Raw genomic sequence first — 288,358 nt, 5'->3', positions numbered from 1 at the left:
GCCCACTTGAAATTTTTAGTCTAAAAAAAATTGTTTATCTGTCACACAGGTATCCCCGACTAAATATCCCCAAGACAAAAAATCCCCGACAAGTTATCCTTCAAATTCATTATAGTTCTCGAAAATTTAAATAATAGAAAAAAATTATTAAAGGGCACAATGGCTGCGTTCAGGTTTACTAAGTTCTGAGAAGGGCTGACTTTATCTACCAAAAAAATTAATTTTAAACACACTTAAATAAATATACCTTGCATTGTTTTATTATAGATTTAAAAAAAAATAATATAGTTAATTTAAGTTGTTGCTACAAGATATGCTCAGATCTGCTAAGAACTTAGTAAACTTGAACGCAGCCAATGATAAAAAGGCACAACACGGTAACAAGCGTATGTGTTGGTCTAATGTAGAATAAACACACACAAAAACCATGTTAAAAGAGCGCAACACTATTGCCCGCGTTTGTGCTGGCCTATTACTGAGTAAACACACACAAAAACCATGTTAAAATAGCACAACACTATTGCCCGCGTTTGTGTTAGTCTAATGTCGAATAAACACACACAAAAACCATGTTAAAAGGGCGCAACACTATTGCCCGCGTTTGTGTTAGTCTAATGTCGAATAAACACACACAAAAACCATGTTAAGGAAGTCCTTTCGCTCCAGTTGAGTCACAACAATTGTAGTTGTCAATATTCGATAAATTAAAATAAAAAACCCATAAAAATTCCTAAAATTAAAAAATAAATAGTATATGAGGCATTAATCGTTGAAATTTTGAAAATTAAAAGAAAAAATAGTTAAATACAAAAATTAATTTGATTCTTGTAAATCAGCTGTTAGCAACCTGTCCGTGATTTGGCAACGTTTTATTTCGGTTGTTTACATTTTTATTTACACAATATAACCTTAACCATGTTTAACTTTTTGCAGTCAGTGTAAATAAATAAATTAATTAAAAATGTTTAGTCACAAAACCATAACATTCTAATGTCTGATGGCAGGAATGCTAGTATTTTTTAATTATTGTTTTATTTTTCAATTATGAAATATAAAAATTTTTTACAATAAATTAACTAATAAGTATGTATGAAAAACATGAGCGCGTTAAAGTTTAGTTTGAATTTATTGAATGGTCTGAAGCTCGCGCGCTACACAACGTTGCCAAATGTTCTGACGCCATTTAAATGTAGGTTACTTAAAAATTTTCTGTGATTTTATAATTACAATTTCTCCATAAATTCCACGGTAACCTATGTTAGTCCGGTCAATTTAGACATTCGAAGTTACATAAAGTCCCAACAAGCTGAATTTCTGTGAAGTTGTTCAAAACATAATTATAAACAATGTCTAGAAGTTCCCCATCATTCCCCTGTAAGGAAAAAATTTAATTCAATGTCAAAGATAAAAAAAATGAGTTTTTCGCGATTTTCAGCAAAACGGTAAGTTTTATCATAAAAGTATCTCAGACAAAAATTGTAGATCATAAAATTATCTATAAAAAATGTATCAATACTTTTTTTTTTACGAGCCACCGTTTCTGAGATATAACGATTCAAAAAGTTATAAAAGTTGTTATCGTCATAATATGCACACGTTTCCACGCCACCTATGAGGTAGTGTACTTAGCGCGTTTTTTTTAACGTGGTTTCCTCAGTAGGCCTACTCCACGGGTCAGTTGTGATCCTGTTTAATGTAAAACTATTGCAAAATAACGGAAATTTTCAAAGATTGGGAAAGATAAAAGCGATGTAAATGAAAAAAAAGTGTTGAAGTTTATTCGTCTTATTCGTAAGTTTCAAATTCTTGATCTTCTTCTTGTTCTTCCTCTTCATCTTCATTTTGGATGCAAGTAAATTGCGTCAATAGCGATGTATCGCATGATACTTCGTCGGAGTCAAACGAATCCTCCATTGTTTGTGATTCAATATTAGAGCACGACCGGCCTTGACAATTTGTGCATGCCAAAGAACAAGACAGTCCGACTTTTTTGCAACCACATTTAGCACTGCATCCCTTTTTGCAGTTGCAAAAAATAGTGTTCAGCAGTTTTTCCGGCGCAGGTGGAAGTAAAGTTTGAACTGGCTCTAATATATTGTTGACCAACTTCCAACCCCAGTCTGTAGGGTCTAGCTGATAACCAAGCCACACTTGAACTTGGTAATATACTCGAAAAAGATGTTGGTGAGCAGCAACTGAGGTTGGAGGAAGACAAGCTAATTGAACTTGTTTTTTATTTTTAGTATTTTTAACGAAACATGCATATCGATGCCTTATCTAAACAGGTAGTTTTTTTAGGAGCTCCGTACATAGAAAGAAGAAAGCGGATGCCGTTGGTAATAACTTCTTGTTGAGTTGAATTACTCTTTTTAAAAACTTCAGCACATTGAATTAAATCTTGTTTTTCAAACATTTTGAAAACTGCTGTTTTACCCCTCCTGTAAAATGCAGATGTCGTATCACAGCCAGTTATTGCGTGTAAAAATAGTACATGATCTTTACACTTTACTATAGTAAATAAACTTTTTGATGAATATATATCTGATTGATGCTGAGCTTTTCTTGGTTTTAAGAAAAAAATAGTTTTTTCAGTTGGCGTTCGAGCAGTGAGTAATACAAGTAAGTCAACATCTTCACCAACAACAATAGTTGTATTTGTCAAATTGAATTGCTCTATTGCTGTTTCAATAATCAATACATCAGCATCATTATTAGCTTGTTTTACCGATATATTTTCAGCCGTAAACTTTTCTTTCAACATTGAAATGAACCGAGACTTGTTGTGGGTATTTGTAAGAAATTTCTGTTGACTGGTTGAGACTGTCATAAGTTCATCAAATAAAATATCAGAAGATGTTGCTAAAGTTCGACGACGTTGTTCTGCAGCTTTGATATTTCTCGTGCAATCATCATAGCCATCAAATACGACAGTAACTCTGGAACCAAAATGTCTACGTACATACATATTGAACAGGTATTGAGCAGGTATAAGACTCTAGCTACGCACACAATAGAACAAGAGACAGATGTCTCGAAGTTACACTGGCTTAAAGATTAAGGGACTGGGTTTCATTTTACCTGATATTCTTGTAGTTAAAACTTATGTATATTTTATATTGTAAGTATAAGTTACAATGACCGATAGAAAAATATTTAAACATTTAATATATAATATATATATATATATATATATATATATATATATAATATATATATATATATATATTATATAAAATATTACAACTCTAGATGTATATACGTGGCGTACTCATGCATATTATGACGATAACAACTTTTATAACTTTTTGAATCGTTATATCTCAGAAACGGTGGCTCGTAAGAAAAAAAGTATTGATACATTTTTTATAGATAATTTTATGATCTACAGTTTTTGTCTGAGGTACTTTTATGATAAAACTTACCGTTTTGCTGAAAATCGCGAAAAACTCATTTTTTTGACCTTTGACCTTGAATTAAATTTTTTCCTTACAGAGGAATGATGGGGAACTTCTAGACATTGTTTATAATTATATTTTGAACAATTTCACTGAAATTCAGCTTGTTGGGACTTTATGTAACTTCACTCTCATTTTTTGGTCTAAATTGACCGGACTATGTATTTTATTACAAAAAATGAAACCTGAATATTTCGAAAACCTTATTTTGAGTTTTTTTTTATCCCATCTAATCGGTGGTTAATGCCATAATTCGAGAAAGTTGTTAAGATCTGACTTTCTCGTAAGACTCGGAAAAAATACTAACATTTTTAGAAATTTTTTTTTCAAAAATTCGCACGGTGAAGAATAAATTAAACTTCAATAATAGATACATAAGGACTTTAACTATTAGATAAAAATTAATTTTATGCATAATCTAATATTTTTTATTTAACATTGATGGTGAAAGGACCTCCTTAAAAGGACGCAACACGATTATCCGCGTTTGTGTTTGTCTAAAGTCGAATAAACCAACATAAAAACCATAATTATACCTTGATTAAAAATTTTAATGAAATTTTTCGAAAAATTTTTTTTTGTCATAATTTGTAAAAAAAAAAAATAAAAAAGTCCTTGCATAACATTGTATATTAATTCAAAAATCTTTAAAATCTAATCTTGCTGCCTAGAATTACTATCTGTGTGACATCTGCTAGTAGAATATTGAATATGGATTTAATTATCTGGCTTTGGTATTCTTAATTTTATATAATGATACAAAAGATAAAATTGTTTAAATAAATTAACTATTTCATTTTTTATTTTTTGTTGTTTATCGTTTAATTTAAAAATTCCGGCTATTTAGGATTTTTCGTCTTGGGGATATTTTGTCCGAGGATATTTTGTCGGGGATATTTTGTCAAAAATCATGGAACCGTCACACATGATCAAAATTGTCTTCCTCATGAATCCAGTCATTGAAAATTTCTTCTCCAATATTGTCAACGATTCAATTTTTTGAATTCCGAAAAAATTCGTTCCATTGATCAATTACTTTTCCCCACCTCAAGAGGATCCAATAAAAATAATGCCGACGGATCATCATCTGTCTGCACACTTACACTTTTCTTCTCCGCGTACGAAATTTTATTCCAACATCTGTATATTGTATTTCGAGTAATCTGTTGCCATGATTCATCTATCCGAAAAATTGCATCTTTAATATTAATATTTTTGACAAATTGAACCAATGGAATATTTTTTTTTAGGCTTCAACAATTTTTTTTAATTAATTCAATTTGTATTGACTCATAACGCGATTTTAAAAATAATCATGTATACACTCAAAACTTAAAAAAAAGGGGAAGTTTAACTTATCATACTCAAATGTTGAGGAGAAGTGGGAGTACGGGAATTCTGAGGATTACATTCTCCTACACCCTTGTATGCGGGTTCGTAACGAGATTCGACTGTAACTATTTTAATAAATATGATAATTCGTCGGATCCTATATAACTAACAACAACAAAAGTAATAATAATAAAACAAAAATGATGATGATCGTTTTTATTAGCTGCTGTTGACACTTGATGCTATAAACTTTTGCTGAAGAATAAATGTAATTAAAATTAAATTTTGATTAAAAAATTTTGAAAATAATTTTAGAATACTTTTAGTTCCGTAGTTCAAGCGCTATGAGTAATCGATCTGGTGGCTATAACAACCATGTTTCTTCAAGCTATGGTCAGCCAGAAATTCAAATCATTCAGTTACAGAAGTCCACAAATGGAATGGGTCTCAGTATTGTTGCCGCAAAGGTGAGAAATTTATTTTTCTTAAATATCTATCCTACCACAAAAAATAAATTGTTATTCGGATCTAAAAACTAGTGTTAAGTGTGTATAAGGTTTTTATAGTTCGGCCACGTGAACTTTAACGGCTTGAATTTAAGAATTGGAAAGATAATATGGAAATTTTGGTTATAACCAGACTTATTTAGTAAAAAAATCTAGATTCATAATAATATTAAATAATTAGTTAATGCAACAACATATGAAATAATTCAAAATTATCAATAAGAAACAAAGAGTTAGTAACAGTAAAAAATAAATATATTTAAATAAAATAATCAATAACAAAATAACTTTTTGATTCTCCGTTATTTTCAACTCGATGAAATCAATAATATTTTGCACTTTTTTATATTTTTAGGGAGCTGGTCAAGAGCGATTAGGAATATATATCAAAAGCGTAGTTTCAGGCGGAGCCGCTGATATTGTAAGTAATCAAAAATAATTTTCTTTCTTTGTAGGTTCAGTAAAATTGAATTATTTATTTACTCTTTCAATATTTATTTTAAGGATGGTCGTTTAACAGCTGGGGATCAATTACTTAAAGTTGATGGACAAAGTTTAGTTGGAATAACTCAAGAAAAGTAAGTATTACAGTTGTGTTAATCGAGGACAGTAAATTAACGCTTCTGACATGCCTCTAATTCGTAGCGACTATCACACTTATCTTCACGTGAATACCCCATAAATTTGAGGCTCATTTCGCGATTACTCATTTATTAAATAATCATATATTTAATAACATTTATTCCCTAGTCGAATTACGTGCACACCCATAACTACTTAACAGCGGGAGAAAAAATATTTTCGTGCAGGCCGATACATGAGATTAGTGCTACTGCCGTCAAACAATAGTCGTTATCTGTGTCATCCTTACTATGACGTATAACTTGAAGATTGCTTACTTAAAAATTATATCGATGCTTATACGTGTCAATTGTTATAAATTAAAATAAAATATCAGCTAAATTTTTGTTAGTGAAACACACAAATAAGTAAATATTCTCATCTTAGTTATGTGTATTCAAGCGAGATAAAATAACGAAATTCATAGACAATGCATAATTTAATTATATTGTGTATAAATGTAATAAAAAAAAAGACGATTTTTAAATTAGAAATAATTACTGTGTTATTTATAATTATTATATTCATGTATTTATCATGATAAACTATAGGAAAAAATTAGCAATCAGAATAATTTGTAATAATTAATATGGCAATTTTATACTACAATTGTCGGTAGTTAATAATATAATTGTCTTTCATTAACAACACAAAAATAAATTCGAGTTTGATGAATCTAATCTTCTTCTAATGAAAAAGTAGTGATTTAGCTTTTCAGATATAATTGATGCCTGCCCCCCTACCCACTAGCAGAACTCACTTCGCCCAACTAAAGTTGAAATTTATCGCGCAAATATGAGATGCTTGCTAAAATATTATCTTATTGTTTATAAAAATGTAATTAGGGGAACCTGGGGCACGAATGCCCCCTTAAGCCGGTTTTTCCTTTTTGTGGCTTTTAACCATCAAATTCGTTTATTCGAGCTCAAAAGTCTAATAGAAGTTTAGTAAAACACCATAGTGAATATATATTCTTAAAATTTTCAAACTGCAATTACTTTTGAATAAATAAACCGATTATAGACGCAGCATTTGACGCAGTTTTTCGAATCCTCTGAGTTACTTTTAAACACAAATTGATCAGACCGAAAATTTTGGAGAAATTTGAAAAATTTACTTTTTCCGAATTTATTCGACAACGATAACTCACGAACCAATCGACTAATTTTGACGTTCTAGGATAATATCGACGTATTTTTTTGAACTCGTATAGTTAGATCGTTACATCAAAAACGATCCGAAAAAAAATGTCGGAGTTATGTTAAAAAAAAACACTTGTTCCCAAATTTTTCGTCAATGATATCTCTCGAACCAATCAACCGATTTTCACGTTCTTGGCGGCAATCGATGTGGTTTTTTGAGCTCTAATAATTATTTTATTTGATCAAACACGATCCGACAAGAAATGTCGAAGTTATGTAAAAAAAAAACACTTTTTTTGAAATTTTTCGTTCACGATATCTCTTGAACGAATCAACCGATTTAGACCGGATTAGCGGCGATCGACGTAGTTTTTCAAGTTCAAAAGCTGATTAGTTTTTAAAGTTGATCGATAAAGCCGTTTAAAAGTTATTCCGAAAAAACAAAATTTAAGAAAATTTTTTTTCTCCGTTTGTTTTAGATTTCTCGAAATCTATCAGTCCGAATCGGTTCAAATTTACAGGAAATCTAAGTTTAGGGGAACTCTCGAACGCCGTTTAATAGGTTCCGATCTGTTTAGTCGTACAAAAGTTATAAGCGGTTCACATACTTTCACACACACCCTGGTTAAGAATACTGATAGAAAAGAATTGAGAAACAGTCACTCTATGCAAACTGTATATCTGTATATACAAACAAAAGAATTGAAATTATTAAAAAAAATTAGGATAACGGTTGACCGTAAAGGCCATCCCTGCAACTTCCCGCTAATTCCATAGTTAAAGAAAATTTATGTTTCACGTTTTATTCAAAGTTCAATTTTTGTTAACATTGCATGTTGAGTCTTCAGATTGAGCTTTTAAAATACATAATATCTTGAACCAGACCTTTTTTATTTTTTTTTTTTTTTTTATATATTCTCATCAAGTTAAAATTAGAAATATGAATTGCGTAGAGTAAGACATCCTGGGAGGAACTTAAATGGACCATTGAAGTTGGGTTTCTGCGTCGCACAGAGAATACCATGATTAATAATTAATAATATAATTACTATTTTAATTTCAAAAAACTGTGTGTTTCAATTTTTTGTTAGCTGTATAATTCAATTTTTTGTTAAATTTTTCAGTTTAATTAAATTTTTCCCTAACTCATTTTACCCAAAATAAGTACCATTGACCTGAAAAGACCTAAAAGAATAATATCTTTAAATTTATCACAATTCGAAAAAAAAAAAAAAAATTAGAAAAACGGTTCACCCTAAAGGCCATCCCTGCAACTTCCCGCTAATTTCATACCTGTGCGCTTAAAATTGTACTTATGACATTTTTGAGATTTTCTAGCTCAAAATATAACTTATGTGATAATTTGAGCTCACTGAGTTCATAGAGATAATATTTCTATGCATTTGAGCTCTCCCAGCTCAAAAGTCTGATAGAAGTTTCATCGAACACTATTTTTGGAATTTTGAAAGCGCAATAACTTTTGAATGGATCAACCGATTTTCACGCGGTTGGCGGCATTCAATGCAGTTTTATTATCCCCATAAGTTATTTTGAGGTTTTAATTGATCGAATCAAAAATTTCGGGGTAATCCCGAAAAAACACTTTTTTCAGTTTTCTTTCGTTCACGATATCTCTCGAACGAATCAACCGATTTTGACCAGTTTGGTGGCGATCGACGTGGTTTTTTATTGTCAAGAGCTTATTAGTTTTTGGAATCGATCGGTGGAGCCGTTAGGAAGTTATCCAAAAAAAACCACATTTAAAAAAATTTTTTTTCTTAGTTTTTTTAAGATTTCTCAAAATCCACTGATCCGAATCGGTCCAAATTATACTCAAATTCTAAGTTTGGCCAAATCCTTTCAAATGGCACCAACCGCGATAAAATCGAATCAGCCGTTCAAAAGTTATAAGCGGTTCACATACTTTCACACACACACACACACACACACACACACACACACACACACACACACACACGCACGGTGACATAACCACGGGAATAGTAAGGGAAGCTTCTTAGAACCTCAAAACGTCGAGATCTGATGAAAACTCGATTTTCGAAAAACGGGGTAAAACCAATAACTTCCCGATTTTTGAAAATCTTCGATTTTCTTAGCGGGAAGTTAAAAATAATTTCTTCGTTACAATTTTTTTTTTTAGTGGTCCATTATGCCCTACATACCACATATTGGCCCAAAATATCATAAAAACATTATAGAGGTCATAACTTGACGGAAAATGAAAAAAAAAAAATTCACCTAATTTTTGAGGGGGGCCGCTATGCGTTATACTTTTGATTGACTATGAAGAAAAATAGCACACACTATACGGACAAAATTTTTAAAGCCCATGGCAGGAATTGGTAAGAAATAGCAGGAATTTCCACTTTTGACCCTTGTAGTGTAACATACTATTATTGAAAAATTAAAGATGGTTGACCCTGAAACCCCGATAAAAAAATGGTATTGAGACAAAGAAAAAAGTATTGAAGAGTACTGGTTTTCTAGTCAATTCAATACTTTTTCTCTCACCACAATCGAACTCGAAACGCTTTAAAATATGAGTAAGATTGAGCAATCAAGCTCTTTTGAGCTCAAAATATCGATTTTAATACCTCTTCGAGCTTAAAAATTTAAAGAAAACGCTGTTTTGAAATTTTTTAGACTTTAGAGCTTAATGGATCTGTTTGAATTCTATGTCGTACATCTCAACCAAAGGTTCACTATTGAGATATCGAGCAACAAAGTTTTATTTATACACACACAGAATGGCTTTCCATATTTCATAGCTAAATTTGTCATTAAAGAAAAATTTGGGAACTGGGGAAAGAGAGGATAAAGGGAAAAGGGGGAACTTTACTTAGTAGGAATTTTTTGGTAACCAAAAAAATAATTCGAACCGCCCAGACCGGGACTCGAACCCGGACTATTTGGTTATGCGCCAAAGGCTCTACCGGTTAAGTTATCCGAAGCACTGTCCGTAACTACTATTTATTCACCTAATTTGGTAGAGCCTCAAAACGTGAAAATCTGATGAACAATTGATAATAGCGAAAAGTTTATAAAAATCTAGACTTAGATTATGATGTAATTTTCGTTAATTTTTTTTTCCGTACAGTTTTCAGTTAGCCAATTTCTGCAAATCTTCTAAATTTTGTTAATTAATCAAGCATGGCTCAACCAGTTAAATGTATTCTATATCTTTACATTTTTATGCCCTCCACTCTGTATATCATTTTAATTTGTTCGATTTTATACTTTTTTTATTATTTCAGAGCAGCAGAATATCTGGTACGAACAGGACCTACAGTAACACTAGAAGTTGCTAAACAAGGTGCTATTTATCATGGTTTAGCTACTCTCTTATCACAACCATCACCGTCAATGAGCAGAGGTTAGTTAAGATGAAATAATTAAAAATTTATATCCAGGAAAAAATCATTATACATGATCATGCAAGACCACGTGTTAATCTCATGCATGACCATGCCTGAATATTCGCCAGACCTAAGAAAGCATGACCATGCCTTTTTAGATTCGGCGAATATTCAGGCATGACCATACATGTGCAAGCATCATCGTGCATAACCAGGTATGATCATGCATGAAGAACAATATAACGATAAAAAAAAATTTTAATGAAATGAAAAATTTTTTTTGTCCATGACGGTTTTAGTCTTTCACTATTTAGTCGTTATCAATTGTTTTTTTTTTTTTACTGAAAAATACCATTTGACATCTGGTATTTGATGAGGCTTGAACCCAGAACCCTTGAGACATGAAGTACGAACGTTAACCACTACGCTGATCCGCTTTATTACTCAGAAAGATTTTTACTACATATTATATTTTTCGTTCATTGTTACAGTGATTGAGTCTTGAGTACAATGTTATTATAGATTTAATTTTGAAGAAATTCCATTTTAATGTACATGTTTTACAAAAAAATATGTTTTTTACCAAAAAAAGTGGAATCGAAAGTATTCATTTATAAATGAATATTATACATTTTTATTTGCATCAATTTTTTTATGTAATATTTCTAATAGACCTCCAAAGATCCTAAAATTTTTAAGATTTGTTTTTTTTTTCATTTTCAAAGTTATGAGTTTTTGAATTAACAAAAAAAAATTTTTTTTGCAACACGCAAGTAAAGTAAAGATGATCAATGTTACGTTCTGGCAAATTTTAAATTAAATTTAATTTTTATAAATTAATATTTTAATAAATTAATCATTTCTCGAGGTATTTCGTAACGGAAATTTTGAAGAAGTAAAGAAAGGCTAATTTTATTTACGAGTAATTATTAACAAACGTTTTTATTTATTTTTGTGTTTTTTAAAAACTGTTTCAAAATTATATTGTATATGCTTTTTGTTTTGTAAAGTATTCTTTTACTCATTCAAATATCCGTGTCTCTATGAATTTCAGTTAATTTTAAAAACCCAGTTAGCACAAGTTGACAATCAACTAGTTGATGTTCAATGGTTTACGTCAACTTTACGTTAACTTATTAACTTTTTGCATTTGCAACAGTTTCCCAGAACTTGACTTTAACTTACGCATCAAGTTAGCGTCAATTTACTGCCGGAATTTTCTAAAAGGTTCGCTCAAAGTTAACGCGAAGTTGCAGAAAGTTAACGTTAACTTCACGTCAACAGTTATACGTACGTCAAATTCCGACAGCAGGTTTACGTGAACTTCGTTTCATTTGTGCTAACTGGGAAAGGTTGCACATGTTGATGATTTCCTCACCTGGTGTCACTACTGATGTTTTCTTTACACACACACACACACACACACACACACACACACACACACACACACACACACACACACACACACACACACACACCAGTGTTATTCCTCAACGTCTACAACATCTGCTTGAAGGAAGGGATTTTTCCTCGGAAGTGGAAACAACAACGGCTGGTACTACTTCCTAAAGGGAAAAAGCCACCGGAAGAACCGTCATCTTATCGTCCACTCTGCATGCTGGATACAGCCGGTAAGATACTAGAACGTATAATCCACCAAAGGATAGAAGCAGTTGTCGATCCACTCTTAGCAGACAATCAGTACGGATTTCGGAAAGGACGATCAACCCTGGACGCGATCAACCTGGTTGTCGGTATAGCCAAAGACGCAATCGCCGGTACCAGATGGAAGGGGGGAACGAAGAAATATTGCCTGGTTGCAACTTTAGACATAAAAAATGCCTTCAACTCCGCCAACTGGGATTGCATCATGCAAGCCCTTCAAGAGATGAACGTACCAGGATACCTACGAAGGATAGTCGCTAGCTACTTCACAGATAGAGTCCTGAGATATGACACGAAGAATGGTCCAAAGGAGTATGATGTTACTGGAGGTGTACCGCAGGGTTCTGTTCTCGGTCCACTTCTCTGGAATGTCATGTACAACGGATTGCTGAGACTGAAACTACCAAGAAATGTCAAACTGGTAGCGTACGCGGACGACGTAGCCGTAGTAATCGTCGCCAAGCATCTTGATAAGATAAAGCATATGTTCGCTATCACCTTTGAGCGAATTAACCAGTGGATGGACACAGTAAATCTACAACTGGCTAAACAGAAGACCGAGGCTGTACTTATCACTAGCAGAAAAGTGGTGGAAACGATCAATCTAAACGTCGGAGACCAAGAAATCACATCCCAACCATTCATTCGATATCTGGGAGTGATGTTCGATGCCCGACTTAACTTCAAACAACAAGTTGAACACGTGACCGCCAAAGCATCAGCAGTAGTAGCCAACCTAGTACGATTGATGCCCAACATCGGTGGCCCGAAGCCGACAAGGAGGTCATTGCTATCATCAGTAGTTACATCGGTCCTCACATATGGTATATCCATTTGGGCCGACGCACTTAAGATCCAAGAATCATGGAGGAAAGCATGTCCAGTTTACCGACTGAGCGCGCTAAGAGTAGCCAGCGCCTTTCGAACAATATCAGAGGAAGCAGTGTGTGTCATTTCCGGAACTTTGCCGCTCAGAGTCCTAGCTGAGGAAAGACGTAACCTTTACCAACGAAAGAGGACAACCGCACAAAGTGCCGAGGAACTCAGAGCTAAAGAACGGCAGAACAGCATCGCACGATGGCAATCGCAGTGGAACGCCGCGACAACAGGGAGATGGACACACCGTCTCATACCGAAGATCGACGTTTGGCTAAACCGAAGTCATGGCGAGGTCAATTACTATCTGACGCAGTTGTTGTCAGGACATGGATGTTTTCGGACGTATCTTCACCGCTTCAAGCATGATGATTCACCGGAGTGCCCGTCCTGCCCAGGAATCAATGAAGACGCGGAGCACGTTTTCTTTGAGTGCCCACGATTTTACCCACAGCGAGATGAGCTGGAGATGATCCTAAAGAAGAAAATCCAACCAGAGACAATAGTAGAAGCAATGTTGTCATCAAGAGCCTCCTGGAACGCCATCAGCACATTTGCAACAGAAGTCCTTATAGATTTGCGTTCCATCGAAAGAAGAAGAGCAAATGACAACAACTAGAAGAAAGGTAAAATAACACCTTAGCTACCAGAAGAAAGAGCAGTAGCTAGATCCTCCCCTCACGACGTAATGCCTAACGGCGGTTTCCATGAGGGATTAGGGGAAAGAGGAAAAGGGGTTTAGGGTTTAGTGGGTAGGGGCGCTAGCGTCGAGTTTTGGTATGACACTGCGTCGAGTCGCCACATATCCAGGCCAAACAACTATGCCTAGAATCCGTAAAAAGGATTCCCCCCCCCCCTTAAAACAAAAAAAAAAAAAAAAAAAAAACACACACACACACACACGGTGACATAACCACGGGAATAGTCAGGGAAGCTTTCTAGGACCTCAAAACGTCGAGATCTGATGAAAACTCGATTTTCGTAAAACGAGGTAAAAACAATAACTTCTCAATTTTTGAAAATTTTCAATTTTTTTAGCGGGAAGTTAAAAATTTAATTAAAAAATTCCACGTGTGAAAATTAATAAAAATTACAAATGAAAATTTTTAGAAGCATTTTTTTATTGTAATTGATATTTTGCAAAAATTTTTAAAATTGACAGCTGACGGCTAAGTTCAGTATTATAAAAATACGTATTTAACGCTTCAGACCTGATCATACTTGAACAGACCTGATTATGCCTGAATATATTTAAATATTCAGGTATGGTCGGTCATTGTCAGGCCTGAAGAGATCGGTCATTGTCAGACATGAACATATATAAACAGGCCTGATCAGACATGATCATGGCTAATTTCAGGTCTGATCATACATGAAAAAAGAAAAGTTAGGTAAAACCAAATGTGCATGCCTTAAGTGATCATGTCATACGTATGTTATTTAAATTTTTTTAATTTGCCACGTATTATTTATGACGTGAACAAAACGTCCTCTCGTGTTCGGTTATACCAACTACTTACAAGTCGATACGCATGCATACGTTGGCTCGGTCGCAGAGTCACTGTGAGAACTCTGTTTAGTAAAAAATAAAACATATGGCCGACCAAAATGGGAAAATTCGATGTGAGTGCCAATCAAAATGTTTTAATTACAACTAAACGAAGAAATATCAAGCTTTGATATTGCATAGGGTTCTTCATTAGAGCTTAATGACATGGCTGAAAAAAAATGAGTCCTAAAATTGTATATATTTTTAGATTTCTTGACCACACCATCATATTCTGATAGTTATTTCCACTAAAGTTTTAAAAAAAATTTTAAAAACGGGTTTTATCACTAAAATTGATAATTAATTTACTAAGCAGTGTTTTTAATTAGTTCAGTAATTACTCTTCTTGCCATCAAAGTATTTTTTCAACATTTGTACGAGGATTATGGATTAAAAATACAATTTCTCTTGACGAGATAGGAAACTTGATCTTTAGGCCCCAGTAGAGCTATGCCTTATAGCGCATTCGCGCTTAACTTAAGACATGCAATATTCAGTATTATCTATAATATATTCATCAATTTTAAAGTTTTTTTTTTGTCTTATAAATTTCAGGTATAAAACTTTCATTAAAAATTCAAGCTTTTGCATACATTTTTATATTTTTCATGTCGAAATTATGATCTTTCATCAATTTGTTTTTTGTAGTTGTAAGTTTCATATGATCTCTTCTTTTCCAATTATGTGATGATTTATTATATCAACTGATGACTCAGAACTTTTTTTATTGATTCATCTTTTGAGTGCACGAGAAAAATTATTTACATATTTGTATACATATATTATTGTACATAGAATTATACATAAATATATATTGGAGCTATGAATAATTACGTATGATTATACTGTCGTCGTCATTGATTTGTAACGGTTGGCAATGATTAGAGTAAAATAAAAAATTCTCAATTGGGACATCTCTCACTAAAAATTTCAATTAATAATATGTTTGGAAAATAAAAAAAATAAACGAAACTATGAAGAAAATTTACATAAAATAAATAATTGTGAGCTCAGACAAACATAATTATAGAACTTTAACCAAAGAAAAAGTACTATACATAGAGATAATTAAAAATAAAAAATTCCTTTATTGTAAATCACCAGAGAAATAATTTGGATATTTAAAAATATACAAATAAAATATTTCAAATAAATTTGATATTTCAATTAAAAGAAAATCAATGAAATATCAGTCTCCTGATAATTACAGTCTTAAAAATAAACAATATCAAATAACTATAGCTAAATATAAAGAGATTTACTAAAATATTAGATCATATCATTATACAAAATTAAAATTGAAAAGGCCTAAAATTATAAAATAGTCCATCAAAGCAATTTAAATTTTTAAAAAATGGAAATATAAACAGAAGAAACAAAGGAAATTAAAAGTAAAGTTCTCCGAAGAAGATGTCTCGGTGCAGAGTTTATTACCCTTGAATAATTGTTTTTATCTGATCCCCACACTTATTTACATAAAAATGATTTTTTTTTTTTATTAATCCCGTAAACTTAATTTTGAATTATCCAAAAAAAATTAAGTTCCTACTTTTTAGTTTGGTTTTATGTTAAAGCGTGTTTTTTTGAACGATTACTTATTTTTTAATTTTTTAATTTATAAATATTGCATTTTTTTTTTTGTTTTCTTTAATGAGAGATGTCCATATTGAGAGATTTCCGAATTTTCTTGTCCATAATTAGAGATGTTCATTTGTAAAGCTTTTCTATATTCAGAGTTGTTCATTTGTGTAAGTATATGTCAAATAACCTTGATGTCTTTTACTCGAATTGTCTGAATTTAGGTTTGTCATTATTTTTTAATTTCCTTTGTTTCTTCTGTTTATATTTCCATTTTTTAAAAATTTAAATTGCTTTGATGGACTATTTTATAATTTTAGGCCTTTTCAATTTTAATTTTGTATAATGATATGATCTAATATTTTAGTAAATCTCTTTATATTTAGCTATAGTTATTTGATATTGTTTATTTTTAAGACTGTAATTATCAGGAGACTGATATTTCATTGATTTTCTTTTAATTGAAATATCAAATTTATTTGAAATATTTTATTTGTATATTTTTAAATATCCAAATTATTTCTCTGGTGATGTACAATAAAGGAATTTTTTATTTTTAATTATCTCTATGTATAGTACTTTTTCTTTGGTTAAAGTTCTATAATTATGTTTGTCTGAGCTCACAATTATTTATTTTATGTAAATTTTCTTCATAGTTTCGTTTATTTTTTTTATTTTCCAAACATATTATTAATTGAAATTTTTAGTGAGAGATGTCCCAATTGAGAATTTTTTATTTTACTCTAATCATTGCCAACCGTTACAAATCAATGACAACGAGTGTATATGGATAAATATGTATGGATAAAATATTATTTTAATGGAGGGAAAAAAAACAAATAGTCGTTCAAAACAAATCACCTTAGCATGTAATTTATAATTAATATACTTAATTTATTAGCTATGGAACTTTTTTGACTATATGGATATATCATGTATAAGATTTAAAACTATTTGAAAAAGTTTGAAAGATAACCTACCATCAAAGTAATTCATTAGGTCAACAGGTAGAGGGTCAATCTAGAGAGCGCGAAGTCTACAGTTCGAATCCTGCTCGACCCGGAATATTTGTTTTATTACAGACCTGGCCTGGTCAGATATGATCAGACCTGTTCATGCCCGGTCATCTTTCATGCCTGATCAGATCTGAAGACTCATGCCTGTTCATGTCTGACCGGGCTTAAATTTTTCTTCCCGGGGAGTATGAAAACTGAAATTCTTACCATTTTTTAATTTTTAATTTCGATTTTCAGAGATTGTGAGACGAACTTTTTGTCCCTATTTGAATATCAGCGAAACGATTTTTGTTTCTATTTAAGTCTATCGTTTTCAATTTAGAATTTTTTTTCATCATACTATACCTCGTACTATAAATGATTAAGTTTCTTCTTTAAAAGTTTATTGAATCAAATCTATAAACAGAAATTTTTATAAAACTCATGTCAAATCACATTTAATAAATACCGTTGTTCAATAGTTTTACAGTAGGTTGCAATTTTTATCGATTACAACGAAACCAATTCAAATAGCGATTTTCAAAAAGTTTTTTGTGTAAAAAAATCAAAATTTATTAGAAAGTGAGTTATCCAAATTAGTAATAAAAAATATCGAGAACTGCATAATATACCTTTTGATCACGTCGACAGTCAAAGTGTGAAATTAATCGTTGATAACTTATCCTAATAGTGAAATGTGTGTGTAATTGTGCATGATTCATGCTTGGTCGTGCTTAAATCATGCATGATTTTTGCTAGAAAAATTACTCATATAAGCGAAAGCGTATACTATGTCAATTATTATAATACAATCTACACACATACTTACACATAAACTGGACTTATTCTCACTTGTGCTCAGCTTGTATAAACACACTTTAACTTCTTACGTCCTTTCATAAGTTATTTGTATCAGATTTTTACGAAAAAAAAAAAAAAAAAAAAAAAAAACAGTTGTATTCAAAACTGACTTCGGTAATTAAGCTTGTTTATAATAGGTTTAATTTGTAACGTAGAATTTTCCTCATGGTAGATGTTCACGGCAGTCCATACTTCACTACGTTACATTTCGTCCATCTCGGCCATCTCTCGATCCTCCAGGAACCCCGACGGGCGCCAGCCGACTTTTCTTTCACCGGTATCGGCAACCGGGATACGAGAAATTTAAATTTTTAAGTCCCTAGAAGACCAAGAGCGACCTCGACGGTAACGGAATACCTCGGTGTCGCTCAGTTATGCTGGTTATGGAGAGAGGGTCGCGATTCAGTCTTTCAGAGGAAGTATTTTCCTTACAAGTGGGACTAAACGGTATCTGGCTCACAAATCGGTGCTTTGAAAACTAAAATCCATTTTTGCACAAGATGTCTTGAGTTATTTATATATAAATCTTGAACCAGTTCTTTTTACATAAACTTGAGCAAGACCCATATGTAGAAAAAGACACTAGCGACTTAGGGATTTTGGTCAAGACGCTGGCACCAAAATCTTGCTCAAGTACATGTTACTTGGGTATATCTATATGTTTCGAACTTTTTAATCTAATAACAGAGACTACATCCTATTAATTTCTTCTGACCATTTTTCCCTCTTCATTTTACCATATATGACTGCAGTCGTCTTACTTTTGACTGTATCTGCATTTATTTATGCTTCAGTTGAGCACAATAACTAAGAAAGAGCGCAGAAAATTCATTCAGTATAGCCGGCTTATTAAATAGACCTCGGAACTATTAAAGTTTTATTAGTATTAGTAAATCATCACAATATTAGAGTTGTATTGTGATATAACTTCAACAGGGGTCACACTGATAGAAAAGTTAGCTTCACTCAAAGAGAAAAAATTTTATAATAATGAAAACAATAAATTTCTTGAGTCGAGAAAAAAAATTCTTGAGCTAAGATAAAATTCTTGGTTTAAAAAAAAACTTTTTGACTCAAGAATTTTTTCTCTTGTCCCAAGAAATTTATTGTTTTTCTTGTAGTAGTCTTGGTTAAAGAATTGTTGTTTTTAGTCAAGCTACCTTTTTTACCAGTGCGTATATTTTTTTTTGCTCGACGGGCAGAAAGCGTCAACTTTCGGCCCGCTGCGCTAAACGAAATTGCCGCTTCCTGCCTTCGTCGAGCAAAAAAATAGTATACACTCCACGGGAAGTAAATAAGAAAGCCTCAGATCACATGTTTGTTGACCTCGGCTTCGCCTCGGCCAACAATTACATGTGATCTGAGACATTTCTTACTTTACTTCCCTAGGTGTGTAATATACTATTATTTTAAGTGAAAAAAATAAAGTGATACAATTAAAAGATTTGATTTAACGAATTTTATCATGTCGAAATGATAATAAAAAATTTCTAAAAGTAGAATCATCCATTTATTCAACTTCATTCAAATAACCTTCCTTTATTGAAATAAAAATTTTCTGATTAACACTATATAACTAATTCTCATTCTCATTTTAATGCAGCATCTACATTGTGCTCTATATCATTATAATGCTTTACTAACGCTTTACTAAATTTTCTAATATAGCGCTTAAGGTACGACCAAAATCAGAATATGCAGACGCACCTCAAGTATTTGATGAAGTACAACCATCAACTTCACGTTCAATGGGAAATTTGATATCAGCAAGAAAAGAAATAACCACTCAGGAGGATTCAGTTGATTGGCATCGTGAGTCGGAAAATTATCTAACTGGTACGACAATGTTGTTTTGTCCTTAGTTAACCATAGTTAACCGTGCAAAAATTATTAAGGTAAAGTACCCAGTACTTGAACACTTATAAAAATGGGACCAGTACTTGAACAGACTTTTCGAATTGTTGTAATACAAAATCCGTATATTTATTATGAGTAATGTGCTCATGTTATAATTATTCAATGACACAGTAATTGATTTCTGTAAGTTTTTTCAATTATAAATCAAAACAAATATATTTTTGTTAACTTAAAAGTTGACATGTCGAGAATAGCCAATAGATGCTATTTTTTTCATTAAAAAGGTACTAAACCGTGAACCGAACAATCAGTAAAAAAAGCGGTATATCATCATTTTAAGTAAAAAAAATAATTGTACCACCCAATGAAATAGTCTTTTCTAAATAATACATATTTTTGCAAAGACATAAACTATAATTTTTATATTAAGTTTTAGCGCCTAACTATACCTCCAAATTTTCAAATAATTTTAACCTTTTACTCTACCGGGCCGTATAATTTTAACAGCAGTCTAACTTCTAATATATTTATAGATTAGAGATCAGCATTGTGATTTGTATTAATTACTACAAATTAAATAAGTTTTATAGCTAAAATGAGTGTACCTAGTTAAAAATTATTGAACGTTTTGAATTGAGTTTTTTCGATTCATAAAAAATGTAATTAAAAAATTAAATACAAATATTTCTCATTTTTAAATGAACATATTAAATATTCATAGTATTATTTTCAATATTAATCAATAATATATTACAATTTTTCTGATATTCCAATAAAACGTTGAAAATTTTTGCTGTGCCTGTTGCCATATATTTTATTAGTTCAACTACTGCTCCCGGAGTGTTCAACGGTTCCGTAACATTTAAACCGCAGACAATTCAACCGCGACAGTTCAACTGCGACATTTCAACCGGTGACAGTTCAACCCAAAGACAGTTAAACCGGCGACAGTTCAACCGTAGGACTGTTCAACCGACGACAATTTTGAATTGTTAAATCGTATCCGCAAACTTATTATTATTTTAAGTAAAATAAATAATGTACAATATAATTCACAAAAAATATCAATATTTATTAATTTAATTACAATGTTATTATAGCTGCAATACTGTGGAGATATTGTAATATTCCATTAGAATCATAATTTGTAACAATGTTTTTCAGCCTATAATCAATATCTATGTAAACCTTTTTTTTTTTTTTTTTGAAGCAATCGGTATACCTGTATTCGATTGGACTAAAAAACCTTGTGTTTATTCGATATTAGACCAACACAGACGCAGGTAATCGTGTTGCGCCTTTTTAACATGGTTTTTGTGTGTGATTATTCGATATTAGACCAACACAGACGCAGGTAATCGCGTTGCGCTTTTTTTACATGGTTTTTGTGTGTGTTTATTCGATATTAGACCTACACAGACGCGGGAAATCGTGTTGCGCCCCTTTAACATGGTTTTTGTGTGTGTTTATTCGATATTAAACAAACACAAACGCTGGTAATTTTGTTGGGGATATTTTTTCGGGGGATGAAAACGCATTACCGACGCATCTTGTTAGTATAATGAGCTTTTTTTTCATGAGTTTTAACGGGTTGAACTGTCGCCGGTTGAAATGTCACGGTTGAACTGTCGCGGTTGAATTGTCTGCGGTTTAATAGTCGCGGCACCGTGTTCAACTACTGCGGCTGGTCAAAATTGATTGTTCAACTACTACTCCTTTCAGAGTCTATCTTGAAAACGTTGTCAAAATATCCTATATATTAAAATTGATGGTTGATTGAAGTTAGCTTAGTATCGAAATAATTCGAAAACATGGACCCTGATTCCTTATTGGTTCAGGATTAGAGCACGCGCGTATGCACGCAATTTGAATTCCTAGTCAATATTCAATTATTTGCGTTACTTTGCGCTTCAATCAATTCAAAATTATTGATATTTCCATGAAAATCACTTATTTGAACTAATAATTACATCTTTATATATTAAAAAGAGTCAAATACGTTTTACTTTGAAACCTGTTCAACTACTGGGTACTTCACCTGAGTAAGTGAAAAGTTGAAAAACTAATTGTTTTCTCACTTTTGATTGATTATTACGTAACTCATTTTTGTGGAATAGCTTTACTCTTTATCCTTAACTGTTATTCGAATATCACTTATTAAAAAATATCTGAAAAATAGTCGACCTTGCATTGTTTTTAAAACTATTTCTAATTTTCGAACTCAAAGATATACGGAAATGTACTTAATCGCATGTTAGAATTAGGATGTAAATAATAATTCCTCCCTTAGATATAAGATTATAGATATTCAACGGAAAACATCGATCACATCCTTGATAGGTGTGTCTATAGTATCAAAGAATCCCTTTTTTTTTTTAAATCAATATTATTTGAGCTAATATAATATTTACCAACGATAAAGTATGAAAATATTACAAGAGTACAATAATTTATTTTTTTTGCGTATGAGAAATAGAAATAACGTTTATATTTAAAACAAGAAAATAAATAATTGTAAAAAAGAAGTTCGTATTCACAAAAACGTTGAAAAAGGTTTCTTAGATAGTTCAGATGTTAATCTCTTGATGCGATTAAATTATCCTCAAGACATGAAAAAATCAAATCTAGGTTTCTAAAGGTTTCATTGAGTCTCTAACGGATTTGGAATAAATTCTTGTATCCAAATGTCATGAAAACAAACTTAAATATACCAAAAAGAGTTACAATATCTTTTTTCTCGATATTTTTTAACGTGACGAAAAATTGAAAATGCTTTGGCAAAATCAATTATTAAAAATATTAATTTCCCGTGTAGATATGTAGCGAGATCATAGCTTTATCACAGTGCATATCTGTAATAGGGTTTAACTGTTCGTTAATGTTACTAAAATTTTATTCGAAAAATAACTGAATTGAATAATGCTTCTAAATTTGATATAATAGTTAAAAACTATGATAAACAAATTAATTTGAACCTAAAATCGATGGTATAATTAAAACAATTAAGTAATGAATTAAAATACTAAAATTTTAATTGTTCAAAATTAAATAATTAATAATGATTAAATAGCATTTGAAAATATATTTTCAATTTTTATTCAGGAGTAGTACTCTAATTTCATATATTTAGTATAGAAAACTCAATATATAATTTCTCATTTAATAATTTTTGTATCTTGTATTTGTCTAGGACCACGACGTATGAGTGAACGGGATATTCCATCACAATTTCGCCATGAATCTGCTACTTCTCAAATTCATAGCAGCAAATCAGTTCCTGCTCTGCATAGTGAGTATATTTTTGTATACTTTTACCTATATATTTTCGTTTTCAGAAAGTAAAAATTATCAATCGTTGCAATTTCTTTTTTTTTTTTTTTTTTTATGGCATGCTATAAGTTACCGATTCCGTGAAACTCCATTTTACCGTTTTGTTTTGCACCTTCCATAACGCGAAGCGGTTGCGGTAGTAATTTATTTTCAACATGTCAAGGTTAAGCAATTTTGTGATTTTTAAATGCTTTTATCACAACCATATTGCATTTATACAGTAATATAAGCAGACATATATCATGAAAACACTCGAAATAATCTACCTTATATTTTCTGAAAAAAAAAAAAAAAAAAAAAAAAAAAAAAAAAAAAAAAAAAATATTTTAGATTGCTACTTTAAAAGAAAATTTTTTTGAAAAATTCACATGGACGTCCGGATATCTGTATGTAATTTTTCGTATGTAGTCATGATAACTTCCGAAAAAATGGACATATCGAGACCATTTCTTTATTGGCATAAAAATAACATCAACTGGTATCGTATTGTAGAAGGCTGTATAATTCGGAATCATTTAATTATAATTAGGGCCAGGATTTTCGCAGCTATTCAAATGACTGCTCATATGCTTAACCTTAAAATTGAACAACTGAAAAAACGCGAACTTTATAATTAATAAAAAACTAAAATCGATTGGTCTTTGGTATAACTATATGTATGTAAATATTTGCGGTAAATATGCCGGAAAATATTTGAATCTAAAATTAAAACAATTTGCTGAATTGTCCATATAATACAAATACTTAATACATACGCTTATTTTATTTTGAAAGTTAGTAGTACGACTTATTTTCTTTATAAAAATTGAATGAGCGTTATGAGGCGTGCACTTACGAAATTCTCAAACTTTTTTCTTCTTTTGGTGGCTAAATACTCATTGATAGTACTTTTTTATACGACCAGACACACGTAAAATGGAAATCTAATTTTCAAAAGTAGCCATAACATTATCTTCTTAATAGCTCATTTTTGTCTGAGCCCTAAATTGAATATATTAATTATTTAAGTAGACATTATGTTCGGTAATTATATAGAAGTGAAACCGCACATATTTTCATTCATAAAAAATCGAAAAATAAAGATATTCACAAATTTTTTTTCTTCATACCTCGGTCGAAAGTACGTACTTTCGTCCCTAATGGCAGAGATGAAAGTTTAACATTTACTCCCTGCGAGAAGTACACGCGCGCCTTCTGTAACGGCGGGAGGAAAGAATTTCTCATGCGTAACTACACTCGTAACTAGGGACTATTTATTCTGTCGCTATAACAAATTGTTAACCGCTGTCATTTCTGTTGCTACCTCTAACCTTAAAAATAATTATCAATATTGTTTTGTTGTCTATTAATTTAATATTAAAGTATTATTAAAGTCAATTCAATACCTTTACCAGTAAACTATCGTCAGAATACTTATCTACAAATTTAAATTTGAATAATCAAATTATGAATTATCCAAACTGTATACCCGGGAAAAAATGATCAGATCTGATCAGATATGAAAAGGCATGAGTCTTCAGGTCTGATCAGATATGAAAAATGACCGGGTCTGATCAGACCTGGCCAGGCATGTTCATGACTGATCAGACCTGTTCATGTCTGACTCGATCAGGTCCATAAAAAAAAAAAAAAAAAAATTGGTGCCGACGGGGATTCGAACCATGTACGTTGCGCTCTTCAGACTGATACTTCACCTGTTGACCCAATGACTCATCTTATCTCTAATGTACCTTTCAAAATACTTTAAGTAATTTAAATTTTATACATGACTTATCCTTATAGTTAACGGAGTTCTATACTTAATTTATTAATTATTAATAATTAATTATACACAGTAAAAAATTTCGCGTCATTGCGTCAAAAAATTTCGTGATAAAAATTTTTATGTTAAATATTTAACACTTTTTTGTGTTAATTTAACAAAATAAATGTTAAATTTACACATAAAAGTGTTAAATATTTAACACAAAAATTTTTAACACAAAATTTTTTGACGCAATGACGCAAAATTTTTTACTGTTTATATTAGAGTGATTTATTTGGGACGGGTATGTATTTTTTTCGATCCATTAACATATGGTTCTCTGTAAAGTAAAAAAAAAATTTCTTCAAGGTTTATTCCGCAATTATAATTTTATTGTTTTCTTTTAAAATTGAAGTTTTTTTTAATTAAAACGTATAGGAAATGAAAAATTATTTGTGTGTTCTACAATTTAGCAGCTTTTGACACTACTGCAATGGACCAAGGCGGTAGCTTAAAATAATAACAGACACCTTGAAAAGACTTATCGCCTATCGATATCAACTGATATATTTTGGTATTTTCATGCTATCAAACTCAAACTTTTAATAAATAATCTTATTTTTCGCGTATTCAATAGAACACAGTAAAAAATTTTATGTCACTGCGTCAAAATTCATCGTTAAAAATCATCGTTTTGGCATGGAAAATTAAAAAGTTCATGCTTATATAAGCCGAAATTTTAGATGAAAGTTATACATTTAAAATTTATAAGGGGATAGAAACTGATACGTCATACGGAACAAATTAATTTTAAAAATAGAACTGCAGTCTATAGTTCGATAAAATTTTTCTTCCAGACTTAAAATATCATTTAAGAGGGCAAATCATGCATGAACAGTTCTTGTCAGCTGATATATGGAGTTTTAATCCTTATCTATTTTAGGCTAGATCAGACATGATTAAACATGGACAGGTCTGATCAGGTCTGAGCGTATTTAACGCTTTAAACATGAACAGGCATGGACAGGTCTGATCAGGTCTGAGCGTATTTAATGCTTCAGACATGAACAGGCATGAACAGACATGAGCAGGCATGAACAGGCTTGATCAGGTCTGATCAAGTCTGAGCGTATTTAACACTCCAGACATGAACAGGCATGGACAGGTCTGATCAGATCTGATCAGGTCTGAGCGTATTAAATGCTTCAGACATGAACAGGCATGAACAGACATAAGCAGGCATGATCAGGTCTGATCAGGTCTGAGCGTATTTAACACTTCAGACATGAACAGGCATGGACAGGTCTGAGCATATTTAACGGTTCGGACATGAACAGGCACGGACAGGTCTGATCAGACCTAATTTCAGGCCTGATCAGGTCGGATTTCAGGCCTGATCAGATATGAACAGGTCTGATCAGTCCTGATCATTTTTTCCCGGGTATTTAGTGGAGATACAATTTTTAACTGCTCTAATATCAACTTTGAAAACTGTGTTTTTTATGGAAGTATTATTAATAATTGTGATCATTCAAGTGAAAATGAAAACGATAAAAAAAACGCAATAAGAGTTTTTAGCTTATAAGGTAAAAAATTGTAAAAAATCCAGTTATTGACACTGGCCTAGTTATTGATACTTGCAATTTTATTTTGATTTTTAAAAATTTTAAATTTTTATTTTAATTAAAAAAACAAATCAAATCTAATAAATTAATGAATTTAATTTTTGAATTATAAATTTTATAGTAATTGGTTTTTTGAGAACATTTTATTTTTTTAATTAGAATAAAATTGCAAGTGACAAACAACTAGGCCAGTGTCAATAACTGGGTCTTTTACCTTAATATGTTTTGTTTTATAAATTTTATAATAACTAATATAATTTTTTAAACTAATGAAAATAAAAACATCTTTGATAAATGAAATTAATTTATTTTTAAAAAATACACGGAAAAAAGAAAACTCGAAAAATTACAGTATATAATGCAACGTGGTGCTTCGTGATGAAAACTGGAAAAATTACAGTTTCAGATTGTAATTATTACAGATTTTATAAAAATTACATTGTAGAATGTAATATTTACATTGAAAGCTCTGAAAATTACACTCAAAAATTGAATTTAGAAAAATGTTATTTCAAACTGTAATTTTTCTAGTTTTGATTACGACGGGACCGATTTTAAATTTTATACTGTAATTATTTCTGTTATCTTTTTTCCGTGTATGACCAGACTTGACTCTTCGAATGTATTTGATGCCTGCCCCCACGACCAGCAGCACTCGCTTCGCTCGTGCCGCAAATGTCGGGGCAGGCATCAAAAACATACTTATCAACATTTAAAGTTAAAAAAAGTATAATTAATAACGTACTTTCGACCGGCTACGAAGAAAAATCGTATACACTACACGGGCCATAAGTTGAAATCTCGGTCCTGCGCGTCATGATGCTCTCGGCTTCGCCTCGGGCATCATGGGCAAATTCAACTTTCGGCCCTTGTAGTGTAATATACTATTTTAACATGTTATACTCTGCGAAATTTCGACTTTTGATCGAAAATTTAAAGTTCATGTATTTGTTATTCAACATTAAAATATTTCTTTTAAAAAAGAAAATTTGTCCATATGTTAATTTAAAGATTTTTACCATTTTGGGGAAATACATTTCATAATATATTGAATAACATGGGATAGTCATGAATGTCACTCATTCGAAAAAATTTCGAAAAATTGAAAAATTTTTTTTCTTCTTTTGTTAGAGTACTAACGTAAAAAGTTAACACTCATTTGACTGTAGCGTAGCGCATAAACGTATACGGAAAAAAGTAAACTGTAATATTCACTCGGATTCCGGTTAATTTTTATAGTTTCAAACAGTAAAGCGGACATCGGGGTGGCAAAAATATAAATATTACAGAACTTAATGTAGAAAGTATAAAAGCCACAATTTATAATTTAATATCCAAAATAAGTGATTAGTAGCTGTCACTATAGTAAATAACGACTCTTTCATCTTAAAAAATTACAGTTTCAAACAGTAAAAATTGCCATTTCAATATATAGTCGATACTATGAGGAGAAGGGGAACTCAGATGAAAGAGAAGGGGGTCTCACTCTGGGAGAATTTAACATTTGAAACAGTAAAAATTATACTTTTAAAATATACATTTTACCAGTCCAAGCAAGTCAATAATTACAGTTTGATTTTTAGCGTTGCGTTTAAAATTTACCATTTTACTTTGTAAATATTGACGTTGCTTGTATTAGAAATTTACTAACTTTATTTTATACTTTTTACATATCATAAGATCATTTTTTAGGTACGAAATAATAAATATCAAAGTCTGAATTATTAATTATTATACTTTAACATTTTAGGCATTTACATAGCGAATATTACTGTACAAATGGTATTTTCTTCCATGTAAAGAGTAAATTATAACGTTTAAATGGTAAATATTATAAAGTGAATAGTAAAATCATGATTTTACTGTTTGAAATGGTAATTTTTAGCAGTTGATCATTACTTATTATAAATCGACTGTTATTTATTACAGTTTACTTTTTTCCGTGTATCCTTGAAAGATAAATAAAATATACTTTTGTTTTTTATCATGAAATTCTACAGATGTCAAATATAGCCACAGCCTATTTTCATTTTAGCGCCGTACTTGAGCACACTTACATTTTTTGAATTAATAAAAAAATTAAAAAAATTATTTTTTTTTTATTTTGGGTTATTAACAATACTTTTTTTCTACGTGAACTTTTTCTATAAAGGTGTTGACGCAGAAAATAAGCAACTGCAAGCCCAACCATGTCAACACGAAATGTTCAATCCAGGATACAGCAGAACGTCATCTAGTAATAGTACAACACCACCAGTTCAACCGCCGCCTATGCCATCTATGAATGGCGCTTCGTCTCTGAGATCACGTTCAAGTAACAACCTTCACGAACCAACAAAAATGACTCATTTGCCTCTTTCCGGTTTGATGAATCGCCAGCGATCTTCACCGAATTTGAATCCAAGTCAATCATTTGGAAACACTTTGAACAATATTCAGAATAATGAAGCTGAAAGATTTTATCAAAACTTAAGCGTCTATAGACATCAAGATCCAACAGTAAAACAATTAGGTCCTTACCATACATCAGTTGATCGGTAATTAATTTATATACATTTATTTTTATAGATTTCAACTTAAAATTTTGTTAGGATTAGGAGTAATTTTCAGCTACTAATTAAAATAATCTTATGTTTAGAAATTCAATGTACACGCCAAAGCAGTTGAAAGGCTCTCAAAATTCATTAAATAATCCAATTTTGGATGTAAACCAAGGAAAAGATCGGCCGCTTTCAGCATATGTTTCTCCAGACCAAATAAATTACAATGCTTATCAAATTCCTCAAGCAGGATCTCTTTTGAAAACACAATCGTCGAGAGATATAATTCGTCAAGAGGCTAAATTACAAGAAATGAAAGAAGAAGTGCGACGCCGTGAGTTAAGGGCAGGTGCAATATTAAGTAGTCAACATCAAACCAATTCTCTCAATATGCGACCTACTACTTCTCAAACCAATATTGGTATTTATAAGCAAACAAGTTTAGTACCAAATCTCGATTTGAATTCTCCAACTTACAATACAAAACAAATAAGTTCAAATTATGGGTCATCTGATCCTCAACACAACCAATATATTTTATACAACAAACAACTGATTTCGAACCAATATACTTCCATTTCGAAAAAGAATGACGCATCTTGTTCTAACCAACAAATTACTGAATTAGACAAAGAATATGATGCAGATCTCAGTCGACCAATTACAGAATATAATCAACAATTAGGACTTTTTAATAAGCCTCAGTTTTTAAATAATTCATCTAATGTGAATCATCAACGTAATATTAATGAAAATCCATCTAATCAAATGCATTACGAAAATAATATCAATAAAGAATCCTTACCTCTACATTCAATTCTTGAAAAAGAATATAAAGAAAGACATCCTCCTCCTCCACTTAATACTTCAACTCATCCATTTAATATGAAACAAATCGATTCCAGGTAAATAAGTTATAATACAAATTTGGAGGTATAAGAACTAATAGTGTATAGGTGACAATAAAACAAATTTTTGAACAGAAACTAATTTTGAACTAAAGAAATATTTTGGATTTATAAAAATCATATAGAACGAAAAATTACTATTTATTTGTCACTTATATCTTTTATATTTCTTACTCCTTCATTTATTATTATGTTGAATTCTTCATAAATTAACGTACTTTATATTTTTTATAGGTATACTTCTGGTGGACAAGAAGTCCCAAAAGGAAGTTACTATTCAACAACCAATTCAAGTCAACAAAATCGACAGCATCAATACAATGCCACTAATCCATGGCAACGGGAAGAACGAGAAAAAGAACAAGCACGACGACGAGAAGCTGCAAAATTATGGCGAGATCAACAAATTGCTGAATTGAATTCACTTTCGCACAGAACACAACAACAAGAAGAACAACTTCGAGCTCTCCAATTAGAAAGAGACTTTCAAAAAAGAGCTGAAGAAGCTGCAGCTCAACAAGATGAAGATGAAGAAAGTAATGATCTTGATAATCAAAATATACCATGTGTCCAAGGATTGTTAAAAATGGCAGCAACTCCAGAGAAAAATTACCCGTCAATTCAGCCAAATACTTTATCACGAACAAATCTAGCTAATCAATCAATTAGGGGAACGAATTCATCTCAGTCAGCGAGTCATCAATTGAAACTACCTTTTAATTCCTTACCTATCGTAACATCTCAACAAGATCTAATGAAATATGGAAATGTAAGTTTACATGATAGTTCGAATATAAATTTACAACATATTTCAAACATAAACGATTTTAAACAAGTTTCTACATCTTCAACATATAATTCACCACCAGTTTTTGGACAGCTGTCAAATAATATGAAAATGAATACTCAACTTCAGATGCATGAAGAACAAGAAAGAAATCAACGAATGGATGAATACAAAGACGAAGAAATTGATTATGACGGTAATCATCGAAAGAATGAAGAAGATACAAAACACAGTCAACAACAATATCAAAAAAATCAAACAAATCCAAAAAATCAACAACAGTTGTATACAGAAATGTTAAAATTGGATAATTTATATATTAATGATGGAAACGAAGCACCAGTACCACCAGAACGGGGTTCCAGTTATACTGTTATGTCTCAACAAAATGTTTTAAGATCATCTAATGCTGCTACAATTTCATCGTCAATCGGATCTCACCAAGCTTCCATTAAAAGAGTCTCTTTCCATGACTCTAATGCTAATATTGAAAACTTTTCAAAAAATAGCATCATCTCAAATTTATCGTCGCCTTACAGCATGGGCACTATAAAAGAGGATTCTAATGTAAGTTTTAATTTATCATTTCTTAAATATTGTCTTATCAAAAAATTAATAACCATATATTCATATATATACAAAAAATTTTGATAAGATTCGAACAATAAATCTAGAACTTATACAAATACAGACTCTTATCCTACGTACGACAGAAATCAGTAAACAAAATTTTCATTTTCTTATTTACGTAATTTCGATCAAAAATTTTTAATTTTTTTGAACTTTCAAAATTCAATTTTTTAACTTTCCGCTCTGAAAATTTTCAAAAGTAGGAAGTTATAGTTTTCGATCCAATTTTGAGAATACAAGTTTACATCAGATCTCCAAATTTTGAGGTCCTAGGAAGCCGTTGCGACTATTTCCGGCTAGACGTCCGGCCGTGTGTGTGTGAGTGTGTAAAAAAAAATTTTGCTGCACGATATCATTAGAACGAATCAACCGATCGAGATGAACGACACGGCGTTCGAAAGTATTCATTGAGATTTCAAGCTGATTAGATTTTCATGTCAATCGGTCGAGTCGTTTCAAAGATATTCAAAAAATAAAAACCAACAAAAAAATTAGCAAAACAGTTGACCCTAAAGGTCATCCCTGCAACTTCCCGCAAATTTCATATCTAAGTGCTTAAAATTGCACTTATGACGTTTTTGAGCTCTCCGAGCTCAAAAGTCTTGTAGAAGTTGAATAAAACACTATTATTTAAATTTTCAAACTGCAATTACTTTTGAATAAATGAATCGATTTTCACTGCGATGGTGTCTGTATGTATGTATATATGTGTGTATGTGTGTGTATGGATGTATGTAAACCTTTCATAACTTTTGAACGGCTTGATCGATTTGATCGCGGTTGGCGCCATTCGAAAGAACTTGACCAAACTTAGATTTTGAATCCAATTTGGACTGATTCGGACCGGTAGATTTTGAGAAATCTCAAAAAACTACGAAAAAAAATTAGGAAAACGGTTGACCCTGAAGGCCATCCCTGCAACTTCTCGCTACTTACGTAATTAACCGCTCAAAATCGCATATTACGTTTTTGAGCTCTTCGAGCTCAAAAATATAATTTTCGTGTAGTTTTGAGCTCTCCGAGCTCAAAAGTCTGATAGAAGTTTAATAAAACACTATTTTTTGAATTTTCAAACAGCAATAATTTTTGAATGAATGTACCGATTTTTTCGCGGTTGGCGGCATTCCACGCAGTTTTTCAAATTCTATAATATATTTTCAAACACAAATTGATCAGACTGGAAATTTCGGTGTAATTCGAAAAAAACACTTTTTTCGATTTCTTTCGTCAACGATAACTCACGAAGAGATCAACCGATTTTGACCGACTTGGTGGCGATCGACGTGGTTTTTCGATGTTAAAAGCTGATTAGTTTTTGGAATTTATCGGTCAAGCCGTTTGAAAGTTACTAAAAAAAAACTATATTTGAAAAATTTTTTTTTCGCAGTTTTTTAAGATTTCTCAAAATCTTTGGTCCGAATCGGTCCAACTTGTATTCAAAATCTAGGTTTAGTCGAATCCTTTCGAATGGCACCAACCGCGATCAAATCGGTCAAGCCGTTCAAGAGTTATGAAAGGTTTACACACACACACACACACACACACACACACACACACACACACACACACACACACAGACATACAGACACCATCGCGGGAATAGTCAGGGAAGCTTCCTAGGACCTCAAAACATCGAGACCTGATGAAAACTCGATTTTCGAAAAACGGGGTAAAAACAATAACTTCCCAATTTTTGAAAATTGTCAATTTTCTTAGCGGGAAGTTAAAAATAGTATCAAATGTGGTTTTTTTGGAATAACTTTTCAACGGCTCTACCGATCAATTCCAAAAACTAATCAGCTCAAAAAACCACGTCGATCGCCGTCGGTCCGGTCAAAATCCGTTAATTCGTTCGTGAGTTCTCGTTGACGAAAGAAAACCAAAAAGAGTATTTTTTCGGAATTACTCTGAAATTCCTACTTCGATCAAATTAAACTTAAAAATTCTTCATGAGGCTTAAGAAACTGCGTCGAATGCCGTCAACCGCGTAAAAATCGGTTCATTCAAAATTTATTATATTACGGTTTGAAAATTTAAAAAATGCTGTTGTATCAAACTTTTATTAGACTCGAAGAGCTCAAAAGCATACAAAAGCTATTTCTTTGAGCTCGTAGAGCTCAAGATAACACATAAATTATGATTTTGAGCTCGAAGAGCTCAAAAACGTCACAAATGCAATTTCAAGCGTTTAGGTATGGAATTGGCGGGAAGTTGCAGGGATGGCCTTCAGGGTCAACCGTTTTCCTAATTTTTTTTTTCGTTAACGATAACTTACAAACGAATCAACCGATTTTGACCGGCTTGGCAGCGATCGACGTGGTTTTTTGATGTTAAGAGATGAGTAGTTTTTAGAATCGATCGATGAAGCCGTTTAAAAGTTATTCCAAAAAAACCACATTTGATACAATTTTTTTTCGTAGTTTTTTTGAGATTTCTCAAAATCTACCGGTCCAAATTGGATTTAAAATCTAAGTTTGGTCAAGCTCTTTCGAATGGCGCCAACTGCGGTGATTTTATAAAACATGTGTACTTAGGCTAAAAGTGAGTTCTTCTATCTCATTTGTCGATAGAAATTTTTTTTAACTTCCCGCTAAAAATCTCAGATTTTCAAAAATCGGGAAGTTATTGTTTTTACCCCGTTTGGCAAAAATCGAGTTTTCATCAGATCTCGACGTTTGAAGGTCACAGGAAGCTTCCCTGACTACCCCCGCGATGTTGTCACTATGTCTGTATGTATGTATGTGTGTGTGTGTGTGTGTGTGTGTGTGTGTGTGTGTGTGTGTGTGTGTGTGTGTGTGTGTGACTATGTGACTCGCTTATAACTTTTGAACGGTTGAACCGATTTCATCGCGGTTGGTGCCATTCGAAAGGGCTACGCTGAACTTAGATTTCCTGAGAATTTGAACCGATTCGGACCGATAGATTTTAAGAAATCTTGAAAAATCTTAAAAAAAATAAGAAAAAAATCATTTTTGAAAGTAGTTTTTTTGGAATATCTTTTAAACGGCTCTATCGATCAACTTCAAAAACTAATCCGCCCTTAAGCTTGAAAAACCACGCCGATCGGCGTCAACCCGATCAAAATCGGTTGATTCGTTCGAGAGATAGCGTGAACGAAAGAAAACCGAAAAAAGTGTTTTTTTCACATAACTTCGTCATTTCTTCTCGGATCACTTTTGATGACATAGCATAATTTATAGAGCTTAAAAAACCGCGTCGATTGCCGCCAAAAACGTAGAAATCGGTTAATTAGTTCAAAAGATATCGTCAATAAAAGATTTGAAAACAAGTGTTTTTTTAAAATCACTGCGACATTTTTAACTTCCCACTAACAAAATCGAAGATTTTCAAAAATCAGAACCAATTGAAACTTAGAAATTATTTATAAGGCTTAAAAAACTACGTAGAATGCCGCCAACCGCGTAAAAATCGGTTCATTCATTCAAAAGTTATTGCGGTATGAACATTCAAAAAATAGTGTTCCATGAAACTTCTATCAGACTTTTGAGCTCAAAGAGCTCAAAAGCATAGAAAAGGTATCTTTTTGAGCTCGGAGAGCTTAAAACAACACACAGATTGTACTTTTGAGCTCGAAGAGCTCAAAAAAGCGGCCAGGTATTAACGGAATTAGCGGGAAGTTGCAGGGATGCCCTTTAGGGTCAACCGTTTTCCTAATTTTTTTTTTTAAGTTTATTCTAATTTCGCGAAACAAATTTTTTTCTTTTTCGGGGCAGGAAGATAAACTTAAAGCTTTTAAAATATTGAAAAACATGTTTCAACGTTATCTTTCACTATTTGAGAGAGGATAAAATTGCAATTTCTAACGAATCAATATTTTTAAGCTCAATAAAATTAATTTTAATAATAATGGAAAATTGAAATTAAAAAAATTTAATTATTAGTGATAATTATAATAATAATTAAAAATTTTACAAATTAAAAATGTTTGAAAAATATTCATTTTAAAGTAATGAAAAATAAAAAAGATTAAATTTTCAAATTTCAAAAAAAATTGAAAATTTTTCGATGTAAATTACATAAATTAAAAAAATTAAAAATTAAAAATCAGAAATTTTTTGCTGATTTTTGCTTATTCACTCTAAGACTAATATATAAAGTAACGAGAGAAATGAAAAAAACAAAGAATGAGCACAGTGAATTTGTTCAAATAAATCAATTAATTATAAAATTATTATTCTGCATTAAGGTTAACCTTATTAAAAATGCGTTGAAAAAGATTTTTAGAATTCATAACTACGTTAATTGTCGTGAACTTCGTTGAAGTCAATTAGCTCATTCAAAAGATTGTGATGTAAGATTTTTAAATATTCATCTTGTTTTCTTACAACTTTAAAATTTAAAACGAAAAAAACGAGAATAGACCCAAAAATGCATTTGAATATTCATAAGTTATACTTATTTTTCGATAACAATATAAAAATATTTCAATTTTGGAAAATTTTCAATCTTATTTGCGGGAAGTTAAAAATACTTAAGGATTTTTTTTTATTTAGCGCCAGTTCATTAAACGTCTTCAATTAATTATGTGACACTAAAGATTGATTTTTCTAAGGTATGCTACTAAACTAATTTTAAGAAATTGTTAATGTTTCCAATTTTGAATAAATTGCGGGTTTTGAAAATGTTTTATATAAAAAAGAATAGAGATAATAAGCTTAAAATGAGTTGAATTCCAAATGATTATGTATACTTGAGATTAATATTAGCACGTCACTAGCTCTAGATTACTAATTTAGGCGTTGTCAACTCTAGATCAACAGAGTAGAAAGCTAGGGCATCGACGGTTCCGAATAAGTGGCTTAAAAGCCTGGCATCGATGATTTCACGTTGAAGATATTGGAAAAAATTGAATGATTAAAACTATAGATATACAGCTTTGTAAAGATTGATTAACTAACCAGCTTGGCTGACTGGTCAATTGGTCTTTGGATAGACGGTATCGATAAAATTGGATGATCAAGACTGACACAGCACTTTCTCATTGTTTCAATGTAGCATTGTTATTGTCGTCAACTACGTAACCTCTTAAGAATATTTACAAGGTAGTATTGACAAATTAAATTACGCATGGGCACAGTTTAATTTTTGCTGTGGCGTGAACCTTATTGCATAGCTTCTTTGAAAGTATTTCGTAGCCATGGTTATTAACTTAGAAAATACCTTTGACATCTAATTCTTTTACATATTTCAAACATATTTGCTTTTGTTTATTATCCTCATTGATATCTTTTAATATAGGAATAATCTTTGATCAATATAAAAAATGATAAATTCTGTTTTTAATTTAATTTCAAAATAATATATGCAAAATGAAAAATTCAATTGCATCCAATATAAGTATTTATGTTTTAAAGTATACGATATGCGAGAAATTTACTACTTGTATTTCTTGTGTTGTATCTTGTAAATACTGCATCATTAAGAGTTTTCATTTTTAGAAAAACAAATCTATTCCTACGTAAAAAAAAAATCTTAATATTTCTCACTGCTACAGACAGATCTACAAACCTCATATCCACGAGAATCTAACTTTTTTTTCATTTTTTTTAATTTTGTCTCTTTAAAACCACTTAAAATAATTACATATTTACTGAATATCGATAATTAAGGTAAATTTATTTTAAAAAGATAGTATTTAATAATTTATTACCTAACAAACATTTATTCCTCCTCAAGGATACCACAACATAAAAAATATATATATACAAACTTACGTGTGGGTGTGCGTAAAATTGATTTTTAGCTTTTTATTAGTAAGAAGATATGAATAATTATCTCTAAACCTCCTCCCTCGCCAAAACGAAACAAGCTTGTATAACTATTTTTGAGTTTTTTAGTATTAAAGTATCCAATTAGTTTGTTGAAAATAAGATATCTGAGAGATGGTACTTTATAAGATGTGAATATTTTCCAGAATTATACTTAATATAAAATTATGTGACAAGGGGTGAAACAAAACATTTTCATACAAAGATGAGTGTTGATCTTTCGGGATAACCCGATAGAAGAAAGTTTTAGAATAACTAACAGTCTAATTCTGCTTTTATCTTGGGTTACGTATTATAGTTTTTAATTACTTGTTTGAAAACTTTTTTTTCAAAGTCAATCAAAATGAAATGAACAGACAATTAAATTAAAAACTAATAACGCTCTTTAAATTGTCAATTACAATATAGCTTAAAATAAAAAATGCAATTCAAACGTGAACTAAAATCAGAAGCTAATACAGTGGATAAAAATATACAAATTTCTGCTTGCAAACATTTATATCAATCTGAAATCGCCTTGTTTTGGTTGGCTATACATGTATAGATATTAAAAATTTAAATTCTAATGCAAGCAAAATGAAAAAATATATTGCAATAAAGATCGAAAAATTCGACGGTACTTTGGTAAAACCTCGTATCTCTCATTTAAAATACATAGAAGATACGAGGTTTTACCAAAGTACCGTCGAATTGGATTATTTAGTGTCTCAATGATACCTGTATATTTTGAAAATATGCATGAAGTATTTTTGAAAAGCAGATTCACTATGCTAATTTAAATAATTATTTGAATAACTGTACTAAATATAGTTTATTCGAGGTCTTTAGATTTGATGATTTAACTAATAAAAAAATTTTTCGAAATGCATACCTTCAACAGATAGTGAAGTAAGGTACTCATACATATAAATTGATTGTGCATGATGAAAAAATTTTTTGTGTAAATTGTCATTGTCATTACAAACGTATTTATTAATATATTTTCATGTTTTATCCATTGATGTTTTATATTGTTAGACATTTTATGTTTCCTATTATCAATAATTGAATTAATATTAATGATGAGTCATTTTATGTTAATAGAATTTCATATATGATACGAAGGGTCTATTGGCATCTCCACAAACACCAGATGGTTCTGTCAATCAATTTGGTGGAGGTACGCCTGGTGTTATCGGGGCTCAAGAGATTTATAGGTAAACTTTTAACAATTTATAGATAACATACACCAAATATACAAAATTTTATAATCTTATTTAGAAAATAAGTAATATTGTCTTAAACAAAATTTTTGAAAAATTTTTTCGACAGTTTACTTTTATAAAACAAACATGTTTAAAATCGAATATGCTCTTGACAAAGTTTCAAAAAAAAATTTGGTTAAGACGTTATTACTTATTACCATTAAACTGATATAGATAGATTTATTTAGACATCGTACCGCAGTAAGAATTACTTTTTACAATTTTTTCATCACATTAATTTAAGTTAAGGTATTACCCTCGCCAGAGTCGTTTTCTTAGGATTTTTTTTAAACTTTGGCAGATTAATATTTATATAATTCTGCATCGATTGGCGCAATTCGAGAATTTTAGACCATCTAGTTTCCGAGATATTTAATTTCAAAGTTTGAGTTTTAAACGCTCTTATACATTACGGTATACGGGATATCGAAAAGTTTACCTAAAAAAATTTTTATATCTCAGAAACTTTTCTTAATATCTTTTTAAAAAACTAGAGTAACGTTAACTAACAACTAAACAATTAAAAAAAAAAAAATTCATTGATAATTACCACACAGTTTCAGAGATATTTATTAATAAGTAATGAAAAATTTACCAGACTTTAGCCGAAGAGGGGATACGTTAATAAAGCTGTGGCAACAGCGCAAGTTTTGTGAGCCGCGAAAGAAGTATGAGACGTGCATGCGCTGACAAATTTAAATAGTTTAATTTACGTTAGGTGTAATATTATAGTTATTAATTTTATTTATTTAAAAAAAATAACAATGATTATTTTATGAAAATAAAGATTTTTCTATATTTATAAAAATTCAAAAAGTTAATAATTTTAATATAATAATATTTATTAATCTTTCATAAATTATAAAAATAAGTCAGATGAAAAAATAAAAAAAATACTAAAATTTAAAATCAGTTAATACATCAACATAAAAAAATTAGTTACTGATTTTTCTGAAAAAACAAAACAATATTGTCAATTATTTTTTTTCTATTTGTTATTTGTATAGTTATTTTCATATTTGCTAGAGATTTCTGTCGTTTTCCAAGGACTTTTTTTATGAATCGTCCTTTATAAGTCAATTTTTCAGACATTGTAATTATATTTCTGAATAAATGTATGTAAATAAATAAATAAACGCATGTGTCAAAACAGAGGTTAATCTACAGTTAGTCCAAAACACTACAGTATAACCACTATAAAATATCTCAACGCTCACGCAGTGTTGCCAGACTTTTCAAACGATCAGTTTCTCGTTCGTGATTGGCTGAAATAAGTACATAAACAGCAAAAAGTTTTAGGCTTGTCAATAATGACTATCCAGTATGTGTACCGTACACTCTAACATAAACTTTTGACGACGGAAGTCACGAGGGTAATACCTTAAACTGCATCTTATTAAATAAAGCTTTGGTTCTAGCACCAACTGATACTTAAATACTTCATGTTAATACTATTTTATTCTAGATTTTAAATTTGATTAAAAATTTATGAGATTTAACGTTTGTAGCACGAAGTAACAAATATAGAGAATTGAAAATAGCCTCTTTGAGGCATTTAAGAATAAAATTTACTGCACTAGATGTCTTTATCTTTTGCTGCCAACTATTCAACTTCATCCAAGTCTGGGGGTTTGGGTCAAGGCTGCTGCATCTTGATCTTCATGCTAAGGATCACTCTCTTCTTTCACGAGTGTTAGGAATTTCCCAATGAGTTTGCAAATTTTTTTTATTGAATCACCTCTGAGTGTCTGCAATAACAATCAATCGAAATCGGCTCCTGTTTTCCTACGGATCCATTCCAAGACAAAGTACCTCACCTCTGTCTTGACACTGTTCAGTAACGTTCTGCATCTGAAAATGTGCTCTAGGGTTTCATCTTCACCTTGACATATACGACATTACCGGTCCCTGTAGCCCTTCTTTCCTGCCTTTCCTATGTTGCCACATCTGACTCTGCACCAAGCTAGCTTTATCTAACTTGGGGTTTTTCTGTCTAACCAATACAGTATTCAGCGCCCATACTGGTTTTGAGGAATTTGAACTTGGGGTTGTATTATGATTCCATGATTTTATTGTTCTCGTCCTCTCTCAGTGTAGCTTGAATATAACATAGGCCCTCCTGCATTCTCTGCTCTATGATACTCACTTCCTCTCTTTTCCATACCATCCTTATTATGACCTTACAGCCCATCTCTTCCACAGCTCTGGCCATCCTACTACCCCATTTGAATGACTTGCCATTCAGAATTCCGCTGCATTCTTCTCTAAGCATGACTTTCGGCCATCTATTTTCTCCATTCTCAGAACGTCTAGTAGGTATCTGCCTGCTCTCTATCTTTGAAGATGTATTTTAAATTTTTTAGCCCACCCTCGTACCTCCAGATGTACTTAGGAGTGTTTTTCGCTAGTCCCATCGCTGTCTTACAGTATCTGTTGTAACACTGCTTCTATTTACCTTGCTGCCTTCCCATCCCCATATTTCTACCCCGTAAAGTGCACCGGATCTTACAAGGGAGTTGTCGAGGTACATTCTGTCTTTGAGTGCGTTTCTGCATGTTCTCTCAATGAGCCCTCACGTGGCGTTTAGAGCTTTCTTGGCCTTAGCTGCCATCTCGTTTGTGTGCTTCTTCCAGCTGTTACTGCTGGATAGCCATCAGTCTAGATATTTAAAGTCTTTCACCTCTTCTAATAGTTCATCTCCGTATTTACAATTTGTAGTGGTACTCCTGCCTTTCCCGCCGATCACTAGCACTTTTTTTTTTTTTTTTTTTTTTTTTGTGTTTACCTTGAGGGAGTTTTTGGCTGCATATTTTTCTAAAAACTTTCAGTTGATGTCAATCAACTAAAGACTTGCTTCGTCGGGAGCGATTGCTGCGATGTCGTCTACATATTTACTCAGATACACTTTGATTATGCCCATGGCTATTCCTCCTTTGTTTCTCTTACTAAACTTCTTGTTGATGTCGTCCAGAAAGATGTTGAAAAGTAGTAGGCTTAGTGAACAACCCTGCCTTACCTCCTGGGACGCTTCAAACCTCCCTTTCGTCTCTTCATTGGCCACGATTTTGTTCTCGGTCTTTTTGTATCCTGCCTTGATGAATTTCGACATTCTGCCTTTAATTCCTGCTTCCTCTGCCTTCGCGAATAGTAACTTTCTGTTGATACTATCAAATGCAGTCTCAAAGTCCACGAAACAAATGAAGGCTTTTTGTCCCTTTTCCTTTACCCAATGGTTTATGACTGCGTTTATCACAAAGACCTGGTCCCTGGTAACTTTAGCATTTTATTCTCCTCATACCATTTCTCAAGCCTCGTCGTAATTATATTGGTTAGTATTTCATAATCTGCATTGAGGAGTGAAATCAGTCTATAATTTCCTTGAAATAGTTAATTTTTTGATTTGAAAATAGGTGCGATATGCGCCGATTCCCAGCCTTTCGGTAAATTTCCTTTTCCAAATCTCGTTTAGTGCCTCCAACAGTTTCAGCTTGCCCTCCTCGGACATCTCTTTATAAAATCCTGCAACTAGACGGTCTTCTCCTGGTGGCTTTTTATTTCTCATTCTTTTCAGCGCTGCCTTTAATTCCTCCATCTCTGTGTCTGCCTCCACGACATCTGTGTCCGTCTCTCTACCTCCGCTGTCGTTCCTCTCTTCATCGTGTTGTGCTTCCTGACCGTCTTCCAACTTTTCCTGGTTCTCTTCCGTGTCCTGGATTGATTCTTGGCTGGGTCCAGTGCTAATGACAGGACCTTCCATGATACCCATGAAGTGACTTGTCCATTGAGGGCCTGAAATCTCTTTACTGAGTTCCTTTCTTAGTTTCCCTCTGAACTGCTTCCCACCACTGCGACATGTTGCGACGTTTATTGGTCCTTGCCTCGTACAGCGCCTTCTTGTTGACGGGGTTATTTTCTTTCAGATATCTTTTAAGTGCTTTGAAAAGTCCTTCTTTTTCTGTCTGCATTCTTTATTGAACCAGGGTCTCGTTATTTTGTTTGGCTTCATCACTCTTTTTTCCATTTCACAACGTCTAGCTGCCGTTCTCGTTGTTTCTAGCAGGTGGCTCCATTTGTCGTTATTCTCTTCTCTAGCCTGGCTTTCCCACTCCTTCGTCCATTGCGCTCTGTATTCTTCTACCTTTTCTTTTTTCCATCTGAATTTGAATCCTTGCTCTGGATCCTCTTGTGTGTCGTCTTTTGCTTGCTTATGTTCTTCCTCCTGTTCAAAACAGCCCTCTGTTCTCAGGGTGAGAACCACTGGAAGGTGGTCAGATTCTGTTCTTGGCAGAATCTCTAAGTTTTTGATCTCTATACCCCTGGTTGTTCCTATTCTTATGACTATAATCGCATTGCTGTCCAGTTCATTTCTTCCTATGAAGGTTATGGCTCCCAACTGGTCATCTCTCACTCTTGCGTTCAGTATGCTGATACCTAGCTCGTTACAAATCTTCAGGAGATTCCTGCCTTCACCATTCACAACCTTATCTTGGGACTTTCTCAGGGACTAGACATCATGTACTTCCAAGTCATCGTCACATCCTCCAGCTTCTTCTCCAGTTCTTGCGCTCATGTCCCCCACGAGGTAGATGTTCTCTTGCCTTGGCTCGCATGTATCAATGATGTCTCGGAAGCTTCTCTCTAGTTTTATTACACCTGCATTGTTGCACACCGTGATGATTGTAATACTTTTGTTACCTGTTTGTTTTCTTGCTTTCAGACCATACTGCCATTCTGATATTTCCCAATTCTTTGCAAGCTACTTCTTAATGCCAAGCATTTGGCCTCCACTTGCCCTCCCTCGCGGTTTTGGAAATGCCGCAAAGATTCGGTATTTACATGATATAAATGCTGTATGTTTACCGTAATACTTCAGTTATTTTAGCCAGTTTTTTGCCGAATTATTACAAAAAAATTACGAAATAAATTTAGAATATTTATGGCAATACAATAGGAAAATTACGGTTTATTAACAGCATTCAAACCGTAAATGTACCGCATATTTACTGTATACTTGCGGCTAGAGATGTGCATTTACCGATATTTGGATTTTATGTGACGAGACCGTCATAAATACCGTTTTGTGACGGTCAGTGACGTCACAAATTTTTTTTCAACACGTTTGTTGTGAAAATGACGGTCACAAGCCCGGCCACAATTGTTACCGTCAAATACAACTACGTAGACGTCCCGTGATGGTTTTTTTGACGTGATAATGTCTTATAAATTGATGAACATCGACAGCGCTCACGAAAAAGTGTCGCGTTCCGCCTGAGCCTGTGCGTGCAAGCGAGAGCGCGCAACAAGCGATAGAGAGACACGATCAAACAAACGATAGAGAGGCCCAAGCGTTGGCTTGTGACACATATATCTCTCTTCTCGCGTGACGTCAGAGCTAGCAGTCAGGATATTGTTCTATAACTAATTGTTCGTGATTATATTTAAACAAATTATTTAAATTAAATTTTCAAAAACTGTAAATAATATTTGAAAATTCAAAATTAATGTTTTAACTAGTTTTAAAAATATTTATGTCAAATTATATCAATTATATCAGATTATTATTGTTGATAATATTAATAATTGTTAATAAATAATATCAATTATAAATAAATAAATTGCGGCATGATGGCCGAATGGACTAAGTCATTATCCTCATAGTTCGTTCGTACATCATGTCGTGAGGCGAGGGTTCGAGCACCGACGGTTGTTCGAATAGTTTCAACACCAACCGTCGGGGGTCGCTCCGGTAGCCAAACTGTACTGGCATGGGTTTTTTCTGTGGTTTCCCCATCGCCACTATTCCAACAACCGATAGAAAGGGGTGAGGAATAGGGTAAATGCAGTCCAGAAAGCACAAGTCGGTCCACAGCCGCATTGAAATGAAATTATATGTGCGAAAATTGTATGTTGATTATAAAAAAGTGGAGAACATGTTGATAATAAAAAATGGAGAACATGTTGATTATAAAAAGAGGGGAGAATATGTTGATAATAAAAAAGGGTTGAAAAATTGTGTTGATAATATAGAGCGGAAAGTAACCTTGTAAAAACCAGAAAACGGTATACAAGTAAAACTCATAATAAAAAATAAATAAATATAAATAAATAAATTAATAATAGCTATAAAGATAAATTAATAAAATAATTAATAATAAAATAATAATAAAAAATAATAAATTAATAAAATAATTAATATTAATTATAAATAATAATAATCATATCAATGATTAAATTATTGTATCAATTTTCGATTAACAATGTATCAATAAGTCCTTTTTTTTGTTAAAATATTTTTTAAATATTCAAAATTTTTAAATTTTTAATTATAAAATAATGATAATTCAGTGATAATAATTCAATTCAATTCATGAAAGTATGCTATTTTTCATCAATGTTTCTTTATAACGTTATCACGTAAAACTATCGTCCGTAAACCGACTTTACAGACAACCAATTTTTTTTTTTACAAGAATTACTTAATTATTACTAAATTACTGAATTATTTGGGAAGTATTTCACTGAAAGATAAGAGGTTTGATAAAAAATAAAATTTTAAGTTAAAATGAGTATAATTTGTTAAAGGATGAATAACGAAATTTAAATAATTTTATTAATACTTATTTTATTATTCAAAACTTTGCTTGAAATTAACAAATAATAATACTTTTTTCTTCGGATATTTTTATTATCATAACATCTTAGTTGTTAGGTTTAATAAAAAATAATTTTAATTATTTGTTCACTTATAATATTTAAATAAATATTCATTTAATTTTATAAAACTCTTATCTCTTGGAATCACTTAATGACTATAAACTATAACAGTTGTTAGGTTTAATAAAAAAATAATTTTAATTATTTGTTTACTTATAATATTTAAATGAATATTCATTTAATTTCACAAAACTCTAATCTTTATTGAATAATTACTGAAAGAGCGGAAAAGCGGGGATCAGGTTTAGGTCTGATATCTCAATTAAAACGCGTAAATATTATTAAAAATTAACACTATGAATTTATTTACACTAAATACAAGTTATATTTAATATGTTAAATAGCGGATTGTTTAAATAAAAGCGGATTTATAATACACAGCGTGGGTAGCACAAGCGATGCCGGGTGACACGTGGGTGAACACTCTGCCGGCACTGTAAAAGCGGTGAAATAAATGCACAAATAACACAATCTATCTATAACAAACTAAAGCGAATTATTAGCGGTTAATTTAAGCAATTTAAATTATAAAAATAGCGAAATGCGGTTAATTAACAATAAGCGAAAGTAAAGCGGAATTAATGGCGACTTGTTGCAACGAAAGCGTGGAAGCGAAAGATAATAACAATAGTCCGTCTTCTTCCTCGTTGAGTTGGGGAAGAAGGCTATTGCGCATGTCTAGCGGGAGCGATCAGCCAATAAAGCGGTCGATTCATGGCGTGATCGAGAGGCTGATTTTCTATTGGCGGTTCGATTTTTGCGGGAACTAGCGGTGGACAGGTGCGTCTCTTGAATTTAGGAGTCCCCCAGGAGCGAGTTAATCGCTACTGGGCCTTGTTCACCGAACATTTATAGTTGATTCACATAGCCGCGTGCATAAATTTTGAGTTGACAAGGACAAAATAAACTCTACATAACCGATAAAATACATTGTTATTTATAATTAAAGTTATTCCACTAGATGGCGATAGTTTGTGATCGTCTCGTCATAACACTATCGGTCACAAAGCCGTTCTGTGACGGTAAAAAGTCTGTAAAATTACTCGTCACGTGACCAGCGTACATCTCTATTTACTAGTATTATTCAATAGCTTAAAATTTTTTTTATAATACTATAAATTTTCATGAATAATTTTTACGAGGTCAATAAATTAATTTCTTTATTATTATTACTATTATTATTTTTTTTAGCCCAGACTGGGACTCGAATCCGGATCATTTGGTTACACGCCAAAGGTTCTACCAGTTAAGCTATCTGACACACTATCTGTAACTACTTATTTAGTCACCTAATAAGACCCACCGAGTAATAAACACCATCGTCCATCTTGCGGTAAAGAACATTATATCTTTAATTATATCAGTATAAACGCGGCAAAATTGCAGTATATCTACGGTATTTTTACCGTAGAAATACGACTTTATCATTGTAAAATTATAGTAATATCATAGTTAATACATAAATATTTTACGGTAAAAGTTCTAGAGTTTTACGATAATTTTATCGTATTATTCCTGAAATTTGCAGCAAAAGTACGGTAGAAATGCTGTATAACTATAGTAAAAAAAACTGGCCAATATAACCACAGAAATACCGTATTATTTCAGAATTATAACGGTAAATTTATGGTAAATGCATTAATACCGAAAATTTACGGTATTTCAAAAACCGCAAGGGCTGCCTCTTTTAGCCTTTTCATCCTTCTGTGCACTCTTGAAGTACTACAGAAATTTATCACTCAGTCTTTTAAGGAAAAGAGGTAAGGACCTCTTCTTCCTTTTCCTTCAAGATCCATGTTTCTTGTAATACTATTACCTGACTGTCTTTTAGGAATTCCATAAACTCATTTTCCTTACCAAGTCCTGCCATGTTCCATAGCGTTAATCTTAATGAGCCGCTGCTTTCAATCTTTTCTGTTTCCACCATTTTGGTTGCTGCCGAAATGGACCATCTGCATTTCTTCTTGCCTCTACGCTTCTTTTGTTGTTATAGATCTCTATCCAGGGTCTCATATTTGCTAGTTCCTAATCCCAATTCCCCTATTTCCCGTCGAGGTTAACTTTTATATCATTTCTTCTGGCTTGCCTTTCTGCTGCTCTGAAGCGATCAATTTCTGTGTCGATCCAGTGTAATGTGTCTGTCTATCTTGCTGTTAGGTCGTCGCCCATCCATAGGCCTTTCCCTTTTAGGCTCGCCTTCTTTGCCATCAGGCTCAGCTTGGCTTCTCTTGAGTCAGTTTGGATAATTGTGAATTCCTTCACCTACATTACCTTATGGATTTTCACGTTGACTTCTAGGGTGTTCTTAATTACTTCTTCGAGTTCCCTGCTGGTCTCTCATTAAACTGATGTATTAAACTTTTACAATTGTACTCAGTAAAGTCATGAAGTTCGCCATAAATATTTACGACGCGAAATTTATAGCTCTAGCAATGAGTTCGTAATATGAGATCATTGCTCCCTAATTTAAATTTTCACTTCATTCTCTTAATTTTAGGAACTATTACTCTGATCTCTTCTGTGCGGCTTTTTATTTTTCCGTTGCCCATTTTGTTGCTCTCGAATTTCAAACTCCATAAAGTTGATTTATCTTTCGTGACAGAGTTATTCCTAAATGTCCATGATTGATCAAGAAATCCTTTTAAATTTGAAGAAACTTTTGTGCTCTGATATATAAGGTTAGTTATTTATTGTCAATTTTTTATTTGTTATAGAGATCCTAGACAAAAACGCTTGGCTGAAAAGCAAAAACAGCAAGAAAATGCTCAACTAGGTGAAGTGCCCGAAAAACTCAGTTTTAAAGAGAAAATGAAAATGTTTGCAATGGAAACTGGCGAAGATGGTACACCAAGAGATAAAGTAAAAATATCAAGAGCTCAGAGGGAAATTGATAATATCACGAGTCCTTTAAATCCAACTGACAACGACAAAAATTAATTTTTATTCGACGTTGGTTTTGAAATTTAAAGATCGTTAATACAAAAAACCAATTTTTAATAATTAATAGTATCTATTCACTTATACTTCTAAGATAAATTACAATAATATACAGTATTTACAAAAAATGAAAGATATTTTGAATAGACGACCAATATCATTCGTACGTAGAACTATTCAGGACCAATCAATTTTAATATTTTTATTGTGAAAATACATTTCTTATATGCAGATTCAAAAATTTTATTAGATGATGTATAATATAAAAATTCACTTATATTTAATAAATAAATTCAATCAATTTTGTACATACGACCAATAAATCTTTTACTCACTCCTTCATATATTTATATTTTTAATTAAAACTATCTACATTGATTAATTTTTAAATCATATTCAATTAGAAGAAAAATGAATGACTTAATTATTAGATACATTTATGAGCAATAATATTTTTAAACTATTTTAAGAAATTTATTTGATATAAAATATTTACCAATACCTTAAGGTATTAAAAAACTTCTTGTGCAAAAATGAATCAGCAATTAGTAATCTATCAAATTGATAATGAATTGTTAAAAATAAAATATCAATTGGATTAGGCTAGCTATAAGTCTTAACCAAAAATATGAATATAACAATACTCCCGAAATAAAAAAAAAAAATCAAAAGAATTGAAAATCGTTGAGTGAATACAAACTGTACGCTCATACATACATGTTGGTATGCAGTTTTCATTTGAGCCCATTTTTTTCTATTCCCTAACTCTTTCGAATTATTTTTTAAATTATGGCTTTGTAATAATAATGAATCTGTCACTCAAATTTATTTTTTAAAATCTAATAAAGAGAAATTGCAATATATGTTATCTCTAATTATTCATTGTGTATTTCCCATGAGAAATAAATCATACGTGGCTATATATGATTATTAGGGTGTGCCAAAATGTAACTCCCGTGGAGAACCTTTTAAAATTGGAATTTTTAGTTCTGCTTTTAACAGGGGCTGCGTTTAGGCATTTCCTGATATATTTTGGTTTGAGACAATGTATTTGATTTTCATAGAATTTTTTAACAGAAGCTTAGTTTGGGTATTTCCGGTGAAAATTCAAAATTTGGCCGGAAGTGCCCTATTAAATCTCCTGTTAAAAATCCTATAAATAATCAAATGAATTCTCTTAACCCGAAATATCTCAGGAAATGCCCAAACACAGCTGCTGTTAAAAGTGGAACTTAAAATTCCAATTTTAAAAGGTTCTCTACGGAAGTTACATTTTGGCACACCCTAATGATTATACATAACTTTTTGTCATCAAGACAATTAATTGCATGTATGCAATATTCCTCAAAACCGCACTTCTTAATTTTTCACTCAATATAAACAGAGTTAAGATTTAAAAATCAATGTTTTTGTTTAAATCAAATTAATAATTGATTTCTCAAAATTTTAAATAATCCCTGAATAAAAAATAGTATTGAGACAAAGAAAAAGTATTGAAAAATATGGGATTGACTAGAAAACCAATACTTTTCAATACTTTTTTCTTTGTCTCAATACTTTTTTTTAATCAGGGATACTATAGATATTTTTTATATTTAATATCAAACAGGGAACTAACATTCATAATATTAATTTTTTAAAGACTGAAAGTCATGGATTAATACAGTACAACTTGATTATAGGTCACTTACCCTCAATTTTCTTTCGGCTATTTTAAAACGGTACTGCCCACTCTAGATCTACTGACGCAGTATTTCGGTTTGCTGGAGATCGCACTGACATTCTTTTTAAAGGTTTCGCTAGAACTCTTGCTGACAGTCTCGCTGGAGATCACGCTGACGGTTATTCTAGAGGTCTCGCTGACGGTCTCATTGGAGGTCGTTTTGCTGGAAGTTGTCCTAATGGTATTGCTGCCGGTCTCGCTTGGTGATTTTGCTGGCGATCGCGCTGACGGTCACGCTGACGGTCTTTCTAAAGATCACACTGACGGTCTTTCTGGAGATCACGCTGACGGTCTCGCTGATGGTCTCGCTGGAGATCACGCTGACGATCTCGCTGGAGATCGCGCTGACGATCTCGCTGGAAATCACGCTGACGATCTTTATGGAGGTCTCGCTGGTGATTTCCAGCGAGACTTCCAGAAAGACCGTCAGCGTGATCACCAGCGAGACCTCCAGAAAGATCGTCAGCGTGATTCCAGCAAGATCGTCAGCGTTATCTCCAACGAGACTTCCAGAAAGACAGTCAGCGTGATCACCAGCGAGACCTCTAGAAAGATCGTCAGCGTGATCTCCAGCGAGATCGTGAGCGTGATCTCCAGCGAGACTCCCAAAAAAACCGTCAGCGTGGTCACCAGCGAGACCTTCAGAAAAACCGTCAGCGTGATCTCCAGCGAGACCTCCAGAAAGATTTTCAGCGTGATCTCCAGCGATACCATCGCCGTGATCGCTAACAAAATTATCAGCGTGACCGGCAGCGTGATCTTCAGAAAGATCGTCAGCGTAATCACCAGCGTGACCTCCAGAAAGATCGTCAGCGTGATCTCCAGCGAGATCATCAGCGAGACCGTCAGCAAGAGTTTTAGCGAGACCTTTAGAAAGACCGTTGGCGTGATCTCCAGCGAGACCTCCAGAAAGACCGTCAGTGTGATCTCCAGAAAGACCGTCAGCGTGATCTCCAGCGAGACCGTCAGCGTGATCTCCAGCGATACCATCACCGTGATCGCCATCAAAATTACCAGCGAAACTCCTAGCAATACCATCAGCTCGATCTCCAGCAAGATCTATAGCGAGACCGTCAGCGAGACCTCTAAAAAGACCGTCAGCGTGATTTCCAGCAAGACCATCGGCAAGAGTTCTAGCGAGACCTCCAGCGAGACCTTCAAAAAGACCGTCAGTGCGATCCCCAGAAAAATTACCAGTGAGACCGGGACCAATTCTTTTACGCGATCTTGAGCGAAATCGCCAGCTTGTTTATTGTTTTCTTTAAATTAATTTCATTAAACATTTTAGTCACAACACTGTGCTTCAAATTCTCTTCTTTATTTATCTGAGCAGTACAGACTTGTATTTGTTTACAAGCACCTTTACATCTGAAAACCAACCTTTTTTTTTTGACATATTTTTCATATTTTCATGTTGGATTAGCAATCTAATTTTTATTTTTTCTTCAAGCTGCTGTCTTCACTTGATTGCGAAAAACAAAAAACAATTAATTTATTATGACCAATCAGAACGCTTGGCTACACCTATCTTCTGTCTCTCTCTTTTAAAAAAACTAAATTCTCGGCCCTAGTAATAATACTAGTGAATAAACGATAAATTAACCTCAAATTGGTTAATAACTGATTGTGCGGCGAAGTAAACAATTTAATTCATTTTAAAATGAAATAAAAGTACTAATACTTAATGATTAAACAATTAATTACCCTTGAGTTGGTTAATAATTATTAATGCGACTGAATGAATAATTAGTTACCCTCAAAATAAAATAAATTTAAACAATTAACCAAAATAATCTTTTGACATGGAAAATTTTTCCCATGTCACAAAGTTAATCAAGTAAAATTATATATCCCGGGAAAAAATGATCAGACCTGATCAGACATGGACAGGCATGAGTCTTCAGACCTGATCAGACATGAAAAATGACCATGCCAGATCAGGCATGAATTGACCTGATCAGGCATGGTCATTTTTCATCCCATGTCATGCATGATCAGGTCTGAAAGCCCATTATTACTTCTAATTAAGTATTTACTTAATTTTATGGATATAGTACTTGATAGAGTCATACGCAATTCTCTATAATGAGTTGAAATACAAAAAAAAATGTTTTCATATAATTATACGGCTGTAATACCAGCGGTCACCCATTCCCCATCCACCTACTAACCATGCTCAATGCCACTTAACTTTAGTGATCTTCGTGCGTCTTGAAGTTCCTGTCTGCTGTGCTGCTGTCTTAGATAATAATGATTCTATGATCTACATAATTCATCATATCAGTTTATCATAAATATAATATAAAAATTGATTTTATAATATATTTTGATAGTCATAATTTATTTATTTAATCGAATCTCATTATAACATCACATTTATTGAAATAATAAAATGAATAATTATTTTAATATTAGGCAGGAGCAGAGCAGACCAAAACATCTCATAGGAAATGTAACAAATTTTTCATTTCAGAATTATTTAAACGTAATGATAAACATCATTTTGCACTTTTTGTGATTACCAAAAAAAAATTTTTTCTTCAGAGAAAAAATTTTGATCACATCTGACTATGCAAGTCTGATCAGATCTAATTATATATAGACTGTTTATAATTGGTCAGACATGAACAGGCATGGTCATGTATGATCAGGCTTGGACGTTGTTAATGCTTTAGGCATCAACAGACATGAATATGCATGAACAGGCATGATCAGGCCTGAGCGTATTTAACGCTTCAGACATACCCGTGAAAAAATTTTCTGATCAGACTATATCAGGCCTGATACAAACCGTCCATATCAGGCCTGATATGGAAATTGGCCATATCAGACTATATATGCCTTGATATAAGTATATCAGACTATGTACCCGCCCCGGTAAAAAAAATTATATATCATTATATTACATAATTATAAATGAAAAATGGCCCTATATAATTATATATAATTATTTCCATAGGAAAAAAAAAATCGGCGCGAGTGGAAATCGAACCGGGGATCTACCGCTTGAAAGACTAATTCACTACCCGTTTACCTAAGAGACTTACTTGGAGAACAAAGTTTATTATAACTATAAGTAATGCGAATCGTATACATGATCGATTCGTAGTGAACGAAATTTTTTATCTAATTTATTAATAATTAACTGTCAATATTTATATAATAATGGTATCTATATGTAGATTTATAAAATTATCTATGTATACATGAAATCGCAAAAATGATTCTACGATATATTGTTCAGGTACTAATTCAGCAACTTCGTTGCTTTAAAATTTATAATTTCTTTGAAATTAAAAAAATAATCGAGATAAAATGAGAATTGAAAGCTTAAATTTTAATGGAATTATTTGTTTAGTATATGGAACTATATATTGCTGGAGGGCCTGGCTAACAATTTTTGAACTTGACAAAACTAATAATTTTTGTGAAATTAAATTTTTTTTTAATTCCTATTATTTCATCCGAAAAATACTATATATTAAAAGATTGTTAATCATTGGAGTAACAGACTCTTAGATAGAAAAAGAGAATGTTTTATGGTAATCACAAAATACTCACTGGAGTAAAAAAAATTATATAGAATTCTATATGATTCATATATAATTTTATATGAATTATATATACATCTATATAATTATAAATGAATTACATATGCTTCTATATAATTAGATATGAATCATATATAATGATAAATAGTTTTTTTTATTCGGGTATGCCTTTATATGAGTACATAAGACTACTTATGTGCTGGTAAGGGTATGAGTATATCAGACCATATGAATCCATATCAAGTTATATCAACCCTGATCAGGGATTTTTTTTTTCAAGTTTATCAAAGTATATATAACTTTATAAGGTTATATCAGGGCATATCAGGACCTATTAAAAAATAATGTAAAATTAGATATGAGCATATCAAGCTATATCAAGTCTGATGTAGACATATCAAATTGATAAGGCTTGATCAGGCCTGATATGGCCAATTTTCATATCAGGCCATATCAGGACATATCAAAAATTAAATATGGACATATCAGATTATATCAGGCCAGATATGAACATATCAAAAATTTTTATATGGCCTTATCAGCTCATATCAAGCCTGATCAGAATATTTTTTCACGGGTAAACAGGCACGGACAGACATTATCATGTCTAATTTCAGGCCTGATCATACATGAACAGGCATGATCAGGTCTAATTTCAGGCCTGATCATACATGAACAGACATGGTCAGGTCTGATCATTTTTTCCCGAGTATATTCACTCTGACATATCTTGGAATTTTTTATAATTAAATTATTTATTGATTAGTAATTAATTAAATGATAAATTCAGATTAAAACTAAATATATTTTAAAGTTTTAAAAACACAAAATATGATAAATGATAAATAAGAAACAAAAATTCAAAAGAGGTTGATTGATGAGAAAGTTAAAAAAAAAACAAAAAAGATGCAAAATTTAGAAATCAATTCCGACTAAATATTAATCTGCTGTATATATTTTAATATTTTAATTTAACAATTAGAAAAAATCGGTCAATAAATAAAAATTAAATTTAACTAAAATTTTTATCATCACTTAAATTGGCTTAAGAATCATTTATAATTTATAAAAAGACTGTGGGCATGAATACAAACACAACGCTCAAATATGGAAAAATCCAAGTGATTAGCGAGTAAAAGACAGTAGATAGGAAAAGCCATTTCCGAGAAATTTTTCTTCTAAAACCCCTAACATTACCTTATAATCAGGTTATACTGTAACACTTAACTCTTAAAAGACACACTATCGTGATATCTTTAATCAGTTATGGGTCATTCCATGTCAAATCGACCAATAGTTGGAATCGACCCCTTTCGATTTGGATGAATTTTGGTCAGAAGTTTTCTTTTATCATAAAACGAAGTTCTGCCAAAGAAAAAAAAATGAAAAAAATTTTTTTCAAAAGATATGCAAATTCAAAATTTCGCGATTTTTCCAGTTTTTCAATTTGTTTTTGCAATATCTCGAATGCTATTATAGATACAGGAATGGCCTTTTGTTTGTTTGAAAGGGGACACTTAAGGCTATTGAAAAAAAAAAATATTTTGGAAAAAAATTTTGAAAAATGTCAAATTTGTCAAATTTTGAATTTTTGAAAATCGTCAAAAATGAAGAGCGCCATTGAAATTTTAACTAAATTTTTTTTTTATGATACCTTGTACTGATCTTAAAAGATCCTGAAATTTTTGGAAAGGTGTTTTTTTTTTTTTTTTTCTTCAAAAATGTGAATTTTTAAATCAAAAAAAAATTTTTTTTGTTTTTTGCAACTTCTATATAAGATAAAGTTATGCAGATACATAATATTGTAATTTTGAGTATTTAAAAATCAAATGCACGACGTAAAAATATTAAATAATAAATTAATTTTAACTTTTTTTTATTTTTTAGACATAATCTTAGTCAGGCTTAACGCATGATATAATTTTTTATTTTTTTAACGCATGATATATTTTGACCGTTTCTTCACTTCAATTACAGTTTTTAACCTCAAATAACTCAAACAGATATTAATTTTCTATAAAAATTAGAAATAATTTCATGAGAATATCAATTTTTTTTCGTTCTTTCGAATACTTATTTACTTACGAATTTCTGCACATTAATAGTTCTCAATCTCAAATTACAAATTATTCCCATATTAATAAGACGACAAGTGGCGTCAACAACTTCAAATGAAGTAAAAAAAGGACAATTAACAAATTCTATCATGCGTTAAGGATGACTTATTTCAAGGATGCAAGATTATGTCTAAAAAATAAAAAAAAAAGTTAAAATTAATTTATTATTTAATACTTTCACGTCATGCATTTGATTTTTAAATACTCAAAATCACAATTTTATGTATCTGCATAACTTTATCTTATGTAGAAGTTGCAAAAAACAAAAAAAAATTCTTTTTGAAATTCAAAAATTTATATTTTCGAAAAAAAAAAAAACACCTTTCCAAAAATTTCAGGATCTTTTAAGATCAGTACAAGGTATAATACAAAAAAAATCAAGCCAAAATTTTAATGGAGCTCTTCATTTTTGACGATTTTCAAAAATTCAAAATTTGGCATTTTTTAGAATTTTTTTCCAAAATATTTTCTTTTCAATAGCCCTAAGTGTCCCCTTTCAAACAAACGAACGAACATTCCTGTATCTATAATTGCATTCGAGATATTGCAAAAACAAAATTGAAAAACTGGAAAAATTGCAAAATTTTGAATTTGCATATCTTTTGAAAAAAAATTTTTTATTTTTTTTCCTTTGGCAGAACTTCGTTTTATGATAAAAGAAAACTTCTGACCAAAATTCATCCAAATCGAAAGGGGTCGATTCCAACTATTGGTCGATTTGACATGGAGTGACCCTTATATTTTATGGATAAATGTTATAAATATTAATCGATTTCAACGTTTTGTTTTTCCTATCGATACCTTTAATGATATAAAATAAGATAATGTTCATAAAATAATTCTAAAACAAAAATTGTTATAGGTATTATAGAAAAATGAAAAAAATAAAAAAAAATCGTCAAAATAAGGTGTTTTGCTAGAAAAAGATTCCCTCTGATCACTCCACCTTAGAAACTACGACGACAATTAACAGACTTTAAGTTATTTGATATAAATTGAATAAGCTGAATTTACAAAAAAAGATCAAAACCAACAAATTCAACAAACGAAGAATGGAAGTCGTTCTCGCTCAGAAGGCTCTCTAATAGAAAGTCTCTATGGAAAACTCAACCCCAAGTATGCTGGACTGACTTTCGCTGACGATAGACTTATGCACTGCTGACTTAAAATCTGTTTTGCTGTTTTCCGCTTGCTCGCAGACCGACGACTGACTAACTGAACTAACTGCTAACTAACTGAGCCGATCTCGTCTTCACTAATACAACTGGCTCCACTTTGTGAGGAATTTGCCCCCTGGCTTCTTTGGAGACCCACCTGATTGTACGCTCGAAGATTGATTACCTGCTCACCACCTACTCTCTTAATCTTAATCAAAACTCCCCACCAAACGACTGTCAGAGCCACTGTGCCTGAAAATTAAACTGACGAAGGCTGATACACATGGTTTCTCCACGAGCACGAGTATATCCAAAATGCACTGTTAAAATATTTAAAAAAATAGTATTTTGATTTGATATCAAATAGTAAGTATATTACACACCTAGGGCAGTAAAGTAAGAAATGTCTCAGATCACATGCAAATGTTAGCCGAGGCGAAGCTATTTAATTTCAAAAGTTGATTTTTTTAACTTCCTGCTATGAAAGTTAGTAAAAGTTAGTTAGTACTGAGTAAACTTAAATTTTGAATACAATTTGGACCGATTCGGACCCCTAGATTTTGAGAAATTTCAAAAAAACCTCAAAAAAAAATTTTTTCAAATGTGGTTTTTTTTGGAATAATTTTTAAACGACTTTATCGATCAATTCCAAAAACTAATCAGCTTTCAACATAAAAAACCACGTCGATTACCACCAAGCTTGTCGAAATCGGTTGATTCGTTTGAGAGATATCGTTGACGAAATATTTGGAAACAAGTGTTTTTTTTAACATAACTCCGACATTTTTTGGAATAACTTTTAAACGGCTTTACTGATCAATTTCAAAAACTAATCAGCTATTAACATAAAAAAACTACGTCGATCGCCGCTAAGCCGGGCAAAATCGGTCAATTCGTTCGAAAGATATCGTGAACGAAAGAAAACCGAACAAAGTGTTTTTTCGGAATTACTCCGAATTTCCTAGTTTTATCAATTCAAACTTGAAGATTCTTTACGAGGCTGAAAAAACTGCGCCGAATGCCGCCAACCGCGTGAAAATCAGTTGATTCATTCAAAAGTTATTGCGGTTTGAAAATTCAAAAAATACTGTGCTATGAAACTTCTATCAGACTTTTGAGCTCGAAAAGCTCAAAAGTATAGAAAAGCTATCTTTTTGAGCTCGGAGTGCTCAAAATAACACATAAATTGTATTTTTGAGCTTGAAGAGCTCAAAAACATCATTAGTGCAATTTTAAGCGCCTAGGTATGAAATTATAGGGGGAAGTTGCAGGGGTGGGCTTCAGGGTCAACCGTTTTCCTAATTTTTTTTAAATGTGGTTTTTTTTGGAACAACTTTTAAACTGTTTTACAGATTGATTCCAAAAACTAATCAGCTCTTAACATCAAAAAACCACGCTGATCCCCGTTAAACCGGTTAAAATCGGTTTATTCATTCAAAAGTAATTGCAATTTAAAAATTTAAATAATAGTGTTTTATTAAACCTCTATCAGACTTTTGAGCTCGAAGAGCTCAAAAGTTTAGAACAGCTAACTCTTTGAGCTCGGATCCCACACCAGATTTTATGCTTAGCTAATCAAAATAAAACTAAACATTATTTTTATAATCAAAAATTATTATGAGGTAGCTTACAATAACCAATTTGGGTTGATTAAGTTATACATGAACATATAAGTTTAAAAATTGAAATTTATTTCACTCAAGTATTGATCGTCCGATATACATGATAAAGTCTTTGATAATTGAATGATTTATATCTATAACCATTTGGTAGATTTCGTCAGCTGGAAAAAAAATCTAATATCAATCTAACCTTTAGTTTTTTAGCTTATAACTCTACATATATTGCACGGCTCATAATTTTACCCTACTCTATAGCTACATCGAAAAGTAATAATATGTATAGTTTTTGATGAAAAAAATAATAAAATGACGAGAAAAATTAACATTTTTTATACAAACTAATATATTTTCATCGAAAGCTAAAAAAAATAGTTGTTTTTTTTTTCTATGAACAGATCAATTACTTTTCGTTGAATGTGTGCAAAGCTGGCTGCAATTTTGATTCCGATTTCTTTGAAAGTTAAATTTAAAAAAAAAGTGATCCTGAAAATTTCAGCTCAGTAGATTAAATCTATAGCAGATATAGAATTCTTTAAAATCAAAACAATTGATTTTCTAGTAATTTTAAAAGAATTGTATCTTAGCCAGTATATTCAGTCGGAGAAAAATTCTCTGCTGTAACTCAATGCCGTTATATTTTGAATTTATTTTACTCTAAACTTTGAAAATTATTATAATAAATAAAGCTCATCTTACCGCATAGAGTAGTTATAGGTATCACAGATATAATATCTTGGTCATTATTTTTAGCTATATTTAGTGCTTCCAGTATATCTTCTAAATTTTTTATTATGGAATTCTGTGTACAGTAATTTTCAAGTGTAATGATGCATCCTAAATCATCAAGTACGTGCATAGTGACATTTTTAAATGTACGGCTAAGAAAATAAAGTATGCCAACATTAAATTGTGTTAATAGAGAATATCCTATAAGCACAAGAGTTTGATGATCTTCAAGTCTCACAATCATATCATAGATTTTTTTTACTGTATCATAATTATCAAAAACCAAGTTATACTGAAAAAGTAAATAATTAGGAATTCTATTGTTTGTTATAAACATCGTTGTTGAATTTTTATCAGGATAAAACCAGTCAAGTTTCAATGAATTAGCAATTTCAATTGCTGAGTCATAACAGTTGAAAATTTTCGACTCACAAAACTTGGAATTTTTAATTTTCAAGTATGATCTTCCCACCGATAGTTGAAGTTTTACGTATTTATTGGTAAACTGCAAAAATAATGTAAGAAAATTAATTTACAAATAAAACAGAAAGTTTTTTATTAGAATATGCTTTTCAAAACTTTTGAATTTTCAGCTTTATATTTCCGTGAAATATCCCTTGAATTTAACTCAAGTATTAGCTCTCTGTCACATGAACATAAGATCCTTCTTATGGGACTCATATATCAATATAACAAGCATTGATTGCGACTTTTTAGATACAGATAGTTAGTAACTTTTTTTTTTTCAATTACATTATGCTTTGCAGAGAGGCAAGTAATGCTTATAATTAAGTAATAATTCTAATGGCGATTTAAATAAAAACCCTCTGATTAAAAAAAGAGATTTGGAAATATTGCCTCAATGCAAAGTGTAGTATTCAAATCGAATACTTTTTAATTTTTTTAACTCATTTTGAATCCCTTTTCTTAATCAAAGTCCATAAGACACAATAGTTTCTATAAAGTTAGATGCATTACTTTTCACCGCGAAGTTGGGGGATAGTTCGCCGATTTTTAACTTCCCGCTAAGAAAATTGAAAATTTTTAAAAATCGGGAAGTTATTGGTTTTACCCCGTTTTTCGAAAATCGAGTTCTCATCAGATCTTGACGTTTTGAGGCCGTAGGAAGCTTCCCTGAATGTTTTCGCAATGATGTCAGTGTGTGTGTGTGTGTGTGTGTGTGTGTGTGTGTGTATGTGTGTGTATGTATGTATGTATGTATGTATGTATGTATGTATGTATGTATGTATGTATGTAAGTGACCCTCTTATAACTTTTGAACGGCTTGACCGATTTGATCGCGGTTGACGCCATTCAAAAGAGATTGACTAAACTTAGATTTTGAGTACCATTTAGACCGATTCGAACCAGTAGATTCTGAGAAATCTCAAAAAAACTACAAAAAAAAATTTTTTGAAATGTGGTTCTTTTGGAATTACTTTTAAATGGCTTTACCGATCAATTTCAAAATGTAATCAGCTCTTAAGATCAAAAAACCACGTCGATCACCGCAAGCCCGGTCAAAATCGGTTGATTCATTCGTGAGTTATCGTTGTCGAAAGAAAACCGAAAAAAGCGTTTTTTCGGAATTACTTCGAAATTCCTGGCTCGATCGATTTAAACTTGAAAATTCTTCATGGGACTTCAAAAACTGCGTCGATTGCCGCCAACCGCGTAAAAATCAGTTCATTCATTCAAAAGTTATTGCCGTTTGAAAATTCAAAAAATTGTTTTATTAAACTGCCAGTAGAGTTTTGAGCTCGAAGAGCTCAAAATGACACAAAAATCATATTTTTGAGCTCGAAGAGAGTAGCTAAACAGGGAGGGTTTGGCCCCCCGATAAAACAGATTCCTGCAGTACCGACAGTGTGGGTTTCTGCCTTACCGGCGGTTGTTGGCGGAGTTTCTGCGATATCGATGGTTGGTTTTTGTGCTCTACTTACCGACTGTTGGGGGGATTATCATCGATTTATTGATCGATTTTTTACCGATTGTTGGGGGGATTATCATCGATTTGTTGGTTGATTTTTTACCGACTGTTGGAGGGATTATCATTGATTTGTTGATTGATTTCGTTGAGGTCAAAAATGCTACCACCCCAACAGCAGAGTTGATACCTTTGCCGTGTATCAGCTTTGGTGTTGATGTGATATGCACTTATTTGACGTGATGATGAATTTTGTATATATTCAAATGACTTGTAGGATAAGTATATGCGAGAAAGTTCGATACTAACGCCGCTCTGGTGGAATGAAATGTAGGTATTGAAGTCTGTTTATCGATTTGAGGTAAGTTTTATCGACAGTCTGATGTCAACTAGTGATCTATGTTATCGACTGTAGGGTATTGTTGACAGTCAGTTTGATATCGAATAGATGTTCTGTTTTATCGACATTGGGTAGGAGTTTTTAAATTTTAACGTTTTTTAGACCCTACTCTCTCGATTACATCATGTTTTTTACGTCATCCGACAAGTTTAAACCTGTTTTTTCGCGTAGTCATCGTGAATTTTAACGGTTTTTAACCCCCACCTCTCTCGATTACGTCATGTTTTTACGTCATCCGACAAGTTTAAACTTGTTTTTGGCGTTGTCGTCGTCGTTGGGAGGGGATCGTTGGTGGGGAGTTATACTTACTTGCCTCCAAATTTCAGTCCTCTGCCTGCAGTTACTTCAATCAGTCGTTCAGTTTAAAAAAAATTTGTGTCTTTTGTTAAAAATATTTAAAATTGTGTACTCTACAGAAAATCAAGTAAGTCATTTATTTCATTATTCTATTTTATAACTAATTTCTACTATTATTATTAACTATTTTCTATCTATTTCTTAGTTAAATAATTCAAAAATGGATTTGAGTGCTATCAATAAAATCAACAACTTACCGAACTTTTTACCAACTAAAAAGTTTGAAGAACTGCAACTGAACAAGATTTATCAAATCACGGAAATTAAGAAAGTCAACACAAAATATGGACCAAAAATTTTGGGAATTGTGGAAAACGAGTTTTCAATCTTCTTCCCGAATCGAACCAACCGGATGCTCATTGATGATGAAGAGCAGTTAACATCACTGATCGATTTGGCCTCAGCAGCCCGTGAAAAAATATTCTGATCAGGCTTGATATGAGCTGATAAGGCCATATAAAAATTTTTGATATGTTCATATCTGGCCTGATATGAAAATTGGCCATATCAGGCCTGATCAAGCCTTATCAATTTGATATGTCTATATCAGACTTGATATAGCTTGATATGCTCATATCTAATTTTACATTATTTTTTAATAGGTCCTGATATGCTCTGATATAACCTTATAAAGTTATATATACTTTGATAAACTTGAAAAAAAAATCCCTTATCAGGGTTGATATAACTTGATATGGATTCATATGGTCTGATATACTCATACCCTTATCAGCACATAAGTAGTCTTATGTACTCATATAAAGGCATACCCGAATAAAAAAAACTATTTATCATTATATATGATTCATATCTAATTATATAGAAGCATATGTAATTCATTTATGATTATATAGATGTATATATAATTCATATAAAATTATATATGAATCATATAGAATTCTATATAATTTTTTTTACTCCAGTGAGTATTTTGTGATTACCATAAAACATTCTCTTTTTCTATCTAAGAGTCTGTTACTCCAATGATTCACAATCTTTTAATATATAGTATTTTTCGGATGAAATAATAGGAATTAAAAAAAATTTAATTTCACAAAAATTATTAGTTTTGTCAAGTTCAAGAATTGTTAGCCAAGCCCTCCAGCAATATATAGTTCCATATACTAAACAAATAATTCCAAATTAAAATTTAAGCTTTCAAATTCTCATTTTATCCTCGAATTATATTTTTAATTTCAAAGAAATTATAAATTTTAGAAACAACTTGAAGTACCCCTGAACTATATATCGTAGAGATCATTTTTGCGATTTCATGTATACCTGAATAATTTTATAAATCTACATATAGATACCATTATTATATATAAACTAGCTGATACCTACCGCTTCGCTGGGCATACAATAAAATTTTATGTTGTAACCTAGATGAAAAATATAAACAAAATGATTAATTTCAAAAGATAATTAATATAAGAATTTTTGAATTAGAGAGAAAAGTGATTGTTTAGCGGGGAAGTAACCGATTGTTAGCGAGTATTAAATATATGAGAAAAAGTATTTTTATTGTGTAATCAATCCCAATCAATCAATGGGTCCAGTTAGTCAGTAAATCTGCTCATTGAACAGATTTCCGCATCACCCATGACGTACTGTGTAGTGAGATGCGTTCCCATTATGGCAATGTTATCCTAAACATTTAGTCTGGACCGGATAAGTCAAAATGGTAGAGTAGCCGACATGTCACCGGAAGGTTCTGGGTTCAATCCCCTGTCCGAGCTATCTGAATTTTTTCTCTCACTGTTCACATGTAAACTCTTATTAAGAAAGGTCCTTCCTATTGCTTTCTCAATCTCTCCCTCCTCCCATTATTCTGTTACGTGAATGTTGGAACGATTCACGTAACTAATTATCCGGCAACTCCCTATTCTTTTTCCGCTTCATAATTTATTATTTAATTTTTAAAAATGTCAATAATTTTTTTTTTAATTTTTAAATGTTAATAATAAAATACTTTTCTCATATATTTAATACTTCTAACACCGGTCATCACAAACAATCACTTTTCTCTAATTTAAAATTTATATTCATTATCTTTTTTTTGAGGTTAACCATTTGTTATATTTATTTTTTTCATCTAGGTTACACCATAAAAAATTTATTGTATTCCTATCAGAAAGCGGGCGGGTATCCAGCTAGTTGATAATAAATTCATAACAAATTAAGTGGTGATAAAAATATATTTATTATTACTCATTTTATTAGAAATTATCTTAAATCGACCGTTTTTTTTATAATAATTTAACGATATCGTTGTAAAATTTTAGAGAAGACGCATCAGACACAATTTACCATTTTAATTTTAATCATTAAAAATCGGTATAATCATTTAACAATATCAACTTGATAATATTTATGTTTAATTTATCTGTCATTTGCATGATATAATCGAGTTCATCGCTTCATGATTGTTCCAGCCATATATATAAGTTATTTCAAGTTATTTATTAATGATTTAGCTATTCTTTTCTTAAAGAAACGTATGATTATGAGTCCCTACTGTCCCAACAGTCAATCGATAAAATTTAAAATCAATCATTTTGACAGTTATTATAGCAACGGTAACCATGATAACGGTAACTATGGTAACTTCAAACCATGGTAACGGTAACCATGGCAACGGTAACCACTGGGCAACGGTAACCACTAGCAACGGTACAACCATGGCAACGATAACCATGACAATGGTAACCATGGCAAAAGGTTGATTAGCGTGGGTGGTTGTAGGGGAGGTTGAGGTTGCGATAATTTACGGGTGCCACTGATGAGCCTTCTCTTAGATTAGAGGGTCAAAATGATATTTCGCTCCCAAAAAAAAGAGAGAGATATAGGAAGGGGAAAGATTATAGGGCACGGGAGGGGAGGAGAAGAATGAGAGGGAGGAGAGGGAGGGCATATGTGATGGTAGACTGAAAAAATTCATTTTGGCTAGAATTGCGTAAAATCCGTTCTTCAGTGAGCGTCTACATCACGAGATGGAGTGACTATGCTTCAAATTTCAAGTCAATCGGGCGAATAGTTTTATGATCTCGTGATGAGTGAGTGGTATTTCGCTTATATATATATAGATTATCTTAAATCTACCTTTTTATAATAATTTAACGATATTGTTGTGAGAATTTTAGAGAAGATACATCAAACACAATTCCTACCATTTTAATTTTAATCATTAAAATCAGTATAATCATTTAACAAATAATCAACATTAATATTTATGTTATATTTATGTCTGTTTATATGATATAATGGAGTTCATCCTTCATGATCCATTCCAATACATATTAGCTATTTCAGTTATTAATGATTTAGCTATTCTTTCTTAAAAAGTATGATTATGAATTCCTACTGTCTCCAACAATCAATCGATAAAATCGATGTATTTGCTCTAACATTGTATAGAATAATACTGTTGAATAATAATTGTATAGAAGATATTAATATTTAGTAACTTTCTACTTTTTTTTTTATTCTAATCATTCCTCTGAATTTAATTTACAACCAGAATTTAAGGTTATTACAATTTATTTATTTTAACAGTTAAAGTTACTTAGCAAGCGGTAACCATGGCAACGGTAACCATAGCAACGGTAACCATGGTAACGGTAACCATGGCAACGGTAACCATGGCAACGGTAACCACGGCAGCGACGAAAGCCATAGCAACGGTAACCATGGCAATCATTTGACGGTAACCATTACAATTTTAACCATGGCAACGGTTGATTAGCGTGTGGGTGGTTGTAGGGGGGTTGAGTTCGATAATTTACGGGTGCCACTGATTGTTTCTTAGATTAGAGGGGTCAAAATGATGTTTCGCTCCCAAAAAAGAGAGAGATATAGGGAAGGGGAAAGATTATAAGGGCACGGGAGGGGAGGAGAAGAATGAGAGGGAGGAGGAGGGGAGGGCATATGTGATGGTAGACAGAAAATTCATTTTGGCTAGGAATTGCGTAAGAGCTCCGTTCTTAGTGAGCGATCTACATCACAGATGAAGTGTATGCTTTAAATTTCAAGTCCAATCGGGCGAATAGTTTCGGAGATCTCGTGATGAGTGAGTGGTATTTCGCTTATATTATATATAAATATTGACAGTTAATAATTAATAAATTAGATAAAAATTTTTTTCACAACGAATCGCTCATGTATACGATTCGCATTACTTGTAGTTATAATAAACTTTGCTCTCCAAGTAAGTCCCTTAGGTAAACGGGTAGTGAATTAGTCTTTCAAGCGGTAGGTCCCCGGTTCGATTCCCACTCGCGCCGATTTTTTTTTCCTTTGGAAATAATTATATATAATTATACCTAATTATACATAATTATATAGGGCCATTTTTCATTTATAATTATGTAATATAATGATATATAATTTTTTTTACCGGGGCGGGTACATAGTCTGATATACTTATATCAAGGCATATATAGTCTGATATGGCCAATTTCCATATCAGGCCTGATATGGACGGTTTATATCAGGCCTGATATAGTCTGATCAGAAAATTTTTTCACGGGAGGAGAACTTCACTTGAATTATTTCGGAACAGCTTATCACAAGTTTGAATTTCTTATCAAACCTTCATAATCAAGAATAAATTATAAATTACTTCAATTAAATTTATGTTAAAAATGTACTTATATATGTTCTTAAAAATTATACTTTAAAATAAAAAAATATATATATATATATATACATGAAAAATTAACAGAAAAAAAATTTTTTTTTATTATTATTACAAAAAACATAACATTAATTTTTTAATTACTTAAAATTTAATTACTTAAAAATTGAATTTACAATAATCTTGGTCTTTTAATAGTTTTTTTCAATATTGACAACTTTTGTGAACTTGGTATTTCATAACCCCATGGTAAAGTGTCTGTACTATTTTTGAGAAGTTGACGTTTGTCATCTTCCCAACTTAAAGCTAATTTCGTTTGAAGAAGTGTATTAACTTCATGATTTCTACTTTTTATAACATATTCATCTTTCGTTACTTTTATATTATCGAATAGACATTGTTTATAATCATCAAACGTTATAGTTCGCAAAGTCGATTTTTTGACACCTTTTGCTCGCATTTTAACCGTATCATCGTTTATTTCTTCATCAGACTCATATGCTTGAGTTTGATCTTCGCCAGATTTATATATTTGAAAAGCGTAAAGTTTTGCTCTTAATCCAACAAATTCCGACATAATTTTACCATTATTTTCGTCTTTCATTAATCCTAAGACTTTTTTATTTACTAACGGAATATTGTAAATATTATTTGGTGGATAGTCAGAGGTATCAAACTTTGCAATATCACGTTTGATGATTTCATATATATTAGGTACAGTAAAGTGATAAATTAGACTATCTGTATCTGTATACATTAATTTAGAATCGTCATTTTTAAAATTTTTCTTTACATAATTATAATGAAAGTCGTATATATAAGTTTTTGACATATCTAAAATACAAAAACCAGCATAGATTGGTTTATTAAAATTAACTTCAGCACATTTCATTTCAATAATAATCATCTTTTCATCAAAAACTGTAAGACTATGGAAATTTGGTTTACAAATCATATCAGAAGCACCATATCTACCAGACCATCTTGTTACTATTCTAACATCTTTATATTTTCTAACATTTTCCATAGTCTTACCAAAAACTGCATTATTCATTAATTTATAAAAATCTTTTTCAAATTCATTTTCTGCAGCGTTTCTACAATCAGTATTTTTATCTATATACGGTTTTAACCATGGTGACTCTCTAAACTTTAAAATTCGGTGTACTTTTGTTAATTTTAATCCCAAGTCTAAACATTGTTTCAAATTTCTATAGTGTATTACATATTCTTTTTTATCATACAAAGTAGTTGCTAATTTTGTATGTTTGCTGTCTGGAGGTGAAAAGTGTTCAGGACATAAAGGTAAATCTTTATGTAGGTCATATAATTCCTCCGGATATTTTAGATCAACTTCAAGGATATAGCCAAAACCTTCGGTATTATTTAAAAATTTATTAATTTCCTGATTTATATCGAAATTTAATTCAACCCATTCAAATGAGCCTGTTGGTAAAGGCATACTCATAGATGCACCATACAAATTATTAACATCAAAATACATTAAATAGGATTCTGGTTTATTTGAATCAAAATTATCACCCATATATCTACTTTTGCATCAAAAGCTAGCCCTGGTACTGTATAGTAGTGTAAAGGATCTAAACGATAAGTTTTTAAACAATTACTTCTAAAGTTTTCAAATATATCAACCAATAAAAGAACATCAGTTTTAAGATATAAATCAGAATACTCTCCTAATGTTTTTATATTAAATTCTTTCCAGATTAATTGAGCGAATGCGTAATTTTTTTTGGTTACATTACTGTTGGATAATTTCGAATAAAAATTATTATTTTTAACAAAGACTATAGAGTCTTTTGGTTCAAAATCTATAAATTGGTCACATTTAATTACACTTTTGAGCTCATTAATATTCGCTTTTAATTTTAAACTGAGTTTTGGCAATGATTTACGTATATATATTTCAATATCTTCAATTTTATAGCTTCCAGTTGGTAAAATTAACGCTATAGTCTTTGGTTTTGATGCTATTTCAATAGTTTGTGGTATATTATAATCATCATCAATCCTTGTAATAATTGATACATTTTTTTTGGCTCTTTTTCCATTATTTTTAACAAATTTTTTTTCCCCACCATCAACATTATAGTATGCATTAATATCATTGCTATCATCATCATCATCATAAGGTCTTTGATTAATAACACCATCTGATGGATAAGTCACGTAGAATTTATTAGCACCAATATCAATATTGGGTATTGAATTAAATGTAAGCAACTCTACAAGTCCTAATACATAATTTTTGTCTGGTGATAATTCAATAGGAGCGAAATAATTAGCCTCCAACACTGATGATGATCCTGTAAGTGTTAATGTAAATGACTCAGCCATGACTGATAACTCAAGCGAAATTTCCATGAATTTATAGTTCTCCAGTGAGAAATTTAAGACATAAATGTCCACATATAATTGTATTGAAATTTTGATATTGTTTGTGATTATATTTTATGCTACCAACACCGAGATAATCCACAATTTCTTGTGGTAGTTGTAAATTTCCAAAACTATCAAAATAAGTTACATTATTACCAATCTTTTTGTAACATACCCAGTGGGTACCAGGTCCAAATTTGTCATCTAAGTTGACTATCGCTGATTCATTTCTTTTAGGACCAGTTTTTGGTAAATCGTTTCTCATGAAAACTCCTCTAAAATTTGGAATTTTCAATTCTCTGACATACTTTAATATATCCTTATTTGTAAGTGCTCGGTGTGGTAGTTCTACTTGTTTTTTGATACTCCTTTACCTTTAGGATAAGGTCTCAAATATAAACCCATTCCACGTCTGTAAGGTCTCAAGTATAATCCATTACCAATAGCAATTTCTTCCATTTTTGCATTATGTCTCTTACTCTCTGCTAGTTGATTTTTAGCTGCACTTGCACTATTTACAGCTTTTGCAATAGCTGCAGCTCCACCTGCAAGAGCACCAGTTGCTGAAAGACCTGCAAATAATGGAATCATAAACGGAATAATGCCACCAGTTTTAACTGGTACTGGCAAAATACGTGGGAGTCTAATATTTTTTCTTCCACCTGATTTTTTAACTGCCTTACGTGCACCAATCATTGCCGTTTTAATTGGATCACCGCTAGTTGTCATAGATTTTTTAGCCTCTCCTACAATTTTCCTCAGTGCTACCTTCTTATTCATTTTTTTCTTTTTACCAATACGTTTCACGTTTGATTTTCTTTTTTCACAACCACCAGTCTTCTTCTTCTTCTTGCTCTTCAAACCCATTCCAAATCGTCTCTTTAGCTTCATAATTTTATTTACACTCCAAGCGGCTGCTTTTTCTCCAATACCAGCGTCTTTTGATTGAACTCTTTGCCACGCTTTTTCGGTAAGTACTTTATCAGCCTCGTGACGTGCTTCTAAGTTTTCACGATTATTCGAGTAAGCTATATCGTGTTCTTTGCACGCTGTATCCAATTGATTAATACCAGGATCACCACGAGCTAACCTTTTAGCTAATTTTGTGCCAGGTCCACAGTATTGATAGCCAGGTATATGTAATTTAAACGGTAGTTTATTAATAATTCTATTAACTAAACCTTTACCTTTGACACGTCTATGCTCCATCACAGTAGCATAATGACTAATAAAAAAATCGTATAAAAGCCTATACTTATAGTAAAAATCAAAGAGTTGACGATACTGCTGTGAGTTGTAAACATGAAGTTCCAACATCAACCAGCTAAATTACCAGTGACCAATTTTGATCAAATAGTTCAAGGTACTGGATTGAAAAAAGTTCAAAGACACGGTTCTCTGTTACCCAACAGTGTACGTGCTGTGTTTTGTGGTCCATCAAACTGTGGAAAGACTAATGTTTTGTTATCCATCATTATACATCCGAATGGATTGAGATTTGACAATATTTACCTCTACTCAAAATCCCTTGAACAGCCAAAATATAAGTTTTTAGAGTCACTTTTAAAACCTATAGAAGGCATTGGATTTTTCCCTTTCAATGAGCACGGAGATGTAATAAAACCTGAAGATGCTAAACCCAACTCATTAATGATATTTGATGACGTAGCATGTGAAAAACAAGATCATATAAGAGCCTATTTCTGTATGGGTAGACATAAAAATGTCGATAGTTTTTATCTCTGTCAAACATATACGCGCATTCCCAAACATCTGATTCGTGACAATATTAATTTTTTAGTTATATTTCGACAAGATGAAATGAATTTAAAACACATTTACGATGATCATGTAAATACTGACATGCAGTACAATACTTTCAAGGACTTATGCTCAGCGTGCTGGAATGACAATAAGTATGGCTTTGTAGTAATTGACAAAGACAGTGAATTAAATGATGGGAGATATCGTAAGGGTTTTGACTGTTTCATTAGTATAAATTAACCTGTATCGGATAAATAATAATCATACATGTTAAGTAGTTTGTTAAATCAACATGAAGTCGGAGGATATTTTAAAACAAAAGGATGTTTTACATCAAATCTCTCAGGCAAGTGATGCAATCCGACGCAAACATAAACTCTTGAAGTTAGGAAAAGATACAGCTGAAAAAGCCATGGATGAAATGTTCAAGCCGATAGTCACACCATTGAAAACTCTTATTGAATCATCAGGGCGAAAAATTAAACAAGAAAATATAAAAAAAGAGATAAAAGAAGAAACAAAAAATGAAAACTCCGACCAACAACCAGATAACTTTGATAGTCTGATCTCAGATGATGAAAGTTTCATTAATAGCAACAGACAGCATCGATCCACAGAACCACTAGCTTCAAGTACTCCTGCCAAAACGGATTGTTTATTAAAAACTTACATACAAAAATTAAATCGAAATCACAAAGAGAATGATTTCAGGTATGGTGTTCGCAAAAAAAATAAAGCAATGTACATTGGAAATTCAAATATTTATTTCAACAAAGATGAAATTAATGTTCAAGAAAAAGTTTATCCCATGACTCATGGTTTATTGGAATTATTATTCAAAAAAGATCCTCAAGATTCTGTAGTAACACAGAATGATAAGAAATACTACTTAGATATTGTTGAAAGAACGAATATGTATTGGAAAAATTACAAGCCAGATACAAGTATTTTCAATGATCCGTCACCCAAGTTCCAAAATTATGTTGTTGAATTCCTAGCAAAAAGATATCCAAACTTTTCGAAAAGTGGGGGTTTACCTAGTTACATGATAGCAAAAACGAAAAATAGAAATATGGATTATGTATACTGGGATGATCCTAATGAACTGGTTGAAAGATTACGCTTATTAATGGCCTCTCAATCAGCTGGTAATACCAGTCCTATAATAATACCAATACTAATGAAATTATTTCGATTATTGAAGAATTAAGAGAGGCTGAAATTATATATTAAAAGTAATATTTCAGAAATTTTAGCATTAGTTTGTGAACTGTTGAAGTGAACTGAACAATAAAAAAAATGAGTATTGATATATTTGGACGTTCTTTGAAAACTGTAACAGTTGTTAGTGGACCTCCAGGAGCTCCAGGAAGAGGATTTAAAATAAATTCCGACGGACAATATGATTTAGAAAACAAAAGATTATGTGAAGTTGGACAACCAGTGAACGATAATGACGCGATAACATTGAAATTTATGCGTGATTTTATAAATAAAGAATTATCTTTATTAGAGAGGACTATAAGAGAAGATCAATCAGAAATTATTTCCCATTTACATTCAGAAGTTGTATCATTGAGGACTTCTCTTGATTTGTTGAAAAAAGAAAATCAAGAATTAAAAAGAAAGAAACCGAAACAAGAAGAATTAGGAAAAAAAAATGGAAGATAAAAAATCGGTAATAGCATATGAACTTCACAGACCAGCTCGTAAAAATTATCAACGCCGTCATGTTGATATTCGAGGACTTGATGAGACTTGGCAAGCTGATTTAGTTGAAATGATTCCTTATTCAAAAGTAAATAATAATTATAAATATTTACTAACAGTGATTGATATATTTTCCAAGTACGCTTGGGCTGTACCTATAAATAATAAAAGTGCTAATGATGTAACCAAAGCAATGGATTCTATATTAAAACACGGAAGAATTCCACAAAATCTGCATGTTGATCAAGGCAAAGAATTTTATAATCAAGAATTCTGTAATCTTATGAAAAAGTATAAAATCAATATGTACTCAACATTTAGTAATTTGAAAGCATCTATATGTGAAACATTTAATAGAACACTTAAAACTAATATGTGGCGAAAATTCACTGCTCGTGGTACTTATAAGTGGATCGACATGATTGATGATTTAGTGAATACTTACAACAACACTAAACATAAAACAATAAAAATGAAACCAGCAGATGTAACTGTTGATAATGAACAAGACTTGAAGAAGAGTATTTACTAACCTCTTACTACGCTACAGACAAATAGTACAGACACTTTACCATGGGGTTATGAAATACCAAGTTCACAAAAGTTGTCAATATTGAAAAAAACTATTAAAAGACCAAGATTATTGTAAATTCAATTTTTAAGTAATTAAATTTTAAGTAATTAAAAAATTAATGTTATGTTTTTTGTAATAATAATAAAAAAAAATTTTTTTTCTGTTAATTTTTCATGTATATATATATATATATATTTTTTTATTTTAAAGTATAATTTTTAAGAACATATATAAGTACATTTTTAACATAAATTTAATTGAAGTAATTTATAATTTATTCTTGATTATGAAGGTTTGATAAGAAATTCAAACTTGTGATAAGCTGTTCCGAAATAATTCAAGTGAAGTTCTCCTCCCGTGAAAAAATTTTCTGATCAGACTATATCAGGCCTGATATAAACCGTCCATATCAGGCCTGATATGGAAATTGGCCATATCAGACTATATATGCCTTGATATAAGTATATCAGACTATGTACCCGCCCCGGTAAAAAAAATTATATATCATTATATTACATAATTATAAATGAAAAATGGCCCTATATAATTATGTATAATTAGGTATAATTATATATAATTATTTCCAAAGGAAAAAAAAATCGGCGCGAGTGGGAATCGAACCGGGGACCTACCGCTTGAAAGACTAATTCACTACCCGTTTACCTAAGAGACTTACTTGGAGAACAAAGTTTATTATAACTACAAGTAATGCGAATCGTATACATGATCGATTCGTAGTGAAAAAAATTTTTTATCTAATTTATTAATTATTAACTGTCAATATTTATATATAATAATGGTATCTATATGTAGATTTATAAAATTATCTAGGTATACATGAAATCGCAAAAATGATTCTACGATATATAGTTCAGGTACTTCGTTGCTTTAAAATTTATAATTTCTTTGAAATTAAAAAAATAATCGAGATAAAATGAGAATTGAAAGCTTAAATTTTAATGGAATTATTTGTTTAGTATATGGAACTATATATTGCTGGAGGGCTTGGCTAACAATTTTTGAACTTGACAAAACTAATAATTTTTGTGAAATTAAATGTCATTTTTAATTCCTATTATTTCATCCGAAAAATACTATATATTAAAAGATTGTGAATCATTGGAGTAACAGACTCTTAGATAGAAAAAGAGAATGTTTTATGGTAATCACAAAATACTCACTGGAGTAAAAAAAATTATATAGAATTCTATATGATTCATATATAATTTTATATGAATTATATATACATCTATATAATCATAAATGAATTACATATGCTTCTATATAATTAGATATGAATCATATATAATGATAAATAGTTTTTATTCGGGTATGCCTTTATATGAGTACATAAGACTACTTATGTGCTGATAAGGGTATGAGTATATCAGACCATATGAATCCATATCAAGTTATATCAACCCTGATAAGGGATTTTTTTTTCAAGTTTATCAAAGTATATATAACTTTATAAGGTTATATCAGAGCATATCAGGACCTATTAAAAAATAATGTAAAATTAGATATGAGCATATCAAGCTATATCAAGTCTGATATAGACATATCAAATTGATAAGGCTTGATCAGGCCTGATCTGGCCAATCTTCATATAAGGCCAGATATGAACATATCAAAAATTTTTATATGGCCTTATCAGCTCATATCAAGCCTGATCAGAATATTTTTTCACGGGCTGCTGAGGCCAAATCGATCAGTGATGTTAACTGCTCTTCATCATCAATGAGCATCCGGTTGGTTCGATTCGGGAAGAAGATTGAAAACTCGTTTTCCACAATTCCCAAAATTTTTGGTCCATATTTTGTGTTGACTTTCTTAATTTCCGTGATTTGATAAATCTTGTTCAGTTGCAGTTCTTCAAACTTTTTAGTTGGTAAAAGTTCGGTAAGTTGTTGATTTTATTGATAAAGCACTTTTCAAATCCATTTTTGAATTATTTAACTAAGAAATAGATAGAAAATAGTTAATAATAATAGTAGAAATTAGTTATAAAATAGAATAATGAAATAAATGACTTACTTGATTTTCTGTAGAGTACACAATTTTAAATATTTTTAACAAAAGACACAAATTTTTTTTAAACTGAACGACTGATTGAAGTAACTGCAGGCAGAGGACTGAAATTTGGAGGCAAGTAAGTATAACTCCCCACCAACGATCCCCTCCCAACGACGACGACAACGCCAAAAACAAGTTTAAACTTGTCGGATGACGTAAAAACATGACGTAATCGAGAGAGAGGTGGGGGTTAAAAACCGTTAAAATTCACGATGACTACGCGAAAAAACAGGTTTAAACTTGTCGGATGACGTAAAAAACATGATGTAATCGAGAGAGTAGGGTCTAAAAAACGTTAAAATTTAAAAACTCCTACCCAATGTCGATAAAACAGAACATCTATTCGATATCAAACCGACTGTCAACAATACCCTACAGTCGATAACATAGATCACTAGTTGACATCAGACTGTCGATAAAACTTACCTCAAATCGATAAACAGACTTCAATACCTACATTTCATTCCACCAGAGCGGCGTTAGTATCGAACTTTCTCGCATATACTTATCCTACAAGTCATTTGAATATATACAAAATTCATCATCACGTCAAATAAGTGCATATCACATCAACACCAAAGCTGATACACGGCAAAGGTATCAACTCTGCTGTTGGGGTGGTAGCATTTTTGACCTCAACAAAATCAATCAACAAATCAATGATAATCCCTCCAACAGTCGGTAAAAAATCAACCAACAAATCGATGATAATCCCCCCAACAATCGGTAAAAAATCGATCAACAAATCGATGATAATCCCCCCAACAGTCGGTAAGTAGAGCACAAAAACCAACCATCGATATCGCAGAAACTCCGCCAACAACCGTCGGTAAGGCAGAAACCCACACTGTCGGTACTGCAGGAATCTGTTTTATCGGGGGGGCCAAACCCTCCCTGTTTAGCTACTGAAGAGCTCAAAAACGTAATGTGTGATTTTGAGCGCTTAAGTACAAAATGAGCGGGAAGTTGCAGGGGTGGCCTTTAGGGTCAACCATCGTCCTAATTTTTTTTCTCAAATATAGGTCAGAAACGAAGGTGATCCTGAAAATTTGAGCTCGATATGCGCAAATCAGGCCGCTGGAGAATTTTTCGAAATTTAATAAAAGTCGATTTTTTAGTTACTTTTATAAATGTCTATATCTCAACTTCTATACGACTCAGAGTATCTACTCAAACAGTATTGTTTTCTGTTGATCTTATATTTCAAAGAAAAAAAACAGCTAGTTAGTTCAAACTCATATCCGATTCAGATAGGAGCTTCCAACTGGAGAGCAGTAAAAATTTAATGTACTGTAATAGATAATCAATACGAGCCCATCTATCAATAAAAAATGATTATGTTTTGATTCAAGCGATATGGACGAAAATAATATCAATTCCAAAAATCGAGACTAATTGTGTACTTTTTAACATGTTACCCCTGATAGCCACCGTTTCAGACCAACCAAGTTGGTGTCAGATAGTTGCCACCAACTTAGCGACAACTTGCGGTCAACTTCCGAATTTGTAACTGTTGGCGCCAAGTTGGCTACAAGTTTCTGAGAAAAAAGAGACCAATCTACTGCCGCAATATGTCGCCAAATTTCTTGAGAAACTTATCGTCAACTTGGTGTGAAAAAGTTTCAGAGCAACTTTTGCCGACAACTTGGTGAACAAGTTGACACCAACCGAGTTACTTTCCAAGAGTTGCCGCCAAGTTGGTGACAAGTTGCGGCAGTAGATTGACAGAAAGTTGCGGCCAACTTGGCTATCAGGGACCATACTCTTGAAAACTAGTTGAAAGCTATGTCAGTAGCTGTTCAAGTTAATTTATTTTCTACAGTTTCGACCTAGTTTACAAATTTTCTCATTAGTGCTTTTTTTTTTACACATAACTACAAACAGTTGACTTATTACATCGAAACGATACTCCAATATTCCTGTAGGATATTATACAATTATATTTATTTTTAGTTTTAAATTATTTTGACTTGAAAAGCTAGAAAATTTATTGAAGCCCTATTTTTCAGTTTGAAGGAGCGGCAAGCTTAAGAGTGACATATAGTGCCAATCGTCAAACAAATGGGCACGGATTTTTGGGCAACTTTTTTCAGCAGTCTCTGAAAATTATGATTGAGGTGTCAGTCGATTTAAAATGGCATCTGGAAGATTTTCGAAAATAAAATGAAGTTCCGCATGCAAAAATTGCAAATGTTAATAACAATTAACTAAAAAAAAAAAAAATTAGGAAAACGGTTGACCCTGAAGGCCACCCCTGCAACTTCCCGCTAATTCCATACTTAGACGCTTAAAATTGCACCAAAGACGTTTTCGAGCTCAAAAATACGATATGTAACGGGTACTTTTTGACGTATTTTTACCCCCGGCTCGATTTAAGCTCGCCGGTGTCCAGGATTCTAACGAGGGTAAATCTAAATTAATTAAACTCGAAAATTTAATTATATTTATCAAAAACAGAACCTCTTTATTCTAATAAACAAAAAATTAAATTTATACATTTTACAATAACGGCGATTAATTAAACAAAACCCATACATACACGGCGTTTACTAATATCATTACCGACTTCGGTAATATCATACTCCCGTTGTTTACAAAAACGCGTCGCTAATTCCCTTCCGTCGGCCCTCTGGTGCCCGCTTCCTGACGGGTGACTAGTGCCGCCCCGCAGGTCCTACTTCGCGATTCCCAAGGGGAGAGTGAATAAAATCCACCTCGCCCCACCTAATCGGCTGTGGTTGCCACCTTTTGGCTGAAGGCCTCCAGGTAGAGAGTCGCCTTTTCTCGTAGGAGATCAAGTTCACTTACCTGTGGTAGTCCGCACCAGGTAGAGTGGACCCTCTTCTAATTCCTCGGCCAGAAGTCTCTAGACGAGAAATTAACCCCAGAGAAAGGTTGCTCAATGGCGGATAATTTTCGGGCTTTATCAACCCGAAAATTATTACTAACAGCGAAAATTATTGGCGAAATATCGCCACCTATCGCTCGCCGTCGAACTTCGGGAAATCCCCAAAAGTTTCTAAGTTTTTTATTTAAATTTCCGAAATTAAATATTAGATTCGTTCAATCAATTTAACAGATTTCATTAATTTCATTCAAATTACATTTTCATACTAATTCATCCACGACACTTAGAAAATAATTTTTATAAGAAATAAATAATTTTCGTAAAATTATTTTCCCATACTAAATAGTCGCTGGGAGCTAGAAATTAATTATTAATTGGATATTTCGAATTTATTCGAAATATTTCAATCAATTATTAATTTCAGATAAAGTCAATTTTTGTTCTTTGAAAGAACAAAAATTATCACGACGCGGTTTCGCTTATATTAGCTCGGCGATTTTTACTGCGAGCGAACAAGCGACGCCATTTATCGCGACGATGGCGAACTAACAAAATCCTTTTTTTTACTTTTCAACGTCGTTTCCAATGATTATTAATTAATTAATAACTTTGAAATAAATTATCAAAAGACCAAAGTAATGATTCTGGGTAGTAAACATAAATTAAAACTCCTAGAAGATTGTCTATTGCCGGAGATTATCGTTGATGGAAATATTATACCATATGTAAGCTCCACTAAACATCTAGGGATCCATATTTCGAGAACTCTTTCCTGGGACATGCATATTTCGCAGCTGTCACGTAAAGTGTATGGTGCACTAAATAGTTTAAAATACAGAAAGAATATCTTATCATTAACATCTCGTAAATTACTAGCATCCGCCACTATTCTTCCTATAATTGATTATTGTTCGGTAGTGTTGCTTGGCCTAACTACTAAACTTGATTGTAAACTTCAGCGTCTTGTAAATAGTATTATTCGATTTATTTTTAATTTAAAACGGGATGAACATATTACACCATATCGACGTCAACTAAATTGGTTAACTGTTAAATCGCGCAGGTTATATTATTTGGGCTGCTTATTCTACAAACTATTATCTACAGGTGAACCTAAATTTCTGAGAAGCCTATTTGTTGATGAAGACCCTGAAATTAGACGATCAGACAGATTAGCAGCAAAAAATAACGTCATGTTCAAAATTCCCAAATTTTCGAGTACCATTTATGAATATTCTTTTGTTGTTTCTGCTATCAGGTTCTGGCAAGATTTGCCACCTGAAATCCCAAACTCTCTTAGCTTAGAATCATTTAAATCGAAGCTATTTGATTTTCTTTTAAGTTTAGATTAGCTAGATTTCTATTTACAATTATTGTACTATACTAGTAAAGTAAAAATTGTGTATATTAAGATACTAAAAACTGTAATCATGCTTTTCTTTCTGAATGCACTTAAATATTACGTTTAGTTACGATATACTTCTAATTTAAATTATATTGTTTATAAATATTACAAAATTTTATATCTAACCAATACTTCGAATCTCATTTTATTACTTATGTGAAACTAAATTATATGTATTTTACTTTTTGTTATTTGGCTCTATGCCTTGGCATTTAAATTTCAATAAATAAATAAATAAATAAAATTTTTCAATTGACTCGGTGACTAAAAAAATGCATGAACACTATATAGTGTATAAATTCATCGACAGTATGGAAAATATCAAACCGAACCCCAAAACTACCCCTAATTAATAATTCACCCCTTAATAAATAACTCACCCCTTAATAAATAAAAAAAATGACCGAGTATCACTTTCAAAATCACTAAAAATTCTTCAAGACGCCTTCACACAACTAGAAAAAAATTATAAGAGCCCCACGACCTCCGGAACAACCCCTAAGCTACCCTTATCGCCCCTAAATAAAAAAAGTTTTTAAAAAATCGAAAATGACCGAGTATCACTTACAAAATCACTGAAAGTTCTTCAAAATGCCTTCACACAACTAGAAAAAAATTATAAGAGCCCCACGACCTCCGGAACAACCCCTATGCTACCCTTATCGCCCCTAAATAAAAAAACATTTTTAAAAATCAAAAATGTCCGAGTATCACTTTTAAAATCACTGAAAATTCTGCAAGACGCTTTTTCACAAATAGAAAAAAATGATCAGAACCCTACGACCTCCGGAACGACCTCTACGCTACCCTTATCGGCCACTTGTAAAAAAAAAAGTTTTTAAAAAATCGAAAATGACCCACTATCACTTTCAAAAACGATAAAAATTCTTCAAGACGCCTTAACACAACTAGAAAAAAATTATAAAAGCCCCACGACCTCCAGAACAACCCCAAAGCTACCCTTATCGATCACTTGTAAAAAAAAAAATTCAAGAAAAATCGAAAATGACCGAGTATCACTTTCAAAATCACTGAAAATTTTTCAAAACGCCTTCATACAACTAGAAAAAAATTATAAGAGCCCCACGACCTTCGGAAAAACCCCTAAGCTACCATTATCGCCCCTAAATAAAAAAACATTTTTAAAAAATCGAAAATGACCGAGTATCACTTTCAAAATCGATAAAAATTCTTCAAGACGCCTTAACACAACTAGAAAAAAATTATAAGAGCCCCACGACCTCCAGAACAACCCCTAAGCTACCGTTATCGGTCACTTGTAAAAAAAAAATTCAAGAAAAAACGAAAATGACCGAGTATCACTTTCAAAATCACTGAAAATTTTTCAAAACGCCTTCATACAACTAGAAAAAAATTATAAGAACCCCACGACCTTCGGAAAAACCCCTAAGCTACCATTATCGCCCCTAAATAAAAAAACATTTTTAAAAAATCGAAAATGACCGAGTATCACTTTCAAAATCGATAAAAATTCTTCAAGACGACTTAACACAACTAGAAAAAAATTATAAAAGCCCCACGACCTCCAGAACAACCCCTAAGCTACCCTTATCGCCCCTAAATAAAGAAACATTTTTAAAAAATCGAAAATGACCGAGTATCACTTTCAAAATCACTGAAAATTTTTTAAGACGCCTTGACACAACTAGAAAAAAATTTTAAAAGACCCACGACCTCCGGAACAACCCCTAAGCTACCCCTATCGGTAACTTGAAAGAAAAAAATTTTTAAAAAATCGAAGACGACCGAGTATTACCTTCAAAATCACTGAAAATACTTCAAGACGCCTTCACACAACTAGAAAAAAATTATAAAAGCCCCACGACCTCCGGAACAACCCCTAAGCTACCCTTATCGGCCCTAAGCGAAAAAAAATTCAAGAAAAATCGGAAATGACCGAGTATCACTTTCAAAATCACTGAAAATTCTACAAGACACCTTCACACAACTAGAAAAAAATTTTGAAGGACCCGCGACTTCCGGAACAACCCCTAAGCTACCATTATCGGCCCCAATTAAAAAAAAAATTTTAAGAATCGAAAATGACCGAGTATCACTTTCAAAATCACTGAAAATTCTTCAAGACGCTTTTTCACAACTAGAAAAAAACAATTAGAACCCTACGACCTCCGGAACGACCTCTAAGCTACCCTTATCGGCCACTTGTAAAAAAAAAGTTTTTAAAAAATCGAAAATGACCCAGTATCACTTTCAAAATCGATAAAAATTCTTCAAGATGCCTTAACACAACTAGAAAAAAATTATAAAAGCCCCACGACCTCCACAACAACCCCTAAGCTACCCTTATCGGTCACTTGTAAAAAAAAAAAATTCAAGAAAAATCGAAAATGACCGAGTATCACTTTCAAAATCACTGAAAATTCTTCAAGACGCTTTTTTACAACTAGAAAAAAATAATCAGAAACCTCCGACCTCCGGAACAACCCCTAAGCTACCCTTATCGGTAACTTGAAAGAAAAAAATTTTTAAAAAATCGATAATGACCGAGTATCACTTTTAAAATCACTGAAAATTCTTTAAGATGCCTTAACACAACTAGAAAAAAATTATTAAATCCCCACGACCTCCGGAACAACCCCTAAGCTACCATTATCGCCTCTAAATAAAAAAAAAAATTTTTTAAATCGAAAATGACCGAGTATCACTTTCAAAATCTCTGAAAATTCTTCAAGACGCTTTTTTACAACTATAAAAAAACAATCAGAACCCTACGACCTCCGGAACAACCCCTAAGCTACCCACATCGGTGACTTGAAAGAAAAAAATCGAAGACGGCCGAGTATCACTTTCAAAATCACTGAAAATGCTTCAAGACGCCTGAACACAACTAGAAAAAAATTATAAAAGCCCCACGACCTCCGGAACAACCCCTAAGCTACCCTTATCGGCCCTAAGCAAAAAAAAATTCAAAAAAAATCGAAAATGACCGAGTATCACTTTCAAAATCACTGAAACTTCTTTAAGACGCCTGAACACAACTAGAAAAAAATTTGAAAAGACCCACGACTTCCGGAACAACCCCTTAGCTACCATTATCGCCCCTAAATAAAAAAAAAAAAGATTATTTACTCCGAGTTATGTGAAGGCGTCCTGAAAACCTTCTATGATTTCCAGACTGATACTCAGCCGTCTTCAATTTTTGTATGAATTTTGATTATTACTAAGAGGGCAATAAAGGTAGCGGAAGAGTTGTTCTTCTGTAGAGTCTCGACTCTATGAATTTTATAAGTTTTTCTTATTAATCTCCAGAAAGCGACAAGAGATAAACTTTCAAAGGCCAAAATTCTGACAAATAAGCTGAAAAGAAGCCGATCCTATGATAGGGCTGTTTCTCGGTATCTATAGGATGGATCGTTAAATTTTCCGATTTTTCTTAATTTCCAGTAAACACCGAAAAATGGGTTTTCACAAGACAAATTTCAGTGAAATTAGCCAGAAATCATCGCTTATGGGGCTCTTTCTCTGTGTCCATGGAGTGGATCGATAGAATGTGGAGCTGAAAATCTCTAATAGAGTGTAGTCTATAAGTTCTATGAGTTTTTTTCCTTAATTTTCGGTGAACGCTAAGAAATGAATTTTTAAAAGTCAGATTTTAGTAAAATAAGCGAGAAATCACCAGTTATGAGGCTCTTTCTCTGTGCCGATGGGGTAGAACAATCGAATATAAGTTTATAAATCTCCCTCAAAGTGTATGCTATAATTTCTATAAATTCTTTTTCTTAATTTCCAGTGGACACCGAAGACTGGATTCTTAAAAGTCATATTTCAGTCAAATTATCCAGAAATCAACACTTATAGGGCTGTTTCTCGGTGTCTATGGGGTGAATCGATCAATTGAGGGTCTGAAAATCTTCAATATGGCAAAGTCTATAATTATCATAAGATTTTTTTCCTCAATTTCCATTTAACATGGAGTAAAACACTCGGTGTCTATGGAGTAGATAATACTAATATTAAATTTTTGACACTTTAGAATTTGTCTATGTACGGTTCACATCACGTTCATCTTCAATTATTTGCTGAACACCGAGCTGTTATTTTCTTATCGTCAAACAATTAAATTATTATTAATTATCAAACTTACCATCGGCAAGCAAAAGAACCTAGTTTTTCTGAATCTTCAGCAAAAATTACGTAAATATATTATCAGAACCTGGGGACCTAAAAGTGTATACGGGCTTCACTCTTCAGCAAAGGGACTTAAGTGTAAAATAAGGGTAGCTTGAGGGTTGTTCTAGGGTTCGTAGGGTTTTGATTTTTTTTTCTGGTTGTATGAAAGCGTTTCAATGAATTTTCAGTGATTTTGAAAGTGATACTCGGTCGTTTTCGATTTTTCTTGAATTTTTTTTTTACAAGTGGCCGATAAGGGTAGCTTAGAGGTTGTTCCGGAGGTCGTAGGGTTCTGATTATTTTTTCCTAGTTGTGAAAAAGCGTCTTGAAGAATTTTCAGTGATTTTGAAAGTGATACTCGGTCATTTTTGATTTTTAAAAATTTTTTTTTATTTAGGAGCGATAATGGTAGCTTAAGGGTTATTCCGGAGGTCGTGGGTCTTTTCAAATTTTTTTCTAGTTGTGTTGAGGCGTCTTAAAGAAGTTTCAGTGATTTTGAAAGTGATACTCGGTCATTATCGATTTTTTTTGAATTTTTTTTTTGCTTAGGGCCGATAAGGGTAGCTTAGGGGTTGTTCCGGAGGTCGTGGGGCTTTTATAATTTTTTTCTAGTTGTGTGAAGGCGTCTTGAAGAATTTTCAGTGATTTTGAAAGTGATACTCGGTCATTTTCAATTTTTCTTGAATTTTTTTTTTTTCTAAGTGGCCGATAAGGGTAGCTTAGAGGTTGTTCCGGAGGTCGTGGGGCTTTTCAAATTTTTTTCTAGTTGTGCAGGCGTCTTAAAGAAGTTTCAGTAATTTTAAAAGTGATACTCGGTCATTTTCGATTTTTTTTGAATTTTTTTTTGCTTAGGGCCGATAAGGGTAGCTTAGGGGTTGTTCCGGAGGTCGTGGGGCTTTTATAATTTTTTTCTAGTTGTGTGAAGGCGTCTTGAAGAATTTTCAGTGATTTTGAAAGTGATACTCGGTCATTTTCGATTTTTCTTGATTTTTTTTTTTTTACAACTGGCCGATAAGGGTAGCTTAGGGGTTGTTCCGGAGGTCGTTGGTCTTTTAAAATTTTTTTCTAGTTGTGTAAAGGTGTCTTGAAGAATTTTCAGTGATTTTGAAAGTGATTCTCGGCCGTCTTCGATTTTTCTTGAATTTTTTTTTTACAAGTGGCCGATAAGGGTAGCTTAGGGGTTGTTCCGGAGGTCGTGGGGCTTTTATAATTTTTTCTAGTTGTGTTAAGGCGTCTTGAAGAATTTTTATCGATTTTGAAAGTGATACTCGGTCATTTTCGATTTTTAACAAATGTTTTTTTATTTAGGGGCGATAAGGGTAGCTTAGGGGTTTTTCCGGAGGTCGTGGGGCTCTTATAATTTTTTTCTAGTTGTGCAGGCGTCTTAAAGAAGTTTCAGTGATTTTAAAAGTGATACTCGGTCATTTTCGATTTTTTTTGAATTTTTTTTTTGCTTAGGGCCGATAAAGGTAGCTTAGGGGTTGTTCCGGAGGTCGTGGGGCTTTTATAATTTTTTTCTAGTTGTGTGAAGGCGTCTTGAAGAATTTTCAGTGATTTTGAAGGTGATACTCGGTCGTCTTCGATTTTTTTTAAATTTTTTTCTTTCAAGTTACCGATAAGGGTAGCTTAGGGGTTGTTCAGGAGGTCGTGGGTCTTTTAAAATTTTTTTCTAGTTGTGTCAAGGCGTCTTGAAAAATTTTCAGTGATTTTAAAAGTAATACTCGGTCATTTTCGATTTTTCTTGAATTTTTTTTTGCTTAGGGCCGATAAGGGTCGCTTAGGGGTTGTTCCGGAGGTCGTGGGGCTTTTATAATTTTTTTCTAGTTGTGTAAAGGCGTCTTGAAGAATTTTTATCGATTTTGAAAGTGATACTCGGTCATTTTCGATTTTTTACAAATGTTTTTTTATTTAGTGGCGATAAGGGTAGCTTAGGGGTTGTTCCGGAGGTCGGAGGTTTCTGATTATTTTTTTCTAGTTGTAAAAAAGCGTCTTGAAGAATTTTCAGTGATTTTGAAAGTGATACTCGGTCATTTTCGATTTTTCTTGAATTTTTTTTTTTTACAAGTGGCCGATAAGGGTAGCTTAGAGGTTGTTCCGGAGGTCGTGGGGCTTTTATAATTTTTTCTAGTTGTGTTAAGGCGTCTTGAAGAATTTTTATCGATTTTGAAAGTGATACTCGATCATTTTCGATTTTTTACAAATGTTTTTTTATTTAGTGGCGATAAGGGTAGCTTAGGGGTTTTTCCGGAGGTCGTGGGGCTCTTATAATTTTTTTCTAGTTGTGTGAAGGCGTTCTGAAGAATTTTCAGTGATTTTGAAAGTGATACTCGGTCATTTTCGATTTTTCTTGAATTTTTTTTTTTACAAGTGACCGATAAGGGTAGCTTAGGGGTTGTTCCGGAGGTCGTGGATCTTTTATAATTTTTTTCTAGTTTTGTTAAGGCGTCTTGAAGAATTTTTATCGATTTTGAAAGTGATACTCGGTTATTTTCGATTTTAAAAAAATTTTTTTTTATTTAGGGGCGATAAGGGTAGCTTAGGGGTTGTTCCGGAGGTCGTGGGGCTCTTATAATTTTTTTCTAGTTGTGTGAAGGCATCTTGAAGAATTTTCAGTGATTTTGAAAGTGATACTCAGTCATTTTCTTTGAATTTTGTTTGAATTTTTTTATTTATTAAGGGGTGATAGGGGTAGTTTTGGGGTTTGGTTTGACATTTTCCATACTGTCGATGAATTTTTACACTATATATTGTTCATGCATTTTTTTAGTCACTGAGTCAATTGAAAAAAAAAAAATTTTTTTTTGAATTTTCGTTTCAAAAAAACCGTTTCAAACTTCAGGTACATAATAATACGTGGTTAAAAAATTTTATCGCGATTTTTCAATACGTTATCCATTAATTAATTAATAATTTTTTGTAGCACGAACATTATCATTGCAAGTGCGATAATTTTTAAACTATTAATCTAAGAATTTTTTCGTTTCATGGAGCTATTGTTCAAAGGTCTTAGAATAGATTCCCCTTGGAAAAATTGTTAATTTTCGTTTTGTTATTAACAATTTACTAAGGTGAAAAATTATAAAGCTTTATTAAACATTGAAAAAAAATTTTTTTTTATAATATTATTGATTCATTTTATTATGATCAGAAGCTACTTAAAAATGATTTTTAATAATTTTTATCTCCTATTGTTTTAAAAATTGTTATAAACAAATGCGTTGTTTATGAGATAATTTAAAAATCGAATGACATCTTAATCATAATTTTCGGAGACTGCTGAAAAAAGTTGACCAAAAAGGCACTCGTTGACTACACTAAAAAGCCGCTCTCAAATTGTTTATCAATTATAAGCGATCAAAAAAAAAGCTAATTAAAAATTTTGGTTTTTTTAGAAACTATTTGTTGACGTTTTCAGTGTTAATAAGTAAAAAGTAAAGCGTAAAATAACTACAATTTTTTTTTTCAACCCCATCTGACTAATAGATCATAAGTTATGAACAATACCGTTTTGCGCCAATTTCGGCTAAATTTGATAAACAAATGATTGGGTTTGCTTAAAAATGATCTGAAGTTTTGAAATTTTTACTGTCTATTCCGGAGACAAAAATGAACATTTTGATATTGGATAAGAATTTATAACGAAAAAAATTGATTTTTCAGGGTGAAAAATGTATTTTGATTTTGAAGCTCCATCTCTCACGACCTAACTATTTTATCTGATTTTATTAGGACTTAAAAATCCAGAAAAATATTGCCAAACATTTACATATTTTGGAAATATTAATCCTTTAACTATAAAGTTATAGAGAGTTTTGTGAGATAGTAATTTTCGATAAGTTCAGTACAGTAGAGTACGTATCGATACCTGCACAAATTAGATTTTTAAAATTAAAAAATTACAGGCAAGATGAGTTCACGTATTATGGAATATGAATAATAAATCAACAAGGAGATAATACTTAAGACTTACTTGAAATGAATAATTATCGTAGACAATACTAACTTCAACCTTCTGTTGAAGAATTGAAAAACGTTCTAGAGCTGTCATATTGATTTTTTTTTGTCTTTCATTGTAAGAATCATGAGATAATTTATTATAGAGCGTTGAATAAGATTGATTTAGTATTTTTGCACCAACGATTTCCATATCGTGAGGTAGTTTTCTCAATTTAAAATTTTCTATATAATAATTAGCGACTGCGCTTTTTAGTCGTTTCAAATAGAAATCATTGTTGTTAGTAGTTTCGAAAAGTTTCATATTATTCAGAATTTCTTCACATTGAAAAGATTTGAAATAATTGGCACATTCTATAATTTGCTCTATGAACGAATGAGGAATATCATTTTTTCGAATCATTGCTGAAGTGATACCAGTTTCATGATATTTTTTTAAAATATTCAAGTAAGATTTAATTTCCTCCCGTCCTCTAAAAGATAAACAAATTAAGTAAATTTCAGAATTCCCAGGTTTACTAGTAGCTGGTTTTTTTATAATAATTTTTTTAAAACAGCATGTTAAAAAATACATTAAAGATATTGTTTGGCATTCAAAAAATGTGAATATCTTTAAAAGGAGGGTTCCATTTGTACTCAATAAATGAAGTGCCGTAACAACTTCACAGAAATGTAAATGTGATACAATAGCTTCTTGTTCACCAGGCATATCCATGCAGTCCACACTACCGTCGGCCGTTATGAGCATTATTTTATCACTATTATCTTTTTCAAGGTCAATGAGCATATCTAAATTCTTAATATTCATTATATCTCCGGTGTAATCAGTTCCAAAATACCAACAATCCAAGGTATGAAGAATAAATCGATCATCATTAATCATCGAACACAAAGAATTTCCCTCATAATATGGATTCAGAGTAGTTGCTCTCCAATTCCATTTAATGTATGGTACATTGGTTTTCAACCAATGATTAAGAGATGTCACAAAAGCGCCTGGTGCTTCACATAAATGAATAGTTTTCAGTTGTTTTGTATGATTTACTTCCTCAGGTATTAAAGGAAAGGTTGAAGCTATTTCATAAAATTTACACCAAGCTTGAGTAAATAATTCAGGATTAATATCTTCTTTTAATCTCCACCTAATATGTTCAGCGATATTCATTTTCCTTGTATGATTTCTCCACTTAGCTGGATTATAATCGCTCAAGGTATTTTTTATTTCATTTAATTTAATTTTTGTTTTCTGTAAGTCATCTATGCTCCAAGTGTTCTCGGAAAACATATCATTTGGATTCGGTAATTCATAATTATTATTACTTATTTCAATTTGTTTGTTAAACAATTTTTTTACAGTAATATCGATTTTTTCAATGAATCTATCAGGTTTTTTGCGAGTTCGAAATTGGCGCGAAGATTTAAAAGAAGTTGGTAGCTGGTAATCACAGTGATTATCTGAGTTCTCCATACCAAGCGGCACAAAAATTTTTTTGGTAATATTTTGTTGAATTTAAGTTGACAATTATTAATTATTGACTTCTTGTTAAATAAAATTTACCAAAAAGTCAACAGTTTTTTATGTGACGCTTGGGATGGTGTATTTATTTCGGTCGATTTCCAATTTTATCTGAAATGATTAGAAATGTTAGAAGAACAAGAGAAATATAAATTAAATAATAACTTACTTGTAAAAATTTTGGCTTCTAATAAAAAACTAGAAATAATTTCTTTTCTTAAGCTAACACTTTTTAATAAGATGAGTCAGAGTTTGATATATTTTGTTGTATGGTGTAGATGTTATATTTAGTGATATTTATTTAACGATTAACTTTTAATAAACGTTATTTATATTTGAAACATATATACCAATGACAGCTAAAATTTCAAGGTTATGTATATGGTACATATACATTTCAAAAGTTGAATGGGCAGACAGTAGGAATAAACAGAAATCACATGATCCATGTCCACTTGTCCACTTCATCCTAACTCCTTGTTATGTCGTAATAACTATAATGCTTTGGGTTGCATCTGGCAGGTGACACTACTTGTCAGATAAACCATGATTTAAATGTGTTAATTAGTTACATTTATAATTTAAATTTATATTTATATTTTAAATAGATTCAGAATTCCTAGTTGATTTAATATTTTATTTAATTGCTGAGTTTGGTCGTTGAGTGCACACGTGTCTTCGAAAGAGAAACTTTAATGTCGAGAAAATAATACAAAGGAATATTGTATTAGGTTCTGAAAAACCATAAAATCTTTGAGTAAACACAGAACGTGTCCTTGCCACATGACAACTTCAAGTCCTTAAAAGAAAAGCCATAAAAGACACGTGTGGAAACTCAACGGTCTCTTGTTCTCTAAAAAACAAGGCACTACAACTAGATTTAACAACAAAATAAATCAATAATAATTTATTTATCCACTTTATTTTAAGTAACTAAATAACATAAATAAATGAGTATTTAGACGCTACAACATGTGTATGTATGTATGGATTTAATGTCACAATGGTTTTAGACAAATTTAATTACATATTGGAATAATTGAATAGTAAATGGTATTAAATTGAATTTAGAAATGATTAGCAAATATTAAAGTAAATTCCGCATCTGATATAATTTATTGAGCAGATAATACCTTAAAAGCCTTTTAAAATTATAACACGTTAATTGATTCTAATGAATATATGTTAATTAAATAATAATAAATAATAGATAAGGATAATCATTGTTAACAACGATCTGATATTATATTATTATTACTGTCTGTACCTCGACCAGGTTTTCTGCGGTTTCCCTAGGTCGTTGTGCTGAATTTAAAGCCAGGTAAATACAAGTACATGAATATGTAAGCCGGCCGCAGCCGCAAATAATAAGTGTTATATATAAATAAGTTTATATAAGTACATGTAAGATAGTATATTACGCACTATGTATAAGGGTAGTTCTAGCAATAGTATAGGTGTATACGTGTAACCATAGTGGGGGAACGTGAAGCTGAGCAGTCAGAGTTGAGACTTTGTGACTTCACTTCTCCCCGAGAGCTGTAACTATTCACTCCATCTCTCCGATTTCTAAATAAACATCAACATTAAGTTCAATTGAACTCTTATCATTTAAAATCATACCTTGCCACACAATCTCAATCAGTCATTTTTAAGTATATTTCAAATTAAATTATAAAATAAAATCCCGCGTGACAATAAACAACCCACTTGTCCATGAGGTGTCATCATCGGCGAATATAGTAACCTCGCAGGACATAACATCCTGCCCGTTGCTCTTTTTATTTTTTCGTTGGATTTCCCGTAGAATCTCTCCAAAGTTTCGCAGTCTGTCCTTTATGCTTTTGTTAGTCTCGTTTGAAAAATTTTCTGATGTCGCTGGTGACGAATTAAGCGGTAATTTGAATTAAGGAATCAGTTAATGGTTACGATATATTCAAACAAACTCAATTGTTGAGTATCCAAAACTAATACTTTTGTAAAAAACTTGATGTAAGAAGTCATATTGAGTATTGCGATGTTGCCAAGCTTTCTATTTATTCATTTTTATGTCTAACTTCGCGCAAAAAAAATCAATGATTATCATAAATCAAGAAGTTATATATTGGTTTCACCCCGATTTTAGAATAGAGCTCCAATCAAATCTCCAAGTTCTGATCTGATGTATTTATCTGATTATATTTTTATACCTGATATATATTTATATATCTGATTGTATTATTAATTCAAAGAATACATCTAAAATCAAAAATTTTTTTTAAAATGTCCCAATAAGTTGGATTTTCTGATTTTTCAAGCATTTTCAGCAATAAAAGTGTCAAAAAAAATTAGGAAAACGGTTGACCCTAAAAGCCATCCCTGCAACTTCCCGCTACTTTCGTAATTAAGCGCTCAAAATTTCACTTATTACATTTCTTCGAGCTCAAAAATATAATTTTCGTGTAGTTTTGAGCTCTCCGAGCTCAAAAGTCTCATAGAGGTTTAATAAAACACTATTTTTTGAATTTTCAAACCCCAATAACTTTTGAATGAATGAACCGATTTTCACGCGGTTGAAGGTTGTCAACGCAATTTTTCGAATTCTATTATATATTTTCAAACACAAATTGATCAGACCAGAAATTTCGATGTAATTCGAAAAAAACACTGTTTTTCGATTTCTATCGTCAACGATAACTCACGAACGAATCGACCGATTTTGACCGGCTTGGTGGCGATCGACGTGGTTTCTCGATGTTAAGAGCTGATTAGTTTTGAGAATTGATCGGTTAAGCCGTTTGAAAATTATTAAAAAAAAACTACATTTGAAAAAATTTTTTTCATTGTTATTTTGAGATTTCTCAAAATCTACCGGTCCAAATCAGTCCAAACTGTATTCAAAATCTAAGTTTAGTCAAGCCCTTTCGAATTGCACTAACCACGATGAAATCGGTCAAGCCGTTCAAAAGTTATGAGAGGTTTACATACATCCACACACACACACACACACACACACACACACACACACACACACACACACACACACACACACACACACACACACACACACACACACACACCTACGGCAGAGGAGAAACTACTACCATTTGCGTCTCCCCGTAGCGGATAGGAGAACGCTCGCTGTCCTTGGATGACACTAGGTCTCTTAGTTGATGAGGTACAGAGGGTAGGAGCCAAATAAAATACGATTCGATGGACAAAACTCCCCCTTTAATGGGTTGGTCACACTAACTGACCTAGCAAGACGATCGTTCCCTGCTGTAGCTCACTGGGAGTGTCCGGAACCTGTGTCGATTATTTCCGACGATGCGGGCTACGGCTGATGTGAGCTTGCTCTGCCGAGGTGTAAGTTGCAGTTGCGGATCAGGAGCCAGCCACTTCGGGCCTTGATCAGGAAGTACGCAGTGAGTGTTAGAGATCGGAATCTTCACCGCCCCGAGCGAGTCTAGTCCGTCCGTGTATTCCGGGACTGGCTAAGTGTCGGCTAGACCTCAGGGAACTGGGGTAGGAGTACTATCTCCAAGAGTACACCCGTTTCTAGTTATGACAACCCGCTCCACTCCGTACGATGCGCTGGTAAATCAAAAAGTATGAGTAATTTACAGGAAACAAACAAGAGTGAAAACAGACTTCATGCCCAACAAGCAGCGATTGAAGCAAGCGCTGAAATGAAGAGAACGCTAGCGCTGGAGCACCTTGAAAAGCTGACCATTGAACTGCAAGAGTTTGTCCAAACTAAGGTCAGTATCCACAAGGAGATAAAGACCAAGACAATCGGTGTAGTCAATGCTCTTGGAAGATTCAAGAAACTGGACGAGGAATGGCAGTCATCACGACGACGCATTCAAACTGAAGTTGAGACGGAAGAAGCAATGGACACTGGAGCCGACGGTGACGGCGAATCTGCTATTGAGGACAAGGGTGAAACTGACACAAGGACTGGAAAGAGAAAAGACCGAAATTCGCCAGAGCCAACCGACAAAGTCACAAAGAAGGACTTGAAAAAAAGCCCTCCCCAACGACTGGCAGGGCAGGGCGACGAACCTAAGAGGGCGACTGATTGGGAAGAAGTACAATATAAGAAGAAGAGGAAGCTAGCTAGAGAGCAACTCTCAAAACAGCCGCCGAAGGACCCGATGCACTGATCATCCGCCCGGCCGAGAAAACAAAGTATGCCGAGATTCTGCGTCGTATAAAGCAGGACGTCCCAGATGAGCAGGTTCGTTCAACGGTAGATAAGATCAACAAGACCAGAAGTGGCGATTTGTTGATTACGATTTCGAGGAAAAGCACTGACAAAGGCCAAGCCCTTCAAAAGACGATCGCAGACATCCTTAAGGAGGAGGCCAAAGTGATCTGCAAAGGGCCACAGGAGACCATCGAGATCCGAGATGTCAATGACGACACGACGAAAGAGCATATTCAGACCGCTCTAAAGAGGGAAGCTGGAGAAAGTTGTAGAATCCCACTAGAGGCAATCAAGATCCGTAAAGCCTTTAGGGGTACGCAGACAGCCACAGTGTCACTACCAGCAGCTGCAGCACAAAAGTTACTGGAGGGAAACTGCAAAATAAGGATCGGCTGGGTCAATTGCCGAATGAGAGCAACGAAGAGACCCATACAATGCTTCAAATGCTGGCACTTTGGGCACTTCGGATCTCAGTGCAAAAGCGAAGTTGACCGGTCTAAGCACTGCATAAGGTGCGGAAAAGAAGGACACAAAATTGCTGATTGTAAAAATCCAGCTAAATGTGCACTGTGTGTTGAACAGCACGGCGTAGAAAAGGCGGCTCACCATGCAGGCACGAACAGATGCCCCGTCTTCCAAGAAGCGCTCCAGAAGATAACGAAGCCGAGAACATGAAAATATTGCAGCTCAACCTCAATCAGTGTGAGGCTGCGCATGACCTGCTCATGCAAACTGTGCGCGAATTAGAGGCAGACGTAGCACTTATAAGTAAGCCTTATAGACACCTGAGTAACCAACCCTGGGAATCCGACAGCACTAACAAAGCCGTCATCTGGTCCTGCGGTAAATGTCCTTTTCAGAGAACAAGAAGTCCTCAAAGACTTGCGTTCCACCGAAAGAAAAAGAGCAAATATCAGAAGATAGAAGGAAGGTAGTTAACACCTTAGCCACTAGAAGGAAGAGCAGTAGCTAGTTCCTCCCCTCACGACGTAATGCCTGACGGCGGTTTCCATGAGGGATTAGAGGAAAGAAGAAAAGGGGTTTAGGTTTTAGTGAGTAGGCGCGTTAGCGTCGAGTTTTAGTATGACGCTGCGTCGAGTCTTCACATATCCAGGCAAAACAGCTATGCCTGGAATCCGCAAAAAGGATTCCCCCCTCTGAAAAAAAAAAAAAAAAAACACACACACACATACACCATCGCGGGAATAGGCAGGGAAGCTTTCTAGGACCTCAAAACGTCGAAATCTGATGAAAACTCGATTTTCGAAAAACGGGGTAAAAACAATAACTTCCCGATTTTTGAAAATTTTCAATTTTCTTAGCGAGAAGTTAAATACCGCATTTAAAAAAAAATTTTTTTCGCAGTTTTTTTAAGATTTCTCAAAATCTACCGGTCTGAATCGACCCAAATTAATACTGTATAACTGCGACATTTTTTCGGCATTTACAAAACCGCTAGGGATAATAGAATTTACGTATGATCAATTTGTGTTTGAAAGTATATTATAGAATTTGAGAGACTGCGTTGAATTTGAAAATTTAAATAATAGTGTGTTATTAAACTTTTTTTAGATTTTTGTGCTCGAAGAGCTCAAAAGCCTAAAACAGCTAACTCTTGGAGCTCGGAGAGCTTAAGATACCACATAAATTATGATTTTGAGCTCGAAGAGCTCAAAAACGTCATAAGTGCAATTTTAAGCGCTTAGATATAGAATTAGCGGGAAGTTGCAGGGAAGGCCTTTACCCAAGCGGCACAAAAATTTTTTTGATAATATATTGTTGAATTTAAGTTGACAATTATTAATTTTTTACTTCTTGTTAAATAAAATTTACCAAAAAGTCAAGAATTTTTTATGTGACGCTTGGGTAGGGTCAACCGTTTTCCTACTTTTTTTTTTTATTTATTGGCTCATTTTATTTCGTTTATCAGAAAAATACAGGATAGATAGCTTTCTAAAGTAATAGAAAAATTATCTACACATTCGACTGGTCAAATAAATATTTAATGTTACATTTAAATACACCTGTGTAATCAAAATTTCCCTGGCGGTTTCGGCGACACGGTGAAAGCACGGTCGAATGACGGTTGTTTCACGGTCGTTTCACGGTCGTTTCACCGTATAAAGTTCGTTCTTACCGAGCGATCTGTCAGTCAACATTGGATACCGTTGTGAACGATATCTACAATAAATTTATTGAATATTTACGGTGCATACGCAAGTGAATCTACGACGTTATGACCGACACTGTACGCTCAATATACTGTCCAAATACGGTAATTCACGCAACTATCACGGACAATAAAATAAAAAAAAATATTGCGGACAGTCTAGACCGAGACTCGAACCCGATTCATCTGGTCGCGCGCCCAAGACTCTACCAGCTAGGCTATCTAAGACACCGCACGAAATATTTGATTCAGTCACATCATAAGGTGTCAAAACCAAGTCATTTTTTTTTTCATTGCACAGATAAAAATAGCTTAAATAAAGTTATTTTTTCCATGACTTTAAAATAATAATCGTAATAAATGATTCAAATTTTTGATGATTACGAAATTCTTCATTTCGAAATTATGGTGAAATTATTAACTGTATAAAAAAAGATCTGGAAAAGAAATTGTTAAAAATTGAATTGTTAAAAAAAAATATCTCATAATAATTTTTCTTGATAACAAACAATTTTTCCGTAATTTTGAAATTAAAGTTTTCGTCTATAAAAAAAAAAAAAAAAAACAATATTGATTATTATATTTTTCATAATCAAAAGGTATTATAGTTTCTCATTTAAGACTATAAAAAAAATTCAACACTTGTAAGCCATAAACTCTTCTGAAACGTATTGAAATGATTGATCTCTGTTGATTGCCTGTAATCTGATTAATTTTTTATAATTTTACTTTGAAATAAACAAAATTACAATAAATTAATATTTTTTTTTAATTTTTCATCCCGATTAGTTACTGAAAATTTCTCATTTACCTATCTTTTTATACACTTTGAGTATTTTTAATGAAATAAAAAAAAATATAATCAGCACTTTTTCATTGTTGACTAGTAAAAAATTCCTGACTTACCGACATTATACGCTCGTTTCACAGTCGTTTCACTCACAGACTACTGTGCATCTACCACTGAGTTACGGTTTTTTGACAATTTATATGTTTTCGAATGACTGTCAAATGACAGACGATCGATCGATGATCTACGATTTTTACTCAGGTAAAAAATCGGAGAAGTCAAGTAAAAATTTGGTTTTTCGAATAGTGAAGTATGATAACTATACAGAATAAAAATCATAAAGTAACAGTGAAAAACTTTCACAATGATACTCTTCATTCACTGTCAAATGACGGCCGTTCGATAGTCAAGTGACGGTCATTCGACGATCATTTGTCGACACTGTGAATTTATGGTACATTCACCGTCATTTCACGATCATTTTACCGTGACCACGAATCCACCAGGGTTTCTACAATATAATTTTTTTTAACTCATCAGTAATAAACTGTTATGTTGCAGTAAGCTTAAATTATTTTAAAACAATCCATTACAGAAAAAAATTATTGGTCATTTTAAAACTATTAAATATGAGAATGACTCATTTAATACGGGAGGCTTGTCATAAATGCAGTTAAATATATCTTCCACAATACCAATGCTTTTTTCATGCTTAATTGGTATTAAATGAAATGGTCAAGCGATCAAATTCGGTCTGTATATGTAAATGTATTTTTGTGATTCAGGTGTTATTATTAGTTTGAAATATTATTTTATTTAATTTTAATAATACTTTAGTTATTATTATTACTATACTTCATGGGTTATTTGTTTGAAACTGATAGCTTCTTTCCGACATTTTTCTTAAGCCACACCTTCAAGTTAATTTCTAATACTGTATAGGTATATAAATATTAACTGACAACAATATTTCAACCTCCGATAAAATTATATCCCGAATTAAGAAACTGGCCTTAACGCGGTATTCATTAAAATCATTTATTATTTTTAATTAGAATCTTATTTTTAAATATAGTTCATAATTTTATCAAAATTTGATAAGTTAGTTCGACCAATACATAACAACTATTCTTACAGTACTATAGTATTGTGCATAAGAATCTGCCATATTGAATAACTTGAAATTGTGTATTTAGTATGACTGTCACTTCAGTTTTCAATTAATAACATTAGAAGTGTAATTTTTACGTACATCAAGTGATAGATGCTTAAAAGTTATATTGTGATATTTAAACGAAGTACGAAGTGTCAAGCTTTATTTGAATTTATTTCATTCCATAGGTGAATAATGAATCATTTGCTATTACATGTAGTTGATAAATAGAATTCTTAAAAAATTAAATTTTCTATAATTACTCAGTATAATATAATATTTGAAACTCGTAATTAAACAATAGAAATTTCTAAAGTTTTACTCCGTAACATTTCATAATTTAATCAATTTATTCTCAAAAAAATTTGTTTGGTTTCATTATAGCTGTTGACAACCTGTTAAGACATATAAATAAAATATTTTGATCATAATTGACTGAAAAATATTTATTAAATGATTTTTATGTCTTGAATAGTTTGGTTAAACTAATTTATGATTACTGTTTTATTTAGATATATATTTCGTAACCATGTCGTTTTTATTGTAAAAATGATCAGAAAGGAGAAATTTGTATATATTTGTTTGTTTAGTGTTCTATAAGAGTTCTTAGACCATTTATTGTTAAGACTAAAAATAAAAATTAGAAAGGGATGATAAATCCAAGTAAACGTTTTTGTTTGGTTATGTTTCGTTACTATTCACATAATACTGCATTGTTGATATCGTACAAGGAAATAATTTAAGTGAATAAAATAATTGACAGATAATCCAAAATTATTTTATTATTTTTAGATAAACTATGTCGACAGGGCCATACAACTATTCGTATATATTTAAATACATTATTATAGGAGACATGGGAGTTGGAAAGTCATGTCTTTTACATCAATTTACAGAGAAAAAATGTAAATTATATCATTTAAAGTACTTGAATTTTAACTCTGATTAAATATTAATAATCCTTTATTTTATTCATTCAAGTTATGGCAGATTGTCCGCATACTATTGGAGTAGAATTTGGTACAAGAATTATTGAAGTAAATGGTCAAAAAATTAAATTACAAATATGGGATACAGCAGGACAAGAGCGTTTTAGAGCAGTTACAAGGTATTATATTTTAATATATAAATTTATTTGTGGATACTGTTTATTGCATAAGTTATTTAATTTGAAAATATTTTGTATTTACTAGATCTTATTATCGTGGGGCAGCCGGAGCACTTATGGTGTATGATATAACTCGACGTTCCACTTACAACCACTTGAGTAGTTGGCTAACAGATACACGCAATCTCACCAATCCTAGCACTGTAAGGATCAATAATATATTAAAAGAATGTATTAATAGATTTATTTATACTTTATAACATATTACTCTTGGTTTCAGGTTATATTTTTGATAGGGAACAAAAGTGATTTAGAAGGTCAGCGGGATGTGACGTATGAAGAAGCAAAACAATTTGCTGACGAAAATGGTCTTATGTTTGTTGAGGCTAGTGCAAAAACGTAAGTCTAATTATTTTAATGTATTCTAATTATAAAAAAGTATAGTTGCGAGGAGTTAAAATGAAAAGCTTTTTAAAGTTTGAACTATTACGAGTAATATTAATTAGTCCTTCATCAAGAATTTATCAGATCAGTGCTCTAGAATGATCAATACATATTTTTGTAGAAATTGGATTACTTGTTCTTTGGGTATGCAAGTACTATTGAAGTATTAAAATCTTGAAAATTTCAGATTTTAATCTAAACCAGTTTTTGGAAAAAGCGTAATTGAGTGTGTTAATTCGTCGTGTCTATGAAAAGTTTTTATCTCCTGCATGACCTATCAAATTTTCAATCAAATTGGTCTCTTTGACCCACAAATAGAATTCATTTTTACTCATTTTTACTTCTCTCAAAAACTGACTTAGATTAAAGTCTGAAATTTTCAGGATTTTAATATTTCAGTAGTACCTACATATCCATAGAATATCGCTTGGATATTTAAATGATTCATTTTTACCTTGCATATTCCGCTATGGTCTTTCCTATAATTAATAGAAAAAAGATCATTTCATTATTTAGATTCTACAAAGTAATGAGTAGAGGTCATTTTTTAAGTCTAGTTCAAAAAAAATTTTTTGTTTTGTTCATCTGCTAATTTTGCTCACAGCATGTAATATTTTTAAAAAATTTACAAACAATAATAATTCCGTATGGATTAAAATTTCAGAGGTCATAATGTTGAAGAAGCTTTTTTGGATACAGCAAAAAAAATATTCCAAAGTATAAGAGATGGCCGGTAAGTATCGAGTCAGAATAAAGCTACTTATAGACAAGAGTATCAACATGTATGAAATTAATTTTTACAGATTGGATTTGAATGCTGCTGAATCAGGAGTACAACATAATCCCAGTCAACCAGAACGTACTAATTTACATGGAGCTACCAACGAACAGCATAATGGCAAAGATTCCTGTTCTTGTTAATAATTTATTTTTACATAATTTTATCAAATAATGACTAATAATAGATAATGCAATTATTGTTCACATATTAATGTTCTAATTTAATTCAATACTGTATAATTTTTTATTTATTTATAAAGTTACTATTGAATAATTTTATTTGTATGCAATGACACTTTTATACTCAGATTGATTTTATGAGTTTAAAAATTATCGTCTTAATTAAATTCTGAATTCGTATATTTTAATTATTGACATAATGGCTATTTAATGACACATATATTTATCTAGATAATTATATTTACCATTATTGTAAAAGTTCGTCGAATATACATTTAACTTTAGATGTATTATATGATAAAATTCTATTAAAACATAAAAGAGTAATAAAAGAATGCATAGATTATTTTGAATTTGTATTCTCCAATATTTGAGTTTACACAAATAACTTATTTAAGTTAGTTTTTACCTTACAAACGTGTAAAATCAAGTTAAGATAAAGATAAAATGTATTTGGTATTGACTATCCGCTAGTTATAGTATAGTATATTGTGTGACTAGGGATGAAATAAAACGATTTAAGACCAGAGTGAAGTTGCCTGCCCGAGCGAAGCGAGGGCTGGCATCACTCGGTCTGAAATCGTGTTTCATCCCGCGTCACACATTATATTTTTTTGCCCTCCGGGCGGAAAGTGGCAACTTTCGTCCCGCTGCGCTAAATAAAGTTGCCGCTTTCCGCCTTCGTCGATCAAAAAAATAGTATACAGCCCTTAGGAAGTAAAAAAGAAAACCTCAGATCACATGTATGTTGACCTCGGCTTCGCCTCGGCCAACAATTACATGTGATCTGAGGCTTTTCTTATTTTCCTTCCCAAAGGGTGTAATATACTATTTCATATAAGTTGCATTAAAAATGCTAGTTTCAATGTCTGGAGCCAACTAGAACTAGATAGTTTCAGACGAATAGCGAAAATACCATTTTATTATAAAACTTATAATAATAAAATAGAAAGTAATAGTTTATTTTTTATCAAACATTATTCGTAAATTGAATAGTTTTCTTTTGTCATTCTTATTTATGCTTAATAACAGAATTATAATATGTCAGTACAGTTAACGGTTAGAATGACAATTATAAAGATATAAAATAAACAAACAATTGATAGGATTGAAAATAAAGCTGCAACTTCATCTCGCGGGCAGAAAATCGTCATTTTCTGTCCGCCGGGAAGAAATGATTGATTCCTGCCCGGCACAGTCGAATTGGTCTGAAATAGTCTAGTTTCGGTTGGCTCAACAGGCATTGAAACTCGCATTTTCAATGCAGGTTATATGAAGAATAAATTTTACTTAAAAAAAAAATTAGGAAAACGATTGACCCTAAAGGTCAACCCTGCAACTTCCCGCTAATTCCATATCTAAGCGCTTTAAATTGCACTTATGACGTTTTTGAGCTCTTCGAGCTCAAAAATATAATTTGTGTTATTTTGAGCTTTCCGAGCTCAAAGAGTTAGTTGTTCTAAGCTTTGAGCTCAACAGTCTGATAAAAGTTTAATAAAACACTATTATTTAAATTTTCAAACTGCAATTACTTTTAAATGAATAAACCAATTTTCATGCGGTTAGCAGCATTTAACGCAGTTTTTCGAATTCGATGAGATAATTTTAAACACAAATCGATCCGACCGGAAATTCCGGTGTAATTCGAAAAAATCACTTTTTTTTTATTTTTTCGTAAACGGTAACTCACGAACGAATCAACCGATTTTAACCGGCTTTGCGGCGATTGACGTGGCTTTTTGATGTTAAGATGAGCTGATTAGTTTTTTTAATCGATCGGTAAAGCCGTTTAAAAGTTATTCCAAAAAAACTACATTTAAAAAAAAATTTTTTTTGCAGTTTTTTTTAGATTTCTCGAAAGCTACCGGTCCAAATTGTATTCAAAATCTAAGTTTGGTGAAGCCCTTTCGGAAGGCGCCAACCGTGATGAAGTCGGTTAAGCCGTGTTTAAAATTTATAAGAGCCCGGAAAAAAATTATCAGACCTGAACAGGCATGAGTCTTCTGGCCTGATCAGACACGAAAAATGACCATGCCTGATCAGGCATGAATTGACCTGATCAGGCCTGATCAGACATGGTCAGGTCTGAAAGCCCATTATTACTTCTAATTAATTATGTTGCTTAATTTTATGGATATAGTACTTGATAGAGTCATACGCAATTCTCTATAATGATTTAAAATACAAAAAAAAATATTTTCATATAATTATACGGCTGTAACACCAACGGTCACCCATTCCCCATCCACCTACTAACCATGCTCAATGGCACTTTACTTTAGTGATCTCCGTGCGTCTTGAAGTTCCTATCTGCTGTGCTGCTGTCTTAGATAATAATGATTCTATGATCTACATAATTCATCATATCAGTTTATCATAAATATAATATAAAAATTGATTTTATAATATATTTTGATAGTCATAATTTATTTATTTAACCGAATTTCATTATAACATCACATTTATTGAAATAATAAAATGAATAATGATTTTAATATTAGGCAGGAGCAGAGCAGACCAAAACATCTCATAGGAAATGTAACAAATATTTCATTTCAGAATTATTTAAACGAAATGATAAACATCATTTTGCACTTTTTGTGATTACCAAAAAAAATTTTTTCTTCAGAGAAAAAATTTTGATCACATCTGACTATGCAAGTCTGATCAGATCTAATTATATCTAGACTGTTTGTAATTGTCTAGACAAGATCAGGCATGGTCATGTATGATCAGGCCTGGACGTTTTTAACGCTTCGGATATGAACAGGTATGATCATGTCTAATTTCAGGCGATCGACGTGGTTTCTTCAGCTTAAGAGCTGATTAGTTTTTGGAATCGATCGATAGAGCCGTTAAAAAGTTATTTCAAAAAAACAGTTTTTCAAATTTTTTATTTTTGAGATTTCTCAAAATCTACTGACCTGAATTACCTCAAATAGTATGAAATATCTAAGTGCAAAGAAACTCTTTCGATTGCCGCCAATTTCGTTCAAATCGGTCAAGCCGTTCAAAAGTTATGAGAGGTTTACAAACATCCACACACACACACACACACACACACACACACACACACACACACACACACACACACACACACACACACACACACACACACACACACACACACACACACACACACACACACACACACACACACACACACACACACACCCGTGTCGGGCTTGCTGGGTCCCGCATCGGGCGCCTCCTCAGGTGGCGGATAGGGGAATGCCCGGCATATCTGCACGTCAGATGCGTCGGGTACCGAGGAAACAGAATACTCGGGGTGGACCAAAACCTAGCAAAAGATGATATGGAAATGTCAGAAGATTTTCAAACATCGTTTACAGTACAGAGGATGGATACCTCAGTGCCGGCGAGAGAAGGCGTGCAAACGGGCCTAAACTTGTCGTTATCAAGCGACCGTTTGAACAGTGGAGTAGACCCCATGGCTCTGCTGTCTAGCAATGCTAGCAAGGTTACAGGGAGTACGAAATCAGCCCAGATGGCAGAGAACGGACAGCTGAGCAACATTCCTTCAAAAAGTGGAGGACCTTTTGCTCCTGCCACTAATCAAACCCACCGAGGAAGAATGAACTCTCTACCGACCGTCACCGGCCAACAGTCACCAATGGAGAGGCTCGGCAACAAGATTGATGAGTTAGCCGACTTCATAAAGACAAAAAGAATCTCCACCATGAGATCAGAAAATTGGTTTCGTCTATTAGTACGGCATATAGGCTGGCCAACAAATCACCAACGAAGTCGGCGTCAACGACTCAAACATCTCCGAGTCTGAACAAAAATCACAGCCACCTCTGACCACTCCTAAGAAATTACCACAGCAAGGAGATGGCAACAAGAAGAGGCCGCTGTCCACGCCCAGCCCTTCCTCAGATATTGACAAGCCAGCACAGAAAAAGACAGCCCGGGATGATACCTGGACCAAAGTGACTCGGCAAAACAAGAAAAAGAAAGAACAGGAGCCAGTGACTCAAACTGCTACAGCCCAAGACCAGCCAAACAGCGGTGGCTCCAAGAAACCAAGGAGGAAGAAGACAAGAACTAAAGCTGTCCTAGTCCAACCAGCTGAAGGGCGAACATACGCCGATCTCCTGAAGGAAATCAAGGCCAAGGTAAGCCCTGTCGAGACGGGCGTAGACATAAGGTCTATTAAAAAGACGAAACACGGAGGCGTTCTCCTTGAAATGGCTCGAAAGTCCGAAGACAGCAAGGCATTCACCGATGCAGTAAGGGCAGCTACTGCAAACATCGGCACAGTCAAGACGCTAACACCAACAACAACGATCGAGATCCTCGACTTAGATGAAATCTCTACCGAGAGCGAAGTCCGTGAAGCACTCAAACGTGAATTCACTGACAACCTGGAGGTCAAACGGGTAAATTTGACAAAACCCACACCACGAGGTAATCGGGCAGCCTTCTGCGAACTAGACGAGCCCAATGCGATTAAGGCCCTTGACAAGGCCCGTATACGGATCGGTTTGGTGAACTGTCGTATACGCCCAGTAGTAAAAGTAACACGTTGTTTTAAATGTCTTGGTTATGGACACCAAACACGTCAGTGTGCGGGACCAGACAGAAGCAGGTGCTGCTACAAATGTGGCGGAGAGAACCACAAGGCCGTAAACTGCACGGAGAAGTTAAAATGCTTCCTTTGTGCTTCGGACAAAAGATGCCCAGGATAGTCTATGCCATATTTCTGGCACTGGAGCGTGTAAGGCATTCCGCAAAGCACTTGCAGAAGCCATGAAAGGTCAGAAATGACACGCATACTACAAGGCAACCTGAATAGGTGCGCCTTGGCGCAAAACCTGCTGCGCCAGCGTGTTTTCGAAGATAAAATTGATGTCTGCTTTATCTGCGAGCAATATCTAAACATCGAAGGTAAAACATGGTTCGCAGACGAAACGGGCACGGCAGCAATTTGGATTGTGAACACAAAGAACGTTACCGTCAACAACAGCGGAGGTGGAGCAGGTTTTGTCTGGATTCAAACCCCGACAACCTACTTCATGAGCGTCTATCTCTCACCTAACGAAGGGATTAGTGTGTTCCGACAGAAACTCGCAAATATAGAAGATGCGGTCACTAAGTTCGACGGCGAAGTTATCGTAGCTGGTGACTTCAATGCTAAATCGGCTGAATGGGGCGCTGATTTCTCCGACACCAGAGGCAACGAGGTCGCTGACGTCGTGGCTAGACTCGACCTCATAGTGCTAAATACTGGGAGCACCACGACTTTCAGAAGACCGGGGTACCAAGAGTCCATCCTCGACATTTCGTTGGCGACTCCAAAAATTGCCAACATGATTGAAAACTGGACAGTATCCGAAAAATACAGTGGCAGTGATCACCAGTTCGTGACATTTAACGTTGGATTGGCATCTGCTCCGGTACCACAACACGACCTTTCTAAGCGAAAGTGGAATGTCAGGAAGCTTGATCCAGAGGCACTGCGAGCTTCACTTGCACGGAGCTGGTCTACCCTTCAGAACAACCCGACTCCGGATACTTGCAGCGAGACAGAAAGGACAGTACTAAATACGATGAAGGAGATTTCCGCCGCATGTGACGCCTCTATGCCGCGGTTGAAAAACCGGAGTTTTCGCAGGCCGGCGTACTGGTGGTCAACAGACATAGCGGAACTTCGCAAAATGTGCCATCAACTACGTCGCCGCGCAACGAGAGCCGCCAAACGCTCCCCAAGCCAGGACTTGTATTCAAAAGAGTACAAGCAGGCCAAAAAGATGCTAAATCGAGCCATCAAAGCAAGTAAAGCAAAGTTGTGGAAAGAGATCTGCAACGATCTCGACAATGACATCTGGGGTAAAAGCCTACCAAATTGTCGCCAAACGACTTGGAAAGGCTTCACCAGAGGCGCCGAAGTCTCCAGCCTTAATGGATAGCATCGTAGCGGAGCTTTTCCCCAAACACCCGCCGCGGGAGAAGAAACACTACACTAAAAACAACGAAGTAACGCCCTTCACAACTAAGGAACTACAAGACGCGGCCAAGTCACTCAAAACAGGAAAGGCACCTGGACCTGATGGCATCCCGGCATCGGTGATCAAGATTATAGCCCTGGAATACCCAGACTTACTCCTGAACACCTACAACGCATGCTTGGCAACTGGCACCTTTTCCGCGGTCTGGAAACGGCAGAGATTGGTTCTCTTAGACAAAGGTAAGGGAACCCCCGTAACACCTTCGTCGTTTAGACCACTCTGTATGCTAGACATTGCTGGAAAACTGCTCGAGAAGCTCATACAAGGGAGACTTCGCGACGACATCGACCGTGCTGGAGGTTTTGCCACCAACCAGCATGGCTTCCGGAAAGGTCATTCGACAGTCGGAGCGATCAAGAAAGTCATAAAGACAGCAACACAAGCATGGTCTGGTAGCCTCAAAGCTCGTAAAGTATGTCTTCTCCTCACGCTAGATGTCAAAAACGCATTTAACAGCGCAAATTGGGGAGACATTTTAGACGCTCTGGAGCACAAGTTTGACGCGGAGCCAGAAAATCTGGCACTAGTCGACAACTACCTTGACGATAGAAAGCTAATAGTGGAAACTACTGAAGGCCCACAAGAATACGCCATAACGGCTGGCGTGCCGCAAGGCTCAATAATGGGGCCTGATCTATGGAACGCAGACTACGACGAGCTTCTTGAAATCCCGTTGCCAGAGCAAGTAGAGCTAACAGGCTTTGCAGACGACGTTGCAGCCACTATAGTGGCGGACAGCGTGGAAGAGGCCGAACTGCTAGTTCGGGAAACCATCGACACCGTCAAGACTTGGCTCGATAAGCATCACCTGAAACTCGCCAAACAGAAAACCGAGATGGTCGTTTTGACCCGTCAAAAATGGTTTCCAAAACCATTCGCTGTGGACATGGGAGGAACAACGCTGACGTCAACAAGGGCCCTGCGGTATCTAGGGGTAATGATAGACGAGAAACTATCTTTCCGTGAACACCTCGACAGTGCATGCAAGAAAGCCAGCAAGACTGTGTCTAGCCTAGCACGAATTATGACCAACACCATGGGACCAAGAACAAAAAAGAGAAGAGTTCTTCTAGAAGCAGTCCACTCGGTACTGCTTTATGGAGCGGAGATATGGGCAGACATATTAAAGCAGAAGACCTACCGGCGAAAGATCGCAGCAGTACAGCGGCGAGGCGCTCTCAGGGTTGCCTGCGCCTACCGCACAGTTTCCGAAGCGGCTGTATTGGTCATTGCAGGAGCCGCGCCCATCGACCTATTAGCGTTCGAAAGAGCAAAACTCTATGACGCTAAAGACAGTGATGATAACATGAAGGACGCAAGAACGAGGATAAAGGCGGAAACGCAGCAAGAGTGGCAGGACCGATGGACATCGGGAGAGACGGGCAGATGGACGGCGCGCCTGATCCCAAACATCAACGTCTGGCTCTCTCGGAAGCACGGGGATACCGGATTTTTCCTGACCCAGCTATTGACGGGACATGGGCAGTTCAATGCCTATCTTTTCAAGATGGGTTTGCACAGCACACCAACGTGCAAATACTGCCCGGATAAAATCGACGACTCCGAACACACATTCTTCGAGTGTGCTCGATGGAAGGACTACAGAAGAAACACTGAAGAGATCATAGGCACCAGGCTCTCCCCCTCAAGCCTGGTGACCTATATGATCAAACAAGAGGAAAACTGGTCAGCTGTTGCAGTTTATGCACAGCACCTCCTGAAAGACAAAATCGCAGAAAGGGACCAGTAGCCAGGAGTAGGCGTCGTGAGACGCAGCACGACTGGATTGAAGTAATGCTAACGCGGTTCCAATCCAGTCCTCCCCGTACCATCTAGGGGAGAGGGGAAGAGGAATGTTTTTTTAGTGGGTAAAAATCTCCACACTACCGACTATCGATATCTGCCGGAAGATGGGCGGCAGAGTTAACGATACCGGTGTCTTTTGAAGATCTTTTTTCGTACCTCTTTATAAAAAAAAAAAAAAAAAAAAAAAAAAAAACACACACACACACACACACCCACACCTACGGCAGAGGAGAAACTACTACCATTTGCGTCTTCCCGTAGCGGATGGGAGAACGCTCGCTGTCCTTGGATGATACTAGGTCTCTTAGTTGATGAGGTACAGAGGGTAGGAGCCAAATAAAATACGATTCGATGGACAAAACTCCCCCTTTAATGGGTTGGTCACACTAACTGACCTAGCAAAACGATCGTTCCCTGCTGTAGCTCACTGGGAGTGTCCGGAACCCGTATCGATTATTTCCGACGGTGCGGGCTACGGCTGATGTGAGCTTGCTCTGCCGAGGTGTAAGTTGCAGTTGCGGATCAGGAGCCAGCCACTTCGGGCCTTGATCAGGAAGTACGCAGTGAGTGTTAGAGATCGGAATCTTCACCGCCCCGAGCGAGTCTAGTCCGTCCGTGTATTCCGGGACTGGCTAAGTGTCGGCTAGGCCTCAGGGAACTGGGGTAGGAGTACTATCTCCGAGGGTACACCCGTTCCTAGTTATGACAACCCGCTCCACTCCGTACGATGCGCTGGTAAATCAAAAAGTATGAGTAATTTACAGGAAACAAACAAGAGTGAAAACAGACTTCATGCCCAACAAGCAGCGATTGAAGCATGCGCTGAAATGAAGAGAACGCAAGCGCTGGAGCACCTTGAAAAGCTGACCATTGAACTGCAAGAGTTTGTCCATACTAAGGTCAGTATCTACAAGGAGATAAAGACCAAGACAACCGGTGTAGTCAATGCTCTTGGAAGATTCAAGAAATTGGACGAGGAATGGCAGTCATCACGACGACGCATTCAAACTGAAGTTGAGACGGAAGAAGCAATGGACACTGGAGCTGACGGTGACGGCGAATCTGCTATTGAGGACAAGGGTGAAACTTACACAAGGCCTGGAAAGAGAAAGGACCGAAATTCGCCAGAGCCAACCGACAAAGTCACAAAGAAGGACTTGAAAAAAAGCCCTCCCCAACGACTGGCAGGGCAGGGCGACGAACCTAAGAGGGCGACTGATTGGGAAGAAGTACAATATAAGAAGAAGAGGAAGCTAGCTAGAGAGCAACTCTCAAAACAGCCGCCGAAGGACCCGACGCACTGATCATCCGCCCGGCCGAGAAAACAAAGTATGCCGAGATTCTGCGTCGCATAAAGCAGGACGTCCAAGATGAGCAGGTTCGTTCAATGGTAGATAAGATCAACAAGACCAGAAGTGGCGATTTGTTGATTACGATTTCGAGGAAAAGCACTGACAAAGGCCAAGCCCTTCAAAAGACGATCGCAGACATCCTTAAGGAGGAGGCCAAAGTGATCTGCAAAGGACCACAGGAGACCATCGAGATCCGAGATGTTGATGACGACACGACGAAAGAGCATATTTAGACCGCTCTAAAGAGGGAAGCTGGAGAAAGTTGTAAAATCCCACTAGAGGCAATCAAGATCCGTAAAGCCTTTAGGGGTACGCAGACAGCCACAGTGTCACTACCAGCAGCTGCAGCACAAAAGTTACTGGAGGGAAACATCAAAATAAGGATCGGCTGGGTCAATTGCCGAATGAGAGCAACGAAGAGACCCATACAATGCTTCAAATGCTGGCACTTTGGGCACTTCGGATCTCAGCGCAAAAGCGAAGTTGACCAGTCTAAGAACTGCATAAGGTGCGGAAAAGAAGGACACAAAATTGCTGATTGTAAAAATCCAGCTAAATGTGCACTGTGTGTTGAACAGCACGGCGTAGAAAAGGCGGCTCACCATGCAGGCACGAACAGATGCCCCGTCTTCTAAGAAGCGCTCCAGAAGATAACGAAGCCGAGAACATGAAAATATTGCAGCTCAACCTCAATCAGTGTGAGGCTGCGCATAACCTGCTCATGCAAACTGTGCGCGAATTAGAGGCAGACGTAGCACTTATAAGTAAGCCTTATAGACACCTGAGTAACCAACCCTGGGAATCCGACAGCACTAACAAAGCCGTCATCTGGTCCTGCGGTAAATGTCTTTTTCAGAGAACAGTCAACAATAAAGAAGCCAGCTTCGTAGCAGCATGGGTAGATGGCCTCCGCTTCTACAGTTGCTATGCACCACCTAGTCTCTCTAATGAACAGTTTGAAGACTTCCTTGATCGGCTAACTGAGGACGCAAGAAAACACTTTCCCGTGGCAATAGCTGGTGACTTCAATTCCTGGGCAGCAGACTGGGGCAGCAAGTTCACTAATACACGTGGAAAATCACTTCTCGAGGCAATGGCCACACTGGACGTGATCCTTCTTAACACCGGTGACACGCCAACGTATACTAAGGGAGAGGCAAACTCAATTGTCGACCTTACATTTGTCAGCAGTTGCTTAGCTCGAAGAGGTTTTACCTTGGAAAGTATTGAACATCTACACAGCCAGTGACCATAGTGCGACACTATGGGAAATATCAATTGGCCAGAATCTAACAAGAGTCAACAGGAACGCCACCACGGTTGGGTGGACAGTTAAATCTCTCGACCTCACTGCTTTAGTAGTAGCCCTAGAGTGCGATCCGATCATCGTAGAAACTGCTGAAGAGAAGACCAAGGACCTAATGAGAAGAGTCATCCAGGCTTGCGACGCCAGTATGTCTCGGAAACGTGGCATGAATTCAAGACCTTCGGTGTACTGGTGGAACGATCACATTAGCATTCTACGTTCAGAGTGTCTTAAAAAAAAAAGAAAGTATCAGCGTGGCTACAGACGACCTAACTCTGCAGAGCTGTTGGCAGAGAATAAAAAGGCCCGTCGAGAACTAAACAGAGCCATTAAAGAAAGCAAAAGACGCTGCTGGAAGGAACTGGTCGCAGAAGTAGAGAAAGATCCATGGGGCAGACCGTATAAGGTGGTTATGACCCACCTGAAATGCCAGCCAATGCCATCACCTACGTGTCCACAGCTCCTAGAGAAGACTGTTACTGCGCTGTTTCCCCAACAGCCGGTATTCACCTACAAGTTGGAGCAGCTCAACCCTGAAGACATCCCAACTATCACGTTGGACGAGTTGATAGAGGCAGGCAATCGAGTAGGGAATAATAAGGCGCCGGGATTGGACGGAATCCCTAATATTGCCCTGAAATCAAGCACCGGCATTATTCCTGGACGTTTACGATACATGCCTGAAGGAAGGGACTTTTCCTCAGAAGCGGAAACAGCAACGGCTAGTTCTACTTCCGAAGGGGAAAAAGCCGCCGGAAGAACCGTCATCCTATCGACCACTCTGCATGTTAGACACGGCCGGCAAGATATTCGAGCGCATAATTCATCAGAGAATAGAGGCTGTAGTCGATCCACTCCTGGCAGAGAACCAGTTTGGTTTCCGAAAAGGACGGTCAACTCTGGATGCGATCAAATTGGTTGTTGATACAGCCAAGGATGCAATCGCCGGAACGAGATGGAAGGGTGGAAAGAAGAAATACTGCTTGGTGGCTGCTTTGGACATCAAGAATGACTCCAACTCCGCTAACTAGGACTGCGTTATGCGGACTCTAGAAGAAAAAAACGTACCAGGATACCTTCGCAGAATGGTAGCGAGCTACTTCACGAATAGGGTTCTGAAATATGACACGAAGAACGGTACGGAAGTGTACGAAATATCCGGAGGAGTGCCACAGGGATCAGTTTTAGGTCCTCTGCTATGGAACATCATGTATGATGGCCTCCTGAGAATAGCATTGCCTACGGGAGTCAAACTTGTAGCATATGCGGATGACGTAGCTGTCGTGATCGTCGCAAAGCACCTCGAAGAGATAGAAATGGCATTTAATGTTACATTCAGACGAGTCAATTTGTGGATGGACATGGTGAACTTGCAACTAGCCAAGCATAAAACCGAGGCAGTGCTCATCACCGGTAGAAAAACGGTAGAAACCATCAAGTTGAGAGTCGGAGAATAAGAAATCACATCACAACCATTTATCCGTTATCTGGGAGTGATGCTGGATGCCCGACTCAACTTCAAACAGCAGGTGGAACACGTCAGTGCCAAAGCGTCAGTAGTGAGGGCTAGTCTCGCACGGTTGATGCCTAACATCGGAGGCCCAATGCAGAGCAGGCGGCTACTACTGTCATCAGTAGTCACATCAGTGTTCACTTACGGAATATCCATTTGGGCTGATGCACTGGAAACCCAGAAATCATGGAGAAAAGCTGGACTTCCGCACTATATCAGAAGAAGCAGTGTACGTCATTGCCGGAACCCTACCTCTTAGAGTTCTAGCAGAGAAAAGACGAGCCCTTTACCAACGAAAAAGGTCAACTACACTGAGGCCTGAAGAACTTAGAATTGAAGAACGGCAGAACAGCATAGGCCGATGGCAACTACAATGGGATGCTGCAGAGAGGGGTAGGTGGACGCACCGCCTCATACCTCGGATCGACATTTGGCTTAACCGGAATCACGGCGAGGTCAATTACTATCTTACGCAGATGTTGTCGGGACACGGGTGTTTTCGAGAGTATCTACACCGCTTTCAGCAAGATGACTCTTCGGAGTGCCCGTCCTGCCTAGGAGTTGCTAAAAATGCGAAGCACGTCTTCTTTGTATGTCCTCGTTTCGATCCATAGCGTGAAGAGTTGGAGAGAATCCTGAACCAGAGAATGCAACCAGATTCACTAGTGGAAGCAATGTTGTCATCAGAAGCTGCTTGGAACGCTACCAACACGTTTGCAACAGAAGTCCTCAAAGACTTGCGTTCCACCGAAAGAAAAAGAGCAAATATCAGAAGATAGAAGGAAGGTAGTTAACACCTTAGCCACTAGAAGGAAGAGCAGTAGCTAGTTCCTCCCCTCACGAAGTAATGCCTGACGGCGGTTCCCATGAGGGATTAGAGGAAAGAAGAAAAGGGCTTCACATATCCAGGCGAAACAGCTATACCTGGAATCCGCAAAAAGGATTCCCCCCTTTGAAAAAAAAAAAAAAAAAAAAAAAAACACACACACACCATCCTAAAAATAGTCAGGGATGACTGATAATGAGAACTCGATTTTCGAAAACTGGGGTGAAATCGATAACTTCCCAATTTTTATAAAAATCGGGCATCTATAAATCTGCCGAATTGTAAAAATTCCGATAGAAGTTATATTATTTGTCGGTAATGATAAAACAGTTTCGAAAAATTCTCAGAAATGGCGTGACGAGTATTACAAATGAGAAAAATCAGATTTTAAGCTACGAGATTCAGACTGAGTCTCGGACTAAGGTAGATGTCCCGATTCCAACCAGGTTCAATGCACCAGGTATATAACATTAAATTCCACAGGAATAAAATATGAAATTATATCCCTATGGTTGAGATCAGACTAACCTGATAGTTGGGGTCAAGGTCAGCAGGTACGGGTCACCCTGGCAGGATGTCTAGGTCAAATATCATCTATTCTACAGGAATAGAAAAGATTAAAATAATCCACAGTGTACAAGAATCATACCTTAGGCGGTGCCAAATCGATTCTAACCTAAACCACCGTACCTCAATAGATCCAGGTGCTATGGACGAAATCCTACAGGTACAAATGTATGTTTTTAATACATTTACATTTTCGGGACCCAATTGAAATTGACTCGAAGATCTTAGTGACTATTGACCAGCTAAGGGAGACACCCAGGTACTTGAAAGACAGGATTGGTAGAAAGATAATTCTTCTCCGGTGTAATAAATTTTTTTCTCAAAGTAAGATAGACAATTATTATGTGTCCGTTCACTCGGAAAAACGAGACATATCTAAATTGAAAAGCCAGGTGGGTAGGAGAATATTTCTCCACCGAAGAAGTCAAATTTTCGTCTCGGGGTAGGATGGGCATCTATTATAAGTGCCCGTTTTTCCAAAAAACGGGCCATGTCTAAATTGAATAACGTGGTTGGGTGAGAGGATATTTCTCCACCATAGGAACCGGATATTTTTCTCGGGGTAGGTTGGGCATCTATGATGATTGTCCATTCACACGGGAGAACGGACCGTGTTTAAATTAAAAAACCAGGTTGGTAAGAGAATATGTCTCCTTCGGCGTAGCCAATTTTTTTTCTCTGGGTAGAATGAGCACTAATTATGACTGCCCATTTTTCCCAAAAAACGGGCTATTCCGGGATTGAACAACTGGGGTTACGAGCGGATATTTCTTCTCCGAAGTAGTTGAACGTTTTCCTAGGGGCGGGTTAGGCACTAATTACAAGTGCCCATTTTTCCGAAAAAAACGGGCCATATCTAATTTAACAACTGGGTTCGTAGGAGGGTCTTACACCTCCAGAGTAGTCAAATGTTTCCCTAGGGGTATCTTGGGCATCTATTATAAGTGCCCGTTTTTCCAATAAAAAACGAGCCATGTCTAATTTAACAACTGGGTTCGTAGGAGAGTCTTACACCTCAAGAGAAGTCAAATGTTTCCCTAGGGGTATCTTGGGCATCTATTATAAGTGCCCGTTTTTCCAATAAAAAACGGGCCATGTCTAATTTAACAACTGGGTTCGTAGGAGGGTCTTACACTCCAGAGTAGTCAAATGTTTCCCTAGGGGTATCTTGGGCACCTATCATAAGTGCCCTTTTTTCCAATAAAAAACGGGTCATGTCTAATTTAACAACTGGGTTCGTAGGAGGGTCTTACACTCCAGAGTAGTCAAATATTTCCCTAGGGGTATCTTGGGCACGTTTCATAAGTGCCCGTTTTTCCAAAAAAAAAAAACGGGCCATGTCTAATTTAACAACTGGGTTCGTAGGAGGGTCTTACACCTCTAGAGTAATCAAATGTTCCCCTAGGAGTATATTACCCGAGAAAAAATATTTATATATTACTATATATATTTATATATAAATTGGTTATATATGATTATATATGAAAAATGGCTAAATATAATCATATCTAATTATATATAATTATATATAACAATATTTAATTATATATTTATTACATCTAATTAATTATTGGGTTAATTTTATGGATAGAATATTTAATATGGTCCTACACAATTCTGTGTAACCAATTAAAATGCAAAAAAAAATATCTAGATATAATTTTATAGCTATAACACCAGCGGTCACCCATCCAACTATTAACCCTGCTCAATGCTGCTTAACTTTGGTAATCTCCGTGCGTCTTGAAGTGTCTGTCTGCTGTGCTGCTGTCTTAGATGATAATGATTCTATGATCTACATAATGTATCATATGAGTTTATCATAAATGGAATATAAAAATTGATTTTAATATATATTTGGATAGTCATTATTCATAATTTATTTATTTTACCGAATTTCATTATAATATAAGACTTATTTAAATATAATAAAATAAATAATGATTTTACTATTAGATAGTAGCAGAGCAGACCAAAACATGTCATAGGAAATGTGACAAATTTTGTATTTCAGAATTATTTAAACGTAATTATAAACATCATTTTACACTTTTTGTGATAACCAAAAAAAATTTTTTTTCAAAGAAAAAATTTTTATGTCTGTTAATTATATATAAGCATATATAGTTATATATAATTATATATGGGCCTATATACAATCTTGCATGGCTGTATATTGCTCCATATATAGTCATATATAATTATATATAACTTCATATACAATTCCATATATAATCATGTATGATTATATACAATTATATATAATTATATAGAAACATTTTTTCTCGGCTATTGCTCCATATATAGTCATATATAATTATATATGATTATATATAACCTTATATACAATTCCATATATAATCATGTATGATTATATATAATTCTATATACTTATATATAATTGTATATGGTTATAATTTTATATGATTATAATTGTATAATCCTGCATGGTTGTATATTGCTCCATATATAGTCATATATAATTTTATATGATAATATATAACCTCATATACAATTCCATATATAATCATGTATGATCATATATAATTGTATATAATTATATATGTGATTCCATATATAATCATATATGATTATATACAATTATATATAATTATATAGAAACATTTTTTCTCGGGTATGCACCTCCTAGTGAACACATGACTTTAATATGACGTCATTTATAAGCCATGGGAATGTCACAATATTTTACGTAAATATGACGTACAATTGACCTGTCTTATGATCCAATTATGATGTAAAAATATATGATATAATTTTGACATCGTACTGATGTAAGTTTTTTACTTCTCTGTGATATCACGGAAATGACTTAGATATTACGTACAACTGACATAATATATAAACTACAATATTACGTTACATTAATGCCATCATTGTATGTCATAATGACGTAAGTTTAATATCATGCATTTACATCAGTGACAAGTCACGGTTGTACGTACACTTGACGTAAGTTTAACATCATTCGTTTGCATCAGTGACGTCACGGTTGTACGTATTCTTGACGTAAGTTTAACATCTTTCGTTTACATCAGTGACAAGTCACGGTTGTACGTAATACCTAAACCATTTGTGAGTCATTATTTAACGTCAATAATATGTCACAATTTTACATAATACTGACGTAATTTGAAAGTCATTTTCTAAATCAGTGACAAACCATTATTTTATATAATATTGATAAAATTTGGGGGATATATTTTTTCAATATTATCGATTTATCAAAATTTATCAAGTATAAAACTTCTTTAACAAGATGTCTAATTTACAGTAAATATTAGTAAAAATTGGTTTGAAATGTTGTAAGAATCAGAAAGAGGCGAACAGTTAATTTAGGCCGGTACCTTGCAAATTTAAGTCCGTTCTTAATAACAAAAATTTATAATTTCTTAATATTAATGAATATATCTAACATATTAGAAAATAACATACAAAACATTTTTCATTTACGTTTTTAAGAAAAATACATATAAATTAAATACATGTGGGATATAAATTTTTTATATTTATGCTTGTATGTTTTCATACACTGCAGAAAAAACATCTCGACTCAAAGGTAAATTTCTTTGGACCAAGAATATATTAAAGATGACTGAAAATTCCGTGAATAAAGTCAAAATTTCTTGAGACTAAAACACTTCTTCTTGCTCCAATATAACTTTGGCCTCCGTAAAAATTTTCTTGGTGCAAGAAATACTTTTTTTTCAGTGCTCATGTTACTCATTTATATTTTTTTCATGAATTTAGGTACTTTTATCCATTGTAAAAATATTTTCAGCTTCATTCAGTATAAATGTCTTAGTGTGAAAATGATAACAAAATACCGAGTTCAATTTATGTGGCATGAACTCTAAATTTTTAAACCGTCAAGCGAGTAAACGTATAATTTCTTATGATTTTGCGTCAAGAAATTAAATGTCAGTCATTTAAATATTGCACTATTACTTGAAAAATAATTTTCTGAAATTAGTGCTGCTACTTATGAAACATTGTATTAGAAATAATTCAATCAGTTCATGATTGTCATTGACGAGACTAATAGTATTTTACATCAAGTTTCATAATGTTGTTAGTATGTTAAATAAAAGAAATTCAAATTTCGAAAAAAATTGAAATTAAAAAGAAATATAGATTAAAAAAATGTTATTCTTAGAAGAGTTGAAATTAAAAAAAAATCTAAATTTCGTAAATTGAAATTTTGAAGAAGAAAAATCCAAATAAAAAATACTAAATTTATGGAAAAAATTGAATAAAAAAAAAAAATTCGAGTCTTGAGAAATCAAATAAGTATTAAAAAATATTCGTGACACGGATATATCGTTTACTCTGAAAAAATTTCGCTCAACCATGTAAAGTTCTCTGTGTCCGCTTTTACACGAAAATTTTTGAAACTGTAAGAGTAAATCAATTTTTATAAAAATTTATAAATTGCCTATTCATTATCGCAAGTTTCACTAGCGAGCCTTTAATAAGAGTTTTACAATGTTTTATAGAACTTTATAAAATTTCATGAGTTTTAATGAAATTGTATAAATTATTAGACTTGAATTGTATACAATTCCAACTCTTAAAATCCATTTAATATCAGAAAAAATTATGAAATAAGCATTTATCGTTATGTAAGAGTTAACACATAAGTTAGGTATTACGAGACATGAACCGTTACTTGGACAAGTGAGCAGCGTTCCAGACTTCAACACGTGAGGACCCGAGTTCAAGCCCAACATACCTCAAGATTTTTTCATCAAGTATTTACATATATCTTGTGTTTCCAAGTTCGCAATAAGTCCACAATACTATAATTGATTTCGAAATTTTTATTTTTTTATATTTGAGAAATTTTTTTTTTAATATTTTTTCTGAGGTACAATTTTTACATCACTTACATGACTTTTACGTCATAATGACATCATTATCATGATATAGACATCACAGTTACGTCATATTGACGTCATAAACGTCATTAAGACATCACAGGTACGTCATATTTACGTCATAAATGTCATTAAGACATAATACTGACGTCATGACTACGTCACATTTTTACGTCAGAATCTTACGTCAGGAAGTGTGAAATAATGAGTCACATATGACTCATTCGTGACTTATATCTTACGTAAATCCTGACATAGCCCAATGTCATTTTGACTTCACATTAACGTAAACGTGTTTACTGGGCTATCATAAGTGCCCGTTTTTCTGAAAAAAAAAAAACGGGCCATGTCTAAGTTATACAACTGGGTTCGTAGGAGGGTCTTACACCTCCAGAGTAGTCAAATGTTTCCCTAAGGGTATCTTGGGCATTTTTTATAAGTGCCCGTTTTTCCAAAAAAAAACGGGCCTTGTCTAAGTTATACAACTGGGTTTGTAGGAGGGTCTTACACCTCCAGAGAAGTCAAATGTTTCCCTAGGAGTGACTTGGGCATTTTTTATAAGTGCCCATTTTTCCAAAAAAAAAAACGGGCCATGTCTAATTGAACAACTGGGTTTGTAGGAGAGTCTGACATCTCCAGAGAAGTCAAATGTTTTCCTAGGAGTGTGTTTTGCCGCCAAGGCAAAAGAGAGTTGGTCACCCTGACTCTCATTACTATACTAAAATCTTAACTATACTCGAGACTCAACAAGAGTTGTTTCTATGACTGTTCTCCATGAACATGTCCAATAACACGTTTTGTAATGGCTGCTGCATCTGCGCACCATGAGCTAGGGGGAAGAAGCCCGGCCGGCACGAGGCACGAGGCGCGAGACGCCATGTGCTAAATTCAGTTGTGTTTGGGACCTGATTCGAGCCTAACCACTCAAAGCGAGCACATCTCAGCACATGGCTGACTACTTTTCTATAATTAATCTCATCAATTAATTAATAAAACAACACAGATTGACCTCATTAGGTCAACAGTAAAATATTCCTATTACAAACCAGGCCGAATCAGTATACTTAAATAAAAATTTGTGTTTTTTAAATACTTTTTAAGGCTGAGGCTTCGGCCCCATGCCCGGAAATAAAACTAACCTCTCTTCATCTATCTCACAGCTGCGCACAAATATTCAAACCATAAATTCTAACTCTAATCCTAATATCAACATGAACAACAATTTGTCAACTGAAAATTATGTACAAGAAAAAGCAATCGAAAGTGAACAAGCGGTCCAAAACTTTTTAGACACGATGAATACAAACGGAAACGACCAAAATACGTATTACAACTTCACTTATGATGAGACTATGGATATAGGCAATACAATTGAGATCCAATCACAACCATCCCTTCACACAAATACTAACAACGAAATTAACCACAAAAGACAAAGAGAAAATGCTAAAGACGACCATAACCCAAAAAAGAAAAGCCTCTCACCACCTCTAGCTCAAGCTACTTTTCCAACAGACAACATCTATCCGGAAGATAACAAAGGACCGTATGAATTAATCATTGAACAAGATCCAGACAGCACAATACAAGCTCCTACTCACTACCTATCTCTATGCAAAACTATCACAGAAATACTCAAAAAAAATAATGAAATTAAAAATCTTAAAAACACTCGACAAGCTGGTAAAAAAGTCGCCATCACTCTTCACACAAAAAACGCTGCAAACAATTTAAAAAATCATCCAGACTTCAAAACCAGAGGTCTCATTGCCTATATTCCAACTCACAGAATGGTATGCCACGGAATAATTAAAGATATTCCCCTCGATTTTCCAATGGAAGACCTAAAAGAAGGACTAAACTCAATAGTCGAAATCATCTCTCTAACTAGATGTCAAAGAGCTGTACTAGAGAATCAGGAAAAGAAATATGTTCCTTCTAAATCCGTCAAAATAACCTTTGCAGGACAAATTCGTCCAAACAAAGTAAGTATTTTCAATGCTATACATAAAGTCTATATATACACCTCTCCAGTCAAAAGATGTACAAACTGCCTACGTTTCAACCATTCAGCCAAAGAATGTAAAGATTCACCCAACTGTAATCATTGTGGTAACTCACGTGAAAATCATCCTGATCCAACCACCTGTCCACTTATCGAATCACCTCCAAAATGCATAAATTGTAAAGGAGATCATGTATCTCTAAGCTCAATCTGTCCAATTCTTGCTCATCTCAAGGACATTCACAACTATGCAGCAATTAATAATATTAGCTACTCAGAAGCCAAGGGCGCAATCAAGAGCCTTAACCAAACACCAATCGCTCCCAGCACTTATAATCTTGCAGATTTTCCTCACATCCAGAGACCAACTTTACCCATTCAAAACCCGTCTACACATCTAGGAGACCAAACTAGACATTTTCAAACAACCAATAGATCATTTACGGCTGCACTTCGCCATCAAAAACCACAGAAGCTTACAGCTCAAACAAACAGTGACCAGTATAGGAATAACCAACAATTCCAACAAGAAAGAAACAGTAAATTTCACACAAAAATATATACTAACTCTACTCTCACTAATCATTCTCAAGAAAATTTGTCCTCGCACATCAATTCTCCCAAATCAATCTCAAATTTTAGTTCCACATCAACACCTACAACTTCAACCCAACTAATTGCATCACTACCTAATCTGACTCCCGTTGAAAAAAACCCAGGCCAACAACCAGAGTTAATCAGCCATAATTTAATTGTAAATCTACTAAATCAAATCACCAACGTACTAACAATAATTAGTGACAAACTCGCACCACAATTGGAAGAAATTGGAGTAAAAGAACAAATTACCACCATTCAACAATCCTGTAATCTACTAAACACAGCTCTATCCCCTGGAGATAATCGACCAACTGAAGAATTTAACGCAATCACAAGTTCACAATCGAGCTTAAATCTTTCGCAAGAATAATGGCTCATAACTTAATATCAAGCTTAAAAATCTTTCAATGGAACTGCCACAGTGTATTAAATAAAAAAGGGGATCTTGAAAATATCATGCATAATTACGACTTATTAATCCTTTCAGAAACATGGCTAAAACCACAAAACCAATTTACTTTAAAAAACTTCAACATCATAAGAAAAGACAGATTAACTCTAGAAAAAGGCGGAGGTATTGCTATATGCATCAGCAAACATATAAAATTTTCAACAATTGATAATTTATATTGCATTGACAACAAACTTGACACTCTAGCTATCAAAATTAATACCACTCACGGCCAACTTTGTATAGTAAATATTTACAAACACCCAACTTTTACTCTTCTAAAAACTCATCTAAGTAATATCATAGATTCCACTAACGCAAACAACAACCCAATCTTACTGGGTGGGGACTTCAACTCACACCATACAGCATGGGGCTGCAACAATGACTGCCTAAGCGGATCAAATGTCGTAGATTTCTCCTTCGAGAATGACCTAATCATCCTAAATGATGGCTCTCCAACGAGGAACGTTAACTTTGATGAAAACAAATCTGCAATAGATCTTACTTTAGTATCTGATAGTATAGCCACGCTCTGCTCTTGGAAAGTAGCTGAAGATGCCAAGGGTAGTGATCACTATCCAATACTTTTATCTATAAACGTAAACCCTGAACCCCACAACACTTTCAAACACAGATTTAACCTCAAAAATATAAATTGGGATGACTTTCAAAACCACTTAGAAAACAAATCAGAAGAGATCTCCTCGAACCTCCCTGACGCCATAGAAACGTATGATAAACTAATTAGCACAATCACGCAGGCTATTGAATCCCAAAACTTACCAAAAGGACAATCAAACAACCAACAGCAAAATAACAACAAACCAACAAAAACTAAACCTAGAAAGCACACTCCAGCTCCGTGGTGGACACAAAAAATGTGCTGATACTATTTCCCAAAGAAAAGAAGCATATAAAACATTCAAATTAACAGGATCATATCAAGACTTTTTAAAAATGAAGCAACAAGAGGCTCACACAAAAGAGTACTAAAAGGGAAAAAAGCAGGATGGAAGTCCTTCTGCGAATCATTCAATAGGCAAACACCACCGCAGGTAATTTGGAACAGAATCAAATCTTTCAAAAATAAAAGTCTGAATACACCTACACTACTTCCTACCCAAAACACCCAGGACGAAATATACAGGAAAGAATACATAAATTCGTTTTGTCAAAATAGCTCTATATCCTCGTTATCTCAAGAAACTATTGATTATATATCATCATTAAATTACTTAGATTCAGACCAAGAAAATGACACAACTGACAACATAAACCATAGCCTACAATTCATGAATGAACCATTTGAGCTAGAAGAGCTCACAAGAATAATTAAAAACTCTAAAAACAACTCGAGCCCGGGTCTCGACCAAATTTCTTACGAAATATTAAAAAAAATACCAAAATCGATTATTGAAACTCTAGTTAAATGCTTTAATATTTTCTTCACATCAGGGAACTATCCACCATCATGGAGGTAAATTCTGGTTTTCCTACTTCCGAAAAACAACCTAGGTAAATACCGTCCAATATCTCTTGCTTCTTGTATTCTAAAATCTACGAAAAATGATAATGAACAGAGTAAATTGGTGGGCGGAAAACTTGAACATCATTCCAAACGAACAATACGGCTTTCGGAAAACAAGAAGCTGTTGGGATAACTTAGCCATTCTAACAACCAAAATCTACCAGACAAGAATTAAAACAAATACCTAGTTACAGCCCTCTAGACATAGAAGGTGCCTTCGACCACGTGGTACCAGAAATCCTCATCAAAAAGTAAGAGAAACTAACCTACAACCTGAGTATATAAAATTCTTCAACTTTTATACTTACAACCAGGAAGCTACACTTCGTAACAAATGGATCCCTCTCAGAACCAGTAGACGTGGACCTTGGGACTGGCCAAGGACTGGTAAGCAGCACATTCCTCTTTAACTTTTATATATCCGATCTTATCCACGAAATTCTTCCCTCTTGCACTTTAAGAAAAATTTGCAGATGATCTAACAATTGAATGTGAAGACGAAAATCTACATACAGCTTTTAACTCATTACAAGCATCAGTCGATAGAATACACAGATATCTCAAAATAAGAAACTTAAATCTATCACCTACCAAAAGATTCAAGTAATTATATTCACCAACAAAAATATAAATACAAACTCTAACAACAATCTGTACATTAAAATAAATAACGTGAAAATACACCCTTCAACTACAGTTACTCTATTAGGTATCCAACTGGATAATAAACTCAGTTTTAAACCACACTTTAAACACATCATCACTCGTGCTAAGAAACTTTTGGACATCATCAAAGCGCTTAGAGGTACCTGGTGGGGTGCCGACCCGATGTTACTGCTAAACATTTACAAGTCCTTAATCAGGAGTCAATTAGAATATGGATGTCATATCTTCAATACATCAAACCACACACAAATAGATAAACTCAACAAAATCCAAAATGCAGGTATGCGCTTCGCCATTGGAGCTAGAATCTCTACTCCAATTAATTCTTTAACTGCTGAAACTGGTCTTACTCCAATCAAACTACGTTTCGACGAACTTACCAATAGATATATACTAAAAGCTTTCTCATTAGAAAATTCAATCATTACTCAAGAACTGGACAAACTCTCTGACATATTAAGCAAGAAAAAAAGAAGCCCGAATATACAATGCCAATTTCCCCTCTTGAAAGCCTTTAAAAAACTAAAAAACTTTGAATCAATAATTCACACTCACCGTCTTCCAACAGCATACCAATACCCTTATACAATCAGACTGTACACACCAATAACCGACATCACATCAGGTACAAACTTTAAAACAATAGCTAATAAAACAGTCTCAAATAAATTCAACGAATTTGTCAACAAGCATCACAGAGCGGATACCTTGTTCTTCACCGATGGCTCAAAAACCACAAAAGATCAACATGTGGGCATAGGCATCCACTGTCCTCAGCTAAACTTAAATCTATCATACGCCATCAATAAATTCTCTTCAATCTTCACCGCCGAATGCCTTGCCATAAGTAAAACGATAGACATAATCACAAATCATCAAATTCAATCTTCAGTTATCTTCACAGACTCCCTTAGTGCTCTACAAACCCTAATCGGTTCGGACCCAGCTAACTCAAAAACTACTTAATTCCCTCGATTTTAAATAAACTAAACCAAGCCCAACAGCAAAACCTAGTCATCAAATTAACCTGGATACCAAGCCACATAGGAATCCAAGGCAACGAAGAAGCTGACCTTCTGGCCAGAGAAGCTACATTGCTAAATAACGTTTCGTTAAAAACAAAAATTCCGTACACCGACCTTTACATGCACTCTTCTGATATAATTAAATCATCTGTGGATAAACTCCTAAGACTAAACAGCAGATTTAAAAGGTAAACAATACTTTCAGCATTACTACGAAAACTTTAGTAAGCCATGGTTCAGAAAAGTAGACATCATCAGGCCAGCAATCACAACCTTTTGCCGAATGCGATTAAACCACTATAATCTCAAGGCCAGTGCCTACAGGAAAAACCTAGCTGAAACTCCTGTTTGTGATTGTGGACATACATCTCAAGATCTAGACCATTTCTTCTGGAACTGTCCCTTATACAGTGTACACCGCCCAGCCCTACTCAAAGCGCTAGAAAAACTGAATTGCAAACCACCCATTGACTTACATCTTATTCTCAAAAATCCCGCTCCTAGCCATGTCTACCTACTATACAACTTTATCCGCAAGGCCAAAGTGAACATATAGCTCCATCTCTAATTAACTAAACTCACAATATTCAAACGAACCTAGCGGTTCCACCAAGAAGTAAAAATCCAGTGAAATCCATCTGCCACAAGCTCCATTCTTAAAAGATACTATACACAACGGCTAAATGAACCTAGCGGTCCGAGCCACAAATTAAAAGAGAGAGAGTGTTTGGGACCTGTGACCGACACAATATACCCGCTAGCCTCGCTAACACTTAATTTCATTATTCTGTGTTTTTCATTGTGAACAATTACATAGTAATACATCCATTCTGATATTAAAGTAACTCATCTAGTTAATTAACTTCGTGTTCTTTATCGTGAAAATAATATAATTTTATCGTAATTAAACTTAAACACTTTTGATAATTGTGACGTAGTACTTTGGTGTGGCGTCGCGGCCATTGTTTTAACTTACACGCCGTGTAATAAGACTCGTAATTTCATCACTTTTAAATATTAGTTTAACTTAAAAATCTTCAGTAATGAGTAATAATTAATTAGATTTCGAATAAATTTAGCTTCATAATATGCAATTTAACTTATATTAAAAATATTGAACTCAGTGCTTCTCACGTTATAATCATCAAATATTGCGATTTATTTAAATTCTCGCGAATAATGCATAATTAATCAAAATAAATTAAAAACAGTTATAATCACGAAATAATTCAAATTGACTAATTAAAGTCTAATTCATCTCAAATTAACTAACTACTTTACATTCTCAGATCATAAATACTTTTGATCCTCTTGGATCAACTCACTCGATCTTTCAGATCAAACACACATTTGATCCTCTCGGATCAAATTTCTCAGATCTTCTCGGATCATCATTAACAGGTTGACGGTTAACCTAAATAACCTATCGGTGGCTGAGATCATCTCTCACCCCTATTGTATCTTCAATACAATTATTTCACTTATATACACACACATATTCATATCATACACGGCTGTATCTATCTTCGAGGAGTTTTTCTCTAGTCATTACTAGAGTTTTCTCTCATTGTGGAATAAATTATTTATAATTATTCGCCCCAACACCGAGTGTTTTATTTTAGATTTAGAATTCCTGATCCTGATTCCTGAATACTTAAGAAGAAAAAATAATTACGGAAATTCTCCTTCTTGGAAAGTTTACAACAAAACAGAGTGACTTGAAATTTTTTAAAAGTGCCCGTATTTCAAAAAAAAAAAACGGGCCATGTCTAATTTAACAACTGGGTTCGTAGGAGGGTCTTACACCTCCAGAGTTGTCAAATGCTTCCCTAGGGGTATCTTGGGCATTTTATAAGTGCCCGTTTTTCCAAAAGAACGGGCCTTGTTTAAATTATACAACTGGGTTCGTAGGAAGGTCTTACACCTCCAGAGAAGTCAAATGTTTCCCCTAGGAGTGACTTGGGCATTTTTATAAGTGCCCGTTTTCCAAAAAAAACAGGCCATGTCTAATTTAACTACTGGGTTTGTAGGAGGGTCTTACACTTCCAGAGTAGTCAAATCTTTTTCTCGGAGTAGGATGGGTATTCACACTACACAGTAATAAATTTTGCGTCATTGCGTCAAAAACTTAGTGTTAAAAATTTTTAACACAAAATTTCTTGACGCAATGACGCATAAATCTGATAATAGTCTAAAATGAGGGATATAAAAAAATTTTTAATTTTAGGGTAATTTTCAACGAACCGTAATTCCAAGAAAAATGATCGTACACCAAAAAAAAGCAAATTGTAGCTCCAAGTGTCTAGTTGTAAGATGTGACCATGAAAATTTTTCATCATGTTTGGGTCTGGAGTAATCCTACGAAAACTACAAAAATTTCAAAATTTTTCTCACCTATTAAAAGGTCTAAGAGCTTGAAAAAATTTTTTATTGTTTCCTTCAAAATCTCTTCTAGAAAATTTAATGCCCTTTAATTCGACCTAATGAAATCGCCTGTACGATGATTTGCCTCGAAGTTATCATCAATCGAAGCAAAAAGTTATTTTGACTTTGATAATCAATAACTCTGGAAATAATTCTCGTATAGAAAATCGAAGGAGGGTTTTGAAAATCACACAATATCCTCTATAAGATACAGTAAATGGCTTCTTACGAAAAAATTTTTTTGAATTCAAAACTGTATCTGAACAAAAGACAAAAATTCGCATAATTAAGATATTTGGACAACTTGGTATAACTTTGGATAAAATGGATGAACGAAGGATGTCGTCGGTCATTCTTAATTACTCGCCTAAAATTCCTGAAAAATTCAAAGCACTGCGATTTTTTTTCATAGCGCCCCGAAGCTTCAAATTCTTTGTTTTCGCAAAAATCACTATTATGAAAAAAAATTTCAATCTTCTTTTATAATTTTCTCGATTTTTTTCGACAGCTGTCTTACCGAAGGCAGTAGCGTTTCCCAAAGCGTATTACGCAGAGGTTGTTTCGTCCAATTTACGCTTCTTACACACACACACACACACGCTGACAAGCACACGCTCGAAAACACACATCGCGCGCACACACAATTGTGTGTATCAGAAATGTAAATGGGACCGAGCAACCTCTACATGATACGCTTTAGGTGACGCTAATTCCTTCGGTAAGACAGCCGTCTAAAAATCGAGAAAATTTTTTAAAAATCGAAAAATTATTAAAGATAATTGAAATTTTAACTTCCCGCTAAGAAAATAGAAGATTTTCAAAAATCGGGAGAGTTATTGTTCTCACCCTTTTGCCAGATTTGAGTTTTCATGTGATCTCGACGTGTTGAGGTCATAGGAAGCTTCCCTGACTACCCCTGCGATGTTGTAACTATGTGTGTGTGTGTGTGTGTGTGTGTGTGTGTGTGTGTGTGTGTGTGTGTGTGCCACGTCCGGTCAAAATCGGTTGATTCGTTCGAGAGATATCGTGAACGAAAGAAAACCGAAAAAAGTATTTTCACATAACTTCGGCATTTCTTCTCTCGGATCGTTTTGATGAAATAGAATAATTTTTAGAGCTCAAAAAATTGCGTCAGAGAGCTCAAAAACATCATTAATGCAATTTTAAGCACCTAGGTATGAAATTAGCGGACAGTTGCACGGGTGGCCTTCAGGGTCTACGGTTTTCTGATTTTTTTTTAATTTCTTAAAAATTTATCTCTTTCACTGAAAAAATGAAGATTTTTGAGAAAAAAATTTTTGCTAAAAATGAAGAAAAATCGAAAAATTGTTCATAATGGTGATTTTTGCGAAAAGAAAGAATTTGAAGTTTCGGGCGCTATTAAAATTCGCAGTGCTTTGAATTTTTAGGGATTTTAGGGACACTATAAGGTTTGAAAATTACTGACTACATCCTTTGCTCATCCAGTTTACCGAAAGTTCTACCAATTTATCCAAATATCGTTAATTATACGAATTTTCTTCTTTTTTTCAGTCAAAGTTTTCAATTCAAAGAACATTTTTTCGTTAAAAGCCATTCACGTTATCTCATAGAGAATATCCACAGATTCGGTAGAATCTAGCGCCAAGTTCCGTTCAAATCCGTATTGTAAACGGAGCGCCAGACTACCGACTGTGTTTACTGTAAGCAGAACGGTATTTTGAGGTTGCAAAATTTTATATAATTCTACGGTACTTCTTGTTCCTAAATTTTATATTATAACAGTAATTCATGCTTTATTCTACTGATATTAATTAATTATAATAATTAATCTACTTGAAATTATTAAATTTTATCAGCACAAACTATAGCAAGCTCAAAAATTTCGATCCTGACTTTTTTCTATGTAAAAGCATATATGTAATACTTCTATATGGACAGTTTCTATAAGTGGAAGCTGTTCCGACTAAGAAAAGACAGAAGAATAACACTTTCTCTGTCCTCTGAGGTTCCAGCTCGGTTCTGCGCATTCTTTTGTGCGCAAAGGGAAAGCAGCGGGTTATTCAAAACAGGAATGTTATTATAAAATTTTTTAATTCAATGCAAATTTATTTTAAAATACAAAATAATACTGAACAATTATTTTTTACTGTTTAAGAGAATTTAGAAGAATAATTTTATTAAAAAGAAGAAGTATTTTGAAATTAAAAAAATAAACCTCACTCAAACTATTTTTGTTTCTTGGAAATGCTTGTAAAAATTTTTAAATTATATCTTAAGTACTTGGACGTCAAAATATTAGTGAAATATAATAAAATAAAAAAATGTAACTAATCGTTTAACTGATACAAGTTTATTTTACACAAAAATTAGCATGCAGTTTGTTAATTTCTTATTGGTTATAAAATAAAATGAGTATTATATTTTTGCCGAACTTTATAATTATATCTTTAACTGATAATTTTTGGCTTCATAAAAAAAATCTTGTGTTTAAATATGCTTCAATAATCCATTTACATAACTGATAACGATGATTATCAGAAAAATTTTAAAGTAAAACATGATCGTTCATTTCTTTATTATCAAACATTAGTCCTATTTTTCGACATATTTCATTTGTAACAGTAGTTTTTATATTTTTGTTCAGTAATTCATGAGAACGTTGTCTAATTATTTTTTTGAAGTCTTACAAATACTAATAACATCTTTCGATGGTATTTTAAATGGTCCTCTATTTTTGATAAGAAATAAAAAGAGGCATAGATTTACTTGATTCATCCGAAATTAATTGATTTTTGCAAACAGGACAGAATATTATTTTATAGACTCTGTGTGAGACATAACCCGCTATATATAGAACAATATTTTCAACAAATGGAGATAAATCCCAGCAATAACGAATATAATCGTGATCCGAAATATCAGGGATTTTCAGTGTTTTGAAGCAAATCTGCATGTCCAATTTGGTCGTAACAATTTCTTGTGTTTGATGATACGTGTAAAAATGTCTACATTGTCAAAGGCGCAATTACCATTTTCGAATTGTTTCAATTCATGCCTTACTAACAAACGCTTATACGCATTTTTTAAATTGTAAAACATTAGGATTATTATTGAAACCTCCACGACTTCTGATAGCGCTAAAAAAATGTTTCAATGTAATCTTGAGACAGCTTATATGTCAATAAATAAGTCATTCCTTCTTTTTTAATTGATCATAAAGAGGAAATATATTCCTTAGAGCTATAATCATCCCAATAAATCCAGTTTTCGTTTAGTATAAATTAAAGGTGTTCCCTTGTCATTACATAAATTAATAATATAATTTTCAAATTTTAAAGCATGGTCTTTCATTTTCAGATAAGTTTCATCATTCAAAGGGGTATTGAATTTACCCTTAAAAATTTATTTTACAATTTAACATATCACCAATATTGTTAAAATTTAAGCAAAAATAAAGCTGTTTCAGAACTACCTTCGAAGTCCTTTTTGGATTTCTGGATCATCAATTATTTGTAAAAACTTTAAAGCTTTTGACACACTTTCGCTAAGTGTTTGTATGGCTAATTTTACGTTCATTTTATTATTTTGATAATTAACGTGTTTTTGGTTAACTTATTAGCTACTCTCAAGCCTTCTTTGCATTGTAGGTCATACAATTTCTCAATGTATAACCACAAAATAGATTTATTATCAACGAATTTGATTATTTTGTGATCTCCAAAAGTATTTCGTATTAGTTTAATCATCTGACACAAATCATAAAATATATAACATTTTTGAGACGTCGCCGGATTAGTAAAGTAAGGCTTAAAATTGGGTCCGAAGTTCAAATTAGCACCTAAAGAATTGCACATGCTTATATTTGAAGCTGCTCCGTTAAATATTAATGAATAAACTTTGCAATTAGATTTGTGTAGTATCTCAAATGCCAATCTCAAGATACTTGCCCGCTCTTCACTATTCAATGATCTAACCAAAAAATAACCAATTGGGATTTTCCAATTTTCGTTCATCGAAACTGCCATTAAAACTAATGCATTTTTTGCTGTAATAGGGTTGTCATTATCAGAGTAAGCAGAATCTGAATTTTGTACTGTCCCGAAGCTTATGCCTCCATGAAATTCTTTTTTATCATAAATTATTTCTTCTTTTATTGACATTTCATCCAGAACCAAATTAACTATACCGCTCTTCTCTGCACATCGCAATTCAATAGCTTTAAAAGATTCATCTGTAAACCCAGGAGATCCATCCACTACTCTGTACCAAGATTTTATAGTTGATACAGATGGTAAATTGTTATTGAACTTTTCTCGAACGTATCTGTAAGCCTTAGGCGAATAAAAATGTAAAGATAATGCAAAAGAACGGACTTGCGGTGTGTATCCTCTTCCATCTTTAACCTTCATATTTGCAATATTTGTTAAATCTTCTGGCATCATACTCTACATAGAAAAAAATATTATGAAGAAAATTATCGATCTAAAAATTTGACATTTTTTTTTTTTCATTTCGCCATCTTTCCATTTAAAATAAAACAAACTTAATTTGTAAATATTGATAAGCGAAATATTTAATATTAGTTAAAATTTTTATACCGAAATCCGCTGAGAAAAGAAAAATAAAGTAAATATGTACAATTGCTACAAATATTTGATGATAAATACCTTATCATAAACATCAATAAACTAAATTATTAGTTAAATTCATTGATCCATAACATTTTGTTATTAAAATATTTACAATTTTATAAATTATACAATTTATATTAGTTAGAATATACTATACCATTAGAGCATCACCACTCTCCATCAGTTAACATACGGTTTTCCTTTCTTGCAAAGATGAAATTTTTTCTCGAGGTTCCTCGTTTGCCTCTGTAGCTGCTTTTATTTTATCCGATTTTTTTTTTATCCAGTCTCTTTTATTAAAGAAAGGGGTTCTTTACTCCTTTTAGGCGTCGCAAAATCTGATATTGAAATTTCACTAACATGACGAGGCTCGTAAAATTTACGCTTTTCGAAATTGATTTGGGAATCAATTTCATGTGGAACTTTAAATAAGAATAAAACAGTATTAATTAGAAAAATATTAACAATAAAATATATTATTTATTCTCACCAGTATTTTCGTCTTCGCTGATAGGATTTGATTTTGCATTTTCTATAAATTCATTTAAATCAGATTGGTTACAAGAGGCTCCTGGAATTAAAATATTTAACAATATTAAAAAATTAAATTTTTCCATTAAACTTACCAAAATTAATGCTACTATTATTTGAGGTTTGACATTCAGTATTGTCTACTTCAAAACATTTTTTTGGACCTACAAATAGTAGAAATAATATATAAATATTTTTTTTGTTACTATCCTTCTATGTTTATACATAAATCTTATTATTTTACTTTTTTGCAAAGTATTGAGTACATTATATTGGTTGACAATATTATTCTCAGAAAAACATGATGACGATTGATTGCTGACTCCATTCTCATCAAATACTTCCGATAGCGGCGTGTTTGGTGGTAATTTACTAGTTTTATCAATACTGTGTGGATTTGTTAAATAAAGTGTAGGAACTGCATTACGTTTTATAGAAGATTTAACAACTCCAAAAATTTTTGATTGACAAATACCATCAGCTTTGAAATGTCTGGAACATATGCAAGTTCTTTTTACATCATCATTTTCAGTTAATCCACAAGCATTTAGCTACTTCAAACGTATCTCCAAATTTTTCGGAAATCTAAAATTGATCAAATTTAAATATTCTTAATAACATAATAAAGGATTTCATCTAAAAAATTAAAAATAATTTGCACTTACTGATGCAAAGAAATATTGTCAGCTCTCGACGCTTTTCTATCACATAAATAACACAACTTCACCATTTTTCAATAACTGATTGTTGGAAAAAGAATATTATTTAAATAAAAACAAAAGTTTTTTAAAATTTATAATTGTTTTTCTGAATTACAATAATAAATATATTTGTAAACAGAATCATAACCACAAAATTATTCCCCTCATTCTTCCCCTCTATTAATATCATGGGGAATTCTCAAGCATGCGCAACGTGAACCAGGTATCTGGGACGAGAGAGAAAATAGTATATGTCGGCACCTTAATAGTGGGACATTCCTTCCCATTTAATTATTACTGTACTAGAAATGATATTCGCGCGCAAGCGCGCATACAAAGTAATGCTTTAGTAATAACTCCGAGACTCGTAATAAAATCTTTTGTGCATTCACCTGTTTGATATTTACTAAAATAATGGATACTCCGAAAAGTTATTCCCAAAAATAATCCTCTCAAAAAAAATATATGAAAGTATTGAAATTAGTTATAAGTCGAAATTCGCAAAAACCGGGCCACGATTTATTATTGGTTAAAATTAAGGCGCGCGCATAGCGCACTGTTTAAATTTCTAGTAAGTATTTAAATAGGATTATCATTTTCGTAAACGTCTAGTAACACGAATCCTAGGTACACTCATTATACTACTATCAGGAATGTTACGTGCAGATGAAATAATAGAAAACATGTCTATACATATTTCATATATTAGAGAATCACTTATTATAAGTTCAGTAATACTGGGGATAATGTAACTTCTCAAAAGCTCGATCAAGGTGTGAAAAGATATCCCATTAAATATGCACGTAAAACTCGAGCTGTTTCCTTAAATTTTCACAGCTCAGCAGAATTTCATAACATTATTTCGATCAAAGATGGGTTATTTCACTTAGAATTGAATGCTTCACAAAACTGCCCATCGTGGCGTAATCGTAACTCTCACTGGCGAGGGGTATGGACCACCAAATCAATTTTTCATAAAATTTACGTTTTCTGTCCTTTTTTCGTCACTGAGAAGAGCTACGAAAAACATTTGAATAACTAACTTGTAGTAAATTTGATTTTCTACAAAAAAGATTCCGAGCACTAAATTGCTAACATCAATATTTCAGGAGATAGTGACATCTTAAATTTTTGTAGTTTTAGAATTTTTATCTACGACCACTTCCAAAAAAAACTGTTGTTCTTTCATTATCTATTATGACGTCTTTAACAAATTACTTCTTTTAAAAAATTAGGAGAATTACAGAAAATGCGGGGTATTTTATTTGTCAAATTGTCACTTTCGAACTTTTGAACTCGATCCTTTTTGATTCGGCTGAAAAATTTTTGTCCTTTCCTACACTACCAAAAACTATTTTTAGGATTTTAAAATTTTTACCAAATTTTTACCAAATTTTTTTTTCAAATGTATTTTGAAAAAAAAAAAATACCAAAAATTTTCAAAGGTCAACTTTCACCGAAGCTATAGACTTAAAAAATTTAATAAAAAACGTTCCATCAATAATCTGCTATTTTTTAATATGAAAAAGCGTGCAAATGAACCTAGACTTATTTCTTTTCTTTGAGTCTTTGTTTCTCATTACCCTTAACGAAAAAGCAATATGGCAAAATTTGACGAACCGTTCTTTTTATTTCTTTTTCTTACTTTTTTATAATCAATGACAATTTTTTGACAAAAACCACTTTTTAATCATTATTAAAAGGATAAATGATTTATTATTCATCTTTTTACAATTTTAGGGGCCCACTTGCCCCTAAAATTTTGAGTCCCTAAATTTCAGGGGGCCTACTTTGCCCCCCCCCTTTCCCCTACTTGATAATATATCTGTCCCTGAATCTTGAAACAATATGACTAACGTCTATGAGAAGAAAGATTTGCTAAGTTAGCATGTAAAGAAGCAAAAGAGAATAAACTATTAAAATTTCTAATGCGATCAAAAAAATTTTGTGATTTTTCATGAATTCCCGAAAATCAAGATTTTATTAAAGCTGGAGGATCTGTTTGATTCAAATCTACTTCGCCATGACGGCAACAATCATTAAAATAATTATATTTATTAGCGACTTTTTTAGCAACAAAATGTTTTGCATTACAATGTCAACATTTAACAATCATATCACCAATGATGTAATGCTCTTGAATTTCATCGTTATTGTTTGCTACTGTTAAGTTATTTTCATTCGGTTGTCTTAAAGGCTGATTTTGATTTGGATTGTTATTAGGAAACTCTGTTTGATGAAGTTAGTCGTTTGGTTTACTATTATTATGATTAGATTGACAATATTGAGATGTCGTTGATTCATACGAAGATGGAGAATGATATGATTATCTTCAGAATATTGATATTCTGATTTTGTCGAAAACGATGTAGGGATTGACGTAGAAAAACCGTCATGTACAGTAGAGCAATAATCATGATTGGATCTCACATTGTGTTGTTTGTTAGATGTTATTGTAGAGACTGCTTCAGGTATAAATGACTTTAATGGGGAAGTATTGTGATGCATAGGGTTGGAAATCAGATTGTTATTTTCTGGGTATCTAAACAATGATATATCACCCGGCGTAGACGGAAGATTTACAAAATTGTTCATAATATCATATAAAGCAGAATCTGAGAGACAGTTAGCATTGCCAGAAGGTGTTATAGTAACATTTTCCGAATTACTATTTATAATATGATATCTGTCGAAATTATTTGAAGATGATCTAATATGAGAGGATTGATTGGGTGGTTTTTTTCTTTAACAATTTGTGGATTACGTTATCTTTTCATTTTTTTCGCATCGTATTCGTTTAATGTCTTCTTCTTTCCTCTATTGTTCGTATAATTTTACGCCGTTCCATATTTACACAACAGTTGGTTGCTAACGATAATAAGAAATTTATTTTCAACTTTCAATTAATAAAATAAAATAGTATTTTTATATCATTTATGTTACTTTAATAAATGAAAAAATATGTGATAATAATAAATATTTAAGATGATAAAAAAATTCCATCAATCAACAATAAACTAATATGGGTCATTCTATGTCAAATCGACCAATAGTTGGAATCGACCCCTTTCGTTTTGGATAAATTTTGATCAGAAATTTTCTTTTTATCATATAACGAAGTTCTGCCAAAGGAAAAAAAATATAGAAATTTTTTGCAAAAGATATCAAATTCAAAATTTAGCGATTTTTCCAGTTTTTCAATTTTGTTTTGTAATATCTCGAACGCCATTATAGATACAGGAATGAGCTTTCGTTGGTTTGAAAGGAAATACTTGGGGCTATTGAAAAAAAAAATATTTTAGGGAAAAATTTCGAAAAATGCCAAATTTGTCAAATTTTGAATTTTTGAAAATCGTCAAAAATGACAACCACCATTAAAATTTTTAACTCAATTTTTTTTGTATAATACCTTGCACTGATCTTAAAAGATCCTGAAATTTTTGGAGAGGTGTTTTTTTCAAAAATATGAATTTTAGAATTTAAAAAAAATTTTTTTTTGTTTTTTGCAACTTTTAAATAAAGGTAAAATTATGCAGATACATAATATTGTAATTTTGAGCATTTAAGAATTGAATGCATGACGTTGGAAATATTAAATAATAAATTAATTTCAACTTTTTTTATTTTTGGATATAATCTTGAATTCATCTTTGACGCATGATATAATTTTTATTTTTTACCGCATGATATACCTTGTCCGTTTGTAAACTTCAATGACCGTTTTCAACCTCGAATAACTCAAACAGATATTAACTTTCAATAAAAATCGGAATCAATTTCATGATAATTTAAATTTCTTTTCGTTCTTTCGAATACTTATTTACTTACAAATTTCTGCACATTAATGGTTCTAATCTCTAATTACAAATTATTCTCATGTTAATAAGACGATAAGTGGCGTCAACAACTACAAATGAAGTAAGAAAGGACAAGTAACAAATTATATCATGCTAAATTATAAATGATAAAAGAAAACTTCTGACCAAAATTTATCCAAATCGAAGGGGGTCGATTCCAACTATTGGTCGATTTGACATGGAATGACCCATATATTCTTCAAATTCACCACGTCACAACGTATTCGACTCCTAGAATCCAACCTTTAATTTAATTTTTTGTCAACTCATTTTTAATTTTTAATTTTCAATTGTTTTATTTCAAAATCATTGATAATGTAATGATAATACTGAAATCAGCAGTCGCTTAAAAATTTTCGTTTTTTTCATCAATTAAATTAGAACTAAAAAATATTTCCAAAAATTGCACTTATAGTTTTTCAAAAAATCTTCTGCATGTAAAATTTTTCTTTTAATTTCCAAAAAGTGCATTTATCGTTTTTCGAAAAGATCTAATTTTATTTTAATTTTTTAGTTATAATTCTTTCAATGATTAAAATTGTCAGATGTCTGCTAATTTCATTTTCATACATGATGAACTATTTTTTTTTTATAAATAATATATGTATAAAAATTAATAAATGTTATGCTAAATAATAAAATTCTAATATTTCAAGAGGAAAAAAACTTCATGATGGCTTCACCGATTAGAAAAAATTATAAATACTTTTCGTAAGTGGTAATATATGTAATATAGTACTTAAAATAATATAGGGACCCTACAACCCCTCTACTTACTTCACCCGCACACGTGCTAAAAATTAACAATAAGAATAAAATTATTTTTATTTCTTGCTAAATTTAATCCGTTTTGGATTGTTCTAGTAAAATTTTAATGAAATAAAAAATAATTGTATTGGTATTTTTATTTTTTTTTTTATTTTCCTGGTAATTTTAATATATATATATATATATATTGGCAATTAATTTATAAAAAGATAAAGTTGTTATTTGGAAAAAATTTATCAGAACACATACTTTAAAAATGAATTTTATTTTGATGAATAAAATAAGTATATACTCTGGTTGTATTCAAATTAACCGCGCTCTTTCAATAAATACTCAAGTTTCACTGTAGCGCCTCTTATTACCGTGTGCAATGTGAGTGCTGCTTTAAGTTAACTTTAGATGTAGTCCGAATGAGTGAATGGCTGCGTTCAAGTTTACTAAGTTCTTAGCAGATCTGAGCATATCTTGTAGCAACAACTTAAAATAACTATATTATTTTTTTTTTTAATCTATAATAAAACAATGCAAAGTATATTTATTTAAGTGTGTTTAAAATTAATTTTTTTGGTAGATAAAGTCAGCCCTGCTCAGAACTTAGTAAACCTGAACGCAGCCAATGAAACTAACTAAAATATACATACAATACATTATATGCTCATGATATATTATTGTGTCGTTTATGTATATTATAATTACTTTCAGCCAATCACGTTACGAATAGTTACGCAAAATAGTTTGCAACACATATATTTTCATATATTTCATCTTAATTTATTATAGGATTTTATTATAGGATATAAGTATTTTACTAAATTTACGTAAAATAAAGTACATGTCAGTTGCGCGCAACTACCCACGCCTGCACATCCCTGCCCCAAAGCTACTACTTTGATACACCAGACTAGATGAGATATATACTCTGTTATATTTATGCCCCATTTTCTATTTTTATTCCGTCTGTTTATTTTGTTTTGTGCTGGATTCTATGTTTCATAATGAATAATAAATAAATAAATATATTCTTATTATTTTTGCATTTTAGGAACGTATTTAACCTTTTTCACAACTTATCAATTTCTTTGAGTTCAACGGTTATTGAAATAAAACATGTGGAATGAGTTCGTTAGTACAATTTAGTTGTCACATTTCAAATTCCACTGAAGGTTAATAATTCAGTGAATTATCATCAACTTAAATCATTACTAATCAAGTGATATTAAGTAATTATTTAAAAATGGATTTATCAGAAGTTCCGACGTCTATGAAAAGTATTCAGCATTACTTGAACATTGCATCACAGCATGATTCACGAGATCTAGTAATTAGCTACTGGGGTATGTTTTTTATAATTTTTAATGTATCTGATATTGAAAGTCCAATGTTCTACTTTATTTTTATGTTTAAACTTAAAAAAAAAATACTTTTTAAGAAAGTTTTAAATAAAAAAAAAATACTACATGATAAAATTTTTAGAATTGAAAAAAATTTTGTTGAAAATCGAAAAATTAAAAACAAATTTTCAAACGTACTCGATGTTCATGATTTAACCCCTAATTATATTACGTTATAATTATTTTGATTTATACGAATTTATGGATAGATATCAAAAAATTATAGAAAAATATTTAACACTTGAACACTGCTAGTAATAGGAATAATACTTGATCATGTTTCTATATGTTTGACTATTAAGAAATTCTGGTAACAAATAGAAAATAAATTCATATGTTATTCTTCACGTGGGAATCGTGAAATTTTTTTTTGATGACTGTTTTCGTTGCACAGCACATATCCTTTCTAAATTTTAAGATTGTAGAACTTATAATCAAAAAATAGAGCATTTTAAATTATTGGTATGTCTTTTTGACAATCTTTCTTTCTTTAAAAAGTGGCCTCAGTTAATGGTTACGAAGAATACGGAATCCCCATTAAAATTTGAAGTCTTACACAGTTATAGGCAATGAAAGTACGTACATGTATTTTTTGTACTATCATAATTATGTGGAGAAATTGATTATTATGAACTCGAATTTATAAGTTCGTGGCAAAAGTCTAAATATCAAAGGAAACATAACAGGTGAATATCAAAATTTGATTTAACAAAATAGTGATTTAATCACTATCTTGGAGCGTAAAAAAAAATTTACTCAACAATACCAACAGAACGAAAAAAATTAGAAAAAATGTTTTTTTTTTATAATTTCTATGAAATTTTTGGTCTGACCAGTTCGCGCTCTAAAATTTCTTAAAAAGCTCAAAAAACTGCGTTGAATGCCGTAAACGGCGAGAAAATCGGTTGATTCATTCAAAAGTTATTACGGTTTAAAAATTTTTAAAATAGTGTGATATGAAACTTCTATCAGACTTTTGAGCTCGAAGAGCTCAAAAGCATAGAACAGTTATCTCTTTGAGCTCGGAGAGCTCAAAAAAAACCAAAAATAATATTTTTGAGCTTGAAGAGCTCAAAAAAAAAAAATAAGTAAAATTTTGAGCGCTTAGGTATAAAGTTAGCGGAAAGATGCAGGGATGGCCTTTAGGGTCAACGGTTTTCCTAATTTTTTTATCAGTGAAGATAAAATTATTATTGCCAGTATATTGCAAGACTCATGATGCGAAGCATCAGAGAGTGCTTTACGATCGAAAAATTTTTTTCGCTACATTTTGGCAACTATTTTTATTATTCAACTCTTGTTAGTTCACGGAATCAAGATATTTTGCATACTATTTTCAAGATAATTTAATGGAGATTAATTCAATACTTTTCAAAAATTTATTAAGTGCAATAGAAACGGAAAAAAACATCAAAATAGTTTAAAAAGTGTTCCTGTCCGTCATGTATGAAACACTGAAAACACTGTAAGTTGCGAAAAAATCCATTGATTGAGTAAAATTTTTTTTTTTTTTTAAATTCTTTGAAAGAATTGTAGGTCACCGAATGCGAATGGCTAGGTAACTTAGAGTCGTTTATTGAGTACATTTATCCCACTAGAGGCACATGCCTCTATGTACATATTGATAAATGTACATATTGAGTACATTTATCCCACTAGAGGCACATGCGCATTATCATCCTATTTCAGCTATTTGATATTTTTTTTACATTCGCTTTATTTTATTATCATTTCATAATTAAATGAACATTATGAGTCGTGCACTTTTGGATTTTCCAAATTTTTTATATATATGAAATAAATAGATATATTTTATCATTGGATAAAATTTTATCCTGGATTGAAAAACTGGCCCTTAAAGTCTGAGCCCTTAATATTGGAATCTAGAGATTATGATTACAAATCGTCTATTTTTTACTTCAAACAACAAAAGAAAAATCTTCAGATTTTTCGATAAATTGACTTCTGCACAAATTATACGATATTAAACTTTGAAAATTAGTCGTTTGTTCTGAAAAATATTCAATTTTTATGAAAAGTAGAGCAGCTAAGTGATTATATCAATGTGATTTAAACTTAAAAAATTCATACTTTAAGAGCTTCAAGTTTTAAGATTTGAAACTAGATGGACAGTTTCTGCGATGTTTTACGTTCGTGATATGATCTCTTTACAAAACGCCCTTTTTATTTTCATAGCTGATAAAATTTTTCTACTGAAAATTTCAAAACTAAAACTAAAACTTTGAAGTTTTAATATTTTTTTTTAATCTCAAAACGTGCATTCTCAATTAAAAGTTTATTTTTTTTTTTAAGAATGACTAAAAAGTGGAAAAATTTCTGTTATCTTATACTTTTAAAGCTATGCTATTAACAGAATGTGTTTTAAAATATTTACAGCTCGATTTTACGCGGCGCAAACTGCTTTGAGTTTATCCAAAAAAAAATCATCAGAGGAAACAAATTTTTTAATTAAGCTCATGACTTGGTTGGAGAATACGAAAAAACAATTACATGACAATGAATGTATCACTAATGATATAGCAGCACAAGCATATATAGAAAATTATGCTTTGAAGATTTTTCATTATGCCGATCAAAATGATAGGGCTTCAAATTTTTCCAAAAATTTGATTCAGAGTTTCTATACAGCTGGATTTCTTTATGACATATTAACTACTTTTGGAGAATTAAGCGAAGAAGCTAATCAAAATAGAAAGTACGCTAAGTGGAAGGCTGCTTATATTCATAATTGTTTGAAAAATGGACAAACACCAATCCCTGGTCCCATTGATCAAGAAGAATCAAATGATTCTAATAATCATGAATCAGGTAATGAAGTTCATGTTAAGTAAATAAACTTCTATTTTTATAAGTATTTTTACGATAATATTGTTTTTTGTATAATTAATAATTCAGTTAGACATTTTTTTTCTTTTCCCAATTGAATACGTGCAAATTCAGCCTAAATTTAGATCAGATGAATTTACTTTAGAGATTGAAATACACTCTTCACTTTATTAAAAATATAGAAGTTTGAACTTTTTATGATATATTTATTGAGATTATTTCAACAGTAAATTGAAACATTTTCCAATTTAGATCTTCATCACTCTGAGTGTTACACTACGCCAAAAGTACTGATGTCGAAAAAATACGATCTCCATAATTTCGGCTGATTTGTTTATTTTAATCAACAATTTGAACTAAAATCATGAAATTCGAAAATTAATTTTTAAAATTATGTGGATCATTTAATTTTTGATATTTTCAAATTATTCTTGTTTAGGTGATAGATATCCAAAGCTTCACAGATTAAAATGCCATTTAATTTTTTGATTTAAATAAACAAATCAACCAGAATCATGAGAATCATGGAGATCGTTTTTTTCGACACCAGTACCTTTGTCTGAAAATGTTTTTAATTACTGTTGAAATCTCAATAAATGTATAACAAGTTTAAACTGCTAAATTTTTATGGTTCGTCATAAAAATTATTAAAAAATCTAAAATAAACCTGTCTTTTCACGAGGTGATCCTCTTAAAAATTTCGCTTGAGTCATTGCTTACAATTTACAGTCGTTCAATATATACTTATAATAATTTTCAGCGTCAGATGGTGAAACAATGTTAAACAGTAATTCAGAATCGGATTCAAACAATGTAAATGATGAAAAAGAGATTACGGATCCGTGTGATATACTTTCTTCTCATGATTCAGCATTGTCGGATGATACTTCTACAGCTTCAACTAGTACCATAAATTTGCCAGGTAATAATATTTTGTAAAAAAAAAAAAAAAAAAAAAAAAGAATGTTTTATATTTGATTGTGTTTATCGTCAATTGTTGATATTTATTTTATTAATGCAATAAACTTATATTTAGGTGCAAAACAACGAGCTAGTCTGAGTGCTGATCAATTGCTTAAAGCGCAAAAATACATTAAATGGGCTGGAAGCGCAATAAATTATGATGACATACCAACAGCTGTCGAAAATTTACAGAAAGCATTGTGCCTCATAACCACAGGACAAGATAGCTAAAGCATACGAAATATAATGGAAGAAGTTCAGATATTTTTTCAAAAGAATGTAATAAAATTTATAAAATTAATATAAATGTTATATTAAGTTATTTTAAAAAATATAGCAATATAGCATGAGTTATCGTTAAAAAATAGTATAAGGAATACTCTTAATACTCGGCAAAACAATTTTTTTAAACTAATTAATACTCAGCGCTGACAATTTTTTTCTTAACTAAGAAATAGTTGAACATTTGCCTAACCGATTTGCACAATTATATCATGGTATAAAAATTATACCACATTATCTTTGGTATAAAAATCTGTCAAATTACCTAATTTTTTTTATCTTTGTGTATGCTGCACTTTCAAGTTGTTGTAAAATATAAAAAAAAATTTCTAAAATAAAAATCACATACCCTTCGAGTTCATGTGATATTAAATAAAAATGCACATATTATAAATTTTAATAACAATGACAATGTGTTGTATCATAGCATTTATTTTTCATTTATCTGATAGCAATCCTTAAGGGAGTATTCTACTGTAGAATTTTGAAAAAATCGAAAATTTTTTTTTCATATTTTCAAAGTTTAGATATTCAAAAATATGTCATTAAAAGGATTTTTCAAAATTCCTATTATTTCATGAGTTATAGCCGTTTTAGTGACGTGGCATCGGTTCCGGTCCGACCACTGTTGAAATGTTTGGGAGGTCGGAAACCAAGCATAATGCCAAATATATCCGATGTATCGGAGATGGTGACTTAAAAACTTTCAAGGGCATTCTTGATATTAACCCCTACAATGATAACCCGGTAGTAGAAAAAAAGGAGTGTGTTGGGCATGTTAAAAAACGCATGGGTTCACGGTTACGTAAAGCAAAAAAAGATAATAAAGGTATTGGTAGCAAAGGCGCTGGTAAACTCACTGATAAGCTTATCAATGAATTGTCTTTATATTATGGTTTGGCAATTCGTCGAAATCCAGATTCTGTTAAAGACATGAAGAGAGATGTGTGGGCAACCTACTTTCATAAAATTTCAACTAACGAAAATCCTCAGCACATGAATTGTTCATCTAGTTGGTGCAAGTATCAGAAGGCAATAGAAGACGGCACTATTGACGAATTTGACCACAAAAATCCTCCTCTAAATGACAAAGTTTTAGAAGTAATAAAACCAATTTATGAAAGTTTATCCGCTGATTCTTTATTGGAACGATGTTTGGGTTCTGAAACCCAAAATAATAACGAATCTTTGAATTCGTTAATTTGGACTTTTGCTCCGAAGCACATTCACGCTGGACCGAAGACAATTGAAATTGCCACTTTCTTCGCAGTTAGTATTTTTAATGAAGGTTTTATACCTATATTAAAAATCTTAGATGTTATGGGAATCACGATTGGCCCAGAAGCTAATGCTTTTGCAGCGAGAGGGGACGAAGCGCGTATCGAGCGCTCGGAACTCCGGACTTCAGAGGCGTCAAAGGAGGGTAGAACTGCACGTCTTCACAAGAGAACATCGGAGAATGAGCATTTTGAAGTAGAGGAAGGATTCTTATATGGAGCAGGAATCGCCGATTAAAAATATGTAAGTATTCTGTACCATTCTACAAGTAAAATTGTCGAAAACTTGTCTCAAAACTTGGAACGCGTTTTTCTCGGAACTACTTTTTTCGAGCTGGCGGTAAAGATATCTCGAGTTCTAATGAACTGATTTACTTAAAATTTGAAGAGGATGTTCTCTATACGTCGCTTCATCTCGTGAACCCTGCCCAAAACTATAACTTCTCATTTAGTATTTTTAAAAAATTCGGAATTGTTAAAAAAATATGAAAAAAAAAATTTTTTTTCAAACTGCCGCCATTTCAAAAAAAAATTTTTTTTTAACTTATCCAAGGGTTATATAATAGCGGCATCTATAATAATTAAGAATCCGTCTGTTTTTTATGTTTCAGATCACCAGGAGGGTTGGAATAATGCACGCCAGGACACCCTCTTTTTTTTTGACCCCCCACTTTGACTGCTCATAACTTTGTCAATTTTAATTTTTTTTTTTAAATAATTTTTTTATGTAATAATAAAACATCAATAAACAAATGATACAAAAATTGATTGTAAAAATATTTTTTGTTTCCTTCGTACAGCGCTTCTAAAACCGGGCGAAATTCATGCCTCTACAGTAGAATACTCCCTTAATTAAAACCCCCAATAACTAATGACTATTTTGTTTCATATTTTACTTCGCACAAAATTATTTGTTTGCTCCAACTCAGCTTCTTAATTAGGCACCAGCTACAAAACGAAATATCTAAGTGATAATCCTGACAAAACTTTGTAAATATTTTGATCAGTGACAATTTTGCAACTGATTCGACTATTGAAGAAACACAACGAAATTTTTAATTACTTTCGTTACAAGGACAATTGAACGAGATAAATAGAATTTCATTGGAGGCGTTTTATTTTCTTACAATAATATATCAAAAGAAAATTTGGTATACTATTCAGTGAATTACAACAATATTAGCACTAATTAAAAATCGGTGATATAACTCACTGATCTTTAAAAAAAATATATTTTTATTACATGAGTAAAGCACAATCTTTTTGTGAGATATGCCGAATAAAGTTTAATAACTTCAATTAAAGATAAATGAGCACAATCAATGAAAAAATTAAAAAAAAAACTGTACTCTATTACGTGGTTATCACATAAGTTGCAATTTATTTTCGATAAATTTCGCGAGCTTAATATCACGTTGAGATAGACCGCTGACATCGTGAGATGTAAGAGTTATATTTACTTTATTGTAAACATTGAACCATTCGGGATGATGATCCATTTTTTCTGCTTCAAGAGCAATGCTAGTCATGAAACTAAATGCCTGTAACATCAGGAAATGCATTATTTTCACTGTTCAAAGAAAAAGAAAAGTTTAGTAACAGTTTTCAAACCTCATTAAAATTTTTAAAAGAAAATTCCTTGTACATGGCATCTCTTTCAGTTTTAATGGTCCAACCTTTTTGTAAGAATGGCTTCAATACATCATCTCGTTCTGATAATTGAAGTTTTGTCTAAAATATATATAATATAATTTACATATCAAAATAAAATAATTGAATTACATTTGTAAAATAGATAAAACAAATAAACATATGGCAAAATATTATATTTAAAAGATAAATTTCGATTCAACACTAATAGTTACAATTCTACTGTAAAACATCAACAAATATTCAAAGTTATATTAAATGCTATAAAATGATTAAAACATCGGAAAACTCACCATTTCTTTATTTAAATTCTTGAAAGTTGTTAAGTTCCTTCGTCGCAAACAGCTCAGAAACGTATGATTTTTACCACTGGAGTGACAGATTTTATAGAATATAGTTTCCATTCTGGTTGAGTATAAATATGAACGGTATCAGCCTTTTTTTACAAATTTTATTAGAACTGGCTAGCAGAGCTCGGCTTTAATGGAGGTAAATATAAATTATGTACTAACATTGATTTGGAACTGACCTATTGAGACGTGGTACCTTGCGGTAAAAATCAAACTAGTATTAGTTACAGCAGCCGAATTAGTATGTGTGTATACATACATGATATTTTATTTTTTTAAGATTCAAATTCAATTTCACATTTGCAAAGGGCGGAATCCAATTTTATTAATTCATTATTGAATTATTAATTACTTAAAATTGCACAAGAAAAAATTTGAACTTGTTTTTGTGCAAAGAGCTGTTTTGAGAAAGTCAAGATAATAATGTTATTATGTCAAAGTAAATAATGTTATTCGAATTTTTTCAATCATTCTGACACATTTTGTAACTTAAAAAAAAAAACCGATAAATTAATACCTTCCCTCACGGTTTTGGAAATGCCGTAAAGATTCGGTATTTATACGATATAAATGCTGTATTTTTACCGTAATACTTCAGTTATTTTAGCCAGTTTTTTTTTCGAATTATTATGAAAAAATTACGAAATAAATTCAGAATATTTATGGCAACACAATAGAAAAATTACGGTATATTTACAGCATTTAAACCGTAAATATACCGCATATTTACTGTATATCTGCGGCACTATTGCAGCAAAAAACCGGAAAAGAAGATCCCTACTTTCTATTACCGGCAAAATACCAAAAATATGTTGCTTTACTACTATTTTTCAATAGCTTAAAATTTTTTTTCATAATATTATAAATTATCATGAATAATTTTTAAGAGGTTGATAAACTAATTTCTCGATTATTATTATTATTAATAATTTTTTTTAGTCTAGACCGGGATTCGAACCCAGATCATTTAGTTACGCGCCGAAGGCTCTACCAGTTGAGCTATCAGAGACACTATCCATATCTATTTACTCAGTCACCTAATAAGACTCACCGAGTAATAAACACAACCGTCCATCTTACGGTAGAAAGCATTATATCTTTAATTATATCAGTATAAATGCGGTAAAATTACAGTATATCTTTAGTATTTTTACCGTAGAAATACGATTTTATTATTGTAAAATTATAATAATATTATAGTTAATACATAGATTTTTTACGGTAAAAGTTCTAGAGTTTTACAGTAATTTGATAGTATTATTTCTGAACTTTGCAGCAAAAGTACGGTAGAAATGCTGTATAACTATAGTAAAAAAACTGGCCAAAATGACCACAGAAATACCGTATTATTTCAGAATTATAACGGTAAATTTACAGTAAACGCATTAATACCGAAAATTTACGGTATTTCAAAAACCGCGAGGGTTGGAAAAATGAATTAAGATTCACTTAGATTACTCTAGTGGTTTAAATTAATTTTTTTTAGATTTTAATAAAAAATATTTCATTCTAAGTATCATCTTCATTGATTTACGAATTAATATCTTTAAACGCTTTGATTTATGCTGTATTAAATTACTACTCAAAAAATTTTAATAAAATCTTTATCAGATACTTTATTTTTAAATCTGAAGAAAATTATGATCTGTATTGTTTTACAGTATAAGATTTAAAATTTTTCTATTTATACTTTTGACTATAAACTAAGAATTTTTTACCCATCTCCTGTTTGCTTTCTCATTTACCAGAAAACTATATTCTAAATAAAACACTTCATATTTACTCAATCGTAATATTGAATTCTGCAACTACAGCTAAACTGACATTTGGTTATCTTTTTATACTCTTAAAAAAGATTTCCATGGTTTTTTTCCAATTTGTAGTTCTATTTGCTGAGATAAGAATTTAAAAAAATTTTGCTTTTTCTACTAATCATACCTTTGTGAAAATTACAATTTAAAATTTTTTACATACATTTTTCGGTTTTTCATGAATTTCTTAGAAATTTGATGCAAAATATTATTCATAATTCATAACTAAATTGATTGATTTTTTTTTCAACTCAACTTAAAATAGTAGTTCCTAAAACACAAATTCGAAGTTTGGTTTGGCAATAAAAAAAATGCCTTTTTCTAATTTTTAACTCAGTTAATAACATTATATGTAACTAATTTATAAAATAGGGCTGAAAACAAAAATAATATACGAATAATTTTCGTTGGTACTCTTACTTTCAGTTAGAAATCTACCTCGCCTATTTTAGCGTTAACAAAGTATTAACGTTAAACGTTTTAATCAAAATTATGATACTAAATTCTAATTCAATTGTTATAATTTAAAAAGATACACTCACATAGCTAAAAATTGTCAATATCAAGTGAATTGTAAAATTTTGAAGAAACCGGCAGTATTTTGAAAATCACAAAAAAAAAATTAAAAATTTTTTTCGTATATTTTAATTTTTGTGACTAGAGTATCTAAAATGAAAAGAGTAAATTTTATCATTTGCAATTAGTAGATTTCATATCGTATAGTTATAATTAAATTGAATTTACTAACAACACTTAAATTGATTCCGCGTGACATAATCTATTCCTTGGGGTCATCTGAGTGATCCGAATGAAAATGTAGCCAATGTAATAATTGTAAAGGAATTCAAAACGTAACTTGCTTTCTAACAAGTTATATACATTTAATACTTCATATACAACACTTAATAGAAGTCAAATAATAGTAAATTCTATGTAATAAAATACACACATTAAAACATTTAAATACCATATTTGTGAAAAAATTTTAAAAATTTAACTGTAACCAATAAAACATATATTTACACATATACTAGAATTTAATTTGCGCGTGCAAGCGTGCGCCTGAATATGGAGTTTGCATATATTTTCATGTTTATGTGTTTATGATATATTCGACCAATCACATCACGAATAAATTGGTTTCACATAAATTTCATCTCTATTTTAATATGGGACTAGAATTAAAATTTGCGTGCCCAAGCGCGCGCCTCATATTTATGGTCATGATATATTTATGTGTAGTTTATGTATATTATATTCACTTTCAACCAATCAGAATGAGAATAAATATTTTCAACCAATCACATCACGAATAAATTGGTTTCACATACATTTCATCTCAATTTTATTATGGGGCTAGAATTTAATTTGCGCGCGCAAGCGCACGCTTCATATTTGTTATGATATATTTATGTGTGCCACAACTTAGTCCTAACAGAGACTATACAAAACGTAATGTTTTTAGCAAGGTGCAATATCCCAAACGTCTGATGTCGAGATAAGCACATGTAAGAAATGTGACACTTGCCGAAAATTAGTTTTCATAAATGTTACTTAATCCTAAAATATATATGCTAGAAATGTGATGTCTAAAGAACGTTCATGTTAAGAAACGTTATACTTCAAAAATGTGAAGCTTCTAAAAGCGATAGCATCACAAGTGTGACATTTGTAAATCGTTCAAGGTTCTAAACGTGATGTTTCCCTCACGTCATACGTTTAAAAAAATTCAGCCGCGTTACCGACTGCAAAACAAGTCAAATTCAATCGATATTATAGATTTCTTATGATACTATACCTGGAAATTTTCGTCTATAAAATCACACTGTCATATGTACAAACGTCATAAATTTTATTTGACAAAAATTCAAGTCAGAATGATATTGATGAGCAAACTTAAATCCTCTTTGAGTTGTGAGAACAATGACATTAAAGTTAGCAGTCACTTGACAATTAAAAAAGTTTTTTTTAACAAACAAATTTGTTACAAAAAATTATTTAAAAAAATTGCATTTTTAATTTTTTTAAATGTCTAGATGTCAATTTTTTTTTCTAATTTTTTTTGCCATAATTTATTTGTTACAAAAATTTAAAAATTATTAAATGTCGGCTAATTTAATTTTCATGTGAGAACACAATAGTTGAAAGTCACAGGACCATTTGATTGTAGCATAGAGAACACACTTAATCAATTAAAAGTTTCAATAATTTCGAAAAAAATAACCAATGCAACAGCGAATTTAATAAAAAGATAGGAGAATGTAATTTTTATTTAAAGATATATATACATACTTATATAAACTTTTAAGACATATGTATTATTTTCTAAATTAGTTGACGAGCTGAGTCAAAATATATCCAAATTTTTCAAAAGTTTCGTCATGAGGACCAATGCAATAGTTAGATTTTCATACGATTCTCTACTATTCAAACACTACATCAATTTCATGAAAAACTTCCATTGCATAATAGTATTCTGGTGGCTGTAGAATTACGCCTGGAAAAATAAGTTTAACACTTTTAGTTAATGCTATTTCTATTATCAATTTTGTAGTTTTACATGGTGATATTAATGCTATCGAATTTATGTATACACCATCTTTTTATCTTCTTATTTTATTTCACAGAACATAACATTTTTGGTAGCTTTGATTATTCGTTATGGTACAAATCTTTCAAATATTGTCTACAAAATTTAAACAATCTATCTATCAGATCTCGATTAGATCCTTTGAAGAATGGACTACTATATCGCGTTACTAATGCCGGAAGGTCGCATCTCAAAATCTACGCCCTTCTGGCCCTGCAGAACCAAAAGGGCGTATAAAAACATTTTTTTTTACTCCAATTAGCCTAAAAATGTTTATAACATATAGATCTGTAAGGAAAGTGAATAAAAATTGTTTTTTTGTATACGCCCTTTTGGCTTTAAGACAAAAAAATTCTCAGGATCTTTTTACAAATTATATTCGAGATAAGAGTCGAATTTTCCGTCAGTAAGCTGTTCATTCTTCTCGAGATGTTTTCATCGCCGATCTCCATGGCTCCAACGTCGGCAAAACCAGTCCCTGGTATATTCTTTCTTCAGGTGCCTGTTGTAGTTATCATATCTCATCTTCGTCGAGATATTCTTCATCGATTCTCTTCAGTTTTGATCGCGCCAAAACGGCTTACAGTAAATTTATACAAATTTCTAGGTGGCCTGAATGTGGACTCCACAATTTTCCTGTGATTATTTGTACCTGGCGATCTCTTAACCAGCACACTCCTGTAATTTGCCAAATCAGCTTCTAAATATCCTGACGATCCATTTCTTCCAGCGCATGTTTTAGCTCCTTACCCCATTTGGACGAGCTGCCGTGATTTCGAAACAGTAATTACCATCGAAAATGAAATTTTAATATTGAAATTAATATTTAAATTATTTTGTAGTTGACGTAGATCGTGCTGAACTAAGGAATGACGAAAATGCACATCCAGCGGCGGCTGCTGGCGGTTTTATCTATAGTAATATATAAATTTTTTATAAATTGAATTATACATTTTTTTAATGATTTAGAAACTATTCTCAATGATACTTTGTAATTATTTTAGATTCTCAAATTTGCCTGACTTGTTCAGACGAGGAATCACCACCGGACGTCGTCTACAACCCTTGCCGGCACTGTATTTTTTGTCAAGCATGTCAAAGACAGTACGTGCAAAGTCTGCTTGGAGATGGGCAAATTTTAACATGTAGTTACTGCCGACAAGAGGTTGTCTCAGTTGACTTGCTTATTTAAAAATATTAATCCTCATTACTTATTATGTCTTTAATTTAAATTTAATTTTGTTAAAGAAACTAAAATTTTATTACTTATTATGTCTTTAAATTTTTATTTAATATTACTTTCGAACAAATTTAAAATTATAATTATTAATACATTTATAACAATCTATCATACATTTATAATAATCTATCATACATTTATAATAATCTATCATACATTTATAATAATCTATCATACATTTATAATAATGTATAATACATTTATAAATTAATACCTCACTAAAGTTTAAAAAAATAAATAATATCTAAATTTTATTATTAGAATTATAATTATTTTTATTATTATTATTATTTTTGTTGTTGTTGTTGTTGAGAAGTCACAGAATCCGCTTTAATCGCAACGTTAAACACTTCGACCCAATAATAGTTAAGTGGTGGAAAAAAAAATCATCCTAATGCGTTCGACACAAGGGTTTGGTTAAATTATTTTTAAGTTGGAGAAGGAGATAAGAATTCTGATGTCTTCTTGTATCCCAGATCTCAACTACAAAAAATCGGTTACTTAATAAAATATTCTCGAAACCCATCAAAAATAAAAACGACCAGCTGATTCCGTGAGCTTTGAATGACAGTAACTATACTCCAAATTGTCTTCACGGAAATTAGATCCGGGTAAAACTTTTTGTTAGTCCACTACATCGTATGGTGACTGCTGAAGGACTTTTCAAGATGATGAACAATTTGTTTGATGAAGTTATCTATATTGGTAAGTATATCAACAGATATAAAATAAACTTCACAAAATTTAATCTGTTGTCAATAATATAACTAATTTTTTGTTTATTACATATTTATACAGATAAACAAAAGTATCCAATTAACTCAGCTCTTCTTACATGTAGTAGCAAACATTCGTACAGAGAAGCTATTACTGCAGCTTTCATTGAAATAAAAACGGTGAAATTTTCAAATGTCGTCCAACTTGACCTGTATCTTGAAGATTCTGCTTACTCTGTCGACTACGTGCAACAAGGACCTTATTTCTGTTGCGAATAGATAAAATCAATATTGAAGTAATTGAAAATGATATTCATTTATATATTTACTTGAAATAAATTTCGATGAGTAATTCATTTGGTTACAGATTTGATTTAGATACTTCTGTCGTAACTGCTGGCTCTGGCAACACTCGATGAATCAATGAGTTTGCACAAATCTTTGACATGCATCTCAGAGACCATTCAAGTTGTTGGACTAACTCCTGGCTTAGGAATTCTCTCAGCGTCTCGTACATCTAGTTCCATTATTTAAATTTTTCGTAGCGAAAAAAAATTGCCTTTGCCGCTACATTCATGTTTATTGATACCAAATCATTTATAAAATTTTAATAATAATATTATTATTATTATTATTATTATAATTATTATTATTATTATTATTATTATTATTATTATTATTATTATTATTATTAATTTATTACATTAATTAAATACTTTTTTTCAATCCAAAATAATTACCTTAGTAATTAAACCTGCGAGTGGATTTCAATCGTGATAATGTCTAACTAGTTTTACGTTTAACAGCCGAGACCAGTGATTGCAGTTTCAATCGGCTTAGCGAAACGAATGGAAATTTTGAAAAAACGTTTTTAGAGATAATAGATAATTTAATAAACTATTTCACCACAAAGCATTTTTTTCAAAAATTTCATTCGTTTCGTGAAACCAATCGAAACTGCAATTGCTCTGCTGTTGGAAGTGCGACAGAGATAGTTCCGTTGAGCTCCGTGAGAGCAAAGTGAGAAAAAGATGGTCTCGCCTGTTAATTTCTTAGGTATAACATGATTGAGCCAAATATCGAGTTACAATAGTGTAAAAGAGTTAGCGGCTGTTAGATTAAAATGATAAGACTAATTATAAAATTATGCATCGAGAGAAAAAGAGCTCGATTCAATGCGACTTGGCTCAGTTTCTTTACATGTTAGATTTTTATTAACAAAACAATATTGTCTGTAAAAATGTTAATTATTATTTAATATTTAATTTTCGAATTACGTTATTATTATTATTAATTTTTATTTATCAAGTTATTGTTACTAGTATTATTATTATTGATAAAATTTCTAATAATATATATTAGACGATGTGACTTTGGTCAGATTGGTCAGATTGAAATTCATATAGGTTTTTTCATTATCTGAAGAAATCTACTGCATCAACGGAACTCCTACAGTCGATATGGCCGATTGACCTTTTAAACGTATGACGTTAGGGAAACATCACGTTTAGAACCTTGAACGATTTACAAATGGCACACTTGTGATGCTATCGCTTTTAGAAGCTTTACATTTTTGAAGTATAACGTTTCTTAACATGAACGTTCTTTAGACATCGCATTTCTAGCATATACATTTTAGGATTAAGTAACGTTTATGAAAACTAATTTTCGGCAAGTGTCACATTTCTTACATGTGCTTATCTCGATATCATACGTTTGGGATATTGCACCTTGCTAAAAACATTACGTTTTGTATAGTCTCTGTTAGGACTAAGTTGTTGCACCCATTTATGTGTCGTTTATGTATATTATATTCACTTTCAACCAATCAGAATGAGAGTATTTATTTTCGACCAATCACAACACGAATAAATTGGTTTCACATATATTTCATCTCAATTTTATTATGGGATAGGATTAGGATTTTTATATTAGGATATTAGGATTATCCACTTTTATAATTTAGATGAAAAATATGAAAATATATCATGTAAGCAAACTATTTGTAACGTGATTGGTCAAATATATCATAATCATGAAAATATAGATAATATCATACTAACATTCACACGCGCGCTTGCGCGCGCAACGTATACTAGTATGTATTATAATGCATTAATATTCGTATTTTGCAAATTAGATTAAACTTATTACTATTTCTGTCAATCTATAATTGAGTTTTCTCCTAAAACTATGAAATAGTTTGATTGTTAATATAAAAGATAAATATCATTTAATATTATTATTATTATTCTATGAAATCTTATTCTTTTGATATTAATTTATAATTATTTATAAGTTCAATCCAAGATATAGATTCTTAATTAAATTTTAATAAATTTAATTGCAGTATTATATTAAAGCAAGATTTAAAAAAATATGTTATTTAACAATTTTAATTTTAGTTACATATTGGTGACGTTATTATTTAGTCGTTGAAACAAGGGATTAAGGAATTTTTGTCACACCTGTCTTTTATGACTTTTCCTCAGAACCTCAAGTACCTGAGGTTTCTCGGAACACAACTACAATGTCCCTTTGTACTCGATAATAAATTATATTTATTTGAAACGAAATATACTCTATAGAATAAATATTCTCCAACATAAAACTTAAATTTTCTAATTTGGACAGTTTTCACTATTTAAATTATAAATTAATAAAATATTTAAAATAATCTAAATTACATTTAAATTGACGCTTCGCTGGCAGGTAGTGTCACCTGCTGGATGCATCTATAGGCATTATAATAGTAAAATCTCTCTCAAATTCGGGAGTTTTTTTTATTTTGATTTTTTCAGTGGCTTATAAAAAAAAAATCACACAACGGCCGAGACTTCATGAGAGTTTTACCATGACATGGTTCTTTTGGAAATTGATTTTACCCTTTGAAAAGCCATAACACACTAACTTACTCATAAAAAACCATTCAATAATTCCTTCGAATTATTATTCAAATTCACGTGGCTTAACCTAACATCAACTTGTTACTTGTTCGCAAGATTAAAAGTACAAAATATACCGTCAGCAATTTTACTTATTTTCGATGACTGTTGGTCAACCTATGTAGGAATACAAATTTGATATTGGAGCTTTGTAAGTTTGTTCAATCTCTAATTATGAACCTATTTTGGTACCTATGCTCTTTTTTATTTTTTTTTTACATTTCAATAATATTGGGAAAGAGGGGTGTTTTTAAAATTCATCAAGAATTTACCAGCACAGTAGCTAAGTAGCTATTGGGCTGTGGATATAAAAACTTTTGCAAATCGCTTGTGTAAGTTCATCATTTTAATAATTTAGTGCATATAATTAGCGTAAATATAATAATATCTATCTTATGAGGTTTCTTCAGAGATAAGTACTGTTCAAACGTTGATATAGAGGCCTGCATCTACCGTGGTATCTATTGACTTATGAGTTGTTGTGTCAACAATTGTTATTGTTAGTCGTATGAGAACACATGAACGCACAGACAAATGAATTCGAAAATTCAAATGCCACTACTTCATTAATTTTATGCTTACATATATTTTCGAGATATCGTCCTATTTTAGATTTAATAAAGATAGTTATTAAAACTATATATAATTTAAAAAATTTTTAATAATTATGACGGTAATCCAAAATTTATTTTTAATCTGTGCTGACTATGCATACCATGATCTTAAAAAAAAAAAAAAAATCTGGAAATCAGTTGACCGCGTAGGCTAACCCTAGAACTTCCCGCTAAACTTGAATTTTAAGCGCCTTAAAATGTTTTTTGGTTGATATTTGAGCTTTTCAAGCTCAAAGCACCGTTTTTCACATTTTGAGCTCTTCGAGCTTAAAATGTACTTATACACAGCTGTAACTTTTGAATGCGTCATTCGATTTTCATTTTTAAAATAGCATTCGACGAAGTTTTTTAAGCACAAAAAATGTATACGTGATTTTATTATGATTTTTTCGAACGCTTTAAAATTATTTTTAAAAAACAAAAATTCAAATTTTTTTTTTGGTTTTCTTTTTTAAATTTCTTCGAAACGGCTCGATGAATTAATTCTCAAATCTAATCAGATCTAAGTTTTGATAAACACTTTCGAATGACGTGTTGTAAAATTCAATCGGTTGATTCATTTTTGAGAAACTGTACGACAAAAATTTATTTACACACAAACACACACACACACATGCGCGCGGCCGGGCATCTCGGCGGGAATAGTCAGAATGGCTTCCTGGGACTTCAAAACGTGGAGATCCGATGAAAACTCGACTTTCGAAAATCGGACCGAAGTCAATAACTTCCCTTTATTTTCAATTTTCTTTCATATGTTATACTAATATTAATAGTAAAACATTCAATTGTAAACACAATTTTTTATTGGAAATTATTGAAATTAAAATTATTATAGCACACAAACATAATTTGAAAGTAAGTAATTTTATTTAACTTGAAAAGAATAAGGACTTAATAGTAATGACATTACATGACCGTTTTAAAAAAATCGATGAGTATTGTGCTAATCAGGTAATCTGAAATTTAAATCAATAATATGACATAAATTTTGAAAATGCAGACATTATCTGCCTTCAAAAGATGAAAAAACGAAAAAATAGTTGACCCTGCTGGTTACCACTAGAACAACTTAAAAATCTAAAAAATCTATTTATCATTTTGTTTATAAGCTCAAGAGTGAAAATAAAGATTTTAATACATTTTGTGATCTCATAATCTGTTGAAATCTTGCAATCATATAAAAAACACCTGAGACAAAATCTTTCACCACATCTAAGTAGATAACCATACATTAAAATGTTTTTGATCTTATATCTTCATCTCTATCTATGTACATCTGAAAATGGTCAGTTTAAAAGACAGATTGCGAAGCGGTTGTGATTGTGCATTACTCTCGACACGTCAAGATCAAGGAATTGTTTTTTTTAATGTACCCTGATAAAAAAAAGTATTGAAACAAAGAAAAAAGTATTGAAAAGTATTGGTTTTCTAGTCAATCCAATACTTTTCAATACTTTTTTCTTTGTCTCAATACTTTTTTTTATTCAGGGTAATGTTGGATTTATTTTATATGTTAACCCTTCAGGACATGGGTGTTTTTTAGTGTCTCACTTGCACTGCAGCGACATCCATTATGTTAAATGTTGTTGCGTGAGAAAAAATCTCATAACCCATGTCCTGAAGGGTTAATGTATTAGTTCCTGAACTAATCTAAGACTCATACATATGCTTCACAGGTAAATTTTCATTATGTCCTTAAGAACAGTAAGAAAATTAAGTAACTTATTTAAAGAAGCTATTCCTCGAGTATGCATCATTGGTTCTGGTCCAGCTGGCTTTTATGCTTGTCAACAATTACTCAAGGTATTCAGCAAGCTTATTTACTAAAATATTTAGGTCAATTTGTGTAGTGATTCTGTTTGAATGACTAATTATTAATTTTAAGTATTTATTGACGGAAAAAAAGTATTTGTGTGAATTAAAAATAACTAATAATTGAAAAAAATAAAAAAAAAATGTTAATAGAAGAGCCCCAAGACCGGACCGAATTTGACAAAAAAAAATTGTTAAAAAGACGGTAGATTGTAGTGAAAAACTCTTAAGTATTGATCTTTTGAAGATAATACTTTTTGATAAGCCGCCGAGTTAATTGCTTTTGATATATAAACAATTTTTTAATAATTTATGTGTAAGTGTGATTTTTTTAGTTGATTTAAGGGTGTAGTCTAGTTCGAAGGCTAAAAACATAGGCTGTTTTTGGAAATTTCTCGTGAGCTTGTTACAAAAGATGTGTTTATAAAAGTTGTTAGAGATGATGAATGAAGTCTTAAATTACAAAAATTACAATTTTTTTCAGTTTCTTTACAAAAAAAAAAATCGTACTCCAAACGGAACGCCATAATTTGGAGGAATGTCGGCTCCTACACGATGTACCGACAACGGCTTACGTGAATCAAAAAAATCGAAGTGTTTTAGATTTGGTATGACAATGGCTACAAAATAGACTATTGATATTAATTTTGAACAGTTGTTGTTAAATTCATGTAACAAAAACTAAAAACATTAAAAAAAAATTTTTTTTTTCGTTGATATTTGTAAGAAAAAAATAGTAAAAATCAATATTTTAACATGATGGTATTCTATTTTGTGATTATATATATATATATATATGTAGAATATGTGGTTAAGGTTTTAGAAATTCAACCCACGGGTTCCGGAGAAATCGTGTTAGCTATTCATGAAAACGTAGTTTTGAGAAAAACGCGTATTAAGTTTCTTTAAATAAAAAATCTTACGAAAATTCTATTTGCGGTCCTTTGCTCGAAACAGGGAAGACATCCCCGGGAATTCTTAGACACATATACATTCGAAAAATATAAACAAAGAAATCGAATTTTCGAAAGTGACCAATTAGATAACACCCTTAAACAAATAAGATTTAGCCTTTAAATAACACTTAGCCTTTTTTTTTTGTTTTCTTGGAAAGCATTTGATATAAAGATCTGAAGCTTCCAGAATATATTACAAAAATATAAAATAGCCTTACATGAACAAAACTGCTTTCGGTGGATTATTGAATTGTTCGATCTATCATAATTTTATTATAAAAATTGAACAAACCTAAAAATGACTATAGCAATACGTAACATCAAAACTGCAATCAAAATCACGTTTTATTAGTTTTCTGTACTTTATCAATTAATTTTATTTTTAATTTATGTTTTTGATGCAATATTTGACGTGAAAAGAAAAATAATAACGAATTTTTCAAAATAAGTTAAGTATCCTTCAATAATTCGCTTAGAGCAGTTTAAGTATCCTGATTTTTGCATCATTCATTTAAATTATTTTAGTTATCTGAAAATATACATATTGATATATTGGAACGCTTACCAGTGCCGTATGGTCTAGTTCGTTTTGGTGTTGCCCCTGATCATCCTGAAGTAAAAAATGTCATCAATACTTTTGAGAAAATTGCAAAAAATTCTCGAGTTAGGTTTATGGGAAACATTAATGTAGGTCAAGATATATCAGTGGAAGAATTGAAAGACAATTATCATGCTGTTTTGTTGGTAATTATCAACGCAAATAGAAATAATTATTTTGTTAATGTTGAAATTGAAAACATATCATTTACAGGCATATGGCTCCGATCAAGATAAATTACTTGGGATCGTTGGTGAACAATTAGGTAATGTTATTTCTGCACGAAAGTTTGTAGGATGGTATAACGGAGTACCATCCGACAAAGACCTGAAAATCAATTTGAACGTGGAAGAAGCTGTGATATTTGGGCAAGGAAATGTCGCATTAGACATCGCTCGAATTTTATTAACTCCTATTGATGATTTAAAAGTAAATAGTATTTTTAAAGCTTGTTTATTAAAAATGATCTTTAGATAATTGAAAATAGATTGATCTACCTCTAGTTTTCAAGATATAAAAATCGGCTAAATGTTTGGAAGTAGGGTCCACTTCATTTTTAACAATAAAATATCGATAGAGATTCTAATTATTAAATTAGTCAAAAATGAATTTTGTAATTAGTCTTAAAGCTTTTAATGTTAGAAAAAATTTTATGTCGACCGAAAATAATTATTAAAATGTTTCCATATAAGATTATTGATTTTTAGTTAGTTTTTTTTTTGTATTCTATGCATAAAAACAAAGATTTGAAAATAAATTTTTTTAAATGTTAATTATTTTATTCATAAATTTTTCAAGTTTATTTGAATCTAAAAATTGACATTTAAAATTTTCTTTATTATTCTTTTTTTGATGAACTTTGAAAAAAACATATGACTGCTAAAAAAATGTTGAATATCATTCTTATGAGTTAAAATATTATGGACTCTACTTCCAAATAATTACAAAAAATAGTTCTTGACTGAAAGTCAAAATAAAAATAAAAAAAAAAAATTAAGAACATATACGTGGTTCGTTCCACACGGAATCACAGTTTTGAAAGTTATATTATTCTATTAAATTCATGTTAAATATTGTATGTTTTAAACGACACATAGTCGTGAATTTGGTAAGGTAAAAGCCCCAATAGATGATCATATACTGGTACATGATCATCTATTGGGGCTTTTACCTTATATAATGATCCATTTACTTGGAAAAAAAAGATTGACATTTTTAGTAGGTGCATAAATTTTTTAGATTTTATCAGACCTTATGAATATATCTTTCATTTTAAAATGTGGTTAAAGTACATAGTTTATATCAATAACGACGGTTTTATAACGAAGAGGGAAGCAGATTTAAGGTAAAAGACCCCATTAGTGGAACTTTTTCTTTCAATGAAAAAATGTTCTACTTGAAATAAAAATTAAAAATTTTTTTGATCTAAAGGTCTTAAAGATTAGAAATAATATAAAAAATCAAAATCAAAGAAAGTGTCAGTAGTGGGGTCCCCGCCACTAATGGGGGGTCTTTTACCCTATCTACTTTCAAATAAATTTAATACTTCAGATATTAAAATATGATATTAATTAATTATATCTTTCAGAAAACAGATATAACATCGTATGCATTAGAAGAATTATCCCAAAGTAAAGTTAAAAAAATATGGTTAGTTGGTCGAAGAGGACCCTTGCAAGCTGCTTTTACTATTGCTGAGTTACGTGAAATTTTAAAATTGCAGAATTGTAAAACTATATGGCGATCAACTGATTTTGAAAAAGTTAAAGAATATCTTCCTCAATTGTCACGTCCAAAAAAACGATTGATGGAGCTTATGCTTAATAATTTATCTCCAACTTTTGATGATAATAATAAAATCAATAATAAAAAACTATTTGCACCAATTTTTTACAGGGGCCCAAAACAAATAATTGGAAGAGACTCTGTTGAAAAAGTTGTACTTAGTATAAACGATGTTGTTGGTCTTGATTTTCTTACTGCAGATGCAATACCCACATGCGACGAAGAAGAAATATCATGTGGTTTAGTTTTTAGAAGTATCGGATCTAAATCGGTACAGATTGATGAGAGTATACCTTTTGATCCATGCAGGGGTCTTGTGATTAATTCTCATGGTAAAGTTCAAAATAACCTTTATGCGGCCGGATGGGCTGCTACAGGACCAATAGGAGTTATTCTCTCAACCATGACGAATGCATTCCAAACTGGAAATTTGATAAAACAAGAGCTCAATGTAAGTGATCATAAAGCTGGTACGAAAGGACTGATTAAGATCTTAGAAAAAAAAAATATACCTATTGTTACGTTTGAAAATTGGGAAAAAATTGACAAAGCTGAACGTGATCGCGGAAAATTATTAGGAAAACCTCGAGAAAAAATCGTTGATGTTGCCGAAATGTTAAAAGTTGCATTTAGCTAAACTAAGTTTAAAAAAATTTTACAATAAAAAAAATTCTCAAAAATATTTGAAGTCGTATATAGTTTTGTTTATTTTTACATCCATCAACTCCATGAAAGAAAAATATCTCGGGATGACATAAATTATAACGTCGGTAGGTTCATTGTTTCCGGTGTATTAATAATCAGTCGTCGACATATTTTCAATATATTGAGAAACTAATGTGTCGGAAAATAAAGGTTTTATAAGTTGCCATCGTTTACAATAGTTTTTCCGTCTTCTGGAGACTTACGCACTGACTGTCACGTTGACTTAGTAAAAAATACAATATATCTACGGACTTGTAATCTCGAATAATTTAGAATGAATATTTTTATCCCGTAGAATCAGAACAAGTAGTTTTTAATTTTGATAAATAATCAATTATTCAATTGTTTTTTGCTTTGCTATTGGTATCACTCATCGGTAACAATATAATAGTAATAATTAAATGATTTCGTTTACTTTAAGTGTATTAATGAATTATGAGAATGATTTATCAACGAATTTAGTCGTGGGTAATTATCAATTGTATATTGATATACTTCTAAGAAATTGTATTGTGATCTTGCGCCCGTTATATTTTATCTTTATTTTTAATAATGATTCTTTTCCAAACTATTGTAGCTACTAAATTTATAATAAACTGACTGATTGAGAGAACAGAAGTAATTGTTTAAATGTCGATTATTATGATTACTTTTATTTCATTCAAATAATTAATATTTAAATAATTATCACATGTTCTTATGATACTTTCATGATAGATTAAAACAGTAAGAAATGTTTGAAATAATAATAAATATTAGAAAATAACCGAGCAGGTAAGACTATAGCGATTCATACCCCAGCGATAAAGTAACCCAGAAAATAAAAATTTCTAACTAAAACTAAATCAATAATAATTTTCAATAATTTACTAAAACTGATTTTCTTCTTATCTAATTTATTTATTTACGTTAGTAGACTTCTTTCATAATTTTCAAAAAATATTTTCTATTTAACAGAATTTAACTATTTAAATATTTCTATTTAATAGAACTAGACACATCATGTGCGCTTCGCGCGCCTTCATTCTATCAAAAATTCCGCCATAATCTCAGACGACCAATCACAAACCGAACACGGAGAAAAAAATTTTGTTATAGGAACTCTATAGTAGTTAGTTAGTTGTAAAAAGTTCCAGTAGGTTAACGTATTCTTATAGTAACAATACCGTTTGGCTCCTGCAACTCTACATCGTTGAGCTTTGAGAGCTAAACGTTATTTACCTCTCACAACTCTACAGGATCGTTCTGAGACTATAACAAATTTTTGGAAGTCTGCTTAGTAATTTTTTTTTACGATTTAGCATTGATAATTTAATAAATACATGCAGCAGAATGAATTTATATTGCCAACAATAATTGTATATGACAAATAAGAATAGTATTATAATAGAAATAAAATAATAATAGAACTTATATTACAAATAAAAATTATTTGTAAAATAAAAATATGGTCGTCACAAAATTATCTTATTTTCTTAATTATATCAATAAATATTGGACATAAAATCATTACCGTATATGCACGAGAAAAGATAAATAAACGAAAACAAATTTTATTTTGTGTTAAATTGGGTCTTTTTAATGTATTCCGATAACTTATCACTTATCACAATATATTCAACTAATAAATTAAATTAACAGTCACTGCAAATGAACCTTGAAAAACCACAAATACAAAACTGTTCTAACGAAATTCAATTTGACAAAAAAAAAAAAACCTATTTCCTTAAATAAATAAATTGGGAACTTAATTGTCCTCATATATTTTTAATAATATAGATTAGTAACAAAATAATTATGTTTGGCATTTTAGAAGGTTATGAAATATGTCAGCGCACTCCACTACTGCGCAACGTAGAGCGCTCCCAACTATACCGTTTGGCTCTGAGAACAATCCCGTAGAGCTCTGAGAGCTCAACAACATTGAGTTTTCAGAACTAAATAACATTTTGTTACTGTAACTCTACAACGAACAGTAAACTGTGTATAGTTGTGGTAACTCTACAGTTACGTTACCAGAACGAAATTTTTTTTTCCGTGAATGAAAAGATTGCAGAAATGATATTGACTTCCATTAATTCAACTTTTCAGGAAAAAATGAGATGAGACTAGATTTGACATAAGCGCGTAAGCCTAAATGCCAAATTTTACATATTTTTAGACTTACATATTTATGTGTATTATAATCAACTTCAACCAATCATTTTACCTATAAATTGGCTTCTCATACATTTCATCCTAATTTAATGATAAAAAAATAAAATCATGAATGATTATTATGCTGATTGGCTGGTAATAAAAAATATCACATCAAGATTTCAACTTAATAACTGTATGAAGATTTTATAAATGACTTTAATACAATCCTTATTCAATTTTGATACTTATAGGTTTACAAATATCCCGTTTTGTAATAAATAAAAAATTTTCTTCCTTCTATAACCTGATTTTGAGGAATTTAATCCATTCAATTCTCTTCGTCTGGTTATGTCGGCAGCAGGATTCTAAGATCCATCGAATCCATATCGTTTGAAGTCCTTCATTTTTGAATACTTTTGTTTTTATCCTGGCTGCCATCTAATAAAAGATCAAAATTAATGTTAGCTCTTTACAAATTCTTAAATTGTATGACGCTACTTGATTTATATTAACTATCCTGTATTATCTTAAATATAAAATATTAATTGAGTACTAATTTATTGTCTCATAAATATATTTTCGTGAAATTGTTCGCATAGAGTTATGCTATGGATTATTTTTAAGAATATCCAATAGCGGCTACTCTTCTCAATGACTTTCAACTCAACAGTTGCTTGCCCATTTTTTTTCATTAAAATATAATTAACTATTTAAATATATGAGTTTCTTAATTTAATTTTGAATGTAAGTCAATTACTTATAGGAAGTTGGCATAATACTTTGCCGCATAAGCCTCATAACCTGCTTAACCAAATGATAGAAATCGAATCGAAACTATAATAGTATAGAATTCAATAAAATATTTAATGAAATTTAAAAATAAGTATTTGATAAATGAATAACGTAAGGACTACCAATTAAAATAATGGGCGCACGCACGCTTTGACATACCTTAATATTACGCTCATTGATTGGTGGGTTGGTACGGTAAATATGTTCGCAGCCCGCGATTATCTGGCTTCCGCATATTGCATCTTCATTATTGCTTGTTTGAAGACCACTTCATGACGTTTGGACAACTCAAAATATTTTATTGCGAGTATGGAGAGAGTTACGTAATAGTAATAAATATATTGCAATGGAAGATAATGTAAAATATATGAAAGGCGAACTCTATTCAGAAAATTAATAGTTATAGCAGAAAATCATTTATTATTAAAAGTACAAGATCTCTATCATGAGTTATATGATATTATAATTTAGGAAGTGAGAATTCGTCCGATGAGGCACGGTGCACGGGTCTATGCATACACTACACCCGTGCAGATATTTCATACGCACGGGGCACGGGTACGAGCACGGATACAGTGTATGATAGACCTGTGCCCTGTGCCTCATCGGACGAATTCTCACACTCAATAATTTAATGGTGAATTTAAATTTCAATTAAATTGTATGGAAAAAGAAAAAAAAAGTAACTTTCTTGAGACCTAAGCTTTCCTCAATTGAATATTCTCTAGATTAAAGTCAAATTTTTTTTTGTGCAATGTTTTGATGAAATAGAACACATCTGCTCCTTGAGCTCGAGTGGGTTGAATACTCCGCTACGTATTGGCAAGAATGGATATATCCATTTCACTATATAGTGAGCCCTTAATTTTCTCTCCAGTTACGTGTTTTTCCGAGGTACGTGTAATAACGAAATGCCTTCCGGCTTGAGTTATGTTACTCCTTAAAAAATTTGACTATTTTAGTGCTGGTTACTAAGTATATTAAACGGCGAGCATTCGGTCGCGAATCCATAATAAGAGAAAATATTGTTATTCTCTTTTATAAATATTTTTATTCATTAATTTTTTCTGTGGATATGTAACCGAGTATTAATAAACTTTTTAATGTAGTTATTTTGGTTTTGTTACGTTATTCCAGTTCGAAGTGTCATTTTTTCAAATTTCAAGGTTAGGATTCAATATTTTGACGGGAGGGAAGGGTCGCTTAAGCAGAATAGTTAGACACGAGACGAGGATCGGTATGAGCAAGGATGTACGCATTATGTTCATCTCATGTCATCCTAGTATGCATATCGGGTAATCCATAGGTGTGTACTTAGCCCCTGAGTATTTTCGAACGTTAATACTTGAGTAATTCATTTTTATAAAATATCATTAAAGTTTGGACACAAGTAGTGTCAAAAATATATTTTTATTACTAAATTAAAACGTTTTTTGTTTCCATAAAATGGAGTCTCTATAAAGAAGTTTTAAATACAAGGTTTTGCCAACGTGCCGTTTAAGAACTTCGAACAAGTTCGTGAACACGTTTTTCATTAGCCTCAAAAACATGCAAAATTTTGAAAAAACCCTAATGGTAAACCTCAAAAAGTGGCTGATTTTGTATTGAATGCTCCATATATATATATATATTTTTTTTTTTTTAATTTATTATGTCAACGCATTCATAGAAGTCTTGACGGTTTAATATTAATGTAATGTAGAAGGTAAATAATTAAATACGGTGAATATCGATATTATTTATTATGTCATTATTCGGAAAGTTACTCAATAAAGAAAAAGTTTAAACAGATATGATGTAGAATTTGTTCAGTATTTTCTTTTTCACTTTTCGCGCACGAAACACATATTTTTTGACGGCGCAACATTAAGACTTATTTTATGTACCATATCAGTGCGCAGTTTTAATCGTGAGTACTCTACTCTTTAGTACCTTGGTGGCATCGAATCTGCCGGACCTGGGAAGCTAAAATATTAAAAAAAGAGAATGTATCGCAGCTCTAAACGATAAAAGAATGACTTATATCTCATAATGAATGAAAAAATCATAAGTATAAGATGTAACGTTTACGTTAAAGATAATTAAAAAACTATTATAATATAACCCACGCAAACTACTAAATTTTATACTTTTACGTTCTGTTAAAAACTAAAAACTTCATTCTAGACACTTGTTAAAAGTTTTTGATAATTATTTTATCAATACGCCATTTATAAGATTTTGATGGTATTTTCGTCACACAATATTGGGATGATGCATTGGACACTTGATCAATAATGATATCAAAATCCGCTCGCTTAGACTTACAAAACTTACTGTTGAAAACTCATTAAAAAAATGACATGGATATTAACTTAATCGAAGCAGAGAAAGTTATCGATAGTACGACGTTACACCTTATGCTTTACAAGACTCATTAGCGTGGCTCCTCGTATTCTTGCAAATTTTTTTTTTTTAAATCTTTACAGTCATCATAACTAATTAAAATATAAAATTCTTTAAACCTACCGATTGCCAGTATTGCGAGTGGGACCATATGCATCGGGCCTATCATATGCTTCCGTATACCTGTATATTACAACACATGATAGTAATTTACACGATTAAATAAAGAAAAATAGTAGGTCTGGGAATTACGCTTATTTTTAAGATACTGATGGCAACTTCTAAATAAGTCTCTCTATTAAACTTATTATTGAGAACACAAGTTTCAAAATGATGATGAAAATTATTCAAGCTATAATTGTTCACTATAATTTAAACATTCATAAGCCATCCTAAGTATTAAAAAAAAAAAAACAAAAATGAAAAAAATAATAAATTTTTCCATCAGCTAAGAAACATTATGCTCTTTATTGCGATTCTTTGATTTGCCTAATACTTTGTTACTTACGTAAAATGTCGCTAGGTGAGCTGCGTGAAACGCTAACAAAGTAACGGAAAATTTTTTTTCTATTAAAAAAAAAAAAGCTATTTGAATGTTCCTAATTCCCTTCGAAAGAAAATGGTGATTGATAATTACTCAATCGAGAAGTTGTTGTTAATTATGTACTTCTCGAAAAACGTATTGACCCGGGTCTTACTTTTTAATAAAAGAAGAGTCAGATTGACACCGTACACTGATAGAAAAACAATCTTGATTCAAGAAACATCTTTTCTTCAAAAGTTGATTTTTGTTTCAAAATTTCTAGCTGTCTTAATTCAAGAAATAAACTCTTGAGACTAGATGTAGATATATTTAATTCAAAAATTTTTGTCTCGGTTCAAGATAGGCGATATCATGATCCAAGATATTACCGATTTGTGTTAAGGATGGCTTTTTTTGAGTCATTAATGTACCATGTGAATTTCTATAAATTTATGTAATAATATTTAATTATAATAAATTATATTTTAATTATAATATATTACCATAATGCACGTCTTATAAGCGAAGCGTTGAGTTGCACGCCTCATAAGCGAAGCGTTGAGGTTGTGCTCTACTCTCGACATTTCAAAAAAAGCAGTTTTCTCGAAACTGAAATTGATTTTTTGTTATTTATATTGCACTTACAGATTAATATGAGTACAATTATATCAATTCATATAATTTGTCAGGCACATAAAATATATTTCAATAACAATTTTCTTGTTTAACATACACGGAGAAAAAAATATCGTTAGAATAAGAATACGTATCGTTATTCTGACTATACGCCGTATAGTCATTTTTATAGAGATATACGCTGTATAGCCAATTCAGCTATACAGCGGATCATCAAAATGACGATCCATATCATTATTTTAGCGTTACATTTAGAGCTATACTCTGTATGCTTAAGTCAAACAAATGAATCCTCAAATCAGCAATCCGGATCGTTATTTTAAGGAAACGTCATTTGAGGATACGTTGGATAGTCATTTTAACAATATTTTTTTTTCCGTGTAGTAAATAATACCATTAAACATAATCTTTTCTGGACGTCCGTGTATGGATGGGTGTATGTGGCAGGGAAATTGGTCGAAAAAATGATCGTACCGGAATAATTTTTTTTTTTACTATCTAAAGTAACACACGACGGATTTTCTCAATTAATATGAGCGTTCAATTCACTGTCGTTAAATTATTATTTATAAAAAACTAATATATGACTGTGGATTTTTTTGTATATGGGGTATTCCATGCCAAATCGACCACTTTTGAACTCGACCCCTTTAGATTTAGCTGAAACTTTATCATTCTTTTCTACCCTTTGAAAAACATTTTTGAGAATTTTTTCAAATTTTTTTGTCCAACCCAAAAAAAGTTTTGAATTTCCCAAAAAAGTGGCTTTTTTATTTTTAAATAGCCATAACTTTTTTAGACATTGACCTTTGGGTACAATACTTTTTTTTAAAAAAATTTTTGTTTTTAAATGAACTTTTCGAAAAAATACACAAAAAAAATTAAATATGATCAATTCTATAAAATAATCGTTTTTTTTTTAACAAAATCGTTACTTTTTCAAAGTTGGCCACTTTTTTTTTTTATTTTTTTTTCCTCCAAAAAAACTTCAATCAATTTGACAACTATTCCCGTTCATCCGGGGCAGGGCCGATTTTTTTTTATATTTTTTTTATTTAATTAAAAAAAAAAATTTTTATTATTTCAGAAAATTTGACAATTTTTTTATCAATTAAATAAAAAAAATATAAAAAAAAATCGGCTCTGCCCCGGATGAACGGGAATAGTTGTCAAATTGATTGAAGTTTTTTTGGAGAAAAAAAAAATAAAAAAAAAAAGTGGCTAACTTTGAAAAAATAACGAATTTGTTAAAAAAAAAAAACCGATTATTGTATAGAATTGATCATATTTAATTTTTTTTGTGTATTTTTTCGAAAAGTTCATTTAAAAACAAAAATTTTTTAAAAAAAAAAGGTAGCCAAAGGTCAATGTCTAAAAAAGTTATGACTATTTGAAAATAAAAAAAGCCACTTTTTTGGGAAATTCAAAACTTTTTTTGGGTTGGACAAAAAAAATTCTCAAAAATGTTTTTCAAAGGGTAGAAAAGAATGATAAAGTTTCAGCTAAATCTAAAGGGGTCGAGTTCAAAAGTGGTCGATTTGGCATGGAATACCCCATATCTATCTATACATTTAATTATAGTATTTTTTTTTCCTCACCTTAGAGTTATGACGCCACTAAACCATAGCAGAGTTTTCTGTTTTTTATTATTTTGCTTTTTATCTTTTATTTTAATCAATTTTATTGTGAAAAATGAGATTATGAGGCGTGCACTTTTGGATTTTCCAAACTATTTTCACAATTATGTTAAATCGAAAATCTATAAAAAAATTTTTTTATTTACTTCAATAACATCTTGAATAAAGAAATTATTATTTAAACCAAAAATTTAAAGTTTTTTAAACGATAATGTTATAACGTTATGTTATAACGTTAAATATATTTTGGTTGAAAAACTTGAATGTATCGACTGAAGATAATATAGTTTTGAGTAAAGATACAAGACTTATCCAACGGAGACATACATTTCTTAAGCCAAGAAAATCTAAACCAAGACAAGAAATTCTTGAAGCAAAATAATCATTTGTCTTCCAAAATAAATTCTTAGATCAAGAAAATATCTCTTGAGTCAACATAAATTTTTAATCAGTGTATTTAATATTATAGCGCGGATAGATTTGTATTTTTGCGATTTTTAAGCGATAGCCACAGATGAATTATGTACTATTGAATTTATCATTAAGTGATTTATTACTTTTTAAAATCGAATTACGGATTTAGATTGTTCAAGCATAACAAAATACAACTCTTGTTAAATTATGAACCTATTAAAAAAAAAAAAAAAGAGAACGTCGATTAAATATAGTAGAAAATTGTGATTACGTTCCCGAAACTTCGGGTAATTTAATTTACCAGAGAGGTTTTCGGAGATGAATTTTTTATAAATTCACTTCTCAATGTATTATCGTAAACTATATCAGAATGTGAGCGTAAAATTATATTACGATAGAAAAGCGATGCCTAACAATCACGTAGTCAATGAATTTTTTTGTCATGATTGTGGAGCTACCCATTTTCTTTTACGTTTTGCTTCATAAAATGGTATAAATACTTTACAAATTGAATTGACGTTTAGAATTATTTTAAAATATGTAAGTTACAAACTGATCATACTACACACACGCCTTACACCAAGACATTACTTTTTCAGTACTCATAATAATGATAGACCTATAGTAATAAGTTTAATTTCATATTCATATCACGAATATTTAATTTTATGAGTTATCTAGAGGTTGCCAGATGATTGATTACAAAGAAGCTATTGAGAGTTTATTAAAATTTGGCATAGAATCTTACCCGCCACTCATGGGTTGATATACTCCACTATTAACTGAATTGACCGGTCTTCTACTAAACATATCGGTTTGTGGTCCTGGTCCAGAATTATAACTAGGTGTTCCGGAAGCGTAACTTTGAACACCACTAAGAGGTCTATGAAATATTAAGATATTAAAAAAAAAAAATAGTCTACCCATGACAGATATAATCAGAGATAAATCTAGTCTATACTAATTATTTTGTGAAAATAATGCACAGCTTCTTAGAAACGGAAATTATTTTGTTCCTTTCTAAGAAATCATCCACAGACGACCCCGAAAAAATAGTATATTACACATCTAGGGCAGTAAAATAAGAAATGTCTCAGATCACATGTAATTGTTGTCCGAGGCGAAGCCGAGGTCAATAAACATGTGATCTGAGGCTTTCTTATTTACTGCCCGTGGTGTATACTATTTTTCTCCTCGACGGAGGCGGAAAGCGGCATTTTCGTTTAGCGCAGCGGGACGAAAGTTGACGCTTTCCGCCCGGAGGTGAGAAAAATTTTTGTGAAAAGTGTGTGTGTGTGTGTGTGTTGACATCCTCGATTATCAAAAATTGAGATGAAGCCAATAACTTTTTAATTTGTGATAATCATTGATTTTCATAGGAGGAAGTTAAAAAATACGACTAAATTGACCCGATTCGGGTTTTGAAATTAGACATTTCAAGCTTTAAAAAATTTTTTTTTACTGTTTGCTATGTCTATGATTGATAAGATTAAACCTATAAGATAAAACCTATCGAAAATTACTCAATTAATAATATTTTCTATAACAATTTCAAGTACCGGGTTTTAATTTTAGATAACTGCTACTAAAACTATCAGCTCCGATCAGAAAGGCACCAAAAAAAAATGTTTTCAAGTAAAATGTACAATCAACATTGAAGATCGTAAGTATTTTAGTAAATAAATATCCGTAATTACATTACCCTGCATCCCCATATCCAGATCCATATCCACCCGTTGTTATTGCATTACCATTTCTCATCGGGCCTGTGTTACGATCATAATCATTTCTGGAAGTATAAGGGTCAGCAGCTCTACCAAAATTATCTACTCGTCCGTAATCTGTCATACCTGACATATTACGACTGAAATCACCGCTCATTGCACCTCCACTAGGAACTAAAAATTGATTAAAACATTATTATTTTCATATTTATAAAACTACTTAAAGTAGCTTGAGCTTAAATTAATAAAAATATAACTTTACAGTTGCCATAATCTGATCGAGATCCAAAATCACTATTGCGACCATAATCGTTACTTCTTCCATAATCAGCTCCTCCAGGGCCATAGCCAATGGCGCCAGTATTTGGACCATATCCACTGACCATGTTAGGCGCTGATCCATACCCTCCCATACCTCCACCGCCCACGTTTTGTCCATAATTTCCACGATCAGAATATCCACCGCTTGAATAATCATTACCGCGTCCGCCAAAATCATTATTGTTTCGATTGCCATAATCACCATATCCTCCACCAACACCACCTGTAGAAAATCCGTCGTAACCAGCACGTGGGATTGGAAAAACTGTAAATATTGCGAGCTTCCCAATAATTTGGGCTTATCAAACTAACATAATAAATAACAAAACTATTGCATACATTCTATTTTTTTTTTCCTTAATATGAATCTATCGTTAATAATATACCTCCGCGGTGGCTATAAGGACCAGGTCGATTGTCACGACCACCGTCTCGGCCACTTCTTCCGCCTCTCATCGGCCCGCCTCTTCGATCATCTCTGCGACCAACAGGACCACCCCCTCGTGACTTGCCTGTCGATTGTTCGACATTTATCGTGGCACCTTTGAAATTTGTATTATGTAAAGCTTTGATTGCTGCAGCTGCATCTTCTTCTCGAGCCATATGAACAAATCCGTAACGATTCATCACATCGCATTCGGTAACTTCACCGAAACGAAGAAATAATTGACGCAACTCATCGTTCCGACAATTTTCGGGTAAACGTCCAACGAAAATTTTTGTTTTTCTCTGAAATTTATGATAAATAATAGGAATTAGAGAAATTAGTCTTTAATGAAATAGTACATTACGTATATCATATTTTACAATAAAAATTTGTAGAAAAAATTTTTAAGTTTACTTCATCATCTAAGAAATGTATAACTATAATACTTATTACGAGTTCTAGTCACCATGCATGAGTAGAATTTACGTTATACTAAGTATTGTCAGAACTTTTCAGAGAATTACTGAAGTAAAATGACTATTGAATATTTCTTTTGATGGTATATAAACTAGTAAACAGTCTAACTTCATTAGATATATGGATAATATTTAATAGTTCAAACTTCATGTTTTATTTTTTCTACTCTATCTGACGAATGTAACACATTCTCTGTTTATATGATTGATGAAGGTGTTTCTTTGATTTCGACCATATACTCTTGTAATGAAAAAAGACATGGTGTCTAATCAAGAATTGATTTTATATTGCTCAAATCGCATGTCAATAGTTTACAAATTGAGAAAATATCGAAAATATTAAAGGATTGAGCGTTATTAATTAAAGTAAATTATAGATTAGGAAAAATGTATTGGTGTACATTCTTAAATGTGCTACAAGTAGCTGCAGCACAGCAAAATGTAATGGGCTACAGCTGCTTGTAGTGAAGGTGTATGAACGCTTGATCATTCTTACCGGTAAATTCGAGGAAACCATTTTCTGAAAAAGACAAAAATAACAGTGGTATTATATTTTATGGACATTAAGATCTTATTTAAAACTATAACTTTTAACATGAAGATCATGTCTTTAGTTCGATATTTTACTCTTACTCTTTACAAATTAACGTTTTTAACCAGGAATTAAAATATAAACTTTAAATTACATATTTTTTATAAAATTTTCTAATAAGATTTATATTTTAATATGAATATTACTTAAAAGATTAATTTCAGTCTTACAGAGAATGTGAGTCCTACAAATATTCAAATAATTTTTCTTCAATGACCAAACCTTGAAATTTTTGAGATAAGCTATTCAATTTATGCTTATTAGTTTTTGATTAAAAAAAAAAAAATCAGACCAAAAATATTGCTGAAAAATTTGCATAAATAGGCATATATTGAATAACTTGAAAAGTGGTGAGCATACTAAAAATATAGAATTCACTTTCGCAACCTTAAAGTACCTCAAAGAAATTTGAAAATTTATATTTTTAAGAATGTCAATTGATGAGCTTGATATACTCTAAGAATGTTTAGAATGTTCTTTTATGTCAATAATCTGTAGTTGCTTAATCAATGCTTAGATTTTAAAAAATATCATTTGTTTAGAAATATGTTTCTTGTAAACTTTGTACATCACTTTAATTTTGTGATGTTTTCTTCATAATGAGCTATTCATTATGATTAGTAATATTGACATGGAATAATACAATACTGGCATAACCAGTCTATTAACTCAATAATCTTTATTCTGATGACTATATTTCACAAATTATAATAATCTAAAAAACTAAATAATGGCATCTTTTTTAATATCTTATAACAATATAAAAAAAAATTTTAATCTTAAAAAATAATCAAAATTTAGGTATTTATAAAAACTTTCCCGTCTGATATGTTAAATTCTTAGATTTCAACATGAGACTTCTCAACCCATATTTAGTTATTGAAAAATTGAAGACGTTGAAAAAAATGCATTTTCAGTTGTTTCATTTCTTAAATAATGTTTTTAATAAATTTTCATTATTTGAAGTAAATAATGTAATTTTTGCAAAAACTTACCAAACATTTTTTTTCTTCTTTTTATTTTACATTCTTTAATTTGCTAACCTTATTTGATACGTTAAAAGAAATAAAAACTTCCGAAAATACACTTCATAGTTTCAAGCTTTTATAATATATGAATGTATTGCATGGTCATTACTAAGATTTGGTAAAACGTCATAATTGCTTATTGTAGATAGGTTGATCATTAACATCATAAAATGAAATACTTTAGTTAATTAATATTATGTTTTAAATAATAACATTTATAAACAACAATACTCACGTTCTGAAAGTTTGTTCTCAAAAGTCCAAACTGATGTGAAATAGAGTAGAAATGTAAATGTATTATATTTTAATTATCTTAATACTAACAGTGAAACAATAAAAAAAAATGGCGATACTTATGTATTTTTTTTAGGGGAAAGAATGCGAAGAATCACTGATGATCTCAAACTTGTTATACTCGATGATATGATAGGTGTCGTCGTTGATGCATTGCGCGGCAAATTCACCATGATTTGAATTATTTAATTTGATTTACAATAAATCATAAATAATGCATTTTGCTATATAGATCTCAAAAGTCGATGTAGCATATAAATTTCAGTATAGTTTTCTTTTTAAACAAACAATCAACAAAACTAACTTTATCAACACTTCCCAGAACTATAAACAGTACTTGACCAAGTTTGCAAGTGTTACTCGACAACTAAACCTTTGTGAAAACTAATAAAAGAAAAGCGATGTGTTAAATGCCCTTCAAGGGTTTTCTTAGTTACATATACATTTTCGTTAAACATTTTCAACAGGTCGTAAATTATAAAAAAGTTTAGAAAATTCAAAAGTGCACGCTTCATAATCTCATTTTTCACAATAAAATTGATTAAAATAAAAGATAAAAAGCAAAATAATAAAAAAACAGAAAACTCTGCTATGGTTAGTGGCGCCATAACTCCAAGGTGAGGAAAAAAAATACTATAATAAAATGTATAGATAGATATACAAAAAAAATCCACAGTCATATATTAGTTTTTTATAAATAATAATTTAACGACAGTGAATTGAACGCTCATATTATTTTTTCGACCAATTTCCCTGTCACATACACCCATCCATACACGGACGTCCAGAAAAGATTACCCTGATAGCCAGCGCTTTCTCAGTAAGTGTTGACTTCCAGCAGTTACGGTTAATTTATACATCAAGTTGGCGGTAATTCTTCACTCAACAACAGTTGTCAGCAAATTGACGGAAATCTACGGCCGCAACTTGAATACAAGTTAACAATCAAACTTGTAGTTAAATTTCCTTTCAACTTTACTACAATTTGACGGAAATACTTGTACAGCAAGTTTTGACGTCTATTTGACTATTTGCAGAGTAAGTTATAGGTAACTAATAGGTAATCGCTCGCTTTGCCAACTCTTTCCGTCAAGTTTGCTTCAAATTGCGGACGTAGATTGACAGTAAGTTATAGGTAAGGTGGCTATCAGGGTATGTTTAATGTTATTATTTACTATGTTAAACAAAAAAATTGTTATTGAAATATATTTAATGTGCCTGACAAATTATTTGAATTGATATAATTGTACTCATATTAACCTGTAAGTGCGATATAAATAACAAAAAATCAATTTCAGTTTCGAGAAAACTGCTCTTTTTGAAATGTCGAGAGTAGAGCACAACCTCAACGCTTCGCTTATGAGGCGTGCAAAATGAGACCATAGAACCGAGCCAATAATAATACTAATTTCAAATAAATGACTGACAAGCTATTAGAGTTACGTTTAACAAAAAACGATTAAATAAAAATTAACATGTAATTAAAATAATATTTCATATTAAATAATAAACAAATGGTAATTGATCTGCAATACATATATTATAATTTAAATCTTCTAATCATAATAGTTTTAATAAGTAGTATTTATAAATTAATATCTAACCTGATAAATAAACATTATATAAATATATTTTATAATATTTACAATAATTTAGTAATAAATTAATAAAAATAAAATTCTAAAGTTAATACTTTTGTTAACTGATAAACCATAAGAATCTAAGATATAATTTGTGAACCCAGTTATGCATTTTAATGTACCAAGCTAAATATATGTAGGCAAGATAAGTTCCAAAATAGCCCTTTATATACTGCAATTAAATATTTTAACCTGTTACCAATTGAAATAAAGAATACATTTATATTAACCAAATCAATTAAATATCATCTAAGAAAATGGTTAATGTTCAGTCATCAAGAGCAATAACTTCTAACTTTATAAAAAATATATCATTTACGTAATTGTTTGAAATATTTCTGGTGCTTTTCATGTTTTCATATTTTTCGCTTCATAATTTCTATTTTAAATAATTAGATATAATAAATACTAAGTTTATTTTTGTTAAATAGGCATATATAACGGTAAAATTCTAATGGATCATACATGCAATGACATGATATTTTTTTTTATATTTTTATTGGCGAAATTCGATAGATTTTTGAAAAATAAGACGAAAATTAATAACAAAATATGTCGATATCTTACTTAGTTTTCGAAATAACAATACTTGTAAATCTAAAAAAAATTTTACTATGGAATTTGATAGATTTTTATGCAACGATATCTTAAAAACTAAGCAAGATATCGAAAAATTTTATTTATACTTTTTGTCTTATTTCGTTGAAATCTATACAAATCCGTCTTTAAATCGTGGCGTCGGAGAATCGTAGTATTGCCAAGCCGGGAAACACAGTCTTCGAGCCGATATTTTGTATCTTCACTTCTCTCTGAGAGCTATAACTGAGCACTTGCAGTCGCTGAAACCACTGAATAAAGTCAAGCTCTCTTATAATAACTGCTTATAATTGCTTATTATTTAAAAACAGTCCATCTATGTAACTAAATTTTTCCTTTTTCTTCAACTTAATCTAATAGTTTTCAATATGAAATTAAAATTAATAAATAACAATAAATTTAAATGAATCCCGCGTGGCTATAACTCACACCCTAGTCAGAAGAAGGCAGTACAATCAATCTAGTGACCTTGCTGACACGGAGCTTAGATAAAGCTCTATCTATCTATCTAAGCTCCGTGTTCACACTCATAAATACATATGTATTTTCAACATTACTGCTACCTGGAAGAAATAGTCGGAACATTTAAATGTCAAAATGTTGAATTTTTTGTGTAAATTTAGTGTAATCAAGTTATGATACCTATCATAAATAATAAAAAATCGACGTGACATAGTATTTATTATTTTTATGAGTTAATTATATAAAAATTGAGAAGAAAACTCAACAGGTATAAATAATAAGACAATATATGTACATAATTATAATTTTTTTTTAATATTTTATCACTACAAACTTAACTGTTAAAAAAAAAAAAAAAAAAAAAAAAAACGAAAACAGTGATCGAATGTCTGCTGATTTCAACATCATTAGTAATAACACAAATGTCAACTATTGCGGAAATTTTTTCAAATTTTTTTTTACAGCCAATTTGATGAATCAAATTACCATATTGTGCGTGACCAACTAATGAGGTTATTTTGAACTAACGATCAAATACGTTCAAATCTACAGAATTCAACAGAAAAGATAAAAAGTCAAGCAATATTTTAATTTAAGGTAAAAATTATTATTTTTACTGTGAATGTTACTTATTTTTTTTAACTGGTGTGTTGTACGATTTAATTAATTAATTTTTTTTTTTTATCATTTTAGAGATTTTACCATCCAGAAGCATTTTACATCAATTCTTATTTTCAATTACAATTAAAATGGTACCGTTAATTATTGATTAATTGTTGTCTTAAAATTCTATGAACTATATTTCAAAAATGTCACTTAAATAAAATACTGATTTATTGCATGTAATCAGCAAGTTGATTTTTATTTTAGCATGGTCGTGTGAAAGTTCGTTCAACAGCTGAACAAGAAGCTCGAAAAAGAAAAGAAAGGCAAATCAAAATTATACAATACAGGAAGACATTAAATTCAATTTTTGAAAAGGTGAGCTTTAATTTTAATCTGAAAGATAATAACACTGAATTTTACATTTGTTGATTATCAAATTGAATTATGAAATACGAAAGCCACCTAATAGTACACATAAATATTTCACAATTAAAAACAATTTTTTTTTTCAAAATATTAAAAAATAATCTTATCCATTACAATATTTTTGAAATAATTTAATCGTTAATAGAGAGATAATAATGTTTTCAACGATGAATTGATAATGTTGACTGAGCGCATATTACTGGAAATTCCGGATTTAAATACCGTATGGAATATTCGCCGAGAAGCATTTAAGAAGAGAGAAAGGTAAATTTTGTGTAAACATTTTTATTTATATATTCAATTTAAGATGAATAATCGTTATTTGACCTAATTAACAGCTCTAGACTCTTTTTATTTTATTTTTTTTTTTTTCGGTTGCTGAAAAATTTCTACTGAGTGATTCTCCCTTTCCCTCAATCTTTTCTTCTCCTCCTTTCCCAAATTTGTCGTTAAAAGAGGAATTAGTTATTAAATTGCTAAAAAGTTCACCTCTAAAAAAGTGATGATAAGCTAAAATGACATAAATTGCTTTAAAAATTTACTAGAAAATTAAATTTAGCTAGCTACACAAGTTAACTGAGTTAGATTAGTTGATCATCCAACGATTCAGTTGATTAAATTTAATTAGCTAAGCTTATTAGTTGCATGCGGCAACTCATGAAGTTTGGATTAATTCCTTTTATCTAAGTTGATAACTCAACTGTGATAAATTAATTTTATAGACCCAATATCGTTTATTCATTGGAACATATAGTATATTACATACCTAGGCCAGTAAAATAAGAAAAGTCTCAGATCACATGTAATTGTTGGCCGAGGCGAAGCCGAGGTTGACAAACATGTGATCTGAGGCTTTCTTATTTACTGGCCAAGGTGTGTATACTATTTTTCTGCTCGACGTAGCCGGAATGTGGCAACTTTGTTTAGCGCAGCGGCCAGAAAGTTGCCACTTTCCGGCCGGAGGGCAGAAAAATTTAATTGCATACATTCAAGATAGGGAAATTGAGATTTGGTTCTGCTTTCTAAGCGGGTGACAAATTTGTTCGGGCGTCGCCAGATATCATCGCTACTGTTTAATAAAAGTTCCAACAAATCACAAGATTTTTTTTTTAATTTAAAATAACTTTTTTTATCAAACCGAAAATACAAATAAATTATTTTAAACCAATTATGATTGTAAAATTTTCTTATGAAAAAATTATTGTAATTTGATTTCGTAAAATAAATGGTATATTTTAGAAAGTTATGATTTTGGTTTTTGAGACATTTTATTTATTTAAGATATAACATTCGGTTATTTAAGTTTTTTTTTTTTTTTTTTTTATTTATTTATTTATTTACTCAATTTATGTTCTACGTTAACTACTAAATTGTTCTTGTATTTAATTGGTATTTTTTTTTTTTTTTTTTTACTCATTACATCAAACATTTTATGACAAATATTTAGTTGTCAAGAGGAATTTACTGAACTATTAAAGAAGGAATTGACTCTCACTGAGAATTGTCTACAGAAAAATCCAAAGTCATATAGCCTGTGGCATCAAAGATATTGGATCATTCAGCATTTACCGACACCAGACTGGAAATCAGAACTAGAACTATGTGAAAAATGTCTCAATTTCGATGATAGAAATTGTGAGTTCTCGAGTTATCATTTCATTTGTTTCTGTTATTATCGAAAAAAAGATATATAGTATTTTTAAATTTATGATATAGTAAAGTTTCATGATATGATTTAATTTTATCTTTCAAGTCATAGCGATTTGTTTATTATTATGTCTTAATTTAAGCAATATGAATGGACATGATATGAACGCTCAATTTTTTGACATTTATGTTAGATCCATTTATATTATTTGAATTGAAATAATGCTAAATAAATTGCTATAACATAAAGCATAGAATTATTTTTTAAACATTGTATTATTTTCAACAGTTCATTGTTGGGATTACAGACAGCAGTTGGTTAAAAAAGCGGGAGTATCAAATCAAAAAGAATTTGATTTTTCTGAGATAAAAATTATGAACAATCTCTCAAACTATTCTTCTTGGCATTATAGAAGTAAAATTCTACCTGCTCTGTTTCCTGATCAAACAGGAAAGTTACCAATTTGCAGTGAAAGATGTAATAAAGGTATAAAAAAAAAAAAAAAATTACTTTCTTATAGTATTAAGGGGGATAGTCACTGTGAGGATCGAAAAAATAGGTGATTTTCGGGAATTTTTTTGACTGGGATAATAAAGGAATTTGGGGATCGGGTTTTGTTATTTTATAAAGTATACATTCAAGATTATTCTCCTAAATTTTTATCAAAAAATATCATGTTGTTACAAAGTTATTAGCATTTTTGTGGAACACCAAAAAAATTTCCCCCGCCACGGTACGATCTCTTACTCAAAAACGGATAATTTAAAACAAAAAAACGAATCAGCGTTGTAATCTGCACGCATGTGGTTATCGTTGCACGTAGGGGATTTTGAAAATTTGGATTTCAAAAAAAATGGCGACGTATTAAAAATTTTTTCGATTTTTTTTCTCATTTTTTTGGATTCAAACAGCTCTAAAAAATCTTAAAAATCGAAATTTTCAAAATCCCCTACGTCCAACGATAGCTACTGAATAGACGAATACGGAAAAAGGTGTAAATATATTCATATTCATGCAAATTACAGTTCGCATCAGTTCAAAAAAAGTAGTTTCGAGAAAAACGCGTTTTCGTCGGAGTGCTGCGTGTGTAGTCATTTTACGCGCTGTCACAAAAATGAATAACTCGGAAAATATTCGGAATTTTGATACCAAACTCTAGATACATATTTTTGAATCTATATACTTTGATTTAATAAAAAAAAAATTTTTTTTTTTTTTTAAATTTCACAGTGGCTATCCCCCTTAATATGGATAGCGACAGTACTTTCATTAAAAAAATAATAATATATGTATGATTACAGAATTAGATCTTGTTATAAATGCCGTATTTACGGATCCTAATGATTCAAGTGCATGGCTTTATCAGCGTTGGCTTCTGGATTATAACGCTTTTAAACCAAATACCTTATGGCAAATAGTAGTCATAGATAATCATGCAGCAATAGTATTTCATGGTGATACTCAAATTAAACCTGACGAATTGATATTAACTCGTCGATATGTTCCATTAGATAACGACATGAAAGATTTTACTCATCAAATATCTGTTTGGCATTCATACGACAGTAAAATATTCTCGAAACGATGGCATGCGATTTTGCCAGATATTTCTTCTGAAATAGATAAGAAATTTTATTCGATATCTATTGAGTATAAAAATAAATCTTATAATCTTCATACATCTGAAGATTGTAATGTTTGGTTTTATAAATCACCCATCGAATACGTCAACAAACATGATACTCAACTAACTGAACAAATGATAAATATTCAAAAATTACTCGAAATGGAGCCAAACAATAAGTGGGCATTATTGACTCTTATATTTCTTATGAAAAATCTGGATTTGAACAAATATTATGATGACATCTTAAAAAATTTAAGCATTCTGTCCAAAATTGATAAAATTCATGAAATGTCCTATACTGATATCCGTAAGTTATTTTTTTCATTATTGGTCAATTTTGATGTTTTACTGCATTATTAATATAAATATACAAATAAATCTTGCTATAGGATTTTTTTTTACTTAAAACCGGTACATTCGTGATTGAAATTTTTCGCAAGTTTTATTTTATTGTAAATCGTGAAATTTCGCTCTTTCTCGAATTAATCAATTTTACTTTTTAAATTAATTAAAATGAATGAGGCACTCACTGTTTTCGGGCTTTAACTCTATTTAACTGAGCTATAAATAATTAAGCATATTTATTACAAAATACTATTATTAATCAAGTTAATGGTGTATTGTTTTGCGAATCGTCATTCAGATTGATTGTCGAGAATAAAATATAATTATTCAATCACTCCATGAATTTCAAAAAATACAAAAAAGTGTACTTTAAATTCTATATGTCTATATTTTTTCTTTTTCAGGAAGCAAGTACATTCTAGATTATAAACTTCATTCATATTTAACAAAAGAAAATTACAAACGATTCACGATGATAGATTTGTCCAACATTCAACTGACAGTTTTGTACAATGAACATTATTTGAGTTTTTTCGAGCAGGTAAATCTCTCTGGAAATCAATTGAATTTTTCATTACACCGATTAGCTGCTTTACAAAACTGTAAGAAGTTATCCTTATGTAATAATAATCTAAAAAATCTAAAGAACTTTCCATATTTGCCTAACCTCGAATGCCTTTCACTACGAAAAAATGAACTGACAGATATTGAAGAAATTTTGAATTTACTAAAACTGCACAAGCTCATTAAACTAGATATTCGTAGTAATCCTATCTGGACTAACAAAAGTAAAACCATTTCAAAAATTTTCAATGTCACTCCAAGTTTAATATTAGAATCTGATAAATAACGCCCAATTTTTTTTTTTTCAAATATCTTCATAAATAAAAGTTTATACTGAGTAAACTTATAAGAAAGTAATTTACAACAAGTTTTATGTTGTGAAAATTCCTAAAACAATCAATTTTCTTATAAAAATTATACTTCTAAGTGTGTGTAAATACAATTCAATTGTAAAATATTGTTAACAGAAAATAAAAAATTGAATTTTCTGTAAAAGTCTTTTTACTTACATTCTTGATAAAATATCATGAAACAATTCGTAAATTTCTGAATAATAATGGTGGTGTTAATATTTACTTATAATTACGATACAGTCAACGCTCTCTGTATTTGACTCACCCGTACAGGACCATTCTCTGTATTTGACTCGTCCTTGTCCATAAGAGCTGTGTAAAATCGTCAAATACAGAGGAAGAATGTGGTCAAATACAGAGAGCGGTCAAATACAGAGAGGTCCAATACAGAGAGCGTCGACTGTACATCAGTTCGTTGATCGCCCGACTTTTTTAGAAAAGGCATGAACTACATTTGTGAATTATTACTTATTAGTTTAAAACATGTCATAGATTTCAATCAAGGTGAATTTATTGGAATCAATAAGAACTGATCAAAACACATGATTACAAATAATCACAAGTTAATTAAATACCTCCGCCAATCAGTTGTGATCTCAATACGTAATGCAATATTTGCATATTACAACTATTTCAATTTCATTTTGATTAATAAATTTAATATTATCTCAGAATTGTCATTATTTTGCTTATAATATCGTCTTTATCACTGATTTTTTGACTAAATTTGAAACAATTGCTACTCAATTATCTATGTTAAGCATAGAACATTACATTAACATTGAAATTTGTATAAATGTCAAAAGTTAATACCTATATAGTTTTACCAATAATTATTTATATATAATTATTTATATATATATATATATATATATATATATATATATATATATATATATTAGGGTGTTTCAAAAAAAAAAAAAAATTTTTTTTTTTAATGGTGTTGAAAAGTTGAAAGTACATTTAAAAACAAAAATTTTGGCGCCTATTAGAGCCCTTAATATTAATATTAAGGTTTGCCTCAATTCATTTGTAATTTTTCTATTTAAATAACACGAGAAAACTTTTTTTTTATTTTTGAATTTTAATTACTTCGGAATGGCTTGTTTACGCAATATCCCAGAGAGAGGTTTTATAGGAAATTTTACGCTCTACAAAAAACGTTTGAAGGTCAAAGTTCCTCAGATCAACCGTTACAAAGATATTTGCAATCAAAAATAACACCAATCAAAAATTTCAAATATTTTCCAATAAAATTGCAAAAAAAAATCATACTTTATATTGATATTGTTTTTTTTTGTAAAATCAATTGAATTCTGTTAATCTGAGATTTTAATTTTTTTTTTTTTTTGCTTATTTACTCCATACGTAACTCACAAAAAGTACAAATACGTAAATCTAAAGGTTACAAATATCAAATAAATGATTTTAGGGTCTCTTTTATAACAAATTAATTTTATATTTCATAAAGTTTATAAATTTTTGTAAGATGAAAATGTAAAGTTCCTGATCACACTAACTAAACATTCACTCATCATTGTATTTTATTAAAAATGTTAAAAAAATTATAAATATATTAAATCAATTCAATCAACTGTAAAATTTGATTAATTTTTTTCATTTAAAAAATATTGAATGAGCTTTATTCAGCTCCGTCGATAAAAGTAGTATATTCGTTTGATTTGAGTAATGTAGTTAGTAAGCTCTGTGTTGGTAAGCTTGGTCGTTCAGTACCAATTTCTCTTTGTTGCGCTGCTTTCAATGCTTTGTTCTATCTTCTCGTCATTGTCTTTCTTTATTGATACTGATTGTTATTTAAATTCGTTATATTATTAATTTAATTTGCTTATAATTAAAATATATAAGTTATAAATTTTATGATCACAATGGTGAAAACAGTGTACTTGATTGGTGATGTATTAAGTGAATTTGGTGGAAAAAAAATTACCTTCATTGAAAGAGGTTATGTCACTTTTATTTTATGCTATCTCAAAACGAAAAATTTTTTAGTGAAAGAAAGCATATCAACCACTGTCGACAAAGTTTTCGAAATTTGGTGTATGGCACAAATCCCGACAAGAGAGAAAAGATCTACTTTTTTAAAACTAACCTCAAATCACAATCGATGGAGGAATTTACAAAAAAACTGTAAGAGGAAAAAGTCAAAATCTCAAAAAAAAAAAAAATAAATCCCTTTTTCGGGACGAATTAAATAAACTATTTGATATAGCTCATGCTGATGTGCTAAATTTACTGGATAAATAAAAAAGATTATTTTATTTGGGACAAAAATCTTCCAGTCGACGTGGTTTTATTTCATATAATTCTCAACCAATTCCAGAAGATGTTGAAGATATGGATGTTGATGTAAGCGATGAAAATAATAACTACAGTAATAGTGATAACAATAATGAAGAGAACATTGATATCAATTATAATAACAATAATGATAGTGTTACATTTGATGTCGGAGAGTTCGGTAATGACAATGTTAACTATTCTTGTACAGTTGAGACTGATAATGTTGTTAATCATAAAATATCAAGTTAAACATCTAAGTTATCCCAGAAATCTTTGGAAAGTAATACTTCTCGTATAATCTCTGATTATGAAGATGAAATTCCAAAACAACAAGTTCCTAAAATTGATCTAATGACACCAGAACTTGCTGCGGCTTTGGATAGAGCTAATGTGAGTAGTAGGTCAGCGACTTACATTTTTGCTGCTTTATTATCTAGCCTAAATATTGATTGTGCAAGCGTAAACTTCAGTTATTTGACTATTCACCGAGTACGGGAAAATTTTCGCAAAGAAGCGACGTTAAATCTGAAAACTAATTTGGAAACTGATAATTATGTGCTACATTTTGATGGAAAACTGTTGTCAGTTATTACAGGTTTAGAACAAGTTGACCGGCTTCCTATTATTTTATCATCATCAGGTAAATTTCAACTGTTAGGAGTCCCCAAACTAGAATCTGGAACTGGACAAAATCAAGCTTCAGCTATTATTACAACAGTAAAACAATGGAATATTAATACTGATAACATCAAAGCATTGTGTTCTGATACTACAGCGTCAAATACGCTGTAGTATTTTGGAAGTTATAACACCAATCAAAGATGAAATTTTGAAATTCGTTAATAATCAAATAGAAGTAAAATTTTTTAATCCAGCGCTAAAGAATTATCAACTGATGTAAAAGTGAAACATGAAAATTTATGAAGTTCCGTATAATCATCCATTTTACACTTAATAATTAACCCCGTTGTAAATAAAAATATTGGAAATCAATTTCACATGATTATTACACTCTTAATCATCATTAACGATTACAATTGCATTTGTAAAATATTTTGTAACTTTTACTTCACATCAGTTGATAATAATTAATGTTCTTTACTTTGAGGTTGCAATGTAATTAATTTTTATTTTGACTTTTGAACTTTTTGTAGATGGATCATTGTCGTGACGATTACCGTGAACTCCTGCAATTATCATCGATATTTTTGAGTGCTACTACCACAAATATTACATTTAAGCGTCCTGGAGCCGTCCATCATGCAAGGTGGATGGCTAAAGCAATATATAGTTTAAAAAATTTTTTATTTAGAAATGAATTTCATCTTACTAAATCAGAAATAGCTGGATTACGAGAACTTAGTTTATTTATCATAATTTTCTATTTGAAAGCTTTATATACTGCGCCGTGCGCTATAGCAGCACCTAATAATGATTTAACTTTAATTAAAGAATTAATTTCATATAAAAAATTTAATAATACTATTTCACGGGCATGCTCAGAAAAATTAGCCGATCACTTGTGGTATTTAAATAACGAGTTGTCTGTTTTATCTCTCTTTGACGAAACTGTTTCAGTTGAAACAAAAAGAAGAATAGTTCATGCTTTAAAAAACTGTGAAACCAATGAAACTACAACGAGTCGTTTTATAATCGATAAGAAAAATTTAGAGTCATTATTAAATAAAGATCTTAGTCAATTTGTATCTATGCGATCGATAAGTCTGTTTAAATCGTTTGATTTGTCGTATGATTTCATTGATGAGGATGTAACTTTGTGGCCTCAGAATCTAAATTACAAAAGAAACTTGGAGTATTTTGAGAAACTTCAAGTTGTAAATGATGTAGCAGAACGCGGCGTGGCATTGATAGAGCAGTATAATCGATGCTTAACGAAAAATGAAGAACAGCTTCAGTATTTATTGCAAGTAGTGACAGAACACAGAAAACGATATCCTAATTGCAATAAAAATAATTTTATAAAACTAATATTTTCAAGTTAGAAAAAATTTTATGAATTGTTGTTAAATATTGTTTTTTGTTATAAAGAATTGATTGTTTAATAGAATTTATTAGTATTTGGTAGAAAATAAAATAAATTTGTTATAAAAGAGACCCAAAAATCATTGGTTTGATAATTTTAACCTTTATATTTATGTATTTGTACTTTTTGTGAGTTACGTATGGAGTAAATAAGCAAAAAAAAATTAAAATTTCAAATTAACAGAATTCAATTGATTTTACAAAAAAAAACAATATCAATATAAAGTATGATTTTTTTTTGCAATTTTATTGGAAAATATTTGAAATTTTTGATTGGTGTTATTTTTGATTGCAAATATCTTTGAAACGGTTGATCTGAGGAACTTTGACCTTCAAACGTTTTTTGTAGAGCGTGAAATTTCCTATAAGATCTCTCTCTGGGATATTGCGTAAACAAGCCATTCCGAAGTAATTAAAATTCAAAAATAAAAAAAAAGTTTTCTCGTGTTATTTAAACAGAAAAATTACAAATGAATTAAGGCAATCCTTAATATTAATATTAAGGGCTCTAATAGGCGCCAAAATTTTTGTTTTTAAATGTAGGGGAGAAGGGGGTCAAATGAACCACGGGGCAATTGAACCACTCGACTTAAAAAATCGAAAAAATTGAAAAAACGCTTCATGCTCTTAGAATTAGATTCTAATATGTTAAACTTGGATATGATCAAAATTTGAAATCATTGCGATCGATAAATTTTGAAAAATTGAGATTTTCTTATTTTTAGGCATGCAAACTTTCTTTTCGGCTGGTGACAAATTGTTTAATAATATTTAAATTTTTGAATTAATTGATAAAATTTGAATTATAGTAGTTGTATATACTTATATTTTATAATCCTCAACTTTGTTTATAGTGATAGAATGGTTTATTTATTTATTATTTACTATTAATTGTTTTAAAATTATACGGGGTCAATTGAACCAGCAGTCCCGGGGACGATTGAACCATACGGAGAAGCATGGGACATGCGCGCGCATCTTGACTCGACGTGAAAAATACTCAGGGAAATAACCTAACAATTTGATAAACTCAATTTGTAATTAAAATTATTTTTAAATCGATTTTTAATTTATTAAATATAATATATGTGTATTAAAAATGTGCAACAGTAATATTAGAAAGTAACAATTAATATGTTATTTATTAAAAGTTCGGGTTTGAGTTATAAATGTCATTGGTTCAATTGACCCCGAGCAGTGGTTCAATTGCCCCCCGAGCGGGGGTCAATTGAACCATTCGACGCGTTTGGATAAATTAATAATTTTTAAAAATTCACGTTGTTTATTAACTAATTTATGTATTGATAATGATAGTAGACTTAATAAACTATCATTCCAAGAAAAAAAAATTTATTATTTAGTTTTAATTCGAATAGTAAAAAATTACTAAACTTTTTTTGGTTCAATTGACCCCCTTCTCCCCTACTTTCAACTTTTCAACACCATTAAAAAAAAAAATTTTTTTTTTTTTGAAACACCCTAATATATATATATATATATATATATATATATATATATATATATATATATATATATATATATATATATTAAAATTCAAAATTTGACCGGAAGTGCCCAAACTAAGCTTCTGTTAAAAAATTCTATGAAAATCAAATACATCGTCTCACTCCAAAATATCTCATGAAATGACCAAACGCAGCCCCTGTTAAAAGCGGAACTCAAAATTCCAATTTTAAAAGGTTCTCCACGGGAGTTACATTTTGGCACACCCTAATATATATATATATGTCTTGAGCTTATGATTTTTTATTTATTTGTAAAATTTACTTGTTAATCTCGTATGCTTATGAGTAATCCATTAAGTTTCGTGGGCTGTAATAACAATAATACTTACATGATAGATTAATTTGATTTTATTAAATACTTCAATATTATATAGAGTTATAAAGAGTTTTAAAATGTAATTCTAAGAATTTATAGCGCAACTTTAAGATATTATTTCCATATTTTATCTTTAGTTTCATTAATAATTTCTTTTCTATTATTTACTACAGTTTGAATTTATTAATTGGGAATCAATGTAGTAAGATAAAAGCCCCAATAGATGATCACGTACCAGTATATGATCACTCCATGTATTTGTATATCTATTTTCACAAATATAGGTATACAAATACATGGAGTGATCATATACTGATACATGATCATCTATTGGGGCTTTTACCTTAATTAGATTTTTAATATCTTACTGCATTTTTTTCCATTTATATTTTTATGTTTGAATAGTTATTATGGACTATTATTATGAACTATTAAGTTTCCGCTTGATAATTTTCAAATACCAAATCTCAAAAAAGAAAGAGTTCGACATCCATTAATTACTAAATTGTTAATTATTTTGTAATTCAATCATTTTGGGAGGTCAACCCCAGAAATGCCAAAAATTGCATCTACTACTTCTCTTTATGTATAATTTCATAAGTTTTTATGGTGTAACTAACATATTTTTTATAGCTTATAGTTTAGTCGGCGTGGAAAAAGTTAAAAAAAAATTAGATTTGTTGGCATTTGAATCTTAAAATTGACCGATTTTTTTTGTTTCTATAGACAAATCAAAATTTTGAGTTTAAAGATGCTGAATTTTTTATCGATTTTTCGATTTTAAAGTTTCGTATTTGTCAAGTTAGAAAATAGTTCAGTAAAGAAAAGCTTCTAATGAAATTTTATTGACATAGATTTGAGTGTTAGAATACATCAACTTTTGCAATATAATCGTTTATTCTGTGTCATCTAGGTACATAATTAGATTGTTTTGATCGGTCACTATTTTGGTGATTATTATTACCGCGGTTATGACCACCAGCTCGACGACCATAATAATGTTGATGATTTAAAACAGAACGAAAATTATTTCGTTGACTACTCGGTCGTTGAAATAAATCCTCTCGCTCAAACATATGTTCATCATCAGGATTTGAACTCTTAAAATAAAATATCATTGTTAAGATTAAAAAAGTTTGTACGAACAAAAGTTTTCTGTAAATAATTTTTAAATATTATTTTATAATTTACCGAATGGACAATACTTTGAAGTGAGAATTGTGATGGGTTATTTTCAACGGATGACATTGATGATTGTACTTCATCGTATGTAGTATTAGTTCGCAATAACATTTTTATTTCTTCAGCTTCAGGATCAATAATTCCACCTTGCTGTTGTTGATGCAAATATAATGCTGACATTTTTAGTTGCAAATCTCGTAATTCGGAAGATATAGAAAAAGTAGTAGCTGCTTCTACATCGACAGGAGGTGGTGCTAAACTTAAAGTGTTCATATCACAATTGATTACTTCACGACAAACTGGACACAGTGCCTGTAAATACATATTGAATTATATGATTTGATTACTGATCAATAATCCGTAGAAAATGATATTATTTATAAATGAATAAAAATCAATATGTTTTGACAAGCAGAATATACGTGAGCTGATCCACGTCAAGTCAAATAGCTTGGAAGATTTTGCTTTTTGATTACATTATCATTTTATAATATTTTTTTTGTACTTTGCAAAAAAAAATTTCATGTAAATTTTGAAATTTTCGTTCCGTTGAAAAGCTGTTAGATTAAAAATAAAATCACGCTTCGATGATTTTTTTTTTTTTTTTATATATAATCTAGCTGTTACCCGCCCGCTCCGCTGGGCACTTTATAGAATTGTATTTTTAGATCTATACTTGAAATTTAATTTGAGTATTTTTTTTGACTTGCACAGATTCCAAATTCCATCGAATTGGCCTGTACCTTTTATCCATGTGATTATTCTAGCTAATATTCATTGTAACTTTCAATGTGCAATCACTATAACATTCCCGTAGCTTTCTTCCAAAAATGAATAATAACTGACACGAAGAAAAAAATTTGAAATGATCATTGAAAGTTTCAGCTAAAGTAATTGCAGGTCTCATAAGTGAAGTTGAAATCTGCCTAGCTTAAAGTGCGACGAATTTTGCCGTTTATTAAAATTTCCTCCGTGACATAAATTTTTCATAGAAACTTATTTGTACATGTTTTTAACGAATTCTCTTAGAATAAATAGCCAAATTCCTTTTTCACATCTCAAGTGCTTAGAAAATGCATTCATTTCAATCTGTTACGTGCCCGCGATCCGGTAATAAGAACAATTCATGGGTTATGTGATCAGCAAAAATAAAATGTATGTAAAATTCTTAGTCCGTTGAGTGAATAGCTACATGTAAAGTTAAATTTTGGAAACCTTACAATGACTTTTTTTGCCACTGCCAAAGAGACGATTGTTGTGAGAAAATATAATTATTAAAAAAGGAAAATATTTAAATCCGTTGGCCTTGGAGGCAATTCCCGTAAGTTCCTGTTTCTCTTGAGATTCTATCAAATTCTATATCTGTAGAAACTGTATTTAAATACGAATTTTTTGACAATTATCACTCCCGCACTTGTATGTGGGGGAGGAATTTTGTAAGATCCTATTCGACATGATTTCTATTATAAATAAGAGGTTCCAACAAAATTTCGTGTCCATAGAAACTATTGTTTGGAAATGAGAGATTTTTATTGTTAACGCCCTCGCAATCTCTTTTGGGGTTAGAATTCTAGAAAATCCATTCTTAGCTGAACTTGACATCATACACGAAGATTCCTACCTAATTTGGAGTCTGTACAAGTTTCAGGTTTGAAATTAAAATTTTAGATTGTAACACCCACCCCCGCGATTCCTATCGGAAGTGGACTTTATTGAAATCCATTTTTAAATGATCTCTACATGAGAAATGAAAGATTCCTACCATATTTAAAGTTTTTAGAAGCTATATTTCGAAATTAGGATTTTTTATTGTTAACACCCACCCCCGCGATTCTTATTGGAGGTGATTCGTTGTAAAATTCGCTCTTAGATCATTTCTATATCACATATAGAAGACCTCTACTAAATTTTGAGTTTATAAGAGCTATAGCTCAAAAACTAAAAATTTTCATTGTTCATACCCACCCCCGCAACCCCCTGTGGTGGTGATATATCCTAAAATTCGTTCATAAATTATTTTTACATCTCTTACAGAAGATTCCTACCAAATTTGGAGTCGATAGGAGCTATAGTTTAAAAACGGGAATTTTTCATTGTTAACGCCCCCGCAAATCCCTTTAAGGGTGGAATTTCTTAAAATCCGTTCTTAGCTGACCTCTACATGGAAAAAGTAATATTTCTACCAAATTGAACGTTTCTAGGTCTGATAGTTCCCGAGATATCGTGATGAGTCAATCTATCTATAGAACAGCTCCTATTATAGGAGTCCTATATATATATATATTAGTCTAGTCAACATGTGCCTTTTAGGTCTAAGTTTTTAGCTCGCCTCGGAAAATTATGATCGAGATGTCATTCGATTCGTCATCGCATCTAGAAACTTTTTGAAAAGTTTGGAGTTTTGATTGCAAAAATTACAAAAGTTATAAACAATTTAGTAAAAAAAAAAAAACGTGGTTTTGTTTTTTGCGAATATCTCAAAAAGTATTCAAAATTTTCGAAATTTAAAAAAAGATCCATAAAGAGGAAGAAATTTCCTAAAAAAAAGTCTCACTCCCGAAACTCTAGGACCAATATTTATAATTTTTCTAGAGGGTTGAAAATACGGCCGAAAACGGGAACTCTCGCTTGCGTAAGCTCCGCCCACTTTGGACCTTTAATGAATAAATATTATTTAAACTTATTAAATATGAAAATAAAGAAATGAAAACATTCAGGCACCTACAGGATAGATCAATGAACAATAATCCGGCGATCAAAAAATTTTATCGCAATTTTTCAATTAGTTATCCATTAATTAATTAACAATTTTTTGTAGCACGAACATCAACATTGAAAGTACGATAGTTGTTAAACTATTAACCTGGGATTTTTTTCCTTTTAAGAAGGGTTTACATTTTTTCTCTCTCTCGCCCTCTATTGGACAAACGAAAGTATCTCTGTCATACTTGTACAACAAATGGAATCTTAAAACGCATTTTATGCATAAATAAATGAAAATTTTCCAAAAAAGCGCTTCGATCTTCGATAGATAATTAAATATCGATTCTAGCGCGGTAAGGGGAGAGCAGTATAACCATATGATTTTTCTCAATATATAGATATACATTTAACAATGGCTAATGGCAGAATTTATTTTTCTTTTAATTAATACACTTTAATTAGTCGGGCAAGTGTCAATTTTTTTTTAATTAAATTTATCACTAATATATTTACTTTCATCCATAAGTTTTTTAAAAATATTCACCGACAGTTTCACGAGAAAAATACAGAAATGTATCAATGTTTGGAGGTTACCCCATAAGACCAATGTTAAATTGCTCAACTTCGAAGTTAATTATTTATTCAAATAATCGGGCAATCTCTTTCAAATTTTCGGAATTTATTTAGACATATTTAATCTTCATATTAAAAAAAATCAAGCCTTTTATCAAAAGTTGCCCTGGTGTTCGTACTACCTTAAGTAAAGCCTCAGAGGCGAAAGCTTAATGAATTGACTCCAAAATTTCAATATTAAAAAAAAAATGTATTTTAATATGATTCGAGTATATGTAAAAGATATTTGATATATATCTAATTATTGGGAAGTGAAGTCATATACTTTTAAAGCAAAGTACAAACCTTGAACTCCTTGGTGATATCCTGCTGCCACTGAGGTAATTTATCTAACTCTTCTCGATAATAACGTTCAGAAGCAATAATATGAGCCGCTAAACAATGGGAATGAAAATAGTGATAACACTCAGTTTTTGTGAATTTGTCGCCATCACGAAAACCGTATAAGCAAACAACACATTGCCCTGTTGGTAAATTTTTTTGAGTCAAATGTTCACGAACTAACTAGAATCATAAAATTAATTAGGAAACATGATAAAAATGATAGGAATCATGTAATGGAAATTATGTTACCTCTATCAATTCAAAGACCACGGGTTGACCTGAAAATTTTTGGCACTTAACTTCTAATTCTTTTTGGATTATTTTTAATGTACTTTCATCCAAACCTCGAGGGTTTTTTAATGAAATTTTAGGTGGTATATCTGGATAATCAGATACAAGATGCACAATGAGAGTTATACAAACATATTGTGACTGTGGATCTTCTCCCGTTGACGGAAAAATCTGGATCTCAATAGTATCTGGGAAACCCCTGACAATAAAATGAATAAATGTTAATATTAGATGAATAAATCTAAACTATGGTTAACTTTGCATGCTATTTTAGAAAAGTTCTATTGTTTTCAAACTCGAAGGGCTTCAAAATTTTATTGTCAGTATAATATTATTATGCTTCTCCAGCTCAAAAATATAAATGTTTGTATGCCTTTAGGCTCTTCGAACTAAAAAATATTAAAACTATTGATATTTTTATCCTTCGACACTTTCGTTAAACACCGTTTCATTAACATAATCTCTTTATGTTATCACTGTTATCAGTAACGAACAAATGTTCGTTTTCAAATTCATACAGATCAATGACATGAACATGGATTCTCTGAGTAAAAATTTTAGTCTTTAATTTATTTTTATTTCATTTCAAAACTTAAAAAAAAATTAGGATGACGGTTGACTCTGAAGGTCATCCCTGCAACTTCCCGCTCATTTTGTACTTAAGCGCTTAAAGTTACACATTACGTTTTTGAGTTCTTCGAGCTCAAAAATATAATTTTTGTGTCATTTTAAGCTTTTCAAGCTCAAAACTCTAATAGCAGTTTAATAAAACACAATTTTTTGAATTTTCAAACGGCAATAACTTTTGAATGAATGAACCGATTTTCACGCGGTTGGCGGCATTCGACGCAGTTTTCAAAGCCCCATTAAGGATCATTAAGTTCAAATTGATCGAGCCAATAATTTTGAAGTAATTCCGAAAAAACACTTTTTTTTGTTTTTTTTCGACAACGATAACTCACGAATGAATCAACCAATTTTTATCGGGCTTGCGGTGATCGACGTGGTTTTTTGATCTTAAGAGCTGATTAGATTTTGGAATTGATCGGTAAAGCCATTTAAAAGTAATTCCAAAAAAACCACATTTCAAAAAATTTTTTTGAGATTTTTCAAAATCTACTGATTCGAATCTGTCCAAATGGTATTTAAAATATAAGTTTAGTCAAGCCCTTTCGAATGGCGCTAACCGCGATGAAATCGGTCAATCCGTTCAAAAGTTATGAGAGGTTTACATACGGCCACACACACACACACACATACATCGGGACATGGGTGTTTTCGAGAGTATCTACACCGCTTTAAGCACGATGACTCTTCGGAGTGCCCGTCCTGCCCAGGAGCTGCTGAAGACGCGGAGCACGTCTTCTTTGTATGTCCTCGTTTCGATCCACAGCGTGAAGAACTGGAGAGGATCCTGAACCAGAGAATGCAACCAGATTCACTAGTAGAAGCAATGTTGTCATCAGAAGCTGCCTGGAACGCTACCAACACGTTTGCAACAGAAGTCCTTAAAGACTTGCGTTCCACCGAAAGAAAAAGAGCAAATAGCAGAAGATAGAAGGAAGATAGTTAACACCTTAGCCACCAGAAGGAAGAGCAGTAGCTAGATCCTCCCTTCACGAAGTAATGCCTGACGGCGGTTTCCATGAGGGATTAGAGGAAAGAAGGAAAAGGGGTTTAGGGTTTAGTGGGTAGGGGCGTTAGTGTCGAGTTAGTATGACGCTGCGTCGAGTCGCCACATATCCAGGCCAAACAGCTATGCCTAGAATCCGTAAAAGGATTCCCTACAAAAAAACACATACACACATACATACAGACATACGGACATCATCGCGAAAACATTCAGGGAAGCTTCCTAGGACCTCAAAACGGCAAGATCTGATAAGAACTCGATTTTCGAAAAACGGGGTAAAACCAATAACTTCCTGATTTTTGAAAATTTTCAATTTTCTTAGCGGGAAGTTAAAAATAAAAAAGAGAAATTACACTGATAGAAGGATTTAGTTCTATTTAATAAGATTTAGTAACAGATACTAAATGATTTAGTAACAAACCTTTCATTACCAAATATTTAGTAATAGGTAATAAATCATTTATTAAAGCCCATTTAGTTCCACCAAATAAATATTTAGTAGTATTTAACAAATGATTTATTGGTATTCAATAAATCGATTATTGGTATCAAAGAAATTAATTTTTTAACTAATTTTAGCGTGTAACCTAACTTTTTAGCTTAAAATAAATAAAAATAATTAAAATAAATAATTTTAAGTAAAAATATGAGGTATTGTAAAGAAAAGAATCTCATTAAATTATTATATTTTTTTGTTTGAGACATTTATAAAATTTAAAATTAAACAAGTTTTTAACATATCAATAATAGACAAATTAAAAAATGTAAACTAAACTCCACTGAGAAAAGACATAAATAGAATCCATTTATTGAGAGTATGTGTGTTTTTAAAGGTTTAATAAATCTCCCAAAATCGAGCTGAATAAAATAATCTAAGTTAGTGAATATGTTATGTATCACAAAAACATTTAATTGGAATTAAAGCATAGCCATCTACCGACAATACTTGCCAAAGAAATATTTAGTACCTGTTACTAAATATTATTTGGTGGAACTAAATATTTATTTCCATGTAATAAGGCTTTGTTCATATAAAGAAATCATTTATTAAACTGTAACAAATAATATTGATGGGTACAAAATATGTTTTTCTCAAATAAATGAATAAAAATTTTGTTACTAAATCAGTTTTGTACTCCGTACTAAATCCTTCTATCAGTGTATTTATCCGTACCACTCGAGTGATGCAAATAGATTTCATACTAACTTTACCATCTCTCTATCCTTCTACGTGTAAAAGATGCAATTTCGAAAATTAATTACTCAAAAACGGTGTGGTGAATTGATCTGAAATTTTGGTGGTGAATTATTGATATATTTATCTTTCGATAAAAAATTTTCATAATTTTCTTGAAATATGCCTTGCACGACCCAACTACCTTAAATTAAGATTTTTCTAAATTGGGTTCTCAAGAAATTATTCGAGGTCAAACATGGAATTATAGTATCCCTACTTCCCTACTAATATTATAAATGTGAATGTAAGTTTGTTTGTTACGCTTTCACGCGAAAACTATTCAACCGATCATCATGAAACTTTGTACCCATATTCTTGGAGGTATTCGAAGTAACATAGGATACTTTTTATTAAAAAAAAAAAATTTCTTTTTTACGAAAAATAAAAAAATTGTTTGTCGAACAATCTCAAAATCTAGCTGCTTCAACGCCATCTAGCATGCTGGCGAAGCCGCGGGTAAAAGCTAGTATTAAATAAAAATGATAAAAAAATATGAATTTGAAGGAGAATGCCCGGAAAAAAATGATTTTGCCTTTTATGATAACTTATATGTTATCACATTTGGCTATATGCAGACGTATATGTGATTATGTATGGGCTTGCATCAGCCAGGTTTAATCATATCTATTTCTATATGAACCCATATATAATCTGATCTAGTCATATATAGACTTATATAGACTCATTCTAAGGCTTTATCAGTCAGATCTGATCAGATCTAATTATATATAGATTCATACATAACTGTTTGTGAGTCTATTAATAATTATACATGAATTAATATTAGTCTAGTATAATTAGGTCTAATTATATATAAGTTTATAGATGATTATTTATACTCATATATAGATCTATGTATAATCATATATACTTATATATAATACCATATATCTAATATCTAATCTAATATATAAAATTCTCGTGTCACAATGTTCGTTCCCACACTCCTCCGAAACGGCTTGACCGATTCTCATGAAATTTTTTATGCATATTCAGTAAGCCTGAGAATCGGCTACTATCTATTTTTATAACCTCTAAGTGATAAGGGGTGTTCACCCCAAAAATTTTTTTTTTTTTTTGATAAAATTTTTTTTTTTTTTATTTTTTTATTATGTGGCATCAAAAAATACATACAACTCTAAATTTGCACTTTTTTTATCACCAACCCTTGCTTTTTAATAGTCATTTTCATAATTTTATCATTTTCTATCCCGCTCGATAACATCAATTATTATCACTTGGTAAGTTATCCCCTCCATGTGTCTACCGGTGTCAATTCTCACCCTGTAAACAATACGGAGTAGGGATGTTACCTCTACAGTTTTCGGCTATTATTAGTGTTTATGCTTCAAGCGTAGTAGTTAAACATTTTTACTATCTCAGTGTAACTCTCATATCAAATATATTCTCGAGTAACTTTATTATTTATTTATTAATAACTAATATTATTGAATATAATTAATTATTAATAACTAATAAAATTATTAATTTTGAGTGTAAATCGCACGATCAGTTAATTAAGTGACTTACATAACCTCTAAAATACTCAACACGTGTCACGAGTTCCCGCAAACAACGGCTATTGAGTTGTAAGTATAAATTATTTTTTACGTTTATTATAAAATCAAAAATGATTCTTTCTTATTTATAACGAAAATATTGTTGGGAATGGTGAAAAACGAATTCGGTGAAAGTTAGATTTTTATTACAATTGGGAAATTTTTTTTTGTGTTTACTTATAAGAGCTCTAACTTCGACAGAATTTTTTTTTCACTATTTCTAACAATATGTATTTTCGATATAATTAAGGTAGTTGTAGCGTGATAGGCATTTCAACAGAAAATTATGAAATTTTTTTTAATGAAAGATAAATATATTAATAATTCACTACCAAAATTTCAGATCAATTGACCACACCGTTTTTGAGTAATTAATTTTTGAAATTGCATCTTTTACACGTAGAGGTATAGAGAGATGATAAAGTTAGTATGAAATCTTTGGCCCACTCGAGTGGTATGGAAGATTTCATACTAACTTTACCATCTCTCTATACCTCTACGTGTAAAAGATACAATTTCGAAAATTAATTACTCAAAAACAGTGCGGTCAATTGATCTGAAATTTTGGTAGTGAATTATTAATATATTTATCTTTCAATAAAAAAAATTTCATAATTTTCTGTTGAAATGCCTATCACGCTACAACTACCTTAAGAAACATAAAATTTTTCGCTTTCGTGAAACTATCTAATTTTTACATGTATATTTAATGTAATCAAAGATAAAATAAATGATTAATATAATAATTAAATATAATAATTAAATAATTCAATCAGTTCTATTCATGTGTGTTTTGTATTGTACAGTGAACAATCCCAACAAAACGCAAAGGGGCCAATTTGAGCCGTGATACAAATAAATCTAGAAGCATTCGAAATAGAAGAGTCCAAAGAACCGAAGAACAAGTTCAGGAAGAAAATACTGGAGCTCGTGTGAGAATGGGCGACCGTGTTTATTTATCACGTTCACATGTAATCCAAAATGGCCAGAGATTACATCTTTGTTGTTGCCTGGCCAAAATGCAATACATCATCATGACATTACAGCACGTGTGTTTAGACAAAAGCTGAAGTCATTAATAAATTTTATTACTAAATCACATGTATTCGGTCCCACACGTTGCTGGCTGTATTCGGTTGAGTGGCAAAAGCGAGGATTACCTCATGCCCACATTTTGGTTTGGTTAATCGACAAAATCCGTCCTGAAGAAATAGATAATATAATTTCTGCAGAAATTCCCGATTCGTCTACTGATCAATTGCTGTTTGATATTGTTACAGCAAACATGATTCATGGCCCATGCGGTACTTTTAATCGTTCATCGCCTTGCATGTCGGATGGAAAATGTACAAAAAATTTCCCTAAAGATTTCACTAACGATACAATCACAAATGTCGACGGATATCCAATATATCGTCGAAGGAATCCAGATAATGGCGGACAATCATTTATTAAAAACATCAGCAACACAGACATTGATATTGACAATCGTTGGGTCGTGCCATATTCGCCCCTGCTGAGCAAAACATACAATGCTCAAATTAATGTTGAGTTCTGCAGTTCTGTGAAGAGCATCAAATACATTTGCAAGTATGTCCATGAAGGCAGTGACATGGCGGTGTTTAGAGTGGAAAATACCAATGTGAATGCTCCCTCAGTAAATAAAAACGATGAAATAACGCTCTACCAAATAGGTCGGTACATCAGCTCCAATGAAGCTGTTTGGCGTATCTTTGGTTTTCCAATTCATGAACGGGATCCAGCAGTTGTTCAGTTAGCCGTTCATCTTGAAAATGGTCAGCGTGTATATTTCACGAACGAGACAGCGATTGATCGTGCTATAAATCCACCAAGAACTACACTCACTGAATTTTTTGAATTGTGTAATCGTGCGGATGATTTTGGTGCCTTTGCACGTACTTTACTCTATTCACAAGTACCACGCTATTTCACATGGGCTCAAACAAAACAATGGATACCCCGCAAGCAAGGCTCACCAGTTGATGCATGCCCCAATTTATTCAAATCAAGACAGACTGAGTGCTTTTATCTTCGACTATTGTTGGTTAATGTTACTGGCCCATTGTCATTTCAAGATATATATAAAGTGAATGGGCAACAGTATACAACGTATAAAGATGCATGCCTTGCACTCGGCTTGCTAGAAGATGACAATCAGTGGGAATGTATGCTTGCTGAAGCAGCATTGAACTGTACAGCAATACAAATTCGTCTACTATTCGCTATAGTGTTGACTACATGTTTTCCAGCCTGAGCAGAGATATTGTGGGATAATCACCAAGATTCAATGACTGATGATATATTGCATCAACATCGTACACGGTGTAACGATCTAGCGATAACATCCAGCGACGATATGTACAATGAAGCATTGATTGCTATTGAGAATCTTTGCATTATCATTGCCAACTTACCACTCAGTCATTTCGGTATGAATTCGCCAAATCGAGGTGCAACTGATTTAATGAACACTGAAATGAATCGTGAAATGCAGTACAACACTGTAGAAACGGCGGCGATTGTTACTCGCAATATCCCACTAATGAATGAGGAACAAAGAACCATTTACGACCGCATTATGCTCGCAGTTTCAGCAGGACAAGGTGGGTTCTTTTTAGATGCACCAGGTGGAACTGGCAAGACATTCCTTATTTCGCTAATTCTCGCCAAAATACGATCCAATAATGGCATCGCATTGGCTGTTGCATCATTGGGACTTGCGGCAACTTTATTGCATGGAGGCAGAACAGCTCATTCAGTATTTAAGCTATCACTAAATATTAAAAATAACCCTGACGCAGTGTGCAACATAAAAAAACAATCGTCCATAGCCACAGTGCTGAAACAGTGTAAAATTATCATCTGGGATGAATGTACCATGGCACACAAACATTCGCTTGAGGCGTTGAACAGGACATTGAAAGATATTAAAAACAACGACAAACTATTTGGTGGCACTCTGTTAGTCCTTTCAGGTGACTTCAGACAAACACTTCCCGTCATTCCACGTTCATCACGTTCAACATACGCTGATGAAATCAACGCCGGCTTAAAATCATCGACATTGTGGCGTAATGTTGAAATAGTACAGCTGAAAGTAAATATGCGCGTTCAAATGCTTCAAGATCCATCCGCTGAAACATTCTCAAAACAACTCTTAGATATCGGCGATGGAAAAATCACTATAGCTAAAACTGGATACATAAAATTAGCGAATGATTTCTTCATAATCATTGATTCGCAAGATGCTCTCATTGAACAAATATTTCCCGATGTACACACGAATTACATAAATCTCGAGTGGCTTGCAGAAAGAGCAATGTTAGCTGCAAAAAATATAGACGTTGACATTTTAAATCTGAAGATACAACAGTTATTGCCAGGGGACTTGGTATCATATAAATCTATTGATACAGTTTGCGATGACACTGAAGCTGTAAATTTTCCAACAGAGTTTTTGAACTCACTAGATTTGCCAGGCATGCCACCACATAACTTACAATTGAAGGTTGGATCTCCAATTATTTTGCTTCGTAATTTGAACCCGCCACGGCTATGCAACGGTACGCGATTAGTAAAAAATTAATGAAAAACGTTATCGAAGGCACCATTTTAAATGGCAAGTTTCGAGGTGAAAATATATTGATACCACGAATACCTATTATACCCACAGATGTGCCAATTCAATTTAAGCGTATTCAATTTCCGATTAGATTGGCATTTGAAATGACTATTAATAAATCCCAAGGCCAAACAATGTCTGTTTGTGGCTTAGATTTGAGCACACCATGTTTTTCACACGGACAATTATACGTTGCATGCTCTCGAGTGGGTAAACCATCAAGTTTGTTTGTATTAGCTAAAGACGGGCTAGCAAAAAATATTGTTCACGCTGCAGCATTAAGAAATTAATATTATGTAATTAATTAATTATATAAATAATTATTACTTTTAATAAATTAAAATAATTAATGTTTGGTGTTTTGTTATTTTTAAACAACATTCCCTCATCGTTCACAGCGCTCCAGGCTTTTTTCACTCATATTCCACATCCTTATACACTTCCAATAAGTAAGTAATTTTTTTTCTACACTAGATATTCTCTAGAAATTATTCACATGGCAAAACAACGTTTTCCGGGTCAGCTAGTAATTATATATATCTATATATATATATATATATATATATAAGCAACTTTTTTTTTGTTACCGATAAACTTGAAAACTACTGGACCGATCGGCATGAGACCATGACCATTCGACGCGGAATTAATTGTAGAAGGTTTTAGACTATTAATTTTTTAAATTCCATCAACCCTTTACTATTTCTTTTCAAATTTATGTGGATAGTCATTTGTTTCTGTTAATAAATCAAATGAACATCACTTCTTCTTCATATTCGAGCGCATAAAGACCGGCAAAATGTCTAACGTTACATTAACGCTTTTAAACACGTTTCCACACACCCTCCCACGCATCCACCCACGCATTCACAACGTTGTGACATGAAATATTGTCTATAGCAACGGTTTTGTGAATCCATTTCTATAAATTTAACTAAATATTAACTTTATTAAAATTGCAAAAAATTCAAAATCTATATACATGCAAGAGCTGTTCTATGTATATAGTGACGCATCAGTCATCACGATATCTCGGGAACCACTGGATCTAGAAACTTGAAATTTGGTAGGAATATTACCTTTGCCATGTAGAGGTCAGCTAAGAACGGATTTTAAGAAATTCCTCCCCCAAAGAGGTTTGCGGGGGCGTTAACAATGAAAAATTCCCGTTTTTAAACTATAGCTCCTATCGAGTCCAAACTTGATAGAAATCTTCTGTAAGAGATGTAGAAATAATCTATGAACGAATTTTACGATATCTCACTCTCACAGGGGGTTGCGGGGGTGGGTATCAACAATGAAAATTTTCTAATTTTCAAGCTGTAGCTCCTATAGACTCCAAATTTTGTAAGAATTTTCTATAAGTTATATAAAAATAATTTATGAACGAATTTTACGATATTCCACCCCAAAGAGGATTGCGGGGGCGTTAACAATGGAAAATTCTCGTTTTTAAACTATATCTCCTATCGACTCCAAATTTGATAGGAATCTTCTGTAAGAGATGTAGAAATAATCTATACACGAATTTTACGATATCTCACCCCCACAGGGGGTTGCGGGGTGGGTATTAACAATGAAAATTTTCTAATTTTCAAGCTGTAGCTTCTATAGAATCCAAATTTGGTAGAAATCTTCTGTAAAAGATGTAGAAATAGTCTATGAATGAATTTTACGATAGCTCACCCCGAAGGGGGTTGCGGGGGTGGGTATTAACAATGAAAATTTTTAATTTTTAAGTCATGGCTCCTTTACTCTCCAAATTTAGCTATAAACCCACCGCCAATAAGGATTGCGGGAGCGGGTGTAAGAATGTTGAATTTCCATTTCCAAGCTGTAACCTCTACAGATTCGAAATTTTGTAGGAATCTTTTATTCATAATGTAGAAATCATCTCGAATAGGATCTTACGAAATTTCCTCACATAGGAGTGCGGGGGTGTTAATTATCAAAAAATTCATATTCTTCAAATACAGTTCCTACAGATATAAAATTTGAAGGAATTTCAAGAGAAATAGGAAATTACATGGATGGCCTCCAAGGCCAACCGTTTTAAATATTTTTCTTTCTTAATAATTAGATATCAGCTAAAAACAAATATCGTGATAATTGACTTTATACGTTGGTTATGTCAGAGTGGTGAGTAGAATGTAAAAAAATGTTTTTGTTTATAAACTAGGACTTCTTGAGACGTGAAACTTAGGACATATATATTAAACTTCAATAAATTCAGTAAAAATTTCCTTACAACAATCGTCTCTTTGGCAGCGGAGATGAAATCATTGTAAGGTTTCCAAAACTTAACTTTACTTGTAGCTATCCAGTCAACGGACTAAGAATTTTACATTCATTTTAATTTTGAAGATCACATAACCGACAAATTTTTTTATTGCGGGATCGCGGGAATGTAACAGATTAAAATGAATGCATTTTCCAAGCACTTGAAATGTGGAAAAGAAATTTGGCTACTTATTTCAATAGAATTCATAAAAAACATATACAATTAATTTTCTATAAAAAATTGATGTCTCGGAAAAAATTTTAGTTAACAGAAAATTCGTCGCACTTTAAGCTCGGCAGATTTCAACTTCACTTATGAGACCTGCATAGACTTTAGCTGAAACTTTCAATGCTCATTTTAAATTATTTTCTTCGTGTCAATTATTATTAATTTTTGTAAGAAAGCCACGGAAATGTTATAATGATTGCATATTGACAGTTACAATGAATATTAAAATTTAATTTATTTCCTGTTACAATTCGCCCAGCGAAGTGGGCGGGAAACGTCTAGTTCTATATATAATCATATATAATTATATATGATCAGGCAAAATCATTTTTTCCGGGTGAGGACACTATAGTCTCACGCTCACATGTTCATACGCATACTCTATAGTATGGAGGGTAGAAGTACTTCTACCCTCCATACTTTATAGGTATATGTCGAAAGTGTACTTGGCATGAGACACTTCCTGTATTACAGTTTCAAATTATTGAAAATTGAGAAAAAATTTGTTATTCATCATGAAGTGAAAATAAAAATCAATGAATTGAGAATTTGTCACAGGGTTTTTATTCCCTGTGTGCGTCCCTCCCTGCGCCTAAATTTGGCGACAGATCCACACTCTGTGTGTCTCTGACTTTTATTATTTTGTACCTATTTATTAATTTATTTATTGAGTTTATTATTATTATTATTATTATTATTATTATTATTATTATTTATATTTGAAATTTTTGATACTATTGTTGTTAATTTAAGAATTAATTTTACTTTTATTTCAGGTATCTACAATGGATTATTTATAATTCATTATTATTATTATTATTTGTATATATCGCCGTAAATCATTGTCATATAGTACCTAATTTTGCTATAAGTGATAAATCATAGCCTTTACTCGCATGGGTGAAGCCCTACAATATCGATCGCGAGCAAAGAGTCTAAAAAAATTTGGGAAAATGGCTAGAGAGGCCCTCGTTGTTGAACACGAGGCCTCGAACGGTTTACGGTGACAAAAATTGAGCAGACACGCGGTGGCCCGCTTGGTGTGAGTTACACACGCGGGACCTCCGCTATTGTAAGGAGTGTGGATTTGGTGCCTTGGGTTGAGTTTCCTTTTTGGTGAGTACTCACAAGTTGAGATTGATTAATATCCGCACACCGCTGTCTCCTGGCTTAAATAATTTGTTCTTTTATTGTTTAATTAAATTCACTATCGATTTATCGGGTCGATCCCGTAGCGAGTAAGGGTTATTTTAAGGGAATACTTGTACCTATCCCGAAAGCCTCGTGTGGGTCCCTGAAATGGCCAGCAATTACTAATTAAAGCATTACACTTACATTAATTATTATTAGGTTTGTAAATAATATTGAAAAGCTAATATCTAAAATTATCGTTTATATTGGTTTAATTGTTTGAAATCTATTATATTTGTTCCATAAAGGATTTATTCTGTTATTTGGAAAGCAGATTTGGTTTTAAGTAACACCGTTTATAAATAAATAATTTATTTTTGTTAATATTTTCTGATTCATTAATGATTTATTTTATGTAAGTTACTTCCCGGATTACTTCCCTGTCATCCGTCCTTTATTTTAGCAGGATCTTTCGGAATATTACATAGATTTAATTACTTATTGTTTCTTACTCGGTATTTTACCCTAATTTTATTTTAATTGTACTGCAACCAGCGCTATTCATCAGCATTAACTCGAATCGTTGATTGATCGTCCGGCGCGGCCCCTGGAATGTTATTATTTTTGGTAATTTTTCATAAAAATTACCTGGCGTCCAAATGTGCACTAACCCAGCCTGAGGGGTTTCCGGGTTAATTTATTATATATTTAAAAGGACGAGCGTAAAATACCTTACCCAGCCGATATCTCCGCCATCGGTCGAATTCAGTTAAATTTTGGGGAAAAGTATTGTTACAAATTTTTTCATAAAAATAAAATACATTGCGATAGCTTAAATAGGGTTAGATTTCTCATTGTTTCTAAAAACTTGTAAAACCTTATAAATGCAGCAGTAAAATTTCATTAAAAAATATGCAAAATTTATTTTCTAGAAAATCAAGGTGTTAAAACTACAGGTTTCTTATGAGCTTTCTAGGGCTTCTCACGAGATGAGATCCCTGTTTAAAAATATTGATTGAAAAGAATTAAAAATAATGAAATTCGAATTCATTTCAATAATTTCAATTTTTTTGTTTGTATATATAGATATACAGTTTGCATGGAGTGACCGCTTCTCAATTCTTTCCAATCACTATTCTTAACAAGGGATAGAACAAGACTTCTGAAAAATTCACCTTGGTCTCGTAAATAGTTGCAGCTTTTAATAAGTTAAATAATTTTTTTTTAATTTGTTAATAACCATTTCTTAATATTTTAATAATAACAAATTTTATGGAGTCCACCCCTAAAAAGAACTGCGTGGACGTTTATTAAAAAAATGACTATTTATGAACTATAGCTCCTATATATTTTAAACTTGGAAAGAAAATTTTTGTTGTTATGTAGGAATAAGATAAAGACAGATTCTACGATATTTAACTGCCAAATGGGAATTGCAAGGGTGACATATCTTATATTCTCCTTTTTATGAATACTTAAACAGAAAGAAACAAATCTCATAATTCATATTTCTCTTTCTAAATAAAGATTTACTAAGAACAGTTTTATGGGTAAATCAACTCCTGAAAAGAATCAACTGGAAAGGATGAGTGAAATAAAAAACAAATTACTATTTTTTGAGTTGTGACTTCTACCGTTTTAAGATTTGGTTGAATAGTTTGATATAATGTAATCGCAAAAATTTTCACTTTTACCGTATTTCCGTGCAATAACAATTGAATGCGATATTATATTAAATTTCGGTCAATTGCATCTGAAAGCTTATTTAAAAAGCTTCAATTTGCATACCTCACGATCAGTTTAGGCCAAAAATTACCTACTTTCTCAGACAGATTTAATGAAATTTTACTTTTGTATTCGTTTTGATGTCATTGTTTTTTTGTAACAGAAGATGTATATTGTTATCAATATTATTTTATAAAAAACTAGCTGTTACCCGTCCGCTCCGCTGGGTACTTCATAGAATTGTATTTTTAGAGATCTAGACTTGAAATTTAATGGGAGTATTGTTTAGATTTGTACAGATTTCAAATTTCATCAGATTGGCCCGTACCTTTTATCCCTGTGATTATTCTAGCTAATATTCATTGTAAATTTTAATGTGCAATCACTATGACATTCCAGTGGTTTTTTTCCAAAAATGAATAATGACTGAAACGAAGAAAAAAATTTGAAATGATCATTGAAAGTTTCAGTTAAAGTAATTGCGCGTCTCATAAGTGAAGTTGAAATTTGGCTAGCTTAAAGCGTGATGAATTTTGCCGTTAATTTAAATTTCCTCCGTGACATCAATTTTTCATAGAAACTTATTTGTACATGTTTTTAACGAATTCTCTTAGAATAAATAGCCAAATTCCTTTTTCACATCTCAAGTGCTTAGAAAATGCATTCATTTTAATCTGTTACGTTCCCGCGATCCGGTAATAAGAACAATTCATGGGTTATGTGATCAGCAAAAATAAAATGTATGTAAAATTCTTAGTCCGTTGAGTGAATAGCTACATGTAAAGTTAAATTTTGGAAACCTTACAATGACTTTTTTTGCCGCTGCCAAAGAGACGATTGTTGTGAGAAAATATAATTATTAAAAAAGGAAAATATTTAAATCCGATGGCCATGGAGGCAATTCCCGTAAGTTCCTGTTTCTCTTGAGATTCTATCAAATTCTATATCTGTAGGAACTGTATTTGAAAAGTATAAATTTTTTGACAATTATCACTCCCACACTCTTATATGGGAGAGGAATTTCATAAGATCCTATTCGAGAAAATTTCTACATTATAAACAAAAGGTTTCAACAAAACTTCAAGTCCATAGAAACTTTTGTTAGGAAATTTAGAGTCTGTAGAAGTTACAGTTTGGAAATTAAAATTTTAGATTTTAGCACCCATCCCCGCAATTCCTATCGGAAATAGTCTTTATTGAAATTCATTGTGAGATGATTTCTACATGAGAAATAAAAGATTTTTACCAAATTTAGAGTTTTTAGAAGCTATATTTTGGAAATTAAGATTTTTTATTGTTAACACCCACCCCCGCGATCCTTATTGGAGGTAATTCGTTGTAAAGTCCGTTCTTAAATAATTTCTATATTATATGTAGAAGACTCTTACTAAATTTGGGGTCTTTAGGAGCTATAGCTTGGAAAATAAAAATTTTATTTGTTAAAAACTACCCCCACAAACTCCTGTGAGGTGAACCATCGTGAAATTCGTTCGTATATTATTTCCGCATCTCTTACAAAAAATTCTTACCCAATTTGGAATATATGGGAGCTGTAGTTTACAAACGGGAATTTTTTATTGTTAACGCCCCCGCAATTCTCTTTGAGGTAGAATATCGTAGAATTCGTTCATAAATTATTTTTCCATCACTTACAGAAAGTTCCTACAAAATTTGGAGTCTGTAAGAGCTACAACTTTAAAATTCAAAATTTTCATTGTTTATACCCATCCCCGCAACCCCTGTGGGGTGAGATATCGTAAAATTCGTTTATAGATTATTTCTATATCTCTTACAGAAGATTCCTACCAAATTTGGAGTCGATAGAAACTATAGTTTAAGAACGGGAATTTTTCATTGTTAACGCCGTCGCAAACCCCTTTGGGGGAGGAATTTAATAAAATCCATTCTTAGCTGAACTTGACAGGAAAATTATACCGGAAGATTTCTACCAAATTTAGAGTCTATAAAAGTTACAGTTTGGAAATTGAAATTGAAAATTCTAACACTCACCCCCGCAATCGCTATTGAAGGTAGAATTTATTGAAATCCTCATTTAGATCACTTCTACATCACACATAGAAGACTCACCGAATTTGGAGTCTGTAGGAGCTATAGCTCGGAAATTTAAAATTGTAATTGTTAACACCCACCCCCGAAATCCATATTTGGAGTAGGTTATCATTAAATACGCTCTTAGATCATTTCTACCTCAAATATAGCAGATTCTTACCAAATTTAGAGCCTATGGGAGCTTTAGCTTAGAAATTTAAAATTTTCATTGTTAGCACCCACCCCCGCAATCCATATTTGGAGGAGGTTGTTATAAAATCCACTATTAGATCATTTCTGGATCACATATAAATGATTCCTACCAAATTTGAAACCTATAGGAGCTATAGTTTAGAAATTTTTTATTTTCATTGTTAACCCCTACCCCGCAATCTTTATTGGGGATGAGTTATCATAAAATCCGCTCATAGATAATTTCTACATCACATATAGGAGATTCCTACTAAATTTGGAGTAGATAGGAGCTATAGTTTAAAAATGGGAATTTTCCATTGTCAACGCCCCCGCAACCCCCCTTGTGGGTGGAATTTCGTAAAATCCGTTCTTAGCTGACCTCTACTCGGCGAAAGGAATATTCCTACAAAATTTCAAATTTCTACGCCTTATGGTTCCAGAGATATCGTGATGAGTCAATATATAGGTGGAAATTTCATATATATATATATATATATATATATATATATATATATATATATATATATATATATATATATATATATATATATATGCTATAGATATGTTTTTTATTTGAGAAATCTACTTCCATTTTGGCTGCCGAATGGTCTTTTTTTTAATTTTATAAGACGTCAAAAAATATAAGTTTCTTAAGATGTATTTTTTCTAATTTCTTAAGACCTTAAGAATATGAGTTCGTAAGGAGGTTTTTTTTCTGATTTCACAAAACGAAAAAATTTTGGACTTGAAAAAATATCTTTTATGATATTGTTGAAAAATTTTTTAAAATGATATAAAAAAATCAGAACAATAGCTCTCTAATAAAGTAGTTACATGGCTATACATTCACTTTTACTTTAAATACATCATTATCAATAATAAAACCTTTAGTAATTTTACCTATTCACAATTAAATCTATGGTTAAAAAAAAAGACACAGCTAATCGATTCTGGTACTTCTACTTTCTATAAGTATTTAACTTCTGAATAGATTTAATAGGTAATGAATAGAATTAAATTGATTTCTCAACTTACCGATCATTTTTTTGTATTTTGAACTCATTGTCCAGCAAAATAGCACAAAGAGCTTCGATTTCTTCTGATAACCTGAAATGAATAAAAATTATCGAAAAAAATATGACATATTATATATTTTTATTGTAAACCTCACCTTTCATCAATCGTGTCTTTAGACATTTCGAGAATAATTATCATTCCTATGGCTGCATATATGTGTGTATATCCTTTGTTCCTTTGGTTAAAAGTTTGGTTTTGTGTCGTTCGTACTAACTAATCTAATCACCATAATTAACAGTTCTTTCATTCATGTATATTGATTAGCTTTGATAAATCAATGACTTACAAATAACAGATGACATACATATTCCAAGAATCAAAAACGTATCGAGTTGGATTTGAAAATAATTTTCCATTCTAATTCGTTTAAGTCTTTTATATAATTTTTTTATTAAAGTTACTCCATCTAATAGCACAGTTGATCGTAAGTTATATCGAATGCTAAAATAACTGTAAAAGGGTTAGCACGTTAATATTTCCGACAAAATATTTCTGGAGTTCATGACAATTCGCATAAATGTCGTGAAAAATAAAAATTATATAATTGTATATAAATAAAATTTAAAGCCTGTAACGATATTTTTTTTTCTTTTTTTAATAAATTAACGTAGTTCTGTTATCAAGTTATGAATGAATTTAAAACAGTACATTTTTACGAATTCTTATAAATTATTTCAGTTGCTTTCATTCCTTGAAAATAAATGCTAATAATTTAATGAGTAACAAAAAATAAAGTTTATAACATATATAATATTGTTTTATCATATTCAAAGTATAAAAAATGTTTTCAAAATAAATCTCAGATGTCTTTTATCAAGTGACTCAAAAAAATAAGTTATTAAGTATAAGCTCACAATCAAGTTTCTCAGATTCTACAAGAGTAGTTTTTTGAATATAAAAATTTATTTTTTATTACACAACTTCATGACAAACTAGATTCAGTAGATAAGACAATTTTCCAACGTACATTGATATAAAACATTTTTTGATTTTTTATATACTTCATTTTTGTAAACACTTATGTAACTCGAGTTAACAGCTGGTCCCTATGATCCAGCTTTATATTTCTCTCCTAGACAACGAAAATTTTTGAAAAAAAAAAAAACGCTCTGCTACGTAATAAGTTTTTTAATTATCTATTTCGCAGCAGAGGGTTTTTTTTCGAAATTCTCATTTGTTTAAAAGAAAAACATAAAACTTAAACATAATACAACATAAAACATAAAACCATAAATTCTCATGGAGTATCCATAGAGTAATCCCGGTGTTCTCACGGAACGTTCACTGTGTATCGTTGGGATTTTCACGGAGTATTCTCAGAGTATTCACGGAGTTTTGCTGTTTTTTTTTTCAAGGTAGTTCTTTCCCAATCTATAGTTTATGCTTCTGCTGTCTTTTTCATTCGCTAGTGTCACCTCTCTTACGGGCTATTGCTCACTTACTTCCACGCCCATAAAAAGTTGCCGATGCTCAACAATTTCCGTTCATTTGAATAGGCACGGCTACTAATGCTCGGCCAAGTATCGGCGTTTTGTATCAGCCTAGTCTAGGTAAGCCATCGGCTACCGCACGATATTTATTATAATATAGTGGTATGTGATTTGATTATCAGCCATTGCTTGGCCGATGCTCTGGCTAATTCTTTATTACACTTGAAAACAATTAATACCCCGGAAAAAAATGATCAGACCTGACCATGCCTGTTCATGTATGATCAGGCCTGAAATTAGACCTGCTCATGTCTGTTCATGTATGATCAGGCCTGAAATTAAACATGGTCATGCCTGTTCATGTCTGAAGTGTTAAATACGCTCAGGCCTGATCATACCTGTCCATGCCTGTTCATGCCTGTCCATGTCTGTTCATGTCTCAAGCGTTAAATACGCTCAGAACCGATCATACCTGTCCATGCCTATTCATGCTAAGGACCAAATATGCTAAGAAAAAATTTTTGAATATGTTCAGTGTATGTACATTATTTCGATTAATAAACTTGTAAATTATCAATAAACGTTATATTTTATTATTCAATAAATAAAAGTATTTTGATTATCATTAAAAACCTACCGTAGGGTAAATTTAATTAACTTTTCTAGGCATGGATAGGCATGAACAGGTCTGAGCATATTTAATGTATTTCCCGCTTCAGACATAAACAGGCCTGATCAGACATGGACAGACATGAGCGTATTTAACCCTTCAGACATGGACAGATCTGATCAGACATGAACAGGCCTGATCAGACTTGAGCGTATTTAACCCTTCAGACATGAACAGGTCTGATCAGACATAAACAAGCCTGTTCAGGCCTGAGCGTATTTGACGCTTCAGACATGAGCAGGCATGATCATGTCTAATTTCAGGCCTGATCATACATGAACAGGCATGGTCGGGTCTGATCATTTTTTCCCGGGTAATACAACATATATTGAACAGCATAGCTTTATTTGATACAATTTTTCTTTCTTTAGGAAAAATTTATAAACCGGTAATAGCTAAGCCCACTAGAGTAAGCTGTTCTATGCTTTTGAGCTATCCGAGCTCAAAAGTCTGATAGCAGTTTAATAAAACACTATTCTTTAAATTTTTAAACTGCTATTACCTTTGAATGAAAAACCCGATTTTTACGAGGTTGGTAACATTCGACGCAGTTTTTTGAATCCTACAATATACTTTCAAACACAAATTGATCAGGTCGAAGTTTAAAGAAATTTGAAAAATTCACTTTTTTCGAATTTTTTCAACAATGATATCCTACGAACAAATCAACCGATTTTGACCGGCACTGTGGCGATCGACGTGGTTTTTCAAGTTTAAGAGCTGATTAGTTTTTGGGATTGATCGATAAAGCCATTTTTGATGAAACTTGAAATATTTCCTACAAAGTTTTGAGCTTTTCGAGCTCAAAAATATAACTCATGTATATTTTTGAACTCGAAAATCTAGTGGTTGTCGGGAACACTGTTTTTTTTTTTCGTCGACGATATCTTTCGAACCAATCAACCAATTTTGACGTTTTTGGAAAAGATCGACGTAGTTTTTTGAGCTCTAATAATTATTTCATTTCATCAAAAATGATCTGAAAAGAAATGTCGAAGTAATGTAAAAAAAAAAATATTTTTTTTTTATTTTTCGTTTTCGATTATTTACGAACGAATCAATCGATTTTGACCGGCCTGGCGGCGATCGACGTGGTTTTCCAAGTTTAAGAGCTGATTAGTTTTTGGGATTGATCGATAGAACCATTTGGAAGTTATTTTTGAAACGAACACACACACACACACACACAGCTGCACGGACGTCACCGTAAAAGTAGTCTGGGAAGATTTTTAGAACCTCAAAACGTCGAGACCTGATGAAAACTCGATTTTTGCAAAACGGGGTAAAACCAATAACTTCCCGAATTTTTTCAATTTTTCTTAACGAGAAGTTAAAAATCAAAATATTTTCGGAAACGAATGCAATAGCAAATTTCATAAAATGATATTCAACTGATGAGGTAATTTTAGGTGTAAATGTACATTCGGATACGGAATTTGAAGCTTATTTAAAGAGCTTTCAGATAAAATTATCAGAAATCCGATAAGATATCGCATTCAAAAGTTATTCAAGGAAGAAAGTGAATAATATGAGTTTTTAGGATTTAATTTCGACCGGGAATCGAACCCAGCACTCTTAGTTGGCAACCAGAGACTTTCCCCCTACGATATCCGAGGTAAACTACTACGAATGTTCTTCAACACTTACATAAACTCGGAGTCTAGCGCTGTGGACGGCCAAAATTCACACTAATTGAGAAATATTCCAATTCAACTACCGTAGAATTTGTTGCTTCTATTGGAAAGATACAGATCTTGACCCAAGAATAACATTTCGAAAAAAATAAGTTTCTTGCATCAAGAAGAAACATTATTGAGTCAAGAAATTATTCTTGATTAAGGTAAATTTTTCTCGTCTCAAGAATTTTTTCTCTTGACTCAAGAAAATCATTTTCCTTAAAATGGTATACTTAGTTCAAAATTGTTTTTTTTAATGAAGTTAACTTTTTTATCAGTGTATGTAAAAATATGTGTCAGTATATTTAACAGGTTGATAAATTTTTTAAAAATTAGAATGAATTTATCCTGTACCAAATTCATGACAATATCAATAATAAAAATAAAAAATATCAAGCCTAGAGTGACTGAAAGTAATTTTTTACTTATAGTCTAAGCAATTCAGGAAAAAGCGTTTAATTAACGATTGAATCAGGGGAATAATTACCGCATGAGTTTAAAAATAACAGTTTATTACTAAATTATTGATACTCACAATTTGGTAATAAACTTTTATTTTAAAATTGCGCTTAGTTATTTAGGCTCAATTTTATATACATGACACAGTTATTGGCCCTCAAATTCTCACCGACTACAAAGGAGATTAGTGGTTAGCGGATATCTCCATAAAATGTTTAAATATTTATATTTATTATGATTGTTTACAATATACTATTTTCTTATTTTGTATAATCGCAATGGTAAATTAAAATTTAATCGTTCAAAAATAATTTTTTCAAATAGGAAAAAAAAGTTTGGAAAATCCAAAAGTGCATGACTCATAATGCTCATTTAATTATAAAATATTAATAAAATAAAGAATGTGAAAAAAAATTTATAAAACAGCTAAAATAGCACGATAATGCGCAACTGCCTCTAGTGGGATAAACGATATATGTAGATGTACAGACTTCTGGTTTTTGTTTTATTTTATCAATTGTACATAAACGACACTGAATTACCTAGCCATTCGCATTCGGTGACCTACAATTCTTTCAAAGAATTAAAAAAAAAAAAAAAATTTAACTCGACTAATGCATTTTTTCGCAAGTTACAGTGTTTTCAGAGTTTGACACATGACGGACAGGAAAATTTTTTGACCTAATTTGATGTTTTTTTCCGTTTCTATTGCACTAAATCAATTTTTGAAGTGTCAAATTAATCTCTATCAAATTATTCTGACAATAGTATGCAAAATATATTGATTCCGTGAGCTAACAAAACTAAAATAATAAAAATAGTTGCCGAAATGAGGCGAAAAAAATTTTTTGATTGTAAAGCACTCTCTGATGCTTCGCATCATGAGTCGTGCAATAATTGTGAAAAAAATTTCTTCTTTGTAAATATTGAAGTGGTTATTGGTGCAATAATTTATGCCTCCAGTAAAATTATAATTGTCATTTATGACATACAAGTACATACTTCATTTGTTTTTTTTTCCGGAGTTTAAAAAAAACAAAACCAAGTAAGCAAGTTATGATGAAAAAAAAAAAAAAATAAAGCATAAATGTTTTTATAATATTTAATTCCATGATTTTTATGATTTACGTTTTATAAAAAAAAAACAACGTTTTATTGATAGCAAAATTAGTTTGTTTTGTAATAAATGATTTTAGTTTATTTGAACTTGATTGTAAATAATGAAACAGATAAAGAATCGTTTTCAAATCATCTTCAAATCGAGTGTCAGAAACTCGGCCTTTTACCTTGGAATAATATTGTTTGTTTAGTTTTTTTTAAGAAATATTTATGAATTTCTCAAGAATGACCTTTCTACCGTTACTTTCTGATTGTGTTATATTAATCAGAAGTAATAAGTTTTGAAAACGAATGAGTCATACCATCACTTCTTTAAGATTTTAAAAAATTCGTAACTTACGAATAATAAACAACGAAATTATAAAATATGATTTTTTAATTTAGGTGAATTAGTAGACCTAATTCTCTTTAATCAGAAAAAAATGTTATCTATATTCGTTAAATAGTTTATATTATCCATCAAATTATTTAAATGTGAACAAAATTTTGCCTAGTAGAATACCAGAGCTTTAGTATCGACAACAATTCTGCTTCTAGTCTTTGCCCCCTACAAAGCCATGTAGCTACTTTGTTTTTATGAAGTAATTACATACTGTCTAACAATTGGAATGGTTTTTTATGCACATTCAGATCATTAACAATCTTGACATGCATTTTGTTCCATATTTTTTTCATTATAAATGATAAAATAAATATACTTCAAAGTGTCAATTATCAATATTGTGAAAAATAAATGCAACAAAACCCAGAGCTGAATTTCACTATAAAAAAAAAGAATGTTGAATTTAAAGCAGAGGCGTCTCAAAATGTACTATTGTTGTTAATCTTTATATATATATAATTGGAGGTGTGTGTCCCGATATTTCACTTTGCAGCAAAAACTACGCATAGCAGTCACGCCTAGTCTGTATCTGCAGAGAAATCTCGAAGCGCTAGCTACTTGGTGTAGAATGAATAAGCTATTTCTGAATGAGTCAAAGTGTAAAATAATCACATTCAATCGATTTAGTACTGAAATTCATTTTCCATATGAGATTAAGGGAATCTTGCTTGAGCGTGTTAACAAATGTAGGGATTTGGGAGTAATTTTTGATTCACGCTTGACTTTCACTGAGCATTACATGGCCATAATTTTATCCGCATTTAGAACTCTAGGGTTTGTTATAAGGGCAACTAAAACTATGAAAAATGCAAATACACTCAGAGCATTATACAATGCGCTTGTTCGCCCCAAGCTAGAATATGCATCAGTAATTTGGTCACCTATTCTTAAAAAGCAGATATTAAGCCTTGAAAAAATACAGCGTAGATTCCTAAAATATCTATCATATAAAATTAGTGGCCAATATCCACCTACTGGTACTGATTATTATGAACTTTGCAGGAATGTAAATATGCTCACCCTGGAGGAACGTATAATCTGTGCCTCGATTCTCTGGTTGAAGAACCTATGTCGGAATGATACAGATTGCTCTCAATTTTTAGCTCTACTACCCTTTTTTGTTCCCAAAGGTATTACTAGATTCACGCAATTATTTAAAGTACCTGTAGTCAAAACTAATTGGACTCAAGCCGCACCATTGTACAGACTTACAAATATTTGTAACCGCCTATTATGTAGCAATGATTGCTTATTAGATTTATTAGGTTATAATCAATCGTTATCCATGAGCTCTCTTGCATCCATACTGGTATCACAACGCAGCGATAATTATTACTAATTAAGAAATTATCAGGTTTTTTTTTTTTTTTTTTTTTTTATGAAATGTTTTGTATTACCAAATATATTTTGTAGTATAATAAGTAATATACAAGTGTATGGCAATAAAAACTAACTATTTTTCTATTGTATTATAATTTAGAGTATATAAATACAAATATATGATAACTTGTAAAACATAGCCGCTATTCTGTATCTAAGCTTTGTATAAAGTGACCCTGTTAATGGCATTGAGCTGTTGGGTCTTAATATAAGAAATAAATAAATAAATAAATAAATAGCAAACGAATAGTGTTTATATGTGGCAATAGGTACAAGGTTCCCATCGTGCACTATGGTGATTGCAAGTTGATAATTATAAGGGTGTAAAAGATACGGGGGTTGAAAGATGTTAACTTTAAAAATGTGAGACTACCATTGGTCTAAAATGGTCTAGATTGTTCTAGAAATTTCTGGAATGATCTAGAAAGCTTTAATAAGTATACCAATGTTCGAATCGGTCAGGAATGTTCTAGAAAATTCTAGAATGATCTCGAAATTTCTAGAAAGATCTGGTCAAATCTAAAATCTACGTTTAGATTCTGATCAAATAAGATTGTTCTAGAAAATTCTAGAATGATCTGAGAAGTTCTTAAATCTAAGTTTGGATACTGATTGACTTCGAATGGTCTAGAAAATTTTAGAATGATATAGGAAGTTCTGAAATCTACGTTTAGATCCTGATCGAATGAGAATGTTCTAGAAAATTCTAAAATGATCTAAAAAATTCTAGAATGATCCAGAAATTTCTAGAATGATCTGGGAAGATCTAAAGTCGACGTTTGGATTCTGATCGAATGAGAATGTTTTAGAAAATTCTCGGATGATCCAGAAATGTCTAGATTGATCTAGAAATTTCTAGAAAGATCCGGTAAGATCTAAAATCTTAAGTTTAGATTCTGATCGAATGAAAATGTTTTAGAAAATTTTCGAATGTTCCAGAAATATTTAGAATGATCTGGGAAGTTCTAGAATGATATGGGGAGTTCTAAGATCTACGTTTAAATTCTGATCAAATGAGAATGTTCTAGAAAATTCTAAAATGATCTAGAAATTTCTTGAATGATCTGGAAAGTTATAAAATCTACGTTTGGATTCTGATCGAATGAGATTGTTTTAGAAAATTCTCGAATGATCCAGAAATGTCTAAAATGATCTAAAAAGATCTGGTAAGATCTAAAATATACGTTTAGATTTCTGATCAAATGAAAATATTCTAGAAAATTATAAAATAATATGGAAAGTTCTAAAATCTACGTATAGATTTTGATCGAATGGAAATGTTCGAGAAAATTCTAGAATGATCGGAAAGTTCTAAAATCTAGGCTTAGATTCTGATCGAATGAGTATGTTCTAGAAAATTCTAGAATGATCTGGGAAGTTCTAGAATGATATAGGAAGTTGTAGAATATAATATAGGAAGTTCTAAAATCTACGTTTAGACTCTGATCGAATGAGAATGTTTCAGAAAATTCTAGAATGATCTGGGAAGTTCTAAAAAGATATGGGAAGTTTTAAAATCTACATTTAGATTTTGATCGAATGAGAATGTTCTAGAAAATTCTAGAATGATCCAGAAATTTCTAGAATGATCTGAGTTCTAAAATCTACGTTTAGATTCTGATTGAATGAGTGATTTTGAAAATTTTACAATTATCTAGAGTAACTCCGAATAAATTGGAAAGCTTCAAAATGTATGTCAATATTCTTATCGGTCGAAAATATGTCGGATTGTTTTAGAAACTTTTAGAACGTCATAAAAAATTTTAATATTAACAAATAACTGTTCTATTAAAAATAACCCTGCGAAGCGGGTGTTCACGGCTAGTATTTTGATAAAATTAAAAGTAGCAAATAAATACGATTTTTGAATAAAAATAGATTAACTTCTCTACACATGGAAAATTCTTAGAAATTTTTATCTATCATAATTTTTTAATGAAATTTCACAAAATCATCGGATGTTTTCAATTTTTAGTATGATTAAATTAATTATAAACAATATTTACTATTTTATTTGAATGTATCGTCGTCCCATTAACTTATAATTTTTATTTTGTTTTTTTTTTTTTCTAATAATTTTAATCTTTAAATCTTACTGATGCAACTATAATTTTTTATAATACCTGTGAATAATTTTCACTTATTAATAATAATCAAAATTAATGATGTTACAAATTAGCAAACTTTGACTGTTAATTCTTATCCTTATACATTTAGTTATTAGGAGTCGAAAATTAAGATTTATTTGTAAATGATAATCTTTAAATACATTTGCATGCACTTAAGAAATTTTTTCGTCAATGCATTCAATTTATTGATTTGAAATTGAAAAGGAAATCGTTGTATGTCTGCTATTATCACAACCATCAAAATTACCAAATATATTAAATTGTTTATATGAATTAATATAAAAAAATTACCGTTTTTCAGAATTTAGATGTTATTTTAATAGTATTATTGCAAATGTATTGACATTAAATTCATGTAATTTAAATTTTGCGATTACTTGTTGACTGCTATTCTATTTTTTATTTGATAAGTAAACTTTCAATATTTGTAACTAAAGTTAACAACTATCACCATTTACTTGCACACTAAGAGCTTACTTATGGATATAGATAATAGAAATTTCGGTTAGTGACAAGTTGCACAACACAATGAGTGGAAATCAGGAATGAACAGAATTTGGATCAATTTGGATAGTCCGTGTCATCCGTGTCTATATACTTTGCTCCACATGTGTATATATATATATATATATATATATGTACGTCGGCTCAAATAGCAAAATTCCCTACGCTCGAATTGCCAGATTAAAAGTATTAAAATGTCAAATGTCAAATGTCAAATGTCAGTGTTTTGTTTAAATATAATCAGTAGTCCGAATGTCTAAATGTCTAGTGTGCAAATTAAAATTTGACGTTTGGATATGTGTATTTGTTGTTGTCAATTCTGAAGCTCTCAGTTACTTATTTTTCAACATTGCGAAAAGTGCCCAGCTTATGTATTTAGTTCATTTGTGTAGCCGGAAAAGTGATGAAAGCAATACGTAAAGACACATTTCAGTCAACGGCTTGCTATCGGTTGCTCTTATTCTAGATATAATGCGGAATTTTTAAAATTTGTAAACACTAAAATTGAGTGAGAGTAAACACTAAAATTTGTAAACACTAAATTTGATAAAAAATATGTATTATTAAGTGCACACATTTTGTCGTAAATGTTTTTTAAAAATAAAAAATAATAAGAATATTCATTTCATATCTGTAAAGAAAATATAGAATTTATAGAATATTAGAAGAATTAGGAATTCGGTTACTGAGACACCTCTGTATGTTTTTTAGGGATGGGCGATATACATCGATGTTTCGACTATCGATGTTTTTTCCGGGAAACATCGATTTTTTTTGGAATCGAAACATCGATAGTCGATGTAGAATAATGAACCATCGACATCGAAATAAATTTCTACTAAAATTTTTTACCGCGCGCTAAAAATTAAAAAAAAAATCTGAAAATACCAAAAACAGATCGGAAAAATTACAGTTATAAATATGGGAAAAAATCTATTAAAGACAATTGTTAATGACTTGCAAGTGCATTTTCATAGCTGGAATATGATCTTAGAATTGAACAATTGACAAAATTTTTAAAAAATAGCATGTAAAGAGAAGGTACGAAATAACCGTATTTTCGAATTTCAGACTGTCGTTCGATTGGATCGAATTTTTTTAATCTTTAAATGACCTACGCAGTGTTGATTAGATTTTTTCTCTGATTTATAACTTTAATTTTCCCGATTTTTTTGGTTTTTGAGATTTTTTAAAATTTTAATCATACTCGATCTGAATCCAAAAAATTTTTTTATCTCGATAATTTCAATTTTTCATGATTTATTGCCATTTTTTTGAGTTTTTTGCTATTTTTTCAAATTTTAACGACTCAACGAGCTAATTAACATTCAAATTCAGATTCAGTGAATTGAAATACATAAAAATCATGCTTGATCTGAGTCCACAAAATTTTATTCATCGCTGTGGCTGCAGTTCTTCGCAATTTTTTTTGCCTTATTTAGGGTTTTTTGAATTTTAGTCAAAATTTTGAGGGTGTACGAGCAATAATAATTAAAATAATTAAAAATTATTTCTTTTTACGCCAAATTTGGTTGTAGTTATAATTTTTTCGAACTTTCGCGCGCATTTTCAACATCGATGTCTACAATCGATGTTTCGATGTTTTTGTCAAAACATCGATGGTTCGATGTTGAAAAGTTTCGAAAATCGATATTCCGATGTCGATTTTTTTTGCTAACATCGCCCATCCCTAATGTTTTTACAAAGAAAGAGTGTCTCTATGGAGACTATACACGTGTATACATGTGTAGAGTCTCCATAGGTGCTTTTCATCTGTGTGTGAAGTTTCTCTACACCTTAAAAATTATTTGAGAAAATTTATATTTAAAAGAGCTCTTATTATAATTCTCTTTGGTAAAAAAGACCCTATGTGATAATTTTCTCCTTCGTAGATCTCTTATAAACAAAATTGTTTAGCTGAGTTTATGAGATTCATTTTATTATGAATAAAAAAAAAATATTATTATAGACTCAAGAACCATCAAGTTTCAAGCATGGTTTTGTCAACAGTTACTAATATTTTCTATGATGATTATTATTATTATTTTTAGCAAAAAATCTGAGAAAACTCGTGGGATTTGTTAATATTTTGGTTATCAAGCACAAAATTGCTTCATTTTGATATATGAGTATGAATGCAGCCGACATCCGACAATTGAAAACTTTAACAATCGATATCTTCATGAAAATATCGATTAGCACAATTTTTCAAAGTGATGATGGCGTGTATTTGAATTGTCTGCAAGATCATTTTTTTGAAAATTTATTAAATTCGTTATTTGAGCTGCAATTTTGAAATTAAATTTTTGTTTGGAAATATTAGAAATATATATTTATCAAAATCGATGAAATTCAACTATTTTAAAGTTTTTTCCTTTATTTTCAAGAGCATTTTTTCATATTACTCCCGAAATGGCTAGAATCGATTTTAAGTTTTCACGACTAAAAAAATGGTTATAACAAAAAAAATAAAAAATGCTCTTGTAGATTTGATCAAAACCTACAAGAGCATTTTTTTATTTTTATAACCTCGTGGAAATAATAATTTCTTTCTTATCCGACAAATTTAAATTTTCACATATAAGCGTGCAAACACTCTCTAAAAATATAAAAATATGTAGATTTTGTTTATTTTTTGGAAACTCAAAAGAGCATTTTTGAAAAAAAATTTTTTTTTTTATTTTAACAAAAATATATCAAAAAATGATTTTTTTTTCGGTCAAATACTTGTGTATGGAGACTAGACACAAATTGAAAATTTTTTTTCTGAATATTTGCACGTTTCAGGCAAAACTATGTCGATTTCCTAAAAAAAATTTTTTTTTACTCTCTCAAGGCTCTCAGTACCCACCTCAGGAGCCATAAGAGTGTACAATAATTTTTTCTTTTTTTAGGAATTGACCTACTTTTGCCTGGAATGTGAAAGAACGCAAAAAAAAAATTCTTTTCGAAGTTAAAATTTTTTTGACGTTAGAAATTTTTTGGACTGAATTTTTTCATACTCTCTTACAGTATCTGCAATGTAATATCACACAGACAAATATTTCATGGAGTTAAAAAAATCGACAAACCCATAATTGTCCGGGAAGTAAACGTTTGGCTACCCCTAAAATGAAAATTGACCACAATCAGAAAAAAAATCTCAAAATTTCTACAAAATCATCGTTTGAAGCTTGTAATTTTTTGTGACACGCAAACATCTACCCTATCCAATGAAAAAAATCGACAGACCACTAATTGCCCCAGAAGTAACTGTTCAGGTAACCCTAAGACTGAAAATTGGCATAAAAGTCCTAAAAACATCTTCAAAATTTTTCGTTGATACCAGAGATCTTTTATATTACGCAGACAACTACTCCAAACATTTTAAAAAACGAACAGACCCCCCCTGATTCAGAAAGATGATTTGAGATTACCTTCATGTTAATAGTATATCTATATAGTATTCAAATTCGATGCATTTAAATCATTCCAAATCATTCTAAATCATTTCAAATTATATTTCTTAATCAGGGCCTAACGACCTGCTTTAACTCTAAAAATTATCAGATTTTTTTTTCTGATTGTGGTCAATTTTCATTTTTAGGGGTAGTCAAACGGTTACTTCCCGGACAGTTATGGGTTTGTCGATTTTTTTAATTCCATGGAAAATTTGTCTTTGTTATATCTCTTATGGCTCCTGAAGTGGGTACTAAGAGCCTTGAGAGAGTAAAAAAATTTTTTTTTTTGGGAATTGACATAGTTTTGCCTGAAACGTGCAAACATTCAGAAAAAAAATTTTCAATTTGTATCTAGTCTCCATACACAAGTATTTGACCGAAAAAAATCATTTTTTGATATATTTTTGTTAAAATAAAAAAAAAATTTTTTTTCAAAAATGCTCTTTTGAGTTTCCAAAAAATACACAAGATCTACATATTTTTATATTTTTAGAGAGTGTTTGCACGCTTATATGTGAAAATTTAAATTTGTCGGATAAGAAAAAAATTATTATTTCCACGAGAGGTTATAAAAATAAAAAAATGCTCTTGTAGGTTTTAATCAAATCTACAAGAGTATTTTTTATTTTTTTTGTTTTAACCATTTTTTTAGTCGTGAAAGCTTAAAATCGATTCTAGCCATTTCGGGAGTAATATGAAAAATGCTCTTGAAAATAAAGGAAAAAACTTTAAAATAGTTGAATTTCATCGATTTTGATAAATATATATTTCTAATATTTCCAAACAAAAATTTAATTTCAAAATTGCAGCTCAAATAACGAATTTAATAAATTTTCGAAAAAATGCTCTTGCAGACAATTCAAATACACGCCATCATCACTTTGAAAAATTGTACTAATCGATATTTTCATGAAGATATCGATTGTTGAAGTTTTCAATTGTCGGATGTCGGCTGAATTCACACTCATTTTAATATTACATACTTTTTTCTCGCAATAATTATAACCGTTAAAAATGTAAATCTTATTGAAATAATATTATTCTGTTACTATAAAAGAATACACATCAACTTAATAAAATGTAAAGCTGTTTGAAGACCTTATTTCTTAGAGACATATGATGTAGAGAATTTTATATTTCACTCAATTATTTATTTAAAGATTGACAAAACAAAATTTTCAACATGCTCTTTTTATGTAAAGATTTGTAATAGGTTTTTTTCAAACAATTCTTTTTTTTTTCAAATGATCATTAAGATGTGGAAAAATTTATGTAAAGCTGTAATATATCCGTTGTCATTTTTAAATATTAGTTTTTCTAAAATTATTTTATTTTTCTAATTGTAAGAATTTTTTGTAAAGATTGTTAACTTTAACCTTTTCTTTTGTATTAGTTTTTAAAGCAGTCAAAACTTGATGTTCCAGATAGCATAAATGAATTCAGGTCAGAAGTGAAAGTTTTTATACATCACATATTTTCAAATGTTAACTCATTTTAACTGGTATCACAGTATACTTCAGTCTTTCGAATAGTTAGTGGAAATATGTTTTTAAAAAGAGTTGCTTCAATTAAACAAGTAAAATATTATGGAGGATTAACATATCGAAATAAAAATCATATAACTTTGCGCGAAGAAAGAAATGTAGTTGTCAAGTTCTGTGAATTTAATCAAAATAATTTTCGATATTTTGCAACTAATGTAGTAGGCAATGCCAATCAAAGACCAGATTGGAACAGAGCAGTTTCAGAAGCTGAAAAAATTGTTGGATATCCTACTTCTTTTCTTAATTTGAGATGGTTATTAAGTGATGAAATAGCTAACGTTGCTCTACACCTTAGGAAGTTAGTCGGGTCAAATCATCCATTACTTAAAACAGCCAAGTTTGTGTCCAATATTAAACGAAATCATTGATATTATTCTGTGAATAATTAATATGTAAAAATTTAATTACAGGAGTTTAATTTACAATGGGAAAAATAATATGCAAGCATGGGGTCTTATAGTGTTACTAATTTCGAAAGCAGCTGGTCATCATAACGTGAATGCTATGGAAGAAGATAAAGCTGCAGGGGTTTTGCATAACCAACGAGCACTTGCAGAAGTTACCGAAATGATAAGAACAAGTCATTTAGTTCATAAAGGATTAGTTAACATTGAACCAGGAGTTTATCCTGAACCTTCTGAATTGACTGACGTGACATTTGGTAATAAGATCGCACTTCTAAGTGGAGATTATTTGCTTGGTAACAGTAGTGCTGAATTAGCTACGCTTCGAAACCAAGAAGTATGATATTTATTAATTTTTTCTACTTATAATTTGCTTTATAAATAATTCATATATTCTATTTAGTTGGTAGAACTAATGTCAAGTGCGGTTCGTGATTTGGCTGAAGCTGAGTTCATTGGAAGAAGAGATAAACAAAATAATCCATTACCTCCTATACCACCAGAAAACCGTGAAGGATATGCCGTTAGAGAATGGACTTTGCAAAATGTACTGAGCGCTGGTGCGTTGCTTGGTAAATCATGTCAAGGAACTTTAAAATTAGCAGGACATAATAAAGATATTCAATCGCATGGTTACCGATTTGGTAAACACTTAGCACTTGCTTGGCAGGTAATTAGTCGTACTTTGTATTATTAAATATAAGTCATAATTAATGATATCAGTCGTAAGTATTTAATTTTATAGTATATTAACCAAACAAGAAAATTGTATTTTATATGAAATTTTTTTTTTTTTAATTTCTTAGTAATATTATTAAGAAATACTAGCAATCTGCAGTCACTATGCGACTGCCGAGATTTGCGGATTATGAATGAGAAAACTTTGGCTTAATTACTTTTTGACATTTCTAATCACATCATACAAAGTTTAGGTACTTTTGAAATAGATTTGAAAGAGAATATTGCTGTGACAGGATCAATAACAAATAATTGGATGGACAAATGTGACGGAATAAATTTATTGAACCAACAAACTATTCAAAACTGCTTCAAAAACTTGATATGAAAAATTGACCATCACTGAAAAACATATAAAACCGTGGAGAAACACAAACTCTTGCCAAGACCTTTTTGATGATACCAAGTTTAACTATAAAAATTTTTTTCAAAATAATAATATGCTCGTCTCAAAATTTTCCTTATTCTTTCAATTATTTAAATCATAAATGACTATTAGGTACTGAAAAAATATCAAAACCAATTTACGATAAAGATAAGCCCGTTACAAAATTTTTTTACTTATAACCACGTTCACGTGTATAAAACAAAATAAATGAATAAACAAATGACGTTTTCTTTATACCTCGGTCGAAAGTACGCATCTTTTGCACCTATTTCGAGGTAGAAAGTTAAAGATTCGTGCATTGGTAAAGCTACACATTGGCCCTCTATAACAGCGGGAGCATAAAATGCTTTCGTTACCGCGACTAACATTAGTCATTTGTTACTAACTATGTTTTGTTTACGCTGATCATTTACGATTGATGGTACAATACAACTTGGTTATATTTATTTCTTTCTTTCTTCTACTTATATGAAATATTTCATAAATAGATAAATATATAACTGTCGTAAGAGTGAGTAGATCATCCAATGTAACTTATAACCAGGTTGTACTGTACTAAGATTCAGTTTGACAGTGACGTGTGTAGAATAGATCAACTTTATGTAATTAATGAATTATTTAGAAAAATGTACGCAGTAACAACAATTTAATTTGATTTTTATTAATTATTGTTAATTTTCAAATAATATGCTCGTTTTATTTTTTATTTTTAACCGAAAATAATCTTTATTCCCGAGAAAAAATGTTTCTATATAATCATATATAATTGTATATAATCATATATGATTATATATGGAATCACATATATAATTATATACAATTATATATAATCATATATACTCTCCGCTAGAGGGCCGCTATATTGACACGTGCTTATTTTTATTTTTATTTTTATTGCTCTGTTTTATTATTAATTGTTGTCATCAAAATACAACAATTAATTGCAAAATTGTGCAGTGGTAAACTTTAACAATATACAATTGTAATATTATTTTCACTCAAATTCGGTACTTAAAAATAATAAAAATGCCACCTAAAAAGCAAGCCACGCAATGTGTCTGTAATAGCTGCTCTAAAATTATACGAGAAAATAGCTCTAGTGTACAGTGCTCAACATGTAGAAATTGGACCCATGCAAATTGCACCGGTCTCTCCTCCGAGGATTTCAGAAAAATTGCTAGTGATATCAAGAAAAACAAAACCGCATGGAAGTGTGACCGCTGTAAATCTGAGGTTAGTGTCGTGCTCGAAAAAGACTTATCAGGTACGGACTCCGATTACGAGGACAGTGACAACGATAGCGGTAATACAAATGATATTAAACAAATGCTATATCAATATTTTAAGGATTTTAATGAGTTTAAAAAATCCCAAGCCAAATCCCAAGCCAAGTTAGAAGCTAAATTTGACAATTTCAAGGCCTCAGTCGAGGACAACCTAACTGGAATCAGAGCCGAGGTAAGCAAGTTGTCCAAGCAAAATGTGTCACTAACAAAAAAATGTGCACAATTTGATAGTAGAATAAATACTGTAGAAGATAAGCTAAACTCGTTTGCCGTAACCGCAGACTCCCCAGAAGAGGTTATTGCAGAGATGAACGAGCGTAAAAGACGTGAATCTAACGTAATAGCTTTGAATATCGCTGAATCAAAAAAAAAAAGATGGAAAAGATCGCCTAGAAGATGATAAGAACCAAATTGCAACAGTATTACCCCCGGAGCTGGTGGATGAAATCCCCAAATTCAAGTTTCGTCGGTTAGGTCGACCAACTGTAGACCGCATTCGACCTCTGCTAATTAATACTGGCTCAGCTGTTACTGCTAAGCACATTCTGAAGTCAAAAACTCCAACAACAGGTAATACTAACATCTCGTTTAAATCTGACCTAACTCCATCGCAACAGTCGTACCTTAATAAACTCCGCACCGAACTCGATGAGTTCACTAAAAATGGCAACACAACGAAGCCAATTAAATATGTTAATGGTACTCCAAGAATCGTGAACAAAAATTTTCGCACGCTCTCAGAAAAGGGTAAATTTAAAGCACCTGCAACTCTACTATCAGAACGTGAGAGGTCTAAGAACAAAGCTGAGCAGCTTCCAGGCTGCCACAGCAACTAGTCTGTTTGATATTATCTGTGTCACTGAGTCCTGGCTGCATAGCTCCATACTTGATGGGGAACTAGTTGACCAAGTTTACTCTGTTTTCAGAAAAGACAGGGATCCTGCTGTGAGTGAACGTGGTGGCGGTGTTTTTATCGCAACCAAGCGCTCCATTCAGGCAGAGCCTATCTCAACAGAAGATACCAAGCTGGAACAAATTTTTATCAAAGTCCCAGGCCTTCACAGTAACACTATCATTGGATGTGTCTACTTTCCACCACACTCTACTCTCGACAATTACCAGACGCATCTCGATACACTTCTTGACATTAAATGCAAGCATATAGATGCAAAACTTATGATATTAGGTGATTACAATTTGCCGACCAGTACTCCACGTGCTGATTGTGAAAAGCTGGTATCCGAAGGTTTCGCTCTTCTTGAATGCCGGCAGTTTAACAACACCGCAAATGACAACTTTAACCTGCTGGACCTCTGTTTTAGCGACCTTGAATTGTCTCTGGATAAAACACTTGCATTGACTACTGAGGATAAATATCATCCAGCTCTTGACATCAACGTTGATTTCGCACCAAGCCTCAAATCAGATAATTTCCCATACCTAGCATTCAAAGGAGCTGATTATGTCAACCTCAACACTTTTTTTCTTCGAACAAATTGGTCGGACCTTTATAAAATAGACCTAATAGATGACAAACTCACGTGGTTCTACAACAAAATGCAAGAAGGTATTGATCAATTTGTCCCAGTGCACAAGTGCAAGAAAGATAATTTCCCTTGCTGGTTCTCCAATGAACTAAAAGAAAAAATACGATTGAAAAAGGCAGCTCATGCTAGGTACAAGAAATGGAAAAGCCAAATCAATTACAGGAATTTCAGCCTCCTGAGATCTGACTGTAAGAAATTGAGCTTAAGGTGCTATAAAAGCTATGTCAACCGTGTAGAATCTATGGTCCAGTCTGATCCGAATTGCTTCTGGAAATTCATTAAAAATAAAAGACGCAACAATTCAGACATTCCGTCGAATGTGTTCTGGGATGACCTATCAGCTGACACTGGTGCAGATATAACCAATCTATTTGCATCCTATTTCGAAAGTGTTTACATCCCTGCTACAAGTGATAATGAATATTCTGAAATCGACCTCGACGAGCAGAAGGCCGACCTGAATGACTTTGAGGCCACCTTCGATAACGTATACAAGCAACTGATGAGCCTGAACCCTAAGAAAGGAGCTGGTCCGGATGGGATTCCTAATATCTTCCTCAGGAACTGTGCTACCGGACTCTGTGAGCCCATAACTCACATCTTCGACAAATCATTACAGCTTGGGACATTCCCAACAGACTGGAAAGTCTCATTCGTCAGCCCAATACACAAGGATGGCCCTAGATCATCTGTCTCCAACTACAGACCCGTATGTATTCAATCAGCACTAGCTAAGCTAATGGAGAAGGTAGTCTTACCTCAACTGACTTCCTCCTTTAAACACATTATCTCTACCAAGCAACATGGATTTGTAGGCAGTAGATCGACGACAACCAACCTGTACACCTACGTCAACTACATACTTAATGCTATGAACAACGGTTACAAGACTCATGCCATCTACACCGACTTTAGCAAAGCTTTTGACAGGGTAGATCATGAGATTTTACTAAGGAAGATGGAAAACTACGGTATACATGGACATGCACTCAGCTGGCTCCGGTCTTACCTAACAGGCAGACGTCTGCAAGTCAGGGTTAATGGTAACTTATCTGACGAATACATGGTCACTTCAGGTGTTCCTCAGGGGTCGCACTTGGGCCCTATACTCTTCAATATTTTCGTCAACGACATTGGGAAAGAGTTTGTTTCTGAGTTTATACTGTATGCAGATGACCTAAAAATCTACAAAACTATAGTGAGCGAATTAGACTGCGAGATCCTACAGCATGACATCAACACGCTAGCTACATGGTGCACAAACAACAAACTTGACTTGAATGTCAAAAAATGTGCAGTGATAGTCTTCACACGTGCTCATACCCAGGTGCCCACCAGCTATCTCCTGAATGGCGTCGAGATCGAACATGTAGACTGCATCAAAGACCTTGGTGTCTTAAATGACAACAAGCTTATGTTCACCAAACATGTAGACAAAATCACACTCCAAGCCCTCAAAATCCTAGGCCTTGTCACAAGAACATGTAGAGACTTCAACTACCCGCATACTACGGTTAACCTATACCTTACTCTAGTTCTGCCGATTTTGGAATACTGTTCGGTCATCTGGTCACCTTATACTGATATCTTAACCAAGCAGCTTGAGAGAATTCAAGACAAGCTATGTAAATATCTCTCAAATACATGCTGGTCGCGAGCTAATGCCTCCACTTTAGATGATCTTCGCAAGCACTTCAAATTAAACAATTTGACTAATCGTCGTCAGGTCGCCGACATGGCTTTTTTTTACAAGGTGGTCAATGGAATCATTGACGCCCCGGACATCTGCAGCAGCTTCGAATTTGCGCCTGCCAACATAATGTTGAGGCGCAAAAAGTTACTGAAAACTACTAAGTCTTCAAAAAACTATATGGTGAATGGACCTCATGACAGAATAGCAAACCTGGTGAATAAATTAAATGGCGAAGTGGAATTCTACGGTGGTACCTTCAGTGCTTTTATGTCAAACATTAAAAAACAGTTACTTATGTACACATAAACTACACAAAATTTTCTTTTTCTCGTTCTCTGCTTCAACTTAAATCATAATTTAATTTTCTTTAATTTATGTTAGTTAATTTTAAATAATCTTTTTTTATGTATATTGCCGATAGGCGTATGTTGACTAATAAATAATAAAATAATATATGGAGTAATATACAACCATGCAGGATTATATATAGCTCCATATACAATTATGTATAAGTATATATAATCATACATGATTATAAATGGAATTGAATATGAGGTTATATATAGTCATATATAATTATATATGATTATATATGGAGCAATATACAGCCAAGCAAATTATATATAGTTCCATATATAATTATATATGACTATATATGGAGCAATATACAGCCAGGCAAATTATATATAGTTCCATATATAATTATATATAATCATACATGATTATATATGGAATTGTATATGAGATCATATATAATTATATATGACTATATATGGAGCAATATACAGCCATGCATGATTATATATAGTCCCATATATAATTATATATAATTATTAGGGTGCTTCAAAAAAACTTTTTAATTTTTTTTTTAACTCTTACCCTCTCAAATTTTTCTATTTGATATAAAAAAAAGTTTTTTTGAAGCACCCTAATAATTATAGCTTATATATAATTAACATATGTATATAAAAATTTTTTCTTTGAAAAAAAATTTTTTTTTGGTAATCACAAAAAGTGTAAAATGATGTTTATAATTACGTTTAAATAATTCTGAAATACAAAATTTGTTACATTTCCTATGAGATGTTTTGGTCTGTTTTGCTACTACCTAATAGTAAAATTATTATTTAAATAAGTGTTGTATTATAATGAGATTCGGTAAAATAAATAAATTATGAATTATGACTATCCAAATATATTTTAAAATCAATTTTTATATTATTTTTGTGATAAACTCATAGGATACATTATGTAGATCATAGAATCATTATTTCCTAAGACAGCAACATAGCAGATAGAAATTTCAAGACACACGAAGATCACCAAAGTTAAGCAGCATTGGGCAGGGTTAATAGTTGGATGGGTGACCGCTGGTGTTATAGCCGTAAAATTATATCTAAATATTTTTTTTTGCATTTTAATTGGTTACAGAGAATTGCGTGGGACCATATTAAATACTCTATCTATAAAATTAACCCAATAATTAATTAGATGTAATAAATATATAATTAAATATTGTTATATATAATTAAATATAGTTATATATAATTATACCTAATTAGATATGATTATATTTGGCCATTTTTCATTAATAATCATATATAACCAATTTATATATAAATATATATAATTATATATAAACATTTTTTCTTGGGTTATGTTTGTTAAATTCAAGAAATTTCAGTTTTATTTAATCTATAAATGTTTCAAAAACAACGTTAATTATTTTTTATTTGATTTTACATTAAAATTTTTTTATTTGATGCCTGCCCCCCCCCCTCCCCCCAGACCAGCAGCACCCGCTTCGCTTGTGCCGCAAATGTCGGGGGCAGGCATCAATTCTTTTTCGATGCAGTACATTAAATATTTTACGTACTTTCGACCGGCTATAAAGAAAAATAGTATACACTACACGGGCAGAAGTTTGAGAGCTCTGAACTGCGTTTATATAATGTATAAATAAACTTTTGAACCATATGCATTTTCTGAATCCGCTTGACAAGCTGAGTCGAAATATAGCAAAATTTTTCAAAAGTTCCGTCATGAGAACCAATGCACTAGTTAGATTTCTATAAAATCTACTAAAAAAGCCTGGTCTCGAAGTATCAATTTGTTCGGGAGTAATCGTTGGTACATACAAAATGAGGTGACATCAGGACGTCCACGTAAAATTTTTTTTGGAAAGGTTTTTTTTTTTTCAAAATGGCAACATGAAATGATTTTAGAAAGTATAAGATGGTTTAATTTAAGTGCTTTCTTGGTTTACATCTACTTATATTATTATATAAGTGCAATATGGTTGTGATAGAGATATTTGAAGATCCGAACAAAAACAGTTTCACTGTAAAAAAATCGCGCCAACTCCACGTTCATAAGACTATTAAGAAAAAAAAAATTTTTTTTTTTTTCTTTACAAAAAGATATAAAATAGAAAAATTAAAAAATCCAAGTAACCGATATGATTGTATATGATTTTCGGAAATTAAAAAAAATTTTGTTGTAAATTTAAAAATTAAAAAAAACATTTTGGAACGTATTTAGTGTGCGTGGTTGCAAAATATTTTACTTTGAATGAAATTCGTAAAATCTATTTACTAGGACTTTAAACAAATTGAAATACACAATGACGCACACCAAGTACGTTCCAAAATTTTTTTCTTAATTTTTAAATTTACAACAAAATTTTTTTTAATTTCCGAAAATCATATACAATCATATCGGTTACTTGGATTTTTTAATTTTTCTATTTTATATCTTTTTGTAAAGAAAAAAAAAAAATTTTTTTTCTTAATAGTCTTATGAACGTGGACTTGGCGCGATTTTTTTACAGTGAAACTGTTTTTGTTCGGATTTCAGTATTTTTTGTAATTATAATAAAAATTTGCAATTGGTACTAACTTAAATCTCAAGTTGGCTGCATTTTTTATAGCAAACTATCCCCTTGAAGCTACAGTTTATGTAAAAATAATTGCAGCGCACCCTGGCGGGTGTAGATGCAAGCTGTGAAATTTATTTTTTAACTGTAGTTTCCCATCTATTGGAGGATTACCATGCATTCTCGAATTACTTAGTCTGTGGCATGTCACTTTTTACATCGAAAAAAAGTCAGGATCGAAATTTTTGAGCTTGCTATAGTTTGTGCTGATAAAATTTAATAATTTCAACTAAATTAATGGTTATAATTGAATATAATTAATTGATATCAGTAAAATAAAGTATGAATTACTGTTATAATATAAAATTTAGGAACAAGAAGTACCGTCGAATTAAATAAAATTTTGCAACCTCGAAATACCGTTCTGCTTACAGTAAACACACTCGGTAGTCTGGCGCTCCGTTTACAACGGATTTGAACGGAACTTGGTGCCAGATTCTACCGAATCTGTGGATCACAAAATTGCTTAACCTTGACGAGTCGGGTGTAAAGCACAACCTTACGCGCTTCGCGCTATTTTTCTTATTGAGAGACAAAATTTTTCTTATTCTTCTAATATAGATTATAAGGAATAATAATTGTCAACTATATACTAGAAGTTATTTGATAGACTTGCACAAAATTACATTTACAAAGCAATTCGGAAACAATTTTGAATAAATTTGATAAAAGCCCATTTAGTAAAAAAATTCTTAAAGTTTAAAATTTTTTTTCATTGATCAGCTTAAAATATTCAAAAGCATTATTTTTTGTCCCTTTTCTATATTAGTTTCTTCGTATACATGCAGGTTCACAATTTTATAAAAATCAATAAAAATATTCAATATTACTAAACGCCTCTTTCATAGTTATTATTTTTCAGAATAAACATAAATTTTAACACAGATACGATTTTACACTGTAAAAAAAAAACCGGTGTGAGTCCATGCGGTGTACAGTGTTAAAAATTCCGGTGTTAAATTTAACACCGAAATCGGTGTAGCAGTAACATCGTTCCAGGTGTAAATATTTCTTTTTCGGTGTTAAATCGGTGTTATAAATTTTCCGGTGTTGAGAATATTATAACTAACATAATTTTTACAATTACATTTTTTATGTTTATATAATTAAAAATAAATAATTAAAAAAAGTTAAAATTTAATTTAGGAAGTTTAAAATAATAAAATATTAAGTACCTAGGGAAGTAAAGTAAGAAATGTCTCAGATCACATGTAATTCGCCGAGGCGAAGCCGAGGTCAACAATTACATGTGATCTGAGGCTTTCTTATTTACTTCCCGTGGAGTGTATACTATTTTTTTGCTCGACGAAGGCAGGAAGCGGCACTTTCGTTTAGCGCAGCGGGCTGAAAGTTGACGCTTTCTGCCCGTCGAGCAAAAAAATGGCATTTTCGCTATTCGTCTGAAACTATCTAGTTTTGGTTGGCTCCAGACATTGAAACTAGCATTTTTAATGCAACTTATATAAAAAATATAATGTGTGACGCGGGATGAAATACGATTTCAGACCGAGTATTGCCAGCCCTCGCTTCGCTCGGGCAGGCAACTTCACTCTGGTCTGAAATCGTTTTGTTTCATCCCTAGTCACACAATATACTATTAATTAAAATAAATACATGGTAAAAAATTTCGATGTAAAAATGGATCTGGAGCACTTTACATGGCCGTATAGCGTGAAATAATGGTGTGAAATTCTCTCGGTGTAAATTTTCGATCCGTTTTATTTGAACACCATTATTAAAGGACAATTTTGGGACATCATATAAATAATCGGAAATTTAAAAATAGTGCATTTTAGTAATTATCTCATAAATTTTAAGTATTTTTTTTAAGATTTTCGGAATACTTCTAAGATAATTTTAGAATCAATGCAATTTATTTGAAGCAATTTAGTTGAAATTTTGTCTTTAAAATCTTATGTGGAACCTTTTTTGAATAATCTTAAAACATTTTTTTAACTATTTGAGGACAGTTTTAGAATGTTTTTACAACAAATTTGAAACATTTTTATAACAATTTTACGACAATTTTAAACGTTTTTTAAATGATTTTCCGAGAGATAATTTATTTTTGCACAGCTGTAGATTTGTCCCGAAATTAATGGATGAAAAATTTTTCGGAAATTTTTGGGACAATTTTACAACAATTTTCAACGTTTTTTAAATATTTAAAAAAAAAATTTATTTTTGCACGGCTGTAAATTTGTCCCAAAATTAATGGATGAAAAATTTTTTGGACAATTTTAGGACATTTGTGGGACAATTTAAGAATTTACGAATTACCCATTTACGGTGAAATTCAAAGAATTTTCTTTTATAATGATAATATAATGCTGTTGTGTAAGCTATGAGAGACTATGTATTACAATTTGAATTTATGTGCAAATGAAATATCTGAAATAAAAAAGCAAAGTTATCAAATTATTAATTTATCATGTTTAAAATATCCATTATATTATGAGAAACATTAGAGTTACGATAAAAATAATTATTATATTGTTCCTAAACATTTAATATTGTAAATGTTATTTAACTTGTCGTATAACATTCATTAAATCGATTTTTGCGTTATTTTATGTTGAAAATTCTTAAATCAATGTTACTTGTCTCATTTTGATAAATATTGAATATTAATTATGTTTTATGGATCATGTAATATTCATACTCCGATTCGGTGTAAATTTTTTCTACTGTTACACTGGTTTAACACCAGATTTTTAACACCGCAAAAGAGCACCGCTACACCGATGTTGATACACAGGTGTTACATAGCGGTGTTAAAATCCGTCCATTTTTAACACCGCTTTTTTTACAGTGTACAGAGTAAAAATAACTTTTGTTTGCGACTTCAATTATTGAATTTGATGATAATATTTAAAACTTAAAATAAAAATTTTAATTATAATTTTTAGGCATGTTTGGATTTGAGCCCCTTTATTGATAAAGATCGGTCGACAGCGTTTAATTTATGTTCCGCTCCAGTTATGTTCCATATTGAACATGATCCATCTATTCTAATCGAAGTAGATAAAGGATTGGCATCCGTTCACAATGTAGATTATGTCAAAGTAAAAAGAAATTTGAACAATTTTATTGTAACATATCTAAAAATAGCCTGCTTGAATTTTTTGTTTTGTATTTTAGGTATTTGATATAGTAAAAAAAGGTCCAGGGATTGAGTTAACGAAACAGCTTCAAAAAAATCATTCTCAAAAAGCTATGGAAATGCTAAGTGTATTTCAAGATAGCGATGCAAGAACAGCCTTGTCAAATATTATTGCTGCGATGGAAGATTTTTAATAAGTAATATATTGGGTTTTGTGCAGTAAAATATCAACTGATAATAACAATAATGATAATTTTTGTTATTACTATATTGTCAAAAGAGTGTATGAAACTCAGTATATATGCTAAAAGTAATATACACTTTAATTTGTAAATATATGGACAGTGAAATGAAAAAGAAATGAAAAAAAGAAGATATTCTCAAAGACTTGAGTACTTAATGGGTTTTCGGAAAGTTATTACACAGAAAAAAAAATGTTCTTGAATCAAGTATATAATTTTAAAGAATTTAATATTCTTGATTTGAGTAGAAAAAATCTTGATTTAAGGAAATTTTACCTGAATCAAGAATTTTTCGTCTTGATTAAAGATAATTACCCTCTTCAAAATTATATTCTTGGTTCAAGAATTTTTCTCTTGACTCAAGTTAATTTTTTTTTCAGTGTATAAATCATAACTAAATTAATTTTTTTATTAAAGAATTTTAGTGTTTTAGCGGAGACTTTCTCAGTTCTTTGATTTTTTTCGTCATTTTAATTATTTGACTGTTATTATTTTCAGCACTAAAAGATCAACAGAAAATTATTTTTTACCTTTTTGTTTTTTATAAAATATAAAGCTTTAGGAATTCATAAACAACTTGAAAACAACACTAAATTTTATAAACTGGATGTATATATAAAAATTTCATATATATTAACACAAAAAAACTTATCAATAAAAATCTAATGAATAATTATAATAACAAAAAATTGTAAATTATGATTATTAATAAATTATTTTTATATAAACATTAATATATTTGTTTGAAATACTGAAATAAATTTTATACTGTAACAAACTTAGTTATTTCCTGGCAATTTCCATGTGATTTTGAAATTAACTGCTTAATTCAAGCTGCTGGCATTTTTAAACTAATCAATCGATTCCGCTCGAATTCGAACTTGACTTGAACAAGCGTGTGGAGAATGTATATACTGAGTTTCATAAAGATCGCGTTATATCGTATATATATATTAGACTGATTAAAAAAAATCGACTATTTTTTTTTCTTAAATATATCGAAAATATTGTTGGAAATGATGAAAAAAAAATCCTGTGAAAGTTACAGCCCTTAAGATTAATATTAAGATGTCCCGCATGGTAAATTTCAATTTCCCGTATGATTAACATGGGAAAGCTTGTTTTTTTGAGTTTAGAATTTTATAACTCTTTAATGGTTTATCAAAAAAGCTAGACTAAATCATTTTCTTGTGTAAAATTGAACGCTCTACAAAAAAGCTTTCTTAGAATTTTTCGATAAACCGACGCGTTTTGAAGTTATTCAACTTTAAAATATAATTTATAATATTTTTTCATTTTTTTTCAATTTTTTTGACGAAACTATCAAGTTTATCAAAAAATTTTGTCAAATTTTACAAATTTTTTGTATTCTATATTTTTTTGGTTTAACAGATCCTTTTATTTAACTGTCAAATTTCTAATACTGTCATATCTTAATTTTTCAATAAATTCAAATTAATTTTATTTTCAATTAAAAATTATTTTCATCTATTATTTAATTGATTTTATAAGTTCATAATATTATATATTTCAAATTCATGCAATTAATTTTATTACTTTAATAAAAATGTACTGATTTAATTTTTTTATTTATCGAAGCTAGTTTCACAGTTAAAATCATCGAAGCGCGAAACAGAGAAGACATCGGTTGTACTATTTCCCTAGCGGTTTTGTAAATGCCGAAAAAATGTCGCAATTATACAGTATTAATGCGGTATTTTTTCGGTTGTTTTGGTCAGTTTTTTTATCGAAAAATTACGGAACATTTACCATAAAAATGCGATACATTTACGCTAAAAATTTAGAATATTTACGCTGAAAATGCGGCATATTTACGGTAATAAGGCGGTAAAATGATTGTATTAAAACCATATTTAAAAAATGGTGTAAAATTTAATATCGCTCGGACTGGGATTCGAACCCAAAACCTCCTGGGGACATATCGGCTACTCTACCATTTGAGCTACCCGGTCTATACCATATTGTTTTTTTGCTTGTTCTATATACATTAAGCCACACCGTCCATCTTACGATAAGCATATTTAAAATTAAATAATATAATTATATATGTGAAATAATATAACTTTTTGATTTTAGAAAATTTGCAATTTTCTAAGTGAGAAATTAAAAATTAAAATTAAAATTAGAATATATTTACTTAACATATGTATTATTTTATATTAATTACTGCTAAATACCTAATTAAAAAATAATATTCTACATATTTTTTATTCAAAAACAGTATTTGTTTTTGCAAAGTAGCGATGGAGAATAAAAAGCAAAATTTGAAATTTTTCATTTTATTCATTTCTAACATAGAAGTGAACTAAAAATAAAACTAAATCTTTAATAATTGTCCATTATGTCAGAAAATATTCGGCAAAATTACTGTATTATTACGGTAATTACTTGGAATTTTTTTGGTAAAATTTGGGCATTAATGCGGTAATTGTATAGTATATTTTTGGTAACTGTACAGCATAAGTGCAGTATATATACTGGATAACTACAGTATAAAAACTGGCCAAAACAACTATAGTTTAACCGCATTATTACCGAATTATAACGGTAAATATACGGCATGAGCATAAATGCCGAAAAATTACGGTATTTTTACGGCACTCTCAAAACCGCGAGGGTATGTCTAACACGTCAAGTATTTTAGGTATTTTACTTGCTTTTCTACGGAAGCCCGGTAGTGACATGTGTGCAGCAATGGTAGTACACTCTCTCCCTATCATGCTGTCATACATAGTATGTAATTTTTTTCTCATGAAGGTAGCGCCACTTGCTTAGTCCACATGGAAACTCAGAATTTGAATTAGAGTATGAAAAAAAAAATGTCTTACTTCCGTTTTCGTTCTGAACTGGCTTGGCTTTAAATTATTTTAATTAATTTGATATCATTATGAATCCTGAATTTATTAAAGTTCGATTTGATGATCAAGAGCTTTCATTACCTATAAATTCCAATGGGAATTTAAAATTATCTGTATTGAAGCAATATTTCCCTCAAGCATCTGGGTTAACCTATTCTGCAAATAATCAAAAATGTGGCTTGCCTATTGAATCGGAAGAAATTTTAATTAACCGTAAAATTGAGTATTATGATGTACACGTTGGACAAGGTATTATTTACACTTCTATTCGCGTTTTATAAAATAATAATAAGTTCTAACAATTATTTTAAGAAGTTATAATTACTATTCATGTTTTTTTTTTTTTCAGATTTAAAAAGTTCCATCTCAAGCAAGAAAAGAAAACTAGCCCATTAAATGATCGATAAAATCCAACTTAGCCAAGGAGTAAATTCTTCTAAAACTCACATGACGAAAATGAAGGTGTATATTTTTTTGTTTAATTGTTTATTTGTAATTTTTATCGTTAATTAAATTTAGCGTGTGTTTTATTTTTTTTTTTTAATTACAGAACAAGTGGGCTGATTGTTCTACTGTAGTCTCAGCACAACCTACATTAAAAAAAGTACGACTTGGATGGCTAGTAAAAAGAGGAGATCGTTATGAGCAAATGAAGAAACCTATAGGTGGAGTCAGAGAAGTACCTTTAGAAGTAGGCAAGAAATATTTAGTTAGTGATATAAAAAAAAATTGCGATAGAGGAGTTTTCTTGCAATAGCGAAGTATCATTTCAAAATTCGGATGTTCGTCTTGGTCTTTTTGATCGCATTATACTAACCAGCTTTAGAGACAGCAAGGGTATTTCCTGTGACTTGTGGACTTTTCTAAAAGAGCAAAAATTGAGATTATTTACTTTGTATATAATAACGTCTCCAAAAGGATGTGCTGAGACATGTGAACAACTTAAAACTATCCAATCTTCTCACCACGAGAATGCTAACCCTCAATTATCTCGGCCTAATAAAGATTTAAAAGGATCAACAGCAGTTTCTCACAAAAATTCCGCACCTTTAAAAAATACTATTTTTATGAATTATGAAGTGATCCACCAATCCGAGTACACTAGTGATTATTGCATATGTTATCTACATAAAAATGATTTATACAACCATAAATTGGATGAATATGGTTGTATGCCAATTGCTGAATTTAATCCGATTGATTCTGGTCATAAAATAGCTGAAATTCAAGTGGATGATAAAGTATTGTTATTAATATATATATCCAATGATGATTTGTCCCGAGACTTTAATTTCCCAGCAGTGGATATTCTTGATGATGACAACCATTATATATTGTATGATGTAAATGAATTTCATGGGAGATGTGAAGACAAAAATGGCGTGGGAGTAATAACTAACTGTACTGATTCCTGTAAACCAATTTTCAGTTGGTACAAGGATGATAAAATTGTCAGCCAAGGCTTATTAAAGTATTGGATAAGTGATATTGACCAAGATTCTGTTTATAAATGCATTGTAAGATGTAAATCACAGAATCTTGAGTTAATATCAAGTAACTTTAAGTGGAGTGAAAATAATAAATTCCGTGAATCTACGCTACAGACTAACACTCTTCAAATATTGCCAAATGCTATGAATGGTTCAATTAAACCAATTAAAAGAGAATTATTCAAAATTTTCCAGGACATACTAGGGGCTGGTGCTCAAGGAAAAGTAAAAAAAGGAAAGTGGTGTAATTTTAATGTTGCAGTTAGAAGTATAAATCTGTCAGGTGCTAATTTGAAATTAGCCTGCAGAGAGATTAAAGTTCTGGAGGACATTAGACACCCAAACATCGTACAGTTAATGGCATATTGCATTGATAAAAATTCTGTACACTTATTGATGGAACTCTTCCACAGTTATTCTCTCTCTGACGTATTTTGATAACGTATTCGAAAAAGCAGCTGCTTTAACAATATTAAAAAAACATAAAATTGCTCAGCAATTTTGTCAGGCTATTAATTATTTACATTTAAAAGAAAATTCAATAATTCACGGTGACATAAAGCCTGCAAATATTTTGTTACATACAAACGGAACTGTAAAAGTTTGCGATTTAGGACTTAGTAAGTTCAAGAAAATGTCTAGTTCTTTACGAACAACGGTTGGTGGGACTGGGTTCGTTAAAGGAACTCCGCTGTATATGGCACCAGAGTTGATTCTTGAAAACAAAGAAGCTACTGTCCATTCTGACGTTTGGTCTTTGACCTGTACTCTTATTGAACTTTACACGGAAAAATCTATTTGGGACAACGTAGAGGATCAAGGACAGCTGAAAGCTATGTAAGCTAAAAAAAAATTACCGGATTTGACAAGGATTCCACGTGAGTTGAAAGAAGTCGTTACTCAAGGTTTAGCTTTTGAACCATTAGAGCGATGCACCGTAAATCAAATCTTAAATATCTATGAGAAGTTTATTTAAAATTTTTGAATTAATGGCGGTTTTTATAATTAGTAATTTAGTAAAAAAGATTACTATTGTTTTTGAGTAAAAGATAACGTTCTTAAAGATTTTTAGTCAAAAATTATCACATTATTTAATTCTATTTTATAGATATAATTTTTCTTTACTTTAAAAAACTTTACTTTAAAAAATGCTAATAATTCTATATTGATGTTTGTTGTAAAATAATATTTTTAAGATTTTATGATCTCATTATTCTAATTAGAATTTTAGTTTTGAAACAGTGATTTTAAGAGAATTTTAAGAAACTCAGGTAAAGATACAAAGTATCTTCTGAGCATAATATTATCTATTGAAATAAGAAGATAAAAATATAAATATATATAATATTTATAAAGTTAATAGAGATGTCTATATAATATCTTTTTAATTTTATAACATAAGAATTAAGCAAACAATTTCATTTTAAACATTACACCTTTTACATCGAATAGTAATTATTTGATTCTAAATCTAGTAAATCTGCTAAGTCTATTTTCTCAGTTACTTATTTATTATCAGTTATCACTTATAAAGCTATTGATTAACAACAATTTCTTACTTATCCTGTTTATTTTATTATTACCAATATTAATTATGTTGATATGAACCACTTGTATATTCTGATGTTAATGAGTACTTAAAAAATTATTATTTGAATTATTTATGTTAATAAGTTTAATAAATTCAATAAATACAATATCTAAAGAATGAATGATATTTATTATTTAGTTGCTAGGATACTTTATCAATTTAAATAGATTTGACACCTACTCTTTATATGCGTCCATAAATATAAATTAATATTATGTCTAAATCAAATTATGAAAAGTATAAAAAAAATATAAGCATTGATGAGCCTTTTTTAGTAATTGATGATGTACCAGATGTAATAAATTATAGTACTCTTGTAAATTTAATTATTGAATAAGAAGCTCTCAAGGGTGAACGTGGTAGACGTATATGTTAATTTTTTTATTAATATTAATAAATTTTCAACTCCTACAGAAATTTTGAAAATAGACCATCTTTGGATTATGACTAATCTGACAAAACTCATATTATTCCACAATATTATGGACAAAATTAAAAACCTCGACAGCCTGGTAAATCTTCAAGATCTTGATCTTTCTTTTAACCGAATAAAAAAAATGGAAATCTAAATAAATTAATAACAAGATTTTGTGAATAAAATTTATCTTTTAGGTTTTATATTTAAGAAAATTTTAAAATCTGAGAACTGTAAATATCACAGGAAACCCTTGCATTTTACCAGACAATTATGATAATTATCTTGTTGCTTACAACCTCAAGTGATTTATTTTTCGTATGTCTTAATCAGCAAAGAAGAAAGAAATGACTCCATCAAAAAGTACAGATATGTTTCCTAAATATATTGTTAATTATTCTACTCTTATTTTATTTGTTTATAATCATTTTAAAATTTATTGTAGACAAGCTAACATTATTAAAGTTGAAGAAGTCGAATTAAAAATTAAAATAAAAATGGATAAACAACAGAAAGTAAATAGAAAAAGTCAATATGATTCTCTGTGTTTTGTTGATCAATTAGACGGGGATGAATTTTTTAATACTGTCTTTCAAGATGACTAAAGTTTGTTTTATTTTACTTATATCGGTTATGTCTAAGATCATAATTCATTAATATTAGAAGAATCATTTATTAATTGATTACTTATTAATAGATATATTGAAAAATCTAAATAATGATACCCTTGAAATATATGAAGAATATAAGAAAAAGTTTACAACAGTATGTCCAGGAATTGTACAAATTTGGAGGAGATCAACACGTTGTTAGGACAAAAGAAATTAATGAATTTTTTTTAGTCGTTCGAAAAGCTCGAGAAAATGTTTAAGATCATTGAGACAATAAAAACAGGAAAAAACGGAATTTTTGATAAATTTTATGATTTAGTGAAATTTGATAAAGAATTGAATGAACAAAAAATAAAAATAGATGTAAAAATAGCGAAAACTCAAGAATTAGCTGATGCTTTCATCGAAAGTTTGACGAATATGTGGACAAAGCTGATGTACAGCGAAGTTGTTTCGCATGAATAAATAGATGATATATTTGAGATTTTTAAGATAAATATGATTGACTTGAAGGATCCACTTGTAGAATTTGTACGAGAAATTTTTTCTCAAATATATGATATTGTTCTCCAATACCGCGAGGCAATAAGTACTGTGATTAATAATTATTTAAATAGTGTTGGAGATTTGACAGTGCCAGGAAATTATGTTGACAATTGTGGCGACGTAGATGTTCTAAACAATACTTTGATCATTTCACATGATATTCATATACAGGTAATAAAAAGATCTTTCCATATAGAAAAACTGAAAATGATATTTATATACTTTTTTCTTCAAAGATTGTTGATAACCGCAATGACAGTATCATTGAAAGAATAAACCTTTGGCTTGAAGAGTTGTTACATGAATTCAGCAAGTAAGTTTAACCGATAGATTTTTAATGAGTTACTTTATTAAATTATTATTTTTTTTTAGACAAGAATGGCTTCGACATCGTCAGCGAATACTCGAAATTTCTCATTTTTTGCAGTTTCAGCGAAAACCGATGCATAATGATTTTTGTATCAAAGACGCATTTGCATTTGATGTTGCAGCGTCTCTCGAAGGATAATTTTAATAATAATTATTTCACAATTTAAATATATTTATTTATTTATACAACGAAAGAAATTTTGTAATAGTACACATGATCGTTGTATTTATTATTTTAAATTATTAATTTATTAAATGTGTACAATTAACAAAAAAACAAATAATTAATATATATATATATATAAAATATTAAAAATTAGTCAAATCTAAATTCGCTTTGTTAATTTTCGTTATCTTAAAAATTTTACTTTTCAAAAATAAATTATATTATTCAAAATTGTAACACTCGATTAAGATAAAAATTAATTTTTTTTTTTTTTAAAGCTTCAATATATAGATGCAAATCTTCATGAACTTCAGGCTGAGAGATAAAATTTGTAAAACGAAGGGTATCAGCATCTCGATTTTTCTTCAGCCATTCAATTAATTCACTTCTCAAATTCATTTTAGTGGCATGTCTTCCTACAGCTAAAAATAAAATAATTATAAGTTATAACATACAAACTATTATATAATTTAATTTTTTATTTTGCACTCATCGATTTTTATATTGTTTGCGTGTGGAATTTTTTTTGTGATAGTTTATTAAAAACGAATCCTAAAAATTATCAAATGGCTGTCAGTTTCAGTAATTCAAAAATATAAAGTTTTTCAAACGATAATTTAACAGAATTTATTCCGTTTTATTTAATAAAGTGATCGATTTGTTATCAAAGAAAAAATATAAAAAAAAAATATTTCGATATTTGGAATTACTTTTTACGCTTATTAATGACAGATTGTTACTTCCAGATGCTGTTTAGTGTAACAATATTTAATTCGATAATTAATTAATTAAAAACAAAAAAAAGAAAAGGCTTTTGCTAACTTCGTGTTAACTGAGGATCAGTAGCGTTGATATTTTGACTTTGCACATGACAGTCGTTTTTCGGTTTTTTGAAAATTTAAACTAACGGCTCTTGCATAGTAATTATATTACATATAATTATATTATTGATTTGAGTCAGTAAATTTTTCACTTGAGACCAAGTCAGGGCTGGGCCCAAAGCACAAAATGCAGTGATAGATTAGGCCCGTTAGCTTGAGGTGATCATCTGAAGCGTGGATGCATCATCGGCGTTAGCATTGGTCCACCAGGGAATCCCATTCGAGTCGCGAATGCTGGATGCATCGCACCTGGGGACAATGCCCCGAGCATACCTGCAATACCACAAAATATAATCAATTATGATATTCCGTGAAATGATATTGTTTTTATTTTATTTATTTGCATAGAATTGTCATTCTAATAATATTTATGATAATAATAATAATAATAATAATAATAATAATAACACTAATAATTATAGTTAATCTATATCTGGTACAATTTAGAAAGAAGGAGAAAACATTGAAGCAGGATGCATGCAGATTATTATAATCAAAGTCTTTTTTAATGATTAATCACTTACACGTTTTGTGTAAAAAATTTTTAATTAATTAATTAAAAAAAAAAATAAATAAAATAGAATTACTGAAAAGAAAATTTTTTGACGTTAGAGATCCGAAGACTCCGATACCCGTACTCAAAAATAGAATTAAAATTAATTTATAAATTATTGATAATAATGATAGTAAATATTTAAATAAATAAAAGCGTTCATCAACTACTTTAATCACGACACCAGGATTCCAAGCTATAAAATTGCTCACCCGTGTGTCTGATGAGGACCACGAAACAAATCAATCAACGGCCCACATCTGTAGACTGTAGTAGTTGGAGTCTGAACTTTTTCTTTCAGTATTCTCACTTTGAACTCATTGTACTCAAACATCTTCAAAAAATCTTCTTTAGTCATTTCCAGACGCTCAAATGGTTGCCTTTTCCTTTACAATGTCCTTCTACAAAGATTCAAGAAAAGGGAAGTTCAGGGTTGAAATTTTCTTATCTCTAAGATGCAGAGACAACCTCCGTAGACACGTTCCATTGCTTCGCTCAGTATGTGAGCACTGGAGTGCCAAATGACTTGTTGACCATCAGGGCTGTCAAATTAGAGTAATTCCAACTTGCAATCACGTTCTAAAGGTCTGTCAAGATCCCACAGTTCATTGTTAATCTTAGTAATCATCGTATTGTCAGCAAGACGACAATCACTACTCACGATTCTCAGGATCTATCCAAGTTTACTATATATGAAGACTAATTTTTTTATGATTTTAATTTTTGTCATAATTTTAATTCAAATTTTTGTTTTTCAATCAATGTAATCGCATACGTGCTAGAAAGAATATTTCAAAAAAACAACAAAATTTTTAGAGCTAGGATTACGTGTAAGAAACACTCTGAAATCACGTTAAGCTATAACTTAATAAAATTGTTTTAAGACATTGTTTTAAAACAGTATTCCAAGAATAATTAAAAGATTGAGTATTTTTGTTTTCGATTTTTTTTAAATATCTTGATATTTTGTTTGAAACTATGTATAAATTTTTAACAAACTTAAGATTTTAAAATAAAGTGCAAGACTTTCTTCGACATTCAGAGGTAATTGTATGTCAGGTATCAATACACCTACCAATTGACAAAACAATTCATTGTACAATTTAGGCTCCAGAGTATAATCAGATTTGAGAATATTAACAGCATTTTCATCAATTGGTTTCTTGTAATCCCTTGCTCCAATTAGTTCAGGAAGATAATACAAACAATTTGGTTTTCCTGGAGCTATATGACGACTTTTTTGTTTTCTTATACGATGCCGATTCCACTCATGACGAATCATTTTCAATTCAGCTCTAATTAAATGTCCAAAACAGAAGCGTAAACATTCATCATGTAATATTGATGAATCATTATAAAGACCTCTCTCGCGTAAATCTTTAAATTAATTGATCCAAAAATCCAAACCATGACGTCTAAGTTGAGACCAATAACTTTCTATACGCTGATTAGACGTACTTTTGCCTTTAATAAAACTTTTCCAACCAGCTAAATTATCATCATTATGAAAACGTAGACTTTGCTGAAGAGCTTCAACAATACAATTTTCTGTACCACAATCTGATCGAATTAAAGTTGGAAGTAACTTTAATCTTTGTACCGCTTTTAAAAAATAATGTGCAACAATTTCCGGTTTATTATTTGATGTAGCGACATCCAACCATGTAATTTTTCTAGAAAATCCATCAAGACATCCGTGAATAGCGAACCCAAAGGGTTTCAATTTATCGTAGCCATCAATGTGCCAAAGGAAATTAGGTCCAGGAACAGAGTATTTACGTCTCAATAATCGTCGACGAGACCTCTCTTCGATAGAATCTGGATCAACTACATGTAAAATTTTATTAACTGTACTCCTCTTTACTTTTAAGCCATAAATCAGCTTTAAACGTTGACACATTCTTTTATAGCCAATACAGGAACCACTACTGTTTATTTCGTCAATCACGGCAGAACCAATTTTTTCCAAGAAATCTTCAACAATATATTTACGCTTCAGTCCAAGTTTTTTAAGAATTCGAATTAAATTTCGACGAGATATTGAAATGTTGTGATATTTACATAGAAAATTAACTATTTCATTATATGTAAACCCTTCGTTAAAATCCTTCCTTATCAATAAATCACGTGCCATCTCTTCCAAGTTTGTTGACAATTAATGCTGAAAATTAAATAAATATAATAATATAATAAATACTTAAAAAACATATTATTCATAAAAACAAAAACATGAGAAAATGACAACAATAAATAGATACTTAATGTTTGATGATCCCAAATTATTTAAATTATTGATTCATTTATTTAATCTAATAATAATATTTTGTCCCTCCCTCCCATACTCTGGCAAATGCCACACTTAAGTGCGTGCTCCTTATGTAGTCTCCACGAAATTTACTATAGCCAATTTGGGGCTATACAACAAATTATAAATTACAGCGTAGGTAAATCCACTTAAAAACATACACATCATATATTATGATTATTATTTATAAGAAGAAACATTTAGCGCCACCTTTAGATTAGTGAGATAGACATATTAAGTATGTCAACGGAGACGAAAAAGTCAGTGCTACTATCACTCGTATAACATGTCACTACCGGGCTTCCGTACTTTTCCTTGCGTATGACTATATTTTTGTTACTCGTTGTTTCTATTGTGTAAAAACTTGTGTACTCGTACATATATAATTAATGACAAATATATTTATAGAGAATCTCGGTCTTACAAAATTCAAACTGTTTATTAACATTCAATTAACAAGTAAATAATAGTAAAATAATGACTTATTTCTTAATTTATTATTCGTGAAATAAGCCATTATTCGATTTTAAATACGTGAAATTAACAAAATTAATTTAATACAACTTTATCATTAATAATCTCAATTTTTTAGTTATTAAATTCTATTTAAACATTGAATGTTATGGCTTCGATTGTTTTAAAATCATTATCAATCCTTTTGGGAATATTTTTCGTTTTTGTTGGAACTCTCAAAATTACATCTTATCTTAGCAAGGATCTTCACAAAGATCTTGTAAGTATCGAATTTTTATTTACATATTAGCAGGTAGCGAATTATGATTATCAAGAACAGTATATTAGACATTTCAAGGGAGATAACTAACACATCCAGTGATATTGTTATAGGCCTCTTGTGTTGCTCATACGATTTTTTTTTTCTATTTATATGTACTTGTGCTGATGATTTTAAAATTAGAAATATCTGAATATATTATATAGAAATATATACTACTTTTAATGTTTTCTTTCAAATGTATAGAGGCCGTATTCCGGATATGTTAGAATTAAGTCGACACAATAAGAAGTAACCCCGGGAAAAATTCATCATGTATATGACCATATATTTATGATCATACGTCAGTTTTAAATGTGTCTTGTATGATTAGATAAAGACAAATGATCTCATGTGAATACGAGAAAAATTTTTCAATATATTTTTGAAATTTATTGAATAATCTTGTTACAGCAATGATCAAAATAATTATTTCATTGATTCGATGATTAGTTCTGACTTAAAATAAAAAAAAGCTCGCCTAGTTTAATACCAATCTCTTCTACAGTCACCCAGCCAAAATTTGTTCATTTCCGGCACTGCTTAACTTTTCCGATTCGCATTTCATTTATCTTTTAGTATATCTATACACTAGGTTGGACCAAAGAAAGACTATTTTTATCGTTAGATATTATTTGTGAACGATTAAATTTATTTTTTAGGTCAAATAAAGAAGAAAAAACAAAAATAATATTCTATTATAAAACCAGTATGGCATCGATTACTTAAACGATTTATTTATTAACGAAAAAAAATCAGACAGATAGAATTTTTATTAAATATTCATAAGTCCGCCGTGAAAAATAAAAAAAGAATTTGTCGAAAACTCAATTTTTCGATCTTTTATAGCTAAAAATGGTGGAGCCATACAGTTAAATAATTATACCTACAAAAATAATTGAACATTTTAGATAAATCTAATAAATCTGAATTAAAATTAATTTATAATATTTTAACGCTTCTGCTTCAAAAAATTTCAATCGTTGTAAAAAACCGAAAAAAATATTAACAAGCTCTTTTTAAAGAAAAAAATTTTTTTTTATTGATGCTCGTTTTCTTTTGGGCTCAAACATAAAAAAATTTATGACCCCGATATTGGCACATAGCCGACAAAAATAATTTTTAGATAAGGATATCTCGAGTCGGAATGGAGCTACGGCAAATGGACGCATGTGAAATTATTTGGCGCGAAAATATCTATATGTAAAAAATTTTTGAAATTTTGAAAATTTTTCAAAAATTTTTTACGACGAAAAATAATTTTTGGAAAGCTCTCTAAAAGTTCTGGATGATCCAAATTTCTTAAAAACTAATTATTTTCATTTATTTGCAATTATTTGTATGTACGTTTTTTCAGAATGCGTTTTTTCTGCTGGGACCTTCGGTTCAAAATAACTCCTTAAAAAATGATTTTTTTTTTAAATAAAAAATTGTACATACAGTTTTTATAAAAATACACATGTACATTTTTTTATTTTTCTAAAATTTGAATATTTTCAAAGATATCCGTATCCAAAAATTTTTTTTAATTTTTGGATGCGGATATGAATTTGAAAAAAAATTTTTTTAGAAAAAAACAAAAAAGTACTTGTGTATTTTTCGAAGAACTATATGTACATTATTTTTCTTTGTACTTTTTAAATTTTTTTCAAATATATTTCAAAATTTTGATTTTTTTAAATTTTAGTCTAAAATAAAAACTTGAAAAAAAATTTCTTTTGTTTAAATGAAATATGTACTTACTTCTTTCTTAAAAATCTTCATGTATATTTTTAAAAAACACCAACAATGTCTATTATATATGCCTAATATCTATTAATAATTATAAAAAAACTACTATTTAACTTCTTAATTTAAAGAATCCACAGAGTGTGCCATAGAACTACTTATTATTGCATACTAGGAATTCAAATTGCGCGCTCTAATCCTGAACCAATAAGGAATGAGTCGAGTTTTTATTTACAATTATGTTTATGTAAATGGGTCATTCCATGTCAAATCGACCAATAGTTGGAATCGACCCCTTTCGATTTGGATGAATTTTGGTCAAAAGTTTTCTTTTATCATAAAACGAAGTTCTGCCAAAGGAAAAAAAATAAAAAATTTTTTTTCGAAAGATATGCAAATTCAAAATTTCGCGATTTTTCCAGTTTTTAAATTTTGTTTTTGCAATATCTCGAATGCTATTATAGATACAGAAATGGTCTTTCATTTGTTTTAAAAGGGGACACTTAGGGCTATTGAAAAAAAAATATTTAGGAAAAAAATTTTGAAAAATGCCACATTTTGAATTTTTGAAAATCGACAAAAATGAAGACCGCCATTAAAATTTTGGCTCAATTTTTTTTGTATGATACCTTGTACTGATCTTAAAAGATCCTGAAATTTTTGAAACAGGGATTTTTTTTTCAAAAATCAAGAATCAAGATATTTTGCATACTATTGTCAAGATAATTTAATGGAGATTAATTTGACACTTTTCAAAAGTTGATTTAATGCAATAGAAACGGAAAAAAATATCTAAATAGGTCAAAAAATTTTCCTGTCCGTCATGTATCAAACTCTGAAAACACTGTAACTTGCGAAAAAATGCATTAATTGAGTTAAATTTTTAACTTCCCGCTAAGAAAATCGAAGATTTTCAAAAATCGGGAAGTTATTGGTTTTACCCCGTTTTTCGAAAATCGAGTTTTCATCAGATTTCGACGTTTTGAGGTCCTAGGAAGCATCCCTGACTACTCCCACGAGGTTTTCACTATGTCCGTATGTATGTATGTATGTATGTATGTGTGTGTGTGTGTGTGTGTGTGTGTGTGTGTGTGTGTGTTTGTGTGTGTGTGAAAGTATGTGAACCGCTTATAACTTTTGAACGGCTGATTCGATTTTATCGTGATTGGTGCTATTTGAAAGGGATTGGCCAAACTTAGATTTTGAGTATAATTTGGACCGATTCGGATCAGTAGATTTTAAGAAATCTTAAAAAAACTAAGAAAAAAAATTTTTTCAAATGTGGTTTTTTTTGGATAACTTTTAAACGGCTCCACCGATCGATTCCAAAAACTAATTAGCTCTAGACAATAAAAAACCACGTCGATCGCCACCAAGCTGGTCAAAATCGGTTGATTCGTTCGAGAGATATCGTGAACAAAAGAAAACCGAAAAAAGTGTTTTTTCGGGATTACTCCGAAATTTTTGGTTCGATCAATTAAAACCTGAAAATAACTTATGAGGACAATAAAACTGCGATGAATGCCGCCAACCGCGTGAAAATTGGTTAATCCATTCAAAAGTTATTGCGGTTTGAAAATTCCAAAAATAGTGTTCTATGAAACTTCTATCAGACTTTTGAGCTGGGAGAGCTCAAATGCATAAAAATATTATCTCAATGAACTCAGCGAGCTCAAAATATCACATAAATTATATTTTGAGCTCAAAAATCTCAAAAATATCATAAGTACAATTTTAAGCGCCCAGGTATGGAATTAGCGGGAAGTTACAGGGATGGCCTTTAAGGTCAACCGTTTTACTAATTTTTAACTTCCCGCTACGAAAATCGAAGATTTTCAAAAATCGGGAAGTTATTGTTTTCACCCCGTTTTGCAAAAACCGAGTTTTCATCAGATCTCGACGTTTGAAGGTCACAGGAAGCTTCCCTGACTATCCCCGCGAGGTTGTCACGGCGTCTGTATGTATGTGTGTGTGTGTGTGTGTGTGTGTGTGTGTGTGTGTGTGTGTGTGTGTGTGTGTGTGTGTGTGTGTGTGTGAAAGTATGTGAACCGCTTATAACTTTTGAACGGCTTGACCGATTTCATCGCGGTTGGTGCCATTCGAAAGGGCTTAACCAAACTTAGATTTTGAAAACTATTTGGACCGATTCAGATAAATAGATTTTGAGAAATCTTCAAAAATCTGAAAAAATAAATTTTTTCAAATGTGGTTTTTTTGGAATAACTTTGAAACGGCTTAATAGTTTAATTCCAAAAACTAATCAGCTCTTAACCTCAAAAAACCACGTCGATCGCCACCAGTCCGGTCAAAATCGGTTGATTCGTTCGAGAGATATCGTGAACGAAAGAAAACCGAAAAAAGTGTTATTTCGGAATAACTCCAAAATTCCTAGCGCATTCAATTCAAAATTTGAGATTCTTTGTGAGGCTTGAAAAACTGCGTCAAATGCTGCCAACCGCGTGAAAATCGGTTTATTCATTCAAAAGTTATTGCGGTTTAAAAATTCAAAAAATAGTGTCATCAAATCCCTATCAGACTTTTGAGCTCGAAGAGCTCAAAAGCATAGGAAAACAATCTCTTTGAGCTTGGAGAGCTCAAAATAACCCATAAATTGTATTTTTGAGCTCGAAGAGCTCAAAAACGCCATTGGTGCAATTTTAAGCGCCTAAGTATAGAATTAGCGGGAAGTTGCAGGGATGGCCTTCAGGGTCAACCGTTTTCCTAATTTTTTTTTTTTAATTCTTTGAGAGAATCGTAGGTCACCGAATGCGAATAGCTAAGTAATTCAGTGTCCTTTATGTACAATTAATAAAATAAAACAAAAACCAGAAGACTGTATATCTATATATATTGTGTACATTTATCCCACTAGAGGCGCTTGAGCATTATCGTGCTATTTCAGCTGTTTTATAAATTTTTTTTCACATTCTTTATTTTATTAATATTTCATAATTAAATGAGCATTATTATTTTCCAAACTTTTTTTCATTAATTACTTGATTTTTTTTTCTTCGTATGAATTGCAGCGAAAAGAATACGTTAAATATGCCAAAGTATTTCCATTCGCTGAGCTACTTAATTTCAAAGTACCAAGTAAATGGTACAGAAGGGTGGTTGGATCATTAGAAATCATCTGTGGTTTTACTATGGCCATTGTCCCCAACCGTGAGTTTTCAAGAAATATCAAAATTACTACATCAACTGGCTCCCAGAATTGGACGTAGTTATCTTTTCAGGAAAAATCAAGAATACGTCTAATGTCATTTTGCTGTGCCTGATGTTAATGGCTGTTTATTCACATCATCGGCTTGACGACAAACTGGAGAGAACTGCGCCGGCACTGGTATATATCATTTAATAACCAATTTTTTTTTACTTATAATTATCCTTATCTCTTTTTTTCTTTCTAATATATATTAATTGGCTGTTTGAAAATAAATTTTTTCGGACAATTCGTAAGAATCTTTTTCTTCGAGAATGAAATACGAGGACATTTTTTTTAATTAAAAAAAGAAAAATACATGCCGTATGCCGCTCGATGTTTATTTAAAAAAAAAAATTTCTTTCTTTCGAAAAAATGTTATAAAATACACAGATTTAGACAAAAAAGATCAAATTTTGAAGAGAATTTTATTATCCATAAAAATTTTTTAGAAATAAGCATTTTTATTGTTGATTGATCTAAAGTGTACAATAATTATGTTCAATTTATAACACGGTAAGGAATTAGATAGTTGTCGGCGTCTTTGTGCAGTGTTGCTTCTATGCCTGAGTTTTTTAAAGTAAATACTGTTTAGTTTAATAGATTTTTAAAGTACTAATAGAAGACATGCCTTATTTTTTTATGTACTGTTAACTTGAGGTAAAGATTTGACTGGATTGTTCGGAGGTATGTCTGTTTTTTTTTCCTACTAGGCGCTATAGTTGCTTACAGTGGTGTTTCGGTTTCAACTGTTAAAAAAATGCTACAGAAATTATAATTATAATTATGAGTGTATTTTTACCACACAGGAAAAAAAATTAACTTGAATCAAGTAAATAATTTTGAAGAACTTCATGTTCTTGATTCGAGTAGAAAAGTTCTCAAACTAAGAAATTTTTCTCGGCTTAAGTAAATTTTATTTGATTAAATAATTTTTCGTCTTGATTCAAGACAATGAAACTTTTCAAAATTATTTTCTTGGCTTAAGAATTTTTCACTTGATTCAAGTTGATTTTTTTTCTGTGCAGTAAGCATTAGCTTCTGCAGTTTGAGAGTATGAAGAAAAAAAAACTCCCATGTTTATATAGATCAACGACATTTTTATTGATGAATTTATCAACGTAGTTCAAATTCTTTAACTTTTTCAAATTTTCGTTATTGATTTATACTTAATTTTTCTGGTAGTAGTGTTAGTAAGTCTTTTTTATAATTTTGCTAGAGATGGTTTTCAGAAAAAATTTATTTTTATGTTTGAATTTAGAGTTAATTGAAAAAGGGACTACTTAGATTGATTTACTAAATTTCATGTGTGTAAGGCTTTTCAAAATCTGAATGAGGCAAGGAATTTAATTAAACATCGGATGTCATGGCACCATGGTCACTGTCAAACGGAAGAGCTTTACATTATGCTTTTTTTTTTTTTTTTAAGGTAGTTGGTTCGCAAAATTCACATTTTACTAAAATTATGAAAATTTTTTTATCAAAAGATAAATACATTAATAGCTCACAACCAAAATTTCAGATCGATTCACCACACCGTTTCTGTTAAATTAAGTATGAAATCTAGTTAAATCACTCGTGTGGTACGAAAGATTTCATACTAACTTTATCGGCTCTCCGTACTTTTACGTGTAAAAGAAACAATTTCAAAAATTAATTACTCAGAAACGGTATGGTGAACCAATCTGAAATTTTGGTGAAATATGAATTTTGCGAACTAACTACCTTAAGCGGTTATAAGCGGGACTAATATCGAGGAACTCGTTATTGTAGAAAATAACCAAAAATTTGAATATTTTTCAATCTAAAACTATTGTAGCCTATAATGGTCCTTATTTTTTTATTATCGCGCTCAATGTAATAGTTACGGAACATTATCAGTTAAATTGCGATTACTATATAAAATTTCGGTTTGTGTAACAAATGGACATTGTATGCATTAGTGGGTTATATCCTGTGGCAATATTATGTATTTAACACGCTATTAAATAATACGGTCGTGATAGTCTTAAATAATTAATTTACTTTCTCAAGATTTTTATTTTTTTAAAACTATTATAAAGTAAAACAAGCTCTTATTTACCTCTTATAATCCACTTTTTGAAGTACTTATAGCACGTATTAGTTAATCATTTTTAATGATTTTCAATATATTTTAGGTATTTTTATTCATGTTGACCGGCAGATTAGTTATCGACTCACAGCTTAGCGATCAATCAAAAGAAATCGCTACAGTTAATGGAATGGATGAAAAAATTAAAAAGCAAGAGTAAAATATTGTGAGTAATAATTTTAAATAATAAGTATAAAATAATTGTTCAAATGTTTAGTAAAAAAATTTTTATTTTTCAGCAATTCCAAATATTACTATTCATAATGAATATGAATAATGGAATAAAATTTCGTTTATATATTTAGACGATCTTTAAATCAATGAGTACTGAAGATATAATTTTAGAAATAAATTTAATACTTTGTAATTTTTCTTAACATGTAATTACCATTGTTACATTATTTATTAACTTCAAAAATAGTGAATATGTCTATAATAGTATAGAAATTTGAATCATTGACGATGGAAACAAATACATTCTTGCTGACTCTGGTTGAATTCTATAAATCTATGGATTCGGTCCTGATTCATTCCAACGTCAGTAGTATTGACTTTAATTCTGTCAATATAATGAATATAGAGAATGTTATTTGATAAGAATAAAAATAATATTATTGATTTAATTAGTCAAAAAAGTATTCATGATCAATCAAGTACAAAATTCAGTTAAATTATGTAAAAATTAACTAAAAAATGTTTTTCACAAATTAATTGCCAAAGCTGATTCCAAAGGTGTAAAAAATAGAAATAAAGCGTTTTACAACAGTCAAACTCTAGTTTAAATTTTCTAAACATATTCCTTATTCTACTTAGAGATTAAATGTAATATTTCTTCAGTTTTCACGAAAAACAAAAATTTGGAAAACGGATGACCCTGCAGACCATCCCTGGAACTTCCCGCTATGCACCAATTCAAAATGCTTGAGAAATTATCTATTTCGAAGTTTCGAGCTCAAAAACACAACTGGTATACTTTTCCGAGCTCTTCGAGCACGAAAGCCTCGCGTAGTTTCTGTTGATACTGTTTTAACCACAGTATCCAACGTAGTTTTTCAAGCACAAAAAAATTATTCATTATCTACCAAACGATTCGACGTAAAATTTTAAAGTCATAATAAAAAAACACTTTTTGAAATTTAGAAAACGAAATATCTTGTAACTGGAGGTTTATAGTTTAATTACAACGTCATACTCGGACTTGTAAACCAGTGCCCTTGGTGGTCGGCAAGGCAAAATTTGTACGAGGACAAGATATCTGACCGCGCTGTGTTGCTTCGACAAACTCTGTTTTAGCGCACGAGCTACAGTTTGGGACCAAGTGGAGGTGGTAGGAGAGCACTTCGGAAAGAGCCTGAGTGGACTCGTTCTCTTCTGTTGTCGGCAGCCAAACGAGTCGGTCGACTCAAAGATATCGCTGCAAGTACGCACAACACCTGGGAAGCGTCGGCGATGGTTGGGTGGACTGGTGTCCATCCTCAATGAAAAACGGAAGACCCAGGCCAGGTCCTGTTGGAATGGTCTATGAGGCGTTCTCTGGTTGGCCAGGAGGCCAGGAGGCCGGTGCCGTACTACCTCGTGGATTCTGTTAACTTCAACTACAGGAATTCTTAACCAGCGTCCATTCACCGTCGAGTTTGTCACCCAGCATTCAGCAGGCATATCATCGAGTACGTTATTTTATTAGTGAGATTTATATTCATTAAATGTGTGAATTATAATTGTAGAGTCAGTGAATTTTTGGTATCGAGTCTTTGGAATGTCAAGTCATTATTCTCTAAATTTAACCTTGAGGGTTATTGTAAAATATTAAATTAATTAGCTCTATTGTTAAGTGTAGTCGTTGTTTGTGTTGGGTGAATAAACCAGTTGTTAATAAGGTCTATCTCTTATCCCTGCAGCACCGAGAGGCTGAGTTCCCAACATCTTTATTTACTCTCAGTGGCGCCGTTTTAGTGCCAAATGTCAAGTGGAGTCGTCCCCAGGAGGTCACAAACCTGGGTAAGGGTTCCCTTTATAATCTCACAAACAGATTAGCCGATATTGACGGCATTCGATACAAATTTATGAGCACTAATAGTCATTATGTTACGTCAAAAACGTTCCAATAAGAAATCTTGAAGTTATTTCACACTTCAAGTGTTGAACATTGTTTTTCAACAATTTTCGTCAACGATATCTCACGAACGAATAAGTCGATTTTGATTTTTTAAACAGCATTCCACGTCATTTCTTGAGCTTAAGAGCTGATTACGTCATGGAATTAATCGATAAAGCAGCTTAAAAAATATTTTGAAAAAATATGGTTTCCAAAACTTTTTTTTTTGAATTTCTTAAAATCTGTCACACCTTATTAGTCCAAACCTACGAAGAAATTTAAGTTCCGCTGAAACCTATCGAATGAGGCCAATCTCGTTCAAATCGGTTAAGCTGTTCAAAAGTTATGAGAGGTTTACACACCAACCCCCCCCCCCCACAAGGGGTGGGGGAGTGCTATTAGAAATAGATCGCAAGACCAAAGACAGTACTGTCTTCACCGATGCGGTAAGATCAGCAACCACGAGCATGGGTCCCTTCAAAACCTTGACGCCTACGATGGCGATTGAAATTCTCGACTTCGACGGAGTTTCAACCGAGGAAGACGAACGTGCAGCGCTCAAACGCAACCTGACTATTGGTCTGAAAATTAAACGCGTCAACTTAACTAAGAAGACACCGCGAGGTTAACGGGCAGTCTTTTGTGACATCGATGAAGCCAGTGCAACCAAAGTCCTCGATAAGGCCCATATATCAAAGTAGGTTGGGTAAACTGTTGCATTAGACCGATTGCAAGAGTAATCCGCTGCTTCAAATGTCTTGGTTATGGGCACTCAACTCAGCCGAAGCTACAAACATTGCAAAAATGACGCGTGTTCTCCAAGAGAACCCGAACAGGTGTGTGCTGGCACAGAATCTAGTACGTCAGCGTGTCTTTGAAGACAAGACTGACGTCTGCATCATCTGTAAACAGCACTCAAACCCCCGGATTGAAACATGGTTCACGAATGAAACTGGCACGGCAGCGATCTGGGTTGTGAACCCGAGCAAAGTCATCAACTCATCACCAACAACAGTGGAAGCAAAGCAGGATTTGTCTGAATCAAAACCCTTACGACCTACTTCGTAAGCGTTTACCTCTCTCCTAACGTAGGGATCAGTGTGTTCCTCCCGAAGCTGGCCAGCATCGAAAACACTATCAGCGAGTTACAGGGTAAAGTTATATAAACGAAGTCGCAGATTTCGCATCAAGACTTGACCTCACCGTTCTGAATATTGGAAACACCTCGACCTTCAGCAGACCAAGGTATTACGGATCCATCCTCGACATCTTGCTGGAGACCTCAAAGTCACCAGCAGGATCAAGAACTAGAGAGTATCGGAAGAATACAGTGGTAGTGATCATCAACACATAACATTCAGTGTTGTAGTCTTTTTCACTTCCGCAACGCAAAAGAACTTCAAAGAACGAAGGTGGAATGCCAAAAAGCTAGACCAAGAAGCTCTAAGAGAATTTTTTTCGCAAAACTCGGCAACCCTCAAACGCTACCCTGCTCCCAATTTTAACATCTCTTGTGATGTCTCAATGATACGCCTGAAAAGCCGGGGCACGCACAGTCCGGTATACTAGTGGACATCGGAAATCGCGGCACTCCCGAAAAGATGCCATGAACTTCGACGGGAAGTGACAATAGCCACAACACGCACCCCAGCAAAACTATCATACGCAAGTGAGTACACAGAGGCCAAAAAGGCACTTAATCGCACCATCAAGACAACCAAGGCGACGCTATGGAAGGAAATCTGCAACGACCTGAACCAGGATATCTGGACTAAAGCCTATCAAATTGTCACCAAAAGACTTAGTAAGGCTGCATTAAAAGCACCGAAAACCCTAGCTGAAATGGACAGCATCGAAGCGGAGCTCTTTGCTCTACCACTAGCCGCGAGACAAAAGTCACTTCACAAATAGTAGCGAAGTTTCACTTTTCTCAACCAAGCAACTGCAAGATGCAGCTAGGTCCCTCAAACCAGGAAAAGCACCAGGCCCCGACGGCATCTCAACTTCGGTGATTAAGATCACAGCCCAAGAATTTTCGGATCTACTGCTGAATTCTTACAATGCATGTCTTGTAACTGGCACATGTGCTATCGTCTGGAAACGTCAGAGACTGGTCTTCTTGGACAAAGGCAAAGGAATCTCCATCACATCCTCGTTGTTCAGGCCACTCTGCATGCTTGACATCACTGAAAAACTGCTCGAAAAGCTAATACAGGCTAGGCTGTGAAGTGACATCGACCTTATAGGAGGCTTTGCTGAAAATTAACACGGCTTTCGGAAAGGCAGATCAACGATCGGCGCAATCAAGAAGCTGGTAACCTCAAATCGCGCTAAGTCTATATTCTCCTAACGCTAGATGTAAAGAACCCCAGCAACAGCGCAAAATAGGAGGACATCCTGGACGCACTGGAGCACCGGTTCAAGACAAAAAAAAAGGAGAACTTGGCCATAGTCGACGACTATCTTGACACAAGAACGCTAATCGTGGAAACCACAGATGGTACACAGGAGTACTCGATAACAGCAGGCGTACCATAGGGTTCAGTCATAGGCCCCGACCTATGGAACACGGACTATCACGAGCTGCTGGAGATTCCACTGCTGAAATAGGTACATCTAACGGGTTTTGCTGATGACGTCGCGGCCACAGTAGCGGCAGACAGCGTAGAAGAGGCTGATCTTCTGGTTCGGTCGACCATCGATACCATAGTTCAAGACTGGCTTGAACAACATTAGATAAAACTAGCTAAACACAAAACGGAGATGGTTGCACTGACGCGCCAGAAGTGGTTCTCAAAGCCCTTCAACGTGGACATTGGCGAGACAACATTAACATCTACAAGAGCACTACGCTACCTAGGAGTGACGATAGACGAAATACTACCCGTTCGCAAACACCGCGAAAATGCATGCGTAAAAACCAGCAAGACGGTATCCAGCCTATCAAGGATCATAGCCAACACAATGGGCCCACGAACTAAAAAGAGAAGGTCTTTCTGGAAGTGATCAATCGGTTGATTCGTTCTAAAGATATCGTATGACAAAATTTTATTTACATACATACACACGACTGGACGTCCAGCCGGATATAGTCGCAACGGCTTTCAAGACCTCAAAACCTGGAGATCTGATGAAAACTCGCATCCTCAAAATCGGACAGAAAATTATACCTACTTTCGAAAATTATTAATTTTCAAAGCGGGAAGTTAAAAAAAAACGTTTAGTAAGTATTTATCTAAAATTTCCAACTCATTTTTTTCTGTATGGCATTTTAAATACTATAAAAGTTCGCTATATTCTAAATCTTCACGCCAGATGTAATTCTACTAGTTGTTTTTCAAGTTATGTTTCAAAAGAAAGTAATTTTTTTTGGGGAATTTTGTAAGACGTTTTGAAATTTTTCATATTAATGAAATTAGGTACTAAGAAAATAAATAAACGCAAACAAGTCGTTAAACAGATAGACTTTTATTATTTTACTATACATGATACTGCATTACCAAGTTTATGTCTAACAAAAAATATGGGTTTATTAAATTTAAGTTATATTACATAACTAAAGTTCGAAAAGTGCGTTCACTGTGGTCGTTTACTGAAGAGTGAATATTATATTCAGCATAAGATGGTGAAATAAATTTATCTTCTGGTTCATTTTTAAACACTGGTTCTCCGAAATATGTTCCAACCACCCATCCGGGATAATCTGCCATAAGACGAGCTTCTTCATCACGATTCTTTCTTACTTGCTTGAGAAATCTGCAAATTCATATTCTAATTCAAGATAAAAATTTGATAATGTTTATAACTGTTTATTCTAATTGTAAGAATAATTTTCATTTTCCAAAATTAATAATAAAATGAAAAACTTAAAACTTCTTTTAAGGGGGTATTCTCGTCTAGAATTTTGAAAAAAAATGAAAAAATTTTTTTTTCATAATTCGATAGTTTAGATATTCAAAAATATCTCCCTGATAGGATTTTTCAAAATTCAAATTATTTTCAAAGTTACAGCCGTTTTAGTGTCGTGGCAATTAGACCGGGTTGAGCGGACGATTGCAACAATAGACTACGGGCGGTTTTAAAAGTTATGAAACCTATTTACGAATGCTTATCAGATGATTCTTCATTAGAACGTTGCTTGGGCAGCGAAACTCAAAATAACAACGAGTCACTTAACTCTTTAATATGGACATTTGCACCCAAACATATCCATGCCGGGTCCCAGACAATTGAGATTGCTAATTGTTTAGCAGTTTGCATTTTCAATGAAGGATTTTATCCTATTTTACAAATAATGAGTCTAATGGGAATAAAAATAGGTCTGGAATCCCATGGGTTTCCCAGATGCTTCAAAAGAGGAAAGAACTGCTCGTTATACAGAGAGAAATGCTGAAAACAGTCAATATGAAGTAGAGGAAGGCCCAATGTATGAAGCTGGGATGGCTGATTAAGAGAATGTAAGTTATACGTACTATTTTATCAGTTGCGCTGCCTGAAACTGAACGTTAAACTTTAAACGCGTTTTTCTCGAAACTACTTTTTTCGATACGGTGATGCAGATATCTTAGGTTCTAATCAGCCGATTTACTTGAAATTTAGCATGAATATTTTTCAATTATCTCGCTTTCGCACTAACCAATAAAAATTGAAAATTTCAAATTTGTAATATTTTTAAAAAATTGAAGGAAGTTGAAAAATGAGTAAAAAAATCGACTTCTATTTTTAAACAGCCGCCATTTTATGAAAAAAATTTTTTTTTTTCAAGTTTTGTTGGTTTGTGCGACAATGACATTTGTACTGATCAATAATTTGGCATTGTTTTTTTTTTTTTCAGATGGATACAAAGGGAGAAATCCTTTTCACGAGGACACGGCCTTTTTTTTTTCTCTACTTCAAGGACTTATATCTTTTTGAAAATTTATTTTTTTTTGAAATGTATTTTTTTGTATTCTTGAAATATCAATAAAAAAATGATAAAAAATTGTATGGTAAAAATATTAACTGCTTCTTTTATATTAATTGCCAAAAAACGCTCGAAATTCAGACCTCTAGACTAGAATACCCCCTTAATTAAAAATTAAAAAATGATGACATCTTAATAGTTTAGAACTTATTTTGTAACGGAAAAATATATACTAAGCTCTTAGAATCTACTGATTAAAATAGATAAGTGAGATATTCAGTTTTGAAAAAATAAAAAAAAAAAAAAACGTGGTTCGTTAAAATAATTTATCAATTCTTCATTTGATCGGATTTTTTTCTGAGAATTTTAATGAAGCTCTCTTGAGGAAGTACGAGCGCTAGGCGGGGTGGGGATAGGTATCGACTCTAGCGCGGTAAGGGGAGAGCAGTAACCATATGATTTTTCTCAATATATAAATATACATTTAACATTGGCTAATGGCGGCATTTATTTTTCTTTTAATTAATACACTTTAATTAGTCGGGCAAGTAGAAATTTTTTTGAATAAAATTTATCACTAATATATTTATTTTCATCCAGAAGTTGTTTAAAAATATTCACCGACAGTTTTACGAGAAAAATACAGAAATGTATCAATGTTTGGAAGTTACCCCAAAAGACCAAAGTTAAATTGCTCAACTTCAAAGTTAATTATTTATTTAAATAATCGGGCAATCTCCTTCAAATTTTCGGAATTTTTTTAGACATATTTAAACTTCATATTAAAAAAAAATCAAGCCTTTTATCAAAAGTTGCCGTGGTGCTCGTACTTCCTTAACCACGCTAAATGTCGTCAAACATTCTAAAATCGGTTGATTTGTTTGATTATTGCAGTTTAAATATTTTCAAGAAAGTGTTTTTACTAAATAAAAACAAGACTGTTGAGCTTAAAAGCGTTCATTAGTTTTATTTTGGAGCTTAGAGAGATCAAAAACGTCATAATAGGTGGAATTTGGAGTGCTTTGCATTTGAAATTAGCGGGAAATTGCAGGGATGGCCTGTGGGGTCAATCGTCTTACTAAGTTTTTTCTTTCTAAGACAGAATAAACAGCCCAATGAAAGTAACTTTTTTTATATGAAATTTAATAGAGAATTAATTGTGTAAGTAATTTAAATATAACTTATCTGAAAAAAAAAAAAAAAAAAAAAAAAAAAAAAACAGTTTTTTACCTATATTTCATCAAAATAAACCAATCATCCGGTAATTAGATATTACACAGAAAAATAGTGGCGTAACAGCGCTGAACGGATAATCGAGCGCCCAAGTATTGTTTAAGACCAGTCTTTATTTACATATGGGCAGATCCATTAGTTTTCAACGAAAGTAAGCGCACTTAGGTCAGCGATTTTGATGCCGATTTTTTCCTCGAAAATACACCTCAAAAGAAGACGGTCCTGAAAATTTGAGCCCGAAATAATCAAATCCAGCCGCTGGAGAATTTTTTGAATTTTGGAAAAAGTAGATTTTTCCTTGATTTTCAATTATTCATATCTCAGCTTCTATATAACTTAAAGACCCCTACCAAACGGCATTTTTCTCAGTAGACTCTCTACTTTTAAGAAAAAAAAAATAGTTATTTGGTCTAAACTTATTTCGGACTTAGCTGACAGCCTCTAACTAACGAACTGTTTTAGTTAAATTTTAGCTATTTGTAAAACACTATTATATGTACAGTGTTTTAAGTTAAGGGCCGATCAGCTTCCAATATCTTCTATTGGGGTATACTTTAATAGAATTTTTGATACGCAATTTTTCCTTGATTGCTTCTGTTAAGTAAAGTTATAGCCATCCAAAACCTATCGAATTGTAAAAAATTGCTATTTTCAGATAGCTAGAACTTTTTTCTCCGAGCTTCGATTTACTTCAAATTTTCAGGAAAGTTGCTTTATTATATCCTTAAAAGTCCTGAAAATTTGAAGTATGCTATCGAGTTTGTATTCGAGTTATAAATTTTTTAATATCGTCAAAATTACGTTTAATTTTATATAGAATTTATTATTAATCTTCAGCGGAGGGCATATAATAATAATTATCTTATAAAATAAATATAATTTCCGCATTATAATCGATAATTACTTGTATTTTATTTCTGATTATTCCGTAAAACTCCGAAAAATTATGAATTAAGTCATTATATTAGCAAATTTGAAAAATGTTTATTTATAAATTTACTTTAACTACTTTACAATCTTCAGTTCTTCATTAAGTAGTATGATAATGAAATTTTATTTGAATACATACTATCAATTCTATAAAAATTTATCGGTTCTACATCTTTTTTTATTTTTTATCAAAATACTGATTTTAATTTTTATTCCAGGATTATTAACAATGAGGAAGAGAAAAAAGTTTTGGAAAGTTACAGCTGAAATGAGAGAAATCATAAAAAATTATTATTTAGACGAAAAAAATTGTTATATTTGTCCCGGTATAAAGCAATACAAAAAAAAAAGTGGAAGTGGTTCCGATTCAGGAGAATTGGTGCAAAAAAAATGTTATTGTATACGCTTAGTGATTTATACAGCAATTTTATTGAAGATCATTCAGAATACGATAGTTTACCAAAATTTTCTTTCTTTGCCTTATTGAAACCAGAAGATCGTGTTTTTGCTGGTGATCCAGGAACTTATGAAATTTGTGTCTGTTCAGAACATGAAAATGTCAAGTTAAAGATATCTGCGTTGAAAACTGACTTAAAATATAGAGATTTATTTGCAGTCGCAGTTTGTAACGTTGATAATGCTGATTGTATGCTACATAGATGTCATAAATGTCCTGGTGTAGCAGATATGAAAAATTTAATAAATGAATCAGAAATATCTATTTTTGATGATTTAGTTAATTACAAAAACTGGGATACAGAAGGCAGTAGAGCAGTTCTTAGAAACCATACTGAAAGAAAAGAAATATTTTTAGAAACTTTATTTTGTGATGTGTGGAAATTGACCGTGCATCATTACATTGCAGATTCACAGAAAAATTATTTATACGATTGCAAAAATAAATTAGAGCCAGATACTTGCATTATTACCATGGATTTTGCTGAAAACTATTCTTTTATTATACAAAGATCTGTTCAATCATTTTACTACAATAACACTCAAGCAACACTTCATCCTTTCTACATTTACTACAAAGATCCTCAGGCAACTGATAAAGAAAAGCTCTAACAAATGAGTTTCTGTGTGATAAGTGATACGACTGATCATGTAGCTGACACTGTACATGCTTTTCAAGAAAAACTCATGAAAATAATAAAAGAGGAATATCCATGGATAAAAAATGTTATCTACTTTTCGGACGGCGCACCTACAAAATATAAAAATAAGTAAGAATTCTTAGAAATTTTTGAGTTCCAAAATATGCTTAAAAAGCAATTAATACTAACGTTGTTTTCGTCGATTTAAGAAAAGTTTGAATTTTGAATAAATCTTTAATTTAATACTTATATTTACTTTTTATAAAGGAACAATCTAGCAAATGTTTGTTGTCATGAACAAGACTTCGGCATTAAAGTTACGTCTTATAATTTTTTTGCCACTAGTCATGGAAAAAGTGTATGCGACGGAACTGGGGGTACGATCAAGAGAAAAGTAATGCGACATTGCATACGATCATCTCCTGATCAACAAGTAACAACACCATTGGAGTTTTATGAATATGTTTTCAGAGAAATGAAAAATATAAGGTACACATTAATAAAATTATAACTCATAGTAATACTTAGTGTAATTAATACTCTTTATTTCCAGAGCAATTTGGGTATCTGACGCTGAAGTTCAAAAACATAAAAAAAAATTGAAAAAACGATTTGATACTGTAAAAACCATCAAAGACACTCGAATGAACCATTCGTTTACACCGATTAACAACAATTCTATGGAAGTAAGAATGACTTCTTTTGACAAAGATTGTAAAGTAGTTAAAGTAAATTTATAAATAAACATTTTTCAAATTTGCTAATATAATGACTTAATTCATAATTTTTCGGAGTTTTACGGAATAATCAGAAATAAAATACAAGTAATTATCGATTATAATGCGGAAATTATATTTATTTTATAAGATAATTATTATTATATGCCCTCCGCTGAAGATTAATAATAAATTCTATATAAAATTAAACGTAATTTTGACGATATTAAAAAATTTATAACTCGAATACAAACTCGATAGCATACTTCAAATTTTCAGGACTTTTTAAGGATATAATAAAGCAACTTTCCTGAAAATTTGAAGTAAATCGAAGCTCGGAGAAAAAAGTTCTAGCTATCTGAAAATAGCAATTTTTTACAATTCGATAGGTTTTGGATGGCTATAACTTTACTTAACAGAAGCAATCAAGGAAAAATTGCGTATCAAAAATTCTATTAAAGTATACCCCAATAGAAGATATTGGAAGCTGATCGGCCCTTAACTTAAAACACTGTACATATAATAGTGTTTTACAAATAGCTAAAATTGAACTAAAACAGTTCGTTAGTTAGAGGCTGTCAGCTAAGTCCGAAATAAGTTTAGACCAAATAACTATTTTTTTTTCTTAAAAGTAGAGAGTCTACTGAGAAAAATGCCGTTTGGTAGGGGTCTTTAAGTTATATAGAAGCTGAGATATGAATAATTGAAAATCAAGGAAAAATCTACTTTTTCCAAAATTCAAAAAATTCTTCAGCGGCTGGATTTGATTATTTCGGGCTCAAATTTTCAGGACCGTCTTCTTTTGAGGTGTATTTTCGAGAAAAAAATCGGCATCAAAATCGCTGACTCAAGTGCGCTTACTTTCGTTGAAAACTAATGGATCTGCCCATATACATAGATATACCAAAGATTATTCAACTTTATTTTTTTATTAATTATAATTGAATGACATCGAATTACACAACCATTTTCAATAGGGAACTGCGCGCTATAGTTCTGATGGTTATAAGGAAAAAAAATTAGTGAAACGGTTCACCCTAAAGGCCATTCCTGCAACTTCCCGCTAATTCCATACCTGGGCGCTTAAAATTGTACTTATGACAATTGAGATTTTTGAGTTCTTGACTTTTTGAGATTTTTGAGCTCAAAATATAATTTATGTGATATTTTTAGCTCGCTGAGCTCAAAGAGATAGTATTTCTATGCATTTGAGCTTTTCGAGCTCAAAAGTCTGATAGGAGTTTCATAGAACACTACTTTTAGAATTTTCAAACCGCAATAACTTTTGAATGGATCAACCGATTTTCACGCGGTTGGCGGCATTCGACGCAGTTTTATCAGCCTCATAAAGTTTCAGGGTTTTATTGATCGAACCAAAAATTTCGGAGTCATTTTGAAAAAACACTTTTTTCGGTTTTATTTCGTTCACGATATCTCTCGAACGAATTAACCGATTTCGACCAGCTTGGTGGCGATCGACGTGGTTTTTTATTCTCTAGAGCTGATTAGTTTTTGGAATCGATCGGTGCATCCATTTAAAAGTTATCCAAAAATAACCACATTTGAAAAAATTTTTTTTCTTAGTTTTTTTTAAGATTTCATAAAATCTACTGATCCGAATCGGTCCAAATTATACTCAAAATCTAAGTTTGGCCAATCCCTTTCAAATGGCACCAACCGCGATAAAATCGGATGAGCCGTTCAAAAGTTATAAGCGGTACACATACTTTCACACACACACACACACGCACACTCACACACACACACGCACACTCACACACACACACACTCACACACACACACATACATACACAAACACACACACACAACCGTCGGAAGAAGCCAAACTCCCACCGGGCGCGTTCCCAGGTGGCGGATAGGGTGGGTCCTAACCGGTCGTAAGATCGGCGGATTGGGGCGAAATAAAATAGCCCTCGCGGACCAAATCAGGCATCGGAGCTGAAGAGTAACAGCCACCGTCCGTGTACCCTTGTGGGTCGGAGAAAGCTCGCTGTTCTTCGGAGCAGAGGGTAAGAGCGAAATAAAATAGCTCTCGCAGTAAAAAACGAAAACTCCCTTTTCGGCAGGAAGGGTTGGTCATACTATCTGACCTAGGGTCACGTACGCAAGCAGATACGGTGACGCTGCTCGAAAGAGATGTGCGAAATGATCCTTATAGCGCGGTGTACGTGGTAACTCTCGGCATCTACGTGCCACACCCACGGGAGCAAGAGGAAGCCGATAAAGGAAGCAGGTGCAGGGTCGAAGCGGTTGAGATTTCCCGCTTCAATGACCGAAAGCTCTTATAGCAATGGAGGTAGCTGTAAGAGTGATCACCCCTCCACTTCCGGAGGCATCGCGTTCGGAGACGACCTTTTGCTTTTGAGTATCACTCAAAATCATGGAAGAAACGAAAAAAGAAGAAAAGGACAGGAGTATTAGTGGGCCTCACGCCCAAGAAGCAGCGATTACAGCAAGCGCTGAGATGAAGCGGACGCAAGCGCTGGAACGCCTCGAAAAGCTGACCAGCGAACTGCATGAGTTTGTCCAATCAAAGGTCAATATCCATAAAGAGGTAAAGGCCAAGGCAACCGGGGTAATTAACGCCCTTCGAAGGTTTAAAAAACTGGACGAAGAATGGCAGTCACTTCGACGACTCACTCCTCGTCTTACGCCGGAGAAGAGCAGTCAACTTACTGTAGAGATCGAAGAATCAATGGACACCGGAGGCGATGGTGACGGTGAATCTGATGCTAAAGACGAAGGTCATACTTCCTTCAAGTCTAACAAGAGGAAGGACCAAAACTCCCCAGATGGAATAGATGGGCGATTGATGAAGAGAAAGGACTTGAAACCAAGTCCTCCGAAAAACGTTATGAAGCAGAATGCCGAAAAAAAAGACGCGACTGATTGGAAAGATGTCCACACAAGGAAAGAGAAATGAAGGCTAGCCAAAGAACAGCTCCCAAAGGAGCCATCAAAGAAGCCCAGGCCGGAGCCTAAGCGCAAAAAACCGCTCAAATGGATCAGACGCGACGCACTGATCATCCGCCCGGCCGAGAAAGCAAAGTACGCCGAGATTCTGCGTCGCATAAAGAAGGACGTGCTTTGCCTCGCGCATTAGTCTACTTGCTGCCCCAGTCTACCGCCCAGGAATCGAAATCCCCTGCTATAGCTACTGGGTAGTATTGCTTTGCGTCTTCGGTCAGCCGATCCAGGAAGTCAGGTCCCAGGTTCGCACAACGGTGGACAAGATCAACAAGACCAGAAGCGGGGACTTGCTGATTACGATTTCGCGGAAGAGCGTGGACAAAGGCCAAGGCCTGTAACAGACCATCGCAAACATTCTTAAGGAGGAGGCCAAAGTGATCTGCGAAGGGCCACAAGAAGACATCGAGATCCGAGACCTAGATGACACCACAACAAAGGAGGATATTCAGGCTGCCCTGCATACGGTAACCAAGGAGCTCTGCGAAATACCACCAGAGACAATCAAGATCCGCAAAGCCTACAGAGGTACCCAAACCGCTGTCGTGACACTACCGGCTGCAGCAGCTCAGAAGATATTAGAAGGAAGCGGTAAAATCCGAATTGGCTGGGTCAACCGCCGAATTAGAGCCACGAGGAAACCTACCTAATGTTACAAATGCTGGCATTTCGGGCACCACGGATCCCAGTGCAGAAGCAAGACAGATCGATCCAAGCTATGCATCAGATGCGGCCAAGAAGGACACAAGATTGCGGACTGTAAAAACCCAGCGAAGTGTGTATTATACGCGGAAAATAAGAGCGCAGAGAACGCTGACCATCACGCCAGCACATTCAGGTGCCCGGTATACAAAGAGGCACTCCAGAGAATGACAAGCAATCAAACATGAGGATATTACAGCTTAACCTCAATCACTGTGAGGCCGCGCATGACCTGCTCGTGCAGACCGTGCGTGAATTAGAGCTTGATTTAGTAATAATAGCAGAGCCATACAGACACCTGAATAACCAACCTTGGGAAACTGACAGCACCACCAAGGCTGTCATCTGGTCCTGTGGCAAACTCCCCTTCCAGAGCATAGTGAGCAATGACAGCATCGGCTTTGTAGCAGCCTCTATTAACGACATCCGTTTTTATAGTTGCTATGCACCACCTAGCCTTTCCATTGCGGACTTTACTGACTTCCTGGATCGGCTGACCGAAGACGCAAAGCAATACTACCCAGTAGCTATAGCAGGGGACTTCGATTCCTGGGCGGTAGACTGGGGCAGCAAGCAGACTAATGCGCGAGGCAAGGCACTACGTGAAACAATGGCCTCACTGGACGTGGTCCTTCTCAACATCGGTGAGACACCAACATATACCAAGGGAGAGGCTAGTTCGATAATAGACCTCACATTCGTCAGCAGCAGCTTATTGAAAGGAAACTATTCTTGGGAAGTCTTAAACACCTACACCGCCAGCGACCACAGTGCAATACTTTGGGAAATATCGGCTGGCCGGAACCCTCAAAGAGCAACTAGACAAACTAATGCAGCTGGATGGAAAGTGAAAGATTTTGACTCGGAAGCTTTGGTAGTAGCCTTAGACAGTGACTCGACTATCATCACAGGAAAAGCTGTAGAGAAGACGAAGGACTTAATGACGAGAATTGCCTAGACGTGCGACACCTGCATGCCCCGTAAGCGTGGCATCAATAAAAGACCATCGGTACACTGGTGGAATGATCAGATTAACGCCCTTTGCACAGCTTGTCACAAAAAGAGAAGATTATCACAGCGTGGCCACCGATGACCTAACTCTGCGGAGCTGGTCGCAGAATACAAAAAGGCCCATCGAGAACTGAACAAGGCCATCAAAGATAGCAAAAGACGCTGTTGGAAGGAACTCGTCGATGAGGTAGAAAAGGACCCATGGGGCAGACCGTATAGGGTGGTCATGACCCACCTGAAGCGCCAGCCAATGCCATCACTTACGTGTCCACAGCTCCTGGAAAGAATAGTTTCTACGCTATATCCTCGAAAAAGTAAGTTCGGCTATTCTTCATTGCCAGTAAATCGAGAAGACATTCCACCTGTCACAGAAGAGGAACTAATGGAGGCGTGTAACCGAGTAGGGAATAATAAGGCGCCGGGATTGGATGGAATCCCGAATATTGCATTAAAAACAGCTATTAAAGCAGCGCCAAATCTATTCTTAGATACCTATGATTCGTGCCTTAAAGAAGGGATTTTTCCTAGAAGATGGAAACAGCAAAGACTTGTACTTCTCCCTAAAGGGAAGAAGCTACCGGACGAGCCATCATCCTACCGACCACTCTGCATGCTGGATACAGCAGGTAAGATATTGGAGCGTATAATGCACCAACGAATAGAAGCAGTCGTCGATCCACTCCTAGCAGAAGGCCAGTATGGTTTCCGGAAAGGACGATCAACGCTGGATGCGATCAACCTGGTGGTCGATACAGCTAAGGAGGCAATCGCTGGAAAAGATGGGAACGTGGCAGAAAGAAGTATTGTTTAGTGGCTGCCTTGGACATCAAAAATGCCTTCAATTCCGCTAACTGGGACTGCATCATGCGAGCTCTCGAAGATAAAGAAGTGCCAGGATACCTGCGCAGAATGGTAGCAAACTATTTTACAGACAGAGTCCTCAAATATGACACGAAAAACGGTCCAAGGGAGTACGACATAACCGGAGGAGTGCCACAGGGCTCGGTTTTGGGTCCTTTGCTGTGGAACATCATGTATGATGGTCTCCTGAGAGTTGCATTACCGTCAGAGGTGAAACTTGTTGCATATGCCGATGATGTAGCGGTAGTGATTGTCGCGAAACACTTGGAAGAGATCAATCTGGCTTTCGATATCACATTTAGCCGGATTAACCTATGGATGGAGATGATGAAGTTGGAGTTAGCCAAGCACAAAACTGAAGCTGTGCTCATCACCAGCAGAAAGATCGTAGAAAACATCAAGCTGAATGTCGGCGAGCAGGAAATCGCATCGCAACCATTTATCCGATATCTGGGGGTGACGCTGGATGCCCGATTGAACTTTAAACAACAGGTCGGACACGTAAGTGCTAAAGCATCAGTGGTGGTAACTTGTCTATCAAGACTTATGCCGAATGTTGGAGGCCCGAAGCAGAGCAGGAGACTATTGCTGTCGTCAGTAGTCACATCAGTGCTCACATATGGAATATCCGTTTGGGCAGACGCGCTGGAGACCCAAGAATCATGGAGGAAAGCCGGACCGGTCTACCGATTAAGTGCACTGAGAGTTGCAAGCGCCTTCCGCACAATATCCGAGGAGGCAGTGTGCGTCATTTCTGGAACTCTGCCTCTTAGAGTCCTAGCTGAGGAAAGACAGAACCTATACCACCGAAAGAGGTCATCTACACTGAGCGCTGAAGAACTGAGAACTGAAGAGCGACAACATAGTATAGCAAAATGGCAACAACTATGGGATGCTGCGGAGAAGGGAAGATGGACTCATCGACTTATACCAAGGATTGACGTTTGGCGTAACCGGAATCACGGCGAGGCCAACTACTATCTGACCCAGATGTTGTCAGAACACGGCTGTTTCCGGGAGTACCTTTATCGCTTTAAGCACGATAATTCCCCAGAGTGTACGTCTTGCCCAAGAGTTGCTGAAAATGCGGAGCACGTTTTCTTTGAGTGCCCTCGTTTTAACCCACAGCGTGATGAGTTAGAAAAGATCCTAAACAAGAAAATCACACCAGAGTCAATAGTAGAAGAAATGCTGTCATCCAAAGCTGCCTGGAACGCCACAAGCACGTTTACCACCGAAGTGCTTACAGAGCTGCGTTCCATTGAAAGAAAAAGGACAAATGACAGAAACTAGAAGGAAGGAAAAATAACACCTTAGCTACCAGAAGGAATAGCAGTAGCTAGATCCTCCCTTTACGAAGTAATGCCTGACGGCGGTTTCCATGAGGGGTTAGAGGAAAGAAGAAAAGGGGTTTAGGGTTTAGTGGGTAGGGGCGTTAGCGTCGAGTTTTATTATGACGCTGCGTCGATTCGCCACATATCCAGGCCGAACAGCTATGCCTGGAATCCGTAAAAGGGATTCCCCCCCCCCTAAAAAAAAAAAAAAAAAAAAAACCACACGCGCACACATACAGACACAGTGACAACCTCGCGGGAGTAGTCAGGGAAGCTTCCTATGACCTTCAAACGTCGAGATCTGATGAAAACTCGATTTTTGCAAAACGGAGTGAAAACAATAACTTCGCGATTTTTTAAAATCTTCGATTTTCTTAGCGGGAAGTTGAAAATTAGTAAAACGGTTGACCTTAAAGGCCATCCCTGAAACTTCCCGCTAATTCTATACTTGAGAGCTCAAAATTGTACGTATTACGTTTCTGAGCTCTTCGAGCTCAAAAATATTGATTTCGTGTCATTTTGAGCTCTCCGAACCTAAAAATCTGATAGGAGTTTAATAAAACACTATTTTTTGAATTTTCAAATCGCAATAATTTTTGAATAAATGAACCGATTTCCACGCGGTTGGCAGCATTCGACGCAGTTTTTTAGGCCTCATTAAAAATCTTTAAGTTTAAATTGATCGAACGAGAAATTTCGAAGTAATTCCGAAAAAAACACTTTTTTCGGTTTTCTTTTGTTCACGATAACTCACGAACGAATCAACCGATTTCAACCGGGCTGGCGGCGATCGACGTGGTTTTTCTATGTTAAGAGCTGATTAGTTTTTGGAATCGATCGGTAGAGCCGTTTAAAAGTTATTAAAATAAAACCACATTTCAAAAAATTTTTTTTTGTATTTTTTTTTAGATTTCTCAAGATCTACTGGTTCGAATCGGCCCAAAGTATATTCAAAATCTAAGTTTGGCCAAGCTCTTTCGAATGGCGACAACCACGAAGAAATCGATCCAGCCGTTCAAATTTATAAGTGGTAGCGCACACACACACACACACACACACACACACACATACACACACACACACACTCACACACACTTGGGGCAGAAGAGATACTGCTACCGGGCGCGTCTCCCCGAGCGGATGGGAGAACGCTCGCTGTCCTTGGATGACACTTAATCTCTTAGTTGATGAGGTACAGCGGGTAGGAGCCAAGCAAAATAACCAAACAAAATAAGCTCCCGTGGACAAAACTCCCCTTTAATGGGTTGGTCACACTAACTGACCTAGCAAGACGATTGGTTCCTGCTGTAACTCACTGTGAGTGTCCGGAACCTGTATCGTAGTTTCCGACGATGCAGGCCACGGCTGATGTGAGCTTGCTCTGCCGAGGTGAAACTTACAGCAGTGGATCAGGAGCCAGCCACTTCGGGCCTTGATCAGGAAGTACGCAGTGAGTGTTAGAGATCGGAATCTTCACCGCTCCGAGCGAGTCTAGTCCGTCCGTGTATTCCGGGACTGGCTGAGTGTCGGCTAGGCCTCAGGGAACTGGGGTAGGAGTACTATCTCCGAGGGTACACCCGTTCCTAGTTATGACAACCCGCTCCACTCCGTACGATGCGCTGGTAAATTAAAAAAGTATGAGTATCCCACAGGAAACAAACAAGAGGGGAAACGGGCTACATGCCCAACAAGCAGCGATTGACGCAAGCGCTGAAATGAAGCGTTCGCAAGCGCTCAAACGCCTTGAAAAGCTGATCAGTGAGCTGAATGATTTCGTCCAACCAAAGGTCAACATTCACAAAGAGATAAAATCCAAGATGACTGGTGTAACTAACGCCCTTCAAAGGTTTGAGAAGCTGGATGAGGAGTGGCGCTCATCATTGCAGCGCATTTCTCATGCTACACCGGAGAAAGCCTGTCAGGCTGTCGTCGTGACTGACGAAGCAATGGACACCGGAGCTGAAGGTGATGGTGAATCAGTCGCTGAAGACAAGGGTGAAACTGACACAAGGCCTGGAAAGAGAAAGGACCGAAACTCGCCAGAGCCAACCGATAAAGTCACAAAGAAGAAGGACTTGAAAAAAAGCCCTCCCCAACGACTGGCAGGGCAGGTCGACGAATCTAAGAAGACGACTGACTGGGAAAAAGTACAGTCTAAGAAGGAGAAGAGAAGGCTAGCTAGAGAGCAACTCCCAAAGCAACAGCCGAAAGAGCCCCGGCCGGAACCTAAGCGGAAGAAACCGCGAAAATGGACCAGGCCTGACGCTCTGATCATCCGTCCGGTCGAGAAGGAGAAGTACGCCGAAATATTGCGTCGTATAAAGCAGGCCGTCCCTGACGAACAGGTCCGCACAACCGTGGAAAAGATCCACAAAACCAAAACTGGGGACATGCTGATTACGGTCTCAAAGACGAGTATCGACAAAGGCCAAGCCTTGCAAAAGACCATCATGGATATTCTTCAAAAAGAGGCCGAAGTAATCTGCAAAGGACCGCAGGAGACTATCGAGATCCGAGACATTGATGATGACACGATGAAGGAACACATTCAGACTGCCCTGAAAACCGAAACCGGAGAAACTTGCGAAATACCACTAGAGGCTATCAAGATCCGTAAGGCCTACAGAGGTACGCAAACGGCTACAGTGACACTACCAGCAGCTGGATCACAACAGCTACTGGAAGGAAGCGGCAAAATAAGGATTGGCTGGGTCAATTGCCGAATAAGAGCAACTAGAAGACCAGTCCAATGCTTTAAATGCTGGCACTTCGGACATGTTGGGTCCCAATGTAAAAGCCAAGTAGACCGGTCTAAACTCTGCATCAGATGTGGACAAGAAGGGCACCGTATCTCTGACTGTAAAAATCCTGCCAAGTGTGCAATATGTGCTGAGCAGCAAAGAGCAAAGGTCGTGGCTCACCATGCCGACACCCACAGGTGCCCGGTATTTCAGGAGGCGCTCCAGAAGTTGACGAACAAACAACCATGAGGATACTACAGCTCAATCTCAACGATTGTGAGGCAGCGCATGACCTGCTCATGCAATCCGTGCGAGAATTAGAGCTTGACTTGGTTCTAATAGCAGAGCCATATAAACACCTGAGTACCCAACCCTGGGAATCTGATAGCACATCCAAAGCTGTCATCTGGTCATGTGACAAGCTCCCTTTCCAACACTAGATGTAGTTTCGCTCAACAGTGGTGATACGCCGACCTACACCAAAAGTGACGCAAGCTCAATTGTAGACCTCACTTTTGTCAGTAATAGCCTTGCTAGAGGTGACTACAACTGGAAAGTGTTGGACATCTACACTTCCAGCGACCATCATGCGATATTCTGGGAAATATCAAACGACCAGAACCTCAAGAGACCAATCAAGCAGTCTAACATCGTTGGTTGGAAGGTGAAATCTTTTGACCCAGAAGCATTGCTAATAGCCCTCGATGGTGATCCGATCAACACTGGATGTGCAGAACAACATACTAAGGACCTGATGAGAAGAGTAACACATGCTTGTGATGCCAGTATGCTTCGTAAACGTGGCATAAATTCGAGACCTTCGGTGCATTGGTGGAACAACCACATCATCGTCCTCCGTAAAGAGTGTCATAGAAAGAGAAGAATCTCCCAGCGCGGCTATCAACGGCTCAACTCAGTGGAGCTGATCGCAGAGTACAAAAAGGCGCGTCGTGAACTGAATAAAGCCATCAAAGAGAGCAAAAGAAGATGCTGGAAAGAGCTTATATACGAGGTGGATAAAGACGTGTGGGGTAGGCCTTATAAGGTGGTTATGACCCACCTGAAAAAACAACAAATGCCATCACCTACGTGTCCTCAACTTCTTCAGAAAATCGTCACTGCACTGTTCCCACAGCAACGCAACTTCGATTACCAGTTGGCGCCAGGCGAACTGGACGAAATTCCACCTGTCACTGAAGAAGAACTGCTGGAGGGCTGTAACCGTGTAGGGAATAATAAAGCGCCGGGATTGGACGGAATCCCTAATATAGCCTTGAAAAACATCATAAAGGCAGCTCCAACATTATTCCTCGACGCTTATAATGCATGCTTCAAGGAGGGGACTTTTTCTCGTAAGTGGAAACAGCAACGATTGGTACTGTTACCTAAAGGGAAGAAACCACCAGAAGAACCGTCATCTTACCGACCAGTTTGCATGCTAGATACGGCGGGTAAGATATTTGAGCGCATAATTCACCAGAGAATTGAAGCAGTCGTCGACCCACTCCTGGCAGACAATCAGTATGGATTCCGGAAAGGACGATCAACCCTGGACGCAATCAAACAGGTTGTTGATTCGGCCAAGGAAGCAATCGCAGGAACCAGATGGAAAGGTGGAACGAAGAAGTATTGCCTGGTGGCGACACTAGACATCAGAAACGCCTTCAACTCCGCCAATTGGAAATGCATCATGCAGGCCCTCCAAGAGAAGAATGTACCAGAATACCTGCTTAAGATCGTAGCAAGCTACTTTGAAAACAGGGTCCTGAAGTATGACACGAAGAACGGTCCGAGGGAGTATGATATTACTGGAGGGGTACCACAAGGTTCAGTTCTAGGCCCGCTCCTGTGGAACATTATGTATGACGGTCTATTAAGACTAACTCTGCCAAGAAACGTCAAACTCGTAGCATATGCAGATGACGTAGCCGTAGTGATCGTTGCCAAACACCTTGACGAGATAAATCATATGTTCGATCTCACTTTTGAGCACGTTAACCGGTGGATAGACGCAGTGAACCTGCAACTGGCGCAACACAAGACTGAGGCAGTACTTATTACCAGCAGAAAAGTGGTAGAGACCATTAAGCTGAAAGTCGGCGAACAAGAAATCACATCACAACCTTATATCCGATATTTGGGAGTGATGCTTGATGCCCGACTCAACTTCAAGCAGCAAGTGGAACATGTCAGTGCCAAAGCGTCAGTAGTGAGGGCTAGTCTCGCACGACTGATGCCGAACGTCGGAGGCCCAAAACAGAGCAGGAGGCTATTATTGTCATCAGTAGTCACATCGGTGCTCACTTACGGAATATCCATTTGGGCCGACGCATTAAAGACGCAAGAATCATGGAGAAAGGCTGGACCAGTATATCGACTGAGTGCCCTACGAGTAGCTAGCGCCTTCCGCACAATATCAGAGGAAGCAGTGTGTGTTATTTCCAGTACTCTGCCTCTCAGAGTCCTAGCTGAGGAAAGACGGAACCTATATCAACGAAAAAGGTCAACCACACTGAGCCCTGAAGAACTTAGAAGGGAAGAACGGCAACACAGCATCGCAAGATGGCAACAAGACTGGAATGCTTTAGAGAAAGGTCGGTGGACGTACCGTCTCATACCTCGGATTGATGTGTGGTTCAGCCGGAGTCACGGTAAGATCAACTATTATTTAACGCAGATGTTATCAGGACACGGATGTTACCGGAAGTATCTTCACCGCTTTAAGCACGATGATACCCCAGAGTGCCCGTCCTGTCCAGGGGTCAATGAAGATGCGGAGCATGTTTTCTTTGTGTGTCCACGTTTCAACCAACAGCGCGATGAGTTGGGGAAGATTCTGAAAAAGAGAACCCAACCAGAGTCAATAGTAGAAGCAATGTTGTCGTCAGAAGCTGCCTGGAACGCCACAAGCACTTTTGCTACAAAAGTGCTTACCGAGTTGAGATCCATTGAGAGGAAAAGAGCGAAAGACAGAATCTAGAAGGAAGAAATAACATCTTAGCCACCAGAAGGAAGAGCGGCAGCTAATTCCTCCCCCCGCGAAGAAATGCCTTACGGCGGTACCATGGGGGTTTCAGCGGATAGAAGAGAAAGGGGTTTAGGGTTTAGTGGGTAGGGGCGTCAGCGTCGAGTTTTAGTATGACGCTGCGTCAAGTCGCCACATATCCAGGCCAAACAGCTATGCCTAGAATCCGTAAAAAGGATTCCCCCCCTAAAAAAAAAAAAAAAAAAACACACACACACACACACATATATATATATACATACGGACATCATCGCGAAAACATTTAGGGAAGCTTTCTAGGATCTCAAAACGTCGAGATCTGATGAGAACTCGATTTTCCAAAAATGGGGTAAAACCAATAACTTCCCGATTTTTGAAAATTTTCAATTTTCTTAGCGGGAAGTTAAAAATTATCTCGATATGTCAAGTTTTGCGGGCGTGATCGGACCAGATTTGCACATACAGAAATCTAGACAGGCGCGAACATATTTTTCAGTCATATTTGTTCATTAATTTGTTTTTCTTTATACTAAATAAAATAAATGTTACATAAATATAAAATGCGTTGAAAGGTGTGTTTTTATTGACGTACGTGTATTCATATTATTCTATAGTTCAATATGAATAAAATAGAGACATTTTTACGTCAAAAAGCTGCTTGATTTGAATAAGGCGAGGGTAGAGCACTACCTCAACTACTTCGGGTTATAGGGCGTGCAATTTAGATCTCAAGTATTAATATATTTGTAGATATTCACGTTCTATTATGAAAGGAATTTCTATTTCATGAATCAATTATTAAATATTATATAATTGTAATTAGAATTCTTTTTTCAGCATATAAGCTTTAGTTATTTCAAAGTGATAATTAGTATACTTACTCTCGATCTCTTTCTGCAAGGAGCATAGGCATAATTGCCAATTTAGCACTTCTCAGTTCAACTTGATCTCTCCGTGCATACCTATAATTGAAAAAATATCCAATACCACCAACGACGGTTGTTGCGATTGTTAATCCTGATGCGACAGCAGCTATAAAAAGTATATGTTATGTTGAATGCACATTTAATTTAATAATTGTCAGATACATTAAATATAAGTCTGTTGATTTCTAAAGTTTTTGATGTCTAATTATAAATAAAGTTTACCAGACTAATTAGCTAGCCGAATGATCAGCTCAACTAAATTATACAGTCAATTGATTGAGCTTATTCTCTTTATTTTTGACCATCCCTGTTTAAAATTTCCAATAGGATCCCATCAAAAGCGAAAAAAGCCACTTAGAAAACCCATAAATTTTATTGGTTTTTAAGTGGCTTTTGTCGCTTTTGATAGGATCTTATTGGGGCTTTTCAACAGGGATAGTCAACCGATTAAACTCTACATCCCTATGATATTGACAAATTTATTTTTATCTTTATCTCAGGGTTTCATTGAGATTTCTAAAACTTACTATTGATAGATAGATATTCGAAAAAATAAATTTGCATATCAGTTCGCAGATATGTATATTGTAAAAATAATTTCGATAAGTGATATAATTATCTAAGAAAAAAACTAATAAACCTATAAGTAATTGTTAATTAATTTATAAAAATATTTTATGTTGATTAGGTGGGAAAAAATATAACATTAATTTCGGTTTGTAGGAGATATTAGATTATTGGCAAATAATTTTGTTGGAAAATAATTTAAAAATTTAAGAATCTTTAATACATTAACCGTTCAACGATAAATTTTAAATTTTGCACTGAATTGAATATGATCACACATATCACAATTGGAAGTATAATTTCTAGTGCTGTACAATTTAGCCGACTAAACCGGCCATAAAGTTTAACCAGGTTAATTAGTTCATCGGCCAGTTGGTTAATCCAAATTCACCGTTTAAACCGATTAACTAGTTAATCGGTTTAATTAGTCGAACTGATTAACCAGGTAAAACTGTTTTCATTATTGTTTTATTTAAATCTATGACAACTTTCCGAATAAAATTAAAACTTTTCGGATTTCTATTTAAATATTAAAAAACATTAAATTAATTATTTGGTCATTTTTATTTTAAGTGATGCAAATTCCGATTCTGGAACTTCAAATAAACGAAAGCGAGTATCTAAAAAAACCTATTACTCCCGGGAAGTAAGTATTTATATTATTTTTTAGTTCAAAATACGAAATATTAATTTTCATTTTATAAATTTTTTTTAGAATCCTAAATTTGAATCAATCACTGCATCATGTGTAATAATGATTGCATTAGACTTGTTACCTCTGTCTTTTGTGGAAGGTGATGGTTTTTTACAATTTATAAAGACAGTTTGTCCAGAATATACAATACCAAGCAGAACAGTGATTCAAAATTTCTCAAGTATTACATATGATTTTGTGAAAAAGGAAATAGTTTCTGTCTTTAAAAATTTTCCTTTCATATCAATAACATCTGACGCTTGGTCATCCCTTTCAACAAAATCATTTTTAACGATAACTGTTCATACAATTGATGATTTATATAATTTAAGTTTTTTTACTTTAGACACTTTGGAAATGCCCGAAAGTCACACAGCGATTAATATACATGAGCATTTATCTTCGCCATTGAAAGAGTGGAATATTTTTGAAAAAATTGTTGCAGTGGTTCATGATAATGCTGCTAATATGGTTGTTGTTATACGTCTTGATTCTCCAGGAAATCCCAAATTTGCAGAAAGCTTCCGTTGTTTCTCACATACTTTACGATGTGCTATTGCTACAGCTTTGAAAGAAAAAAATATAAACGACCGCCTTCATAAAGTTAGTGCCATTGTAGGACACTTTAAACACTCTAATATTGTAACTGACGCTTTGACAACTGCTCAAAAAGAACTGAAGCAACATTGAAATGGTATTGAATCAAAGATCAACATCATCTTTGGAAATTCAAAGAAAATTATCTTTGAGAAAGTGTGATTGGACATATTTAGAAAATATTATAAAAATTTTAAAACCATTCAATTTAGCGACAAATTTAATGAGTAGTGAAACTTATTCCACTATTGCTATGGTGCGACCAGTTATACGCTCAATTATATCGAATTTTTTACAACTCAATGAACAAGACTCGGAATCTATTCAACTACTAAAAGAAACATTAGAAGAACAACTCCAAACTCGATTGTTAGATGAACAATCGCTAGAATTGTTTGGGATTGCGTGTTTCTTGGACCCAAGATAATGGTTATTTATAATTATTAAAATTTTTTTATATATCTTGATATATATTATTTGCCTTGAGCGCGAAGCGCTAAGGCATAGCTCTATTAAAGTCTAAATATCAAGTTTCCCATTTCGTCATGATGAATGATGTTTTTTAATGTATTTTTTAATTTTTATCTTAGATACCAAGATTTAAAAGAAGAGACAGCAACGTATCGTTCCAAAATAGAAGAAAAAGTCTTAGACTTGATAAGAGAAGATGACAACCAGGCTGCTAATCAATCTTGCTCTAAAATCAACCAAAGAGAAAAAGATCTGGACTATCTTTTTAATCCTGATACGCTTTCCCAAAATTTGAGAGGAATGTCAGTTTTGATGGAAATGATGATGACAGATTTGCAATCGAAATTGCCAATTATGAAACGGAAGCAGTTATTCCGAAAACAGACAATCCTCCTTCTCTTGCTAGACTAGCAAAGAAATATTTATGCATTCCATCGAGAAGTACTCCATCTGAACGTGTTTTATCAACGGCAGGGAACGTGATTTCAGCAAAGAGAAGTTGTTTATCACCACATGCAGCAAACATATTAATATTTTTGTATAAAAATCGAAGCATTATCTTAAAAAACAAAAAAATTATCATTCAGTTGTGTAAATATCCATAATAAATGATTATCTTAAATTAAAACATAACTAAATAAATATTAGTGTAAATATGTTAAAAATATTAGATTTAATAATAATTTATTAGTTGTATAAAGAAAAATGTAAATTTACTATTTAACCGATTAGCGGATTAACCATTTAACTGGTTAATCAGTTAGCCGTTTAATTAATTTAACCGATTAACTAGTTAATTGGTTTAACCGGTTAATTTGGATTAACCAGCTGGCCGATGAACTAATTAACCTGGTTAAACTTTACGGTCGGTTTAGTCAGCCAAATTTTACAGCACTAATAATTTCCCCCTTTGAAGTAAAAATTGAACATTGTTTTATCTAGAAAAATTAAGGTTAAAAACAACATAGATTTTGTTGAACCTAGTTCATGACAACCAACAATTTAACTTGAAAATATTGAAATTATATTGATAATTTTTCACCTTAAAAAAATCGCATTGAAAAAGACTTGCGACAAGTTTTTGTTTTTTTACTGATAATTTTTTTTTTTTTTTGATAACACATTAAATTCTTTGAAAACAAACTTATTGATGGGATGTATATTAAAAATATTTGAACTTCTTTTTTCAATTTCGTTGCATTATATACATAAAAAAAAATTACGTTAATAAGTAGTAACCTATGCTTTCAAAGGAATTAGAAAAAAGTACATGACAATTAAAAAAAATTATCAAATACAAGTAAATTGATAGAAAGCGACTAAGTAGCAAATTTTGATCAAATAAATAAATGCATTTACAATGTCGCAATACGTAATGAAAATAAAGGTAGAGTTAAATGGTTAAATTTAATTGACTTCGAAATCTATGGATTAAGTAGTATTTTAAAATAAAGTAAAATTCACTAATCACCATAAAATTATTGCAGATTAAAGCAGGTTATGCCATCAAAACTGAAATAAACCTGTCTGAATATTTTAATTTAGTATACTTTTTCATCATCTCTATAGAAAGAATAGATTCTTTGACATATTATTAATAATACGTACCCGAAGATAGCTAAATTTAATTTTTACTGTTAGTGACTCATATTTTTATTAAGATTATTTCGATCAAAACATTAAAAAAAAAAAAACATTCTTACGAGTTAAAATTCTACGAAGGGCGACTCGTGAGGTTTGAATAGGGTTGTACCCTCCTTTTGGTGGTAAATCTTGAGTGTAGAAATTTTTGGTTGTTGACATTTTTATCAAACTACAACAACTTTATTTAAGTAAAGAAAAAAAATAATTTATCATAAAATTTTGAAGAAAAAACAGATTATTCAAGGTTGGACTGTACTATATACATACAAAGTTTCCAAACGTCGACTACATCCTCAAGCGCTGCGACTAACGAAAAATTGTTGACATTTCATGTCGGTCTCCCTGAAGTTGGCAACCAAAAATCAATTTTTATTAATTTAATATAAAAAAATCGTTTGTTCGTCGTTTGTTCTTTAATGTTCGTTGGAATTTTTTATTTGTTCGATTATTGTTTATTTATAAAAAATTAAACAAAATTTTTTTCTGAAGTTGGCATTTTATGCCTCAAATTATAAATTTTTTTTTTTTTTCTGATAGCTTGACATTTTTTATTGTTTGTTCGATTAATTAAATTATTTGTTCGATCGTTTTTATATTTTTAATTCATTTTTTTTCAAAATATTTTTTAATATTCATATTCTTATTGCGCATGCGCTGAATCAAACAACTCGTGGGAGGGACAAAATGCAGAAGGGGATGGGGACACTTTGCCGACAAACTTTGGGAATTTTAAGTTTATAAGTTGGCATTACCACGAACTCTTATAAATCCATTAAGGAGTTCACACATAGTGAACAGAATGTCTTGTGCTGCCGTCTCTAGGATTATTAATGAATAGTATCATTTAAATTTTTTTACATATGCCGCCTGTTACTTCTGGATAAAGTAGGAAGTTGTATGATAGTGTTGCAATCAGTTAATAGATGGCTGATATACCCTTTATATCGAAATAAAATACTTTTCTCAAGACATATCTGTTTTAAGTTATAAAAAGCTTGATATCTGATGATATGTAAATCGGAGTCTATTATTAATTTATTTATATTTACAATAACAATAAATTAATATAATAAAAAATGTATTGAAGAAAAATTAAAATTAAATGAAAATAATATAAAATAACGAGTTTGTTTATAATTAATTTTATATTTATTAAAGTGAAAAATTATTTAATTCAATACAAATACAGCGTTTTTCGGAGTGACAAATAATAATTACTAATAAATAATTTTTTTTTTTTTTAACACGCTTTTATTAACTTCACCTGTATGTTTGTATGTTTGTATGTATGTTTGTATGTAACTCTCCTTCGCATAAAGAGACTACCATAATGATATTATTTAAATTTTGATTATTATCAACCTAGAACCCAGGTGATGACCTTCCTAGTCATCCTCTGATGACCATCCCGAAGTTATATCTCGAAACCAGGTGTTTTCCTCCGTAGGTTTTCATCGGGAATGGCACAGATAAACCCGTACATTAACCCGGAATCCTCTGATGACCATCCCGAAGTTATATCTCGAAACCAGGTGTTTTCCTCCGTAGGTTTTCATCGGGAATGGCACAGATAAACCCGTACATCAACCCGGAATCCTCTGATGACCATCCCGAAGTTATATCTCGAAACCAGGTGTTTTCCTCCGTAGGTTTTCATCGGGAATGGCACAGATAAACCCGTACATCAACCCGGAATCCTCTGATGACCATCCCGAAGTTATATTTCGAAACCAGGTGTTTTCCTCCGTAGGTTTTTTACACGCTTTATATTAGCTTCACTTGTATGTCAGTTTGTCAGTATGTAACTCTCCGTGGGTAATTTGCGCGCCTGAATATTTTTGATAATCAACAAATAATAGTTTAAAAACTAAAAATCACGCTTTTATAAATAAACCAAACTAAAAGTAAAAATAAATAATAGTTGTAAAA

General features: G+C 32.2%; 17 protein-coding genes and 9 long non-coding RNA genes across 63 annotated transcripts in view; 17 read left to right on the top strand and 9 right to left on the bottom strand.

Annotated features, from left to right (window-relative positions):
* The window catches only part of LOC123273040 (afadin), a 101,684-nt gene extending 52,970 nt beyond the window's left edge, over positions 1 to 48,714 (top strand). For 5 of the 13 annotated variants that reach the window (XM_044740189.1, XM_044740194.1, XM_044740190.1 and 2 more), the window contains 11 exons: positions 5,114 to 5,254; positions 5,649 to 5,714; positions 5,798 to 5,871; positions 10,332 to 10,450; positions 19,626 to 19,793; positions 23,005 to 23,103; positions 28,666 to 29,050; positions 29,152 to 29,958; positions 30,196 to 31,315; positions 38,251 to 38,363; positions 47,840 to 48,714. In XM_044740189.1, coding sequence (XP_044596124.1) covers positions 5,114 to 5,254; positions 5,649 to 5,714; positions 5,798 to 5,871; positions 10,332 to 10,450; positions 19,626 to 19,793; positions 23,005 to 23,103; positions 28,666 to 29,050; positions 29,152 to 29,958; positions 30,196 to 31,315; positions 38,251 to 38,363; positions 47,840 to 48,062 — 3,315 coding nt within the window. In that variant the 3' untranslated portion in view covers positions 48,063 to 48,714. Of the gene's footprint in view, positions 1 to 5,113; positions 5,255 to 5,648; positions 5,715 to 5,797; positions 5,872 to 10,331; positions 10,451 to 19,625; positions 19,794 to 23,004; positions 23,104 to 28,665; positions 29,051 to 29,151; positions 29,959 to 30,195; positions 31,316 to 35,892; positions 35,944 to 36,135; positions 36,442 to 38,047; positions 38,061 to 38,250; positions 38,364 to 47,839 lie in introns of those variants that run through there. The other 8 variants (XM_044740191.1, XR_006511233.1, XR_006511232.1 and 5 more) reach the window with 8 other exon arrangements.
* Positions 48,715 to 58,280: 9,566 nt separating this feature from the next.
* On the bottom strand, positions 58,281 to 89,128 carry LOC123273043 (cap-specific mRNA (nucleoside-2'-O-)-methyltransferase 2). Its single transcript, XM_044740202.1, has 5 exons — positions 88,847 to 89,128; positions 88,756 to 88,788; positions 87,178 to 88,629; positions 58,929 to 59,463; positions 58,281 to 58,393 (listed from the first exon to the last, which is right to left on the bottom strand). Exons 3-5 carry the CDS (start codon positions 88,627 to 88,629, stop codon positions 58,305 to 58,307), a joined length of 2,076 nt encoding a protein of 691 aa, XP_044596137.1. The 5' UTR covers positions 88,756 to 88,788; positions 88,847 to 89,128; the 3' UTR covers positions 58,281 to 58,304.
* Positions 63,659 to 80,927, bottom strand: LOC123273076. The gene is made up of 3 exons (XR_006511243.1): positions 80,845 to 80,927; positions 77,004 to 77,009; positions 63,659 to 63,669 (listed from the first exon to the last, which is right to left on the bottom strand). It is a non-coding gene; the product is annotated as an uncharacterized LOC123273076 (long non-coding RNA).
* Positions 79,458 to 82,047, top strand: LOC123273075. The gene is made up of 2 exons (XR_006511242.1): positions 79,458 to 79,586; positions 81,856 to 82,047. It is a non-coding gene; the product is annotated as an uncharacterized LOC123273075 (long non-coding RNA).
* LOC123273072 lies at positions 83,681 to 84,158 on the top strand. Its single transcript, XR_006511238.1, has 2 exons — positions 83,681 to 83,908; positions 84,060 to 84,158. It is a non-coding gene; the product is annotated as an uncharacterized LOC123273072 (long non-coding RNA).
* LOC123273074 lies at positions 84,267 to 84,764 on the top strand. The gene is made up of 2 exons (XR_006511241.1): positions 84,267 to 84,376; positions 84,677 to 84,764. It is a non-coding gene; the product is annotated as an uncharacterized LOC123273074 (long non-coding RNA).
* Positions 89,129 to 89,774: 646 nt separating the features above from the next.
* Positions 89,775 to 90,410, bottom strand: LOC123273077. Its single transcript, XR_006511244.1, has 2 exons — positions 89,945 to 90,410; positions 89,775 to 89,819 (listed from the first exon to the last, which is right to left on the bottom strand). It is a non-coding gene; the product is annotated as an uncharacterized LOC123273077 (long non-coding RNA).
* Positions 90,411 to 96,556: 6,146 nt separating this feature from the next.
* Positions 96,557 to 99,679, top strand: LOC123273062 (ras-related protein Rab-14). Of its 3 annotated transcripts, none has more exons than XM_044740248.1 (7): positions 96,557 to 96,578; positions 97,772 to 97,884; positions 97,961 to 98,087; positions 98,173 to 98,290; positions 98,368 to 98,486; positions 99,196 to 99,264; positions 99,335 to 99,679. In XM_044740248.1, the coding sequence occupies exons 2-7, from the start codon at positions 97,779 to 97,781 to the stop codon at positions 99,450 to 99,452; spliced, it is 657 nt and encodes a 218-aa protein (XP_044596183.1). In that variant the 5' UTR covers positions 96,557 to 96,578; positions 97,772 to 97,778; the 3' UTR covers positions 99,453 to 99,679. The 3 variants fall into 3 exon arrangements, with proteins under 3 accessions (XP_044596183.1, XP_044596184.1, XP_044596182.1); XM_044740249.1 differs by lacking the exon at positions 96,557 to 96,578 and adding an exon at positions 96,790 to 96,847; XM_044740247.1 differs by lacking the exon at positions 96,557 to 96,578 and adding an exon at positions 96,875 to 97,167.
* Positions 99,680 to 131,472: 31,793 nt separating this feature from the next.
* Positions 131,473 to 132,632, bottom strand: LOC123273070. Its single transcript, XR_006511236.1, has 5 exons — positions 132,300 to 132,632; positions 131,879 to 132,219; positions 131,730 to 131,798; positions 131,594 to 131,674; positions 131,473 to 131,525 (listed from the first exon to the last, which is right to left on the bottom strand). It is a non-coding gene; the product is annotated as an uncharacterized LOC123273070 (long non-coding RNA).
* Positions 132,633 to 137,700: 5,068 nt separating this feature from the next.
* On the top strand, positions 137,701 to 142,462 carry LOC123273058 (vacuolar protein sorting-associated protein VTA1 homolog). The gene is made up of 4 exons (XM_044740243.1): positions 137,701 to 138,294; positions 140,749 to 141,180; positions 141,959 to 142,120; positions 142,235 to 142,462. Exons 1-4 carry the CDS (start codon positions 138,195 to 138,197, stop codon positions 142,390 to 142,392), a joined length of 852 nt encoding a protein of 283 aa, XP_044596178.1. The 5' UTR covers positions 137,701 to 138,194; the 3' UTR covers positions 142,393 to 142,462.
* A 90-nt stretch (positions 142,463 to 142,552) lies between these two features.
* On the top strand, positions 142,553 to 144,478 carry LOC123273057. The gene is made up of 2 exons (XM_044740241.1): positions 142,553 to 143,964; positions 144,332 to 144,478. Exon 1 carries the CDS (start codon positions 143,077 to 143,079, stop codon positions 143,956 to 143,958), a length of 882 nt encoding a protein of 293 aa, XP_044596176.1. The 5' UTR covers positions 142,553 to 143,076; the 3' UTR covers positions 143,959 to 143,964; positions 144,332 to 144,478.
* A 341-nt stretch (positions 144,479 to 144,819) lies between these two features.
* LOC123273068 (probable pterin-4-alpha-carbinolamine dehydratase) lies at positions 144,820 to 145,907 on the bottom strand. The gene is made up of 3 exons (XM_044740258.1): positions 145,664 to 145,907; positions 145,332 to 145,451; positions 144,820 to 145,261 (listed from the first exon to the last, which is right to left on the bottom strand). The coding sequence occupies exons 1-3, from the start codon at positions 145,772 to 145,774 to the stop codon at positions 145,085 to 145,087; spliced, it is 408 nt and encodes a 135-aa protein (XP_044596193.1). The 5' UTR covers positions 145,775 to 145,907; the 3' UTR covers positions 144,820 to 145,084.
* A 4,556-nt stretch (positions 145,908 to 150,463) lies between these two features.
* LOC123273071 lies at positions 150,464 to 151,380 on the top strand. Its single transcript, XR_006511237.1, has 3 exons — positions 150,464 to 150,706; positions 150,964 to 151,038; positions 151,126 to 151,380. It is a non-coding gene; the product is annotated as an uncharacterized LOC123273071 (long non-coding RNA).
* Positions 151,381 to 154,866: 3,486 nt separating this feature from the next.
* On the top strand, positions 154,867 to 161,469 carry LOC123273051 (NADPH:adrenodoxin oxidoreductase, mitochondrial). Of its 9 annotated transcripts, XM_044740220.1 has the most exons (6): positions 154,868 to 155,173; positions 156,746 to 157,005; positions 157,313 to 157,439; positions 158,930 to 159,148; positions 159,216 to 159,431; positions 160,591 to 161,469. In XM_044740220.1, the coding sequence occupies exons 3-6, from the start codon at positions 157,326 to 157,328 to the stop codon at positions 161,422 to 161,424; spliced, it is 1,383 nt and encodes a 460-aa protein (XP_044596155.1). In that variant the 5' UTR covers positions 154,868 to 155,173; positions 156,746 to 157,005; positions 157,313 to 157,325; the 3' UTR covers positions 161,425 to 161,469. The 9 variants fall into 9 exon arrangements, with proteins under 9 accessions (XP_044596156.1, XP_044596157.1, XP_044596155.1 ...); XM_044740221.1 differs by lacking the exon at positions 156,746 to 157,005 and having other exon boundaries at positions 154,867 to 155,173; positions 158,973 to 159,148; XM_044740222.1 differs by lacking the exon at positions 156,746 to 157,005 and having other exon boundaries at positions 154,867 to 155,354; positions 158,973 to 159,148.
* Positions 161,470 to 163,808: 2,339 nt separating this feature from the next.
* On the bottom strand, positions 163,809 to 174,975 carry LOC123273053 (glycine-rich RNA-binding protein 3, mitochondrial-like). 6 transcript variants are annotated; one of them, XM_044740230.1, is made up of 8 exons: positions 174,822 to 174,975; positions 173,463 to 173,486; positions 172,450 to 172,792; positions 172,005 to 172,328; positions 171,721 to 171,916; positions 170,767 to 170,901; positions 166,932 to 166,991; positions 163,809 to 164,069 (listed from the first exon to the last, which is right to left on the bottom strand). In XM_044740230.1, the coding sequence occupies exons 2-8, from the start codon at positions 173,481 to 173,483 to the stop codon at positions 164,054 to 164,056; spliced, it is 1,095 nt and encodes a 364-aa protein (XP_044596165.1). In that variant the 5' UTR covers positions 173,484 to 173,486; positions 174,822 to 174,975; the 3' UTR covers positions 163,809 to 164,053. The 6 variants fall into 6 exon arrangements, with proteins under 6 accessions (XP_044596165.1, XP_044596167.1, XP_044596163.1 ...); XM_044740228.1 differs by lacking the exon at positions 163,809 to 164,069 and adding an exon at positions 164,893 to 166,388 and having other exon boundaries at positions 174,822 to 174,974; XM_044740231.1 differs by lacking the exon at positions 163,809 to 164,069 and adding an exon at positions 164,893 to 166,388 and having other exon boundaries at positions 172,005 to 172,286; positions 174,822 to 174,974.
* Positions 165,747 to 183,994, top strand: LOC123273080. Its single transcript, XR_006511247.1, has 3 exons — positions 165,747 to 165,760; positions 167,337 to 167,340; positions 183,910 to 183,994. It is a non-coding gene; the product is annotated as an uncharacterized LOC123273080 (long non-coding RNA).
* LOC123273044 (geranylgeranyl transferase type-2 subunit alpha) lies at positions 177,691 to 183,385 on the top strand. 2 transcript variants are annotated; one of them, XM_044740203.1, is made up of 9 exons: positions 177,691 to 177,847; positions 178,044 to 178,176; positions 178,273 to 178,331; positions 178,450 to 178,560; positions 178,757 to 178,875; positions 180,059 to 180,246; positions 180,548 to 180,745; positions 181,561 to 182,193; positions 182,636 to 183,385. In XM_044740203.1, the coding sequence occupies exons 3-9, from the start codon at positions 178,329 to 178,331 to the stop codon at positions 183,079 to 183,081; spliced, it is 1,698 nt and encodes a 565-aa protein (XP_044596138.1). In that variant the 5' UTR covers positions 177,691 to 177,847; positions 178,044 to 178,176; positions 178,273 to 178,328; the 3' UTR covers positions 183,082 to 183,385. The 2 variants fall into 2 exon arrangements, with proteins under 2 accessions (XP_044596138.1, XP_044596139.1); XM_044740204.1 differs by lacking the exons at positions 177,691 to 177,847; positions 180,059 to 180,246 and having other exon boundaries at positions 177,962 to 178,176; positions 180,567 to 180,745.
* Positions 183,995 to 184,884: 890 nt separating the features above from the next.
* LOC123273059 lies at positions 184,885 to 187,452 on the top strand. Its single transcript, XM_044740244.1, has 2 exons — positions 184,885 to 186,305; positions 186,604 to 187,452. Exon 2 carries the CDS (start codon positions 186,604 to 186,606, stop codon positions 187,450 to 187,452), a length of 849 nt encoding a protein of 282 aa, XP_044596179.1. The 5' UTR covers positions 184,885 to 186,305.
* Positions 187,453 to 190,157: 2,705 nt separating this feature from the next.
* Positions 190,158 to 221,021, bottom strand: LOC123273054 (E3 ubiquitin-protein ligase RNF25). 4 transcript variants are annotated; one of them, XM_044740235.1, is made up of 8 exons: positions 220,762 to 221,020; positions 211,512 to 211,675; positions 211,320 to 211,443; positions 211,184 to 211,255; positions 194,426 to 194,666; positions 194,138 to 194,356; positions 190,526 to 190,828; positions 190,158 to 190,434 (listed from the first exon to the last, which is right to left on the bottom strand). In XM_044740235.1, exons 3-8 carry the CDS (start codon positions 211,361 to 211,363, stop codon positions 190,240 to 190,242), a joined length of 1,074 nt encoding a protein of 357 aa, XP_044596170.1. In that variant the 5' UTR covers positions 211,364 to 211,443; positions 211,512 to 211,675; positions 220,762 to 221,020; the 3' UTR covers positions 190,158 to 190,239. The 4 variants fall into 4 exon arrangements, with proteins under 4 accessions (XP_044596170.1, XP_044596171.1, XP_044596173.1 ...); XM_044740236.1 differs by having other exon boundaries at positions 211,320 to 211,675; positions 220,762 to 221,021; XM_044740238.1 differs by lacking the exon at positions 211,512 to 211,675 and having other exon boundaries at positions 220,762 to 221,021.
* Positions 221,022 to 221,135: 114 nt separating this feature from the next.
* LOC123273052 (all trans-polyprenyl-diphosphate synthase PDSS2) lies at positions 221,136 to 238,477 on the top strand. 2 transcript variants are annotated; one of them, XM_044740226.1, is made up of 6 exons: positions 221,136 to 221,504; positions 225,839 to 226,295; positions 226,369 to 226,699; positions 226,766 to 227,032; positions 237,859 to 238,014; positions 238,091 to 238,477. In XM_044740226.1, the coding sequence occupies exons 2-6, from the start codon at positions 225,958 to 225,960 to the stop codon at positions 238,244 to 238,246; spliced, it is 1,248 nt and encodes a 415-aa protein (XP_044596161.1). In that variant the 5' UTR covers positions 221,136 to 221,504; positions 225,839 to 225,957; the 3' UTR covers positions 238,247 to 238,477. The 2 variants fall into 2 exon arrangements, with proteins under 2 accessions (XP_044596161.1, XP_044596162.1); XM_044740227.1 differs by having other exon boundaries at positions 221,163 to 221,177.
* Positions 238,478 to 245,107: 6,630 nt separating this feature from the next.
* Positions 245,108 to 246,379, top strand: LOC123273067 (dynein regulatory complex subunit 3-like). The gene is made up of 4 exons (XM_044740257.1): positions 245,108 to 245,275; positions 245,367 to 245,997; positions 246,063 to 246,139; positions 246,199 to 246,379. The coding sequence occupies exons 2-4, from the start codon at positions 245,779 to 245,781 to the stop codon at positions 246,332 to 246,334; spliced, it is 432 nt and encodes a 143-aa protein (XP_044596192.1). The 5' UTR covers positions 245,108 to 245,275; positions 245,367 to 245,778; the 3' UTR covers positions 246,335 to 246,379.
* Positions 246,380 to 247,101: 722 nt separating this feature from the next.
* On the bottom strand, positions 247,102 to 250,256 carry LOC123273060. 2 transcript variants are annotated; one of them, XR_006511235.1, is made up of 3 exons: positions 250,054 to 250,256; positions 248,008 to 249,956; positions 247,102 to 247,515 (listed from the first exon to the last, which is right to left on the bottom strand). XR_006511235.1 is itself a non-coding variant. In XM_044740245.1 (2 exons), the coding sequence occupies exon 2, from the start codon at positions 249,927 to 249,929 to the stop codon at positions 249,180 to 249,182; it is 750 nt and encodes a 249-aa protein (XP_044596180.1). In that variant the 5' UTR covers positions 249,930 to 249,956; positions 250,054 to 250,250; the 3' UTR covers positions 248,752 to 249,179. The 2 variants fall into 2 exon arrangements, 1 of the variants encoding a protein (XP_044596180.1); XM_044740245.1 differs by lacking the exon at positions 247,102 to 247,515 and having other exon boundaries at positions 248,752 to 249,956; positions 250,054 to 250,250.
* Positions 250,257 to 250,371: 115 nt separating this feature from the next.
* On the top strand, positions 250,372 to 258,686 carry LOC123273065 (novel acetylcholine receptor chaperone). 2 transcript variants are annotated; one of them, XM_044740256.1, is made up of 6 exons: positions 250,372 to 250,559; positions 250,693 to 250,833; positions 255,627 to 255,765; positions 255,837 to 255,943; positions 257,962 to 258,081; positions 258,155 to 258,686. In XM_044740256.1, exons 2-5 carry the CDS (start codon positions 250,723 to 250,725, stop codon positions 258,073 to 258,075), a joined length of 471 nt encoding a protein of 156 aa, XP_044596191.1. In that variant the 5' UTR covers positions 250,372 to 250,559; positions 250,693 to 250,722; the 3' UTR covers positions 258,076 to 258,081; positions 258,155 to 258,686. The 2 variants fall into 2 exon arrangements, with proteins under 2 accessions (XP_044596191.1, XP_044596190.1); XM_044740255.1 differs by lacking the exons at positions 250,372 to 250,559; positions 257,962 to 258,081; positions 258,155 to 258,686 and adding an exon at positions 257,119 to 257,449 and having other exon boundaries at positions 250,596 to 250,833.
* Positions 258,687 to 263,459: 4,773 nt separating this feature from the next.
* Positions 263,460 to 286,767, bottom strand: LOC123273064 (NADH dehydrogenase [ubiquinone] 1 alpha subcomplex subunit 13). 3 transcript variants are annotated; one of them, XM_044740253.1, is made up of 4 exons: positions 286,697 to 286,767; positions 286,489 to 286,607; positions 282,412 to 282,562; positions 263,460 to 263,766 (listed from the first exon to the last, which is right to left on the bottom strand). In XM_044740253.1, the coding sequence occupies exons 2-4, from the start codon at positions 286,586 to 286,588 to the stop codon at positions 263,559 to 263,561; spliced, it is 459 nt and encodes a 152-aa protein (XP_044596188.1). In that variant the 5' UTR covers positions 286,589 to 286,607; positions 286,697 to 286,767; the 3' UTR covers positions 263,460 to 263,558. The 3 variants fall into 3 exon arrangements, with proteins under 3 accessions (XP_044596188.1, XP_044596189.1, XP_044596187.1); XM_044740254.1 differs by having other exon boundaries at positions 286,489 to 286,598; positions 286,697 to 286,764; XM_044740252.1 differs by having other exon boundaries at positions 286,489 to 286,598; positions 286,669 to 286,744.
* On the top strand, positions 267,256 to 268,968 carry LOC123273063. The gene is made up of 3 exons (XM_044740251.1): positions 267,256 to 268,302; positions 268,441 to 268,662; positions 268,727 to 268,968. The coding sequence occupies exons 1-3, from the start codon at positions 268,148 to 268,150 to the stop codon at positions 268,911 to 268,913; spliced, it is 564 nt and encodes a 187-aa protein (XP_044596186.1). The 5' UTR covers positions 267,256 to 268,147; the 3' UTR covers positions 268,914 to 268,968.
* On the top strand, positions 283,547 to 285,366 carry LOC123273073. Of its 2 annotated transcripts, XR_006511240.1 has the most exons (4): positions 283,548 to 283,669; positions 283,739 to 283,817; positions 284,064 to 284,743; positions 284,905 to 285,366. It is a non-coding gene; the product is annotated as an uncharacterized LOC123273073 (long non-coding RNA). The 2 variants fall into 2 exon arrangements; XR_006511239.1 differs by having other exon boundaries at positions 283,547 to 283,669; positions 283,739 to 284,743.
* Positions 286,768 to 288,358: the final 1,591 nt, after the last annotated feature.

This window comes from Cotesia glomerata, linkage group LG10 (assembly GCF_020080835.1).
Source record: "Cotesia glomerata isolate CgM1 linkage group LG10, MPM_Cglom_v2.3, whole genome shotgun sequence".
Classification (NCBI taxonomy): domain Eukaryota; kingdom Metazoa; phylum Arthropoda; class Insecta; order Hymenoptera; family Braconidae; genus Cotesia; species Cotesia glomerata.
Note: the sequence above shows the minus strand (reverse complement) of the source record. Positions and strands in the feature narration are given on the sequence as shown.

What these genes read in the sequence shown, in the direction of transcription:
- LOC123273043 (XM_044740202.1), bottom strand. Translation starts at nt 88,629, where the DNA reads ATGGAGAACTCAGATAATCACTGTGATTACCAGCTACCAACTTCTTTT. An exon ending in ACGATAATTATTCATTTCAA is followed by an intron (nt 59,464 to 87,177) that starts GTAAGTCTTAAG and finishes TTATTTTTGCAG; the next exon opens with TTTACCAATAAATACGTAAA. An exon ending in ACCTATAACTACTCTATGCG is followed by an intron (nt 58,394 to 58,928) that starts GTAAGATGAGCT and finishes TTTTTTTTCCAG; the next exon opens with CTGACGAAATCTACCAAATG.
- LOC123273062 (XM_044740248.1), top strand. Translation starts at nt 97,779, where the DNA reads ATGTCGACAGGGCCATACAACTATTCGTATATATTTAAATACATTATT. An exon ending in CGTTTTAGAGCAGTTACAAG is followed by an intron (nt 98,088 to 98,172) that starts GTATTATATTTT and finishes TGTATTTACTAG; the next exon opens with ATCTTATTATCGTGGGGCAG. An exon ending in ATCTCACCAATCCTAGCACT is followed by an intron (nt 98,291 to 98,367) that starts GTAAGGATCAAT and finishes TCTTGGTTTCAG; the next exon opens with GTTATATTTTTGATAGGGAA.
- LOC123273058 (XM_044740243.1), top strand. Translation starts at nt 138,195, where the DNA reads ATGGATTTATCAGAAGTTCCGACGTCTATGAAAAGTATTCAGCATTAC. An exon ending in TCTAGTAATTAGCTACTGGG is followed by an intron (nt 138,295 to 140,748) that starts GTATGTTTTTTA and finishes AAATATTTACAG; the next exon opens with CTCGATTTTACGCGGCGCAA. An exon ending in TAGTACCATAAATTTGCCAG is followed by an intron (nt 142,121 to 142,234) that starts GTAATAATATTT and finishes ACTTATATTTAG; the next exon opens with GTGCAAAACAACGAGCTAGT.
- LOC123273057 (XM_044740241.1), top strand. Translation starts at nt 143,077, where the DNA reads ATGTTTGGGAGGTCGGAAACCAAGCATAATGCCAAATATATCCGATGT.
- LOC123273068 (XM_044740258.1), bottom strand. Translation starts at nt 145,774, where the DNA reads ATGGAAACTATATTCTATAAAATCTGTCACTCCAGTGGTAAAAATCAT. An exon ending in AGAATTTAAATAAAGAAATG is followed by an intron (nt 145,452 to 145,663) that starts GTGAGTTTTCCG and finishes TATATATTTTAG; the next exon opens with ACAAAACTTCAATTATCAGA. An exon ending in CTTTTAAAAATTTTAATGAG is followed by an intron (nt 145,262 to 145,331) that starts GTTTGAAAACTG and finishes CTGATGTTACAG; the next exon opens with GCATTTAGTTTCATGACTAG.
- LOC123273051 (XM_044740217.1), top strand. Translation starts at nt 157,326, where the DNA reads ATGTCCTTAAGAACAGTAAGAAAATTAAGTAACTTATTTAAAGAAGCT. An exon ending in ATTATCATGCTGTTTTGTTG is followed by an intron (nt 159,149 to 159,215) that starts GTAATTATCAAC and finishes TATCATTTACAG; the next exon opens with GCATATGGCTCCGATCAAGA. An exon ending in CTCCTATTGATGATTTAAAA is followed by an intron (nt 159,432 to 160,590) that starts GTAAATAGTATT and finishes TATATCTTTCAG; the next exon opens with AAAACAGATATAACATCGTA.
- LOC123273053 (XM_044740228.1), bottom strand. Translation starts at nt 173,483, where the DNA reads ATGGTTTCCTCGAATTTACCG. An exon ending in TATCAACCCATGAGTGGCGG is followed by an intron (nt 166,992 to 170,766) that starts GTAAGATTCTAT and finishes TGTAATATACAG; the next exon opens with GTATACGGAAGCATATGATA. An exon ending in ACTCGCAATACTGGCAATCG is followed by an intron (nt 166,389 to 166,931) that starts GTAGGTTTAAAG and finishes TTAATATTTTAG; the next exon opens with CTTCCCAGGTCCGGCAGATT.
- LOC123273044 (XM_044740203.1), top strand. An exon ending in CAATTTCGATGATAGAAATT is followed by an intron (nt 180,247 to 180,547) that starts GTGAGTTCTCGA and finishes TATTTTCAACAG; the next exon opens with TTCATTGTTGGGATTACAGA. An exon ending in CAGTGAAAGATGTAATAAAG is followed by an intron (nt 180,746 to 181,560) that starts GTATAAAAAAAA and finishes GTATGATTACAG; the next exon opens with AATTAGATCTTGTTATAAAT.
- LOC123273059 (XM_044740244.1), top strand. Translation starts at nt 186,604, where the DNA reads ATGGATCATTGTCGTGACGATTACCGTGAACTCCTGCAATTATCATCG.
- LOC123273054 (XM_044740236.1), bottom strand. Translation starts at nt 211,363, where the DNA reads ATGATAATTATTCTCGAAATGTCTAAAGACACGATTGATGAAAG. An exon ending in AAAGACACGATTGATGAAAG is followed by an intron (nt 211,256 to 211,319) that starts GTGAGGTTTACA and finishes TATTCATTTCAG; the next exon opens with GTTATCAGAAGAAATCGAAG. An exon ending in AAAATACAAAAAAATGATCG is followed by an intron (nt 194,667 to 211,183) that starts GTAAGTTGAGAA and finishes TTTTATTGTCAG; the next exon opens with GGGTTTCCCAGATACTATTG.
- LOC123273052 (XM_044740226.1), top strand. Translation starts at nt 225,958, where the DNA reads ATGTTTTTAAAAAGAGTTGCTTCAATTAAACAAGTAAAATATTATGGA. An exon ending in CCATTACTTAAAACAGCCAA is followed by an intron (nt 226,296 to 226,368) that starts GTTTGTGTCCAA and finishes ATTTAATTACAG; the next exon opens with GAGTTTAATTTACAATGGGA. An exon ending in CTACGCTTCGAAACCAAGAA is followed by an intron (nt 226,700 to 226,765) that starts GTATGATATTTA and finishes TATTCTATTTAG; the next exon opens with TTGGTAGAACTAATGTCAAG.
- LOC123273067 (XM_044740257.1), top strand. Translation starts at nt 245,779, where the DNA reads ATGATTGACTTGAAGGATCCACTTGTAGAATTTGTACGAGAAATTTTT. An exon ending in CACATGATATTCATATACAG is followed by an intron (nt 245,998 to 246,062) that starts GTAATAAAAAGA and finishes TTTTCTTCAAAG; the next exon opens with ATTGTTGATAACCGCAATGA. An exon ending in TTGTTACATGAATTCAGCAA is followed by an intron (nt 246,140 to 246,198) that starts GTAAGTTTAACC and finishes ATTTTTTTTTAG; the next exon opens with ACAAGAATGGCTTCGACATC.
- LOC123273060 (XM_044740245.1), bottom strand. Translation starts at nt 249,929, where the DNA reads ATGGCACGTGATTTATTGATAAGGAAGGATTTTAACGAAGGGTTTACA.
- LOC123273065 (XM_044740255.1), top strand. Translation starts at nt 250,723, where the DNA reads ATGGCTTCGATTGTTTTAAAATCATTATCAATCCTTTTGGGAATATTT. An exon ending in AGGATCTTCACAAAGATCTT is followed by an intron (nt 250,834 to 255,626) that starts GTAAGTATCGAA and finishes TATGAATTGCAG; the next exon opens with CGAAAAGAATACGTTAAATA. An exon ending in AGAGAACTGCGCCGGCACTG is followed by an intron (nt 255,944 to 257,118) that starts GTATATATCATT and finishes CATGTGTGTAAG; the next exon opens with GCTTTTCAAAATCTGAATGA.
- LOC123273063 (XM_044740251.1), top strand. Translation starts at nt 268,148, where the DNA reads ATGAGTTTCTGTGTGATAAGTGATACGACTGATCATGTAGCTGACACT. An exon ending in CCTACAAAATATAAAAATAA is followed by an intron (nt 268,303 to 268,440) that starts GTAAGAATTCTT and finishes CTTTTTATAAAG; the next exon opens with GAACAATCTAGCAAATGTTT. An exon ending in AGAGAAATGAAAAATATAAG is followed by an intron (nt 268,663 to 268,726) that starts GTACACATTAAT and finishes CTTTATTTCCAG; the next exon opens with AGCAATTTGGGTATCTGACG.
- LOC123273064 (XM_044740252.1), bottom strand. Translation starts at nt 286,694, where the DNA reads ATGTATATAGTACAGTCCAACCTTGA. An exon ending in ATAGTACAGTCCAACCTTGA is followed by an intron (nt 286,599 to 286,668) that starts ATAATCTGTTTT and finishes AAGTTGTTGTAG; the next exon opens with TTTGATAAAAATGTCAACAA. An exon ending in CTTGCAGAAAGAGATCGAGA is followed by an intron (nt 263,767 to 282,411) that starts GTAAGTATACTA and finishes ATGAATTTGCAG; the next exon opens with ATTTCTCAAGCAAGTAAGAA.